The sequence below is a fragment of the Platalea leucorodia genome (genome assembly GCF_965183815.1).
Source record: "Platalea leucorodia genome assembly, chromosome: 1".
Classification (NCBI taxonomy): Eukaryota; Metazoa; Chordata; class Aves; order Pelecaniformes; family Threskiornithidae; genus Platalea; species Platalea leucorodia.
In genome coordinates, this window is record NC_138823.1 from 1376736 (window position 1) to 1652907 (window position 276172).

At 54.9% G+C, this 276172-nt stretch overlaps 27 protein-coding genes across 34 annotated transcripts in view; 23 read left to right on the forward strand and 4 right to left on the reverse strand.

The window, feature by feature from the left end:
- Positions 1-3049: 3049 nt before the first annotated feature.
- Positions 3050-3361, forward strand: LOC309589858 (feather keratin-like; the record flags this gene model as incomplete). The annotated part of the gene is made up of 1 exon (XM_082310519.1): positions 3050-3361. One exon carries the CDS (start codon positions 3050-3052, stop codon positions 3359-3361), a length of 312 nt encoding a protein of 103 aa, XP_082166645.1.
- A 3586-nt stretch (positions 3362-6947) lies between these two features.
- LOC309592579 (feather keratin-like) lies at positions 6948-7265 on the forward strand (the record flags this gene model as incomplete). Its single annotated transcript, XM_082316101.1, has 1 exon — positions 6948-7265. One exon carries the CDS (start codon positions 6948-6950, stop codon positions 7263-7265), a length of 318 nt encoding a protein of 105 aa, XP_082172227.1.
- Positions 7266-11725: 4460 nt separating this feature from the next.
- LOC309595057 (feather keratin-like) lies at positions 11726-12037 on the forward strand (the record flags this gene model as incomplete). Its single annotated transcript, XM_082321521.1, has 1 exon — positions 11726-12037. One exon carries the CDS (start codon positions 11726-11728, stop codon positions 12035-12037), a length of 312 nt encoding a protein of 103 aa, XP_082177647.1.
- A 3601-nt stretch (positions 12038-15638) lies between these two features.
- On the forward strand, positions 15639-15956 carry LOC309597162 (feather keratin-like; the record flags this gene model as incomplete). The annotated part of the gene is made up of 1 exon (XM_082326273.1): positions 15639-15956. One exon carries the CDS (start codon positions 15639-15641, stop codon positions 15954-15956), a length of 318 nt encoding a protein of 105 aa, XP_082182399.1.
- Positions 15957-20416: 4460 nt separating this feature from the next.
- Positions 20417-20728, forward strand: LOC309597184 (feather keratin-like; the record flags this gene model as incomplete). The annotated part of the gene is made up of 1 exon (XM_082326327.1): positions 20417-20728. One exon carries the CDS (start codon positions 20417-20419, stop codon positions 20726-20728), a length of 312 nt encoding a protein of 103 aa, XP_082182453.1.
- A 3593-nt stretch (positions 20729-24321) lies between these two features.
- On the forward strand, positions 24322-24633 carry LOC309597166 (feather keratin-like; the record flags this gene model as incomplete). The annotated part of the gene is made up of 1 exon (XM_082326286.1): positions 24322-24633. The coding sequence occupies one exon, from the start codon at positions 24322-24324 to the stop codon at positions 24631-24633; it is 312 nt and encodes a 103-aa protein (XP_082182412.1).
- A 4231-nt stretch (positions 24634-28864) lies between these two features.
- On the forward strand, positions 28865-29182 carry LOC309597157 (feather keratin-like; the record flags this gene model as incomplete). The annotated part of the gene is made up of 1 exon (XM_082326264.1): positions 28865-29182. The coding sequence occupies one exon, from the start codon at positions 28865-28867 to the stop codon at positions 29180-29182; it is 318 nt and encodes a 105-aa protein (XP_082182390.1).
- Positions 29183-34142: 4960 nt separating this feature from the next.
- Positions 34143-34454, forward strand: LOC309597181 (feather keratin-like; the record flags this gene model as incomplete). The annotated part of the gene is made up of 1 exon (XM_082326324.1): positions 34143-34454. The coding sequence occupies one exon, from the start codon at positions 34143-34145 to the stop codon at positions 34452-34454; it is 312 nt and encodes a 103-aa protein (XP_082182450.1).
- Positions 34455-38844: 4390 nt separating this feature from the next.
- On the forward strand, positions 38845-39156 carry LOC309597175 (feather keratin-like; the record flags this gene model as incomplete). The annotated part of the gene is made up of 1 exon (XM_082326299.1): positions 38845-39156. One exon carries the CDS (start codon positions 38845-38847, stop codon positions 39154-39156), a length of 312 nt encoding a protein of 103 aa, XP_082182425.1.
- Positions 39157-45120: 5964 nt separating this feature from the next.
- LOC309599125 (feather keratin-like) lies at positions 45121-45432 on the forward strand (the record flags this gene model as incomplete). The annotated part of the gene is made up of 1 exon (XM_082330312.1): positions 45121-45432. The coding sequence occupies one exon, from the start codon at positions 45121-45123 to the stop codon at positions 45430-45432; it is 312 nt and encodes a 103-aa protein (XP_082186438.1).
- Positions 45433-49018: 3586 nt separating this feature from the next.
- On the forward strand, positions 49019-49336 carry LOC309589622 (feather keratin-like; the record flags this gene model as incomplete). Its single annotated transcript, XM_082309979.1, has 1 exon — positions 49019-49336. The coding sequence occupies one exon, from the start codon at positions 49019-49021 to the stop codon at positions 49334-49336; it is 318 nt and encodes a 105-aa protein (XP_082166105.1).
- Positions 49337-53796: 4460 nt separating this feature from the next.
- LOC309595212 (feather keratin-like) lies at positions 53797-54108 on the forward strand (the record flags this gene model as incomplete). The annotated part of the gene is made up of 1 exon (XM_082321853.1): positions 53797-54108. One exon carries the CDS (start codon positions 53797-53799, stop codon positions 54106-54108), a length of 312 nt encoding a protein of 103 aa, XP_082177979.1.
- Positions 54109-57691: 3583 nt separating this feature from the next.
- LOC309589963 (feather keratin-like) lies at positions 57692-58009 on the forward strand (the record flags this gene model as incomplete). Its single annotated transcript, XM_082310726.1, has 1 exon — positions 57692-58009. One exon carries the CDS (start codon positions 57692-57694, stop codon positions 58007-58009), a length of 318 nt encoding a protein of 105 aa, XP_082166852.1.
- A 4460-nt stretch (positions 58010-62469) lies between these two features.
- LOC309589593 (feather keratin-like) lies at positions 62470-62781 on the forward strand (the record flags this gene model as incomplete). The annotated part of the gene is made up of 1 exon (XM_082309867.1): positions 62470-62781. One exon carries the CDS (start codon positions 62470-62472, stop codon positions 62779-62781), a length of 312 nt encoding a protein of 103 aa, XP_082165993.1.
- Positions 62782-72364: 9583 nt separating this feature from the next.
- LOC309589319 (feather keratin-like) lies at positions 72365-72682 on the forward strand (the record flags this gene model as incomplete). The annotated part of the gene is made up of 1 exon (XM_082309338.1): positions 72365-72682. One exon carries the CDS (start codon positions 72365-72367, stop codon positions 72680-72682), a length of 318 nt encoding a protein of 105 aa, XP_082165464.1.
- Positions 72683-78162: 5480 nt separating this feature from the next.
- Positions 78163-78480, forward strand: LOC309589322 (feather keratin-like; the record flags this gene model as incomplete). The annotated part of the gene is made up of 1 exon (XM_082309345.1): positions 78163-78480. The coding sequence occupies one exon, from the start codon at positions 78163-78165 to the stop codon at positions 78478-78480; it is 318 nt and encodes a 105-aa protein (XP_082165471.1).
- Positions 78481-82066: 3586 nt separating this feature from the next.
- LOC309589328 (feather keratin-like) lies at positions 82067-82384 on the forward strand (the record flags this gene model as incomplete). Its single annotated transcript, XM_082309360.1, has 1 exon — positions 82067-82384. The coding sequence occupies one exon, from the start codon at positions 82067-82069 to the stop codon at positions 82382-82384; it is 318 nt and encodes a 105-aa protein (XP_082165486.1).
- Positions 82385-87339: 4955 nt separating this feature from the next.
- On the forward strand, positions 87340-87651 carry LOC309589331 (feather keratin-like; the record flags this gene model as incomplete). Its single annotated transcript, XM_082309374.1, has 1 exon — positions 87340-87651. One exon carries the CDS (start codon positions 87340-87342, stop codon positions 87649-87651), a length of 312 nt encoding a protein of 103 aa, XP_082165500.1.
- Positions 87652-102647: 14996 nt separating this feature from the next.
- On the forward strand, positions 102648-107166 carry GFUS (GDP-L-fucose synthase). Its single transcript, XM_082310559.1, has 11 exons — positions 102648-102770; positions 103904-104065; positions 104152-104266; positions 104483-104611; positions 104685-104758; positions 105563-105696; positions 105844-105908; positions 106093-106159; positions 106249-106328; positions 106496-106595; positions 107058-107166. The coding sequence occupies exons 2-11, from the start codon at positions 103914-103916 to the stop codon at positions 107111-107113; spliced, it is 972 nt and encodes a 323-aa protein (XP_082166685.1). The 5' UTR covers positions 102648-102770; positions 103904-103913; the 3' UTR covers positions 107114-107166.
- Positions 107167-107822: 656 nt separating this feature from the next.
- Positions 107823-110942, reverse strand: LOC309592359 (protein brambleberry-like; the record flags this gene model as incomplete). Its single annotated transcript, XM_082315638.1, has 10 exons — positions 107823-107970; positions 108109-108179; positions 108540-108649; positions 108904-108965; positions 109283-109382; positions 109490-109660; positions 109739-109906; positions 110014-110121; positions 110203-110356; positions 110814-110942. 10 exons carry the CDS (start codon positions 110940-110942, stop codon positions 107823-107825), a joined length of 1221 nt encoding a protein of 406 aa, XP_082171764.1.
- An 899-nt stretch (positions 110943-111841) lies between these two features.
- PYCR3 (pyrroline-5-carboxylate reductase 3) lies at positions 111842-114136 on the forward strand (the record flags this gene model as incomplete). The annotated part of the gene is made up of 6 exons (XM_082312810.1): positions 111842-111928; positions 112442-112506; positions 112774-112953; positions 113158-113370; positions 113504-113596; positions 113954-114136. Exons 1-6 carry the CDS (start codon positions 111847-111849, stop codon positions 114134-114136), a joined length of 816 nt encoding a protein of 271 aa, XP_082168936.1. The 5' UTR covers positions 111842-111846.
- Positions 114137-119218: 5082 nt separating this feature from the next.
- Positions 119219-120913, reverse strand: TIGD5 (tigger transposable element derived 5; the record flags this gene model as incomplete). The annotated part of the gene is made up of 2 exons (XM_082315650.1): positions 119219-119349; positions 119512-120913. 2 exons carry the CDS (start codon positions 120911-120913, stop codon positions 119219-119221), a joined length of 1533 nt encoding a protein of 510 aa, XP_082171776.1.
- Positions 120914-121483: 570 nt separating this feature from the next.
- Positions 121484-148897, forward strand: EEF1D (eukaryotic translation elongation factor 1 delta). Of its 4 annotated transcripts, XM_082324961.1 has the most exons (11): positions 121484-121571; positions 123322-123350; positions 130207-131456; positions 134078-134201; positions 135957-136028; positions 142719-142787; positions 143973-144069; positions 144330-144433; positions 146134-146382; positions 147032-147226; positions 148801-148897. In XM_082324961.1, the coding sequence occupies exons 3-11, from the start codon at positions 130207-130209 to the stop codon at positions 148837-148839; spliced, it is 2199 nt and encodes a 732-aa protein (XP_082181087.1). In that variant the 5' UTR covers positions 121484-121571; positions 123322-123350; the 3' UTR covers positions 148840-148897. The 4 variants fall into 4 exon arrangements, with proteins under 4 accessions (XP_082181087.1, XP_082181089.1, XP_082181088.1 ...); XM_082324963.1 differs by lacking the exon at positions 142719-142787; XM_082324962.1 differs by lacking the exon at positions 123322-123350.
- Positions 148898-151509: 2612 nt separating this feature from the next.
- On the forward strand, positions 151510-158787 carry NAPRT (nicotinate phosphoribosyltransferase; the record flags this gene model as incomplete). 2 transcript variants are annotated; one of them, XM_082323053.1, is made up of 13 exons in its annotated part: positions 151510-151696; positions 153315-153442; positions 153543-153625; positions 153790-153920; positions 153997-154112; positions 154217-154410; positions 154609-154749; positions 154898-154982; positions 155294-155374; positions 156658-156760; positions 156878-157035; positions 157305-157412; positions 157588-158787. In XM_082323053.1, the coding sequence occupies 13 exons, from the start codon at positions 151510-151512 to the stop codon at positions 157645-157647; spliced, it is 1575 nt and encodes a 524-aa protein (XP_082179179.1). In that variant the 3' UTR covers positions 157648-158787. The 2 variants fall into 2 exon arrangements, with proteins under 2 accessions (XP_082179179.1, XP_082179178.1); XM_082323052.1 differs by having other exon boundaries at positions 151540-151696; positions 153315-153625; positions 154013-154112.
- LOC309595748 (ubiquitin carboxyl-terminal hydrolase CYLD-like) lies at positions 154997-176752 on the reverse strand. Its single transcript, XM_082323040.1, has 16 exons — positions 176670-176752; positions 173196-173661; positions 172835-173116; positions 172542-172611; positions 171503-171723; positions 169334-169487; positions 167841-167979; positions 167080-167190; positions 165719-165810; positions 164573-164639; positions 163347-163479; positions 162916-163024; positions 162592-162710; positions 161677-161896; positions 159102-161229; positions 154997-155087 (listed from the first exon to the last, which is right to left on the reverse strand). The coding sequence occupies exons 2-15, from the start codon at positions 173655-173657 to the stop codon at positions 161045-161047; spliced, it is 2364 nt and encodes a 787-aa protein (XP_082179166.1). The 5' UTR covers positions 173658-173661; positions 176670-176752; the 3' UTR covers positions 154997-155087; positions 159102-161044.
- Positions 176753-179498: 2746 nt separating this feature from the next.
- On the reverse strand, positions 179499-199681 carry LOC309597045 (1-phosphatidylinositol 4,5-bisphosphate phosphodiesterase gamma-1-like). Of its 3 annotated transcripts, XM_082325939.1 has the most exons (32): positions 198875-199681; positions 192651-192800; positions 192448-192541; positions 192287-192334; positions 191572-191656; positions 191377-191457; positions 191261-191295; positions 189734-189806; positions 189520-189621; positions 189322-189440; positions 189135-189220; positions 188820-188940; positions 188536-188704; positions 188129-188248; positions 187807-187914; positions 187517-187704; positions 187157-187357; positions 186904-187023; positions 186389-186572; positions 185998-186075; positions 184843-184946; positions 184527-184623; positions 183772-183838; positions 183154-183317; positions 182935-183031; positions 182572-182796; positions 182116-182264; positions 181220-181334; positions 180820-180981; positions 180434-180522; positions 180126-180310; positions 179499-180048 (listed from the first exon to the last, which is right to left on the reverse strand). In XM_082325939.1, the coding sequence occupies exons 1-32, from the start codon at positions 199092-199094 to the stop codon at positions 179997-179999; spliced, it is 3888 nt and encodes a 1295-aa protein (XP_082182065.1). In that variant the 5' UTR covers positions 199095-199681; the 3' UTR covers positions 179499-179996. The 3 variants fall into 3 exon arrangements, 2 of the variants coding, with proteins under 2 accessions (XP_082182065.1, XP_082182064.1); XM_082325938.1 differs by having other exon boundaries at positions 183154-183370; positions 183772-184623; XR_014229658.1 differs by lacking the exons at positions 179499-180048; positions 180126-180310; positions 180434-180522; positions 180820-180981 and having other exon boundaries at positions 183154-183261; positions 183772-184623.
- A 12819-nt stretch (positions 199682-212500) lies between these two features.
- Positions 212501-276172, forward strand: part of ZC3H3 (zinc finger CCCH-type containing 3) — a 184389-nt gene continuing 120717 nt past the window's right edge. For both annotated transcript variants that reach the window (XM_082314797.1, XM_082314798.1), the window contains exons 1-3: positions 212501-212576; positions 214620-216030; positions 217786-217982. In XM_082314797.1, the coding sequence (XP_082170923.1) occupies positions 212531-212576; positions 214620-216030; positions 217786-217982 (1654 nt within the window). In that variant the 5' untranslated portion in view covers positions 212501-212530. The remainder of the gene's footprint in view (positions 212577-214619; positions 216031-217785; positions 217983-276172) is intronic.

The following is a 276172-nucleotide window of genomic DNA, read 5'->3' on the forward strand; positions in this document are numbered from 1 at the left end:
CCGCACGAGGAGCGGCTGAAGTCACTTGGTCTGTTCAGCCTGGAGGAGAGGAGACTGACGGGAGACCTCATCGCTGTCTACAGCTTCCTCACGAGGGAAGGAGGAGGGGCAGGCGCTAATCTCTTCTCCCTGGTGACCAACGATAGGACCTGAGGGAACAGCAGGAAGATCTGCCAGGGGAGGTTTGGGTTGGGCATTAGGAAAAGGTTCTTCACCCAGAGGGGAGTGGAGCACTGGAACAAGCTCCCCCGTGAGGTCGTCATGGCGCCAAGCCTGACAACATTCAAGAAGTATTTGGACAACGCCCTCAGAGGTATGGTGTGATTTTGGGGGTTGTCCTATGCAGGGACAGGAGCTGGACTCAATGATCCTTGTGGGTCCCTTCCAACTCAGGACTTTCTAGGATTCTATGAATAATGCAGGCTGGCACCTGGGGGGATTCCAGAACGTGACACAAGCCCGTCACTGCATCAAACAAAGGCTTTGACATGACAACATTCCCCTTTGCACACCTCTGACCAAGTCTCCCTGTGCCAGCACACACTCGACTAACTCTTCCCCAGCATGACTCTCCGGTACTGCCAGGAGAGAGAATCACAGAAGCATTTAGTTGGGCAGGAACATCTGGAGAGCGGGTGCTTCGACCGCCCTACTCAAGCAGGGAAATCCAGAGCAGGTTGTCCGGGACCATGGCCAGTCGGGTTTTCAGTATCTCCCAGGATGGAGACTCCACCACCTCTTCCACTCTTTGAAAAAGCTTTGCCTTCCTTGCCCATGCAATTCCATCGCTTTTCACTTGTGCCCGTGGCCGCTTGGCCTGCCACCGATCACGAGCCTCTGGGCCCAGCCCTTCAGCCACTTTGCAGTCCACCTCACTGGCCACTTATGCAACCCATACTTTCTTGGCTTCCCTAAGAGCATGGAAGTGGAGACAGTGACAAAGGCTTCATTCAAGTAGAGCTCAACAACAGCCACTGCTCTCCCCTCGTCCGACATCCAGTCGCTTACATCCGGAAGACACACAGGTTGGTCAAGCATGATTTCTCCTTCGTAAATCCACACCGACCACTCCCCAGCACCTTCTTGACTTCCTAGTCCTGGTAGGGCTTCCCGGGAGGATTTTCTCAAACGTGTTCCCCAGAAATGAGGTCAGGCTCACCAGCCTCTACTTTCCCACATCTTCCTTCCTGATCTTCTTCAAGAGAGGAAGCCAAGGAGCTCTCTTCCAGTCTTCAGGAACTGCCCACACACACCATGACCCTTCCAAGTTAATGGAGAGTGGCCTCCCAAGGACATCAGACAGCTCCCTCAGCATTCGTGGCTACCACCAGTCAAGCCCCGTGCTCTTGCGTACATCCAGTCGCAAAGCACTCCTTCCTGCCGCCCTTCATCTTCCTCAGCAACAACCACTGCTCGCCTGACAAACGGCCTGACAAACACTCACCTCGGCTCACTTGGGGCAGGCCTTGCCATTCATCCACCCTTCGGCATGCAGCCACCACCACCAGGGCCTCCCCTCTGCAGCCACGTGCTCACCTCCAGCTCCCCTCCGCAAGCTCCAAATCCTCTTTCAGCCCGTCAGACACTGTGCAGAGAAATGGCCTCACCCCTCGGCACTCACCCCAAAACAACACCCCAAAGGCCCTGGCTCACCACCTCCCCTGCCTGCCACCTCCACTCCCCCTCTGCCTCTCGACACACTCATGGTCCAGTGCTTGATAACACTTCTCATGAAAATATTGTTCCTAATACCCAATCCAAACTTCCCCCGGCACATCTTGAGGCTGTTTCCTCTTCTCCTATCACTTCTTACTAGGGATGAGAGACCAACAGCCACGTCGTTATATCCTCCTCTCAGGTGATTGTAGGCAGCGATAAGATCTCCCCTCAGCCTTCTTTTTCTGCAAACTAAACACCCCCAGTTCCTGCAACCACTCATTGTAAGTCTTCTTCTCTAGATTCTTCACCAGCTGCCTTGCTCTTCATTGGATGCAACACACCACAGCACAAGCAACGCATCAAGCCAGAGCCCAGGCTGCAAACATGCCAGCCACAGTTAAGGGGAGCGCTACGGAGGGGCCAACACAAGCCAATACATCACAGGGCTTGCAAACTCTGAGCCCAGGCTACCTACTCTCGCAAGCAGCCCTCCTCTGCCTGCCTACACTGCCACCGCCAGGGACGGCACCAAGGGGGCACAAGCCCAAACACGCAGCCTCCTTTCTCCCACCTACAGCCTTACAAGCAAGAGGAGAACCAAGACACCCACAGAGCACACTCAACGGGAAAGGCCAGGCCTAAAAACGGGCTTAGCAACCTGGCAGCAAGGCAAGGACTGACCCAGTGCTATGGAAGGGGCAGCCCTTCACGCCTGGCACAGCTGCAAAGCCCAGACCAGCTCATTAGGGACACAAGGAAATGGGGCCCCCCTCTTCACAACACACCCACCACACCACACCAGTGACATGGGTGACCTCACTGACGACACCCCACGCCTCCAATCCTTTAGACGTGTCCTCTGCCCGTCCTGACACGCACCATCAACACCAAGCCTTTGGCCTCTAATACTCTCACTTCAAAGCTGCCGCCAGGGTCAGATGGACACGGCCTCAAGAGGAGGACATGAAATTGGACAATTGCGGGAAGGAAAACACACCCCACCTCATTACTTACATGGCTCTGGCATGCAACAGCTGCTTGCTGCAAAATGCTGTCATGCGCAAAGGCTGTCCCGCCCCTCGCACACCAGCATAAAAGCCAGCCCAGCACCTCTCTCCCTCACACACTTCTCCTCACGCCTTCTCCTCCGCGCTCAACAAGGTGAGCCTCAACCCCCTTCCCCTCCTTCTCCTGACCCACCTGGCCCCTCTCTTCCACCACGCTCTGACCCCAGCCTCAGCAGCGCTGACGCCTCCCCACCCCCACGCTCCCCACAGCCCCACACCAGGCCTCCCCGCTCCCTCGCCCTCCTGCAACACCGCCCCTCGCACCCCCACGCCCCTCCGCCTGCTCAACACCCTCTCTTCCAGGGCCCCTCCACACCACACCCATGGCCTGCTACGACAGCTGCCGCCCCTGCGGACCCACCCCGCTGGCTAACAGCTGCAACGAGCCCTGTGTCAGGCAGTGCGAGGACTCCCGCGTCGTCATCCAGCCTTCCACCGTCGTGGTCACCCTGCCAGGACCCATCCTCAGCTCCTTCCCCCAGAACACCGCCGTCGGATCCTCCGCATCGGCTGCCGTGGGCAACGTCCTCAGCTCCCAGGGAGTGCCCGTCTCCGGGGGCTTTGGCCTCGGCTACGGCTACGGCTTTGGAGGCCTGGGCTGCTTCAGCGGCGCAAGAGGCTGCTACCCCTGCTAAGGGCCCTCACCACCACCCCTGACAACAACCACCCACTCCCTGGAAGCCACGGCATGGATTGAGGACGCACCTCCAGGCCATTGCTGGCACGTGGCCTCACCAAACATGGCTCCTCCTCTCAAGGCATAAAGCAAGTACCTTCTCACAAGCCAAAGACCACGGGGGACCTCCAGTGTGCTGCTCCCACCGCAGGGCAGCAAGACCTCGGTGCGCTTGCAAAATCTAGTGCATGCAAGGGGCTTTGGCTGATGATCGCCCTCACACCGGCTCCCTTCCACTTGCTGCTCCTGCCTTTTCACTCTTTTTTTCCTCTCAATAAAATTCTCCTGCATCCCACCCTGACATGCCTCCTCTTCCTTTCTTCTCCCAACCTCACTCAGCACCAAGCCAGGGCTCAACAGGACAGCGGGGTGGGTCAAAAAGGGGCTACCAGAGCTCTCGTCACAAGTATGGCCCCAGCAACACCACCCACTGGCACCCAGAGGGCTTCCAAGCCATCACACAAACCCTTCACTTGCCCAAAGAAAGCCTTGCATACGTTAATGCACTTCTACCCATGCCTCTGATGCAAGCTCCCCATGGCAGCACACACTTGACCAACTCTCTTCCCCAGCACAACTCTCTGCCCATCACAGCAAGCAGAATCACAGCAAGCAGAATCAGTGAGTGCGCAAGGAATCTCTGGAGATTGGCTACTTCAACCCAACCTGCTCAAGCAGGGTCAGCTCGAGCAGGCTGTCCACGACCATGACCAGTCAGGGTTTCAATAAAGCCAGGGATGGAGACTCCAAGATTTCTCTGCACAGACGCTTCCACTCTTTGACCACCCTCACGCTGAAAAAGCCTTGCCTTCCCTTCCAAGGAAATGGCACGTCTTCTCTGCTTTCTCCATCCACCCTTCCCCTGGCCATGGCTACCCATGAGAAGAGCCTGACTCCCCTGGCCTCCTTCCCTCCCATCTGGGATTTACAAACATTGATGACCTCTCCCCTGCGCAGCCTTGGCTCCTGGCTCAAAACCCTCCCAGCTCTCTCAGCTTCTCCTCATAGGAAGGATGCTCCAGTCCCCTCAACATCTTGGTGGCCCTGCACAGCACTCACTCCACTAAGGCCATGTCCTTCTTCCACTGGGAAGCCCTCAGCTGGACACAGCACTCCACACGGGGCCTCACCAGCACAGAAGACAGAGCAAGATCGCCTCCCCCGACCTGCTGGCAATGCTCGACCCAACGCTGCTGTGGAGATTCCTGGTCTCTTTTGCCACAAGGCTGCATTGCTGCCTCGGAGTCAGCTTATCCTCCACAAGAACCTCAAAGGCAAACAACAGGGGCTCCAGACACCCACAGAGCACACCCAGCAGGAAAGGCCAGGCCTGAGGACAGGCTTAGTGATCAGGAAGCAAGGCAGCAACGCCCTGGAAGCCATGGCATGGATTGAGGACGCACCTTCCAGCCGTTGCAGGCACGTGCACCTGCCATGCACAGCTCCTCCTCTCAAGGCCCCAAGCAAGGAGCAGGGAAGGGGCCAGCCCGGGCTGCCTGCAAACATGGCCCGTGTACCTCCTCCTCTTCTCCCTCTTCCTTCTTGGCTCTGCCTCGTCTCCGACGCCCACTGCTCTCTGCTGCAACTACGTTTTCACAAGCCAGAGACCACGGGGGACCTCCAGCGTGCCGCTCCCACTGCAGAAAAGGACGATCTTGAGGCTCTGGCTAGAGCTATCTCACACAAGGGACCACAGCTGATGGTCACCCCACTTGCACCTCAGACCACCTCCCTTCCACTTGCTGCTCCTGCCTTTTCTCTCTTTTTCCTCTCAATAAAGTGCTTCTCCATCCCAGCCTGAAGATGCCTCCACTTCCTTTCTTCTCCCAACGCTCTTCCAGCCTCACTCAGCATCAAGCCAGGGCTCAACAGGCCAGCGGGGTGGGTGGAAAGGGGCTGCAAGACCTCTCCTAGCAAGTATGGCCCCAGCAACAACAACAACACAGACCAGCACATGGGGACATCAAGCCCGTGACACAAGACGAAAACTTACTCAAACAAAGGCTTGGACACACTAATGCGCTTCTGCCCATGTCTCTGACGCCAGCTTCCCTTGGCAGCACGCCCTTAGAAGCATGGATTTATTTAGGTTGGAAAAGACCCTTAAGATCATTGAGTGCAACCATTAACCAACACTGCCAAGTCCACCACAAAACCATGTCCCTGAGCACCACATTACACGTGTTGTAGATACCTCTCAGGATGGGGACACAACCACTTCCCTGTTCCAGTGCTTGATAACCCCTTCTGTGAAGAAATTATTTCTAATACCCAATCTAAACCTCCCCTGGCACATCTTGAAGGCCATTTCCTCTTCTATCACTTATTACTAGGGATGAGAGACCGACACCCACCTCGTTACATCCTCCTTTCAGGGGATTGTAGAGAGCGAGAAGGTCATCCTTCAGCCTTCTTTTTCTGCAAATTAAAATCCCCAGTTCCCTCAGCCTCTCCACAGATCCTTCACCAGCTGCCCTGCTCTTCTCTGCACAAATTATGCCACAGCCCAGCCTGCAAACGTGCCGACCACAGCTAAGGGGAGCGCTACGGAGGGGCCAACACAAGCCTTTGGGGAGCCTGCCAGGGCTCCCGAACTCTGAACCAGGGCTACCGGGACAACAGCGTGCCCTCAAAAGCAGCCCTCCTCTGCCTGCTTGCACTGCCACCCCCAGGGACAGCACCAAGGGGGCACAAGCCCAAACACGCAGCCTCCTTTCTCCCACCTACAGCCTTACAAGCAAGAGGGGCACCAAGGCAACCACAGAGCACACCCAGTGGGAAAGGCCAGGACTAAAAACGGCCTTAGCAACCTGGCAGCAAGGCAAGGACTGACCCAATGCAATGCAAGAAGAAGCCCCTCAAGCCCGGCACAGCTCCAAAGCCCAGACCAGCTCATTAGGGCCACAAGGAAAAGGGGCCCCCTCTTCACTACGCACCTGCAAACCACACCACACCAGTGACAGGGGTGACCTCACTGACGACACCCCACGCGTCCTATCCTTTACACATGTCCTCTGCCCGTCCTGACACGCACCATCAACACCAAGCCTTTGGCCTCTAATACTCTCACTTAAAAGCTGCCGCCAGGGTCAGATGGACACGGCCTCAAGAGGAGGACATGAAATTGGACAATTGCGGGAAGGAAAACACACCCCACCTCATTACTTACATGGCTCTGGCATGCAACAGCTGCTTGCTGCAAAATGCTGTCATGCGCAAAGGCTGTCCCGCCCCTCGCACACCAGCATAAAAGCCAGCCCAGCACCTCTCTCCCTCACACACTTCTCCTCACGCCTTCTCCTCCGCGCTCAACAAGGTGAGCCTCAACCCCCTTCCCCTCCTTCTCCTGACCCACCTGGCCCCTCTCTTCCACCACGCTCTGACCCCAGCCTCAGCAGCGCTGACGCCTCCCCACCCCCACGCTCCCCACAGCCCCACACCAGGCCTCCCCGCTCCCTCGCCCTCCTGCAACACCGCCCCTCGCACCCCCACGCCCCTCCGCCTGCTCAACACCCTCTCTTCCAGGGCCCCTCCACACCACACCCATGGCCTGCTACGACAGCTGCCGCCCCTGCGGACCCACCCCGCTGGCTAACAGCTGCAACGAGCCCTGTGTCAGGCAGTGCGAGGACTCCCGCGTCGTCATCCAGCCTTCCACCGTCGTGGTCACCCTGCCAGGACCCATCCTCAGCTCCTTCCCCCAGAGCACCGCCGTCGGATCCTCCGCATCGGCTGCCGTGGGCAACGTCCTCAGCTCCCAGGGAGTGCCCGTCTCCGGGGGCTTTGGCCTCGGCTACGGCTATGGCTCTGGCTTCGGAGGCCTGGGCTGCTTCAGCGGCAGAAGAGGCTGCTACCCCTGCTAAGGGCCCTCACCACCACCCCTGACACCAATCGCCCACTCCCTGGAAGCCACAGCATGGATTGAGGACGCACCTCCAGGCCATTGCTGGCACGTGCACCTGCCGTCCATGGCTCCTCCTCTCAAGGCACCAAGGAAGCAGGGAAGGGGCCAGCCTGGGCTGCCTGCAAACATGGCCCGTGTACCTCCTCCTCTTCTCCCTCTTCCTTCCTTGCAGCGCCCCTTCTCCTATGCCCACTACTCTCTGCTGCAATCGCTCTCTGACAAGCCAAAGACCACCAGGAACCTCCGGTGGGCTGCTCCCACCGTAGGGAAGGAAGATCTCTGTGGTCTCGCAAAATCTACTGGAAGCAAAGGACCTTGGCTGATGGTCGCCCTACTTCAACCTCAGTCCTGCGCCCTTTAACTTGGTGCTCCTTCCTTTTCACTCTCTCTTTTCTCTCAATAAAATTGTCCTGCATCCCAGCCTGAGACTCCTCCTCTTCCTTTCTTCTCCCAATGCTCTTCCAACTTCACCCCGCACCAAGCCAAGGCTCAACAGGACAGCGGGGTGGGTCAAAAGGGGGCTACCAGACCTCTTGTGACAAGTATGGCCCCAGCAACACCACCCACTGGCACCCAGAGGGCTTCCAAGCCATCACACAAACCCTTCACTTGCCCAAAGAAAGCCTTGCATATGTTAATGCACTTCTACCCATGCCTCTGATGCAAGCTCCCCATGGCAGCACACACTTGACCAACTCTCTTCCCCAGCACAACTCTCTGCCCATCACAGCAAGCAGAATCACAGCAAACAGAATCAGTGAGTGCGCAAGGAATCTCTGGAGATTGGCTACTTCAACCCAACCTGCTCAAGCAGGGTCAGCTCAAGCAGGCTGTCCACGACCACGGCCAGTCAGGGTTTCAATATAGCCAGGGATGGAGACTCCAACACCTCTTTGCGCAGACGGTTCCACTCTTTGACCAGCCTCACACTGAAAAAGCCTTGCCTTCCCTTCCAAGGAAATGGTACGACTTCTCAGCTTTCTCCATCCACCCTTGCCCTGGCCATGGCCACTCATGAGAATTGCCTGAATCCCCTGGCCTCATTCCCTCCCATCCGGGTTTTACACACATTGCTGACCTCTCCCCTGTGCAGCCTTGCCTCCTGCCTGAAAAACCCTCCCAGCTCTCTCAGCTTCTCCTCATAGGAAGGATGCTCCAGTCCCCTCAGCATCTTGGTGGCCCTGCAGGGCACTCACTCCACTAAGGCCATGTGCTTCTTCTACTGGGGAGCCCTCAGCTGGACACAGCACTCCACACGGGGCCTCACCAGCACTGAAGACAGAGCAAGATCACCTCCCCGGACCTGCTGGCAATGCTCTTCCCAGTGCTGCCCTGGAGAATCTTGGCCTCTTTTGCTGCAAGGGTGCATTGCTGCCTTGTAGTCAGCTTGTCCTCCACAAGAACCACAAAGTTGTCCTCAGCAAAGCTGCTTTCTAGCGTCTCTGCCCCCAGAATGTCCTGGTGCCCAGCACTATTCCTCCCCAGATGCAGGACTTGGCACTTCCCCCTGTCCAACATCAGGAGATTTCTCTCTGCCCCAGTCTCTGGCCTCTCCAGGTCCATCTGAAGGGTGCCAAAATCATGGGGTGTCTCAGCCACTCCTCCAGATTTTGCATCATCTGCCAACTTCCTGAGGGGGATGTGGATGAGGATGTTGAACGGTGTTGGCCCCACATGCTATGAGCGTGCAAGGGGAGAAAGCATCAAAGGCTTTACAAGAAAGTCGAGGTAAACACCAGCCATGGCTCTCTATTCCTCCACAAAGCGAGACACTTCAACATAGAAGACACTGAGATCAGTCAAGATCAAAGATCCCCTTTGTAAATCCACGCTGACAACTCCCCAGCACCTTCTTGTCCTGCCTCGGCTTGGCAGGGCTTCCCGGCAGCATTTCCTCCATCACCTTCCACAGGACAAGGTCAGGCTCACCAGCCTCTACTTTCCCACATCTTCCTTCCTCATCTTCTTCAAGAGAGGAGGACAAGGAGCTCTCTTCCAGCCAGCAGGAACTGCTCCCAGGTGCAATGATATTTCCAACATTATCGAGAAGGACCTCCCAAGGACATCAGACAGCTCCCTCAACATTTGTGGCTACCACCAGTCAAGCCCCATGCTCTTACGTACATCCAGTCGCAAAGCACTCCTTCCTCTCCCCTTGTCCGACATCCAGTTGCTTACATCCGGAAGACACAGAGGTTGGTCAAGCATGATTTCTCCTTCGTAAGTCCACACCAACCACTCCCCAGCACCTTCTTGACTTCCTAGTCCTGGTAGGGCTTCCCGGGAGGATTTTCTCAAATGTCTTCCCCTGATCTTCTTCAAGAGAGGAAGCCAAGGAGCTCTCTTCCAGTCTTCAGGAACTGCCCCCACACACCAGGACCTTTCCAAGTTAATGGAGAGTGGCCTCCCAAGGACATCAGACAGCTCCCTCAGCATTCGTGGCTACCACCAGTCAAGCCCCGTGCTCTTGCGTACATCCAGTCGCAAAGCACTCCTTCCTGCCGCCCTTCATCTTCCTCAGCGACAACCACTGCTCGCCTGACAAACGGCCTGACAAACACTCACCTCGGCTCACTTGGGGCAGGCCTTGCCATTCATCCACCCTTCGGCATGCAGCCACCACCACCAGGGCCTCCCCTCTGCAGCCACGTGCTCACCTCCAGCTCCCCTCCGCAAGCTCCAAATCCTCTTTCAGCCCGTCAGACACTGTGCAGAGAAATGGCCTCACCCCTCGGCACTCACCCCAAAACAACACCCCAAAGGCCCTGGCTCACCACCTCCCCTGCCTGCCACCTCCACTCCCCCTCTGCCTCTTGACACACTCATGGGCTCTCCAGAAGCTCCCCTGCCCTTGCAGGGTGCCCCATATCCAATCAGAGAGTCATGGAGCTTGGAAAAGACCCTTAACAGTAGTGAGTCCAACCGTGAAACAAACACTGCCAAGTCCACTGCTAAACCATGTCCCTGAGCGACACATCTACACGTCTTTTAGATACCTCCCGGGATGGAGACTCAACCACTTCCCTGGGCAGCCTGGTCCAGTGCTTGATAACACTTCTCATGAAGAAATTGTTCCTAATACCCAATCCAAACCTCCCCTGGCACATCTTGAGGCTGTTTCCTCTTCTCCTGTCAGTTGTTACTAAGGCTGAGAGACCAACACCCACCTCTTTACATCCTCCTCTCAGGTGACTGTAGGCAGCAATAAGGTCTCCCCTCAGCCTTCTTTTTCTGCAAACTAAACACCCCCAGGTCCCTCAACTGCTCCTCAGAAGTCTTCTTCTCTAGGTCCTTCACCAGCTGCCTTGCTCTTCTTTGGACGCATCACGCCACAGCGTAAGCATCGCTTCACACCACAGCCCACCCTGCAAACATGCTGGCCACAGCTAAGGGGAGTGCTACGGAGGGGCCAACACAAGCCTTTGGGGAGCCTGCCAGGGCTCCCCACATCACAGGGCTTGCGAACCCTGAACCAGGGCGACCAGCACAATGGCCTGCTCTCACAAGCGGCCCTCCTCTGCCTGCCTGCACTGCCACCCCCAGGGACGGCACCAAGGGGGCACAAGCCCAAACACGCAGCCTCCTTTCTCCCACCCACAACCTTACAAGCAAGAGGGGAACCAAGGCAACCACAGAGCAAACCCAGTTGGGAAAAGCCAGGACTACAGACAGGCTTAGCAACCTGGCAGCAAGGCAAGGACTGACCCAATGCAATGGAAGGGGAAGCACCTGATGCCCAGGACACCTCCAAAGCCCAGACCAGGCTGCCAGGGCTGCGAGGAAATGGGGACCCCTCTTCACTACAAACCCGCAAACCACACCACACCAGTGCCACGCGATGACCTCACTGATGACACCCCCACCTCTCCTAGGCTTTACACATGTCCTCTGCCCGTCCTGACACGCACCATCAACACCAAGCCTTTGGCCTCTAATACTCTCACTTAAAAGCTGCCGCCAGGGTCAGATGGACACAGCCTCAAGAGGAGGACATGAAATTGGACAATTGCGGGAAGGAAAACACACCCCACCTCATTACTTACATGGCTGTGGCATGCAACAGCTGCTTGCTGCAAAATGGTGTCATGCGCAAAGGCTGTCCCGCCCCTCGCACACCAGCATAAAAGCCAGCCCAGCACCTCTCTCCCTCACACACTTCTCCTCACGCCTTCTCCTCCGCGCTCAACAAGGTGAGCCTCAACCCCCTTCCCCTCCTTCTCCTGACCCACCTGGCCCCTCTCTTCCACCACGCTCTGACCCCAGCCTCAGCAGCACTGACGCCTCCCCACCCCCACGCTCCCCACAGCCCCACACCAGGCCTCCCCGCTCCCTCGCCCTCCTGCAGCACCGCCCCTCGCACCCCCACGCCCCTCCGCCTGCTCAACACCCTCTCTTCCAGGGCCCCTCCACACCACACCCATGGCCTGCTACGACAGCTGCCGCCCCTGCGGACCCACCCCGCTGGCTAACAGCTGCAACGAGCCCTGTGTCAGGCAGTGCGAGGACTCCCGCGTCGTCATCCAGCCTTCCACCGTCGTGGTCACCCTGCCAGGACCCATCCTCAGCTCCTTCCCCCAGAACACCGCCGTTGGATCCTCCGCATCGGCTGCCGTGGGCAACGTCCTCAGCTCCCAGGGAGTGCCCGTCTCCGGGGGCTTTGGCCTCGGCTACGGCTACGGCTTTGGAGGCCTGGGCTGCTTCAGCGGCGCAAGAGGCTGCTACCCCTGCTAAGGGCCCTCACCACCACCCCTGACAACAACCACCCACTCCCTGGAAGCCACAGCATGGATTGAGGACGCACCTCCAGGCCATTGCTGGCACGTGGCCTCACCAAACATGGCTCCTCCTCTCAAGGCATAAAGCAAGTACCTTCTCACAAGCCAAAGACCACAGGGGACCTCCAGCGTGCTGCTCCCACCGCAGGGCAGCAAGACCTCGGTGCGCTTGCAAAATCTAGTGCATGCAAGGGGCTTTGGCTGATGCTCGCCCTCACACTGGTTCCCTTCCACTTGCTGCTCCTGCCTTTTCACTCTTTTTTTCCTCTCAATAAAATTCTCCTGCATCCCACCCTGACATGCCTCCTCTTCCTTTCTTCTCCCAACCTCACTCAGCACAAAGCCAGGGCTCAACGGGACAGCGGGGTGGGTCAAAAAGGGGCTACCAGACCTCTCGTCACAAGTATGGCCCCAGCAACACCACCCACTGGCACCCAGAGGGCTTCCAAGCCATCACACAAACCCTTCACTTGCCCAAAGAAAGCCTTGCATACGTTAATGCACTTCTACCCATGCCTCTGATGCAAGCTCCCCATGGCAGCACACACTTGACCAACTCTCTTCCCCAGCACAACTCTCTGCCCATCACAGCAAGCAGAATCACAGCAAGCAGAATCACAGCAAGCAGAATCAGTGAGTGCGCAAGGAATCTCTGGAGATTGGCTACTTCAACCCAACCTGCTCAAGCAGGGTCAGCTCGAGCAGGCTGTCCACGACCATGACCAGTCAGGGTTTCAATAAAGCCAGGGATGGAGACTCCAAGATTTCTCTGCACAGACGGTTCCACTCTTTGACCACCCTCACGCTGAAAAAGCCTTGCCTTCCCTTCCAAGGAAATGGCACGTCTTCTCTGCTTTCTCCATCCACCCTTCCCCTGGCCATGGCTACCCATGAGAAGAGCCTGACTCCCCTGGCCTCTTTCCCTCCCATCTCGGATTTACAAACATTGATGACCTCTCCCCTGCGCAGCCTTGGCTCCTGGCTCAAAACCCTCCCAGCTCTCTCAGCTTCTCCTCATAGGAAGGATGCTCCAGTCCCCTCAACATCTTGGTGGCCCTGCACAGCACTCACTCCACTAAGGCCATGTCCTTCTTCCACTGGGAAGCCCTCAGCTGGACACAGCACTCCACACGGGGCCTCACCAGCACAGAAGACAGAGCAAGATCGCCTCCCCCGACCCGCTGGCAATGCTCGACCCAACGCTGCTGTGGAGATTCCTGGTCTCTTTTGCCACAAGGCTGCATTGCTGCCTCGGAGTCAGCTTATCCTCCACAAGAACCTCAAAGTCAAACAACAGGGGCTCCAGACACCCACAGAGCACACCCAGCGGGAAAGGCCAGGCCTGAGGACAGGCTTAGTGATCAGGGAGCAAGGCAGCAACGCCCTGGAAGCCATGGCATGGATTGAGGACGCACCTTCCAGCCGTTGCAGGCACGTGCACCTGCCGTGCACAGCTCCTCCTCTCAAGGCCCCAAGCAAGGAGCAGGGAAGGGGCCAGCCCGGGCTGCCTGCAAACATGGCCCGTGTACCTCCTCCTCTTCTCCCTCTTCCTTCTTGGCTCTGCCTCGTCTCCGACGCCCACTGCTCTCTGCTGCAACTACGTTTTCACAAGCCAGAGACCACGGGGGACCTCCAGCGTGCCGCTCCCACTGCAGAAAAGGACGATCTTGAGGCTCTGGCTAGAGCTATCTCACACAAGGGACCACAGCTGATGGTCACCCCACTTGCACCTCAGACCACCTCCCTTCCACTTGCTGCTCCTGCCTTTTCTCTCTTTTTCCTCTCAATAAAGTGCTTCTCCATCCCAGCCTGAAGATGCCTCCACTTCCTTTCTTCTCCCAACGCTCTTCCAGCCTCACTCAGCATCAAGCCAGGGCTCAACAGGCCAGCGGGGTGGGTGGAAAGGGGCTGCAAGACCTCTCTTAGCAAGTATGGCCCCAGCAACAACAACAACACAGACCAGCACATGGGGACATCAAGCCCGTGACACAAGACGAAAACTTACTCAAACAAAGGCTTGGACACACTAATGCGCTTCTGCCCATGTCTCTGACGCCAGCTTCCCTTGGCAGCACACACTTAGAAGCATGGATTTATTTAGGTTGGAAAAGACCCTTAAGATCATTGAGTGCAACCATTAACCAACACTGCCAAGTCCACCACAAAACCATGTCCCTGAGCACCACATTACACGTGTTGTAGATACCTCTCAGGATGGGGACACAACCACTTCCCTGTTCCAGTGCTTGATAACCCCTTCTGTGAAGAAATTATTTCTAATACCCAATCTAAACCTCCCCTGGCACATCTTGAAGGCCATTTCCTCTTCTATCACTTATTACTAGGGATGAGAGACCGACACCCACCTCGTTACATCCTCCTTTCAGGGGATTGTAGAGAGCGAGAAGGTCATCCTTCAGCCTTCTTTTTCTGCAAATTAAAATCCCCAGTTCCCTCAGCCTCTCCACAGATCCTTCACCAGCTGCCCTGCTCTTCTCTGCACAAATTATGCCACAGCCCAGCCTGCAAACGTGCCGACCACAGCTAAGGGGAGCGCTACGGAGGGGCCAACACAAGCCTTTGGGGAGCCTGGCAGGGCTCCCGAACTCTGAACCAGGGCTACCGGGACAACAGCGTGCCCTCAAAAGCAGCCCTCCTCTGCCTGCTTGCACTGCCACCCCCAGGGACAGCACCAAGGGGGCACAAGCCCAAACACGCAGCCTCCTTTCTCCCACCTACAGCCTTACAAGCAAGAGGGGCACCAAGGCAACCACAGAGCACACCCAGTGGGAAAGGCCAGGACTAAAAACGGCCTTAGCAACCTGGCAGCAAGGCAAGGACTGACCCAATGCAATGCAAGAAGAAGCCCCTCAAGCCCAGCACAGCTCCAAAGCCCAGACCAGCTCATTAGGGCCACAAGGAAAAGGGGCCCCCTCTTCACTACGCACCTGCAAACCACACCACACCAGTGACAGGGGTGACCTCACTGACGACACCCCACGCGTCCTATCCTTTACACATGTCCTCTGCCCGTCCTGACACGCACCATCAACACCAAACCTTTGGCCTCTAATGCTCACAGTTCAAAGCTGCCGCCAGGATCAGATGGACACGGCCTCAAGAGGAGGACGTAAAATCGGACAATTGCGGGAAGGAATACACACCCCACCTCATTACTTACATGGCTCTGGCATGCAACAGCTGCTTGCTGCAAAATGCTGTCATGCGCAAAGGCTGTCCCGCCCCTCGCACACCAGCATAAAAGCCAGCCCAGCGCCTCTCTCCCTCACACACTTCTCCTCACGCCTTCTCCTCCGCGCTCAACAAGGTGAGCCTCAACCCCCTTCCCCTCCTTCTCCTGACCCACCTGGCCCCTCTCTTCCACCACGCTCTGACCCCAGCCTCAGCAGCGCTGACGCCTCCCCACCCCCACGCTCCCCACAGCCCCACACCAGGCCTCCCCGCTCCCTCGCCCTCCTGCAACACCGCCCCTCGCACCCCCACGCCCCTCCGCCTGCTCAACACCCTCTCTTCCAGGGCCCCTCCACACCACACCCATGGCCTGCTACGACAGCTGCCGCCCCTGCGGACCCACCCCGCTGGCTAACAGCTGCAACGAGCCCTGTGTCAGGCAGTGCGAGGACTCCCGCGTCGTCATCCAGCCTTCCACCGTCGTGGTCACCCTGCCAGGACCCATCCTCAGCTCCTTCCCCCAGAGCACCGCCGTCGGATCCTCCGCATCGGCTGCCGTGGGCAACGTCCTCAGCTCCCAGGGAGTGCCCGTCTCCGGGGGCTTTGGCCTCGGCTACGGCTATGGCTCTGGCTTCGGAGGCCTGGGCTGCTTCAGCGGCAGAAGAGGCTGCTACCCCTGCTAAGGGCCCTCACCACCACCCCTGACACCAATCGCCCACTCCCTGGAAGCCACAGCGTGGATTGAGGACGCACCTCCAGGCCATTGCTGGCACGTGCACCTGCCGTCCATGGCTCCTCCTCTCAAGGCACCAAGGAAGCAGGGAAGGGGCCAGCCTGGGCTGCCTGCAAACATGGCCCGTGTACCTCCTCCTCTTCTCCCTCTTCCTTCCTTGCAGCGCCCCTTCTCCTATGCCCACTACTCTCTGCTGCAATCGCTCTCTGACAAGCCAAAGACCACCAGGAACCTCCGGTGGGCTGCTCCCACCGTAGGGAAGGAAGATCTCTGTGGTCTCGCAAAATCTACTGGAAGCAAAGGACCTTGGCTGATGGTCGCCCTACTTCAACCTCAGTCCTGCGCCCTTTAACTTGGTGCTCCTTCCTTTTCACTCTCTCTTTTCTCTCAATAAAATTGTCCTGCATCCCAGCCTGAGACTCCTCCTCTTCCTTTCTTCTCCCAATGCTCTTCCAACTTCACCCCGCACCAAGCCAAGGCTCAACAGGACAGCGGGGTGGGTCAAAAGGGGGCTACCAGACCTCTTGTGACAAGTATGGTCCCAGCAACACCACCCAATGTCACCCAGAGGGCTTCCAAGCCATCACACAAACCCTTCACTTGCCCAAAGAAAGCCTTGCATATGTTAATGCACTTCTACCCATGCCTCTGATGCAAGCTCCCCATGGCAGCACACACTTGACCAACTCTCTTCCCCAGCACAACTCTCTGCCCATCACAGCAAGCAGAATCACAGCAAACAGAATCAGTGAGTGCGCAAGGAATCTCTGGAGATTGGCTACTTCAACCCAACCTGCTCAAGCAGGGTCAGCTCAAGCAGGCTGTCCACGACCACGGCCAGTCAGGGTTTCAATATAGCCAGGGATGGAGACTCCAACACCTCTTTGCGCAGACGGTTCCACTCTTTGACCAGCCTCACACTGAAAAAGCCTTGCCTTCCCTTCCAAGGAAATGGTACGACTTCTCAGCTTTCTCCATCCACCCTTCCCCTGGCCATGGCCACTCATGAGAATTGCCTGAATCCCCTGGCCTCATTCCCTCCCATCCGGGTTTTACACACATTGCTGACCTCTCCCCTGTGCAGCCTTGCCTCCTGCCTGAAAAACCCTCCCAGCTCTCTCAGCTTCTCCTCATAGGAAGGATGCTCCAGTCCCCTCAGCATCTTGGTGGCCCTGCAGGGCACTCACTCCACTAAGGCCATGTGCTTCTTCTACTGGGGAGCCCTCAGCTGGACACAGCACTCCACACGGGGCCTCACCAGCACTGAAGACAGAGCAAGATCACCTCCCCGGACCTGCTGGCAATGCTCTTCCCAGTGCTGCCCTGGAGAATCTTGGCCTCTTTTGCTGCAAGGGTGCATTGCTGCCTTGTAGTCAGCTTGTCCTCCACAAGAACCACAAAGTTGTCCTCAGCAAAGCTGCTTTCTAGCGTCTCTGCCCCCAGAATGTCCTGGTGCCCAGCACTATTCCTCCCCAGATGCAGGACTTGGCACTTCCCCCTGTCCAACATCAGGAGATTTCTCTCTGCCCCAGTCTCTGGCCTCTCCAGGTCCATCTGAAGGGTGCCAAAATCATGGGGTGTCTCAGCCACTCCTCCAGATTTTGCATCATCTGCCAACTTCCTGAGGGGGATGTGGATGAGGATGTTGAACGGTGTTGGCCCCACATGCTATGAGCGTGCAAGGGGAGAAAGCATCAAAGGCTTTACAAGAAAGTCGAGGTAAACACCAGCCATGGCTCTCTATTCCTCCACAAAGCGAGACACTTCAACATAGAAGACACTGAGATCAGTCAAGATCAAAGATCCCCTTTGTAAATCCACGCTGACAACTCCCCAGCACCTTCTTGTCCTGCCTCGGCTTGGCAGGGCTTCCCGGCAGCATTTCCTCCATCACCTTCCACAGGACAAGGTCAGGCTCACCAGCCTCTACTTTCCCACATCTTCCTTCCTCATCTTCTTCAAGAGAGGAGGACAAGGAGCTCTCTTCCAGCCAGCAGGAACTGCTCCCAGGTGCAATGATATTTCCAACATTATCGAGAAGGACCTCCCAAGGACATCAGACAGCTCCCTCAACATTTGTGGCTACCACCAGTCAAGCCCCATGCTCTTACGTACATCCAGTCGCAAAGCACTCCTTCCTCTCCCCTTGTCCGACATCCAGTTGCTTACATCCGGAAGACACAGAGGTTGGTCAAGCATGATTTCTCCTTCGTAAGTCCACACCAACCACTCCCCAGCACCTTCTTGACTTCCTAGTCCTGGTAGGGCTTCCCGGGAGGATTTTCTCAAATGTCTTCCCCTGATCTTCTTCAAGAGAGGAAGCCAAGGAGCTCTCTTCCAGTCTTCAGGAACTGCCCCCACACACCAGGACCTTTCCAAGTTAATGGAGAGTGGCCTCCCAAGGACATCAGACAGCTCCCTCAGCATTCGTGGCTACCACCAGTCAAGCCCCGTGCTCTTGCGTACATCCAGTCGCAAAGCACTCCTTCCTGCCGCCCTTCATCTTCCTCAGCGACAACCACTGCTCGCCTGACAAACGGCCTGACAAACACTCACCTCAGCTCACTTGGGGCAGGCCTTGCCATTCATCCACCCTTCGGCATGCAGCCACCACCACCAGGGCCTCCCCTCTGCAGCCACGTGCTCACCTCCAGCTCCCCTCCGCAAGCTCCAAATCCTCTGTCAGCCCGTCAGGCACTGTGCAGAGAAATGGCCTCACCCCTCGGCACTCACCCCAAAACAACACCCCAAAGGCCCTGGCTCACCACCTCCCCTGCCTGCCACCTCCACTCCCCCTCTGCCTCTCGACACACTCATGGGCTCTCCAGAAGCTCCCCTGCCCTTGCAGGGTGCCCCATATCCAATCAGAGAGTCATGGAGCTTGGAAAAGACCCTTAACAGTAGTGAGTCCAACCGTGAAACAAACACTGCCAAGTCCACTGCTAAACCACGTCCCTGAGCGACACATCTACGCGTCTTTTAGATACCTCCCGGGATGGAGACTCAACCACTTCCCTGGGCAGCCTGGTCCAGTGCTTGATAACACTTCTCATGAAGAAATTGTTCCTAATACCCAATCCAAACCTCCCCTGGCACATCTTGAGGCTGTTTCCTCTTCTCCTGTCAGTTGTTACTAAGGCTGAGAGACCAACACCCACCTCTTTACATCCTCCTCTCAGGTGACTGTAGGCAGCAATAAGGTCTCCCCTCAGCCTTCTTTTTCTGCAAACTAAACACCCCCAGGTCCCTCAACTGCTCCTCAGAAGTCTTCTTCTCTAGGTCCTTCACCAGCTGCCTTGCTCTTCTTTGGACGCATCACGCCACAGCGTAAGCATCGCTTCACACCACAGCCCACCCTGCAAACGTGCTGGCCACAGCTAAGGGGAGTGCTACGGAGGGGCCAACACAAGCCTTTGGGGAGCCTGCCAGGGCTCCCCACATCACAGGGCTTGCGAACCCTGAACCAGGGCGACCAGCACAATGGCCTGCTCTCACAAGCGGCCCTCCTCTGCCTGCCTGCACTGCCACCCCCAGGGACGGCACCAAGGGGGCACAAGCCCAAACACGCAGCCTCCTTTCTCCCACCCACAACCTTACAAGCAAGAGGGGAACCAAGGCAACCACAGAGCAAACCCAGTTGGGAAAAGCCAGGACTACAGACAGGCTTAGCAACCTGGCAGCAAGGCAAGGACTGACCCAATGCAATGGAAGGGGAAGCACCTGATGCCCAGGACACCTCCAAAGCCCAGACCAGGCTGCCAGGGCTGCGAGGAAATGGGGACCCCTCTTCACTACAAACCCGCAAACCACACCACACCAGTGCCACGCGATGACCTCACTGATGACACCCCCACCTCTCCTAGGCTTTACACATGTCCTCTGCCCGTCCTGACACGCACCATCAACACCAAGCCTTTGGCCTCTAATACTCTCACTTAAAAGCTGCCGCCAGGGTCAGATGGACACAGCCTCAAGAGGAGGACATGAAATTGGACAATTGCGGGAAGGAAAACACACCCCACCTCATTACTTACATGGCTCTGGCATGCAACAGCTGCTTGCTGCAAAATGCTGTCATGCGCAAAGGCTGTCCCGCCCCTCGCACACCACCATAAAAGCCGGCTCAGCGCCTCTCTCCCTCACACACTTCTCCTGACGCCTTCTCCTCCGTGCTCAACAAGGTGAGCCTCAACCCCCTTCCCCTCCTTCTCCTGACCCACCTGGCCCCTCTCTTCCACCACGCTCTGACCCCAGCCTCAGCAGCGCTGACGCCTCCCCACCCCCACGCTCCCCACAGCCCCACACCAGGTCTCCCCGCTCCCTCGCCCTCCTACAGCACCGCCCCTCGCACCCCCACGCCCCTCCGCCTGCTCAACACCCTCTCTTCCAGGGCCCCTCCACACCACACCCATGGCCTGCTACGACAGCTGCCGCCCCTGCGGACCCACCCCGCTGGCTAACAGCTGCAACGAGCCCTGTGTCAGGCAGTGCGAGGACTCCCGCGTCGTCATCCAGCCTTCCACCGTCGTGGTCACCCTGCCAGGACCCATCCTCAGCTCCTTCCCCCAGAGCACCGCCGTCGGATCCTCCGCATCGGCTGCCGTGGGCAACGTCCTCAGCTCCCAGGGAGTGCCCGTCTCCGGGGGCTTTGGCCTCGGCTACGGCTACGGCTTTGGAGGCCTGGGCTGCTTCAGCGGCGCAAGAGGCTGCTACCCCTGCTAAGGGCCCTCACCACCACCCCTGACAACAACCACCCACTCCCTGGAAGCCACGGCATGGATTGAGGATGAACCTCCCGGCCGCTGCTGGCACGTGCACCTGCCATCGACGGCTCCTCCTCTCAAGGCACCAAGAAAGGAAGCAGGGAAAGGGCCAGCCTGGGCTGCCTGCAAACATGGCCCGTGTACCTCTGCCTCTTCTCCCTCTTCCTTCTTGGCACTGTCTCTTCTGCTACGTCCACTACTCTCTGCTGCAACTACGTTCTCACAAGCCAAAGACCACCAGGAGCCTCCGGTGGGCTGCTGTCATCGTAGGGAAGGAAGATATTGCTGCTCTGGCAAAATCAACTGCAAGCAAAGGACCTCGGCTGATGGTCAGCAAAATCAACTGCAAGCCAAGGACCTCGGCTGATGGTCAGCCTACTTGCACCTCAGACCACCTCCCTTCCACTTGCTGCTCCTGCCTTTTCTCTCTTTTTCCTCTCAATAAAGTGCTTCTGCAGCCCAGCCTGAAGATGCCTCCACTTCCTTTCTTCTCCCAACGCTCTTCCAACCTCACCCAGCACAAAGCCAGGGCTCAACAGTCCAGCGGGAGGGATGGAAAGGGGCTGCAAGACCTCTCTTAGCAAGCATCGCCCCCAGCAACAACAACAACATAGACCGGCACATCTAAAGCTCCCCTGGCACAATTTGAGACCATTTCCTCTTGTCCCATCACTTGTTACTTGGGAGAAGAGACTGACACCCACCTCGCTACAGCCTCCTTTCAGGCCGTTGTAGAGAGCGACAAGGTCTCCCCTCAGCCTCCTCTTCGCCAAACTAAAGAACCCCCAGCTCCCTCAGCTGCTCCTCACCAGACTTGTGCTCCAGACCCTCCAGCAGCTTCGTTGCCCTTCTTTGGACACCCTCCAGCACCTCAGTGTCTTTCTTGTAGTCAGGGGCCCAACACTCAACACTGTATTCAAGGTGCGGCCTCACCAGTGCCAAGTTGAGGGGGACGATCACCTCCCTGGTCCTGCTGGCCACACTATTTCTGACACAAGCCACGATGCCATTGGCCTTCTTGGCCACCTGGGCACACTGCCGGCTCATAAGCAACCGGGTATCAAGCAACACCCCCAGCTCCTTTTCCCTCACGCACCTTTCCAGCCACTCTTCCCCAAGCCTGCAGCGTTACATGGCGTTGTTGTGACCCAAGTGCAGGACCTGGCACTGAGCCTTGTTAAATCTCCTAGAATTGCACTCGGCCCATTGATCCAGCCTCTCCAGATCCCTCTGTAGACCCTTTCTGCCCTCCACCAGATCAACGCTCCCGCCCAGCTTGGCTTCATCTGCAAACTTACTGAGGGTGCACTTGTTCGTCTCGTCCAGATCGTTGATAAAGATATTAAACAGACCTGGCCTCAACACTCAGCCCTGGAGAACACCACTTGTCACCAGCACCAACTGGCTTTATCTCCATTCACCACACTCTTTGGGCCCAGCTATCCGGCCAGTTTTTTAACCAGCAAAGAGTACTCCCGTCCGAGCCACAAGCAGCCAGTTTCTCCAGGAGAATGCTGTGGGAAACAGTGTCAAAGGCTTTACTAAAGGCCAGGTAAAAAACATCCAAAGCCTCTCCCTCGTCTACTAAGCACGTCATCTTCTCATCGTAGTTCAGGATAGTCAAGCAGGACCTGCCTTTCATAAACCCGTGCTGACTGGGCCTCATCACCTGGTTGTCCTGTAACTGCCGAGTGAAGGCACTCAGAATGACCTGCTCCATAACCTTCCCTGGTACCAAGGTCAGTCTGACATGCCTGTAATTCCCCGGATCCTCTTTCTGGCCCTTCTTCATGATGGGCACCACATTTGCTAACCTCCGGTCAACAGGGACCTCCCCGCTTAGCCAGGACTGATGACAAATGATGGAAAGTGGCTTGGTGAGCCCTTCCGCCAGCTCCCTCGGTACCCTTGGGTGGATCCCATTCGCTCCCATACACCTGTCTGTGGCTAAGTGGTGTAGCAGGTCGCTAACCATTGCCCTTTGCATTATGAAGGCTTCCTTCTGCTCCCCGTTGACCAACTTTCTTGCGCAGCACAGCTCTCTGCCCATCACAGCAAGCAGAATCACAGCAAACAGAATCAGTGAATGGGCAAGGAACCTCTGGAGATTGGCTACTTCAACCCAACCTGCTCAAGCAGGGTCAGCTCGAGCAGGCTGTCCACGACCATGGCCAGTTGTCTTTTCAGTATCTCCGAGGATGGAGACTCCAACACATCTCGGCGCAAATGATTCTGCTGCTTGACCACCCTCACGCTGAAAAAGCCTTGCCTTCCCTTCCAAGGAAATGGCACGTCTTCTCTGCTTTCTCCATCCACCCTTGCCCTGGTCATGGCCACCCATGAGAGGAGTCTGACTCCACGGGCCTCATTCCCTCCCATCCGGGATTACAAATATTGATGTCATCTTCCATGCACGGCCTTGCCTCCTGCCTGAAAAAACCTCCCAGCTCTCTCAGCTTCTCCTCATAGGAAGGATGCTCCAGTCCCCTCAACATCTTGGTGGCCCTGCATGGCCCTCACTCCACCAAGGCCATGTCCTTCTTCCACTGGGGAGCCCTCAGCTGGACACAGGACTCCACACGGGGCCTCACCAGCGCTAAAAAGAGAGCAAGATCACCTCCCCCGACCTCATGGCAATGCTCTTCTTGACGCCGCCCTGGAGAATCTTGGCCTCGTTTGCCACAAGGGTGCATGGCTGCCTCGCAGTCAGCTTGTCCTCCACAAGAACCACAAATTCAAACAAGAGGGGCACCAGACACTCACAGCGCACACCCAAAGGGAAAGGCCAGGCCTAGAAACGGGCTTAGCAACCTGGCAGCAAGGCAGGCAGGGAAAAAACACGATGCAAGGGGCAGCGCCGTCCGCCCGGCACACCACCAAAGCCCAGACCAGCCTGCCAGGGCTGCGAGGAAATGGGGCCCCCTCTTCACAACGCACCCGCAAACCACACCACACCACACCAGTGCCACGCGATGACCTCACTGACGACACCCCACCTCTCCTAGGCTTTGGTCGCGTCCTCTGCCCGTCCTGACACACACCATCAACACCAAGCCTTTGGCCTCTAATACTCACAATTCAAAGCTGCCGCCAGGGTCAGATGGACACGGCCTCAAGAGGAGGACATGAAAAGGCAGCGTTGCGGGAAGGAAAACACACCCCACCTCATTACTTACATGGCTCTGGCATGCAACAGCTGCTTGCTGCAAAATGCTGTCATGCGCAAAGGCTGTCCCGCCCCTCGCACACCACCATAAAAGCCAGCCCAGGACCTCTATCCCTCACGCACTTCTCCTCACGCCTTCTCCTCCGCGCTCAACAAGGTGAGCCTCAACCCCCTTCCCCTCCTTCTCCTGACCCACCTGGCCCCTCTCTTCCACCACGCTCTGACCCCAGCCTCAGCAGCGCTGACGCCTCCCCACCCCCACGCTCCCCACAGCCCCACACCAGGCCTCCCCGCTCCCTCGCCCTCCTGCAACACCGCCCCTCGCACCCCCACGCCCCTCCGCCTGCTCAACACCCTCTCTTCCAGGGCCCCTCCACACCACACCCATGGCCTGCTACAACAGCTGCCGCCCCTGCGGACCCACCCCGCTGGCTAACAGCTGCAACGAGCCCTGTGTCAGGCAGTGCGAGGACTCCCGCGTCATCATCCAGCCTCCCGCCGTGCTGGTCACCCTGCCAGGACCCATCCTCAGCTCCTTCCCCCAGAGCACCGCCGTCGGATCCTCTGCATCGGCTGCCGTGGGCAACGTCCTCAGCTCCCAGGGAGTGCCCGTCTCCGGGGGCTTTGGCCTCGGCTACGGCTATGGCTTTGGAGGCCTGGGCTGCTTCAGCGGCGCAAGAGGCTGCTACCCCTGCTAAGGGCCCTCACCACCACCCCTGACAACAACCACCCACACCCTGGAAGCCACAGCATGGATTGAGGATGCACCTCCAGGCCAGTGCTGGCATGTGGGCTCACCAAGCATGGCTCCTCCTCTCAAGGCATAAAGCAAGTACCTTCTCACAAGCCAAAGACCACGGGGGACCTCCAGCGTGCTGCTCCCACCGCAGGGCAGCAAGACCTCGGTGCGCTTGCAAAATCTAGTGCATGCAAGGGGCTTTGGCTGATGCTCGCCCTCACACCGGCTCCCTTCCACTTGCTGCTCCTGCCTTTTCACTCTTTTTTCCTCTCAATAAACATCTCCTGCATCCAGCCTGAGACACCTCCTCTTGCAGTCTTCGCCCAAGGCTCTTCCAACTTCACCTGGCAGAGAGCCATGCCTCAACTTGCCATCAGGGTGGGTGCAAAAGGGTAAGAAGATTTCTCCTAGGAAGAGGTCACCACCACTACCACTAGCCACACAGACTGGCTCTTGGGGGGCTGCCAGAATGTGACACAAGCCCATCACTGCATCAAACAAAGGCTTTGACATGACAACATTCCCCTTTGCACACCTCCGACCAAGTCTCCCCGTGCCAGCGCACACTCGACTAACTCTTCCCCAGCATGACTCTCCGGTACTGCCAGGAAAGAGAATCACAGAAGCATTTAGTTGGGCAGGAACATCTGGAGAGCGGGTGCTTCGACCACCCTACTCAAGCAGGGCCAGCTAGAGCAGGTTGTTCAGGACCATGGCCAGTCGGGTTTTCAGTATCTCCCAGGACAGAGCCTCCACCACCTCTTCTGCCCTTTGACCACCCTCACACTGAAAAAGCCTGGCCTTCCTTGCCCATGGAGTTCCACCTCTTGTCACTTGTGCCCATGGCCTCTTGTCCTGGTAGGAAGCACTACTCAGAAGAACCAGGCTCCCTCGACTTCATTCCCTGCCATCAGGGATTTAGACACATTTACGACAGCCCCCCTGCGCGTTATTGTCTCCTGGCTAAACACTCCCAGCTCTCTCAGCCTCTCCTCATGCGAAGGATGCTCCAGCCCCTTCAGCACCTTAGTGGCCCTGCACTGGTCTCGTTCAACTACGTCCATGGCATTCTCCGTCTGGGGAGCCCAGAACTGCACACAGCACCCAACATGGCACCTCACTCGTGCTGAGGAGACAGGAAGGGTCTCCTCCCCCTACTTGCTGGCAACGCGTTTCCTCATGAGGCCCTGGGGACTTGTGGCCCCATTTGGCAGCAAGGGTGCTTTGCCACCTCATGGTCCATTTGTTCTCCACCAGGACCACAAGGTCCTTTTCTGCTAAGTTGCTTTCTATCCAACTGGCCCCAGCCATTCCGGCTACCGGGGGTGACTCCTCCCCAGAAACAGGGCTTTGCATCTCCTCTTGCTCAACTCCATCAGATTCCTCTGTGTCCGGTGCAAGGAACTCGGGTAGCTCCCTCAGCATTCGTGGGTTCAAACCATCTTTCCCCATGGACTTATGTACATCCACTTCCACAAACCCATCTTTCGGGGGGGCAGCCGTGAGTCCACTGGCACCTCCAGCACAGCCCAGCGTGCCTCTTGCCGGCCAGGCGCTCCAGCACGCACCAACGCAGAAGCACAGGTACCCTTCCTACCTCACCTCCTCTTCCTCACAAACAAGCACTGCTCGCACAGTGAAGAACCCTCAAGACACTCACCTTCGCTGAATGTGGGCAGGTCTTGGGGGTCTGGGGAGGTCCTTGCGTACAGGAAGCTAGCCAACCTCATTCCAATTTATAAAAAGGGCAGAAGGGAAGACCCAAGAAACTGCAGACCTGTTAGGCTGGCCTCAGTACCTGGAAAAATTATGGAGAAGATCCTACTGGGTGCTGCTGAAAGGAATTTAAAGGACAACGCAATCCCCAGGCACAGACAACGTGGGTTCACTGAGGGAAAGTCCTGCCTGCCTAATTTCCTATCCTTTGACGATAAAGGCACCCGCCTCGTGCATGAACGGGAAGGCTGTGGATACAGTTTTTCTGGATTTCAGGAAGGCTTTTGATCCTGTCCCTCACAGCATCCTTCTGCACAAGTTGTCCAACTGTGAGCTGAGCAGGTACCCGCTGCTCTGGGTGAAGAACTGCCTGAAGGGCAGGGCTCAAAGGGCTGCAGTGAACAGGGCTCCATCTGGCTGGCGACCGGTCACCAGCGGTGTTCCTTAGGCTTCAATCCTGGGGCCAGATCTGTTCGAGATTTGTATCAATGACCTGGATGCAGGAGTTGATTGCACCATTAGCAAGTTTGCTGATGGTACCAAACTGGGAGGTGCCGTTGAGCCTCTTGAGGGACAAGAGGACTTGCAGAGGGATCTAGAGAGATGAGAGCACTGGACAGTGATTGATGGGATGAAATTTAACAGGAACAAATGCCAGATCCTGCACCTAGGACGGAGCAATTCTGGACACGAGCACGGCTTGGGAGAGGAGTGGCTGGAGAGCAGCCCTGCAGAAAGAGATCTGAGGGTGCTGCATGGCACCAGGCTCAACACACGCGCCCTGGCAGCCAAGAGGGCAAACCACGTTCTGGGGTGCCTGGGACTGTTCACTCAACTCCTGCGCAGATTTTGGCTAACCCAGCTTTGGCTACGGCCTCATGTATGCTGCGAGCAGCGCCATTAGGTCAAAGCGAGAGCACCACTTAGGCAGGACAAGTGGCCAGCAAGATGGAAACGGCCGTTCTGCAGCCATTATCACCTGCACATTGCTGTCTCCTGCAGCCATTCTCTTTTGTCTGGCCGGTTAGTCAAGAGTCTGCTACCGTATGGAACCATGGACCAACCCTCCAATCTGGAAGGTACAAAACCTCAGCTTCCCCAAAAAGCTTTTCAAGCAGATCCAACAGCAGCTGGACTGCTGAGGCGTTCGTGCTTCCCGCTGTGACACAAGGAACGCCCGCACCGTGACGGAGGAGGAAGGAGGAGCACCCTTACCATCGGCTAGGTAATTATATTGTTTTGCTCACAGGTGCACGATGTTAAGAGTTACGGGTTATAAGGTATGAAACCTAATAACTTGAATGGTGAATAAGTGAATTGACGTCATCAACTAGCCTGGGCAAAAGGGATTGTGCCCCAGTTTGTTGAGTTGGTTTACTGTATTTCTTAATGAGCTCAAGAAATACAGCTTAAATCACTTTCCAAATGATAATGGAGTGGCCTCCCAAGGACATCAGGCAGCTTCCTCAGCATTCGTGGGTGCAACCTAGGTACATCCAGTCTCAAAACACGCCTCATTACCTCCTTTCATCTGCCTCAGGAACAACAACTGCTTGCCTGAGAAACAGCCTGCGAACACTCAATGTGACTCAATTGGGGGAGGCCTTGTCATTCATCAACCCTTCGGCATGCAGCCACCACCACTCCTTTCTCCCACCTACAACCTTACAAGCAAGAGGGGCACCAAGACACCCACAGAGCACACCCAATGGGGAGAGGCCAGGCCTAAAGACAGGCTTCGCAACCTGGCAGCAAGGCAAGGACTGACCCAATGGTATGGAAGGGGCAGCCCCACATGACCTCCAAAGCCCAGACCAGCCTGCCAGGGCTGCAAGGAAATGGGGCCCCCTCTTCACAACGCACCCGCAAACCACACCACACCAGTGCCACGCGATGACCTCACTGATGACACCCCCACCTCTCCTAGGCTTTACACATGTCCTCTGCCCGTCCTGACACACACCATCAACACCAAGCATTTGGCCTCTAATACTCTCACTTAAAAGCTGCCGCCAGGGTCAGATGGACACGGCCTCAAGAGGAGGACATGAAAAGGGAGCGTTGCGGGAAGGAAAACACACCCCACCTCATTACTTACATGGCTCTGGCATGCAACAGCTGCTTGCTGCAAAATGCTGTCATGCGCAAAGGCTGTCCCGCCCCTCGCACACCAGCATAAAAGCCAGCCCAGCGCCTCTCTCCCTCACACACTTCTCCTGACGCCTTCTCCTCCGCGCTCAACAAGGTGAGCCTCAACCCCCTTCCCCTCCTTCTCCTGACCCACCTGGCCCCTCTCTTCCACCACGCTCTGACCCCAGCCTCAGCAGCGCTGACGCCTCCCCACCCCCACGCTCCCCACAGCCCCACACCAGGCCTCCCCGCTCCCTCGCCCTCCTGCAACACCGCCCCTCGCACCCCCACGCCCCTCCGCCTGCTCAACACCATCTCTTCCAGGGCCCCTCCACACCACACCCATGGCCTGCTACGACAGCTGCCGCCCCTGCGGACCCACCCCGCTGGCTAACAGCTGCAACGAGCCCTGTGTCAGGCAGTGCGAGGACTCCCGCGTCGTCATCCAGCCTTCCACCGTCGTGGTCACCCTGCCAGGACCCATCCTCAGCTCCTTCCCCCAGAGCACCGCCGTTGGATCCTCCGCATCGGCTGCCGTGGGCAACGTCCTCAGCTCCCAGGGAGTGCCCGTCTCCGGGGGCTTTGGCCTTGGCTACGGCTACGGCTCTGGCTTCGGAGGCCTGGGCTGCTTCAGCGGCGCAAGAGGCTGCTACCCCTGCTAAGGGCCCTCACCACCACCCCTGACAACAACCACCCACTCCCTGGAAGCCACGGCATGGATTGAGGACGCACCTCCCGGCCACTGCTGGCACGTGCACCTGCCGTCCATGGCTCCTCCTCTCAAGGCACCAAGCAAGGAAGCAGGGAAGGGGCCAGTCCGGGCTGCCTGCAAACATCGCCCATGTACCTCCTCCTCTTCTCCCTCTTCCTTCCTTCCATCGCCCCTTCTGCTATGCCCACTACTCTCTGCTGCAATCGCTCTCTGACAAGCCAAAGACCACCAGGAACCTCCAGTGGGCTGCTCCCACCGTAGGGAACGAAGATCTCTGTGCTCTCGCAAAATCTACTGCAAGCAGAGGACCTCGGCTGATTGTCGCCCTCCTTGAACCTCAGACCACCTCCCTTCCACTTGCTGCTCCTGCCTTTTCTCTCTTTTTCCTCTCAATAAAGTGCTTCTCCATCCCAACCTGAAGATGCCTCCACTTCCTTTCTTCTCCCAACGCTCTTCCAGCCTCACTCAGCATCAAGCCAGGGCTCAACAGGCCAGCGGGATGGGTGGAAAGGGGCTGCAAGACCTCTCTTAGCAAGTATGGCCCCAGCAACAACAACAACACAGACCGGCACATGGGGACATCGCGCCCGTGACACAAGCCTGTCACTTACTCAAACGCTTGGACACACTAGTGCACTTCTGCCCATGTCTGTGACGCCAGCTTCCCTTGGCAGTACGCACTTAGAAGCATAGATTTGTTTAGGTTGGAAAAGACCCGTAGAATCATAGAATCATTACGGTTGGAAAGGACCTCCGAGATGATCAAGTCCAACCGTTACCCTAACTGCCAGGTCCACCTCTAAACCATGTCCCTCAGCACCACATTCACAGGTTTTTTTAAACACTCCAGGGACTGTGATTGCACCACTTCCCTGGGCAGCCTGTTCCAATGCCTAACCCCTCTCCCCGTGAAGAAATTTTTCCTAATATCTAATCTAAATCTCCCCTGGCACAACTTGAGCCCATTTCCTCTTGTTCTATCACTTGTTAGCTGGGAAAAGAGACCCACCCCCACCTGGCTCCAGCCTCCTTTCAGGCAGTTGTAGGGAGTGATAGGGTCTCCCCTCAGCCGCCTCTTCGCCAAACTAAACCACCCCAGCTCCCTCAGCTGCTCCTCACCAGACTTGTGCTCCAGACCCTTCACCAGCCTCCTTGCTCTTCTTTCGACACCCTCCAGCACCTCAGTGTCTTTCCTGTAGTCAGGGGACCAACACTCAACACAGGATTTGAGATGCAGCCTCCCCAGTGCCCAGTACAGGGGCACTATCACCTCCCTAGTCCTACTGGCCACACTATTTCTGGTACAAGCCAGGATGCCATTGGCCCTCTTGGCCACCTGGGAACACTGCTGGCTCATAAGCAGCTGGGTATCAACCAGCCTCCCCAGGTCCTTTTCTGCCAGGCAGCTCTCCAGCCACTCTTCCCCAAGCCTGCAGCTTTGCATGGGCTTGTTGTGACCCAAGTGCAGGACGCGGCACTGAGCCTTGTTGAACCTCTTGGTCTTGGCCCATCGATCCAGCCTCTCCAGATCCCTCTGTAGACCCTTTCTGCCCTCCACCAGATCAACACTCCCACCCAACTTGGTGTCATCTGCAAACTTACTGAGGGTGCACTCAATCCCCTCATCCAGATCATCAGTGAAGATATTGAGCAGATCCAGCCCCAGTAATGAGCCCTGGGGAACACCACTCGTGACCGGTTACCAACTGGATTGAACTCCATTCACCACCACTCTCTGGCCTCGCCCATTCAGCCAGTTTTTTACCCAGCGCAGAGTGCACTTCTCCAAGCCGTGAGCAGCCAGCTTCTCCAGGAGAATGCTGTGGGAGACAGTGGCAAAGGCCTTACTAAAGTCCAGGTGGACAACATCCACAGCCTTCCCCTCATCCACCAAGCGGGTCACCCTGTCATAGAAGGAGATCAGGTCGGTCAAGCAGGATCTTCCCTTCATGAACCCATGGTGGCTGAGCTTGATCCCCCGATTGTCCTGCATGTGCTGCGTGATGGCACTCAAGAGGATCTGCTCCATGACCTTCCCCGGCACCGAGGTCAGGCTGACAGGCGCCCATCTGGCTATGGAGCCCATCTGGCTCCATGGACTTGTGGGCATCCAGGTGGAGGAGCAGGTCGCTGACTGTTACCTCTTCGATTACTGGGGCTTTGTTCTGCTTCCTATCTCCATCAACCAGCTCAGGGGCCTGAATACCCCGAGGATGACCAGTCGGACTATTAAAGACTGAGGCAAAGAAGGCATTAAGTACCTCAGCCTTCTCCTCATCCCTTGTGGCGATGCTTCCCTCTGCATCCAACAAAGAATGGAGATAGTCCTTGGCCCTCCTTTTGTCGCTGATAGATTTGTAGAAACATTTTTTGTTATCCCTGAGTGCAGTGGCCAGTTTAAGTTCTAGCTGGGCCTTTGCCTTTCTCATTTTCTCCCTGCATAACCTCACAGCATCCCTGTAGTCTTCCTGAGTTGCCTGCCCCTTCTTCCAAAGGTGGCCAGCTCTCCTTTTTTGCCCTGAGTTCCAGACGAAGCTCTCTGTTCAGCCAGGCCGGTCTTCTTCCCTGCCTGCTCATCTTTCGGCACATGGGGACGGCCTGCTCCTGTGCATTTAAGACTTCCTTCTTGAAAAACATCCAGCCTTCCTGGACTTCTTTGCCCTTCAGGACTGCCTCCCAAGGCACTCCCTCAACCAGACTCCTAAGAAGGCCCAAGTCTGCCTTTCTGAAGTCCAGGGGAGTGGTTTTGCTGACCCCCCTCCTTACTTCTCCAACAATCGAAAACTCTATCGTTTCATGGTCGCTGTGCCCAAGACGGACTCCCATCACCACCAGGCCTCCTCTGTTCGTAAACAGCAGGTCCAGCGGGGCACCTCCCATGCTTGGCTCGCTTACCAGATGCGTCAGGAAGTTATCTTCCACGCACTCCAGGAACCTCCTACACTGTTTCCTCTCTGCTGTGTTGTATTTGCAGCAGAGATCTGGTAAGTTGACGTCTCCCACGAGAACCAGGGCTAGCGATCGTGAGACTTCAGCCAGCCGCTTGTAGAATGCTTCATCTGATTCGTCATCTTGGTTGGGTGGTCTACAACAGACTCCCCCCACGATATCTGCCTTGTTGGCCTTCCCACTGGTCTTTACCCATAAGCCCTCAACCTTATCGTTACCTTCATTTGCTAACCTCCAGTCAACAGGGGCCTCCCTGCTTAGCCAGGACTGATGACAAATGATGGAAAGTGGCTTGGTGAGCCCTTCCGCCAGCGCCCTCGGTACCCTTGGGTGGATCCCATTCGCTCCCATAGACCTCTGTGTAGCTAAGCTGTGTAGCAGGTTGCTAACCATTGCCCCTTGCATTATGAGGGCTTCTTTCTGCTCCCCGTTGACCAACTTTCTTGTGCAGCACAGCTCTCTGCCCATCACAGCAAGCAGAATCCCAGCAAACAGAATCAGTGAATGCGCAAGGAACCTCTGGAGATTCGGCTACTTCAACCCAACCTGCTCAAGCAGGGTCAGCTCGAGCAGGCTATCCACGACCACGGCCACTCAGGCTGTCAGTATCTCCAAGGATGGAGACTCCAACACCTCTCTGCACAACTGGTTCCGCTGCTTGACCACCCTCACACTGAAAAAGCCTTGCCTTCTCTTCCAAGGAAATGGCTCGTCTTTGCTTTCTCCTTCCACCCTTGCCCTGGCCATGGCCACCCACGAGAAGAGCCTGACTGCCCTGGCCTCATTCCGTCGCCTCCAGGATTTAAAAACATTGATGACCTCTCCCCTCTGTGGCCTTGCCTCCTGCCTGAAAAAATCTCCCAGCTCTCTCAGCTTCTCCTCATAGGAAGGACGCTCCAGTCCCCTCAGCGTCTTGGTGGCCCTGCACTGCACTCACTCCACCAAGGCCATGTCCTTCTTCCACTGGGGAGCCCTCAGCTGGACACAGGACTCCACACGGGGCCTCACCAGCACTGAAGACAGAGCAAGATCACCTCCCCTGAACCTGAAGGCAACGCTCCTCCTAGCACCGCCCTGGAGACTCCTGGCCTCTTTTGCCATGAGGATGCGTTGCTGCCTCAGAGTCAGCTTGTCCTCCACAAGAACCACAAAGTCAAACAAGAGGGGCACCAGACACCCACAGAGGACACCCAAAAGGAAAGGCCAGGCCTAAAAACGGGCTTAGCAACCTGGTAGCAAGGCAAGGACTGACCCAATGCAATGGAAGGGGCAGCCCCACATGACCTCCAAAGCCCAGACCAGCCTGCCAGGGCTGCGAGGAAATGGGGCCCCCTCTTCACAACGCACCCGCAAACCACACCACACCACACCAGTGCCACGCGATGACCTCACTGACGACACCCCACCTCTCCTAGGCTTTGCCCGCGTCTGCCAAATGCCCTGACACGCACCTTCCATGCAAATCCTCCCAAATACCTACTCTCACTTCAAAGCTGCCGCCAGGGTCAGATGGACACGGCCTCAAGAGGAGGACATGAAAAGGGAGCGTTGCGGGAAGGAAAACACACCCCACCTCATTACTTACATGGCTCTGGCATGCAACAGCTGCTTGCTGCAAAATGCTGTCATGCGCAAAGGCTGTCCCGCCCCTCGCACACCAGCATAAAAGCCGGCTCAGCACCTCTCTCCCTCACACACTTCTCCTGACGCCTTCTCCTCCGCGCTCAACAAGGTGAGCCTCAGCCCCCTTCCCCTCCTTCTCCTGACCCACCTGGCCCCTCTCTTCCACCACGCTCTGACCCCAGCCTCAGCAGCGCTGACGCCTCCCCACCCCCACGCTCCCCACAGCCCCACACCAGGCCTCCCCGCTCCCTCGCCCTCCTGCAACACCGCCCCTCGCACCCCCACGCCCCTCCGCCTGCTCAACACCCTCTCTTCCAGGGCCCCTCCACACCACACCCATGGCCTGCTACGACAGCTGCCGCCCCTGCGGACCCACCCCGCTGGCTAACAGCTGCAACGAGCCCTGTGTCAGGCAGTGCGAGGACTCCCGCGTCGTCATCCAGCCTCCCGCTGTGCTGGTCACCCTGCCAGGACCCATCCTCAGCTCCTTCCCCCAGAACACCGCCGTCGGATCCTCCGCATCGGCTGCCGTGGGCAACGTCCTCAGCTCCCAGGGAGTGCCCGTCTCCGGGGGCTTTGGCCTCGGCTACGGCTACGGCTTTGGAGGCCTGGGCTGCTTCAGCGGCGCAAGAGGCTGCTACCCCTGCTAAGGGCCCTCACCACCACCCCTGACAACAACCACCCACTCCCTGGAAGCCACGGCATGGATTGAGGACGCACCTCCAGGCCATTGCTGGCATGTGGGCTCACCAAGCCTGGCTCCTCCTCTCAAGGCATAAAGCAAGTACCTTCTCACAAGCCAAAGACCACGGGGGACCTCCAGCGTGCTGCTCCCACCGCAGGGCAGCAAGACCTCGGTGCGCTTGCAAAATCTAGTGCATGCAAGGATCTTTGGCTGATGCTCGCCCTCACACCGGCTCCCTTCCACTTGCTGCTCCTGCCTTTTCACTCTTTTTTCCTCTCAATAAAATTCTCCTGCATCCCAGCCTGAGACACCTCCTCTTGCACTCTTCGCCCAAGGCTCTTCCAATTTCACCTGGCAGAGAGCCATGCCTCGACTTGCCATCAGGGTGGGTGCAAAAGGGTAAGAAGATTTCTCCTAGGAAGAGGTCACCACCACTACCACTAGCCACACAGACTGGCTCTTGGGGGGCTGCCAGAATGTGACACAAGCCCATGACTGCATCAAACAAAGGCTTTGACATGACAACATTCCCCTTTGCACACCTCCGACCAAGTCTCCCCGTGCCAGCGCACACTCGACTAACTCTTCCCCAGCATGACTCCCCGGTACTGCCAGGAAAGAGAATCACAGAGGCATTTAGTTGGGCAGGAACATCTGGAGAGCGGGTGCTTCAACCCCCCTACTCAAGCAGGGCCAGCTAGAGCAGGTTGTTCAGGACCATGGCCAGTCGGGTTTTCAGTATCTCCCAGGACAGAGCCTCCACCACCTCTTCTGCCCTTTGACCACCCTCACACTGAAAAAGCCTGGCCTTCCTTGCCCGTGGAGTTCCATCTCTTGTCACTTGTGCCCATGGCCTCTTGTCCTGGTAGGAAGCACTACTCAGAAGAACCAGGCTCCCTCGACTTCATTCCCTGCCATCAGGGATTTATACACATTTACGACAGCCCCCCTGCGCGTTATCGTCTCCTGGCTAAACACTCCCAGCTCTCTCAGCCTCTCCTCATGCGAAGGATGCTCCAGCCCCTTCAGCACCTTGGTGGCCCTGCACTGGTCTCGTTCAACTACGTCCATGGCATTCTCCGTCTGGGGAGCCCAGAACTGCACACAGCACCCAACATGGCACCTCACTCGTGCTGAGGAGACAGGAAGGGTCTCCGCACCCTACTTGCTGGCAACGCGTTTCCTCATGAGGCCCTGGGGACTTGTGGCCCCATTTGGCAGCAAGGGTGCTTTGCCACCTCATGGTCCATTTGTTCTCCACCAGGACCACAAGGTCCTTTTCTGCTAAGTTGCTTTCTATCCAACTGGCCCCAGCCATTCCGGCTACCGGGGGTGACTCCTCCCCAGAAACAGGGCTTTGCATCTCCTCTTGCTCAACTCCATCAGATTCCTCTGTGTCCGGTGCAAGGAACTCGGGTAGCTCCCTCAGCATTCGTGGGTTCAAACCATCTTTCCCCATGGACTTATGTACATCCACTTCCACAAACCCATCTTTCGGGGGGGCAGCCGTGAGTCCACTGGCACCTCCAGCACAGCCCAGCGTGCCTCTTGCCGGCCAGGCGCTCCAGCACGCACCAACGCAGAAGCACAGGTACCCTTCCTACCTCACCTCCTCTTCCTCACAAACAAGCACTGCTCGCACAGTGAAGAACCCTCAAGACACTCACCTTCGCTGAATGTGGGCAGGTCTTGGGGGTCTGGGGAGGTCCTTGCGTACAGGAAGCTAGCCAACCTCATTCCAATTTATAAAAAGGGCAGAAGGGAAGACCCAAGAAACTGCAGACCTGTTAGGCTGGCCTCAGTACCTGGAAAAATTATGGAGAAGATCCTACTGGGTGCTGCTGAAAGGAATTTAAAGGACAACGCAATCCCCAGGCACAGACAACGTGGGTTCACTGAGGGAAAGTCCTGCCTGCCTAATTTCCTATCCTTTGACGATAAAGGCACCCGCCTCGTGCATGAACGGGAAGGCTGTGGATACAGTTTTTCTGGATTTCAGGAAGGCTTTTGATCCTGTCCCTCACAGCATCCTTCTGCACAAGTTGTCCAACTGTGAGCTGAGCAGGTACCCGCTGCTCTGGGTGAAGAACTGCCTGAAGGGCAGGGCTCAAAGGGCTGCAGTGAACAGGGCTCCATCTGGCTGGCGACCGGTCACCAGCGGTGTTCCTCAGGCTTCAATCCTGGGGCCAGATCTGTTCGAGATTTGTATCAATGACCTGGATGCAGGAGTTGATTGCACCATTAGCAAGTTTGCTGATGGTACCAAACTGGGAGGTGCCGTTGAGCCTCTTGAGGGACAAGAGGACTTGCAGAGGGATCTAGAGAGATGAGAGCACTGGACAGTGATTGATGGGATGAAATTTAACAGGAACAAATGCCAGATCCTGCACCTAGGACGGAGCAATTCTGGACACGAGCACGGCTTGGGAGAGGAGTGGCTGGAGAGCAGCCCTGCAGAAAGAGATCTGAGGGTGCTTCATGGCACCAGGCTCAACACACGCGCCCTGGCAGCCAAGAGGGCAAACCGCGTTCTGGGGTGCCTGGGACTGTTCACTCAACTCCTGCGCAGATTTTGGCTAACCCAGCTTTGGCTACGGCCTCATGTATGCTGCGAGCAGCGCCATTAGGTCAAAGCGAGAGCACCACTTAGGCAGGACAGTGGCCAGCAAGATGGAAACGGCCGTTCTGCAGCCATTATCACCTGCACGTTGCTGTCTCCTGCAGCCATTCTCTTTTGTCTGGCCGGTTAGTCAAGAGTCTGCTACCGTATGGAACCATGGACCAACCCTCCAATCTGGAAGGTACAAAACCTCAGCTTCCCCAAAAAGCTTTTCAAGCAGATCCAACAGCAGCTGGACTGCTGAGGCGTTCGTGCTTCCCGCTGTGACACAAGGAACGCCCGCACCGTGACGGAGGAGGAAGGAGGAGCACCCTTACCATCGGCTAGGTAATTATATTGTTTTGCTCACAGGTGCACGATGTTAAGAGTTACGGGTTATAAGGTATGAAACCTAATAACTTGAATGGTGAATAAGTGAATTGACGTCATCAACTAGCCTGGGCAAAAGGGATTGTGCCCCAGTTTGTTGAGTTGGTTTACTGTATTTCTTAATGAGCTCAAGAAATACAGCTTAAATCACAAACTACATTGTCCCGTGAATGTGACGGATGCAAACAGACCGTGACAGCAGGAACGAGGTCACGATCAACAGCCTCTACTTTCCCAGACCCTCCCTCTTGATCTTCTTCAAGATACAAGGGCCATGAGCTTTCTTCCAGCCTTCAGGAACTGCCCCAATGCACCATGACCTTTCCAAATGATAATGGAGTGGCCTCCCAAGGACATCAGGCAGCTTCCTCAGCATTCGTGGGTGCAACCTAGGTACATCCAGTCTCAAAACACGCCTCATTACCTCCTTTCATCTGCCTCAGGAACAACAACTGCTTGCCTGAGAAACAGCCTGCGAACACTCAATGTGACTCAATTGGGGGAGGCCTTGCCATTCATCAACCCTTCGGCATGCAGCCACCACCACTCCTTTCTCCCACCTACAACCTTACAAGCAAGAGGGGCACCAAGACACCCACAGAGCACACCCAATGGGGAGAGGCCAGGCCTAAAGACAGGCTTCGCAACCTGGCAGCAAGGCAAGGACTGACCCAATGCTATGGAAGGGGCAGCCCCACATGACCTCCAAAACCCAGACCAGCCTGCCAGGGCTGCGAGGAAATGGGGCCCCCTCTTCACAACGCACCCGCAAACCACACCAGTGCCATGGGATGACCTCACTGACGACACCCCACCTCTCCTATCCTTTGGTCGTGTCCTCTGCCTGTCCTGACACACACCATCAACACCAAGCCTTTGGCCTCTAATACTCTCACTGCTGCCGCCAGGGTCAGATGGACACGGCCTCAAGAGGAGGACATGAAATTGGACAATTGCGGGAAGGAAAACACACCCCACCTCATTACTTACATGGCTCTGGCACGCAACAGCTGCTTGCTGCAAAATGCTGTCATGCGCAAAGGCTGTCCCGCCCCTCGCACACCAGCATAAAAGCCGGCTCAGGACCTCTCTCCCTCACACACTTCTCCTGACGCCTTCTCCTCCGCGCTCAACAAGGTGAGCCTCAACCCCCTTCCCCTCCTTCTCCTGACCCACCTGGCCCCTCTCTTCCACCACGCTCTGACCCCAGCCTCAGCAGCGCTGACGCCTCCCCACCCCCACGCTCCCCACAGCCCCACACCAGGCCTCCCCGCTCCCTCGCCCTCCTGCAACACCGCCCCTCGCACCCCCACGCCCCTCCGCCTGCTCAACACCCTCTCTTCCAGGGCCCCTCCACACCACACCCATGGCCTGCTACGACAGCTGCCGCCCCTGCGGACCCACCCCGCTGGCTAACAGCTGCAACGAGCCCTGTGTCAGGCAGTGCGAGGACTCCCGCGTCGTCATCCAGCCTTCCACCGTCGTGGTCACCCTGCCAGGACCCATCCTCAGCTCCTTCCCCCAGAACACCGCCGTTGGATCCTCCGCATCGGCTGCCGTGGGCAACGTCCTCAGCTCCCAGGGAGTGCCCGTCTCCGGGGGCTTTGGCCTCGGCTACGGCTACGGCTTTGGAGGCCTGGGCTGCTTCAGCGGCGCAAGAGGCTGCTACCCCTGCTAAGGGCCCTCACCACCACCCCTGACAACAACCACCCACACCCTGGAAGCCACGGCATGGATTGAGGACGCACCTCCAGGCCATTGCTGGCACGTGGGCTCACCAAGCATGGCTCCTCTTCTCAAGGCATAAAGCAAGTACCTTCTCACAAGCCAAAGACCACGGGGGACCTCCAGTGTGCTGCTCCCACCGCAGGGCAGCAAGACCTCGGTGCGCTTGCAAAATCTAGTGCATGCAAGGGACTTTGGCTGATGCTCGCCCTCACACCGGCTCCCTTCCACTTGCTGCTCCTGCCTTTTCACTCTTTTTTTCCTCTCAATAAAATTCTCCTGCATCCCAGCCTGAGACACCTCCTCTTTCAGTCTTCGCCCAAGGCTCTTCCAATTTCACCTGGCAGAGAGCCATGCCTCGACTTGCCATCAGGGTGGGTGCAAAAGGGTAAGAAGATTTCTCCTAGGAAGAGGTCACCACCACTACCACTAGCCACACAGACTGGCTCTTGGGGGGCTGCCAGAATGTGACACAAGCCCATCACTGCATCAAACAAAGGCTTTGACATGACAACATTCCCCTTTGCACACCTCCGACCAAGTCTCCCCGTGCCAGCGCACACTCGACTAACTCTTCCCCAGCATGACTCCCCGGTACTGCCAGGAAAGAGAATCACAGAGGCATTTAGTTGGGCAGGAACATCTGGAGAGCAGGTGCTTCGACTGCCCTACTCAAGCAGGGCCAGCTAGAGCAGGTTGTCCGGGACCATGGCCAGTCGGGTTTTCGGTACCTCCGAGGACAGAGCCTCCACCACCTCTTCTGCCCTTTGACCACCCTCACACTGAAAAAGCCTGGCCTTCCTTGCCCGTGGAGTTCCATCTCCTGTCACTTGTGCCCATGGCCTCTTGTCCTGGTAGGAAGCACTACTCAGAAGAACCAGGCTCCCCCGACTTCATTCCCTGCCATCAGGGATTTATACACATTTACGACAGCCCCCCGCGCATTATCGTCTCCTGGCTAAACACTCCCAGCTCTCTCTCGCTTTATGCCTCGAGAAGACAAGCCATGGCAGAACTTTGGATTCTTCGACCAGGGGATGGCCTATTCATCCCCAGGTCTACTGACATCCAATGGGATTCACCTTTCTCAGAAAGGGAAAAGCGTTTTTCCCCAGGAGCCAGCAGGGCTGATTGATAGAGCTTTAAACTGGTTTGGAAGGGGGAAAGGGACAATACCTTCCTGAAGCAGCGATGAGCAATGGGATTGCCCGCCAAAGGTCGAGGAGCTGCGTGCTAGTGAGATTCCTCAGGCTGCTCCACCAGGCAACGGGCACAATGAAGCACACTTGAAGTGTTCTTACACAAATGCACGCAGCCTGAGGAAGAAGCAAGACGAGGCAGTGGCCTTGGCCCAGTCCCGGAGATACGATGCCATAGGCATAAGCGAAGCCTGGTGGGATGAGTCCTGGGACTGGTATGCCATGCTGGATGGCTACAGGCTCTTCAGGAGGGATAGGCAGGGCAGGCGAGGTGGCGGGGTGACGTTGAATGTAGTGGAGGGGCTGGAATGCATGGATCTAGCAGCTGGCGATGGCACCGTTGAGAGCCTCTGCGTAAGGATTCAGGGACAGACAAATAAAGCGGATGTTGCTGTGCGAGTCTGCTACAGGCCACCCAAGCAGGATGATGACACGGATGAGTTCTTTAAGGAACTAAGGGATGCTTCCAGGTCGTCTGCTCCTGTCCTTCTGGGGGACTTCAACTTGCCAGATGTCAACTGGGAATACCACACAGCTGGTACAAGCAGGTCCACAAGATTCCTAAAGCATCTGGATGATACCTTCTTGGCACAAGTACGAAGAGAACCGACCAGGAAAGGTGCAAACCTGTGCGGGATTTGCTGCTCCAGCTGGATCCTGGAAGCTGGCAAATGTTGACCCAATCTTCAAGAAGGGCAACGGGGATGACCCTGGGAACTACAGGCCTGTCAGTCTCACCTCTGGGCCTGGCAAATCATGGAGAAGATTATTCCGGGAGTTATTGAGAAACACCTGAAAGACAACGCAGTCATTGGTCCCAGCCAGCACGGCTTCACGAGGGGAAAGTCCTGCTTGACAAACTTGATTTCCTTCTATGACAAGGTTACCCACCGAGCTGACCAAGGGAAGCCAGTCGATGTAATCTTTTTGGACTTCAGTAAAGCCTTCCATACTGTCTCTCCCAGTATCCTCCAGGACAAAATGTCCAGCATACAGCTGGATTAACACATAATGCAACGGGTGTGCAATTGGCTGACGGGTCGGGCTCAAAGGGTTATAGGAAATGGGGTTACATCGGGCTGGCGACCCGTCACTAGCGGGGTTCCGCAGGGATCCATCTTGGGGCCAGTGCCCTTCAATATCTTCATAAATGACTTGGATGCAGGACTGGAAGGTTTGCTATCAAAGTTTGCCAATGACACAAAACTGGGAGGAGCCGTTGACACTCTCGAGGGCAGAGAGGCCCTGCAGAGGGATCTGGATAAAACGAGAGAGCTGGGCAATCACCAACCCTATGAAGTTTCACAAGGGCACGTGCCAGATTTTGCACCTGGGACAGGGCAACCCTGGGTGTACCTACAGACTGGGGAACGAGAGGCTGGAGAGCAGCCCCGCGGAGAGGGATCGGGGGGTTCTGGTCAATGGCAAGTTGAACACGAGCCAACAGTGTGCCCTGGCAGCCACGAGGGCCAACCGTGTCCTGGGGTGCATCAAGCACTGTACTGCCAGCCAGTTGAGGGAGGTGATTGTCCCGCTCTCCTCTGCACTGGTGCGGCCTCATCTCGAGTGCTGTGTGCAGTTTTGGGCCCCACAGTACAAAAAGGATACGAAGCTCCTAGAGATTGCCCAGAGGAGAGCCCCAAGGATGGTGAAGGGTTTAGAGGGGAAGCCGTACGAGGAGCGGCTGAAGTCACTTGGTCTGTTCAGCCTGGAGGAGAGGAGACTGACGGGAGACCTCATCGCTGTCTACAGCTTCCTCACGAGGGAAGGAGGAGGGGCAGGCGCTAATCTCTTCTCCCTGGTGACCAACGATAGGACCTGAGGGAACAGCAGGAAGATCTGCCAGGGGAGGTTTGGGTTGGGCATTAGGAAAAGGTTCTTCACCCAGAGGGGAGTGGAGCACTGGAACAAGCTCCCCCGTGAGGTCGTCATGGCGCCAAGCCTGACAACATTCAAGAAGTATTTGGACAACGCCCTCAGAGGTATGGTGTGATTTTGGGCGTTGTCCTATGCAGGGACAGGAGCTGGACTCAATGATCCTTGTGGGTCCCTTCCAACTCAGGACTTTCTAGGATTCTATGAATAATGCAGGCTGGCACCTGGGGGGATTCCAGAACGTGACACAAGCCCGTCACTGCATCAAACAAAGGCTTTGACATGACAACATTCCCCTTTGCACACCTCTGACCAAGTCTCCCTGTGCCAGCACACACTCGACTAACTCTTCCCCAGCATGACTCTCCGGTACTGCCAGGAGAGAGAATCACAGAAGCATTTAGTTGGGCAGGAACATCTGGAGAGCGGGTGCTTCGACCGCCCTACTCAAGCAGGGAAATCCAGAGCAGGTTGTCCGGGACCATGGCCAGTCGGGTTTTCAGTATCTCCCAGGATGGAGACTCCACCACCTCTTCCACTCTTTGAAAAAGCTTTGCCTTCCTTGCCCATGCAATTCCATCGCTTTTCACTTGTGCCCGTGGCCGCTTGGCCTGCCACCGATCACGAGCCTCTGGGCCCAGCCCTTCAGCCACTTTGCAGTCCACCTCACTGGCCACTTATGCAACCCATACTTTCTCGGCTTCTCTAGGAGCGTGGAATGGGAGACAGTGACAAAGGCTTCATTCCAGTAGAGCTCAACAACAGCCACTGCTCTCCCCTCGTCCGACATCCAGTCGCTTACATCCGGAAGACACACAGGTTGGTCAAGCATGATTTCTCCTTCGTAAATCCACACCGACCACTCCCCAGCACCTTCTTGACTTCCTAGTCCTGGTAGGGCTTCCCGGGAGGATTTTCTCAAACGTGTTCCCCAGAAATGAGGTCAGGCTCACCAGCCTCTACTTTCCCACATCTTCCTTCCTGATCTTCTTCAAGAGAGGAAGCCAAGGAGCTCTCTTCCAGTCTTCAGGAACTGCCCACACACACCATGACCCTTCCAAGTTAATGGAGAGTGGCCTCCCAAGGACATCAGACAGCTCCCTCAGCATTCGTGGCTACCACCAGTCAAGCCCCGTGCTCTTGCGTACATCCAGTCGCAAAGCACTCCTTCCTGCCGCCCTTCATCTTCCTCAGCAACAACCACTGCTCGCCTGACAAACGGCCTGACAAACACTCACCTCGGCTCACTTGGGGCAGGCCTTGCCATTCATCCACCCTTCGGCATGCAGCCACCACCACCAGGGCCTCCCCTCTGCAGCCACGTGCTCACCTCCAGCTCCCCTCCGCAAGCTCCAAATCCTCTTTCAGCCCGTCAGACACTGTGCAGAGAAATGGCCTCACCCCTCGGCACTCACCCCAAAACAACACCCCAAAGGCCCTGGCTCACCACCTCCCCTGCCTGCCACCTCCACTCCCCCTCTGCCTCTCGACACACTCATGGTCCAGTGCTTGATAACACTTCTCATGAAAATATTGTTCCTAATACCCAATCCAAACTTCCCCCGGCACATCTTGAGGCTGTTTCCTCTTCTCCTATCACTTCTTACTAGGGATGAGAGACCAACAGCCACGTCGTTATATCCCCCTCTCAGGTGATTGTAGGCAGCGATAAGATCTCCCCTCAGCCTTCTTTTTCTGCAAACTAAACACCCCCAGTTCCTGCAACCACTCATTGTAAGTCTTCTTCTCTAGATTCTTCACCAGCTGCCTTGCTCTTCATTGGATGCAACACACCACAGCACAAGCAACGCATCAAGCCAGAGCCCAGGCTGCAAACATGCCAGCCACAGTTAAGGGGAGCGCTACGGAGGGGCCAACACAAGCCAATACATCACAGGGCTTGCAAACTCTGAGCCCAGGCTACCTACTCTCGCAAGCAGCCCTCCTCTGCCTGCCTACACTGCCACCGCCAGGGACGGCACCACGGGGGCACAAGCCCAAACACGCAGCCTCCTTTCTCCCACCTACAGCCTTACAAGCAAGAGGAGAACCAAGACACCCACAGAGCACACTCAACGGGAAAGGCCAGGCCTAAAAACGGGCTTAGCAACCTGGCAGCAAGGCAAGGACTGACCCAGTGCTATGGAAGGGGCAGCCCTTCACGCCTGGCACAGCTGCAAAGCCCAGACCAGCTCATTAGGGACACAAGGAAATGGGGCCCCCCTCTTCACAACACACCCACCACACCACACCAGTGACATGGGTGACCTCACTGACGACACCCCACGCCTCCAATCCTTTAGACGTGTCCTCTGCCCGTCCTGACACGCACCATCAACACCAAGCCTTTGGCCTCTAATACTCTCACTTCAAAGCTGCCGCCAGGGTCAGATGGACACGGCCTCAAGAGGAGGACATGAAATTGGACAATTGCGGGAAGGAAAACACACCCCACCTCATTACTTACATGGCTCTGGCACGCAACAGCTGCTTGCTGCAAAATGCTGTCATGCGCAAAGGCTGTCCCGCCCCTCGCACACCAGCATAAAAGCCGGCTCAGGACCTCTCTCCCTCACACACTTCTCCTGACGCCTTCTCCTCCGCGCTCAACAAGGTGAGCCTCAACCCCCTTCCCCTCCTTCTCCTGACCCACCTGGCCCCTCTCTTCCACCACGCTCTGACCCCAGCCTCAGCAGCGCTGACGCCTCCCCACCCCCACGCTCCCCACAGCCCCACACCAGGCCTCCCCGCTCCCTCGCCCTCCTGCAACACCGCCCCTCGCACCCCCACGCCCCTCCGCCTGCTCAACACCCTCTCTTCCAGGGCCCCTCCACACCACACCCATGGCCTGCTACGACAGCTGCCGCCCCTGCGGACCCACCCCGCTGGCTAACAGCTGCAACGAGCCCTGTGTCAGGCAGTGCGAGGACTCCCGCGTCGTCATCCAGCCTTCCACCGTCGTGGTCACCCTGCCAGGACCCATCCTCAGCTCCTTCCCCCAGAACACCGCCGTTGGATCCTCCGCATCGGCTGCCGTGGGCAACGTCCTCAGCTCCCAGGGAGTGCCCGTCTCCGGGGGCTTTGGCCTCGGCTACGGCTACGGCTTTGGAGGCCTGGGCTGCTTCAGCGGCGCAAGAGGCTGCTACCCCTGCTAAGGGCCCTCACCACCACCCCTGACAACAACCACCCACTCCCTGGAAGCCACGGCATGGATTGAGGACGCACCTCCAGGCCATTGCTGGCACGTGGCCTCACCAAACATGGCTCCTCCTCTCAAGGCATAAAGCAAGTACCTTCTCACAAGCCAAAGACCACGGGGGACCTCCAGCGTGCTGCTCCCACCGCAGGGCAGCAAGACCTCGGTGCACTTGCAAAATCTAGTGCATGCAAGGGGCTTTGGCTGATGATCGCCCTCACACCGGCTCCCTTCCACTTGCTGCTCCTGCCTTTTCACTCTTTTTTTCCTCTCAATAAAATTCTCCTGCATCCCAGCCTGACATGCCTCCTCTTCCTTTCTTCTCCCAACCTCACTCAGCACCAAGCCAGGGCTCAACGGGACAGCGGGGTGGGTCAAAAAGGGGCTACCAGAGCTCTCGTCACAAGTATGGCCCCAGCAACACCACCCACTGGCACCCAGAGGGCTTCCAAGCCATCACACAAACCCTTCACTTGCCCAAAGAAAGCCTTGCATACGTTAATGCACTTCTACCCATGCCTCTGATGCAAGCTCCCCATGGCAGCACACACTTGACCAACTCTCTTCCCCAGCACAACTCTCTGCCCATCACAGCAAGCAGAATCACAGCAAGCAGAATCAGTGAGTGCGCAAGGAATCTCTGGAGATTGGCTACTTCAACCCAACCTGCTCAAGCAGGGTCAGCTCGAGCAGGCTGTCCACGACCATGACCAGTCAGGGTTTCAATAAAGCCAGGGATGGAGACTCCAAGATTTCTCTGCACAGACGGTTCCACTCTTTGACCACCCTCACGCTGAAAAAGCCTTGCCTTCCCTTCCAAGGAAATGGCACGTCTTCTCTGCTTTCTCCATCCACCCTTCCCCTGGCCATGGCTACCCATGAGAAGAGCCTGACTCCCCTGGCCTCCTTCCCTCCCATCTGGGATTTACAAACATTGATGACCTCTCCCCTGCGCAGCCTTGGCTCCTGGCTCAAAACCCTCCCAGCTCTCTCAGCTTCTCCTCATAGGAAGGATGCTCCAGTCCCCTCAACATCTTGGTGGCCCTGCACAGCACTCACTCCACTAAGGCCATGTCCTTCTTCCACTGGGAAGCCCTCAGCTGGACACAGCACTCCACACGGGGCCTCACCAGCACAGAAGACAGAGCAAGATCGCCTCCCCCGACCTGCTGGCAATGCTCGACCCAACGCTGCTGTGGAGATTCTTGGTCTCTTTTGCCACAAGGGTGCATTGCTGCCTCGGAGTCAGCTTATCCTCCACAAGAACCTCAAAGTCAAACAACAGGGGCTCCAGACACCCACAGAGCACACCCAGCGGGAAAGGCCAGGCCTGAGGACAGGCTTAGTGATCAGGAAGCAAGGCAGCAACGCCCTGGAAGCCATGGCATGGATTGAGGACGCACCTTCCAGCCGTTGCAGGCACGTGCACCTGCCATGCACAGCTCCTCCTCTCAAGGCCCCAAGCAAGGAGCAGGGAAGGGGCCAGCCCGGGCTGCCTGCAAACATGGCCCGTGTACCTCCTCCTCTTCTCCCTCTTCCTTATTGGCTCTGCCTCGTCTCCGACGCCCACTGCTCTCTGCTGCAACTACGTTTTCACAAGCCAGAGACCACGGGGGACCTCCAGCGTGCCGCTCCCACTGCAGAAAAGGACGATCTTGAGGCTCTGGCTAGAGCTATCTCACACAAGGGACCACAGCTGATGGTCACCCCACTTGCACCTCAGACCACCTCCCTTCCACTTGCTGCTCCTGCCTTTTCTCTCTTTTTCCTCTCAATAAAGTGCTTCTCCATCCCAGCCTGAAGATGCCTCCACTTCCTTTCTTCTCCCAACGCTCTTCCAGCCTCACTCAGCATCAAGCCAGGGCTCAACAGGCCAGCGGGGTGGGTGGAAAGGGGCTGCAAGACCTCTCCTAGCAAGTATGGCCCCAGCAACAACAACAACACAGACCAGCACATGGGGACATCAAGCCCGTGACACAAGACGAAAACTTACTCAAACAAAGGCTTGGACACACTAATGCGCTTCTGCCCATGTCTCTGACGCCAGCTTCCCTTGGCAGCACGCCCTTAGAAGCATGGATTTATTTAGGTTGGAAAAGACCCTTAAGATCATTGAGTGCAACCATTAACCAACACTGCCAAGTCCACCACAAAACCATGTCCCTGAGCACCACATTACACGTGTTGTAGATACCTCTCAGGATGGGGACACAACCACTTCCCTGTTCCAGTGCTTGATAACCCCTTCTGTGAAGAAATTATTTCTAATACCCAATCTAAACCTCCCCTGGCACATCTTGAAGGCCATTTCCTCTTCTATCACTTATTACTAGGGATGAGAGACCGACACCCACCTCGTTACATCCTCCTTTCAGGGGATTGTAGAGAGCGAGAAGGTCATCCTTCAGCCTTCTTTTTCTGCAAATTAAAATCCCCAGTTCCCTCAGCCTCTCCACAGATCCTTCACCAGCTGCCCTGCTCTTCTCTGCACAAATTATGCCACAGCCCAGCCTGCAAACGTGCCGACCACAGCTAAGGGGAGCGCTACGGAGGGGCCAACACAAGCCTTTGGGGAGCCTGGCAGGGCTCCCGAACTCTGAACCAGGGCTACCGGGACAACAGCGTGCCCTCAAAAGCAGCCCTCCTCTGCCTGCTTGCACTGCCACCCCCAGGGACAGCACCAAGGGGGCACAAGCCCAAACACGCAGCCTCCTTTCTCCCACCTACAACCTTACAAGCAAGAGGGGCACCAAGACACCCACAGAGCACACCCAGTGGGAAAGGCCAGGACTAAAAACGGCCTTAGCAACCTGGCAGCAAGGCAAGGACTGACCCAATGCAATGCAAGAAGAAGCCCCTCAAGCCCGGCACAGCTCCAAAGCCCAGACCAGCTCATTAGGGCCACAAGGAAAAGGGGCCCCCTCTTCACTACGCACCTGCAAACCACACCACACCAGTGACAGGGGTGACCTCACTGACGACACCCCACGCCTCCTATCCTTTACACATGTCCTCTGCCCGTCCTGACACGCACCATCAACACCAAGCCTTTGGCCTCTAATACTCTCACTTAAAAGCTGCCGCCAGGGTCAGATGGACACGGCCTCAAGAGGAGGACATGAAATTGGACAATTGCGGGAAGGAAAACACACCCCACCTCATTACTTACATGGCTCTGGCATGCAACAGCTGCTTGCTGCAAAATGCTGTCATGCGCAAAGGCTGTCCCGCCCCTCGCACACCAGCATAAAAGCCGGCTCAGCGCCTCTCTCCCTCACACACTTCTCCTGACGCCTTCTCCTCCGCGCTCAACAAGGTGAGCCTCAACCCCCTTCCCCTCCTTCTCCTGACCCACCTGGCCCCTCTCTTCCACCACGCTCTGACCCCAGCCTCAGCAGCGCTGACGCCTCCCCACCCCCACGCTCCCCACAGCCCCACACCAGGCCTCCCCGCTCCCTCGCCCTCCTGCAACACCGCCCCTCGCACCCCCACGCCCCTCCGCCTGCTCAACACCCTCTCTTCCAGGGCCCCTCCACACCACACCCATGGCCTGCTACGACAGCTGCCGCCCCTGCGGACCCACCCCGCTGGCTAACAGCTGCAACGAGCCCTGTGTCAGGCAGTGCGAGGACTCCCGCGTCGTCATCCAGCCTTCCACCGTCGTGGTCACCCTGCCAGGACCCATCCTCAGCTCCTTCCCCCAGAACACCGCCGTCGGATCCTCCGCATCGGCTGCCGTGGGCAACGTCCTCAGCTCCCAGGGAGTGCCCGTCTCCGGGGGCTTTGGCCTCGGCTACGGCTATGGCTCTGGCTTCGGAGGCCTGGGCTGCTTCAGCGGCAGAAGAGGCTGCTACCCCTGCTAAGGGCCCTCACCACCACCCCTGACACCAATCGCCCACTCCCTGGAAGCCACAGCGTGGATTGAGGACGCACCTCCAGGCCATTGCTGGCACGTGCACCTGCCGTCCATGGCTCCTCCTCTCAAGGCACCAAGGAAGCAGGGAAGGGGCCAGCCTGGGCTGCCTGCAAACATGGCCCGTGTACCTCCTCCTCTTCTCCCTCTTCCTTCCTTGCAGCGCCCCTTCTCCTATGCCCACTACTCTCTGCTGCAATCGCTCTCTGACAAGCCAAAGACCACCAGGAACCTCCGGTGGGCTGCTCCCACCGTAGGGAAGGAAGATCTCTGTGGTCTCGCAAAATCTACTGGAAGCAAAGGACCTTGGCTGATGGTCGCCCTACTTCAACCTCAGTCCTGCGCCCTTTAACTTGGTGCTCCTTCCTTTTCACTCTCTCTTTTCTCTCAATAAAATTGTCCTGCATCCCAGCCTGAGACTCCTCCTCTTCCTTTCTTCTCCCAATGCTCTTCCAACTTCACCCCGCACCAAGCCAAGGCTCAACAGGACAGCGGGGTGGGTCAAAAGGGGGCTACCAGACCTCTTGTGACAAGTATGGTCCCAGCAACACCACCCAATGTCACCCAGAGGGCTTCCAAGCCATCACACAAACCCTTCACTTGCCCAAAGAAAGCCTTGCATATGTTAATGCACTTCTACCCATGCCTCTGATGCAAGCTCCCCATGGCAGCACACACTTGACCAACTCTCTTCCCCAGCACAACTCTCTGCCCATCACAGCAAGCAGAATCACAGCAAACAGAATCAGTGAGTGCGCAAGGAATCTCTGGAGATTGGCTACTTCAACCCAACCTGCTCAAGCAGGGTCAGCTCGAGCAGGCTGTCCACGACCACGGCCAGTCAGGGTTTCAATATAGCCAGGGATGGAGACTCCAACACCTCTTTGCGCAGACGGTTCCACTCTTTGACCAGCCTCACACTGAAAAAGCCTTGCCTTCCCTTCCAAGGAAATGGTACGACTTCTCAGCTTTCTCCATCCACCCTTCCCCTGGCCATGGCCACTCATGAGAATTGCCTGAATCCCCTGGCCTCATTCCCTCCCATCCGGGTTTTACACACATTGCTGACCTCTCCCCTGTGCAGCCTTGCCTCCTGCCTGAAAAACCCTCCCAGCTCTCTCAGCTTCTCCTCATAGGAAGGATGCTCCAGTCCCCTCAGCATCTTGGTGGCCCTGCAGGGCACTCACTCCACTAAGGCCATGTGCTTCTTCTACTGGGGAGCCCTCAGCTGGACACAGCACTCCACACGGGGCCTCACCAGCACTGAAGACAGAGCAAGATCACCTCCCCGGACCTGCTGGCAATGCTCTTCCCAGTGCTGCCCTGGAGAATCTTGGCCTCTTTTGCTGCAAGGGTGCATTGCTGCCTTGTAGTCAGCTTGTCCTCCACAAGAACCACAAAGTTGTCCTCAGCAAAGCTGCTTTCTAGCGTCTCTGCCCCCAGAATGTCCTGGTGCCCAGCACTATTCCTCCCCAGATGCAGGACTTGGCACTTCCCCCTGTCCAACATCAGGAGATTTCTCTCTGCCCCAGTCTCTGGCCTCTCCAGGTCCATCTGAAGGGTGCCAAAATCATGGGGTGTCTCAGCCACTCCTCCAGATTTTGCATCATCTGCCAACTTCCTGAGGGGGATGTGGATGAGGATGTTGAACGGTGTTGGCCCCACATGCTATGAGCGTGCAAGGGGAGAAAGCATCAAAGGCTTTACAAGAAAGTCGAGGTAAACACCAGCCATGGCTCTCTATTCCTCCACAAAGCGAGACACTTCAACATAGAAGACACTGAGATCAGTCAAGATCAAAGATCCCCTTTGTAAATCCACGCTGACAACTCCCCAGCACCTTCTTGTCCTGCCTCGGCTTGGCAGGGCTTCCCGGCAGCATTTCCTCCATCACCTTCCACAGGACAAGGTCAGGCTCACCAGCCTCTACTTTCCCACATCTTCCTTCCTCATCTTCTTCAAGAGAGGAGGACAAGGAGCTCTCTTCCAGCCAGCAGGAACTGCTCCCAGGTGCAATGATATTTCCAACATTATCGAGAAGGACCTCCCAAGGACATCAGACAGCTCCCTCAACATTTGTGGCTACCACCAGTCAAGCCCCATGCTCTTACGTACATCCAGTTGCAAAGCACTCCTTCCTCTCCCCTTGTCCGACATCCAGTTGCTTACATCCGGAAGACACAGAGGTTGGTCAAGCATGATTTCTCCTTCGTAAGTCCACACCAACCACTCCCCAGCACCTTCTTGACTTCCTAGTCCTGGTAGGGCTTCCCGGGAGGATTTTCTCAAATGTCTTCCCCTGATCTTCTTCAAGAGAGGAAGCCAAGGAGCTCTCTTCCAGTCTTCAGGAACTGCCCCCACACACCAGGACCTTTCCAAGTTAATGGAGAGTGGCCTCCCAAGGACATCAGACAGCTCCCTCAGCATTCGTGGCTACCACCAGTCAAGCCCCGTGCTCTTGCGTACATCCAGTCGCAAAGCACTCCTTCCTGCCGCCCTTCATCTTCCTCAGCGACAACCACTGCCCGCCTGACAAACGGCCTGACAAACACTCACCTCGGCTCACTTGGGGCAGGCCTTGCCATTCATCCACCCTTCGGCATGCAGCCACCACCACCAGGGCCTCCCCTCTGCAGCCACGTGCTCACCTCCAGCTCCCCTCCGCAAGCTCCAAATCCTCTTTCAGCCCATCAGGCACTGTGCAGAGAAATGGCCTCACCCCTCGGCACTCACCCCAAAACAACACCCCAAAGGCCCTGGCTCACCACCTCCCCTGCCTGCCACCTCCACTCCCCCTCTGCCTCTCGACACACTCATGGGCTCTCCAGAAGCTCCCCTGCCCTTGCAGGGTGCCCCATATCCAATCAGAGAGTCATGGAGCTTGGAAAAGACCCTTAACAGTAGTGAGTCCAACCGTGAAACAAACACTGCCAAGTCCACTGCTAAACCACGTCCCTGAGCGACACATCTACACGTCTTTTAGATACCTCCCGGGATGGAGACTCAACCACTTCCCTGGGCAGCCTGGTCCAGTGCTTGATAACACTTCTCATGAAGAAATTGTTCCTAATACCCAATCCAAACCTCCCCTGGCACATCTTGAGGCTGTTTCCTCTTCTCCTGTCAGTTGTTACTAAGGCTGAGAGACCAACACCCACCTCTTTACATCCTCCTCTCAGGTGACTGTAGGCAGCAATAAGGTCTCCCCTCAGCCTTCTTTTTCTGCAAACTAAACACCCCCAGGTCCCTCAACTGCTCCTCAGAAGTCTTCTTCTCTAGGTCCTTCACCAGCTGCCTTGCTCTTCTTTGGACGCATCACGCCACAGCGTAAGCATCGCTTCACACCACAGCCCACCCTGCAAACATGCTGGCCACAGCTAAGGGGAGTGCTACTGAGGGGCCAACACAAGCCTTTGGGGAGCCTGCCAGGGCTCCCCACATCACAGGGCTTGCGAACCCTGAACCAGGGCGACCAGCACAATGGCCTGCTCTCACAAGCGGCCCTCCTCTGCCTGCCTGCACTGCCACCCCCAGGGACGGCACCAAGGGGGCACAAGCCCAAACACGCAGCCTCCTTTCTCCCACCCACAACCTTACAAGCAAGAGGGGAACCAAGGCAACCACAGAGCAAACCCAGTTGGGAAAAGCCAGGACTACAGACAGGCTTAGCAACCTGGCAGCAAGGCAAGGACTGACCCAATGCAATGGAAGGGGAAGCACCTGATGCCCAGGACACCTCCAAAGCCCAGACCAGCCTGCCAGGGCTGCGAGGAAATGGGGACCCCTCTTCACTACAAACCCGCAAACCACACCACACCAGTGCCACGCGATGACCTCACTGATGACACCCCCACCTCTCCTAGGCTTTACACATGTCCTCTGCCCGTCCTGACACGCACCATCAACACCAAGCCTTTGGCCTCTAATACTCTCACTTAAAAGCTGCCGCCAGGGTCAGATGGACACGGCCTCAAGAGGAGGACATGAAATTGGACAATTGCGGGAAGGAAAACACACCCCACCTCATTACTTACATGGCTCTGGCATGCAACAGCTGCTTGCTGCAAAATGCTGTCATGCGCAAAGGCTGTCCCGCCCCTCGCACACCAGCATAAAAGCCGGCTCAGCGCCTCTCTCCCTCACACACTTCTCCTGACGCCTTCTCCTCCGTGCTCAACAAGGTGAGCCTCAACCCCCTTCCCCTCCTTCTCCTGACCCACCTGGCCCCTCTCTTCCACCACGCTCTGACCCCAGCCTCAGCAGCGCTGACGCCTCCCCACCCCCACGCTCCCCACAGCCCCACACCAGGCCTCCCCGCTCCCTCGCCCTCCTACAGCACCGCCCCTCGCACCCCCACGCCCCTCCGCCTGCTCAACACCCTCTCTTCCAGGGCCCCTCCACACCACACCCATGGCCTGCTACGACAGCTGCCGCCCCTGCGGACCCACCCCGCTGGCTAACAGCTGCAACGAGCCCTGTGTCAGGCAGTGCGAGGACTCCCGCGTCGTCATCCAGCCTTCCACCGTCGTGGTCACCCTGCCAGGACCCATCCTCAGCTCCTTCCCCCAGAGCACTGCCGTCGGATCCTCCGCATCGGCTGCCGTGGGCAACGTCCTCAGCTCCCAGGGAGTGCCCGTCTCCGGGGGCTTTGGCCTCGGCTACGGCTACGGCTTTGGAGGCCTGGGCTGCTTCAGCGGCGCAAGAGGCTGCTACCCCTGCTAAGGGCCCTCACCACCACCCCTGACAACAACCACCCACTCCCTGGAAGCCACGGCATGGATTGAGGACGCACCTCCAGGCCATTGCTGGCACGTGGCCTCACCAAACATGGCTCCTCCTCTCAAGGCATAAAGCAAGTACCTTCTCACAAGCCAAAGACCACAGGGGACCTCCAGCGTGCTGCTCCCACCGCAGGGCAGCAAGACCTCGGTGCGCTTGCAAAATCTAGTGCATGCAAGGGGCTTTGGCTGATGCTCGCCCTCACACTGGTTCCCTTCCACTTGCTGCTCCTGCCTTTTCGCTCTTTTTTTCCTCTCAATAAAATTCTCCTGCATCCCAGCCTGACATGCCTCCTCTTCCTTTCTTCTCCCAACCTCACTCAGCACAAAGCCAGGGCTCAACGGGACAGCGGGGTGGGTCAAAAAGGGGCTACCAGACCTCTCGTCACAAGTATGGCCCCAGCAACACCACCCAATGGCACCCAGAGGGCTTCCAAGCCATCACACAAACCCTTCACTTGCCCAAAGAAAGCCTTGCATACGTTAATGCACTTCTACCCATGCCTCTGATGCAAGCTCCCCATGGCAGCACACACTTGACCAACTCTCTTCCCCAGCACAACTCTCTGCCCATCACAGCAAGCAGAATCACAGCAAGCAGAATCAGTGAGTGCGCAAGGAATCTCTGGAGATTGGCTACTTCAACCCAACCTGCTCAAGCAGGGTCAGCTCGAGCAGGCTGTCCACGACCATGACCAGTCAGGGTTTCAATAAAGCCAGGGATGGAGACTCCAAGATTTCTCTGCACAGACGCTTCCACTCTTTGACCACCCTCACGCTGAAAAAGCCTTGCCTTCCCTTCCAAGGAAATGGCACGTCTTCTCTGCTTTCTCCATCCACCCTTCCCCTGGCCATGGCTACCCATGAGAAGAGCCTGACTCCCCTGGCCTCTTTCCCTCCCATCTGGGATTTACAAACATTGATGACCTCTCCCCTGCGCAGCCTTGGCTCCTGGCTCAAAACCCTCCCAGCTCGCTCAGCTTCTCCTCATAGGAAGGATGCTCCAGTCCCCTCAACGTCTTGGTGGCCCTGCACGGCACTCACTCCACTAAGGCCATGTCCTTCTTCCACTGGGAAGCCCTCAGCTGGACACAGCACTCCACACGGGGCCTCACCAGCACAGAAGACAGAGCAAGATCGCCTCCCCCGACCCGCTGGCAATGCTCGACCCAACGCTGCTGTGGAGATTTCTGGTCTCCTTTGCCACCAGGCTGCATTGCTGCCTCGGAGTCAGCTTATCCTCCACAAGAACCTCAAAGGCAAACAACAGGGGCTCCAGACACCCACAGAGCACACCCAGCGGGAAAGGCCAGGCCTGAGGACAGGCTTAGTGATCAGGAAGCAAGGCAGCAACGCCCTGGAAGCCATGGCATGGATTGAGGACGCACCTTCCAGCCGTTGCAGGCACGTGCACCTGCCGTGCACAGCTCCTCCTCTCAAGGCCCCAAGCAAGGAGCAGGGAAGGGGCCAGCCCGGGCTGCCTGCAAACATGGCCCGTGTACCTCCTCCTCTTCTCCCTCTTCCTTCTTGGCTCTGCCTCGTCTCCGACGCCCACTGCTCTCTGCTGCAACTACGTTCTCACAAGCCAGAGACCACGGGGGACCTCCAGCGTGCCGCTCCCACTGCAGAAAAGGAAGATCTTGAGGCTCTGGCTAGAGCTATCTCACACAAGGGACCACGGCTGATGGTCACCCCACTTGCACCTCAGACCACCTCCCTTCCACTTGCTGCTCCTGCCTTTTCTCTCTTTTTCCTCTCAATAAAGTGCTTCTCCATCCCAACCTGAAGATGCCTCCACTTCCTTTCTTCTCCCAACGCTCTTCCAGCCTCACTCAGCATCAAGCCAGGGCTCAACAGGCCAGCGGGGTGGGTGGAAAGGGGCTGCAAGACCTCTCTTAGCAAGTATGGCCCCAGCAACAACAACACAGACCAGCACATGGGGACATCAAGCCCGTGACACAAGACGAAAACTTACTCAAACAAAGGCTTGGACACACTAATGCGCTTCTGCCCATGTCTCTGACGCCAGCTTCCCTTGGCAGCACGCCCTTAGAAGCATGGATTTATTTAGGTTGGAAAAGACCCTTAAGATCATTGAGTGCAACCATTAACCAACACTGCCAAGTCCACCACAAAACCATGTCCCTGAGCACCACATTACACGTGTTGTAGATACCTCTCAGGATGGGGACACAACCACTTCCCTGTTCCAGTGCTTGATAACCCCTTCTGTGAAGAAATTATTTCTAATACCCAATCTAAACCTCCCCTGGCTCATCTTGAAGGCCATTTCCTCTTCTATCACTTATTACTAGGGATGAGAGAACGACACACACCTCGTTACATCCTCCTTTCAGGGGATTGTAGAGAGCGAGAAGGTCATCCTTCAGCCTTCTTTTTCTGCACATTAAAATCCCCAGTTCCCTCAACCTCTCCACAGATCCTTCACCAGCTGCCCTGCTCTTCTCTGCACAAATTATGCCACAGCCCAGCCTGCAAACGTGCCGACCACAGCTAAGGGGAGTGCTACGGAGGGGCCAACACAAGCCTTTGGGGAGCCTGGCAGGGCTCCCGAACTCTGAACCAGGGCTACCGGGACAAGAGCGTGCCCTCAAAAGCAGCCCTCCTCTGCCTGCTTGCACTGCCACCCCCAGGGACGGCACCAAGGGGGCACAAGCCCAAACACGCAGCCTCCTTTCTCCCACCTACAACCTTACAAGCAAGAGGGGAACCAAGGCAACCACAGAGCACACCCAGTGGGAAAGGCCAGGACTAAAATCGGGCTTAGCAACCTGGCAGCAAGGCAAGGACTGACCCAATGCAATGCAAGAAGAAGCCCCTCAAGCCCGGCACAGCTCCAAAGCCCAGACCAGCTCATTAGGGCCACAAGGAAAAGGGGCCCCCTCTTCACTACGCACCTGCAAACCACACCACAGCAGTGACAGGGGTGACCTCACTGACAGCACCCCACGCCTCCTATCCTTTAGACGTGTCCTCTGCCCGTCCTGACACGCACCATCAACACCAAGCCTTTGGCCTCTAATGCTCACAGTTCAAAGCTGCCGCCAGGATCAGATGGACACGGCCTCAAGAGGAGGACGTAAAATCGGACAATTGCGGGAAGGAATACACACCCCACCTCATTACTTACATGGCTCTGGCATGCAACAGCTGCTTGCTGCAAAATGCTGTCATGTGCAAAGGCTGTCCCGCCCCTCGCACACCACCATAAAAGCCGGCTCAGCGCCTCTCTCCCTCACACACTTCTCCTGACGCCTTCTCCTCCGCGCTCAACAAGGTGAGCCTCAACCCCCTTCCCCTCCTTCTCCTGACCCACCTGGCCCCTCTCTTCCACCACGCTCTGACCCCAGCCTCAGCAGCGCTGACGCCTCCCCACCCCCACGCTCCCCACAGCCCCACACCAGGCCTCCCCGCTCCCTCGCCCTCCTGCAACACCGCCCCTCGCACCCCCACGCCCCTCCGCCTGCTCAACACCCTCTCTTCCAGGGCCCCTCCACACCACACCCATGGCCTGCTACGACCTCTGCCGCCCCTGCGGACCCACCCCGCTGGCTAACAGCTGCAACGAGCCCTGTGTCAGGCAGTGCGAGGACTCCCGCGTCGTCATCCAGCCTTCCACCGTCGTGGTCACCCTGCCAGGACCCATCCTCAGCTCCTTCCCCCAGAGCACCGCCGTCGGATCCTCCGCATCGGCTGCCGTGGGCAACGTCCTCAGCTCCCAGGGAGTGCCCGTCTCCGGGGGCTTTGGCCTTGGCTACGGCTATGGCTCTGGCTTCGGAGGCCTGGGCTGCTTCAGCGGCAGAAGAGGCTGCTACCCCTGCTAAGGGCCCTCACCACCACCCCTGACACCAATCGCCCACTCCCTGGAAGCCACAGCATGGATTGAGGACGCACCTCCAGGCCATTGCTGGCACGTGCACCTGCCGTCCATGGCTCCTCCTCTCAAGGCACCAAGGAAGCAGGGAAGGGGCCAGCCTGGGCTGCCTGCAAACATGGCCCGTGTACCTCCTCCTCTTCTCCCTCTTCCTTCCTTGCAGCGCCCCTTCTCCTATGCCCACTACTCCCTGCTGCAATCGCTCTCTGACAAGCCAAAGACCACCAGGAACCTCCGGTGGGCTGCTCCCACCGTAGGGAAGGAAGATCTCTGTGGTCTCGCAAAATCTACTGGAAGCAAAGGACCTTGGCTGATGGTCGCCCTACTTCAACCTCAGTCCTGCGCCCTTTAACTTGGTGCTCCTTCCTTTTCACTCTCTCTTTTCTCTCAATAAAATTGTCCTGCATCCCAGCCTGAGACTCCTCCTCTTCCTTTCTTCTCCCAATGCTCTTCCAACTTCACCCCGCACCAAGCCAAGGCTCAACAGGACAGCGGGGTGGGTCAAAAGGGGGCTACCAGACCTCTTGTGACAAGTATGGTCCCAGCAACACCACCCAATGTCACCCAGAGGGCTTCCAAGCCATCACACAAACCCTTCACTTGCCCAAAGAAAGCCTTGCATATGTTAATGCACTTCTACCCATGCCTCTGATGCAAGCTCCCCATGGCAGCACACACTTGACCAACTCTCTTCCCCAGCACAACTCTCTGCCCATCACAGCAAGCAGAATCACAGCAAACAGAATCAGTGAGTGCGCAAGGAATCTCTGGAGATTGGCTACTTCAACCCAACCTGCTCAAGCAGGGTCAGCTCGAGCAGGCTGTCCACGACCACGGCCAGTCAGGGTTTCAATATAGCCAGGGATGGAGACTCCAACACCTCTTTGCGCAGACGGTTCCACTCTTTGACCAGCCTCACACTGAAAAAGCCTTGCCTTCCCTTCCAAGGAAATGGTACGACTTCTCAGCTTTCTCCATCCACCCTTGCCCTGGCCATGGCCACTCATGAGAAGAGCCTGACTCCCCTGGCCTCTTTCCCTCCCATCCGGGTTTTACACACATTGCTGACCTCTCCCCTGTGCAGCCTTGCCTCCTGCCTGAAAAAACCTCCCAGCTCTCTCAGCTTCTCCTCATAGGAAGGATGCTCCAGTCCCCTCAGCATCTTGGTGGCCCTGCAGGGCACTCACTCCACTAAGGCCATGTGCTTCTTCTACTGGGGAGCCCTCAGCTGGACACAGCACTCCACACGGGGCCTCACCAGCACTGAAGACAGAGCAAGATCACCTCCCCGGACCTGCTGGCAATGCTCTTCCCAGTGCTGCCCTGGAAAATCTTGGCCTCTTTTGCTGCAAGGGTGCATTGCTGCCTTGTAGTCAGCTTGTCCTCCACAAGAACCACAAAGTTGTCCTCAGCAAAGCTGCTTTCTAGCGTCTCTGCCCCCAGAATGTCCTGGTGCCCAGCACTATTCCTCCCCAGATGCAGGACTTGGCACTTCCCCCTGTCCAACATCAGGAGATTTCTCTCTGCCCCAGTCTCTGGCCTCTCCAGGTCCATCTGAAGGGTGCCAAAATCATGGGGTGTCTCAGCCACTCCTCCAGATTTTGCATCATCTGCCAACTTCCTGAGGGGGATGTGGATGAGGATGTTGAACGGTGTTGGCCCCACATGCTATGAGCGTGCAAGGGGAGAAAGCATCAAAGGCTTTACAAGAAAGTCGAGGTAAACACCAGCCATGGCTCTCTATTCCTCCACAAAGCGAGACACTTCAACATAGAAGACACTGAGATCAGTCAAGATCAAAGATCCCCTTTGTAAATCCACGCTGACAACTCCCCAGCACCTTCTTGTCCTGCCTCGGCTTGGCAGGGCTTCCCGGCAGCATTTCCTCCATCACCTTCCACAGGACAAGGTCAGGCTCACCAGCCTCTACTTTCCCACATCTTCCTTCCTCATCTTCTTCAAGAGAGGAGGACAAGGAGCTCTCTTCCAGCCAGCAGGAACTGCTCCCAGGTGCAATGATATTTCCAACATTATCGAGAAGGACCTCCCAAGGACATCAGACAGCTCCCTCAACATTTGTGGCTACCACCAGTCAAGCCCCATGCTCTTACGTACATCCAGTTGCAAAGCACTCCTTCCTCTCCCCTTGTCCGACATCCAGTTGCTTACATCCGGAAGACACAGAGGTTGGTCAAGCATGATTTCTCCTTCGTAAATCCACACCAACCACTCCCCAGCACCTTCTTGACTTCCTAGTCCTGGTAGGGCTTCCCGGGAGGATTTTCTCAAACGTCTTCCCCTGATCTTCTTCAAGAGAGGAAGCCAAGGAGCTCTCTTCCAGTCTTCAGGAACTGCCCCCACACACCAGGACCTTTCCAAGTTAATGGAGAGTGGCCTCCCAAGGACATCAGACAGCTCCCTCAGCATTCGTGGCTACCACCAGTCAAGCCCCGTGCTCTTGCGTACATCCAGTCGCAAAGCACTCCTTCCTGCCGCCCTTCATCTTCCTCAGCAACAACCACTGCCCGCCTGACAAACGGCCTGACAAACACTCACCTCGGCTCACTTGGGGCAGGCCTTGCCATTCATCCACCCTTCGGCATGCAGCCACCACCACCAGGGCCTCCCCTCTGCAGCCACGTGCTCACCTCCAGCTCCCCTCCGCAAGCTCCAAATCCTCTTTCAGCCCGTCAGGCACTGTGCAGAGAAATGGCCTCACCCCTCGGCACTCACCCCAAAACAACACCCCAAAGGCCCTGGCTCACCACCTCCCCTGCCTGCCACCTCCACTCCCCCTCTGCCTCTCGACACACTCATGGGCTCTCCAGAAGCTCCCCTGCCCTTGCAGGGTGCCCCATATCCAATCAGAGAGTCATGGAGCTTGGAAAAGACCCTTAACAGTAGTGAGTCCAACCGTGAAACAAACACTGCCAAGTCCACTGCTAAACCACGTCCCTGAGCGACACATCTACGCGTCTTTTAGATACCTCCCGGGATGGAGACTCAACCACTTCCCTGGGCAGCCTGGTCCTGTGCTTGATAACACTTCTCATGAAGAAATTGTTCCTAATACCCAATCTAAACCTCCCCTGGCACATCTTGAGGCTGTTTCCTCTTCTCCTGTCAGTTGTTACTAAGGCTGAGAGACCAACAGCCACCTCTTTACATCCTCCTCTCAGGTGACTGTAGGCAGCAATAAGGTCTCCCCTCAGCCTTCTTTTTCTGCAAACTAAACACCCCCAGGTCCCTCAACTGCTCCTCAGAAGTCTTCTTCTCTAGGTCCTTCACCAGCTGCCTTGCTCTTCTTTGGACGCATCACGCCACAGCGTAAGCATCGCTTCACACCACAGCCCACCCTGCAAACATGCTGGCCACAGCTAAGGGGAGTGCTACGGAGGGGCCAACACAAGCCTTTGGGGAGCCTGCCAGGGCTCCCCACATCACAGGGCTTGCGAACCCTGAACCAGGGCGACCAGCACAATGGCCTGCTCTCACAAGCGGCCCTCCTCTGCCTGCCTGCACTGCCACCCCCAGGGACGGCACCAAGGGGGCACAAGCCCAAACACGCAGCCTCCTTTCTCCCACCCACAACCTTACAAGCAAGAGGGGAACCAAGGCAACCACAGAGCAAACCCAGTTGGGAAAAGCCAGGACTACAGACAGGCTTAGCAACCTGGCAGCAAGGCAAGGACTGACCCAATGCAATGGAAGGGGAAGCACCTGATGCCCAGGACACCTCCAAAGCCCAGACCAGCCTGCCAGGGCTGCGAGGAAATGGGGACCCCTCTTCACTACAAACCCGCAAACCACACCACACCAGTGCCACGCGATGACCTCACTGATGACACCCCCACCTCTCCTAGGCTTTACACATGTCCTCTGCCCGTCCTGACACGCACCATCAACACCAAGCCTTTGGCCTCTAATACTCTCACTTAAAAGCTGCCGCCAGGGTCAGATGGACACGGCCTCAAGAGGAGGACATGAAATTGGACAATTGCGGGAAGGAAAACACACCCCACCTCATTACTTACATGGCTCTGGCATGCAACAGCTGCTTGCTGCAAAATGCTGTCATGCGCAAAGGCTGTCCCGCCCCTCGCACACCACCATAAAAGCCGGCTCAGCGCCTCTCTCCCTCACACACTTCTCCTCACGCCTTCTCCTCCGTGCTCAACAAGGTGAGCCTCAACCCCCTTCCCCTCCTTCTCCTGACCCACCTGGCCCCTCTCTTCCACCACGCTCTGACCCCAGCCTCAGCAGCGCTGACGCCTCCCCACCCCCACGCTCCCCACAGCCCCACACCAGGCCTCCCCGCTCCCTCGCCCTCCTGCAGCACCGCCCCTCGCACCCCCACGCCCCTCCGCCTGCTCAACACCCTCTCTTCCAGGGCCCCTCCACACCACACCCATGGCCTGCTACGACAGCTGCCGCCCCTGCGGACCCACCCCGCTGGCTAACAGCTGCAACGAGCCCTGTGTCAGGCAGTGCGAGGACTCCCGCGTCGTCATCCAGCCTTCCACCGTCGTGGTCACCCTGCCAGGACCCATCCTCAGCTCCTTCCCCCAGAGCACCGCCGTCGGATCCTCCGCATCGGCTGCCGTGGGCAACGTCCTCAGCTCCCAGGGAGTGCCCGTCTCCGGGGGCTTTGGCCTCGGCTACGGCTACGGCTTTGGAGGCCTGGGCTGCTTCAGCGGCGCAAGAGGCTGCTACCCCTGCTAAGGGCCCTCACCACCACCCCTGACAACAACCACCCACTCCCTGGAAGCCACAGCATGGATTGAGGACGCACCTCCCAGCCACTGCTGGCATGTGCCGTCCACAGCTCCTCCTCTCAAGGCACCAAGCAAGGAAGCAGGGAAGGGGCCAGCCCGGGCTGCCTGCAAACATGGCCCGTGTACCTCCTCCTCTTCTCCCTCTTCCTTCCTTGCATCACCCCTTCTCCTATGCCCACTACTCTCTGCTGCAATTGCTCTCTGACAAGATGACCAGGAACCTCTGGTGGGCTGCTCCCATCGTAGGGAAGGAAGATCTCGGTGCTCTGGCAAAATCAACTGGAAGCAAAGGACCTTGGCTGATGGTCGCCCACATTGCACCTCAGACCGGCTCCCTTCCACTTCGTGCTCCTGCGTTTTCACTCTGTTTTTCTCTCAATAAACATCTCCAGCATCCCAGCCTGACATGCCTCCTATTCTTTTCTTCTCCCAACCTCACTCAGCACCAAGCCAGGGCTCAACAGGACAGCGGGGTGGGTCAAAAAGGGGCTACCAGAGCTCTCGTCACAAGTATGGCCCCAGCAACACCACCCACTGGCACCCAGAGGGCTTCCAAGCCATCACACAAACCCTTCACTTGCCCAAAGAAAGCCTTGCATATGTTAATGCACTTCTACCCATGCCTCTGATGCAAGCTCCCCATGGCAGCACACACTTGACCAACTCTCTTCCCCAGCACAACTCTCTGCCCATCACAGCAAGCAGAATCACAGCAAACAGAATCAGTGAGTGCGCAAGGAATCTCTGGAGATTGGCTACTTCAACCCAACCTGCTCAAGCAGGGTCAGCTCGAGCAGGCTGTCCACGACCACGGCCAGTCAGGGTTTCAATATATCCACGGATGGAGACTCCAAGACTTCTCTGCACAGACAGTTCCACTCTTTGACCACCCTCACGCTGAAAAAGCCTTGCCTTCCCTTCCAAGGAAATGGCACGTCTTCTCTGCTTTCTCCATCCACCCTTCCCCTGGCCATGGCTACCCATGAGAAGAGCCTGACTCCCCTGGCCTCTTTCCCTCCCATCTGGGATTTACAAACATTGATGACCTCTCCCCTGCGCAGCCTTGGCTCCTGGCTCAAAACCCTCCCAGCTCGCTCAGCTTCTCCTCATAGGAAGGATGCTCCAGTCCCCTCAACATCTTGGTGGCCCTGCACGGCACTCACTCCACTAAGGCCATGTCCTTCTTCCACTGGGAAGCCCTCAGCTGGACACAGGACTCCACACGGGGCCTCACCAGCACAGAAGACAGAGCAAGATCGCCTCCCCCGACCTGCTGGCAATGCTCGACCCAACGCTGCTGTGGAGATTCTTGGTCTCTTTTGCCACAAGGGTGCATTGCTGCCTCGGAGTCAGCTTATCCTCCACAAGAACCTCAAAGTCAAACAACAGGGGCTCCAGACACCCACAGAGCACACCCAGCGGGAAAGGCCAGGCCTGAGGACAGGCTTAGCGATCAGGAAGCAAAGCAGCAACGCCCTGGAAGCCATGGCATGGATTGAGGACGCACCTTCCAGCCGTTGCAGGCACGTGCACCTGCCGTGCACAGCTCCTCCTCTCAAGGCCCCAAGCAAGGAGCAGGGAAGGGGCCAGCCTGGGCTGCCTGCAAACATGGCCCGTGTACCTCCTCCTCTTCTCCCTCTTCCTTATTGGCACTGCCTCGTCTTCTACGCCCACTGCTCTCTGCTGCAATCGCTCTCTGACAAGCCAAAGACCACCAGGAACCTCCAGTGGGCTGCTCCCACCGTAGGGAAGGAAGATATTGGTGCTCTGGCAAAATCAACTGCAAGCCAAGGACCTCGGCTGATGGTCAGCCTACTTGCACCTCAGAGCAGCTCCCTTCCACTTGCTGCTCCTGCCTTTTCTCTCTTTTTCCTCTCAATAAAGTGCTTCTGCAGCCCAGCCTGAAGATGCCTCCACTTCCTTTCTTCTCCCAATGCTCTTCCAACCTCACCCAGCACAAAGCCAGGGCTCAACAGGCCAGCGGGAGGGATGGAAAGGGGCTGCAAGACCTCTCTTAGCAAGTATGGCCCCAGCAACAACAACAACATAGACCGGCACATCTAAAGCTCCCCTGGCACAATTTGAGCTCATTTCCTCTTGTCCCATCACTTGTTACTTGGGAGAAGAGACTGACACCCACCTCGCTACAGCCTCCTTTCAGGCCGTTGTAGAGAGCGACAAGGTCTCCCCTCAGCCTCCTCTTCGCCAAACTAAAGAACCCCAGCTCCCTCAGCTGCTCCTCACCAGACTTGTGCTCCAGACCCTCCAGCAGCTTCGTTGCCCTTCTTTGGACACCCTCCAGCACCTCAGTGTCTTTCTTGTAGTCAGGGGCCCAACACTCAACACTGTATTCAAGGTGCGGCCTCACCAGTGCCAAGTTGAGGGGGACGATCACCTCCCTGGTCCTGCTGGCCACGCTATTTCTGACACAAGCCACGATGCCATTGGCCTTCTTGGCCACCTGGGCACACTGCCGGCTCATAAGCAACCGGGTATCAAGCAACACCCCCAGCTCCTTTTCCCTCACGCACCTTTCCAGCCGCTCTTCCCCAAGCCTGCAGCGTTACATGGCGTTGTTGTGACCCAAGTGCAGGACCTGGCACTGAGCCTTGTTAAATCTCCTAGAATTGCACTCGGCCCATTGATCCAGCCTCTCCAGATCCCTCTGTAGACCCTTTCTGCCCTCCACCAGATCAACGCTCCCGCCCAGCTTGGCTTCATCTGCAAACTTACTGAGGGTGCACTTGTTCGTCTCGTCCAGATCGTTGATAAAGATATTAAACAGACCTGGCCTCAACACTCAGCCCTGGAGAACACCACTTGTCACCAGCACCAACTGGCTTTATCTCCATTCACCACACTCTTTGGGCCCAGCTATCCGACCAGTTTTTAAACCAGCAAAGAGTACTCCCGTCCGAGCCACAAGCAGCCAGTTTCTCCAGGAGAATGCTGTGGGAAACAGTGTCAAAGGCTTTACTAAAGGCCAGGTAAAAAACATCCAAAGCCTCTCCCTCGTCTACTAAGCACGTCATCTTCTCATCGTAGTTCAGGATAGTCAAGCAGGACCTGCCTTTCATAAACCCGTGCTGGCTGGGCCTCATCACCTGGTTGTCCTGTAACTGCCGAGTGAAGGCACTCAGAATGACCTGCTCCATAACCTTCCCTGGTACCAAGGTCAGTCTGACATGCCTGTAATTCCCCGGATCCTCTTTCTGGCCCTTCTTCATGATGGGCACCACATTTGCTAACCTCCGGTCAACAGGGACCTCCCCGCTTAGCCAGGACTGATGACAAATGATGGAAAGTGGCTTGGTGAGCCCTTCCGCCAGCTCCCTCGGTACCCTCGGGTGGATCCCATTCGCTCCCATACACCTGTCTGTGGCTAAGTGGTGTAGCAGGTCGCTAACCATTGCCCTTTGCATTATGAAGGCTTCCTTCTGCTCCCCGTTGACCAACTTTCTTGCGCAGCACAGCTCTCTGCCCATCACAGCAAGCAGAATCACAGCAAACAGAATCAGTGAATGCGCAAGGAACCTCTGGAGATTGGCTACTTCAACCCAACCTGCTCAAGCAGGGTCAGCTCGAGCAGGCTGTCCACGACCATGGCCAGTTGTCTTTTCAGTATCTCCGAGGATGGAGACTCCAACACATCTCGGCGCAAATGATTCTGCTGCTTGACCACCCTCACGCTGAAAAAGCCTTGCCTTCCCTTCCAAGGAAATGGCACGTCTTCTCTGCTTTCTCCATCCACCCTTGCCCTGGTCATGGCCACCCATGAGAGGAGTCTGACTCCACGGGCCTCATTCCCTCCCATCCGGGATTACAAATATTGATGTCATCTTCCATGCACGGCCTTGCCTCCTGCCTGAAAAAACCTCCCAGCTCTCTCAGCTTCTCCTCATAGGAAGGATGCTCCAGTCCCCTCAACATCTTGGTGGCCCTGCATGGCCCTCACTCCACCAAGGCCATGTCCTTCTTCCACTGGGGAGCCCTCAGCTGGACACAGGACTCCACACGGGGCCTCACCAGCGCTAAAAAGAGAGCAAGATCACCTCCCCCGACCTCATGGCAATGCTCTTCTTGACGCCGCCCTGGAGAATCTTGGCCTCGTTTGCCACAAGGGTGCATGGCTGCCTCGCAGTCAGCTTGTCCTCCACAAGAACCACAAATTCAAACAAGAGGGGCACCAGACACTCACAGCGCACACCCAAAGGGAAAGGCCAGGCCTAGAAACGGGCTTAGCAACCTGGCAGCAAGGCAGGCAGGGAAAAAACACGATGCAAGGGGCAGCGCCGTCCGCCCGGCACACCACCAAAGCCCAGACCAGCCTGCCAGGGCTGCGAGGAAATGGGGCCCCCTCTTCACAACGCACCCGCAAACCACACCACACCAGTGCCACTGGATGACCTCACTGATGACACCCCACCTCTCCTAGGCTTTGGTCGCGTCCTCTGCCCGTCCTGACACACACCATCAACACCAAGCCTTTGGCCTCTAATACTCACAATTCAAAGCTGCCGCCAGGGTCAGATGGACACGGCCTCAAGAGGAGGACATGAAAAGGGAGCGTTGCGGGAAGGAAAACACACCCCACCTCATTACTTACATGGCTCTGGCATGCAACAGCTGCTTGCTGCAAAATGCTGTCATGCGCAAAGGCTGTCCCGCCCCTCGCACACCACCATAAAAGCCAGCCCAGGACCTCTATCCCTCACGCACTTCTCCTCACGCCTTCTCCTCCGCGCTCAACAAGGTGAGCCTCAACCCCCTTCCCCTCCTTCTCCTGACCCACCTGGCCCCTCTCTTCCACCACGCTCTGACCCCAGCCTCAGCAGCGCTGACGCCTCCCCACCCCCACGCTCCCCACAGCCCCACACCAGGCCTCCCCGCTCCCTCGCCCTCCTGCAACACCGCCCCTCGCACCCCCACGCCCCTCCGCCTGCTCAACACCCTCTCTTCCAGGGCCCCTCCACACCACACCCATGGCCTGCTACGACAGCTGCCGCCCCTGCGGACCCACCCCGCTGGCTAACAGCTGCAACGAGCCCTGTGTCAGGCAGTGCGAGGACTCCCGCGTCGTCATCCAGCCTCCCGCCGTGCTGGTCACCCTGCCAGGGCCCATCCTCAGCTCCTTCCCCCAGAGCACCGCCGTCGGATCCTCCGCATCGGCTGCCGTGGGCAACGTCCTGAGCTCCCAGGGAGTGCCCGTCTCCGGGGGCTTTGGCCTTGGCCTCGGCTATGGCTCTGGCTTTGGAGGCCTGGGCTGCTTCAGCGGCGCAAGAGGCTGCTACCCCTGCTAAGGGCCCTCACCACCACCCCTGACAACAACCACCCACACCCTGGAAGCCACAGCATGGATTGAGGATGCACCTCCAGGCCAGTGCTGGCATGTGGGCTCACCAAGCATGGCTCCTCCTCTCAAGGCATAAAGCAAGTACCTTCTCACAAGCCAAAGACCACGGGGGACCTCCAGCGTGCTGCTCCCACCGCAGGGCAGCAAGACCTCGGTGCGCTTGCAAAATCTAGTGCATGCAAGGGGCTTTGGCTGATGCTCGCCCTCACACCGGCTCCCTTCCACTTGCTGCTCCTGCCTTTTCACTCTTTTTTCCTCTCAATAAACATCTCCTGCATCCAGCCTGAGACACCTCCTCTTGCAGTCTTCGCCCAAGGCTCTTCCAACTTCACCTGGCAGAGAGCCATGCCTCAACTTGCCATCAGGGTGGGTGGAAAAGGGTAAGAAGATTTCTCCTAGGAAGAGGTCACCACCACTACCACTAGCCACACAGACTGGCTCTTGGGGGGCTGCCAGAATGTGACACAAGCCCATCACTGCATCAAACAAAGGCTTTGACATGACAACATTCCCCTTTGCACACCTCCGACCAAGTCTCCCCGTGCCAGCGCACACTCGACTAACTCTTCCCCAGCATGACTCCCCGGTACTGCCAGGAAAGAGAATCACAGAAGCATTTAGTTGGGCAGGAACATCTGGAGAGCGGGTGCTTCGACCACCCTACTCAAGCAGGGCCAGCTAGAGCACGTTGTCCAGGACCATGGCCAGTCGGGTTTTCAGTATCTCCCAGGACAGAGCCTCCACCACCTCTTCTGCCCTTTGACCACCCTCACACTGAAAAAGCCTGGCCTTCCTTGCCCATGGAGTTCCACCTCTTGTCACTTGTGCCCATGGCCTCTTGTCCTGGTAGGAAGCACTACTCAGAAGAACCAGGCTCCCTCGACTTCATTCCCTGCCATCAGGGATTTAGACACATTTACGACAGCCCCCCTGCGCGTTATCGTCTCCTGGCTAAACACTCCCAGCTCTCTCAGCCTCTCCTCATGCGAAGGATGCTCCAGCCCCTTCAGCACCTTAGTGGCCCTGCACTGGTCTCGTTCAACTACGTCCATGGCATTCTCCGTCTGGGGAGCCCAGAACTGCACACAGCACCCAACATGGCACGTCACTCGTGCTGAGGAGACAGGAAGGGTCTCCGCACCCTACTTGCTGGCAACGCGTTTCCTCATGAGGCCCTGGGGACTTGTGGCCCCAGTTGGCAGCAAGGGTGCTTTGCCACCTCATGGTCCATTTGTTCTCCACCAGGACCACAAGGTCCTTTTCTGCTAAGTTGCTTTCTATCCAACTGGCCCCAGCCATTCCGGCTACCGGGGTTGACTCCTCCCCAGAAACAGGGCTTTGCATCTCCTCTTGCTCAACTCCATCAGATTCCTCTGTGTCCGGTGCAAGGAACTCGGGTAGCTCCCTCAGCATTCGTGGGTTCAAACCATCTTTCCCCATGGACTTATGTACATCCACTTCCACAAACCCATCTTTCGGGGGGGCAGCCGTGAGTCCACTGGCACCTCCAGCACAGCCCAGCGTGCCTCTTGCCGGCCAGGCGCTCCAGCACGCACCAACGCAGAAGCACAGGTACCCTTCCTACCTCTCCTCCTCTTCCTCACAAACAAGCACTGCTCGCACAGTGAAGAACCCTCAAGACACTCACCTTCGCTGAATGTGGGCAGGTCTTGGGGGTCTGGGGAGGTCCTTGCGTACAGGAAGCTAGCCAACCTCATTCCAATTTATAAAAAGGGCAGAAGGGAAGACCCAAGAAACTGCAGACCTGTTAGGCTGGCCTCAGTACCTGGAAAAATTATGGAGAAGATCCTACTGGGTGCTGCTGAAAGGAATTTAAAGGACAACGCAATCCCCAGGCACAGACAACGTGGGTTCACTGAGGGAAAGTCCTGCCTGCCTAATTTCCTATCCTTTGACGATAAAGGCACCCGCCTCGTGCATGAACGGGAAGGCTGTGGATACAGTTTTTCTGGATTTCAGGAAGGCTTTTGATCCTGTCCCTCACAGCATCCTTCTGCACAAGTTGTCCAACTGTGAGCTGAGCAGGTACCCGCTGCTCTGGGTGAAGAACTGCCTGAAGGGCAGGGCTCAAAGGGCTGCAGTGAACAGGGCTCCATCTGGCTGGCGACCGGTCACCAGCGGTGTTCCTCAGGCTTCAATCCTGGGGCCAGATCTGTTCGAGATTTGTATCAATGACCTGGATGCAGGAGTTGATTGCACCATTAGCAAGTTTGCTGATGGTACCAAACTGGGAGGTGCCGTTGAGCCTCTTGAGGGACAAGAGGACTTGCAGAGGGATCTAGAGAAATCAGAGCACTGGACAGTGATTGATGGGATGAAATTTAACAGGAACAAATGCCAGATCCTGCACCTAGGACGGAGCAATTCTGGACACGAGCACGGCTTGGGAGAGGAGTGGCTGGAGAGCAGCCCTGCAGAAAGAGATCTGAGGGTGCTGCATGGCACCAGGCTCAACACACGCGCCCTGGCAGCCAAGAGGGCAAACCACGTTCTGGGGTGCCTGGGACTGTTCACTCAACTCCTGCGCAGATTTTGGCTAACCCAGCTTTGGCTACGGCCTCATGTATGCTGGGAGCAGCGCCATTAGGTCAAAGCGAGAGCACCACTTAGGCAGGACAAGTGGCCAGCAAGATGGAAACGGCCGTTCTGCAGCCATTATCACCTGCACGTTGCTGTCTCCTGCAGCCATTCTCTTTTGTCTGGCCGGTTAGTCAAGAGTCTGCTACCGTATGGAACCATGGACCAACCCTCCAATCTGGAAGGTACAAAACCTCAGCTTCCCCAAAAAGCTTTTCAAGCAGATCCAACAGCAGCTGGACTGCTGAGGCGTTCGTGCTTCCCGCTGTGACACAAGGAACGCCCGCACCGTGACGGAGGAGGAAGGAGGAGCACCCTTACCATCGGCTAGGTAATTATATTGTTTTGCTCACAGGTGCACGATGTTAAGAGTTACGGGTTATAAGGTATGAAACCTAATAACTTGAATGGTGAATAAGTGAATTGACGTCATCAACTAGCCTGGGCAAAAGGGATTGTGCCCCAGTTTGTTGAGTTGGTTTACTGTATTTCTTAATGAGCTCAAGAAATACAGCTTAAATCACTTTCCAAATGATAATGGAGTGGCCTCCCAAGGACATCAGGCAGCTTCCTCAGCATTCGTGGGTGCAACCTAGGTACATCCAGTCTCAAAACACACCTCATTACCTCCTTTCATCTGCCTCAGGAACAACAACTGCTTGCCTGAGAAACAGCCTGCGAACACTCAATGTGACTCAATTGGGGGAGGCCTTGTCATTCATCAACCCTTCGGCATGCAGCCACCACCACTCCTTTCTCCCACCTACAACCTTACAAGCAAGAGGGGCACCAAGACACCCACAGAGCACACCCAATGGGGAGAGGCCAGGCCTAAAGACAGGCTTCGCAACCTGGCAGCAAGGCAAGGACTGACCCAATGGTATGGAAGGGGCAGCCCCACATGACCTCCAAAGCCCAGACCAGCCTGCCAGGGCTGCAAGGAAATGGGGCCCCCTCTTCACAACGCACCCGCAAACCACACCACACCAGTGCCACTGGATGACCTCACTGACGACACCCCACCTCTCCTAGGCTTTACACATGTCCTCTGCCCGTCCTGACACACACCATCAACACCAAGCATTTGGCCTCTAATACTCTCACTTAAAAGCTGCCGCCAGGGTCAGATGGACACGGCCTCAAGAGGAGGACATGAAAAGGGAGCGTTGCGGGAAGGAAAACACACCCCACCTCATTACTTACATGGCTCTGGCATGCAACAGCTGCTTGCTGCAAAATGCTGTCATGCGCAAAGGCTGTCCCGCCCCTCGCACACCAGCATAAAAGCCAGCCCAGCACCTCTCTCCCTCACACACTTCTCCTCACGCCTTCTCCTCCGCGCTCAACAAGGTGAGCCTTAACCCCCTTCCCCTCCTTCTCCTGACCCACCTGGCCCCTCTCTTCCACCACGCTCTGACCCCAGCCTCAGCAGCGCTGACGCCTCCCCACCCCCACGCTCCCCACAGCCCCACACCAGGCCTCCCCGCTCCCTCGCCCTCCTGCAACACCGCCCCTCGCACCCCCACGCCCCTCCGCCTGCTCAACACCCTCTCTTCCAGGGCCCCTCCACACCACACCCATGGCCTGCTACGACAGCTGCCGCCCCTGCGGACCCACCCCGCTGGCTAACAGCTGCAACGAGCCCTGTGTCAGGCAGTGCGAGGACTCCCGCGTCGTCATCCAGCCTTCCACCGTCGTGGTCACCCTGCCAGGACCCATCCTCAGCTCCTTCCCCCAGAGCACCGCCGTCGGATCCTCCGCATCGGCTGCCGTGGGCAACGTCCTCAGCTCCCAGGGAGTGCCCGTCTCCGGGGGCTTTGGCCTTGGCCTTGGCTACGGCTACGGCTTCGGAGGCCTGGGCTGCTTCAGTGGCGCAAGAGGCTGCTACCCCTGCTAAGGGCCCTCACCACCACCCCTGACAACAACCACCCACTCCCTGGAAGCCACGGCATGGATTGAGGATGCACCTCCAGGCCAGTGCTGGCACGTGGGCTCACCAAGCATGGCTCCTCTTCTCAAGGCATAAAGCAAGTACCTTCTCACAAGCCAAAGACCACAGGGGACCTCCAGCGTGCTGCTCCCACCGCAGGGCAGCAAGACCTCGGTGCGCTTGCAAAATCTAGTGCACGCAAGGGGCTTTGGCTGATGCTCGCCCTCACACCGGCTCCCTTCCACTTGCTGCTCCTGCCTTTTCACTCTTTTTTTCCTCTCAATAAAATTCTCCTGCATCCCAGCCTGAGACACCTCCTCTTGCACTCTTCGCCCAAGGCTCTTCCAATTTCACCTGGCAGAGAGCCATGCCTCAACTTGCCATCAGGGTGGGTGCAAAAGGGTAAGAAGATTTCTCCTAGGAAGAGGTCACCACCACTACCACTAGCCACACAGACTGGCTCTTGGGGGGCTGCCAGAATGTGACACAAGCCCATCACTGCATCAAACAAAGGCTTTGACATGACAACATTCCCCTTTGCACACCTCCGACCAAGTCTCCCCGTGCCAGCGCACACTCGACTAACTCTTCCCCAGCATGACTCCCCTGTACTGCCAGGAAAGAGAATCACAGAGGCATTTAGTTGGGCAGGAACATCTGGAGAACGGGTGCTTCAACCCCCCTACTCAAGCAGGGCCAGCTAGAGCAGGTTGTCCGGGACCATGGCCAGTCGGGTTTTCAGTATCTCCCAGGACAGAGCCTCCACCCACCTCTTCTGCCCTTTGACCACCCTCACACTGAAAAAGCCTGGCCTTCCTTGCCCATGGAGTTCCACCTCTTGTCACTTGTGCCCATGGCCTCTTGTCCTGGTAGGAAGCACTACTCAGAAGAACCAGGCTCCCCCGACTTCATTCCCTGCCATCAGGGATTTAGACACATTTACGACAGCCCCCCTGCGCGTTATCGTCTCCTGGCTAAACACTCCCAGCTCTCTCTCGCTTTATGCCTCGAGAAGACAAGCCACGGCAGAACTTCGGATTCTTCGATCATGGGATGGCCTATTCATCCCCAGGTCTACTGACATCCAATGGGATTCACCTTTCTCAGAAAGGGAAAAGCGTTTTTCCCCAGGAGCCAGCAGGGCTGATTGATAGAGCTTTAAACTAGTTTGGGAGGGGGAAAGGGACAATACCTTCCCGAGGCAGCAATGAGCAATGGGATTGCCCACAAATGCATGCAGCCTGAGGAAGAAGCAAGACGAGGCAGTGGCCTTGGCCCAGTCCCGGAGATACGATGCCATAGGCATAAGCGAAGCCTGGTGGGATGAGTCCTGGGACTGGTATGCCATGCTGGATGGCTACAGGCTCTTCAGGAGGGATAGGCAGGGCAGGCGAGGTGGCGGGGTGACGTTGAATGTAGTGGAGGGGCTGGAATGCATGGAACTAGCAGCTGGCGATGGCACCGTTGAGAGCCTCTGGGTAAGGATTCAGGGACAGACAAATAAAGCGGATGTTGCTGTGCGAGTCTGCTACAGGCCACCCAAGCAGGATGATGACACGGATGAGTTCTTCTTTAAGGAACTAAGGGATGCTTCCAAGTCGTCTGCCCTTGTCCTTCTGGGGGACTTCAACTTGCCAGATGTCAACTGGGAATACCACACAGCTGGTACAAGCAGGTCCACAAGATTCTTAAACCATCTGGATGATACCTTCGTGGTACAAGTACGAAGAGAACCGACCAGGAAAGGTGCAAACCTGTGCAGGATTTGCTGCTCCAGTTGGATCCTGGAAGCTGGCAAATGTTGACCCAATCTTCAAGAAGGGCAACAGGGATGACCCTGGGAACTACAGCCCTGTCAGTCTCACCTCTGGGCCTGGCAAAGTCATGGAGAAGATCATTCTGGGAGTTATTGAGAAACACCTGAAAGACAACGCAGTCATTGGTCCCAGCCAGCACGGCTTCATGAGGGGAAAGTCCTGCTTGACAAACTTGATTTCCTTCTATGACAAGGTTACCCACCGAGCTGACCAAGGGAAGCCAGTCGATGTAATCTTTTTGGACTTCAGTAAAGCCTTCCATACTGTCTCTCCCAGTATCCTCCAGGACAAAATGTCCAGCATACAGCTGGATTAACACATAATGCAACGGGTGTGCAATTGGCTGACGGGTCGGGCTCAAAGGGTTATAGGAAATGGGGTTACATCGGGCTGGCGACCCGTCACTAGCGGGGTTCCGCAGGGATCCATCTTGGGGCCAGTGCTCTTCAATATCTTCATAAATGACTTGGATGCAGGACTGGAAGGTTTGTTATCAAAGTTTGCCAATGACACAAAACTGGGAGGAGCCGTTGACACTCTCGAGGGCAGAGAGGCCCTGCAGAGGGATCTGGACAAACGAGAGAGCTGGGCAATCACCAACCCTATGAAGTTTCACAAGGGCACGTGCCAGATTTTGCACCTGGGACAGGGCAACCCTGGGTGTACCTACAGACTGGGGAACGAGAGGCTGGAGAGCAGCCCCGCGGAGAGGGATCGGGGGGTTCTGGTCAACGGCAAGTTGAACACGAGCCAACAGTGTGCCCTGGCAGCCACGAGGGCCAACCGTGTCCTGGGGTGCATCAAGCACTGTACTGCCAGCCGGTTGAGGGAGGTGATTGTCCCGCTCTACTCTGCACTGGTGCAGCCTCATCTCGAGTGCTGTGTGCACTTTTGGGCCCCACAGTACAAAAAGGATACGAAGCTCCTAGAGATTGCCCAGAGGAGAGCCCCAAAGATGGTGAAGGGTTTAGAGGGGAAGCCGCACGAGGCACGGCTGAAGTCACTTGGTCTGTTCAGCCTGGAGGAGAGGAGACTGACGGGAGACCTCATCGCTGTCTGCAGCTTCCTCACGAGGGAAGGAGGAGGGGCAGGCGCTGATCTCTTCTCCCTGGTGACCAACGATAGGACCCGAGGGAACGGCAGGAAGATCTGCCAGGGGAGGTTTGGGTTGGGCATTAGGAAAAGGTTCTTCACCCAGAGGGGAGTGGAGCACTGGAACAAGCTCCCCCGTGAGGTCGTCATGGCGCCAAGCCTGACAACATTCAAGAAGTATTTGGACAATGCCCTCAGAGGTATGGTGTGATTTTGGGGTTGCCCTATGCAGGGACAGGAGCTGGACTCAATGATCCTTGTGGGTCCCTTCCAACTCAGGACATCCTATGATTCTATGAATAATGCAGGCTGGCACCTGGGGGGATTCCAGAACGCGACACAAGCCCATCACAGGATCAAATAAAGGCTTTAACACGACAACGCTCCCATGAGCAGGCATCTGACCAAGTCTCCCCTTGCCAGCACACACTTGACTAACTCTTCCCCAGCATGACTCTCCGGTACTGCCAGGAAAGAGAATCACAGAAGCATTTAGTTAGGCAGCATCATCTGGAGAGCGGGTGCTTCGACCGCCCTACTCAAGCAGGGACAGCCAGAGCAGGTTGTCTGGGACCATGGCCAGTCGGGTTTTCAGTATCTCCCAGGATGGAGACTCCACCACCTCTTCCACTCTTTGAAAAAGCTTTGCCTTCCTTGCCCATGCAATTCCATCGCTTTTCACTTGTGCCCGTGGCCGCTTGGCCTGCCACCGATCACGAGCCTCTGGGCCCAGCCCTTCAGCCACTTTGCAGTCCACCTCACTGGCCACTTATGCAACCCATACTTTCTCGGCTTCTCTAGGAGCGTGGAATGGGAGACAGTGACAAAGGCTTCATTCCAGTAGAGCTCAACAAAAGCCACTGCTCTCCCCTCGTCCGACATCCAGTTGCTTACACCCAGAAGACACGGAGGTAGGTCAAGCATGCACTGCACCATGACCTTTCCAAGCTAATGGAGAGTGGCCTCCCAAGGACATCAGACAGCTCCATCAGCATTCATGGATGCAATCTGTCAGGCCCCATGGACTTATGTACAGCCAGTCGCAAACCACTCCTTCCTACCTCCCTTCATCTTCCTCAGAAACAAGCACTGCCCGCCTGACAAACAGCCTGTAAAACACTCCCCTCGGCTCACTTGTCCCTAAGCACCACATCTACACGTCTTTCAGATACCTCCCGGGATGGGGACTGATGCTTGATAACTGGTCCTGTGCTTGATAACCCTTTCTGTTAAGAAATTGTTCCTAATGCCCACTCCAAATCTCCCCTGGCACATCTTGAGGCCCTTTCCTCTTCTCCTATCACGAGGGATGACAGGCCGACACACACCTCGTTACATCCTCCTCTCAGGTGACTGTAGACAGCAATAAGGTCTCCCCTCAGCCTTCTTTTTCTGCAAACCAAACAACCCCAGGTCCCTCAACTGCTCCTCAGACGTCTTCTTCTCTAGATCCTTCACCAGCTGCCTTGCTCTTCATTGGATGCATCACACCACAGCACAAGCAACGCATCAAGCCAGAGCCCAGGCTGCACACATGCCGGCCACAGTTAAGGGGAGCGCTACGGAGGGGCCAACACAAGCCAATACATCACAGGGCTTGCAAACTCTGAGCCCAGGCTACCTACTCTCGCAAGCAGCCCTCCTCTGCCTGCCTGCACTGCAACCCCCAGGGACGGCACCACGGGGGCACAAGCCCAAACACGCAGCCTCCTTTCTCCCACCTACAACCTTACAAGCAAGAGGAGAACCAAGACACCCACAGAGCACACCCAGCGGGAAAGGCCAGGCCTAGAAACGGCCTTAGGGACCTGGCAGCAAGGCAAGGACTGACCCCATGTGATGGAAGGGGCAGCCCCTCACGCCTGGGACACCTCCAAAGCCAAGACCAGTCTGCCAGGGCTGCGAGGAAATGGGGCCCCCTCTTCACAACGCACCCGTGAACCACACCAGTGCCACACAATGACCTCACTGACGACACCCCACCTCTCCTAGGCTTTGCCCGCGTCTGCCAAATGCCCTGACACGCACCTTCCATGCAAATCCTCCCAAATACCTACTCTCACTTCAAAGCTGCCGCCAGGGTCAGATGGACACGGCCTCAAGAGGAGGACATGAAAAGGGAGCGTTGCGGGAAGGAAAACACACCCCACCTCATTACTTACATGGCTCTGGCATGCAACAGCTGCTTGCTGCAAAATGCTGTCATGCGCAAAGGCTGTCCTGCCCCTCGCACACCACCATAAAAGCCAGCCCAGCGCCTCTCTCCCTCACACACTTCTCCTGACGCCTTCTCCTCCGTGCTCAACAAGGTGAGCCTCAACCCCCTTCCCCTCCTTCTCCTGACCCACCTGGCCCCTCTCTTCCACCACGCTCTGACCCCAGCCTCAGCAGCGCTGACGCCTCCCCACCCCCACGCTCCCCACAGCCCCACACCAGGCCTCCCCGCTCCCTCGCCCTCCTGCAACACCGCCCCTCGCACCCCCACGCCCCACCGCCTGCTCAACACCCTCTCTTCCAGGGCCCCTCCACACCACACCCATGGCCTGCTACGACAGCTGCCGCCCCTGCGGACCCACCCCGCTGGCTAACAGCTGCAACGAGCCCTGTGTCAGGCAGTGCGAGGACTCCCGCGTCGTCATCCAGCCTCCCGCCGTGCTGGTCACCCTGCCAGGACCCATCCTCAGCTCCTTCCCCCAGAGCACCGCCGTCGGATCCTCCGCATCGGCTGCCGTGGGCAACGTCCTCAGCTCCCAGGGAGTACCTGTCTCCGGGGGCTTTGGCCTTGGCTACGGCTACGGCTCTGGCTTTGGAGGCCTGGGCTGCTTCAGCGGCGCAAGAGGCTGCTACCCCTGCTAAGGGCCCTCCCCACCACCCCTGACAACAACCACCCACACCCTGGAAGCCATGGCATGGATTGAGGATGCACCTCCAGGCCAGTGCTGGCACGTGGCCTCACCAAACATGGCTCCTCTTCTCAAGGCATAAAGCAAGTACCTTCTCACAAGCCAAAGACCACGGGGGACCTCCAGTGTGCTGCTCCCACCGCAGGGCAGCAAGACCTCGGTGCGCTTGCAAAATCTAGTGCATGCAAGGGGCTTTGGCTGATGCTCGCCCTCACACTGGTTCCCTTCCACTTGCTGCTCCTGCCTTTTCACTCTTTTTTTCCTCTCAATAAAATTCTCCTGCATCCCACCCTGACATGCCTCCTCTTCCTTTCTTCTCCCAACCTCACTCAGCACAAAGCCAGGGCTCAACAGGACAGCGGGGTGGGTCAAAAAGGGGCTACCAGACCTCTCGTCACAAGTATGGCCCCAGCAACACCACCCACTGGCACCCAGAGGGCTTCCAAGCCATCACACAAACCCTTCACTTGCCCAAAGAAAGCCTTGCATACGTTAATGCACTTCTACCCATGCCTCTGATGCAAGCTCCCCATGGCAGCACACACTTGACCAACTCTCTTCCCCAGCACAACTCTCTGCCCATCACAGCAAGCAGAATCACAGCAAACAGAATCAGTGAGTGCGCAAGGAATCTCTGGAGATTGGCTACTTCAACCCAACCTGCTCAAGCAGGGTCAGCTCGAGCAGGCTGTCCACGACCACGGCCAGTCAGGGTTTCAATATATCCACGGATGGAGACTCCAAGACTTCTCTGCACAGACGCTTCCACTCTTTGACCACCCTCACGCTGAAAAAGCCTTGCCTTCCCTTCCAAGGAAATGGCACGTCTTCTCTGCTTTCTCCATCCACCCTTCCCCTGGCCATGGCTACCCATGAGAAGAGCCTGACTCCCCTGGCCTCTTTCCCTCCCATCTCGGATTTACAAACATTGATGACCTCCCCCCTGTGCAGCCTTGGCTCCTGGCTCAAAAACCTCCCAGCTCGCTCAGCTTCTCCTCATAGGAAGGATGCTCCAGTCCCCTCAACATCTTGGTGGCCCTGCACGGCACTAACTCCATAAAGACCATGTCCTTCTTCCACTGGGAAGCCCTCAGCTGGACACAGCACTCCACACGGGGCCTCACCAGCACAGAAGACAGAGCAAGATCACCTCCCCCGACCTGCTGGCAATGCTCGACCCAACGCTGCTGTGGAGATTCTTGGTCTCTTTTGCCACAAGGCTGCATTGCTGCCTCGGAGTCAGCTTATCCTCCACAAGAACCTCAAAGTCAAACAACAGGGGCTCCAGACACCCAGAGAGCACACCCAGCGGGAAAGGCCAGGCCTGAGGTCAGGCTTAGTGATCAGGAAGCAAAGCAGCAACGCCCTGGAAGCCATGGCATGGATTGAGGACGCACCTTCCAGCCGTTGCAGGCACGTGCACCTGCCGTGCACAGCTCCTCCTCTCAAGGCCCCAAGCAAGGAGCAGGGAAGGGGCCAGCCCGGGCTGCCTGCAAACATGGCCCGTGTACCTCCTCCTCTTCTCCCTCTTCCTTCTTGGTACTGCCTCGTCTCCTACGCCCACTGCTCTCTGCTGCAACTACGTTTTCACAAGCCAGAGACCACGGGGGACCTCCAGTGTGCTGCTCCCACTGCAGAAAAGGAAGATCTTGAGGCTCTGGCTAGAGCTATCTCACACAAGGGACCACGGCTGATGGTCACCCCACTTGCACCTCAGACCACCTCCCTTCCACTTGCTGCTCCTGCCTTTTCTCTCTTTTTCCTCTCAATAAAGTGCTTCTCCATCCCAGCCTGAAGATGCCTCCACTTCCTTTCTTCTCCCAACGCTCTTCCAGCCTCACTCAGCATCAAGCCAGGGCTCAACAGGCCAGCGGGGTGGGTGGAAAGGGGCTGCAAGACCTCTCCTAGCAAGTATGGCCCCAGCAACAACAACAACACAGACCAGCACATGGGGACATCAAGCCCGTGACACAAGACGAAAACTTACTCAAACAAAGGCTTGGACACACTAATGCGCTTCTGCCCATGTCTCTGACGCCAGATTCCCTTGGCAGCACACACTTAGAAGCATGGATTTATTTAGGTTGGAAAAGACCCTTAACATCATTGAGTGCAACCATTAACCAACACTGCCAAGTCCACCACAAAACCACGTCCCTGAGCACCACATTATACGTGTTGTAGATACCTCTCAGGATGGGGACACAACCACTTCCCTTTTCCAGTGCTTGATAAGCCTTTCTGTGAAGAAATTATTTCTAATACCCAATCTAAACCTCCCCTGGCTCATCTTGAAGGCCATTTCCTCTTCTATCACTTATTACTAGGGATGAGAGACCGACACCCACCTCGTTACATCCTCCTTTCAGGGGATTGTAGAGAGCGAGAAGGTCATCCTTCAGCCTTCTTTTTCTGCAAATTAAAATCCCCAGTTCCCTCAACCTCTCCACAGATCCTTCACCAGCTGCCCTGCTCTTCTCTGCACAAATTATGCCACAGCCCAGCCTGCAAACGTGCCGACCACAGCTAAGGGGAGCGCTACGGAGGGGCCAACACAAGCCTTTGGGGAGCCTGCCAGGGCTCCCGAACTCTGAACCAGGGCTACCGGGACAACAGCGTGCCCTCAAAAGCAGCCCTCCTCTGCCTGCTTGCACTGCCACCCCCAGGGACGGCACCAAGGGGGCACAAGCCCAAACACGCAGCCTCCTTTCTCCCACCTACAGCCTTACAAGCAAGAGGGGCACCAAGGCAACCACAGAGCAGAGCCAACGGGAAAGGCCAGGCCTAAAATCGGGCTTAGCAACCTGGCAGCAAGGCAAGGACTGACCCAATGCAATGCAAGAAGAAGCCCCTCAAGCCCGGCACAGCTCCAAAGCCCAGACCAGCTCATTAGGGCCACAAGGAAAAGGGGCCCCCTCTTCACTACGCACCTGCAAACCACACCACACCAGTGACAGGGGTGACCTCACTGACGACACCCCACGCGTCCTATCCTTTACACATGTCCTCTGCCCGTCCTGACACGCACCATCAACACCAAGCCTTTGGCCTCTAATGCTCACAGTTCAAAGCTGCCGCCAGGGTCAGTTGGACACGGCCTCAAGAGGAGGACATGAAATTGGACAATTGCGGGAAGGAAAACACACCCCACCTCATTACTTACATGGCTCTGGCATGCAACAGCTGCTTGCTGCAAAATGCTGTCATGCGCAAAGGCTGTCCCGCCCCTCGCACACCAGCATAAAAGCCGGCTCAGCGCCTCTCTCCCTCACACACTTCTCCTGACGCCTTCTCCTCCGTGCTCAACAAGGTGAGCCTCAACCCCCTTCCCCTCCTTCTCCTGACCCACCTGGCCCCTCTCTTCCACCACGCTCTGACCCCAGCCTCAGCAGCGCTGACGCCTCCCCACCCCCACGCTCCCCACAGCCCCACACCAGGCCTCCCCGCTCCCTTGCCCTCCTGCAACACCGCCCCTCGCACCCCCACGCCCCTCCGCCTGCTCAACACCCTCTCTTCCAGGGCCCCTCCACACCACACCCATGGCCTGCTACGACAGCTGCCGCCCCTGCGGACCCACCCCGCTGGCTAACAGCTGCAACGAGCCCTGTGTCAGGCAATGCGAGGACTCCCGCGTCGTCATCCAGCCTTCCACCGTCGTGGTCACCCTGCCAGGACCCATCCTCACCTCCTTCCCCCAGAGCACCGCCGTTGGATCCTCCGCATCGGCTGCCGTGGGCAACGTCCTCAGCTCCCAGGGAGTGCCCGTCTCCGGGGGCTTTGGCCTTGGCTACGGCTACGGCTCTGGCTTCGGAGGCCTGGGCTGCTTCAGCGGCGCAAGAGGCTGCTACCCCTGCTAAGGGCCCTCACCACCACCCCTGACAACAACCACCCACTCCCTGGAAGCCACGGCATGGATTGAGGACGCACCTCCCGGCCACTGCTGGCACGTGCACCTGCCGTCCATGGCTCCTCCTCTCAAGGCACCAAGCAAGGAAGCAGGGAAGGGGCCAGTCCGGGCTGCCTGCAAACATCGCCCATGTACCTCCTCCTCTTCTCCCTCTTCCTTCCTTCCATCGCCCCTTCTGCTATGCCCACTACTCTCTGCTGCAATCGCTCTCTGACAAGCCAAAGACCACCAGGAACCTCCAGTGGGCTGCTCCCACCGTAGGGAACGAAGATCTCTGTGCTCTCGCAAAATCTACTGCAAGCAGAGGACCTCGGCTGATTGTCGCCCTCCTTGAACCTCAGACCACCTCCCTTCCACTTGCTGCTCCTGCCTTTTCTCTCTTTTTCCTCTCAATAAAGTGCTTCTCCATCCCAACCTGAAGATGCCTCCACTTCCTTTCTTCTCCCAACGCTCTTCCAGCCTCACTCAGCATCAAGCCAGGGCTCAACAGGCCAGCGGGATGGGTGGAAAGGGGCTGCAAGACCTCTCTTAGCAAGTATGGCCCCAGCAACAACAACAACACAGACCGGCACATGGGGACATCGCGCCCGTGACACAAGCCTATCACTTACTCAAACGCTTGGACACACTAGTGCACTTCTGCCCATGTCTGTGACGCCAGCTTCCCTTGGCAGTACGCACTTAGAAGCATAGATTTGTTTAGGTTGGAAAAGACCCGTAGAATCATAGAATCATTACGGTTGGAAAGGACCTCCGAGATGATCAAGTCCAACCGTTACCCTAACTGCCAGGTCCACCTCTAAACCATGTCCCTCAGCACCACATTCACAGGTTTTTTTAAACACTCCAGGGACTGTGATTGCACCACTTCCCTGGGCAGCCTGTTCCAATGCCTAACCCCTCTCCCCGTGAAGAAATTTTTCCTAATATCTAATCTAAATCTCCCCTGGCACAACTTGAGCCCATTTCCTCTTGTTCTATCACTTGTTAGCTGGGAAAAGAGACCCACCCCCACCTGGCTCCAGCCTCCTTTCAGGCAGTTGTAGGGAGTGATAGGGTCTCCCCTCAGCCGCCTCTTCGCCAAACTAAACCACCCCAGCTCCCTCAGCTGCTCCTCACCAGACTTGTGCTCCAGACCCTTCACCAGCCTCCTTGCTCTTCTTTCGACACCCTCCAGCACCTCAGTGTCTTTCCTGTAGTCAGGGGACCAACACTCAACACAGGATTTGAGATGCAGCCTCCCCAGTGCCCAGTACAGGGGCACTATCACCTCCCTAGTCCTACTGGCCACACTATTTCTGGTACAAGCCAGGATGCCATTGGCCCTCTTGGCCACCTGGGAACACTGCTGGCTCATAAGCAGCTGGGTATCAACCAGCCTCCCCAGGTCCTTTTCTGCCAGGCAGCTCTCCAGCCACTCTTCCCCAAGCCTGCAGCTTTGCATGGGCTTGTTGTGACCCAAGTGCAGGACGCGGCACTGAGCCTTGTTGAACCTCTTGGTCTTGGCCCATCGATCCAGCCTCTCCAGATCCCTCTGTAGACCCTTTCTGCCCTCCACCAGATCAACACTCCCACCCAACTTGGTGTCATCTGCAAACTTACTGAGGGTGCACTCAATCCCCTCATCCAGATCATCAGTGAAGATATTGAGCAGATCCAGCCCCAGTAATGAGCCCTGGGGAACACCACTCGTGACCGGTCACCAACTGGATTGAACTCCATTCACCACCACTCTCTGGCCTCGCCCATTCAGCCAGTTTTTTACCCAGCGCAGAGTGCACTTCTCCAAGCCGTGAGCAGCCAGCTTCTCCAGGAGAATGCTGTGGGAGACAGTGGCAAAGGCCTTACTAAAGTCCAGGTGGACAACATCCACAGCCTTCCCCTCATCCACCAAGCGGGTCACCCTGTCATAGAAGGAGATCAGGTCGGTCAAGCAGGATCTCCCCTTCATGAACCCATGCTGGCTGAGCTTGATCCCCCAATTGTCCTGCATGTGCTGCGTGATGGCACTCAAGAGGATCTGCTCCATGACCTTCCCCGGCACCAAGGTCAGGCTGACAGGCGCCCATCTGGCTATGGAGCCCATCTGGCTCCATGGACTTGTGGGCATCCAGGTGGAGGAGCAGGTCGCTGACTGTTACCTCTTCGATTACTGGGGCTTTGTTCTGCTTCCTATCTCCATCAACCAGCTCAGGGGCCTGAATACCCCGAGGATGACCAGTCGGACTATTAAAGACTGAGGCAAAGAAGGCATTAAGTACCTCAGCCTTCTCCTCATCCTTTGTGGCGATGCTTCCCTCTGCATCCAACAAAGAATGGAGATAGTCCTTGGCCCTCCTTTTGTCGCTGATAGATTTGTAGAAACATTTTTTGTTATCCCTGAGTGCAGTGGCCAGTTTAAGTTCTAGCTGGGCCTTTGCCTTTCTCATTTTCTCCCTGCATAACCTCACAGCATCCCTGTAGTCTTCCTGAGTTGCCTGCCCCTTCTTCCAAAGGTGGCCAGCTCTCCTTTTTTGCCCTGAGTTCCAGACGAAGCTCTCTGTTCAGCCAGGCCGGTCTTCTTCCCTGCCTGCTCATCTTTCGGCACATGGGGACGGCCTGCTCCTGTGCATTTAAGACTTCCTTCTTGAAAAACATCCAGCCTTCCTGGACTTCTTTGCCCTTCAGGACTGCCTCCCAAGGCACTCCCTCAACCAGACTCCTAAGAAGGCCCAAGTCTGCCTTTCTGAAGTCCAGGGGAGTGGTTTTGCTGACCCCCCTCCTTACTTCTCCAACAATCGAAAACTCTATCGTTTCATGGTCGCTGTGCCCAAGACGGACTCCCATCACCACCAGGCCTCCTCTGTTCGTAAACAGCAGGTCCAGCGGGGCACCTCCCATGCTTGGCTCGCTTACCAGATGCGTCAGGAAGTTATCTTCCACGCACTCCAGGAACCTCCTACACTGTTTCCTCTCTGCTGTGTTGTATTTGCAGCAGAGATCTGGTAAGTTGACGTCTCCCACGAGAACCAGGGCTAGCGATCGTGAGACTTCAGCCAGCCGCTTGTAGAATGCTTCATCTGATTCGTCATCTTGGTTGGGTGGTCTACAACAGACTCCCCCCACGATATCTGCCTTGTTGGCCTTCCCACTGGTCTTTACCCATAAGCCCTCAACCTTATCATTACCTTCATTTGCTAACCTCCAGTCAACAGGGGCCTCCCTGCTTAGCCAGGACTGATGACAAATGATGGAAAGTGGCTTGGTGAGCCCTTCCGCCAGCGCCCTCGGTACCCTTGGGTGGATCCCATTCGCTCCCATAGACCTCTGTGTAGCTAAGCTGTGTAGCAGGTTGCTAACCATTGCCCCTTGCATTATGAGGGCTTCTTTCTGCTCCCCGTTGACCAACTTTCTTGTGCAGCACAGCTCTCTGCCCATCACAGCAAGCAGAATCCCAGCAAACAGAATCAGTGAATGCGCAAGGAACCTCTGGAGATTCGGCTACTTCAACCCAACCTGCTCAAGCAGGGTCAGCTCGAGCAGGCTATCCACGACCACGGCCACTCAGGCTGTCAGTATCTCCAAGGATGGAGACTCCAACACCTCTCTGCACAACTGGTTCCGCTGCTTGACCACCCTCACACTGAAAAAGCCTTGCCTTCTCTTCCAAGGAAATGGCTCGTCTTTGCTTTCTCCTTCCACCCTTGCCCTGGCCATGGCCACCCACGAGAAGAGCCTGACTGCCCTGGCCTCATTCCGTCGCCTCCAGGATTTAAAAACATTGATGACCTCTCCCCTCTGTGGCCTTGCCTCCTGCCTGAAAAAATCTCCCAGCTCTCTCAGCTTCTCCTCATAGGAAGGACGCTCCAGTCCCCTCAGCGTCTTGGTGGCCCTGCACTGCACTCACTCCACCAAGGCCATGTCCTTCTTCCACTGGGGAGCCCTCAGCTGGACACAGGACTCCACACGGGGCCTCACCAGCACTGAAGACAGAGCAAGATCACCTCCCCTGAACCTGAAGGCAACGCTCCTCCTAGCACCGCCCTGGAGACTCCTGGCCTCTTTTGCCATGAGGATGCGTTGCTGCCTCAGAGTCAGCTTGTCCTCCACAAGAACCACAAAGTCAAACAAGAGGGGCACCAGACACCCACAGAGGACACCCAAAAGGAAAGGCCAGGCCTAAAAACGGGCTTAGCAACCTGGTAGCAAGGCAAGGACTGACCCAATGCAATGGAAGGGGCAGCCCCACATGACCTCCAAAGCCCAGACCAGCCTGCCAGGGCTGCGAGGAAATGGGGCCCCCTCTTCACAACGCACCCGCAAACCACACCACACCAGTGCCACGGGATGACCTCACTGATGACACCCCACCTCTCCTAGGCTTTGCCCGCGTCTGCCAAATGCCCTGACACGCACCTTCCATGCAAATCCTCCCAAATACCTACTCTCACTTCAAAGCTGCCGCCAGGGTCAGATGGACACGGCCTCAAGAGGAGGACATGAAAAGGGAGCGTTGCGGGAAGGAAAACACACCCCACCTCATTACTTACATGGCTCTGGCATGCAACAGCTGCTTGCTGCAAAATGCTGTCATGCGCAAAGGCTGTCCCGCCCCTCGCACACCAGCATAAAAGCCGGCTCAGCACCTCTCTCCCTCACACACTTCTCCTGACGCCTTCTCCTCCGCGCTCAACAAGGTGAGCCTCAGCCCCCTTCCCCTCCTTCTCCTGACCCACCTGGCCCCTCTCTTCCACCACGCTCTGACCCCAGCCTCAGCAGCGCTGACGCCTCCCCACCCCCACGCTCCCCACAGCCCCACACCAGGCCTCCCCGCTCCCTCGCCCTCCTGCAACACCGCCCCTCGCACCCCCACGCCCCTCCGCCTGCTCAACACCCTCTCTTCCAGGGCCCCTCCACACCACACCCATGGCCTGCTACGACAGCTGCCGCCCCTGCGGACCCACCCCGCTGGCTAACAGCTGCAACGAGCCCTGTGTCAGGCAGTGCGAGGACTCCCGCGTCGTCATCCAGCCTCCCGCTGTGCTGGTCACCCTGCCAGGACCCATCCTCAGCTCCTTCCCCCAGAACACCGCCATCGGATCCTCCGCATCGGCTGCCGTGGGCAACGTCCTCAGCTCCCAGGGAGTGCCCGTCTCCGGGGGCTTTGGCCTCGGCTACGGCTACGGCTTTGGAGGCCTGGGCTGCTTCAGCGGCGCAAGAGGCTGCTACCCCTGCTAAGGGCCCTCACCACCACCCCTGACAACAACCACCCACTCCCTGGAAGCCACGGCATGGATTGAGGACGCACCTCCAGGCCATTGCTGGCATGTGGGCTCACCAAGCATGGCTCCTCTTCTCAAGGCATAAAGTAAGTACCTTCTCACAAGCCAAAGACCACGGGGGACCTCCAGCGTGCTGCTCCCACCGCAGGGCAGCAAGACCTCGGTGCGCTTGCAAAATCTAGTGCATGCAAGGATCTTTGGCTGATGCTCGCCCTCACACCGGCTCCCTTCCACTTGCTGCTCCTGCCTTTTCACTCTTTTTTCCTCTCAATAAAATTCTCCTGCATCCCAGCCTGAGACACCTCCTCTTGCACTCTTCGCCCAAGGCTCTTCCAATTTCACCTGGCAGAGAGCCATGCCTCGACTTGCCATCAGGGTGGGTGCAAAAGGGTAAGAAGATTTCTCCTAGGAAGAGGTCACCACCACTACCACTAGCCACACAGACTGGCTCTTGGGGGGCTGCCAGAATGTGACACAAGCCCATGACTGCATCAAACAAAGGCTTTGACATGACAACATTCCCCTTTGCACACCTCCGACCAAGTCTCCCCGTGCCAGCGCACACTCGACTAACTCTTCCCCAGCATGACTCCCCGGTACTGCCAGGAAAGAGAATCACAGAGGCATTTAGTTGGGCAGGAACATCTGGAGAGCGGGTGCTTCAACCCCCCTACTCAAGCAGGGCCAGCTAGAGCAGGTTGTTCAGGACCATGGCCAGTCGGGTTTTCAGTATCTCCCAGGACGGAGCCTCCACCACCTCTTCTGCCCTTTGACCACCCTCACACTGAAAAAGCCTGGCCTTCCTTGCCCGTGGAGTTCCATCTCTTGTCACTTGTGCCCATGGCCTCTTGTCCTGGTAGGAAGCACTACTCAGAAGAACCAGGCTCCCCCGACTTCATTCCCTGCCATCAGGGATTTATACACATTTACGACAGCCCCCCTGCGCGTTATCGTCTCCTGGCTAAACACTCCCAGCTCTCTCAGCCTCTCCTCATGCGAAGGATGCTCCAGCCCCTTCAGCACCTTGGTGGCCCTGCACTGGTCTCGTTCAACTACGTCCATGGCATTCTCCGTCTGGGGAGCCCAGAACTGCACACAGCACCCAACATGGCACCTCACTCGTGCTGAGGAGACAGGAAGGGTCTCCTCCCCCTACTTGCTGGCAACGCGTTTCCTCATGAGGCCCTGGGGACTTGTGGCCCCATTTGGCAGCAAGGGTGCTTTGCCACCTCATGGTCCATTTGTTCTCCACCAGGACCACAAGGTCCTTTTCTGCTAAGTTGCTTTCTATCCAACTGGCCCCAGCCATTCCGGCTACCGGGGGTGACTCCTCCCCAGAAACAGGGCTTTGCATCTCCTCTTGCTCAACTCCATCAGATTCCTCTGTGTCCGGTGCAAGGAACTCGGGTAGCTCCCTCAGCATTCGTGGGTTCAAACCATCTTTCCCCATGGACTTATGTACATCCACTTCCACAAACCCATCTTTCGGGGGGGCAGCCGTGAGTCCACTGGCACCTCCAGCACAGCCCAGCGTGCCTCTTGCCGGCCAGGCGCTCCAGCACGCACCAACGCAGAAGCACAGGTACCCTTCCTACCTCACCTCCTCTTCCTCACAAACAAGCACTGCTCGCACAGTGAAGAACCCTCAAGACACTCACCTTCGCTGAATGTGGGCAGGTCTTGGGGGTCTGGGGAGGTCCTTGCGTACAGGAAGCTAGCCAACCTCATTCCAATTTATAAAAAGGGCAGAAGGGAAGACCCAAGAAACTGCAGACCTGTTAGGCTGGCCTCAGTACCTGGAAAAATTATGGAGAAGATCCTACTGGGTGCTGCTGAAAGGAATTTAAAGGACAACGCAATCCCCAGGCACAGACAACGTGGGTTCACTGAGGGAAAGTCCTGCCTGCCTAATTTCCTATCCTTTGACGATAAAGGCACCCGCCTCGTGCATGAACGGGAAGGCTGTGGATACAGTTTTTCTGGATTTCAGGAAGGCTTTTGATCCTGTCCCTCACAGCATCCTTCTGCACAAGTTGTCCAACTGTGAGCTGAGCAGGTACCCGCTGCTCTGGGTGAAGAACTGCCTGAAGGGCAGGGCTCAAAGGGCTGCAGTGAACAGGGCTCCATCTGGCTGGCGACCGGTCACCAGCGGTGTTCCTCAGGCTTCAATCCTGGGGCCAGATCTGTTCGAGATTTGTATCAATGACCTGGATGCAGGAGTTGATTGCACCATTAGCAAGTTTGCTGATGGTACCAAACTGGGAGGTGCCGTTGAGCCTCTTGAGGGACAAGAGGACTTGCAGAGGGATCTAGAGAAATCAGAGCACTGGACAGTGATTGATGGGATGAAATTTAACAGGAACAAATGCCAGATCCTGCACCTAGGACGGAGCAATTCTGGACACGAGCACGGCTTGGGAGAGGAGTGGCTGGAGAGCAGCCCTGCAGAAAGAGATCTGAGGGTGCTGCATGGCACCAGGCTCAACACACGCGCCCTGGCAGCCAAGAGGGCAAACCACGTTCTGGGGTGCCTGGGACTGTTCACTCAACTCCTGCGCAGATTTTGGCTAACCCAGCTTTGGCTACGGCCTCATGTATGCTGGGAGCAGCGCCATTAGGTCAAAGCGAGAGCACCACTTAGGCAGGACAAGTGGCCAGCAAGATGGAAACGGCCGTTCTGCAGCCATTATCACCTGCACGTTGCTGTCTCCTGCAGCCATTCTCTTTTGTCTGGCCGGTTAGTCAAGAGTCTGCTACCGTATGGAACCATGGACCAACCCTCCAATCTGGAAGGTACAAAACCTCAGCTTCCCCAAAAAGCTTTTCAAGCAGATCCAACAGCAGCTGGACTGCTGAGGCGTTCGTGCTTCCCGCTGTGACACAAGGAACGCCCGCACCGTGACGGAGGAGGAAGGAGGAGCACCCTTACCATCGGCTAGGTAATTATATTGTTTTGCTCACAGGTGCACGATGTTAAGAGTTACGGGTTATAAGGTATGAAACCTAATAACTTGAATGGTGAATAAGTGAATTGACGTCATCAACTAGCCTGGGCAAAAGGGATTGTGCCCCAGTTTGTTGAGTTGGTTTACTGTATTTCTTAATGAGCTCAAGAAATACAGCTTAAATCACAAACTACATTGTCCCGTGAATGTGACGGATGCAAACAGACCGTGACAGCAGGAACGAGGTCACGATCAACAGCCTCTACTTTCCCAGACCCTCCCTCTTGATCTTCTTCAAGATACAAGGGCCATGAGCTTTCTTCCAGCCTTCAGGAACTGCCCCAATGCACCATGACCTTTCCAAATGATAATGGAGTGGCCTCCCAAGGACATCAGGCAGCTTCCTCAGCATTCGTGGGTGCAACCTAGGTACATCCAGTCTCAAAACACGCCTCATTACCTCCTTTCATCTGCCTCAGGAACAACAACTGCTTGCCTGAGAAACAGCCTGCGAACACTCAATGTGACTCAATTGGGGGAGGCCTTGCCATTCATCAACCCTTCGGCATGCAGCCACCACCACTCCTTTCTCCCACCTACAACCTTACAAGCAAGAGGGGCACCAAGACACCCACAGAGCACACCCAATGGGGAGAGGCCAGGCCTAAAGACAGGCTTCGCAACCTGGCAGCAAGGCAAGGACTGACCCAATGGTATGGAAGGGGCAGCCCCACATGACCTCCAAAGCCCAGACCAGCCTGCCAGGGCTGCAAGGAAATGGGGCCCCCTCTTCACAACGCACCCGCAAACCACACCACACCAGTGCCACGGGATGACCTCACTGACGACACCCCACCTCTCCTAGGCTTTACACATGTCCTCTGCCCGTCCTGACACACACCATCAACACCAAGCATTTGGCCTCTAATACTCTCACTTAAAAGCTGCCGCCAGGGTCAGATGGACACGGCCTCAAGAGGAGGACATGAAAAGGGAGCGTTGCGGGAAGGAAAACACACCCCACCTCATTACTTACATGGCTCTGGCATGCAACAGCTGCTTGCTGCAAAATGCTGTCATGCGCAAAGGCTGTCCCGCCCCTCGCACACCAGCATAAAAGCCGGCTCAGCACCTCTCTCCCTCACACACTTCTCCTCACGCCTTCTCCTCCGCGCTCAACAAGGTGAGCCTCAACCCCCTTCCCCTCCTTCTCCTGACCCACCTGGCCCCTCTCTTCCACCACGCTCTGACCCCAGCCTCAGCAGCGCTGACGCCTCCCCACCCCCATGCTCCCCACAGCCCCACACCAGGCCTCCCCGCTCCCTCGCCCTCCTGCAACACCGCCCCTCGCACCCCCACGCCCCTCCGCCTGCTCAACACCCTCTCTTCCAGGGCCCCTCCACACCACACCCATGGCCTGCTACGACAGCTGCCGCCCCTGCGGACCCACCCCGCTGGCTAACAGCTGCAACGAGCCCTGTGTCAGGCAGTGCGAGGACTCCCGCGTCGTCATCCAGCCTCCCGCCGTGCTGGTCACCCTGCCAGGGCCCATCCTCAGCTCCTTCCCCCAGAGCACCGCCGTCGGATCCTCCGCATCGGCTGCCGTGGGCAACGTCCTGAGCTCCCAGGGAGTGCCCGTCTCCGGGGGCTTTGGCCTTGGCCTCGGCTATGGCTCTGGCTTTGGAGGCCTGGGCTGCTTCAGCGGCGCAAGAGGCTGCTACCCCTGCTAAGGGCCCTCACCACCACCCCTGACAACAACCACCCACTCCCTGGAAGCCACGGCATGGATTGAGGATGCACCTCCAGGCCAGTGCTGGCACGTGGGCTCACCAAGCATGGCTCCTCTTCTCAAGGCATAAAGCAAGTACCTTCTCACAAGCCAAAGACCACAGGGGACCTCCAGCGTGCTGCTCCCACCGCAGGGCAGCAAGACCTCGGTGCGCTTGCAAAATCTAGTGCACGCAAGGGGCTTTGGCTGATGCTCGCCCTCACACCGGCTCCCTTCCACTTGCTGCTCCTGCCTTTTCACTCTTTTTTTCCTCTCAATAAAATTCTCCTGCATCCCAGCCTGAGACACCTCCTCTTGCACTCTTCGCCCAAGGCTCTTCCAATTTCACCTGGCAGAGAGCCATGCCTCAACTTGCCATCGGGGTGGGTGGAAAAGGGTAATAAGATTTCTCCTAGGAAGAGGTCACCACCACTACCACTAGCCACACAGACTGGCTCTTGGGGGGCTGCCAGAATGTGACACAAGCCCATCACTGCATCAAACAAAGGCTTTGACATGACAACATTCCCCTTTGCACACCTCCGACCAAGTCTCCCCGTGCCAGCGCACACTCGACTAACTCTTCCCCAGCATGACTCCCCTGTACTGCCAGGAAAGAGAATCACAGAGGCATTTAGTTGGGCAGGAACATCTGGAGAACGGGTGCTTCAACCCCCCTACTCAAGCAGGGCCAGCTAGAGCAGGTTGTCCGGGACCATGGCCAGTCGGGTTTTCAGTATCTCCCAGGACAGAGCCTCCACCCACCTCTTCTGCCCTTTGACCACCCTCACACTGAAAAAGCCTGGCCTTCCTTGCCCATGGAGTTCCACCTCTTGTCACTTGTGCCCATGGCCTCTTGTCCTGGTAGGAAGCACTACTCAGAAGAACCAGGCTCCCCCGACTTCATTCCCTGCCATCAGGGATTTAGACACATTTACGACAGCCCCCCTGCGCGTTATCGTCTCCTGGCTAAACACTCCCAGCTCTCTCTCGCTTTATGCCTCGAGAAGACAAGCCACGGCAGAACTTCGGATTCTTCGATCATGGGATGGCCTATTCATCCCCAGGTCTACTGACATCCAATGGGATTCACCTTTCTCAGAAAGGGAAAAGCGTTTTTCCCCAGGAGCCAGCAGGGCTGATTGATAGAGCTTTAAACTGGTTTGGGAGGGGGAAAGGGACAATACCTTCCCGAGGCAGCGATGAGCAATGGGATTGCCCACAAATGCATGCAGCCTGAGGAAGAAGCAAGACGAGGCAGTGGCCTTGGCCCAGTCCCGGAGATACGATGCCATAGGCATAAGCGAAGCCTGGTGGGATGAGTCCTGGGACTGGTATGCCATGCTGGATGGCTACAGGCTCTTCAGGAGGGATAGGCAGGGCAGGCGAGGTGGCGGGGTGACGTTGAATGTAGTGGAGGGGCTGGAATGCATGGATCTAGCAGCTGGCGATGGCACCGTTGAGAGCCTCTGCGTAAGGATTCAGGGACAGACAAATAAAGCGGATGTTGCTGTGCGAGTCTGCTACAGGCCACCCAAGCAGGATGATGACACGGATGAGTTCTTCTTTAAGGAACTAAGGGATGCTTCCAAGTCGTCTGCCCTTGTCCTTCTGGGGGACTTCAACTTGCCAGATGTCAACTGGGAATACCACACAGCTGGTACAAGCAGGTCCACAAGATTCTTAAACCATCTGGATGATACCTTCGTGGTACAAGTACGAAGAGAACCGACCAGGAAAGGTGCAAACCTGTGCAGGATTTGCTGCTCCAGTTGGATCCTGGAAGCTGGCAAATGTTGACCCAATCTTCAAGAAGGGCAACAGGGATGACCCTGGGAACTACAGGCCTGTCAGTCTCACCTCTGGGCCTGGCAAAGTCATGGAGAAGATCATTCTGGGAGTTATTGAGAAACACCTGAAAGACAACGCAGTCATTGGTCCCAGCCAGCACGGCTTCATGAGGGGAAAGTCCTGCTTGACAAACTTGATTTCCTTCTATGACAAGGTTACCCACCGAGCTGACCAAGGGAAGCCAGTCGATGTAATCTTTTTGGACTTCAGTAAAGCCTTCCATACTGTCTCTCCCAGTATCCTCCTGGACAAAATGTCCAGCATACAGCTGGATAAACACATAATGCAACGGGTGTGCAATTGGCTGACGGGTCGGGCTCAAAGGGTTATAGGAAATGGGGTTACATCGGGCTGGCGACCCGTCACTAGCGGGGTTCCGCAGGGATCCATCTTGGGGCCGGTGCCCTTCAATATCTTCATAAATGACTTGGATGCGGGACTGGAAGGTTTGCTATCAAAGTTTGCCAATGACACAAAACTGGGAGGAGCCGTTGACACTCTCGAGGGCAGAGAGGCCCTGCAGAGGGATCTGGACAAACGAGAGAGCTGGGCAATGACTAACCCTATGAAGTTTCACAAGGGCACGTGCCAGATTTTGCACCTGGGACAGGGCAACCCTGGGTGTACCTACAGACTGGGGAACGAGAGGCTGGAGAGCAGCCCCGCGGAGAGGGATCGGGGGGTTCTGGTCAACGGCAAGTTGAACACGAGCCAACAGTGTGCCCTGGCAGCCACGAGGGCCAACCGTGTCCTGGGGTGCATCAAGCACTGTACTGCCAGCCGGTTGAGGGAGGTGATTGTCCCGCTCTCCTCTGCACTGGTGCGGCCTCATCTCGAGTGCTGTGTGCACTTTTGGGCCCCACAGTACAAAAAGGATACGAAGCTCCTAGAGATTGCCCAGAGGAGAGCCCCAAGGATGGTGAAGGGTTTAGAGGGGAAGCCGTACGAGGAGTGGCTGAAGTCACTTGGTCTGTTCAGCCTGGAGGAGAGGAGACTGACGGGAGACCTCATCGCTGTCTACAGCTTCCTCACGAGGGAAGGAGGAGGGGCAGGCGCTAATCTCTTCTCCCTGGTCACCAACAATAGGACCCGAGGGAACGGCAGGAAGATCTGGCAGGGGAGGTTTGGGTTGGGCATTAGGAAAAGGTTCTTCACCCAGAGGGGAGTGGAGCACTGGAACAAGCTCCCCCGTGAGGTCGTCATGGCGCCAAGCCTGACAACATTCAAGAAGTATTTGGACAACGCCCTCAGAGGTATGGTGTGATTTCGGGGGTTGCCCTATGCAGGGACAGGAGCTGGACTCAATGATCCTTGTGGGTCCCTTCCAACTCAGGACATTCTAGGATTCTATGAATAATGCAGGCTGGCACCTGGGGGGATTCCAGAACGTGACACAAGCCCGTCACTGCATCAAACAAAGGCTTTGACATGACAACATTCCCCTTTGCACACCTCTGACCAAGTCTCCCTGTGCCAGCACACACTCGACTAACTCTTCCCCAGCATGACTCCCCGGTACTGCCAGGAGAGAGAATCACAGAAGCCTTTAGTTAGGCAGGAACATCTGAAGAGCGGGTGCTTCGACCGCCCTACTCAAGCAGGGAAATCCAGAGCAGGTTGTCCGGGACCATGGCCAGTCGGGTTTTCAGTATCTCCCAGGATGGAGACTCCACCACCTCTTCCACTCTTTGAAAAAGCTTTGCCTTCCTTGCCCATGCAATTCCATCGCTTTTCACTTGTGCCCATGGCCGCTTGGCCTGCCACCGATCACGAGCCTCTGGGCCCAGCCCTTCAGCCACTTTGCAGTCCACCTCACTGGCCACTTATGCAACCCATACTTTCTCGGCTTCTCTAGGAGCATGGAAGTGGAGACAGTGACAAAGGCTTCATTCAAGTAGAGCTCAACAACAGCCACTGCTCTCCCCTCGTCCGACATCCAGTCGCTTACACCCGGAAGACCCGGAGGTTGGTCAAGCATGATTTCTCCTTCGTAAATCCACACCAACCACTCCCCAGCACCTTCTTGGCCCTCCTTGGCTTGGCAATGCTTTCAGTAAGGATTTCCTCCATCGCCTTCCCTGGAAATGAGGTCAGGCTCTACTTTCGCAGATCCTCCCTCTTGATCTTCTTCAAGATACGAGGGGTATGAGCTTTCTTCCAGTCTTCAGGAACTGCCCCCGCACCCCATGGCCTTTCCAAGCTAATGGAGAGTGGCCTCCCAAGGACATCAGACACCTCCCTCAGCATTCATGGCTACCACCAGTCAGGCTCTGTGCTCTTATGTACATCCAGTCACAAGGCACTCCTTATTACTTCGTTCCATCTTCCTCAGCAACAAGCACTGCCCGCCTGACAAACAACCTGCAAAATGCTCACCTTGGCTCACTTGGGGCAGGCCTTGCCATTCATCAGCCCTTCGGCATGCAGCCACCACCACCAGGGCATCAGCTAAGTCCCTAGTAACAGGACTTTGCATCTCCACTTTCTCAACCCCATGAGTTTCCTCTGTGTCCGGTGCAAGGAACTCGGGTAGCTCCCTCAGCATTCGTGGGTTCAAAGCATCTTTCCCCATGGACTTATGTACATCCACTTCCACAAACCCATCTTTCGGGGGGGCAGCCATGAGTCCACTGGCACCTCCAGCACAGCCCAGCGTGCCTCTTGCCGGCCAGGCGCTCCAGCACGCACCAATGCAGAAGCACAGGTACCCTTCCTACCTTACCTCCTCTTCCTCACAAACAAGCACTGCTCGCACAGTGAACTCAAGACACTCACCTTCGCTGAATGTGGGCAGGTGTTGGGAGTCTGGAGAGGTCCTCACCGATTCGAAGCCAGCAAATGTTATTCCAATTTCTTAAAAGGGCGTGAGTGAGGATCTAGGTAAGTGCAGACCTGGTAGTCTAACAGCAGTACCTAGAAAAATTATGGAGAAGATCCTACTGGGTGCTCTTGAAAGGTAACACTTGAACAGGCTTCCTAGAGAGGTGGTTTATGCCCCAAGCCTGTCAGTGTTTAAGAGGCATTTGGACAATGCCCTTAATAACACGCTTTAACTTTTGATCAGCCTTGAAGTCGTCAGGCAGTTGGACAAGAAGTTCGTTGTAGGTCCCTTCCAACTGGAGTGTTCTAGTCTAGTCTAGTCTATTTTGCTTCATCAACCCTTTGGCATGCAAACATCACCTCGAGGTTCTCAGGTGTACAGCCCAGCGTGCACACCTCCCGTTTCCCCTCCGCTACATCCAATGCCACTCTGGCCCCACAAACATCGCGCAGAGAAATGGTCTCACCCCTCGGCACTCACCCCAAAGAAGGACCCCAAAGGCAGTGACTCACCAGCCTCCCCTGCCTGCCTGTCCCAGTCCCCCTGGGCATAAAAAAATCTTCACCAAATGGCCCCTAAAACAACTGTTGGGAGATGTCGGGGAGGTGAATGAGGGAGTGAATGAGTAGAAATGCTGCCAAAAACCAAACCAAATGCCTCACATGAAAGCAGTTAGGGAACCGAGAGGGGCAAGAGGGAGGGAAAATGCCCTGATTAAACAACACCTCCCAAAAAAAGCTGCAATCAATAAATATGTCAACAGACCGTGCACTTCCTGCCTGTGCTGCAGGGCCAGGGACACGCATGTGGGGTCCCCTATCATGGCCCCCCCTTGCTGTGGTCTCCAGCCCAACCACCTGGCGGTCCCCGTGACACCATCTTCCCTCACAGCAGAATCCTGTGTCCCCATCCCCCCTTTGCTGCGAGGACCCTGAGCAATCCATGCAAGGGCGCCCAGGTCACCACCCCCCCTGCTGTGGGGTCCTCAGCTGACCCAAGTGTGGGTCCTCGTTGCACTGCCCACCTGGCTGCGCAGTCCCCGTTCCACCTATGTGGGAGTCCCCAGGCCACAGTCTCACCTTGCTATGGGGTCCCCAGCTGATGCCTTGTGAGGGATCATCAGGCCACCATCCCCTCTTCACCGCAGGGTTCCACGGTGACCAATGCAGGGGGTCTCCAGACCACCATCCTCCTTGCTGCAGGGTCCCTGGACCACCTGTACAGGGGACCTCAAGCTACCATCCCTCTCCTCTGAGGTCACACAGAAAGCCCCCTGTATGAGGTCACCATCCTCCTCACTGTGGGGTCCCCGAGGCGCAGCGCAGGGCACTGAGTACCAGGTGCAGGAACAAGCCCCTGCCCCTGCTCTGCTGTGAAGATGGGGCTCCTGCAGGGCTGCATGGGCAAGGAGCTGGTGGGGTGGGCATATTCCCTTATTCCCTTACGCCACCCTCCCAACTCGGGCACTCAAACACAGAGCTTTGGGTACCAAAGGTCTTTGGTCCCCCTCAAATTGCTTATCACCAGTGCTGCTCACGCTTTCTTCTCTTTCGTTGTTTTTATTTTTCATTCTTGGTAAGTGAAAAATAACAGGCTCCTGCAAAACAGGTGAAGTCTGGGCTGAGACAGGAGCTCGCGGTCTCCAGGGCTATTGGCAGCACTGAAATATTCATCAAAAGCGAATTAAGAGAATGTCTCCAGAGCAGCTGGAGTCCAGAGTGCCGGAGAGCTCTGCGCACAGCTGGAGTCAGCCTCGTTTCAAAGGCGAAGCTTTTGCCTAGGAACAAAGCCCTTCTCTAATTCAAAACCAAACATCACCTGCCTTGGAGCTGGGCAAGGAGAGAGGGAATGGGTTTGGATCTGTTTGGCCTTTTTATCCTGTGATTTAGTATAAATAGCGCATCTCCCCTGCAGACATGCTTCGTTGGCCTTGAGGGGCTTACTTTAGCTCATCTTAAAGTAATGTCTAATCGATAGAAGACAAACTCAAGTAATACCTGCTCTTATGAGTGACAGTTGTTCACCTTGGAGTTCAGCCAGCTTGACATCAACCCTTGGACTGAAATGGGTGCAGGATCTCGCCTCCCCACGGTCCTGCGACGTGCCTGAGCAGCCAGGCCCGGAGGGATGTCTGCCTCATGCTTCAGAGCATGTCTCAGCCCAAACTTGCTCCAGACCTGCTCATTTTGGGCACAGTCAGCTCAGACGGGTTCAAGGGAGCACTGGGAGGAGGCTCATGGCCCAGAGGACGGATGGAGCAGCACATGCTTCTCTCCCATCCACCCTGGGCAAGCCAGGTCCCTTTGGTTGCCCCCAGCCCAGCTCTCTGCAATTCATCCTTAGGAAGGACGTGCTGGAGGTAACCGAGCTGCAGATGAAATGGGTGGCATCTCTCCCAGTGTCTCCCAATAGGACTCTCAGCCACCCAGCCAGGACCCCGCGCTCTCAGAGCAGCCCCAAACCCCATCATGGAGCAGTCGCAGCTTGCAGCCACGCATGGCCTTTTCCCTTGTCTTCCTCCTTCAAGAGGACTGGACTCGGCAGGGCCAAACGCAAAGCGATGATGGCAAGGATGTTACTGCGCAGCAGCTCCTTCCAATCCCATGAACCAGGAGTCTGCAAGGAGTCCGATTTGTCCCTGTCCCACCCCAAGGCAGAAATTTTCCATTTGAACTGCCCCTGGTTCATATTTCATGTGCTAAGAAACCCCCAGCCCCTATGGAAACTGGTGGGAGCTGGGCTGCTTAGGACAAAATGGACTTCAGCCAGCTGAAATCACGCGTGGAGGGAGGCACAGGCTGTACTGCAGGACATAACCTGGAAAGGGGCTCACTGCTGGTGTGCTGTCTACCTAAAGCATAAAAAAGAGCCGTAAAACTGAAATCCAAGTGGGAGAGGGATGCTTAGAGCTGGTGTGTCTCACCTGGGCTCCTGGAGCTTGGCTGCAGCCATGCAGCATCATCACGAGCCGGTTTCCACACTGGGATGGGCTGCATCCAAGCAGCTCGTATCCATCTGCCCCACTTCCCTGGGAGGAATGGGGAGGGCAGAGCAGGGATCAAGGCTGGAGCCGAAACTGGACCAGTTTGAGAGAAAGAGGTCACCCACAAGGAAGCTTTGTTACGGAAACAACACGTCAGATGAAGCAGCGGTTCTCCAACGACGATGGGATCTGACCAAGCCGCCCAAGCTTTATCCTGCCTGCTGCAAGGTCCTGGGCTGTCCTCTGGTTCGTGTCACCCAGAAGACCTGCCCAGTTGACCTAATGGGTCTCCTCCAGGCTTTCATCCTCAACTCACAAGATCTTGCTAGATAATATCCAAAGCTTGGGTGATATTTCATTAACAAGAGAGTCTTGCTCCATCCCATGCGGTCACTGCAAGTTTACACCTCTCCCCTGTGATCTTCCCTCATGCCCTAACATTGCTTTGGTAATTAGCTCCAGAATTACCATATGTAAATCCAGCACCATGATTATTCAGCTGCTGCAGCAGCAGCTCCAGCTGCGCCACCTCCCAGCGATTCCTCAGCCGAAACAGGGGTTAGTCTCCGATGTTCGCAGGATGCAGCAGGAAGCTCTTATCCTCCCATTGGCACCTGGAAAATCTTCCTTGTCCTTTTGCATTTCCTGAGCTCGTCTAATGGATGCCTCACAGTTGGAATTGTTCAAGGTCAGGTTGGACAGGGCTTTGAGCCACCTTATCTAGTGGAAGCTGTCCATGCCCATGGCAGAAGGGTTGGACTAGTGTGCTGGTTCTGGATAGAGTTAATTTTCTTCACAGCAGCCAGTATGGGGCTACGGTTTGGATTTGTGCTGGAAACGGGGTTGATAACACAGGGATGTTTCCGTTATTGCTGAGCAGTGCTGACACAGAGTCCAGGCCTTTTCTGCTCCTCACCCCACCCCACCAGCGAGGAGGCTGGGGGTGCACAAGGAGTTGGGAGGGGACACGGCTGGGACAGCTGAGCCCAACTGCCCAAAGGATATCCCACACCGTATGACATCACGCTCAGTATATAAGCTGGGGGAAGAAGAAGGAAGGGGGGGGACGTTCGGAGTGATGGCATTTGTCTTCCCAAGTAACCGTGACGTGTGATGGAGCCCTGCTCTCCTGGGGATGGCTGAACACCTACCTGCTGTTGGGAAGTAGTGGATGAATTCCTCGTTTTGCTTTGCTTGTGTGCGTGGCTTTTGCTTTACCTATTAAACTGTCTCTATCTCAACCCATGACAGTTTTTTTTTTTCACTTTTACTCTTCCGATTTCTCTCCCCCATCCCACCGCGGGGGAGTGAGTGAGCAGCTGGGTGGTGCGTAGTTGCCAGCTGGGGTTAAACCACAACTAGATGATCTTTAAAGGTCCCTTTCAACCCAAACCCTTCTGTTCTATAATTTTACCGTGCGGCAACGTGGAAGCGTGAATGTAGCTGGATGCGGGGTGGTTGCCATTCATCCCCTTGCCTTGAGCCGGTGCGGGTGGAGTGGGACACGCAGGAAACATCAACGGGAGGTTTCTTCTTGCCAAACCTTGGTGTCTCACGGAGGACGATGCTGTTTGCAGGGCAGACACGGGATTAACCGGAGAAAGGAGCTTCGGTGCCTCATCCGTGACTCCACATGTGAGATCAGCCAAGGGCATCCTGCGTCATGGGGGGGGGGGGAAACAGCACTGGGACTGAAGTCGCTCGTGGGAGTGGGATTTTGGAGTTGGGAAAGCCCTGGGAAGGCTGGGGACATGCTGGGACTCACCCAGCTGGGAGAGGGGTCGGACGTTTCCATGGGACACGGCTGGTCACACGAAGTGACATCTTTTGATGATGAAAAAAATGACACCCCCCCCACACACACACACCCCCACACCCACCCGCCCCAAGGAAGGGGGTCCCCAGGGATTCAGCTTTTCCTGAGACTTTCCCAAAGGAAAAGGGGACGTTCCTCCTCCAGGTATCACCCAGGAGAAAAGGAGTGAAAAAACTGTGATATCTTACGACTCCTCGACATCGGGGCCATCTCTCTTTTGGGGATAAAAGTGGGAATTCCACGCTGGGTCTCCCTTAATCCCATTCTTCACCATTTTAACTTAGAGCAGGGCAAGACCCTGCCTTTGCCTCACAGAAATCCTGAAGGAAAAACCAGCTGGAGGGAGGGGAGGTGTCTTTAAAACCACCCCCCGCCCACCAGAAACCACTGCTCATTTTTAATCCCAGCTTAAGCGCATTAAAGGTGATTAAGCCTTTTCACATGGAAATCCCTTTTGACGAGCCCTTAGGGAGATCCCGGTGCCGGTGACTCCGGGCGCGGACTCCATTTCCCAAGGAGCTGAGCGGCGGCGCCCGGTGATGGCGGCGGGACGGCAGGAAGCGCGGCCGAGCCGAGCCGAACACAGCCGAGCCCAGCCGAGCGCCGGGCCGAGCCGAGCCGAACACAGCCGAGCCCAGCCGAGCGCCGGGCCGAGCCCAGCCGAACACAGCCGAGCCCAGCCGAGCGCCGGGCCGAGCCCAGCCGAACGCAGCCGAGCCGAACCCAGCCGAGCCCAGCCGAGGGCCGGGCCGAGCCGAGCCGAATCCAGCCGAGCCCAGCCGAGGGCCGGGCCGAGCCGAGCCGAACACAGCCGAGCCCAGCCGAGGGCCGGGCCGAACCTAGCCGAACTCAGCCCGAGCCGAGCCGAGCCCAGCCGAGCCCCGTGTCGGGGTGAGACGGGACCCCCCCACCCCATCAGGGGGGTGCGCGGGGGGTGTAGAAATGGGGGGTCCCCAGAGTTGGGGGGACAGTACGGAGGGGAGAGCCCCAGGGGGGTCTGAGGGGCCTAGGGGACCCCGGCGGTGGGAGGCTGTGGGTTGGGATAGGGGCGGTGCTGCGGGGAGGGGGGGCTGTGGGTGTGGGGGGGGTCGGGTTTGGGGTGCAGGGGTGGTGTGGGGGTGCAGACCTGGGTGCAGACCTGCGATTTGGGGCACAGAGGAGGCACGGGGTGCAGACCTGGGACTCTGGATGTAGAGGAGGCGTGGAGTATGGACCTGGGATTTGGGGTGCAGGGGAAGTGTGGGGTGCAGATCTGGGGTGCAGAGGATGCATGGGGTGCAGACCTGGGATTTGGGGTGCAGAGGATGCATGGAGTGCAGACCTGGGGTTTTGGGGTGCAGGGGGAGGAGTGGGGTGCAGATCTGGGGTGCAGAGGATGCATGGGTGCAGATCTGGGATTTGGGGTGCAGAGGGAGTTGTGGGGTGCAGATCTGGGATTTGGGGTGCAGAGGATGCATGGAGTGCAGAGCTGGGGTTTTGGGGTGCAGGGGGAGGTGTGGGGTGCAGATCTGGGGTGCAGAGGATGCATGGGGTGCAGATCTGGGATTTGAGGTGCAGAGGATGCATGGGGTGCAGACCTGGGGTTTTGGGGTGCAGGGGGAGGTGTGTGGTGCAGACCTGGGGTGCAGGGGGAGATTTGGGGTGCAGACCTGGGATTTGAGGGAGGCACGGGGTGCGGGGTGAGCCTCCGTCTCCGGAGGCCGTGCGGCGCCGCGTGGCAGGGTCTGGCCCCGGCCCAGGCGCTGCCTGCGCACGAGGAGGCCGCGGGCCGGTTTCATTAATTAGCAACTCCAGCTGACGAGTTTCTGCTGCCCCGGCCCGGCTGCGTCACCGCCAAACACGCCGCTTCTGCTTTCCTTTTCGCGTCTGCTAGCAGAAGCGGGTAAAAGCCCCCCCAAAAAATAATCCCACCGGCCCGGAGCGTGGCTGATGTTCGTGGGTGGTGGGGTGGGGGTGAGCTCGGTGGTCCATAGCGGGGTGCAAACCGAGGTGACCCCAGCTTAGCCCCCCCCCCCCCCCCCCAGGGTTTTGGCCATGACGGAGGTGGCGGGGCTGGCGCCCAAGCGCATCCTGGTGACCGGTGGCACCGGCTTGGTGGGGAGAGCCATCGAGAAGGTGGTGGCTGATGGAGAGGGGAGGCCGGACGAGGAATGGATCTTTGTGTCCTCCAGAGACGCCGACTTGACGTGAGTTGACCGCGTGGGTTTTCGCTTGGAAACCCCCCTGGTTTGCTTCCTCGGCACCGCTGAACCCCCCAAATTTCCCATCCCAGGAATGCCGCGGAGACCAAAGCCCTGTTCGAGAAGCACAAGCCCACCCACGTCATCCACCTGGCTGCCATGGTTGGGGGCCTCTTCAAAAACATCCGCTACAACCTGGATTTTTGGGTGAGCATATGGCAAAAGGGTGGTATTGGGGTCCCCAAGGGTGCTGCAACCCCCTGCCCTCCTCAAGCGTGGGGACATGGGGACAGGGCTTGCTCTGCTCCCAGGGCCAAACCAGACCTCCTCTGGTTTCTGGAGTTATTAATGAGTTATTACCCATAGGGTGCAGGGTTTTGGGGCCCCCCGCCCCACAGAGCTGACAAACCTCTCCATCCCTAGAGGAGAAACATCCATATCAACGACAACGTCCTGCACTCAGCGTACGAGACGGGGGTGCAGAAGGTGGTCTCCTGCCTCTCCACCTGCATCTTCCCGGACAAGACGACGTACCCCATCGATGAGAGCATGGTGAGCATCTCCGTCCCCATGCAGAGCCCAGTGGGGATCCCTGCCATGCTTAACTCTCTGCTCTTGTCCCCAGATTCACAACGGGCCACCTCACAGCTCCAACTTCGGCTACTCCTACGCCAAGAGGATGATCGACATCCAGAATAGGTGGGGGGTGGGGACACAGGAGAGCCCTTGCGGGCTAGTAGCACCCTCCGGTTATCAGGGCAAGAGGAATCCCCTGGGGTTCCCAGGAATTAAATGGAGCTGGGGAAGCTGGGAAATGGAGCTATCACAGGGAGGTGATGGTGCCCCTGTATTCAGCACTGGTGAGGCTGCACCTCGAGTACTGTGCTCAGCGTTGGGCCCCGCACCCCACGAAGGCCATGGAGGGGCTGGAGCGTGGCCAGAGCAGGGCAGCGAGGCTGGGGCAGGGGCTGGAGCACAAGGCTGGGGAGGAGCGGCTGGGGGAGCTGGGGGGGCTCAGCCTGGAGAAGAGGAGGCTGAGGGGAGCCCTCATCGCTCTCTGCAACGGCCTGAAAGGAGGCTGGAGCCGGGGGGGTCGGTCTCTTCTCCAAGGTAGTAAGTGATGGGACGAGAGGGAACGGCCTCAAGCTGCGCCAGGGCAGGGTTGGGTATGGGGAAAAACTTCTTCATGGAAAGGGCTGTCAGGCCCTGGCCCAGGCTGCCCAGGGCAGGGGCTGAGTCCCCATCCCTGGGGGGATTTAAAAGAAGGGTAGAGGCGGTGCTTAGGGACATGGTTTAGTGGTGGCCTTGGCAGTGCTGGGTTAATGGTTGGACTCAATGATCTCAAGAGTCTTTTCCAACCTTAACGATTCTATGATTCTAAGATATCTGGGCTCAGCAGATGGAGATGCTGCTGGCTGGGGTCTTCTAGGGACAGCTCTGTGCTGGAGTGGGGTGACTGCGGCTGGTGGGCAACCCACCTGCACCCCCCACGCTCTCACCCAGGGGCTACTTCGAGCAGCACGGCTGCCGCTTCACCGCCGTCATCCCCACCAATGTCTTCGGACCGCACGACAACTTCAACATCGAGGATGGCCACGTCTTGCCGGGGCTCATCCATAAGGTCTACCTGGCCAAACGTGAGTGCGGCAGGACTTCTTATGGCTTCTTTGGGGAGGATTGGGCTGGTTTTTTTCTCCCCTGCCTGCTCCATGAGCTCTGTAAGGTAGCCAGGGTCAATGGAGGTGGCTCTGATGCTCATGGACATGCTCTCCTTCCTCCCACAGAGACCGGCTCAGCTCTGACTGTCTGGGGCACGGGCAAGCCCAGGAGACAGTTCATCTACTCCCTGGTATGTGTGGCCTTGGGGAGCATTTACCTCCCAAAGCTTGGGGAGGGCAGCGCATGGGGCTGGGGGGGCCGGCGCCTGGACCCCAGCAGGGTCTAAGCCCACCTGGGTTGTCCTGGGCAGCGTTGGCCATCCTCAGGGTTGGGTCCCCCCTGCTACCCTCCAAGAGCTGTCTGCCCCTCCGCAGGACCTGGCCCGGCTCTTCCTTTGGGTCCTGCGGGAATACGATGAGGTGGAACCCATCATTTTGTCAGGTAAGGCCCAGCTGCACCCCCATAACCCCCTGCTCCAGCCCCTTTCCAAGAGGATGGAGGAACAGCCACAATCATGCCCTTCTCCACAGTGGGAGAAGAAGATGAAGTCTCCATCAAGGAGGCAGCGGAGGCGATCGCAGAGGCCATGGACTTCAGGGGAGAGCTTGTTGTATCCTTCACCGCAGGCTGGCCCCCCGCGGGGCTGCTGCAGCATGGAGGGCACCCCACTTTTCCACCAGCAGCTGTAGGGCTCCACGGGAGATGCCGTGGCCCAGAGCAGCACCCCAAGAGACCTGGTTTTCCCCCTTGGGTTTCCCTTAATCCCTCCTGCACCAGTTTGACACCACCAAAGCGGACGGGCAGTTCAAGAAGACGGCCAGCAACGCCAAGCTACGGCACTACCTGCCCGGCTTCCAGTTCACACCATTCAGGCAAGGTGAGATGAGGGGCTCCAGAATAAAGAGGGGGTCCCCCCCCCACTGCAGTTAGCCTTGGTGGCATCAGGGTGGTCCATCCTTTCAGTACCTAAAGGGGGCTGATAAAGACGGGGACAGACTTTTCAGTAGGGCCTGGAGCAATAGGACAAGGGGTGATGGCTTTAAACTCAAAGAGGGGACATTCAAACTAGATCTAAGGATGAAATTTTTTATGCTGAGGGTGGTGGAACACTGGCCCAGGTTGCCCAGAGAGGTGGGAGATGCCCCATCCCTGCAAACATTCAAGGCCAGGTTGGACGGGGCTGTGAGCAACCTGATCTGGTTGAAGATGTCCCTGCCCATGGCAGGGGGGTTGGACTGGATGAGCTTCAAAGGTCCCTTCCCACCCAAACCATTCAATAATTCTATGAACAAACTGCGTTCCCAATCCCCAAACCCATCCCCGTCTTCTCCCTCCCCAGCCGTGAAGGAGACCTGCGCCTGGTTCAGCGCCAACTACGCCAACGCCAGGAAGTGAGGGGCCAACGCGGCACCGGCATCATCCGGCACCATCCACCCTCTTCATCTCAGGGTTGTCCTTTGCTGGGGCAGAGGACGGGGCTGGGGGGGGGGGGGGGGGGGTGTGACAGTGACATTTCCAAAGTAAAAGGGGGCCAGAGCCCAGTGAGCAGCCCCCACATTCCTACCCGCTGCTGGGAGCGGCGCGGGACGCCCAGGGCAGGGTGGGGAGGAAGGTTGGGGCATCCCGAAGGTGCTGGGACCCCAGACAGGGTGGTAGCCACCAACTGGAGCCACCACCACCACCACCTTGGCCATATCCAGGAGGCTGGCAGCTCCTGCTGAGCTATAATGGGCTACGCTGCTAATTACCTGTAATTAGGCTGTAATAAAGGGAAGGTGATCAGGGTGGTTTCTCCGGTGCAGGAATGGCAGCTCAGCATTTGCTGTTGCTTTTGGCAGGTGGGGATGGTCCCAAAGCCCCCAGCAAAGCCACCCCTGCCCCAGCATCAGGATGGGGTGGGGGCAGAACAGCTGTAAATATGGCATTTATTAAAATATATGCAAATAGTATAAAACTGGTGGGACAAGGCGCATCTGCCCCACAGCGTGGTACCGTACCCATGTTGAATGACACCCTTGGGGTCCTGAGCACCTCCATGTGTTCTCCACCAGGATCTGGAAGAGCCAAAAAAGGGTTTAAAACCCCTCTGGGAGGGGGTAGAGGGTCAAATACGGGGGGACAAGTCCATGGCCAAGCTGCTGCATGAGGCTCGACGGGTGGTGTGGACATGGCAGAAGTCCTGCCCAGGGATGGCTTTCTTCCGGCACCGCTGCCCGGCCCTGGTGAGCCCCTGGCATGGGGACCGTAAGGACCTACGGAAGAGAGACCCATCAGCACCAGCACCCCAAGAAGCCCCCAGAGGGGCTGTCAGGTCACTGGTTCCACCCCGAGGCGACACCAGCCCCAGCGTGCCCCTGGGGAAGGGATGTTCCCCTATGGTTGGCACTCACACATCGCTGGCCGGGTTGGAGGGTTTGGGCTCCCAATGCTTCCCAGCACCCAGGACCAGCTCTGGCATCGCCTGGTTGGGGAAGAAAGGGTTTAGACACCATCCCTGGTGGCCCTCCTGTCCTGCAGGAGATGTTCCCAGGGGACAAGGGACATGTGGGTCATACAGGTTGGGTGCCTTGGCCATCCATCCTTGGAGGACACCCCCACTCCATCCAGAAGTCCTCCCTGGGTGTCATGTCCCACAAGTCCTGCGGCGCCAGCCCTGGCCCCTCTCCCAACGGGGTGCCCAGCACCCAGAGGTGCAGTCACGATGAGGACACCCCAGCCCTAGAGGACCTGACCCTCAGAGGGACCCAGCTGGCCCCCAGGAGCAGGGTCTGGCCCAACCTGGGGACATCCCACCCAGCACCTAACCCCAGCTCAAGCTTACCCTGCACGAGCTCAGCTTTGTCCTCCAGCCACCGGGGGTGGGTGACACCCGCCCTGCTAAGCCGGGGAGGTCCCCTGCCATCGCTGGGGGCTGCTCCAGGTACGAGGCCTCTGCAAGAACATGGCATAGGTGGTGACACGCTCCCAGCGCTGCTGTCCCCAGGTGCTGGATGGGGACACCCTGGGGTGGTGCAGATGCCCTCGCATCTGGGGACACTGTCGCAGTGGGGACACTCTGGGGTAGCACACGTGCCCCCCTGCACAGGATGGGGACATGCTGGAGCTTCAGCCCCTTGCCCTACAGCCACCACACCTCCCACCTCATGGTCATCTTTCCCATGTCCCCTTGCCTGGCCAGCTCGCACCTTGCAAGCAGCTCATCTCCATCCTGTCCAGCTCCTCCTGCAACAGCTCCATTTCGCATTCCCTACATGGGAAGAAGGAAAAACCAGAGAGCCCCATCGCCTTGGCGGCTTCTGCGTCACCATCATGATGGCAGCCCCCTCTCCAGCCTCCCCACAGCCTCCTCCGGGCAGAAATAGGGCAGGGAGCTGGGATGAGGGTGCCCAAAAGCTGCAGGCAAGCCATCAAGATGTGCCTTGTCCCCTCCTGGAGACCAGCAGCACACCCTGGGGACCTCTGCCAGATGGCAGCAGGATGGGACATCCTGGATGGGTGCCCAGGCTGGGTCCCAGCAGCTCCCAAGGGTGCCATGGCCATTCCCCCCCCACAACCATCTCCTACCTCTCCGGGGTGGAGGTGAGCCGGTGACGGGGCTCCTCACGGGGAAGCACCAGCCAGGCTCCCCCAGCACCGCGGCGGGCGGCTGCCACCAGCCATTGCCCTGCGGGGAAGCGAGAAGGTGGGAGAAGGCAGAGCACCCCCAGCCCACCCCTGTAGCACCCCCAGGGTGGCATGTCCCCAACCAGGTCCCCCCACACCCATCCCCACCTGCAGCAGCAAGGGCCAGGAAAGCGGAGAGTGCCGGGATGCCGAGAGCGCTGGAGGCGAGGAAGAGGAGGAGGAGGATGGCACGGGGCGGCATGGGCACCAGTAGCATGACCAGCAGCACAAAGCAGGAGCCGTGTAGGATGCAGGTGGAGATGGCACTTGGGCTCTGACCTGTGGGATGGAGAGCAAAAGCCCAGTGTTGGCACCCACCAGCACCCATCCACCCCCCAGCACCCATCCCCGGCTCACCGGCTGCGTCGAGGATGGTGTGGAGGTGCTGCAGATGGTTCTCCACCTGGCTCCGTGCATCCTCCACGGCCGCCAGCATCAGCCCCAGGCTCCGGCTGACCCAGCGCAGCTTCTCCATCACCTCCTCCATCCGGCGCTGCTGGGCCAGGAGAAGGGCCAGGTTGCTCTCTGCACGCGGAGGAGATGGATACGGCGTGGGGATGAGCCGGGGAAGCTGCACCCAGCGGTGTCCTGGTGCAAAAAAGAGCTGGGAATGGGATTTGCCATGCTCCCACCTAGTTGGGAATAGACGTCCTTAGCTCTTTTCTGTGCGCGGTGGAGGTCGGACAGGACAACCTGGTGCCCTTCTCGGAGCCCCGTGGCCTCATGGCTGCTCACGTTCCCTGTAAGGAGGCACAAGAGGTTGGGTTGGTCCCCAAGATGGGACACGGGGACGTAGCAGCATCCCAGCCAGTGGCTCTTACCCATCCGCTGCGTGATGTCCTCCATGAGCTGGGCCACCCGGTGCTGTCCACTGGCAACGAGGGTCTCATCCAGCGCCGGCCGCTGCAGGCTGTGGTGGATGGGGGTCTCCAGTCTCGGCCGCAGCTGCCCATCTGGCTGCTCCTGCAGCTCCTCCTGGGGTGAATATTGGGGTGGTGGTGATGGGGGGTGGCCCCACAGCCCCCCACACACCATCACCCCACGGCGCTGCCCACCACCACGTACCAGGTGGATGCTGGTTCTCCCCATGGGCACCTCCTCAGCATCCCAAAATGAGCCCCCAGTGTTTCATCTCCATCCCACGGTGCTGGGGAAAGAGACTTTGGAAAAACCTTCGGAAGCGAGCAAGGCTGGGGGTGGGAAGGGGATCAAGGAGCAGAAATCCCCATTTGCCGTGGGGGAAATGGGCAAAACAGGACTGGTTTTACCCCAAAATAAGGATGAGAGGCTGAGCAGAGGTGGCTGGGTGCAGCTCAGGCTCCGCGGCTACAAAGTTTGTGATTTTGGGCGGGGGAATTGCGTTGGATTACTATAGGATTTGGGGTGGGAATGGAGAAAACGGGATTTGGGGTGCCCTGGCCAGGCACCTTACCGCGTCCGGGGTGCAGGGGTATGTCCGGCGACCCTCGGTGCTGGCGTGGCAGTTGGACAGGTCCACCCCCAGCTTGGCTGCATCCTCCTCCTCCTCGCTCAGGTCGGCGCAGGACGAGCGGAGCCGCATCACGACCTGGAGACGGCACTGGCATCAGCAGAGCTCAGCACCCATGGGTGCTCCCAGCACAGCCGGGATGGGGGGTACAGAGGGGTTGGGTGGAAAATTAAGGAGAAAGGTGTGAGCCCACCCCAGCACTTGGTCTTCACGCCCCCCAAAAACCATCCTACGTGGAGACGGGGCACCCCACACCTGGGTGAGCGGGTGGGGGCTCCTGGGGACCCCTATTTCCCAGCCCAGGGGGGGAGCCCCACTGCCACACCTGATGGTGGCAGGACTCCGGGGGTGATGGCTCCCAGCGCGTGGCTTCAGCCTGGAACCGCTCGTCACCCGTGGTCCTCTCAAAGGGGACACGTGTGGGGATCCCCAGCTCTGGAGGGGGGGTCCCCAGCTCCTCCGGGTGGGTACCGAGGCCCAGCCACCCGAAAACCCTGGCAGCGGCGCAGAGGAGCAGCAAAGCCCGGCAGCTCTGCAGCAGCATGACGGGGTCCTGCGGGGAGAAAAGGGGTGGGGAGCACCCAGAGGCTGGGAGAAACCCCCCCAAATCCAGGGAGGGGTTTGGGGGACCCCCCCCATAGAGGGGACCCCCCCCCAGTACACCCGGGGGTACCAGGGCCCTCGGCTGCAGCCCAGGGACGATGGGAAGGGTTGGGGTCCGCCTCCCCCCCCCCCGGGTGGGGGGGGGGGTCCCCCCACGCGTGAACCGGATCGGCTCCACCCCTCACGCAACCACGTGGCGCCCCCGCACCTGCGCAGACGCCCACCCCTCTCCCAGGCCCCGCCTCTTATCACCAGGTCCGGCCAATGGGCGGGGGGGGTGGGGATCGAGCGAAGCCAATGGGCGTTCGGCGCGGGGGGGGGGTGTGGCCTGGAAGGGGCGGGGCGTGGGCGTGTCCGTGGGGCGGCCGGCGTGATGGAGGCGGTGGAGTTGCGAGTGGGGTTCGTGGGGGCCGGGCGGATGGCGGGAGGCCTGGCCCGGGGGCTGCTGCGGGCAGGTACGGGCAGGTACAGGCAGGTACAGGCAGGTACAGGCAGGAGGGGGGGTGGTCCCTGCCCTCCGTGGGGTCCCCGCCCTCCGTGGGGTCCCTGCCCCACAGATCAGTGTGGGGACATGGGGACGGCCCCGTCCTGCCCCGCTCCTCGGGGGTCTCTGCCCCACGGAGAGCGGGGGCACAGCCCTGTCCTTGCCCCACGGGTGTCCCCGCCCCAGTGTGGGGCCATGGGCCCTGCCCACGCTCAGAAGCTGGGAGATGGCCCCTGATTTTTGGGGTCACCTCCCTTGTCACCGCACTGTGGTACATGGGGGCGCTCAGGACGGGCTGGCAGGATCGGGCCCCGGCCCCCCCCATTTTTCTCCACGTCCCCCCCCCGGCCCCCAGGCTGATCAGGATGGGGTTGGAGAAGAGGAGAACATCCCGGCTGAGATCGGGGTGCCCGGGTTACGCTGGGGTGTCCCCACCGCCTTGGGGACACCCCGGCCGCTCACCCCGCTCCCCGCGTTCCCCAAGGGAAGGTACCAGCCAGCAGCATCCTGGCCAGCGCTCCCTCGGACAAAAACCTGGATGCTTGGAGGGTGAGTGGGGACACGGGGTGACAAACCACCCCGCTCGGAGGCCAGGGAGGTGGGAAGCATGTTGGGGTGCCCCTCGCCACGATTTCGGGGCACGCTTTTCCCCCCAGGCAGGGCTTTGGCTCATCCTTCCCAGGTCTGGGTGAAATCCAGGTGGCTTTGCAGCCAGAGCGGGTCCCCGAGCCGTGTCCCCGAGCCGTGTCCCCGCATGCGAATGTGCCTTGCCCCTGGGGGTGCCAGGCTGTGACGCCTCTCCCTGCCCGCGGGCAGGAGTCGGGCTGCCGGACCACGCACTGCAACCTGGAGGTGCTGCAGGAGAGCACCCTGGTCTTCCTGGCCACCAAACCCCACGTCCTGCCGGGCGTCCTGCAGGAGATCCGTCCTGCCGTGGGACCCCACCACGTCGTCGTCTCGCTGGCGGCTGGCGTCACCCTCCAGACACTGCAGCGGGTGAGCCTCCTCCTCTTCTTCCTCGTCCTATTTGCACCCGGGCTTGTGGAGAAGGACACGCTGCTGTGGCTCTGTCCCCACCTGGGTTGCATCCCCAGGTCCTTCACCATGGACCGTGCTTCTCATGATACCCACCGGTGTCTCAGGACACCCTTGGGTGCTGCCCGGCGCTGGCACCTCTCTCCCATCCCCATCTCTCCCCAGCTTCTCCCCGCCGGGACCAAGGTGCTGCGGCTCATGCCCAACCTGCCGTGCGTGGTGCAGGCAGGGGCAATGGTCTTCGCCCGAGGCAGCGGTGCCGGTGATGGGGAAGCCGCCCTGTTGAAGAGCCTGCTGTCCTCCTGCGGGCTCTGCGAGGAGGTCCCCGAATCCTACATCAACATCCACACCGGCCTCAGCGGCAGCGGGGTGGCCTATGTAAGCACCCGCGCTCGGCGGGCACCGGCTCACCGGCGGGATACGGGATGCTGGCAGAAATCTCACCCGTGTGGGGTTGGGGTTTGGGGTCCCCCCTTGCACCACGCTCACCCCCGATGCTCTTCTCCCCCAGGTCTACCTGTTTGCCGAAGCCTTGGCAGAGGGAGCGGTGAAGATGGGCATGCCGGGCGGCTTAGCCAGCAGGATCGCGGCTCAGACGCTGCTGGTGAGTCGGTGCTGTCGCTCGGGGACACCCGGCATTGCTCTTCTCCCTCCTGCCCCGCAGCTCCCACCCGGCTTGGGCACCCTGCCACCATCGCTGCCCAGGGCTCTGCGGCACCCAGCAGGGCAGCAGAGCGAGGGAGGAGGTGCTGGATGGCCTCTTGCCTCAGTTTCCCCTCTTGAAACCAAAGATGAGGCCACCAGGAGACAGCGAAGGGCATGGTGGTGGGACAGATGCTTCGGTGCCTTGTCCCCCACCACGGAGTGTGGGCGATGGGAGGATGCTGCCATCCAATCCCTGGGCAAGGAGAGGGGGGTTTGGGAGGTCCCCTTCCCTCTGACCCACCCTGGTCTCCCGTAGGGTGCAGCGAAGATGATGCTGGAGACGGGGGAGCACCCAGCGAAGCTGCGAGGAGACGTCTGCACTCCCGGGGGCACCACCATCCATGCGCTGCACCAGCTGGAGAAGGGTGCGCTGCGGGCCACTGTCATGAACGCCGTGGAGGCGGCCACCAACCGGGCATGCGACATGGCCGAGGACTAGCGGTCTGGCTGCAGATGAGCCTCTCCGTCCCGTCCCCTGTGGGGCAGGAGGGGCGATAGGGACCAGACCGAACCCCTTCAGGGAGCAGGGGGACCCTGACATCCCCAGGAGACCCTGGCTGGGGGTGGGAGATGGCGTGGACCCACGTGGACCCACTCCCACGCCACGTGCTACCTCTGCAAGGCTGGGACCAAATAAACGTGGGCAGCACGATGGCAAGCTTGGCTCTTTCTGGTCCCTTCAGTCCTGGGGGGCTCCTGCACCCAGTATAGGGTCACCTCTATGGGGAGGTGACAGCCATGGGCCCCTGGGCCAGCAGGGATGGAGCTGATGCCACGCTGGCTCTACGCTCACCGGTGCTGTGCCAGGATGTATGGCACTGGGGACAGGGATGGGGACGGAGTTTTGGGGATGGGCTGATCCCAAATCAAGCCTGCTGGGGCTGGGCAGAGTGGCCGCATCCCTGCACTGGGAGGCGAGGAGCGTCGCAGGTGCCGTGAGGATGCCAAGGGACCTTGGGAAGTGGGGAGCTGGCGGGATGATGCTGTCCAGGAGAGCACAATGGCTTTGATTTCCCAATGCCAAGCAGGGATGCTCGGTGCTTGGGTTACACCTCGGCACCGACGCCTACTTGGCTCTGGAGATGCATGCACGAACACGGAGCTGCTATCCACGTCCCAGAACCACGGGCGAGAAGTCAACCAGCCGAAAACCCTCCACCTCCCACCCCGGCCAGGCACCAGCATCGCACCACGGTCCTGCAGACGGGTCTTGCTCCAGCAGCAAGGCAGCGGGATGGAAGCCCAGACCCGCGCTCAGCCCCAAGGTGCTGCACATCAAGGGAGCAGAAACTCAAAGCTTGCCGATCTGGAGAGGATCTGAGCCTTTTGCATGCCCTAATTAAGCTTTGTTTGCCTGCCGGCACCTGCACGGATGCAATTAGTGATGATTTGCAAATCGCTTTGAAGATGAAAGGCTTTTTCCAGGCAAAACATCGCTGGTGAAACAGCTGGATGCTGAGCCTCCAGCTCCTACGGCTTTGACCTCGTCCCCAGGGATGCCGTCACCCCAGATGCCAGTGGCACCAAACCAAGACAGATGCCACAGCCCTACGGCGCTGTTGGGTCACGCCAAGGCATGACCTCCATGGGCACCTTCTCGAGGCACCTAATTAATTAGCAAAGCTGCACAAAAGCTGGAGACGGAGCTCGAGCCCACCCGTCTCTCCTGCCCATCCCTACGCTTTGCTGTGTAGCCAGGGAAGGGGCTCATGGTGCAAGGAAGCAGTGGTCCTCAAGTTTTCCAAGCCACCTGGTAGCTCCTTTGTCCTTTTTCTGCCTGCTTTTATCCCTGCCCTGTCCCCAGGTCCCCCCCACCCGAGGCGATTCTGCCGATCTGTCTGAAATAGGCAGCCTTCTGATTTCATTCTGGGGCGTCTCCATCTCTGTCCTCCACACCACTCTTTAACCTATCTGGCCAAAAAGCCTTGGCCAAATCCAGCCCCACCGCTTGTGAGGCAGCTGACCCCAGCCCCTGCCCATTCCCCATCTCCATGTGTCCTCCTAAAGGCTTTCGAGCTTTGGGTTTTCAGGTTGTCTGTCAGAGAAGCGGCACGTTCAACCCCAAAGCCAGGATGCTGATGACCGTCATCATTTTGCTAAGTGCTAGTTTTAACAAAAAATGGCTTAAATTCCATTAATTTTATTAAAAAAGCCAGCACTCACTGCAGGTAAATTATTGCTACTTCTAGTACTCCTGCCTTCAGGAGAGGCATCTTATCTTGCCCGGTGAGATCATGGAGCAGATGCTCCTGGAAGGCACGTCGAAACGTGGAAGACGGAGGAGATGCGAGACAGCCAACATGGCTTCACCAAGGGCAAATTGTGCCTGGCAAAAGTAGTGGCCTTCTACGATGGAGTGACTGCGTTGGTGGACAAGGGAAGAGCTACGGATGTCATCTACCTAGACTTCTGTAAGGCCTTTGATATGGTCCCACACAACGTTCCTGCTGCTAAATTGGAGAGATATGGATGGATAGGGGTTTGGATATGGACAGATGGATGGATACGGGTTTGATGGATGGACTGTTAGATGGATCAGGTATTGGCTGGATGGTGGCATCCAAAGAGTTACAATCAATGGCTCAATGTCCAAGTGGAAACCAGTAACGAATGGTGTCCCTCAAGGGTCTGTACTAGGACCAACACTATTAAATATCTTCATCAGTGACATAAACGGTGGGATCGAGTGCCCCCTCAGCAAGTTTGCAGATGACACCAAGCTGAGCGAAGCAGTTGATTCCCTTGAGGGATGGGATGGCAACCAGAGGGACCTTGATGGGCTGGAGGAGTGGGCCCAGGCGAACCTCATGGGGTTCAACAAGGCCAAGTGCAAGGTCCTGCACCTGGGTCGGGGCAATCCCCAGTATCAGCACAGGCTGGGGGATGAAGGGATTGAGAGCAGCCCTGAGGAGAAGGACAGGGGGCACTGGGGGACGAAAAGCTGGCCATGAGCCAGCAATGTGCACTCACAGCCCAGAAAGCCAAGCGTCTCCTGGGCCGCATCCAGAGCAGCGTGGGCAGCGGGGCGAGGGAGGGGATTCTGCCCCTCTGCTCCCATGTCCTGAGACCCCCCTGCAGCCCTGCCTCCAGCTCGGGGGTCCCCAGCACCAGACAGACATGGAGCTGTTGGAGCGGGGCCAGAGGAGGCCACGGAAATGGTCCGAGGGCTGGAACCCCTCTGCTCTGGAGAAAGGCTGGGAGAGTTGGGGTTGTGCAGCCTGGAGAAGAGAAGGCTGCGGGGAGACCTTCTTGTGGCCTGTCAGTGCTTAAAGGGGGTTCATAAGAAAGACAGAGTTAAGTTTTAAACTGAACGAGGGTAGGTTTAGATTGGAGATATGGAAGATATTTTTTACGATGAGGGTGGTGAAACACTGGCCCAGGTTGCCCAGAGAGGTTGTGGATGCCCCATCATTGGAAGTGCTCAAGGCCAGGTTGGACGGGGCTGTGAGCAACCTGACCTAGTGAAAGATGTCCCTGCCCATGGCAGGGGGGTTGGACTGGATGAGCTTTGAAGGTCCCTTTCAACCCAAACCATTCAGTGATTCGTTGTTCTCGCCTCCGCAAACCAGGCCAAACGGTGCCGTGAGTGCATCCAGGCTGACCTACAGGAGAAGACCTCCAACCTGGTACCTTCTGCTGAGCTTGGCAACATTTTTCTCAAACAACTGAAAACTCCTTTAATTCACAAACTACTGCTTGAAGTAATGTTTTTGTAGAGGTTTTTTGGTCCAAAAGATCACAAAAATAAACGTGGTTTTACATGATTACGTCCCATTGGTGGATAGAAGTCTGCTTTTATGGGCAGCATCAAGGCCCAAACACATACCATTAGGAAACCAAAGCTAAGGGAGAAACTTGAAATGGGTGAGACACCACGCAGCATGCTGGCTGTGAACGTGGCAGAAGATGAACACCAGAAATTGAGGTTGTTTGGGTTTGCAGGGAAAAAAAAAAGTGCATTTCTCCCCTAATCCGAAGCATTTCTTGACATTGGTTCTGCAGTCGAGTTTCAGGATCGGAAGGGACAAACCTCAGCTCTGAATTTGACTTTTTGTGGGGTTTTTTTTTTTCCCTTGCTGCTCCCTAAATTTCCTGGCAGGCCCATTTATTAACCTGTTAATCCTACTAATAAAGTAAAAAAGTCAATCTGGGGAGCAGCCGCAGTGGCTCGGATGCCTGCCTGGCCCTGCCGCGTTAAACGGGCTGCGGAGAGGCAGGGAACACGATGGAGAAGATCACACCGAGAGGACCACAACCGCACGGAGGTCCCCCTCGTGCCTCCCCTGCCTCCATCCCGCTGGGATGGCTCCGCGTGACCGTTTACAGACAACAACCCCAAAGTGGGAATAAAAATCCATTTAATTTTCAATAAACTCTGAAGTTATGAGACAAAGACCCGACAAGTAAAAACACCCACCCTGCCTGCTGACACGGGGCACGGCAGCACTGATGAGTTGGGTTTTTTCCCTTCTTTCAATAATTTGGCTAAGCAGGCTAAAATTTAATCCAAATCAGGTCAAGAGCTGCTAAATTCACATCTGATGCCTCCGGTATTTCAAGGCAGCGTGGGGAGCCCTCCCTGCTCCCGTCTCAACTCGCGATGCACATCATGCTGGCAGCCGTCTCCCCTGCATCGCGACACACGTCCTCCAGCCCCAGCCACCCCGCAAACCCCGGGGGAGGCACCTCAACCCCCAACCCCGGAGCCTTCGGCTTCGCGAGGATGCTCGGATGATGGTACCTGTTTCAGCAGGTCTCCGTGGTCTGGGCGTTCCCGGGTGCGGGACTGTCATGGGAATGATGGAGGTGACCCTCTCCGGGGAGCCGCCGCTTCTTGGATGCCACCCAAGTGTCCCAATCCAGTGCATGAAGAAAGTTATCTTAAACCAGCCCCAAACCTCCCCAGTTTAACAGGACTCTGTTTTGGCAGTGGGAAGGGCATCACCAGCCTCTTCCAGGGCAGAACGTTTGCCTTACAGCACCCAAGGAGTGGTCCCTGTCCAGCCGGCTGGGCCGACCTCAGCCCCGCTCCAAGATGTGGGGAATTACTTAGCGTAACTGCCCCCATCATCCCAGCTCCTCGCAGTGACGCCAAGCAGGTCCCTCCCTCGCCCCTTCTCCCCATGGGGTCGGGGGGACCGGGCAGCGTGGGGGACACCCACTCCCTTCTAGCGGTGCCAGTGACCAGGGGGCCACCCCTGCTCAGTCTCATGGGATTTAAAAAAATAGCACCTCCTAAATATACTTAGGGTGAGGAACAACCCTGAAATATGCAACGTACGGAGGGGTTGTTGCACAAAAAACCCCCGTTAGCCCTAAATTGTAACCCTCCCCTTAGCAGTGGTAACCCAGGGGCGTTTGGGCCTCCTGAGCCCTGGGGACTGCCCGTGACGGAGGGGTGCGGGGAGCTGGCACCTCCACCGCCAGCCCCTGGGGACAACCGGAGTGCCCCCAGCCCCGTGTCCCCCCCCCCACCCCAAGCGGGGCAGTTGGTAGCCAAGAGGTCACGGGTCGCCCTGTCCTAGGAATGGGGGCTGCCGCCGCGGTGCAGCCGTTGGGCCATGCTGATGAGGGAGCGGAGCTGCACCAGCTTCAGCGGCCCCACTTGCCGGGGGTCCTGACCCTCCAGCCAGCGCAGCGCCGTCTCCAGACCTTTGATGGCTTCCCGAGCCGTGGGCAGCAAGGCATCCCCTCCTTCCCCACCCCTTCTGCCACCCCCATCTCCGGCAGCTGCCTCCTCCTCATCCTCCTCTACCCCGCAGCCCCCAGGGCCTTCCTCCTCAGCATCCTCTTCCCCATCGTCCTCCTCTGTACCCGGGGCCGCGTCATCCAAGTGCAACCAGTCGGCCACCTCCTCGGGAGCCAAGCGCTTGTAGGCCAACGCGGCCAGGTGGGTCAAGTCGCTAAAGACTTTGCTGTCCCCGCTGCCTTCCTCCCGGCGCGGAGGGTCTCCGTGCTCTTCCTCCCCGGGCTGGGGCTCGAAGGCGGCGCGCAGCCCCAGCAGCCAGCACTTCTCAATGGAGCCGGGGGGGATGAGGTCCCAGGAGAGGCCGGCCAGGTACAACATATCCTTGAGGAGGAAAGACCGCACAAAGTCCATGGGGCCACCGGAGCCGCCACCGCCGCCGGCCGCGCACGAGACGGCCAGGCGCAGCAATTCCCGCTTGTAGAGCTGCTTGAAGGCGGACACCACCCCCTGCTCCAGCGGGGCTGGGATTCGGCCTCCTCCTCCAGCCGAGCTGCTTCCAGCAGGGCCCTTGGAGAGGAACAGGGCGCGGATGGAGCCGTCGGGCGTCTGCAGTGGGGAGGATTCCTCAGGGCCCGTCCCGGAGGGGGGTGGTGGGGAGCTGAGCAGCAACACGGCCTTCTGCTGCAGGCAGCTCCGACGCAGATAGCGCTTTACGCCCGGCACGAAGTCCTCAAAGAACCAAGCTCGGAGAAGGGCCGGCCCCAGCCTGGCTTCGGGGCTGTAGCGGTAGCAAGCGGGGAATTTGTCCTGGTTGTGATGGCGGAGGCTGGGGGGATCGCGAAGGCCCCCGACCACCAGCGGCTTGAGCTTGTGGGAGCCGGTCAAATTGGCGGCCAGCAGCACGGTGACACGCTCACGGGGAGCCGGCCGCCGCCGTGCCGTTGCCGTCACCGTGCCGGCCTGCCCCGGCAGCAGCTTCCAGTAGAGCCCAGTGACGTTGGCGTTGTAGATCTGCTCATCGCCGTAGCCCCCGGCATCAGCAGCCGGCATCGGCAAGGTCTCGGGGCAGGCGGCCGGAGCCCGCTCGGGCTCGGCGGGGAGGCCGCCCTCGCCGTAGATACGCTGGCTGGAAATGCCGTGACGCTTCTGCCAGCGCCAAAACCAACCGTGGCTGGCCTTGAAGGTACACTCGGGACCGTAGATCTGTCGAGCGAAGGCCTCGGCTTGGGCTTGGATGAGGGGTCCGGAGAGGGGGACGCCGTGCTGGCGGAGGGCGAGGAACCAGGCGTAGACGGCGCGGTCGATCTCCTCCTCGTTGGCCAAGCGCATCTTCTTGCGTTGGGTTCCCACCTCACCCCCCAGCTGCTCCAGGAACCACCGGAGCTTGGCTTCGTCCTTCAGCCAACCCCTCAGCGTACCCCCGGGCACCCCGAAAGCCCGGCACACCGACGCTTGCCGCTCTCCCTTCTTCACCCTCTCGATGGCCTGTAGCTTGTCCTTGATGGAGTAGGCCCGACGCAACGCCATCTTCACCGATACCCCCCCGGCTGCATTGCTACCACCCCGTCGCCCTCCCGCCATACCGGCCGGCCACCCACCCGCCTCCGCTTCCCCCCCGGGCATGAAGCAGCCCCCGTAGCCATGGGCCGGAGCGGTACCGGGAGGGGGGGGGCGCGTTATAACCGGGGCTGGGCGGGGAAGGGGGGGGGGGGGGGCGCGGCGCCTTTGTCTCCGCTCCGGCCCCGAGCCGGCCGGTAGGGCGGGGCGGGGCGCAGCGCGCATGCGCGCCTCCCTTAATACTTAAGTTGCGCCGCTTCCCCCCTCCCCCCCTCCCTCCTTACCCTGTTGGACTCGTCCCCGCATCTCCTCCACCGCCTCTGGGTTGTACCACTCTGCGGGGAGGGGGGGAGCGCACGACTTCCCGCTTTACCCCCTCACTGCTTCCCCCCCCCGCCGCCCCTGCCCGGCTGTTCCATTGTGGGGACGGGGGGGGGGAGGGCTGCGCTGTGAGTGCGGCGCGTTGTCTCCCTCCGCGCCGCTGTTCTTCCCCCCCCCCCTCCGCCCCCGGCACGCGTGGTCCGCGCCGCCCCCACAACCCCCCGCGCGTCGCTCCCCGCCTCCCTTTGCCTGGTGGAGGCCGAGCGGAGCGGAGCCGCCTGCGGCCTGGCCGGGCCCAGCGCTGCCGGTGAGTGCTGCTGCTCCCCTTCACCGGCCCGCCGGGAGGGCTCCCCGCTCCGTGGGGGTTCTTCATCCCACCCCCGCGGGCCTCGGGAATGGGAGTTTCCCCTGTTCCTCTCACAGCCCTGGGGTGGGAGCCCCTCATGATCTGTGAGGCCCTTTCCTCTTCACGGGCCAGGAGAAGGGGTTGTGGGGCCTCCTCATGATCCGTGGGGTCCCTTTTTCCTCTCACGGTCCCCAGGAAAGAGGTTATGATCACCCCCCTGTTATCTGTGGGGTCCTTTTTTGCTCATAGGCCAGGGGAAGGGGGTTTTGGGGGTACCTCGTTATCAGTGAGGCCCCTTCCCTTACAGTGGCGGGAAGGGGAGAGTTGTGGGGGATCCTTAATAAATGTGGGAGTCTCTTTCCCTCTTACAGTCTCAGAGAAGGGAGGTTGTGGGGTTCCCCCATCGTTTGTGTGGTCTCTTCATGGCCTCGGGAATGGGGGTGGGTGTCCCCCCATTATCTGGGGGGTGCCCCCCTGGAGTCCTGAGGGAGAAAGCTTAGGGTGCCCTTGCTCTTTGGGATTACTTTTCCCCACTCTTAAGTCCCAGGGAATAGTGTGGTGATACACCCCCCATCCTCCCTGTAATCTCTTAGGTCCCTCTCCTCTGGGAAGGGGGTTGTTGGAGGCCTACCCATTCCCTGTGGGGTCTCTTCTTCCCTCAAACCCCAGAAAAAGGAGGTTGGGGGGGGGCTCATTATCTGTGGGATCCCCTTTTCCCCTCTCAGGCCTAGGGAAGAGGGGTTATAGGGTTCTCCCCTCTTTTTGGGGTCGCTTCCCCTTCACAAGCTCAGGTTGCAAGAGCACCCTGTTAGTGGTGTAAGGGCTGGGTGGGCTGATGCTGGAGGTCTCCCTAAACCTGTGCACCTTTTGGGACAGATTCCCTCTCTTTTGGGGGGTGCCGATTGTGGGGATACCCCTGCTACGTGGAGCCTCATCCCTTCAAGTCTCAGGGTCAGTGTGATTCCTGCCCTGGGAGGGAGGGGATTTTAGGGGACCCCCTGTCCCCAGCAGCTCCGAGTGCCTCGGGGGTCTGCTTTTTTCCCCATTTCTCATCTTGGCAAGGGTTTCTTGTCGAGTCACTTACTGCAAAGGGAAACCGGAGCTGCTGCCCTGGCACAGAGCAGCTGGCAGCCCTCTGTAACTGAAGCAGCGGCCTGATCCAGCCCATGGCCCAGCACCCTTAGGTGCCTCCCCGAACCTGGTGTGGAGCTGGGAGCCCTGTAATGTCAGGGGCCTCCCCATTGCTCTGTAGGTTCACCTGGGCTCTGCTCATCTCACCTCTCCATCTCCTGGTGTTCCCAACCCCTCTGTAACCTTGGCGGTGCCTCCGGCAGCCCGTCTTGCTTTTTCTGCTTTTCCTTTTTGTTTCAACGACAGCTCACTTGGGAGGTATCCGTTTCCAAACTATATTTGGGGAATGGGCAGAGCTGGGGAGGAGTGGTTGTGCGGAGGCTGCTAATGTGCTCTCTGGGGGGTTGTGAAGGATTACAGCGGTAGCTAGAGTTGCTGAGGCTGCCACAGTCTGTCATTCCTCCCCGCCTCCCCTCCCGGTGTTCACTGAAATCAATATGGATTTGTCCTTTCACATCTAGATCATTGATGTTTTGGAATTGATCGTAATCTGATGTTTGCAATCCTGTCGTGCTCAGTGTGGAGGAGAAAATAACTTTGCTTGGCTGTATAGCTGTAATTCTTTCCTCTCCTTTTCTAGGTGTGCCCTCTTTCTCCCTGACCTTGCAGGTATGCCTTTTTTTCTCTTCACCCAAGTTGTTTGTTTTCAACTACTTTGCTTTTTTTTTTTTTTTGTGAAGATGACTTCTTTTCTGTCTTTCCCTACTGCTGATTTCCCATGGCCTTGATTATCTCTTCATTAGCAATCAGCAGCCTTGTTGCTTGGAGTGAAGAGTCGCATTTTTAGGTGATGGAGGTTGGGAGTCGTTGTCGTTTCCCTGGCTAAAGGTTAGTGTGGAGCTTTGTATTATAGCAGAGGTGATGAAGGCCTGTCCCTTTCCTGACTCTGTGTCCTGCTGCTTTGAGCCACTGTGAGTTGGGGGAGAGCCAATTTAGGGAGTTAAACCAGCAGAAGAGCAATACTACACAAGCGTTAATATTTTCTTTTGCTTTAGCTGCCTGTATTGACTCAGTGCCAGCGCCAGTGTTGAGGAGGGGGTGGATTTGCTCCCTTCAGCTGCAAGAGGCCATCAGACCCTCTGGCGTGAAACCAGTCTCAGTTCTTTTAACTCTGAATCACCAAAAAGAAAAAAGCGGGAGGCGGGGCAGGGTTGATGCTTTTCCTTTGCTGTGGAGCAGGTAGGTATGAGGCAGCTGTGTCTAAATGGGGCCCAAATGCCTGGCTGAAATGGCTCTCGCTTCTGTGCAGGACTGCAGCAGTAGCAGTTTTGGGAAGAGGAGAAGCATTTCACTAGGAAGGCGTCGGCGGTGCAGATGTTTTGAGTGTGGCATAGACCAGGTGCCAGCCTGAGGCTGTAGAAAGGAACAGACTGGTGCCTGTTGGACCTTCTTGCTCTTCTCTCTGCTCTGTCTCTGACACCAAATGGGTCCTTTCTGGGTTTTCTGGCGTTTGTTTTTCTTGCTGCTGCTGGGGTGAGTGTTCAGGAGCTTCTGGTGGAGCGGCTGATGTGACATGCGATAGGACAGGAGCACTAAATATATAACCCGTGTTGGCCTGGTCAAAATCGGCCGTGCCAGGGCATGTAAGCAAATATGCAGATGGAGGATTGGGACAGGATCTCCTGTAGTGAGAACCCGTCAGTGCTGGGCTGGGGGAAGAGCAAGCGGTGTTGGCTTGGACCTGCAGAAATCAGGACTTTCCTGCCTAAGTTTTAGGGCTGCGTCCCTGGGGTGTTTTTGGAGTCAAACCACAGCAAGCTGCCCTGCGTCTCTGTCATCCCGTGTCCCCCCGGTGCCACCTGATGCCCACTTTTTGATGTCTTCTCTGAAGAAGGGAGTTAAATTGTGCCTGTAATCTTGCCCTCTTGGTTATGGTTTGCAGAAAGCAGCTGTCACGTCCCTCCAGCAATCAGTGACGGATGAGATTTGCTGCTCTTGCTTGTCTAAAGATACTTTTTCAAGACTATCGGAAATATTTTAAGCCACATCAAACTGTGAAATTATTTCTGGGAGAGCTAATTTCAAACCGTGGTGCTGCCTGACTTGCTGTGCCTTGTTGGCAGCTGACAGGTCAGCCTGGCACACAGCTGAAATTAAAATCACAGTTCAGTTCCAGTGCAAGAAATTGTGTGGGGCCTGATGGAATTTAGGTCTCTGGGAGGCTGTGAGAAACTCATTTATAACCTGACTTCCCCCCCAAAACCCCCACATTTATTTTATAGGCCTCTCAATTCAGGAGAAATATAACTTTCTCATGGACAGAAGAGAAAGAGCGGCTTTCATTAAACCGATAAAAGGAGTTGACTTAACTTTCTTTTTTTGGCCTCAGCCTTGGGGTAATTTATTGTATGCTTTTGTTTTACTGACTTTTTAAAAAGTAGCTAGACTTAATGGGATAATGCAGCCAAATAGCTGAAGTCCAAAGCTTATTTTGGATTTACAGAACAACAATAGAGACCTTTTCATTGCCTATTTTTAACTTTATGCATTTCCCTGCAGCGCTGGAAGCACAGCACACATTTGTTCTGGCTTGAAATACCCAGGAAGCGGTGACAATACAACACCAAGCCCAAAGCTCTGAAGCAGTAGCTATGACTAAAAAAATCTTCTTTCAGGTTTTAGTAAGCCCTTTTTAATAGGCCTAAACATTGACCTGTGATTTTTTTTTTTGTTACTTGGAAGTATTTGATTATTTGCATTGATAAATATTAATAATAGCATTTGCCTTTCCAGTGGCTTTATGCTTTGTAAAACACCTGACAGATTGTCTGCACTGTCACTGGAAAAGCAAAGTTGTCCTGGGTACGCAGGAGCCGGTCTCTGGTGCGGGCAGTAAGATCCCTCCTTATGTTTTTCTACACAGATTTGTGTTTCTTAAACACTTTTCACAAAGTTTGCTGCCTCTGTCTCAAAGTATTAATTTATCTTTGTGCTAAAAAAATGCTAGTTAAATGAAAAACTGCTTCACTTCTGAAAAATGTTACTGGGCAGCGGATGAATGTGGTCTCGGGAGTGGTTTGAGCGAGAGACCTGAGCTGCCAGCTTGGTTCTGAGTGTGTGCAGACTGATGGGTTTCTAATTCAGCTCTAGTTTCTGTGCTCTAATTTTTGCTAGCGGAGAGTGTGCATAAAACCATAGCATGTTCTTTTAATTGTAAAACTTTCTGTTTGAGGAGGTGAAGCGAATAGTTGTCAACACCAGGTGGAAAGCATTGAAACAACCGTGCAGGCTGTGGTTTGGTGCAGAGGTACATCTTAACTGCCTCAGACCAGGCTGCGAGCAGCGTGGCGTGTGGTGCAGGCTCTTAAAAAGTCCAAGTCGGTTTAAATTTCTCCTCAAACCTCTGAAGAGGGGAATTTGTCCCTCCAGACTTTGTCCGATCAGGTATCCTCCCTTCACTCTTGGTACTGTGCTTTGGCAGACTTGGCTGAAGCTGGATCATGAGCTCGCGTCTTGGCTGGAGTAAATTTGTATGCTGGGAGAACTGGTAGTGCTCTGGTCTGGTGTTAATGGTCTGCAGCTCATGTCTCATCAGGCTGTCTGCTCAGGTGATGGTTTGTGTAATTAAAATCCTTTTATATGCCTTTTCCCAAGTTCCTCTGGGAAAACTTATGAACACAGGGTAGAAATGACTTTTTTTTTTTTCAATTTTTGCTGGTGTTTGTAAACTTCATTGAAAATCTAGTCTTTATCATAACTGAACCTAAGGTTTGGCCCCTCATGGAAACAAATAGGTGCTGCAAGTATCTTGGACTTGATTTCGGAAAAATGGCGTTGCTGCTTGTTGTGGTAAATTCCCTTTACGAAGATTTTCCCTGGTAATAATCTTCATTAAAAAACCAGAACGTGAATTCCTGTGAACCAGGTTTGGTGGGAAACACTTGTGGTCCCTTTGGCTGGGGGGTTTGTGTTGCTTCCTTGCAGAAATACCCTTTTTTTACATGGAATGTTGAATTGATGACGTAAGAAGCTGTGTCTTGTCAGGCTTCGTAAGTGTAGCCTCAGAGGTGTGGCTCTTAAAGTCTGAAATTGCACCGCGGATGTTCACATGTTGTATTGATGCTTTTCCTGAAAAATGAGTAGGCTGAGTATTGGGGTGAATGTTTTATTTCTGTCTCATTCATAGGATGTTGTACTGATCACTAACTTCTGGTAGACATAACTACAATTGTGTAAATTCATCATCTGATGTTACAATTGTTACATTTTCAGAATTCTTTAAGTATTTGCTATATTGGTGTTTAGTGACCTGAACCTGGGGGACCGGAGCTTCACTTTTTGCACTAGCTGATGGTATTGGTCTGGCAGGTTGGGAGCCTCTCTGGCTGATTCTCTGTCGTGATGGGTAGATCCTTTTGGATATGTGTATTTTTTTGCTTGTTATTTAAAATGAAAAGTAACTGAGTGTATGTGGTGTCGGTTGATGAAGGTAATGTAGTTCTGGAGAGTTAACCAGCTGTAAGTTTAATTCAATGTATTATGTATGGGGGGGAGTTAACGGTATGGTAATACATTTGGCTGTTGTCATTCTGTATCCTAGCTGCTGCATCTCTAGAACTGGAAGCTTTCTCTAACTTTATCTTTTTTCTTAATGCTATCATAGGAGCTAAAAAAGTAAGTACTCTCTAGTTGTTATGTGGTTTTTGCACTCTCTGGAAAATCAGGGGAATATAGGCACCGATCTGATGCTTCTTACTAGACAGATTATTGCACAGTTTTCTGATTTCCACTGGAAATAAGTATACCTTTACAGGTTTCTTTATTAAATTCACCTGTCTCTCACATTGATTCAAGACAGTTCTTTGATTTGAGACTCCTGATAGTTGGAGTCCTCAATAACGCACCTCACCCTTGAGCTGAGCGATGTGGGGGCTGCTGTTGGCTTAAAGACTTGAGCAAAATCACCTATAATTAAAAAAAAAAACAAAAACAAAAACAAACAAACAAACAAAAAAAAAAAACAAAAACCAAAAAACACACTAAATCCCAAATTTTAGTTTTGTTTTTGTCAAACGGTCATGCTCTTTCTATATGAAATGTTAATAGCTGTAATGCAAATGAAATATTTAAAGGTGTGACAGTTTGAGCTGTATTGAGTCATGTCTGGGTTTCTTGTTACACCCACTAGAGATTCCTCCTGAAATAGTTTTAAGTCATAACCTCAGAATATGATAACACCTGCATTGGGTTAATGAAGTATTCTCAGTAAAGGATCTCCTTGAAGGCTTTATTCCCTTACACTATGCTTTTTCCTTGGGATAACTCCAATGAATATGAACGTAGAGCCAAAGAGAGCGTGTCAGGCCAACGCAGAAATCTGATGACCTGTTTAGCAGTCTTTATCGACCTAAATAACATAAAATTTCAAATGCATTGCCTTCACCCTTTTGCATGCCTTACCTATGTACTTTCAGCTGTGCGCTTTGCTTTCCCTGTGGATTTTGTGCTGGCAGGTTGCTGCCCTCGATCTGGATGGCCGTTACCGTAGAAAGCGTGCGCTGCAAAGCAGCGCCTTTGCGCACAACCCTTTTAATTTGCATCATTTAATCCTTTTCCAGTCTGCCAATGCCTGAAATGCAGGTATTGCTCTAGCAGATGGTGCCTTGTCTTTGACGTTACCCTCCAAGAATCCCATTTAAATTGGCATCTCCTGTAAAGATTATTTTTTTAAGGGGGATGCTGTTTGCCATGTAAAAACATAAAAATATCTTAAATTATTTGTCCAGCAGCTGAGACAATCAGGAGTAAGAGGCTGCCTCAATGGTTGTTTTTTCTTTTTTACAGCAGGAACATATCCTTGTACCTCAACTTGTGCAGGCTCTTTAGTGGCACGGCCATGTCTTTGGTCCGCATGACCTACGTGATGTCATTTTTCACTGCTTGATGATAACACTGTGCAAGGAAAGCTTGTCCTGATGAGCAAACCTGAGTTACTGCTTGCTCGTAGCATTGCTCCTACCTTGCAATGCGTGTGCTTCCAGCTGGGGTGTTTTTGGTGTTGGTGGTAACAAGTAGATTAATGTTTATTGAAAGCACTGATTTGTGTGTACTAAGAAGTGTTTTATTGCTCCATAACTTGTAAAATGCAAGAGGAGAGTGTAAAGTAAAATAAAGATGTCAAAATAAGCTTCAATTTAAATGTTTTTAGCTGTATCGCAGTGTTTTCAGCAGCTGGTGGAGGAGCAGTTTCACAACTCCAGTAAGAAAAAGATCTACTTTTGCTTTTCCTAGTAATTTTTATAATCGAAATATAGTATTACATTGCTTTAATATTTTAAACTATATAAAGTTAAATTGAAGGTTTAAAAAGGCAAAAGTGTTTACTTGTAATAATAGCTTATTGGTTTTACTGGTCTGTCAAGCCCCGGACTTGAGGCTTGTAAAATCTTCCAGGAACGGTTGGAACTGCAAGCCATCGACTGAACTCTGGAGGATATTTCAGCTGTATAGGGATTTTATTTGGCAACCTGTCACAGATAAATTTGTGGCTCTAAAACTTGCAGCTGTTGGTAGCTAAAGAGAAAGCTGGCTTACAGGTACTTCATTTTGGACCTTTGTTTTTTAACTCTAGGGATCTGACCATGTAGTAGTTTGGCAGAGGGGTGATTACCTACTCATTAGATATTTAAGCAGTACAATAAATTCTGTACTTGGAGAAGTATTTCCTATACCATTTCCAATGATCTTACACATATTAGGAGCTGCTTGATTTTTTTCTTTTTTCCTCTGGTAAAGTATGACAAAGGCAGGAAAACACAAAGCAGATGCAATATTTTTCATTTCAATAGAAGATTTTTTTTTTTTGGTAAGCTAAACGAATTATGAGATCTTCAGGTCTTGGTCAATTTTAATTTGCCAGTAACTGGGGTTTTAAACCAAAACTGAGTCATAGTTTTTCAGTCAGCTCCCTCTGCTGGCTTTCTAGTAGCAAAACACGAATAGGTGTAAGCAGTGCCCTCTAAAGATACTCAAGAATTGGGGCGTTTTTAGCCTGTCTTCCCAAAACAGTGCCTAGTTGAGAACACCTAATGAGTATTTAAGGACTAATCTACTAACTTGGATGAATATCTTATACATTACCAGGCATTGGAACAAAACCTCGTCGTTTTTTTCCTGCCAGTTGTCTTCAGAAGTGAAATTTGAAGTGCTTTCAGTGCCTTCATTTTTAAATAGTAACGTGCAGAATACGTCTCAGAACAGCAGAAGTACTTTAGGAGGAAGGTTATTTTGACTTCAGAAACTGGACGTGTTTAGGCAGTTTAATTTCTTTGGATGAAAATTTATGACAAAGGAAAAATCGAACTAAATGCTTAGGCTCTTTACCATGAATAATAATGGCATGATAGCTTTGACGTTCTTGTAGTACTTAAGATTTTACTGAAGTCTGATGCATGCCCTTGCTTTATTTAGTTTTGTTGCAACTACATTGTTGTGCTTATCTTTTAATGCTGCCACTCTTTGGAAGATGAGGACAAGGAAGCCTCCCTGCCCAGTAGAAAAAGTGTGGGTAGACAAGCACAAATATGATGAAGCAGAGAGACTGCATTACGAAAGAGAAGCGATGCTAGCTGCTGCGGCCCCTGAGGAGTGCCAGGAGGTAGAGGCTGTAAATGGAGTCTGCAATGACGACTCTGTTGAAAGTGAATTCAAGGGAGACCTGAAGAGAGCAAGGAACGGAAAGAAACAAAGGAAACGGAAGCGTTCTCCAAAACCCAAAAATGTGGCCTCCAAGTTAGACTCTATTTTGACCGGTTTGTTAGCTGACCACGTGTGGTTTGACAAGCCTTTCTATGATCACGCTGAGAACATGTACAGGAAAAAACTGGTGGATTGTCAGAACGAGGAGGCACCTGAGACTGCATTAACCGCTGAGCAGTCCCCTTTAGTGGCCAGGTCAAAAGCTGTCCAAGATGTTCCTAAGCCAAGGATGCTTTCAGCAGCCCTGTCCTGCTCCCATGGTAGTCTGTCTGCGTGTCACCATGTTGTTCAGGATGTCTGGGTCAACAAGTTTGACTTTGATAAGGCTGAGGAGGTGTTTATTGAAAAATCTCAGTTCTTTGTTCCTCCAAATGTCCTAACCATCCCGTCTGTGTGCTCAAACGCTGGCAACATTGGGCTGAGAACGCCGGATGAGGGCTATGTTACAGCCCTGCCTACCCCTGCTACACCAAGCTTAGCTCCAGACGTCGTTGCCGATTCTGCTTCTTCCTTCGTTACCAGTTTGCCTGGCTCTGTAGACCAGACTGTAAATGGTAAGCCACAGATTTCAAGCTTGCAGGCTCTCATGTCAGAGGTGTGGTTAGAGAAACCTCTCTATGACGATGCTGAGAAGAGCTTCTACGAGAACATGTTTGATGGTCATCCGTCGGGCAAAGTCAGACAGCAGCAACGCGGCTGCCCCGAAGCATCGAAGAACCACCACGAGGACGGGAAGGACCGCAGCGTTGGAAAGCAAGCGGGCATCGAACGCGTGGAGATTGCCACCAACTCTCTGCTTCTCAGTGATGCTGAGCAACCTCCGCCTACCTGCTTTTTCCTGCACGAGGACAGCGAAACTGTGTGGCTTAATAAGCCGACATATGACAGTGCCGAGTCACGATACTATGCAGCTGAGGCTCTGAAAATGTCAAGAGCAGGAGAGAGTACGGAGACGCAGGAATCCGCAGTAGTAAAACCCTCCCAACCAGCTTCAAGCGTACCTGCGCCAGAAACGAAGTAGGAGAAGTTTATTCTGGGGTAACACTCACACATGCAAAACTGCCGGGTCAGGATTGAGCTGAAAGAATTTGCATGTGTAGAAGACGGGCGTCTTTTCTGTCCGCAGGACCGAGCGTGCGTGCGGCGGTAGGGAGACGCTGCTCCTGAGCCAGGGAGCCTGTTCGTGGGCAGGGGAACTGGGGGAGACTCCTTCAGGGAACCCCCTTTCTCCTGGTGAATGCTGGTGGCTAAAGGTGGTATTTGTGTGGTGCCAGAGGTTAAGCATTTAAAGTCAGGGCTGGTAAGCGAGCTCAGGTTTGACTCCCTCTTTAGATGGGGGAAGCCTGGGGTGATGCCCCTTTCTCTGTTCCTACTACATACAAAAAGCCATAAAAGTGAGAAGTTGGAGGGAGTAACCACGTGTTTTAAACAGGCCTGCAGAGGATGCAGCGCTTCATCTTTGAATTTGAGAAATGAGTGGTGGTTATTTGCTGTGTATTTCTGTTAAAAATAGCACAAGGTCCTTCAGAGGAGTGGTTATCCCCAGTTCTCCTGCAGAGCACATAGGCTGGTCATTGAGCTCTGCAAGCCGTGACTACATTTGAGCATCCCTACCAGCATCCAGCTTGAAGAAGGCTTGGGGGTGACAGTGAAATACAATTTCGGGCGTCAGTCTGGTGTGAGCATGTGCTGTATTTGCTTCATTGTGGGAGAAAGTTGCCTTTCTAATTTGTTCGACCATTTGGTCTGGAAGCTGCTGTTAATTTTGGGACAGGGCTAGCTGGATTACAGCTTGTTTGATGTGCATACGTAGCTGGGCAGGAAGAGCGTGTTCTCAAATTGTACATGCTTCATGTTTGTAACGTGCAGTTATAAATCAGTTTGCAGACGAACATTTAAAGGCTTCTTTTTCAGTCCTGGATGAGGTGCAGTATGATACCGTGCTTTCTGTGATAAAAATGTGCTTTTATCTATGACTGCTTGAACCAGGGCTGTAACGCCCTGGGAGCCTGTCCGAAGGCCAGTGCTTAGATGTTATTTTGCAGTGACTGATGTTCTTAGAAAAAAAAGGCTCTTGGAGTATCAGTCCTTATTTCTGACACTTTTGATCCTTGAGTTTCTTAGGATTTGTTGGAAAGTTTTAAGATCTTTATGTCAAGTGATACCGAGGGTTACAGACAAGCTTTAGAGCACACATGCCTTTCACCCTGTCCTATTTGGGATAATTTTCTCTTTAGTTGGACAAAACTAGATATTTGGTCGTGCCTTTCACCCTTCCCCAAGAAAGTCCGTGTGTCCTTGTAAAATATGTGGCATAAGTTTGTCTGTAACTGGGATTCTCTCTTAATGATACTGGTTGGCAGCTCAAGCAGGGTCTTGGAGGGTTGAGTGTTGGGAGTGGCTTCAATGCAGAGGACCTGTGGTGGCCTCTGGTCTCCTCTGAACGGGTAGATGAGAAGGGTGCTTGTTTTACAAAAGACTCATCTGTTGGCTTCCACGGAAATGTTTTACTGGAGAGCTGTGGGGTTTTGAGCTGGTAAGGAAAGGGTTTGCGGGTTGCTCTTAGTTGCTCTCTCTGCGTTGTGTGGTGGCACCTGGTAACGGTGTGGTTTCGTTGTGATGCTCTATCCCTGCTCTCCCCACCTCCTGTAGCTGTCCCCTGGCTTGAAATAAGGGCACATCCTCTTCTCTTACTGTTGCAAGGGCTCCATCATTTCCCTTCAAGTTAAGAAATTAAACCTTTGGAAGCTGCTGCACTGAAGAAAAACAACACCATTTCACAGCAGCGTTAGGATGTTTCACGCTCTTCCTCCCTGTAGTGCCAGCTGTCTGTTCCTTGCAAGTGTTGCATTGCTGATGATTTTAATTTCTAAACGGTTGCAGCAGCTTCCAAAAGGGCATGTGTGCAGTTACCTGCAGTGCCGTTGTCATTTGCGTGTGTATCCGAATTCCTGGAAGCTGGTCGGTGTCAGGCAGTATGCTGTGCCGGGCTGATCCTTACAGGAGGATTCGGTGGTGCACCTAGTGAAGCATGGGGTGATCAGGTAGAGATGTGTCCTGCCGAAGACAGCCAACAGTTGCTGTCAACGCAGTTGAGTCGTGTTCAAGGAAGACCGAAACGCGTTTAAATGTGTGAGCTGTAGCGTCAGGAGTTGCCTGTCACGTACGGAGTGCTCCCTCGTTGGCACGCGTGGCACGGGCTGCTTGGAGCCGCGTATTCTTCAGTCTTTGGTTTCACCGTGGCCAGGCGTCTTAAGAATTAAAAGCATTATTCCCTTTTTGATTCTCATACGCAAGACATCTTTCTTAGCAGCGCCTGTCTAGCGTGATCTAGCAAATCCTGCTCTGAAAGCTTTTTTGTGGAAGAAGGTACAGATCAGCTGATTTATTCTGACCCCACTTGCTGTCCCGTCGCTAAATGCAGGTCAGGTCAGGCAGACGGGTGGGTGATTAGGCTGCCCTGCTTTCTTAATAGGATCCTGTTTACTTAAAGCTTTCCACTGGAGGGGAAGCCACCAGAGAGCTGCAGGCGCAGCTCCATGGGGGAAGAAAACGCTCTTCTGACAAGCTCATTGCAAGCTGTTAACCTTAAGTACTTCTAGGAACTTACTTTGGGTTTTCTTTTTTCCTTTCTGCAGAAAAATGGCAGTCGACTACTTTTTGCATGAGAAGATCTGGTTTGAGAAATACAAGTATGACGATGCTGAGAGAAGATACTATGAGCAGATGAACGGACCAGTTGGCAGCTCTTCCCACCAGCAGGTAACGCTTGTTCTCAGGTGGGGTTTAGCAGAGTGCTGGAGCTTTAAGAACTAGTACAGAGCAGGTGAAAGGACATGATCCACCTGGACGTACGCTTCTGTATTATTTCCACTCTGGGTGCTGTTTTTTCCAAGTGTGAGAGTCTTTTCTGGAGCTCTCTAAGCCTACCCCCAGTTATGACCCCTTTTGTCTTTTCAAAAACCTTCTGTGGACTCAGAGGAATTTTTCCCGTACAACCAGTGTACTGGGAGATCAGACACCCTTGTAACAACAGACAAACCAGTTATAGGTTGCAGCAGTTAATCTTTTCAGGCTGCTGTGGCAGGGCACGAATGCTCTCTGCAATCTAACGGGGACACAGTTGGAGCTGTAAGCCCCGAGAGCTGCGGTTCTGGTGGCTGGGCTGGGCGGTACGCTGGGCGAACAACTGCCCTGTCCCCGTTCAGCCAGGGAAGACGCTGTTTTGCTGTGGTTTTGAAGCAGCTAAGCTTTCCTTGGCAAGGGATATATTGGGTAAATGTGAGATGCTTGATGTTTGAAGAGAGGCACCGTGGCCCCAAAGAGACCAGGGATTATATTCCTCTCCTTGTACTCCTTGAAACATTCAGTGTGCTCCTGCAGAAGACTGCATCGCAGTACTGGTGAGTTGGGGGAAGCGTGGTGCTGCTGCAGCACACCTGCGCTGAAGTAGTTCAAGCTTAAATATTAGCCCGAAATTATTACTATTTAAAGGTACGGAGCTGTTGTAACCTCTTCCTGCCACGTAAAGAGCTGTTAACTGCTTATGCATTTGGTTGGTTATGTAGAAAGCTGCTTAAAGTTTTAAACGGCTGTCTTGCAAGTGTTTAAGGGGAAGCTTTTTGCTTAAGTAATAGCTTCTAGGCACACTGTCTGTTCCTGCTGCCCATGCTAGTATAGTGGTGGCACAGCACCTAGGACGTGCATAAAAATAGAAGCTATAGATAAGCGCTCGAAGTAGATGTTAAAGTGCAAACCTCTGCAGTGCTCTTAGAAGAACTATTTCGTGCCACGTTAAGGAGCTTCCAGTGAAGAAGTTCTGCCTTTGAGAGGTGGTGTGAAGGCTCTGGGGGAGATTCTGCAGCAGTTTATCAGCCACTTCTCTGCTAAGGCAAAAGATCCACGCTCCTTAAAACCTTGGCTTCTGGGCAGTTTCATGTCTCGGATTTTGCTTGTGGGGTTGCAGTCTGGGAGAGGCAAGGAGTGAATGGATCATGGAAACTGAATTGGTGCCCTAGGAAGGGAATCTTCAAATCCAGGCTAAGGCTCAGCTGCAGAAGCATGAGGGGGTGGAAAAAAAACTTGTGCTGCTGTACTCTGGGTCATACCTCTCTGGATAGAAGACTTCAGTCAGGGCTGTCACTTCTTGCCTGAATACAATGACAGGTAATTCCGTGACAGAGCTGCCTAACCATAGATCTCCAAGGAGTCCTGAAGTGACTCCAGCCCTCTGCCTGGCTGGCAGCTGTCCAAACCATCAGGGTAATAATAAAGAATTTAAAAGCTCTTCACTGGATGATCTTCTGGACACGTGGCCTGATGGGACCAGGGATTGCAGTCGGTGCTGCTTGATTTAGAACCAATCCTCCTTGCAGCTAAGTTTGCAGTACTTGCTGAATCATTGGAAGGAACCCTCCCCTACTCTTACCCTCTCTTTTTTTTTTAACTTCCCTGACCAGTTTGCCATGTTTCATATTTTTTTAAAAAAAATCTTGGTTCTTTCTGCACTGTTTGCAGGAGAACGGAGCCAGCACGATCCTACGCGACATTGCCAGAGCCAGGGAGAATATCCAGAAATCGCTGGCCGGAGTGAGTACCCAAGCTCTCTCACCAGCTGGCTACCCGCAACCATTTTTAGCTGTGATGCATCTCACAGAACTTCGCTGTGACCACTTCATAGATTGTGTGGCTTCTTATTTTGAAGTTAGAGGAGAAGACTAAGGTGTGCAGCGCTGTGTACCACCAGCATAGCTCCATCCGATCAAGAGCACCCTTGCTACTAGAGTGCATGCTGCTTACCTGCTTGCTAGCCTGCAGTGCTTTTTAAAACTAACTGGATTTGGGTTGAAAGTCTCCAGCTGTGCATTTCTTTACTTTTTCTGCTGGTGGAATGCTAGAGTTTGTTCCCACAAGTCTTATCTAACACGTCACTGTTCAAATAACCTTGCTGAGTAGCAAAGCACTGAGCTGCCAGCAGGAGTATGTCTGTCTCTCTCGGGGTACACTGAGCTGCCACCTTCTCTTTCCTGTTTTGCTTTCAGTTAGGGTATGTGCAAAAAAATGGTATCTTCCATCTGCTGCATCGAGGGAATTCAGCTTGGCTACTAGCTCTGAGTCTGGACCGTCCCGTAGAAGTTCAGTCACCTCCTTTCTGGAGGTATTTTTGTGCTGATACGTAGAGACAGCACTGTTAAAACTCTTAATTTTTCAATAGGAAGGTGAGTTCTTAAACTAATACGTGGACTGGTTTCATGAGTGAAGAAAATTCACAGAATACAGCCCATGTGTCTTGATTTCTTACCTCTGCGGTGGGACTACTACATACCTGCGCATACCTTCCATCTGAGGGTGTCCATCCTTTATCTATGTTGATTTGGCCTCATAACTCCCTCTTGGGGTATTTAACACCCTCAGTTTCTATCTAGAGCAGCACAATCACAGGGAATCGAGCCTTTCTCAAGGGGAATATTTCATATTCCTCCTTAACACAAGCAGAAAGGAGCCATACATTTGGGGTGAATGCGAAGGAGTTTGGCTAATTGCTTTCCCCGTGGCGGTCTCACTGTGCCTGTTGAAGTCGACACTACAAAAGCAGCTTCTGCAACCGCTCACGTGAGCGATCCAAGATACTCCGTACTGCACTGGAAACTTGGAAGTGGATGTGGGAAGAGCAGGGTAAATTTGATGAAAGGATGGTGGGAAAGAGTTAAATTTGCTTTGGTTAGATTCAGTGGTCCTGAATACAGCGTGGGAGTCAATGGAAAGTTGGGACATCTTAGCAATATTAAAACCAAACTGAAACATGTTGAGGAGGAAAATACTTGGAAGTTTTCTAATGCTAGTTTCTTCCTTCAGCATCAATATTTCAGCCAACAGCTTCGGGAAGATTTTCCTGAACCGGCTCATTTAAGTTCAGATCTGAAGTAACATGTTTGGGCTCTCAGTAAAGACTATCGGTCCCTGTCGAAGACTTTTAGTTTGGACTTTAGTAAGGCAAATATGTGGGGAAATGAGCCCCTGTCCCAGACAGGGATGGAGAACTTTTTGCACGGTGTTAAAAATGACTTTGGAAAGACATTTTGAAACGGAGTGAGGTCTCTAGCATCAGCTTCTTCCTCCAAGACCTGCCTCCTTCAGGAGCAGAGGCTGGATGTGGTGAGGAGGGGCAGGAAACCTAAATACAAATCACCTAGCGGTGCTGCTGGTCTACCCTGAAGGCATATTCTCATCTTGCTGAATGGTCTGTGGTTTGCCAAAGATGAGGAGTTTCTTGCCCTGGCCTGTGACTCCTGTTAGAGAGCTTCTTTATGTGAGAAGCACGTCAGTTTGGATTGTCCGGATCCTGTCACGGGGAAGACTGGGAGAACTGGGAAAGCACCAGACCAAAGCTAGAACAGAAATGTGAGAGTATAAAGTCCTTTGCACCCCTGTGACACTTGTTGGCGTTAGCGCTGAATAGAAAAAATTCATCTGCTGGATTTTTTTTTTTCTTCCTGTGAAGAAAGCTTGGTGGGCTTGAGGATTTAAGGTCAGGACTTGAGCCATGGGGCCTTAAAACTGGAATCTGGGGTGGTGCGAAAAGTGGACTGAGACTCTGCAGTGAAGGCTTGAAGGAAAAGCATTGTGTTACTGCATGACTATTGGGGAAAGCATTGTGCACCCTGATCCGCCTTGCTCTCAGGGGCACGCCGTGGTGATTTAACCTATAGCTGCCATCCCGCTCTCAAAGGATGCGCTTGCTTGGATAAGCAGAGCACGTGGCAGCAGTGACCTCCTTTGTTTTCTAGTCCCGTTTTACTGATCATGCCTTACCCTGGCTTACGTGATGCCCCGGAGAGCTCACCTTTTCAATTTTTCCACGCATTGCCCTGGAACCTGAAGCGGTAAACCACGGTTGGCTCTTCTGTGCTAACGTGTGAGTTAAAAAGACGGAGCTGTTGAGAAACGGGTCTGAAACATCAGCTTTTGTAGCTTGCATTTCTGAAGGATCATCATTGATCTCGGACAGCTGTGCCATAGAGCAGGCTTGACTTTAGAACATGCTTAAACTTTGGTTTTATGTTTCAGAAAGTCAAATTTACACTGTCTGATCTACAGCACAATAGCGAAGCGTGTTTTTGTAGTCAGGATTTAGTCTTTCCTTCCACCTGAATGTGCAGAGTTATCGTCAGGTGTCTAAAGATGTAGCAAGTGAAGACTTGGTTGGTATAAGATGGGAAGATGGAAAATTAGTGCCTTCCTTTTGCTGTGAAATTCAGCCAAGGCCATTTTCAGATCTGCTTCAGCTGGATAGTGGTGTTCTGAAACGTGTGAATGAGCATTAGAAGGGTCGAGGCAGTGGTTTGTACCTCCCAAAGGAGGGTACAAAGCTCTGATGCTGGAAACATTTGTTTGCACATACCTTTCATCCCGCTTTGCATGGTCATCTCTGCTTTAACCAATCTTTCCGGTTGACATCTGCTCGATCGCTAATGCTTTCCTAGATACAGAGTGGTTAACATGTGCAGTACTGCAGCTGGTGGCGTTGAGACCGCAGGTGGTGAGAGATTTTACAGCTGGGGACCTGAGGCACGGAAAGGATTGACTTGCCTGAGATCATGAGCAAGTCCAACAGAGCGGGTGACTGAACTCTCACTTCCTACACCCTCCCCGGGGGCCGTAACGAAAGGGATGTCACCGGGTAGGTGGCTGGTGTGGGAATCTGAAGCTCTGTTGTTCCCCTCTCTGCCCAAGCTCCTTCTTACAAAGCCTCCGTATTTGTGCGTTTCCTGCGTGTGGGTTTCAAATAAGAAAAAACTCCCAGAAAAACGTCTGATCTTGCTAAAGTGTTTGGAGACCACATTCAGAAACGCATCTGTGCGCAGGGAACGGTCACACCTTCTGTAGGAGACCAGCCAGGATCCATCCTGCTGGTCTGAAGTGGGGGAAAGCCTCTTCTACTTCTTCAGCATCATTTCCCCGCAGTTCAGTTTTGTGTATCGGACCATGGCTAAATTTTCTAGGTTTCCAGAGCTCCCCTGAGGGGAAAGGTGTTGTATCTCCGCATGCACAAAATAGGTTTATTTTTTGTGTGAAGCTACGAGTGCTTTGTGAGCTCTGGATGGGAAAACCTACACATCTATAACTGCGCTAGTAAACTCTGCGTGCTTTTCTTTGTAACTGGTTAACTCAAATGAAGGGAAAAGGGTTGATAACCTCCAGATACTTCTTGTAGCGAGGGAAGTGCCAGCTTTCCAGCTGTGTCCGTTGGCTGGGCCTGACATCCCAAGGGAAAAGATTTTACCTGTAGTTGTCCAGAGGGATTTCTTTCAGCTGATACGGAGAAGTGTAACCCTTGCCAATTTTTTCTTCTTCATTAGTCAGTGTCTCTGATTTTTAAAGTATGTTTTAGTCAAACTTTAGAGAGGGACAGATGTTGAAAGCCCTTTGAGGCTGAGGCTAGATTCTGTTTTCTACCCTTCATAAGCAAGAAGTCCCAGGGTTTTAATTTGCTTGGATGATTACATTTGTATGCGGTCCTTGGTGTGGTTCCAGGCTCGCTGAGTGCTTCTGCTGTGCAAAATATTTTGAATAGGTTGCAGCACTGGTCAGTGTATCACTAATGTGAGTTCAGCACAAAAACTATGGCTTCAGCTTAGAAAAAACAAAGGTTTTAGGAGCTCCGTCGATGAGACAGTGCGCGGGAAGTGGCTGAAGTGATGCTCTGGAACTCTCCACCTTCGGGATTTTGAATTACTCTCCTTGATAAAATTCACAAACACTTGTGTCGAGCTTCCTCTTGGCACAGTTGAGTCAGAAGAGGAAATAGTGCTTGGTTGTGCAGAGGAAAAAACACGCTCTGGGTAGGGTGTAGCTTAGGTTGGTGGCCACATCGCTAAAAGCTTGAAAAATCCTCACCTCAGGGGAAAGCCCACAGTCTCCTAACGGCAACTTTTCCACAATTTCTGAAAGTGTGGCTTGACCACCTCCCAAAATTGGGAACTTGGTTCAGCGTTTTGCCTCTTCTACCGTGCTTTACACAGGTTACAGGTTCCCAAAGGACGGCTGGCCTGATTTGTGAAGACTTTTAATCTCTTGTTTGCTCGAGCTTGGGGCAGGCAACCCTCTCTTCTCGCCGGCAAGAGATGGCTGTGCTCAGGCTCACCCTGCCCTGGGGTTGCCCAGGACTAACAAGTAATGCCTGAATTCCGCAGGGTGGTGATTGAAATGCTGTGTCTGTGAGCGCTGTGAGCCCCCTTCGCGTTGTAAACCTCCCTTTTAAACAGGCGTGAAAAATACAGCGCAGAGGAGCGAGTGAATCCTGGTTTAGGATTAGCTTAGCATATGTAATATGCTGAATCCGTTCGTCCAGGTGCACAACACCGAACTACTCACATCAATTTTGTGGGTGTTTTAACCTGTAGGTGCCTCCAGGTTGTTAATCGATCTTGCCATTTCTGCGGAGACCTCAGTAGCAACTTGCAGCTGAGAAATCCCGGAGGTGAGACGGCTTCCCACAGAGCCACCCAGGCATCTGCTGCAGCTCCTCCGGCACCTGTGCTACCTGTATTACCGCATACTGATGGGCAGGCGCATCCTTAAATGCCCCACCAAGAATGCTGACTCTCCTCTGGCCTTCCTTATCTGTTATTTGCAACCTTAACGTCGTCTCACCTGCAGGCTCAATGCAAGCTGGCAAAGGAAGGGTGAAAAGGGAAGGAATTGGTGCATCGTAGAGCTCTGCTTTGCACGGTTCCCTGGGTGCTACACAAAGCTTTACAAACAGCACCTGATGGCAATATACAGCTAGGTTTGTATCCTAGTATTTTGTACTACTCAAAAGGTCTGTTGAAATAACAAAATGTCATTTTTCCATGCTCTTCCTTGTTGAGAACAGCTTCACGCAGAGGAGAGTGTTTCAAAGTCCTCTCACCTTGCTCTTGCAAGCCGCAGCTACAGTGGTTTTGGGGAAAACGGCCGTGATTTTCTCCAACTCTTCCCCTAAATGACACAACCACACAAGGCTGGCAGGTTTGTCTTGAGCTGGAGGCCTCCTGCCAAGCTGTAGATGTTTTTTCCTGCGGGACTACAGGGAGGAGCAGTGCTGAGCTATTCCGTGTGAGGCTCCAGGATGGCAGATCAGTATCAAGGTAGCTGGTACTGCCTCAATTTAGATTTCTCATTTTTGAGGGCTTATTACTAACAGGAAAGAAATGCGGAGGCATGAAGGGCTTCTGTGGAAAATGTTTCCACTAAACCTAAGAGCCAGGGTGTAAAAGCGGGCTGTTCCGCAGCACCGAATAGCCGTAGCCGTCTTGCGGCGTCTTGAACATCCACGCTCGTGCGCAGGACAGCCGGTTGGCAGGGCAAATGCAGAGCCTGCTGAAATGCTTCAGCCTTTGGCTAGAAAACATGACTAGGGCTTCAAAGTGCCAAATATCTGCGGTGCTTGCTGCTTAGCTGAATCAGCAGGCTGCTTTTGGGGGGAAAAAACCCAGCTGTGTATCTCTTTGCAGGTGACGCAGCGCCTGTGTTTGATCACGAGCCAAAACAAGAAGTGCTTTTTCAAGGGGTGGGGATGGATGTGACTATTGCCAGAATTTACTTTTCATTGAATTAACTTTAGACCTTGGCCCCGATGGTGTAACTAGAACAGGAGGAGGTCAGGCAACAAGTTCATCTGAGGTTTAATTTTTGTGTAAGGCTAGGGCTAGCCTGGTGTGATGAGCCCACTGTGGCTAGCAGCCTCCGTTCTGGTGGAGCACGTGAGGATGGAAGCCCGTGCAGGGGTCTCATCAGGTTGTTAGTGCTGACTGGTGTTACGTTGCTTTACTCCTCCCTAGGAGAGATGTGTTAGTGGTAACTGGGGACTTCTTAAGAGTCTTGATAACTTCACGTGTGCTTCTGCATCTGTCAGGTATTAGATTTTATCTAAAGACAGGAGAGCGAGCAGAGACCGCGGTGCGTGCCGCAGTAGCGCGCGCACCTGCTTCACCTCTGATTTTACGGATGGCTGAGCCCATGCTCTGGACATCTCGATCCCGTTCTGCCACCCAGCTGCGTGACCTTGCTGCAGGCACTGAGGTGTTTAACAAGAAGATGGCAGAGTTTGTGGATAAACGTTTCTGTGCGGGCTTTGTTCGGTGTGTAGTTGGCGTGAGGCTGTATCTCGTTGCTTGACGATTTGTCTTGCATGTGGATCTGCTTCCTGCACTTGGACTGCATCTTCCAGCATGAGTGAAATCCTTTTCTATCTTCCGTGTTGAACCAAACGTCCCCCAAACCTTTTGCCCTTTGCAGCAGAAGACAGTTCCTCGTAGCAAAGAAGCTCCTTCTGCCCGTCACAAGAGGCAGTCAGGCCGCTCAACTGTAAGTCACCTGCGCACGGATGGAGCTGGTTGTGTGATTTGCGAGGACGTTGTAGGGCACGGACAGCCCTTTCTTGGAGAGGTGGATCAAGTTCTCCTTCCTCACAATGAGAAGCGTTTGTCCTTTGGCAGGTGGTTGGAGCTCACCCTGTGTAACGGGATCTCCTAGCAGGGCGTTTAGGTCTCGCAGCTTCTTGTCTGGGCACTGCGGATCTGCACTCGCGTTCCTGAGCCTGCATCCACTGCAAAGGCTGCATTGGAGATTGATTTTTCTGGTGCTTTTGACCTCTTCGGGTTGTTTTTTTTTTTGGGTGGGTGGAGAAGGGTCTCTTTGACCTTCCCGCTGGGAGCAGCTTGCACTGCTCCATGTGTCTCCCAGGGCCGGGCATCTCCCAGACCTGCTTTCCGTGTGCCACGTATTCCTCATCTTAGCCCCTCTCTCCATCTTAAGTGACTGCTGAGATCTCAGAAGCAGGTCAGCTGCAACAGAGAACCGCATTATAATTACATGCAGGGTCCACTTGAAAGAGTATAAATTATTTTCTCTATTGTTTTATTCAGTTATAAATGCCACTTAAAGTGTGAAGGCCTGTTATTTTCTTTCCCTTTGCCAATTTGAACTTATAGGTAAGGGCCTCCTTAAAAGAAATGACAGCTCTTTTTTGCTGTTAAATACTTTTGAAGCTGAATTGGTATAATTGCCCCCTCAGGATGTGTTAAAGTAGGTTTAAGTTGTTTTGAGAGGAATTAGAGGCTGGACGGGGGAAGGCGAGAGCATAGAAACGTCGGGATCTCTTTCCAGCTTTCGCGGTGACTCGCTGTGTGACGTTAGGCAGGTCGCTTCTGTGCCTCCCTTTGTAAGAGGAGACCAGTTGCCCCATTTAAGGGGTGTAGCATGAAACTTTTGGAAACTTTGGGTGTGTTTAGTGGCCATCTGTGATCTGAGACCACGGAGAATGACTTTATCCTTTGCTCATCAGTGCCAGCTGCAATTTCTCAAGTTCCATGCTTCATTCTCTAGAGCTAGTATATTCTTTTTAGAAAGCCTTTAGAGAAAATGTCCTTGTTCTTAGATCAGCTCTCAAATTTTCTTCTTCCCTGAAGGCATGACTCTGCTTTGCTTCACTGAACCACTGAGCTTGGGAGCAGGTGAACAGATTTTTCATCTCTGTTTTCCTTGTTGCAGAGTGCAAGCACAACCTCTTCTGGGCCTGCTGGTGACCAAAATGAACTCCTTTCCAGAATTTCTCACCTGGAGGTAGAAAATCAAAACCTTCGCAGTGGTAAGTAGGAGAATCTTTTGGCACGAAAGCAAAACTGGCTGGGGTCCTGCTTCTCTGGGGTGTATCCCTTACTGACTTTGTCGCCAGGTGAGCACATGCCAGTGTCTTGATCAGAGCTTTGCAGGCTTCCCTCTGACTGGGGCAACTGGTGTTTTTAAAGCCCACTTTGAGCAGAAGTAAATTTGTCCTGACTTGAGAGCTGATGCAGATCCTATAAGATAAAGTTGGTTTGTTTTTTTTTCCTCTCCCCCTTCTCGCAGTTGTTGCAGACCTTCAGATGGCCATCTTCAAGTTGGAAAGCCGCCTGAATGCTCTGGAAAAGTCATCTACCTCCCACCAGCCCTCACCGGTTCCTCCAACCCAGGTGAGCCTTGGCAAAGTGTTGTTCCTGAATGCTTCACAGTCACAAAGTGCCGGGTTATTTCTGTCCTCTCCTGGCTGGCTGAAGATGAAGAGATGCTCATAGTTAGGATGAGTTTGCTGCAGGTTTTCCAGCAGTGTCGGCAGCTGCCTTGTCATCTTTGAGTGATGACCACCACACATCAAGTGCAAGGTCCTGCACCTGGGTCGGGGCAACCCCCAGTATCAACACAGACTGGGGGATGAAGGGATTGAGAGCAGCCCTGAGGAGAAGGACTCGGGGGTACTGATAGATGAAAAGCTGGTCATGAGCCGGCAATGTGCGCTTGCAGCCCAGAAAGCCAAGCGTCTCCTGGGCCGCATCCAGAGCAGCGTGGGCAGCGGGGCGAGGGAGGGGATTCTGCCCCTCTGCTCCCATGTCCTGAGACCCCCCTGCAGCCCTGCCTCCAGCTCGGGGGTCCCCAGCACCAGACAGACATGGAGCTGTTGGAGCGGGGCCAGAGGAGGCCACGGAAATGGTCCGAGGGCTGGAACCCCTCTGCTCTGGAGAAAGGCTGGGAGAGTTGGGGTTGTGCAGCCTGGAGAAGAGAAGGCTGCGGGGAGACCTTCTTGTGGCCTGTCAGTGCTTAAAGGGGGCTGGTAAGGAAGATGGGGACAGGCTTTTTAGCAGGGCCTGTAGCGACAGGACAAGGGGTGATGGTTTTCAACTGAAAGAGGGGAGATTCAGACGAGATCTAAGGAAGAAATGTTTGACGCTGAGGGTGGTGAGACACTGGCCCAGGTTGCCCAGAGAGGTGGGAGATGCCCCATCCCTGGAAACATCCAAGGCCAGGTTGGACGGGGCTGTGAGCACCCTGATCTGGTTGAAGATGTCCCTGCCCATGGCAGGGGGGGATGGATGAGATGACCTTTAAAGATCCCTTCCAACCCAAACCATTCTATGATTCTATGATCTTTCCCAAAAAGCGTGTGTAGAGAGGAGTGTTCTGCCCTAAAACCAGCAAAGAAGCTACGTTAGAGATTTCAGCTAGGGAGAGCTGGTGCAGATCTGTGGAAGTTTGGAGTTAATACATACTCGATTAGCATTTAGCCCACGGTGCTGCGAGTTTCTTAGCACACACCAGGTAAAATGCCCCTTTGGTAGAATAGATAAGCTGAGTTGGTGACACTTTCTTTTTAACAAATGTCTCCTGTAAGAATGTATTTAATTTAATTTAAAAGAAGACTCTCTGGGAGCTGAATGCGTGGCACCAATTTGATCGAGTCTTCTTGTAGGGTGGCAGATGTGCTACCAGTGGTGCTGGTGGGCTCTGCCGTTACCCTACGGAATGCGTAGGCCCCTTCTCATGCTAGGCGAAGGTGCTTGGTTGCGTTCCCAACTGCCGTCCCGCTCGGACTCTTACGGTCTGGATATCCTGAGCCCTTAGGAGAAGGATCGGCTCTTGGCTACCTGGTGGTTTTTGCTCTAGGAATGTAAGTATGGCCATGCTGGGCCAGTTCAAAGGTCCAACTGGTCGAATGTCCTGTTTTGATGGCCGATAGCTGATTTTTCACACAAATCACGTGGTGTGGGCCATGTTCACTGCCTTGAGTAATGTAGACTCCTGTTCCTGAGCTTCTCCTGAGTGCTGCTCTGATTCAACTTCAGGTTAATCTTCTCCCCTTTTTCCTTAATGCAAACTTGAATTCTTCACCCCAATGAAGAAAGTGGAACCCTTCAGTGTTCCCTCCAAGAAAGTGGAGCTCCCATCTGCTTCACCGGCAAAGAAAGCTGAACCAGCTGCCGCAGAGGAAGATGACGATGATGACATCGACCTTTTTGGTAGCGATGATGAAGAGGAAGACCAAGAGGCTGCCAAAGTCCGGGAGGAGAGACTGCGTCAGTACGCAGAGAAGAAGGCCAAGAAACCGGGTCTTATTGCCAAGTCTTCTATCCTTCTGGATGTGAAGCCAGTGAGTAACTGAAGTGGGGGAGCTCCTGAGTGCTGCAGGAGGCCGTAAATCATCTCGCTCGCGCATCCGAGCGGGTTGGTGAAGATAGGACCTGCAGATTTCCAAAGGAAGAGGGGTCAGAGCGAGGTGGGATATTGCAGCTGGGATCTGTAGCCTTTGCGCTGCTGCCCTGTTCCTCGCACCAAGCGCAGGCTCTTATCCGAGGTTCCCCTCACCAGGACTAGCCCTTTTCTTCGAAGAAAAGAGAGATAATAAATGCCCTAAAAATGGGAATAAACCTATCTTTGTCAAATTGTCATGGTAGAACAAAAACTCTGGGCTGGCTAGTGCTCCGAGAGATGTCCTGGGTAAAAGTCACTTGAAAGTGAGCACTCCAAAGCGGTCGTGTTGCTGCAGGAAGAATCCCCCTTGCATCTGCGGTGCCTGTAGGTAGAATCGAAACACCACGCTGTGCAGCATTGCTGCAAAGTCAGATTTAGCTTGGCTAACCCGTCGGCTAATTCTGATGAAAATAGTAGCCAAGAAAGGGCAGCTTGGATCAGCTGAAATGTACTGAGAGGAGTGGGGTTGAATTTTAAGTCCTGCGTCTTGGGGGTAATGGCGATCTCGAGGAAAACACTGAAGTTCATACTTGATGTTTTTTTTCCAGTGGGACGATGAGACTGACATGGCGAAGATGGAGGAGTGCGTCCGGTCCATCCACATGGACGGGCTGGTGTGGGGAGCCTCCAAACTGGTCCCAGTAGGCTATGGTATTAAGAAGCTCCAAATCCAGTGCGTGGTGGAGGATGACAAAGTCGGGACAGACATCCTGGAGGAGGAGATCACCAAGTTTGAAGACTACGTAAGTCTTTCAGCGAGCTGGGTGACGCCTGACCTGTGCGGGGTCATTTTTAACTAAGGTTCATTTGCAGGTTTTGACAAAATTGGATTTTTAAAAGAAAACCACATGGAACTGATGGTGTCTGCCTGCTGAGGCACTTGTAGAGTATGTTTAAATATATTTTTTTAAGGCTGGCTGATGCAGATACTTTGCAGAGCCATTTTGCATCCAGCCCCCACCGACTGTTACTTTGCGGAACCCCTGCTTTTACAGCACCAAGGTAGACACACAAGTCATAAATCATAGAATCGTTAAGGTTGGAAAAGACCCTTAAGATCGAGTCCAACCGTTAACCCAGCACTGCCAAGGCCACCACTAAACCATGTCCCTCAGCACCACGTCTGCCCGTCTTTTAAATACGTCCAGGGATGGAGACTCAACCGCTTCCCTGGGCAGCCTGGGCCAGGGCCTGACAGCCCTTTGGGGGAAGAAGTTTTCCCTAAGATCCAACCCAACCCTGCCCTGGCGCAGCTTGAGGCCGTTCCCTCTCGTCCCATCGCTTGTTCCTGGGGAGCAGAGCCCGACCCCCCCGGCTCCAGCCTCCTTTCAGGCCGTTGCAGAGAGCGATGAGGGCTCCCCTCAGCCTCCTCTTCTCCAGGCTGAGCCCCCCCAGCTCCCCCAGCCGCTCCTCCCCAGCCTTGTGCTCCAGCCCCTGCCCCAGCCTCGCTGCCCTGCTCTGGCCACGCTCCAGCCCCTCCATGGCCGCCTTGGGGTGCGGGGCCCAGCGCTGAGCACAGCATTCGAGGGGCGGCCTCACCAGTGCCCAGCGCAGGGGGACCATCCCTGCCCTGCTCCTGCTGGCCACACCGTTCCTGACACAAGCCAGGGTGCCACTGGCCCTCTTGGCCACCTGGGCACACTGGCGGCTCATGTTCAGCCGCTGTCGACCAACACCCCCAGGCCCTTTCCCGCCGGGCAGCTCCCAGCCGCTCCTCCCCACGCCTGCAGCGGTGCCTGGGGTTGGTGTGCCCCACGTGCAGGACCCGGCCCTGAGCCGTGTTGAATCCCATACAGTTGGTCCCAGCCCAAGTTTAACCTTGTGGCTGGGGCTGGAGGAGATGTCTCCATCCTCATCCTTCCTCTTTCCATGGGAGCGGGAGCTCCAGCCCTGTGCTGGGTAACGCGCAGGCTCTGTAACGCTCCCAGTCTCGCTGTTGGGAGAGCAGCAGGCCAGGTGCCTGTTTTTATTGATCTTCTTTGCCTACTCTTCTGCTTATATTTAGAATAAATCAGGAACTTTAATTAAGAAATTCTTAATATGATGTTCTTTGTAGGCTGGACTGGCTAAAGATTTGTGCAGTAGCTAGGACAGTGCTGTTGTGACTGATGTTGCTAGAAATATTAAATAATGGTCCCTAAAGGTCCTCTGACCACAGCCGGGAGGTGGCCTAAGAGACCTGGGCCACGCTTGATCTGTTCGGGCGTTGCTAGTGCATGCTGTGAAGAAATCCCTGATGCGAGTGCTTTCTCTGTTTTAAATGTCTGAAAAGAAAACGCCTTGGTGACCTCTGGGTGCTGCTTTTGTTCTCTTTCAGGTGCAAAGTGTTGACATTGCTGCTTTTAACAAGATCTAGAAGGAAAACTGTATCCCCTCTGAAACTGTAACTAATAAAGATCAAGATTGGGAGTGCAGATCGGGTGATGTTTTTCCTCTGCCAAGTGCAACGTCTCCAGCGTGATGGGTTGTGAGACTTCGGGGTATTTCCCTTGTTCCCTTCATAAAAGGAGAGGCTTTGAGACGGGGGTGACCTGTGGTTCTGCGTTGGAAGGAAGGTCTGAGCGGCATCCTGTCCCAGTAGCCTGCGCTGAGGGTGTTTGCGCTCACCTTTCCCAAGGTAGAGACCCCGCTCAGGCTCTCTAAAGGAAAAAAAAAAACAAACCCACAGGACGAATCACCAGGAAACATTGAGCCTTGCTGGTTTGGGGTTTAATTTCCTCCCTCGTTTCCCCTCGCTGTCCTGCACAGTTCACTTCAGCCGATCGTTGGGTTCGCGGCTGAGCGTGGCCTGGGGGAAGGGGAGGCAGGCGGCGTTTCGAACCGTAGGCACGTGCGGTGCACCGCAGTGCCAGAGTCCAAGGTCGGGTGCGAGTTGCACGGCGTGAACGCTGAGCAAACGGGGAAGTGCCGTGGGGTTGCGCTGCAAGCACCGGACGAAGCCGCAGCGGCGCCCGGCCTGTGCAGTACGCGACAGCCAAGTGACGATGACTTCAGCGCCAGCTTTCCTGGCTGTGCGCGGTGCCCTGTGCCCGATGTCCCCTGTCCGCAGGTGCGCAGGCAGCGGTGCCCTGCGCATGCGGCGCCTGGTGTGGGTTTGTCTGGGGCCTGGCTGCTCCGTGCCCGGTGCGTGCTGGGGTACCGAGCCTGGCGTGTCCCTTGGGGCTGGCGGTGGCACGCGCAGTGCCGGGGCCGATGCACGCGGTGCCTGCTGTGCGTGGTGTCCCTTGCCCTGGTGTTGGCGTGGCCGGTGTTTTGTCACACCTGGGGTGTGGCATCTGCCCTGTCCTTGGTGTTGGGATGCCTGGTGCGCACGGTGCTGGGCATGCAGTGTTGCGTTAGCCTGGTCCCCGGTGCTGCCACCCCTCGTGCCCTGTGTCCCCGTCTGCTGCCATCTCTGGTGCCCCGTGTCCCTTGTACCACCCTTCCCTGTGCACCCCTCTCCCTGCTGTGGCCCACGTGTCCCCTGTGTGCTGCCCTCCCCCCTGTGCCATGTGTCCCTTAAGCCACCAGTGCCCCCTATGCCTGCTGTCCTGTGTCCCCGGTGTCCCATGTGCCTGGTGCTGGCACAGCTGGGGCCGTGCGTGCCCAGCGCTGGGTGTGCGGTGTGCCACATGCCAGGTGCCCCCTGTGATGCCATCCCTGGTGTCCTCTGTCCTCTGCGTCCCCTGTGTGCTGCCATCCCTGGTGGCACGTGTGCCCTGTGTGCAGTGTCCCCTACGTGCTGCCATCCCTGGTGCCATTGTGTCCTGTGTCCCTTGTAGGCTGCCATGCCTGTGTGCCCCACCCCGTGTCCCCTGTGTGCTGCCATTGCCAGTGCCCCGTGTCCCCTACATGCTGCCATCCCTGGTGCCATTGTGTCCCCCATGGGCTGCTGTCCCTGTGTGCTGCCATCGCTGGTGCCATCGTGTCCCCGTGTTCCCCGGGGGGGGCTGCCATCCCTGTGTGCTGCCATCGTGTCCCCTGTGTGCTGCCATCCCCGTGTCCCCTGTGGGTTGCTATCCCCGTGTCCCCTGTGTGCTGCCATCCCCCGTGTCCCTGTGTCCCCCTGTGGGCTGCCATCCCAGTGTGTCCTGTGTCCCCTGTGTGCCGCCATCCCTGGTGCCATCGTGTCCCCCCGGGGCGGGGTGGGGGGCTGCCATCCCCGGTGCCCAGTGTCCCCTGTGGGTTGCTATCCCTGTGTCCCCTGTGTGCTGCCACCGCTGGTGCCATCGTGTCCCTGTGTCCCCCCGTGGGTTGCAGTCCCTACGTGCCCCGTGTCCCTTGTGTGGTGCCATCCCTGGTGCCATCGTGTCCCCATTGGGCTGCCATCCCTGTGTGCCCCATGTCCCCTGTGGGCTGCCATCCCCCGTGTCCCTGTGTCCCCCGTGGGTTGCTATCCCTGTGTCCCTTGTGTGGTGCCATCGTGTCCCTGTGTCCCCCCGTGGGCTGCTGTCCCTACGTGCCCCGTGTCCCTTGTGTGGTGCTATCCCTGGTGCCATCGTGTCCCCGTGTCCCCTGTGGGCTGCCATCCCCGGTGCCCCGTGTCCCCCGTGGGTTGCTATCCCTGTGTCCCTTGTGTGGTGCCATCCCTGGTGCCATCGTGTCCCCATTGGGCTGCCATCCCTGTGTGCCCCGTGTCCCCTGTGGGCTGCCATCCCCCGTGTCCCTGTGTCCCCCGTGGGCTGCCATCCCTGTGTGTCCTGTGTCCCCTGTGTGCTGCCACCGCTGGTGCCATCGTGTCCCTGTGTCCCCCCATGGGCTGCCATCCCTGTGTGCCCCGTGTCCCCTGTGGGCTGCCATCGTGTCCCCGTGTCCCCCCGTGGGCTGCCATCCCCGTGTCCCCCCGTGGGCTGCCATCCCCGGTGCCCCGTGTCCCCCGTGAGTTGCCATCCCTGTGTCCCTTGCGTGCTGCCATCCCTGGTGCCATCGCGTCCCCCGTGTGCCGCCATCCCCGGTGCCCGCTGCCCCTCGCACCCCACCCGTGTCCGCGGCCCCCCGCGCCCCCGCCCGCCGCTCCCAGGCTGCCCCGCGGCGGCGCGGCCGGGCCATGGCGCCGCTGGCCGACCTCTACCAGCTCACCATGGCCTACGGGCACTGGCGGGCCGGCCGCCACCGCGCCCCCGCCGCCGCCGAGCTCTTCTTCCGCCGCGGGCCCTTCCGCGGCGCCCTGGCGCTGGCCGCCGGCCTGGCCGAGGCGCTGCGCTGCCTCCGCGCCTTCCGCTTCTCCGCCGCCGGTGCGTGGGGCTGCGGGGCGGCGGGGGGGGGGAGGGACAGCGCTCAGGGGGACCTGGGGGGGACGGGGGGACCTGGGGGGGGGACAGGGGCAGCTCTCAGGGGGACCTGGGGGACAGGGGGACCTTGAGGGGACAGGGACAGTCCTCAGGGGGACCTGGGGGGGACGGGGGGACCTGGGGGGGGGACAGGGGCAGCCCTCAGGGGGACCTGGGGGGGACAGAGCCCACAGGGGGACCTGGGGGGGACAGGGAGAGTCCTCAGGGGGACCTGGGGGGGGGACAGAGCCCACAGGGGGACCTGGGGGGGCACAGGGACAGCGCTCAGGGGGACCTGGGGGGGACGGGGGGACCTGGGGGGGGGACAGGGGCAGCTCTCAGGGGGACCTGGGGGACAGGGGGACCTTGAGGGGACAGGGACAGTCCTCAGGGGGACCTGGGGGGGACAGAGCCCACGGGGGGACATGGGGGGGGACAGGGACAGTCCTCAGGGGGACCTGGGGGGGGACAGAGCCCACGGGGGGACATGGGGGGGGACGGGGACAGTGCTCAGGGGGACCTTAGGGGGACCTGAGGGACAGGGGGACCTTGAGGGGACAGGGACAGCCCTCAAGGGGACCTGGGGGGGGACAGAGCCCACAGGGGGACCTGGGGGGGACGGGGGCAGCCCTCAGGGGGACCTGGGGGACAGGGGGACCTTGAGGGGACAGGGACATCCCTCAGAGGGAGCTGGGGCAGGACAGAGCCCACAGGGGGACCTGGGAGACAGGGGGACCTGGGGGGGGGGATGGGACACGGGACAGGGGCATCCCTTAGAGGGACCAGGAGACCTCTCAGAGGGACCTGGGGGGGACAGGGACATCCCTCAGATCAGAGGAACAGCAACATCTCTCAGAGGGACCTGAGGGACAGGGCAAACCTTCAGGGGGACCTGGTGGGGACAGGGACAGCCATCAGAGGGACAAGGGGACCTGGGGGGGACAGGGACAGCACTCAGGGGGACCTGCAGGGGACAGGGGCAGCTCACAGGGGGACCTAAGGGGGACAAGGGGACCTGGGGGGGACAGGGACAGCCCTCAGGGGGACCTGGGGCAGGACAGAGCCCACAGAGGGACCTGAGGGACAGGGGGACCCTTCAGTGGGAACTGGTGGGTTGGTGGGGACAGGGACATCCCTTAAGGGGAGAGTGGGACACCTCGGGGGGACAGGGACGTCCCTCAGAGGGACCAGGAGACCCCTCGGGGGATCTGGTAGTGACAGGGACATCTTTCAGGGGAAGCTGGAAGGACAGGGAAGGCTAAAGAGGGACAGGGGGACTTGGGGAGGACAGGGACATCCCTCAGAGGGACCTGGGGGACAGGGGGACCCTTCGGGGGACACAGATGTGGACAGCCCTCAAGAAAACTTGGGGGACACTGGGACACCCTCCAGGAGGAGAGGGCCAGTCCCTGAGAGGGGACGTGGGGGGCCATGGTGCCCTCCAAGGGCTGGGGACACCCCTGCCCCGGCGCTGTCACCTGCCCCTGGCATGGGGGGGTCACTCCCTCCAGCCTGACCTGTGCCACGGGACCACGGCTCGGGGACCAGCCACCCCGGTGCCCGCTGAGCCCTGTCCCCGCAGACGTCGCCTACCTGCGCTCCGTCCTGCCCAGCACCACGGAGGACGCCTTCTTCGATTACCTGGCCAGCCTGGACGCCTCGGAGGTGACCGTCTCCGCCGTGCCGGAGGGCTCCGTCGTCTTCGCCAGGGTGGGACGCGCTCAGTACCCTCCCCTGCTTCGGAGGGGCTTTGGTTGGCTCCTGCGTCCCCGGGGAGGATGGGGACGTCACCGCCCGGCTGTCCCCGCAGGTCCCGTTCCTGCAGGTGAAGGGGCCGCTGCTGGTGGTGCAGCTGCTGGAGACGACGTTGCTGTGCCTGGTCAGCTACGCCAGGTAGGGCCACGTCTGTCTCCGCTCTGCCAAACCCTCCGAGTCCCACTGCGGTCCCTGCCACCTCCTCGCGCAGCGGAGAGGGTCCCGGAGCCCTCCCCACCCTGGGCTGTGCGCTGGCTCCGTGCTCAGCCTGGCTTGGTGTGACCTGTCCCTTCCTCCCCCAGCCTGGTAGCTACGAATGCCGCTCGCTTCCGACTCCTCGCCGGCCCGGAGGTGAAGCTGATGGAGATCGGGCTTCGTCGTGCTCAGGGGCCGGACGGTGCCCTTTCAGCCTCCAAGTACTCCTACATCGGGGGTGAGTGCTGCCCCGCGGTGCTCCGCGGCACTGCGGCCACGCCATCACCCGCGTGTCTCCCCATCCCTCCTCACAGGCTTTGACTACACCAGTAACATCCTGGCGGGGAAGCTCTACGGCATCCCGGTGCGCGGCACCGTCGCCCACTCCTTCATCATGTCCTTCACCTCGCTGGAGGAGGTGCAGCCCCGGGTGAGCGTCACCATGGGCAGGGGATGGGATGCTCTGCCCGTGGCCGCGCTCCCAGCGCCGTGGCGGATGCCGCGGGGTGTGCAACGGCCGTGTCCCCTGGGCAGGAGCTGTCACCGCTGGCGGGAGGAGAGCCAGTGGATTTCCCGGCCCTGGCAGAGTCGTGGCTGGGGCGGGTGTGCGAGCTGCTGCAGACCCCAGCCGAGAAGGCGAACCGGGGCGAGCTGGCCGCCTTCGTGTCCTATGCCATCACCTTCCCGCGGGACTTCCAGGGGCTGCTGGACACGTACTGCGTCAGGAGGTGAGGACACCGGGTGGCTTTGCCACCGTGGCAGAGGGGACAGATGTGTCCCTGCTTGCTTGGTGGCCTTGAAGGAGGGATGTTTCCACCTGGCAGCATCCCTGTTGCGTGACGCAGGGCTTGGACCTGCTGCCGGAGCTGCCCTGGGTCCCTGTCCCACCAGGCAAGGGACACTAACCCTCTCCTCGCCCACGCCAGGAGCGGCATGCCGAACTTCTGTGCCGTGGCGCTGGCCCTGCACCAGCTGGGGTACCGCGCTATCGGGGTGCGCCTGGACAGCGGGGACCTGGCCCGGCAGTCCAAGGAGATCCGCCAAGTGCTGCGAGCCTGCGGTGCGCAGTGAGTTGCCACCAGTCCCCAGTGTCCCCACCTTGGGCACCCCAGCGCCTCGTCCTGCCGGGGCGGGAGCCCTCGCTGCTCAGGGGGGTGCTGCGAGCAGAGCCAGGGGTCCCCCCAAACCCTCGCTTGCTCCCCTGCCCCTCTCCAGCTTCCAGGTGCCGTGGTTTGAGACCGTCCCCATCGCCGTCAGCAATGACATCAGCGAGCGGAGCCTGGAGGAGTTCAGCCGGGAGGTGAGGTAGCTGCTGTTGGGGTTGGGACGTCACCCTGGCTTTTGCTGGTGCTGCTGAGCTTTGGGGTGGGTGGGGTGGACACGAGAGCCACCTGGGACGTTCTGCCTGGGGGAGAATAGAGAGGAGTTTCTAAGCTGGGGGAAAAAAAAAGAAAAAAAAAAGCATTTTGGGTGGGACAGACAGACAGACACCAGGCACCTTCAGGCAGCGCAGCCTCTGACCTGCCCCGTGGCTCTGGTTTTGGTGTGGGCTTAAAAACCAGTAGCAAGGCTGGGCTGTGTTGATGGCCGCTGTCTTCTCTGCCGCACCAGGGGAGCGAGATCGACGTCATCGGCGTTGGGACAAACCTGGTGACGTGTCCCCTGCAGCCGTCGCTGGGCTGTGTTTACAAGGTAGGGGCGGCAGCGCCCTGCCCTGCGTGGGGGCTCCCGGGCTTCGCACAGCTGGGGCCAAGGAGCGACGGGGGCTCCGGCCCTAAGGGACGCTGCTGCGAGGCCAATGTCATCAAACCACAGCAGGGTTTGGGTGGGAAGGGACCTTTGAAGCTCATCGAGTCCAACCCCCCTGCCATGGGCAGGGACATCTTCAACCAGATCAGGTTGCTCACAGCCCTGTCCAACCTGGCCTTGAATGTTTGCAGGGATGGGGCATCTCCCACCTCTCTGGGCAACCTGGGCCAGTGCCTCACCACCCTCAGCGTAAAACATTTCTTCCTTAGATCTAGTTTAACCCTACCCTCTTTCAGTTTAAAACCGTTGCCCCTTGTCCTGTCACTACAGGCCCTGCTAAAAAGCCTCCGTCTTAATCTTACCAGCCCCCTTCAAGTACTGACAGGCCACAAGAAGGTCTCCCCGCAGCCTTCTCTTCTCCAGGCTGCACAAGCCCAACTCTCCCAGCCTTTCTCCAGAGCAGAGGGGTTCCAGCCCTCGGACCATTTCCGTGGCCTCCTCTGGCCCCGCTCCAACAGCTCCATGTCTGTCTGGTGCTGGGGACCCCCGAGCTGGAGGCAGGGCTGCAGGGGGGGTCTCAGGACATGGGAGCAGAGGGGCAGAATCCCCTCCCTCGCCCCGCTGCCCACGCTGCTCTGGATGCGGCCCAGGAGACGCTTGGCTTTCTGGGCTGTGAGCGCACATTGCCGGCTCATGTCCAGCTTTTCATCCCCCAGTGCCCCCTGTCCTTCTCCTCAGGGCTGCTCTCAATCCCTTCATCCCCCAGTCTGTGCTGATACTGGGGACTGCCCCGACCCAGGTGCAGGACCTTGCCCTTGGCCTTGTTGAACCCCATGAGGTTCACACGGGCCCACTCCTCCAGCCCATCAAGGTCCCTCTGGATGCCATCCCTTCCCTCAAGGGAATCAACTGCTTCGCTCAGCTTGGTGTCATCTGCAAACTTGCTGAGGGGGCACTCGATCCCACCGTGTCCTTCTTGGAGATGATGGTCACGAGATGGCTGTAACGGGAAGCATGCGGGCAGGAGGAGGCAGGATGCCCATCTTTGGGGTGGTTTGAGGTTTTTTTTTTTAATGATTTATTCAGCTGGTTTGTATCTGAGGCCTCCCCACCATGTGGGGACACACACAGAGGGGACAGAGCTCAGCACGGTCCCCAGCACCGGCATGAGCTGGTGAGTGCGACAAAAATAAGGTGCCCATCCCCATAACCTCCTTCTCCTACAGCTGGTGGAGGTCAACGGCTCCCCGTGCTTGAAACTCACAGAAGAGGAGGAGAAGATGACGATCCCGGGGACCAAGACGATCTATCGGCTCTACGACGCTGCTGGTGAGCCGGGACACCCTTGCATGGTTCTGTCCTGCTGACCTGTGTCCCCCTCCTGCTCCATAACCTTGTCCCCGGTGTCCTGCGCACTCGCTGGCCGCTAACCTGGCACCCCTGCAGGTCGCCCCTTCATGGACCTCATGGCCCTGGAGGAGGAGCCCTCGCCCAGCGCGGGGCAGGAGCTGGTGGTCCGTGTCCTGGGGCGGCTCGGCGAGGCCAGCAAGGTCGTGGCCACCGCCGTGGAGCCCCTCCATCGCACGTACTTCAGAGACGGCCAGGTCAGGGGTGGCTCTGCCTTCTGGTGCTGGGGTGTCCTCCCCAATGTTGGGTGAAGGACCAAGCCGGGGTGGTGGTGTCTTGGCAGTAACGGCAGCATCAAAGGGTTAAACCCCAGCCTTTCCTTGCATCTGAGGTGTCCTCTGTCACAACCCAGGTGCCACCCTGGGCATGGTGGCATTGGAGTCCAGCCTGGAGCTGGCTCGTTGGGGATTGGGGCTGGGTGGCCAGCACCCCCACATGGCCACGGTCACCCATCTCTGTCCCGCAGGTGTGTGAGCCGCTGCCCAGCCTGCCGGAGGTGAGGAGCTACGCGCAGGCGTCCCTGAGCCTGCTCAACCCTGCTCACCGGCGGCTCCGTGAGCCACAGCCCTACCCGGTACGTCCGCCACTTGCCAGGCACCGTCGGTACAGACCCAGGAACCCTGCCCGGCCCCGATGGCCTGAGCAAAGCCAGCGTGGCTCCACCACGGAGCTGCAGCGGTGCGTGGATGTGGGGCTGCAGTCCCCCCTGGGGAGCGCACGCTCACCGTCCCCTCTCGCTCCCGTGGCAGGTGGCCGTGACGGAGAGGCTGCACCGCCTCCTCGCCGAGCTGCAGCAGGCCAGCCAGTGAGGGGGTCCCCGCTCGCCCCCCATCCTGTGCCAGCCCACACCGGGCACAGCCCTGCCTGGGGCCGGCTCTTCCTCCGTGCGCTTTTGAAGACCAGGTGACTAATTGGGAATGAATGGTTCTAATGACGTTGCTGCTGCGTGGTGCTGATCACGGACCCTGCAGGAACTGGACGCGCTCCCAGCAGCAAAGCTGGGCAGAAAGGGATGGAGCAGGCAGAGCTGGGAGGCAGCTGCCCCCATGTCCTCTGGAAGCGACAGTCCTTCCCTGCCCGCCTCGGTGGCCCTGCCAGCCCTGCACCTTCTGCCATGGCAGTGTTGCCTGCCTTGGTGGCCCTGCCACACCATGTGCCTTCTCCTGAGGCAGCGCTGCCTGCCTTGGTGGCCCTGCCACACCCTGCACCTTCTGCGGTGGCAGCCCATGCTCCTCAGGGGCACTGGAGACCAAGTCTTGAGTGCACAAGAAGGGGTCCACCACGGGAGGGATGAGCCTGTCCCCTAACCCACGTCCTGTGGGACACCCGTGGCAGATGCACTTTGCGCTTCCTCTTCTAGGCTTTGGCTCTGTGGCCACGTTTTCTCTCTTTCCCTTTTGTTTGCGTTCCCTGGGGGGTGGAAGCCAGCTCCAGGCTGAGGCCGGCTCCAGGTTGATGCCTGCACTCTCTAACCTGATGTTGCTAGAGGAAGTGTGGCACTAATCCTCACGATTAACTTCATCCTAAGCAAAAAAAATGAAATAAAGGCCTTTACCCACTACAGCCATGCTGTGTGGCTGCCCTGGTCCTTCAAAACACTCGGTGCCTTCAGCCTGAACATTTACGTCACCGTCCTTCGCTTCACAGTTTATGACTGAATAAAGCTGGAATGAAAAAGCAAGTGCTGACCCATGAAAGTACCTGGGGGTGGCCACAGCAGGTGCCTCACAGCCCCAATTCATGGCATCCCATGACTCTAATTGCAGTGAAAACCCCTTTCTAGCAGCACTGGGGGTAGATCGTCTCCGAGACGCGCGCGTATTTTCTCTAATCCTGCCCAAATCTGTAACGGGGAGATCTGTAAAACGTACGGATGCAGAGCTGAGCCACCCATCGGAAAAGGAGGGAGGGCAAGAGGGAAGTCCCCAGCAAGATGCACCCACGCATCCCCAGGCACCAACCCTCTGCCCGCATTGCACCCCCTCCCAGGAGCAGCCGTGGTTTAGATCTTCACAGCACATGTTGATGGGGGGAAAAAAAAAATTAAAATAATTTAACAAACAAGGCCTGGTGGTCTCTCGTTTCTAAAAACCCCAACAGGCTGGGCCTCCCCGTTGCAATGCTCCAGCCATGGGCACTGTATCACACTTAATGTTTTAAGAGAGGAGAAAAAACTCCAGGAAAACCAAGACCAGTTTGCTATTAAAACGTACATTTTTAGAGCAGAAGCACCAGAGATCAAAGAGCCCAACCCCCAACGTACCTGAGCAGGGATTGTCCCGAGTTCTTAGGAGAAAGGGAATGAAGAGCAACTTTAAGTAGATGAATAAAGACAGCGGTCCTGGCACTGGGAACCACGGAGAAGATCCTGGCTCTGTCCTCTACGCACCCTCCCTTCGGGTCTTTATAGACATGGATGAGATCCCCCCCGAGTCTTCTCTTCTCCAGGTTGCACAGTCCCAGCTCTCCCAGCCTTTCCTCCCAGGCGAGATGCTCCAGTCCCTTCACCATCTTTGTGGCCCTTTGTTGGCCTCTCTTCATCTCTCTCGTACTGGGAAGCCCCAAACTGGACCCAGTACTCCAGGGGTGGCCTTATCAGTGCCTCTCCCTTGACCTGCTGGCAACGTTTCTCCAAACGCAGCCCAGGACATTGTTCGCCTTCTGCACCATGAGGACACGTTGCTGCCTCGTGGTCAACTTGGTGTTGAGGCCCAAATGCTCATCGAGGACATTTGGAAGCTGAATTGGACAGCATTGCTCTCAAAACATTAACCGGGCGTTAACGATCCGGGTTCCTTACGCACCAGCTGTCCTTTGTAGCCACCACGTGCAGAAATAAGGGACGCACCAGAAAGCCCATGCAGCCATCAAGCTGTTGAGGCCCCGTTAGCATCACGACCCTGCTGTTGGCAAAAAAAAAAAAAGATCCTAAACCACGCGTATTGCGTGGCCCGAGCCAACAGGACCGCTACAAAGCTACAGGCTGCGTATTACAATTACGCACCCTGCATTAAAAAGGAAAAAAAAAAAAAAGAGCAGGAGGGAGATTACAGCTGCACATCTGGGGCTCCTGGATGCGTCCCTCAAGGTTTTGGTGTCCTGTCGGTGCAATCTGGAATGTGGGCAACGCCATTCGTGTCGCTGACTCCCGTAACAGCTTCCCACGGCCGTGACAGCATGTGCTTAACGGCAGAGAACCCCCAGTTTGCAAATTTAAGTTATTTTACTTCAGGAATACCAGTTCCCACCCAGAGACCCTAAACCTTACTGCAGTCAGGGCAGAAAATCCAAGAGTGCTCATTTTTTTCCATTTTTGCCCTGGGCCTTTGGGTTTTGGTCTTTGGCACAGATCTCAGAAGCAGATGCAAAGATAGGACAGAAAGTGCTAAAAGTGAGGTTAAAACACCGGATCGTGTAGCAATAGTGCAGACTTCGCAAAAAAAGAGGAAGCCCAATGAGCTGACACCCTCTTCCTTTGCTCCATCTTTCTTCCAGTTTTGTTCTTACAAAATACGCATTTTTAAAGCATATTTGCAGCTCAATACATCCGATTAATGTCATGGCTGAAAATAAGGGATGGTGGGTAACAGTGCCAGAGCATTAGTGCTGGATAAAGGAAGTGCAGACAATTCAGGGACCCAGCTTTAGGCGTGGGGTCACATCCCAGACCTCAAGAAAAACCGGTGACCTGACCAATCTCTGAACCACACTGGCGCAGCTCACACCTGCTGGTTTTCTCACTCGGCAAGCGGGGATCGCTCACGCGGGGCGAGGCGGTGGTTTTCTCGTGCTCTTTGCAACTGTTTTGATGAGATGCTGGTCCTCAGTTTTGGAGGGAAGGGCTGGCCGGGAGAAAGGGCTGTTGGGGAGGACTCTGAGGTAGGGCAGAGCTGCAGCGTGCCTGGGGAGGAAGGAGGGTGGAAAGGGAAGGTAGGAAATGAGAATGAATTTGAGTGTAAATAGTTCAGAGTCCAGGTCTGCCAGAAGTACAAACTATCACTCGATAAGGCCAGGTACAGGATTTAACAAACCCAGAGAGGCTGACGTGGATAGCTTGATACCAGACACTGAAAGAGGTAAGAAGAGGCAGAAGTGCAGGCTCGGTGCGCCCAGACTCAGCTGCTTTCACCGATGATGAGCTGCAGGGTTGATCCAGGCTCACGTTTCCAACGCCTCGCTGCTCCGCGGCACCAGCCCAAGGCAGTGTCATTTGTAAAGCGCCATCTTCTTGCTCTGGTACATGTACATGTAGGCGTCGCAGAAGAGGCGCTTGGCCACTCCATCCATGTCCCGAGGTTGCTCCAGGGCCAGCACAGCCAGTGGCAAGTCCAGGTATTTGGCAACTTCAGGGCACAGCGTTACCGTGGGAATGTTGAAGCCGTTTTCATCACCTAACCCAGAAAGAAGGAGAAAAGTCCAAACCAGGTCCCAAGGGACGAGCACCTACAGCTCAAGCAGATACCACCACGCTCGACAGTAACGTAGTGCCTTAGCTGAGAGATCTGGAGGCCACCAACAAAGCGGGAAAGGACAGGAGAACGGTCCTCGCCCACAGGACAGCCAGTCCCAGCTGGCTCCACAAGTCCCTTGTTTGAACACAGCCAGGAGGATGGAAGCACTAGGAGGAACTCACACGTGTTGGCCCGGCCATGCTCTTCTCTGGGGTCTACTTAAATGGTCGCTGTTAGAAGCAGGGTCCAGAGAGAGCCTAAATCGTGTAGGGGGCTTCAGAGGAAAAGGCGGATTGACCAGCGCCTACGCAACGAGCGTTGCAGACCCTCGCAGCTGCCCACCGCCCGGCTGCCATCAAAGCTCTGAGCCCACCACCACGTCCTCACCGTGCCTGTCAGCCATGCTGTCGAAGAACATCCAGTGTTCGTTCTCGGGGCCGTATTTCACAAAGGAGACGTAATGACTGGTCTCGATGCAGAGCACCGCGAAGAGCTCCATCTTCTCGCGAGGGACCTGCTGGCCGCCCCGGGAGCTCCGGCTGTGAAACTCTTCTGGGACGTGCAGCCTAGTCGGCTTGTGCGTTTTGCGTCGGTAGTGGGAGTGAACCTGAGGAGAGAAGACGAGGTGGCACGGCTGAGCGGGCAGAACTGCACCTGGCCTGCCAGAAAGAGGAGTGTGCAGGGGTCAGACCCCCAGTTTATTCCCACTGATCTGACTCCCACGGTCCCTGCATGCCAGGGAATGGCACTGTGTCACCAGGCTGGCAGCAAGAAGCTGAGACGGGAGCCTGCCACCCTCCAAAAAAGGCCAGAAAGCTGCAGGAATGCTCCTGGTGAGAGAGCGTGGAGGGCCCAGCACTCTGTGCAGGATCAGTGCTTATTTAGGCTCTATAGGTTGGATATTAGAAAAAACTTCTTCACCCAAAGGGCTGTCAGGCCCTGGCCCAGGCTGCCCAGGGCAGGGGCTGAGTCCCCATCCCTGGGGGGATTTAAAAGCCAGGGAGATGTGGTGCTCGAGGACATGGTTTAGTGGTGGGCTTGGCAGTGCTGGGTTAACGGTTGGACTCGATGATCTTAAGGGTCTTTTCCAACCTTAACGATTCTACGTAAGCAGAGGGTTCGATAATGGGTGGCACCTAACGCCGCTCACGCAGCTGATGCGGGCGGTGGGGCTGACGCTCAGGAAGGGGCCACTCCGTGCCCAACCTGAACGGCTGCAGGGGAAACGCGGGTATTTTGGAGGGTTCAATCTGCTGTCAGCCACCAAGACAGATTTTGTGAGCAGCCAAAGGAAATGAATACCTGTCTGGAGCAGGAGCTGCAGAACTGCTTCAGGCCCGTAGCTGCGAATACCTTGTCTTTGAAACACTCCGAACACTCCAGGGTGGCGACGTCGCCGCACACGCAGCACTCCCTGGGACCTGCAGGGGCAACAGGGGCGAGAGGATGCGTCTTCTCCAGGTCTCACACCTGAAATCCAACTCGTCCTGCCAAAACTGGTGTTCAGGGAAGAAGAATCACGCCGTGATCCCACCTGACATCTGCTCACAACCCAAAGAGGCGAGACCCGTCACCTGGTTGCTCACAGTCCCAGCCAGCAGCTTTTACCATTGCCCAACAACTTACTGTCAAGCAGCAGATCTGTTATGTCCAGCTCCAAGGAAGGAATGATTTTGCTGAACATTTTATATTCTTTCCCAAAACGCGGCATTTGGATAATGAAGCAAGATGGGATCTGGGAAAAGAAAGGCAAACGAGTCACCCTGCCAGAAGAGACAAGCCCCAGAGACTCTTCTCTCCATATTGCTGCCGGGAGTAAAGACTTTCTGCTCTAGTTATTCACAAGACAAAAGGGCAACAGGGAAAGCATAGCCCTCTTCCCAGGTCACGCTCCGATTCCCCGAGACTTCTCTCTTGTGGCTGTATCCTGCTTCTTTGCAGCGTTGGATACAAGACATACTAAACCCACCGCAGGCTCGCTGGCAGGCACAGGTACGTTGGAGGAAGCAAGAAAGAGGCGGCAGATAGCAGCGTAGGCGGAAGGTAGCTGGGCTCACCTCCACTAGCTTCAGATCAGAGGACAGGAAGGAGTGTTCCACTAACTGCTGCACGTCGGGAACCACCAGATCCTCCTGTTTGTCCATAAATATCTGGTAACAGTAACAGTCCTGCTCCTTCTGGCCTCCTGACCTGCAAGGAGTGGTCATGGGGCTTGCTTACGTGGTGCCACGCACATCTGAGCTCCCAGAGGACATACTGGTTTTGTCCTGCAAGAGCTTCTGGGCCCAAGGCACCAAGGGCTGCTTGGCGCAACACTGACACGAAGCACTTTTTCCACCCAGAAATACTAAATACATATCACGGGAGGAGGATACAAGTACCATCTTCAGTCTCAGTATCACTCCACAGCATCACATCCTGCTCCTAGGAGCAAAACTCGGTTTCCCCTCATCGACGTAAATATTAAAAGACATTCCAATGTTTTTAAAATCAACTGCACTATGGCACAATCAGCAAACTCCTTCTCGGATGAAAGATCTATGTATAACTGCCCATAGAAAAGCCACAGAGCAAAGCTCGGTGCATTCAAAAGGTGAGTTGTGTGCAGAAGATCTCCCACAACCCCTCCATCCCTGAGCCAGCAGAGAAAGGATTTCCTTCAGATGACCCTCTGCAGGGGAGCTGCAGTACAGAGTCGTCTTTGTGCTCAGCCTTTCCGAGTACTCCACGATCTACGGCTTGACTGACGTCTCAACAAAGGAGCACAGAAACCGAACAATCCCCTTCTATGCTTCTGAACAGCACAGTTATTTTTGGCTTCCTTCAGCCTCTCATCCTCTTTGTAGAGTCCTGAAAAACTGGGACTGCATCCATGGACTGGCTGTTTGAGAGGCTGCAGGACCTGAGCCAGCTTGACAGTCTGGACACATCCCAAACGCATCCAAAGGCTGTCAGATACTGCTGGTTCTGCGCTGAAGTTGGACACTACGTTTCTCAAACCACTGCTGGCTCTCCCTAAGGATGAGACAAGGTTTTTATCATCATTTTCTGAAGGCGGCACCTCCAGGGAGAGTTTAGAAGTGTTTTTTCCTGGATGCATCACCCGGGACAAGATCACACCAAGCAAGATCACACGGACAGCAGGGAGGAGCTGCACACAACTCCCTGAGCCTGTGCCTCCAAAGCCTCGATGAAAAGGTGCAAGCAACACCCGGTGATCGTGAGGTGGATAACTAACGAGCCTGGCCTGGGTAAACCGTATCGCTTAGATAGGGACACTTACTGCAGTTTCAAGAGTGGCTCTATTCCCAGGATCTGATGCATGATGAGATTGAGGAACTCCTCAGGATCTGGAAGGTCAGAGAAAAGCATGGGTCACGCCACACCAGGAACGCTGCCTTGCCCCACTGCATCCAGAAGGCAAAAGCTGCCGGATAAACATGAGCCAGCATTTTGTGAACCTGGAATCTCCGCTTTTACTCTAGGTCAGGGGAGAATTGGGCTAAAAGCTGAGAGCGCTTGGTTAATGCATAAATCCTAGGATGAGCATGAAAAAAACCCAAACCAGCCCTCAGATACTGCACTCTTACAAGCAGGGCCACAACAGCAACACTGTCTCAGAGACCTTAATGGACAGTTACTGCTAAGAGCAAATGTATAAACTCAAAGTGAAAACAGGGTCAGCTATGGAAATTCAAGAAACCGAATGGTTAAACTATCCCCTGGCTAAAATAAATATACAATAGTACAAAGCACAAGTGCTGTTCACTGGCAAGATACCTGCCGTTTCTGGAAGAATTAATGCCACTTGTGTAGTAGCCAGGTACTCAGAGGTTGCGGCAGCGATGTTTGGTATTGGTGTAATCCGTTTCCTTGTTGTAAACTACACGGGGCCTTGCTGTGCATGGATGGGAACGTGGTGATTGCAAGCAGAGGTTGGTGGGTTTCGGCTATAGGTGTTTTCTGTCTTCTTTTAAGCAGACTAGAGTCTTTGAGGAACCTCAAATAACTTATATCAGAACTCAAAGACAAGTTGATCCTGGCAAAATGAGAAATCAAGCTGCATTCTAGCAGGGACATCAGGGATGGATTTAATCAGGGTATAACTCAAGGTATAAAGGCCAAGGAAATTTCCCTTGTTTAAATTCTGCTCACAGAGAGCTTCCCTCCTGGCAACAGCTGCCACCAGGTAGAGCCCCAGCAATTCCTATCTTTCCATCAGACTTCAGGACAAATTTCAGTTGAAAAGCCTGTAGAGTTTTAAAAGTTGAAAGTATTTTACATGTGCATTTTTTACATAAACGAACAGCACATCAGGCGTATTAAAGCACGTGCCTGGGAGAAGCCTACAATTAAGTTGTCAGGCTGGTGCCTGGATGAGGCGGCGCGCAGCGAAGCAGCCCGGGGAAGGCCCCAGAGAGCACATTACCTTTCTCAGCGTTGGTAAAGCTTGAACACTGGCCCTTTTCAGTTAGCTGCTCCCTAAGGTGCATCACACTCCTAGCCCTGACGAAGCCAATCCTAGAAACAAGAAGCAGCTGCAGACAATCTCTCCAGTGTATTTAAATCATAGAATCATCGAATGGTTTGGGTGGGAAGGGACCTTTGAAGCTCATCGAGTCCAACCCCCCTGCCATGGGCAGGGACATCTTCAACCAGATCAGGTTGCTCCCAGCCCCATCCAACCTGGCCTTGGATGTTTCAAGGGATGGGGCATCTCCCACCGCTCTGGGCAACCTGGGCCAGTGTCTCACCACCCTCAGCGTAAAACATTTCTTCCTCCTATCTCGTCTGAATCTCCCCTCTTTCAGTTGAAAACCATCACCCCTTGTCCTATCAGTCCAGGCCCTGCTAAAAAGTCTGTCCCCATCTTCCTTACCAGCCCCCTTTAAGCACTGACAGGCCACAAGAAGGTCTCCCCGCAGCCTTCTCTTCTCCAGGCTGCACAAGCCCAACTCTCCCAGCCTTTCTCCAGAGCAGAGGGGTTCCAGCCCTCGGACCATTTCCGTGGCCTCCCCTGGCCCCGCTCCAACAGCTCCATGTCTGTCTGGTGCTGGGGACCCCCGAGCTGGAGGCAGGGCTGCAGGGGGGTCTCAGGACATGGGAGCAGAGGGGCAGAATCCCCCCCCTCGCCCCGCTGCCCACGCTGCTCTGGATGCGGCCCAGGAGACGCTTGGCTTTCTGGGCTGCGAGCGCACATTGCCAGCTCATGTCCAACTTTTTATCCCCCAGTCCTTCTCTGCAGGGCTGCTCTCAATCAAATCTCAGCATCACAGCATGCCCCAGGGTTGTATTTCTGCAGCCAGTGCCAGGACACTGGTCCTCAAGGACATAATGTCTTATGTTCAATCAGCTCTCCATGCCTCACCTCTCTAGGGAGGATGAGGAAAGAACCTGGTATCTTTGATACAAATTCCAGAGAATTTAGCTCTCATGCCATGGTCTACCCTCATCCAGCCTGGCATTACATGCTGCCTTTGGGACTAACTGCTGATGAAAGCGATGCTTCGTCAGCTCCAGGGTTCCTCCGCAGAGGTGCTCTCAACCCCAGGAATCCCCCTTTCATCCTTTCACTGAGACCTACAGCTCACAAGGCTTCCTTCTGAGCAGGAGAGGCTCATGCACATGCAGTAGGAGTCACGACAGCCTTGCAACCTGGGGAAGGGAACAACGGGAGGAGAAACCCTCCAGGTAACCCCTTCCCTCAGTGACAGGTCCATTCTGGCAGGGCAGCAGAGAAGGTACAAAGGCAGATGGATGACTTCCAGAATTCCTACATACTATACTCACTTTCGAAGAGGATTAACAATCTCATCCCGCAGAATGCTCTGGACGTTCCTGTCACACAGTGGGAAGGGCTTGAAGAGCATGGAGTCCAGCACGGACGTACAGGAGAAGAGGCTGTGGAAAGAGCGCGCTGTGTAAGCCTGATGGGTTTGCAGCGAGAGTTAGACCCAAACCGTTGTGCCTGGTGACAGTCGGTGGCTTTTATTCTCAACAGTCCATGCATGCAATTACGGAAAGGTGAGCGACAGCGCGTCTCCACAGTGTGATAAACCACATCTGGTTTAATGAACGCTGGTGTTAAGCAAGGAAACAGCTCAGAGAGAATGAAATCTCGTACTTTGCAGCCAAAACTGCTCATGAGGGGGCACCACTGAGTCTTTTCCTCTCCAAACAGGGGCTGCACAGTGAAGCTGGGACCTCCTGGGCACTTTCTTTGAAATGTTTCCAGCCATTACCTCCAGTGACAGAGTCAGCACGGTCCAAGTCCAGAGAGCTACGATCTCTCACCGCCCTGCATGACAGACACACGGGTACCTTAGGTACTCATGAGAGGTATTTCAGGGCCTGAGAACCTACCAGATTAGGAAGGAGATCAAAAAGCAGCAAGCATCGAGGCTGCACCTACACACAGTTATATTCTGCTCTATACCGGCTAAATTTCCAGCCACCTTGGAAGTCCAGGGAAGTGCTGCAGTTTAAGGCTCTGCCCAATTAAAAAAAAAGCACTCATTTAATGAAACGGCACCACCCAAGCAGGTCCTTACCTGAAGAGAGCTGCGTCCATATAGCAGGAATTACAGTGGCCTTGGATCCCCTTCATCCGCCCTCGCAGGACACGCACCGCTGCCTCGTTCCTGAGGGGAGGAAAACTGTCTGGAGCCTGTGGAAGAACTTCCTGCCCTCCTGCAAGAGAAGCAACAGAAGCAACCCCCTTTAGCTTCCCACCTCGTCTGGGTCAGCTCTGCCTTTCCCCGATGCCCCAGCGCTCTGCTCCGCTCAGAAATCAGCACCACGCTCTTCTGCGCTGCTCCTGCTGGGATTCAACCACGCTGGGATGAAGACTTGACTCTTCAGCAATTCATCTACTGGAAATGAAGACAAAACCAAACCATCTCTTCCTCACCAGAGACGTGCCCTAGTAATCCATACCGCCTCTGCCATCGTTATGCCAAGTATAACGAAGATAAAAAGAGCTACAAACGAGCTGGTGCTGTGTTATAAGCAAGCTTGGGGTCTCTGTTGAAAGACCTGTGACTCCAGTAGCAAGGAGACAAACAGGCAACTGTGCTTTAATAGCCTCATCCCGCTGGCCAGTTGTCTCCTTGAGCTTCAAAGGTGGCATCTCAATCTGGTCTTTTCTGTTTTCTTCAGCATTCTGCCCTTGTAATTCAACCCCCTCTCTTCAGCATGTCCTTAGGACATTCTTCCTTGTCCCTACTCCTAGATTTTGGGCAGTCCCTACACAAATCCTGTAAATGAGACGACTGTAAACGAGAAGACAGTTTCTAAATGGCTCGTTCACACGGTCTTCTCTGCTCTGGAGGAACTCCTTCCTGTTCAAATGAAAATACTGACCTCTTTTTCCCCACACCCTCTTGTGAATGTCTTGTTGTCACGTCAAACTCTACATTAAAATTGATTTAATGCTCTCTCCCTTATTTCTCAGTTCCCAGGCGCGACACCGTTATCCCCTGACATCCTGGCCATGGGCCCGAGTTACCCCCTCCAATTCTCCAGAGCCACGCGCTTGGCCTGCGTTTGCGCAACATTTAAGATACGGTAGCTAGGCTATAGCTAAAACACTTGTCTGCATTCAAATCTCTGTTTTTTTTCTTCTGCTCTGTAAACCACAGGCAGAAAAACCCTGCCTTGCTTGCAGCATTCATAATGCCTCGCAAAGACTGTTGCTCTGGACTTCTATCCTCTGTTACCCCCAATATTTCCTGCCAGCTTCCTCTTCTCCAACACATCCACGCCACCGAGGCCTCATCTTTAGAGCCATTCACAATATGTTGCCCTATATTCGATGCCCTAGTCTACGTTATCCCTGTATTAAATTACTCAGCGTCTCTCACGCTTGTGGGCCATTCCCTATGAACCCCACCACGGCAACCTCAACATCCTTAAAACTGATGTTTTTTTGGAACACTCAAAGCGAAGAACATTAAATCACTGATTAAGACACTGCGCATGAGGCTTCTCCGTAGCGTGCCTCGTCCCAGCGCGGCACTGTCTCCCATTTCCCCAGAGAACTTACTATAATCCACAAGGCTCAGGTCGCTGTTGCGCGAACACTGGAAGCGAATGTCGGGCTGGCAGGACTGCAGCTTCACGAAGAGGCCGCGCTTTGGAGCGCAGTGGAAGTAGTATTTGCCCAGCCATTCACCAGCAGTGACCCCCTTATCTTCATCCTGGGAAAAGAGCACTGAGGAATAACACAGAATCACAGAATCGTTTAGGTTGGAAAAGACCCTTAAGATCATCAAGTCCAAGCATTAACCCAGCACTGCCAAGCCCACCACTAAACCATGGCCCTCAGCACCACATCTCCCCGGCTTTTAAATCCCCCCAGGGATGGGGACTCAGCCCCTGCCCTGGGCAGCCTGGGCCAGGCCCTGACAGCCCTTTGGGGGAAGAAGTTTTCCCTAATATCCAACCCAAACCTGCCCTGGCGCAGCTTGAGGCCGTTCCCTCTTGTCCTATCGCTCTTCTTCCAAGTAACAAGCGATGGGACGAGAGGGAACGGCCTCAAGCTGCGCCAGGGCAGGGTTGGGTTGGGTATTGGGAAAAACTTCTTCACTGAAAAGGCTGTCAGGGCCTGGCCCAGGCTGCCCAGGGCAGGGGCTGAGTCCCCATCCCTGGGGGGATTTAAAAGAAGGGCAGACGTGGTGCTTGGGGAGGTGGTTTAGTGGTGGCCTTGGCAGTGCTGGGTTATGGTTGGACTCGATGATCTTAAGGGTCTTTTCCAACCTTAACGATTCTGTGATTGTTCCTGGGGAGCAGAGACCGACCCCCCCGGCTCCAGCCTCCTTTCAGGCCGTTGCAGAGAGCGATGAGGGCTCCCCTCAGCCTCCTCTTCTCCAGGCTGAGCCCCCCCAGCTCCCCCAGCCACCCCTCCCCAGCCTTGTGCTCCAGCCCCTGCCCCAGCCTCGCTGCCCTGCTCTGGCCATGCTCCAGCCCCTCCATGGCCGCCTTGGGGTGCGGGGCCCAGCGCTGAGCACAGCATTCGAGGGGCGGCCTCACCAGTGCCCAGCACAGGGGGACCATCCCTGCCCTGCTCCGGCTGGCCACAGCATTCCTGACACAAGCCAGGATGCTATTGGCCCTCTTGGCCACCTGGGCACACTGCTGGCTCATGTTCAGCGGCTGTCAACCAGCACCCCCAGGTCCTTTTCCCTCGGGCAGCTCCCAGCCGCTCCTCCCCACGCCTGCAGCGGTGCCGGGGGTTGTTGTGACCCACGTGCAGGACCCGGCACTGAGCTTTGCGAGGACATCGTAACACGAGAGCAGGCTTTCCACGAGTGAGGTGCAATCCCCCATACGGCCATTTAATATCTTAAGAGCTGTGTACAAGTTTGGTCCCATTTTGCTGACTGTTTTCATTTATTCTGGTTAGGTTTTGAACCTACTGATGCCACCAGTATAGGATCCATGATTATTCCGTCCCCCATTCCAGCAGCATTGCTCTAGAAGAGAGCAAACCAACCCTCGTAAATCATTCCGTAGGCTCTCCTCCCCAGCCTAAGGGAGGGCACAATTGTGTGCCTGCCTTCACAGTTCACACTCTGACCTGTCAGATGCCCAGGTCAAGCTGTGAGCTACACAGCCACAAGGAGAAGGCAAGGAGAAGGCAAGGAGAAGGCAAGGAGAAGGCAAGGAGAAGGCAAGGAGAAGGCAAGGAGAAGGCAAGGAGAAGGCAAGGAGAAGGCAAGGAGAAGGCAAGGAGAAGGCAAGGAGAAGGCAAGGAGAAGGCAAGGAGAAGGCAAGGAGAAGGCAAGGAGAAGGCAAGGAGAAGGCAAGGAGAAGGCAAGGAGAAGGCAAGGAGAAGGCAAGGAGAAGGCAAGGAGAAGGCAAGGAGAAGGCAAGGAGAAGGCAAGGAGAAGGCAAGGAGAAGGCAAGGAGAAGGCAAGGAGAAGGCAAGGAGAAGGCAAGGAGAAGGCAAGGAGAAGGCAAGGAGAAGGCAAGGAGAAGGCAAGGAGAAGGCAAGGAGAAGGCAAGGAGAAGGCAAGGAGAAGGCAAGGAGAAGGCAAGGAGAAGGCAAGGAGAAGGCAAGGAGAAGGCAAGGAGAAGGCAAGGAGAAGGCAAGGAGAAGGCAAGGAGAAGGCAAGGAGAAGGCAAGGAGAAGGCAAGGAGAAGGCAAGGAGAAGGCAAGACTGTCCCTGTTCTGATATACAATCTCACACCGGGAAATTAATTGCTTCCTTACCAGTTCAACTCCTGCCATTTTGTGCCTAATTTGGGGCAGGTAGCCCAACCAGCGGATGATTCCCGAAACCTGATTTCCCTTGTCCAAGGTGATCTGGACCATGGAGTTCACCTCCAGGGATGAATTCCCACTTTCACACTCCTCACCGCTCTCACTTATCTCTCGTTTCGTTTGGTTTGGGTGTGCCAAGCCCATGTCGGACTCGAACGATGCAAATAAACCTAGTGAGCAATACAAAATGTCAGGTGAGGTAAGAAGTCAACACCTCATGACAGATACCTCGGGATCTCACCTAATACCAGGTCTATTTTGAAATTATAGACCGCACGGACAAGCATGAAGCTGAGCACCAGAGAAATAAGGTGTAATTCCCCGTGATATGGCCAAGCTGGTGTAACAGGCTGGGAGAGGATGATCCTGCTCCTTGTTTCCCCGCTCAAGGCTGCACACTCCAGGCCCTGGAGCTAAGCCAGCCCTTCACAGAACCATTTCAGACTACTGAAAAGGCAGCAGGGGGGTTATTTCCAAATTATTTTTCTGCCTTTAGCAAGATGAATCAACTCAGTGACAAGTCTAATGACGGCTCCCCTCGGGCCGGCCCTGACAGCAGCACGGTGTCTTTTGATGGCAACGGAGAGATTACACTAATTTCTTGTCTTGTCCAATGACTCACACCATCGCTGCTGGCGTCTGTGCCTTCCTGAGTTTGTCTGGCATCAGGATAAGGCTCCTGCTCCACCTTCTACAGCTTAATTAAAAACTCTCTAACCAGTGGTGCCTTCTGCCCTAGGAAATACTGCACTGCAATCAGAGTCTCTCTTCTTCTTCTTGATAAATGGGGAGACTCAGCTTTAGCTGCCTAATGCAGAGAACCAGAACTCGAGACTTTTCTACAGACCTTCTCTGCCTCCTGAACGACTTCGTTGCGACTAGCTGAAGCTTTTGTTGGACTTTCGGCTCATTAGTACCACGCAGAGAAGAAATAAACGCTAAATCCCCAGGAACATACACAGGGCAGACGCATCTGAGGATAACCTACTTTGCAAGCTTTCCTTCACAACAGAGTCCATAGGGATTTCTCTGAAAATGTCAGTTGTTCCTTCTTCTTCCTGAAAGGAGAGAAAAAAAAAAAAAAATCTATCAGCTAAATGCTTTATCAGACATAGGGCATTCCTGGAATACAAATTAATTTTTCAAACAGGCCTGGTAAGTTTGTATGTAACCTTACGTCCCTTTTGGACATTCCTTCCACTTCTCTTTAATGTCCCACCATAACATAATTTTTAAAAAAATCCCCCAAAAAGCAAGAAAAGGCAGCAAGACTGCTCTTACCGGACAAACTTTAACGAACCATTGGGTTCCCTCCCTGTAAACAGCCATCGCTATTCCTTTTGTGAGGACCTCGTCCACGTAGAAGCTAACCGCATCTCCCACTTTCACAGGAACCCCCTCCTCCGTGTCCGGTTTTGCCTTCTGTTTCCCATAGTCGTCGTCCGACGCAGGACTAAACTGGACTCTGCTAAACGGCAGGAAGATCCCGCAGTTCCGCTTACACTTGAAATACTCAGTGCCGTGATAAGATCCATCGCTGCGCCCTCTGTTTTCACCCTCGCCCTGAAAACACACCAGAAAGGCACGTGACATACGCAAACATAAAGGGAAAATAAGCAACTTACTTCGTTGGCCACTTTACCTGTAACTCCACCCCGAAGAAGAACGGAGACAGCACAGACGAAGTGTTTTTGTAAATGCTCCCGATGTAGCGGATGATACCAGGGAAATATTGCCGGTCGACCTCCACCATAACTTTTTGGCCTGGCACGGCCCGCAGAGCCGCTTCGAGCCTCAGCCTCTCCAAGAAGTAGTTCAAACGTTCGTTGTGGCTGCTGATGGCCAGGAGGAAGACGGCCGCCTCCTCGCGCACAGGTTGAAGGATTTCTACGTTTATCGTGACGGTGGAGCTGTCATCCAGCATGATGACTTTCAAGAAGCAAGCCGGGGGCCTGTCGTCGGAGAAATTGCGCAGGTAACTCCTCTCGCTGCAGAAGCACATGTTCCCAGCTTGGAAGTACTTGCTGCCATAGGCACAGTCTTCTGTCAGGATGTAATAGCAGTTTCCGTCCCCTGTTGAAGGCAGGAGGCTGGACATCGTCATTCCCCTGGGTTGTGAGAAAGGAGAGAGTCACGCCAGTGAAGATACATGCGCGATATCACGGGATCTCAGAAGAATTCAGGCTGGAAGAGGTCTCGGAGCCCAAGCCTGTGCTCAAAGCAGGTTGCTCAAAGCCTCACCCAGTTGAGTTTTGAGCATCTCCAACGACAGAGATCCCACAGCCTCCCTGGTCCCTTGAGGGTTTGACCACCCTCCTGGTGGAAAAGAAAAAATTCCATCTAACCAAGGTTTCCCACGTTCCTGCTTGTCCCCGTTGCCTCTTGTCCCCTCACTGTGCGTCCACGGGATGAGTTTGGCTCCGTCTTCACTACTAAACCCTCCCAGTAAGTTGTGAAGAGCAGCATCTCGTCTGTCCTGTTCTCTACAACGCCGCAGATCCAGAACGGCCTCATTAAATTCCACCTCCTGCTTTCTTTTCATACTTACTTGCAGGAGTGGGACAAAGGCTAAATTCTGCCTTTTAAAAATTCTCGAAAAAGGGAGTTCGAGTCTGCAACTAGAGCTCTTCCATGTCGTGTTAAAGCACGTTAATATTCAAAACATACGCTAAGCACAGCACCTACCGCTGCGGCACTGAAGATCCCCATCTTTCAAAACAAATGTATTAAAAGAAATTCAAATATCTGGAATCAGAAGTACATTTTTGCGTTTATTTTCTAGTTAAACCCTAGTGAAATTCAGTTTTCATGCAATTTACCCCTCCGCATCTCACTGTTGGCGATGCCACGCACAGCCAGGACCCAGACTTTTTGTTACAACATAAAAAAAAAAAAAAAAAGGGGTGAATATAGAATCTTCCTCTTGCAGGTAGACAGGACCGGTTGGCCCAACCTGGCCAATACAGAGAAAATAAGAGACATCCCCGTTTCTAGGCCATGGAGGAAATTAAGAAAAAAAAACAAAAAAGACGTCTCTGCTATGGGCTACCTGGTAGAAGTTTCTTAAAAGTTCGAAGTGGAGAAAGGAGGAATTGAGCAGATGTAATTAAGGGAAGTAGAAACACACGCGGGGCATCGCGGCAGGAAGCACGAAGGCAGCTGTTCGCAAGAAAAATAAATGGGTGGGTTGGGAGGAAAACGTAGGCAGAGGTCGAAGAGAAAGGCTGCGCAGCGCTCAGCAAGGAGGAGGGCAGCGTTATTGGGGACTTCGCTGGAGATTAATATCAAGAGAGCTCATTTTTTAAAGTATTAGGTAAAGGTAAATCACTGCTTGTGTTGAAAAAAAAATCGCCTGATCAGCTCCTGGAGCTTTCCTTGTGTTTGGGCTCATCGTGGCGGCCTCCTACAGGAGCCATCTCCCTTTCGCTCTTATTTTTTTAACCTTAGCGGGTGGGAAGATGGCTCGGAGACCCGATCCAAACGCTGCTGTGCTGCTTTTGGGCAACGCTCCTTTGCTGCGGCCAAAGGTCTGGTCTCAAAACGGAATAACCCCCCCAAAAAACCACGGGTCTCCTCAAGCAGCATCCAGCTGGGTTTGCCAACGTGGCTAATTTCACGTGTAAACCCAGAGATTCGAGACTCGAACGCGCGGCACCGAGGCAGGGCCCTACCACGGTGCTGCAAACCACGCTCACGCTCTTCCTTCTTTCTACCGAGGGACTCCTGCCAGCAGAACACCAAATCCGCAGGGAATCCAGCGCAATTCCCTCCGGGATGAGTGCCTCGAAGTCACGGGGCACTATGGGGGTACCCGGCAGCGGCCACGCCAGGGCGAGCCCCCTTGTTTTGCAATAAGCAAGTCGCGAGGCGACAGCAGGCTGTGGAAGTGGAAGAAATCCCGTGGCGCGCAGCAGTTCCCTTATTTCCCATCGATGCAGCTCGCTGCTGACGTTTTATAACTCTGCCGGCGGGGCAAAGGCTTGAAATTCTGTGATTTTTAAAGGATAGAATTAAAGAATAACATTCTGTGTCCCACCGCCCCCCCCCCCCCCCCCATTCAATCTTCCATTGTCGGGACCTCGGGTTTATTTTACTTTTTTTCTTTTTTTTTTTTTTTTAAAGTTCTCCCTCCACAAGGAATACAAGAAACCTCACTGTGCTTTAAGTGCTGCCAAAAGAGGAAAACCAGAATAAAACATTTTCCTCAAAAGAAAACCTAGAATAAACCGTTTTCCTCAAAAGAAAACCTAGAATAAACCGTTTTCCTCAAAAGAAAACCTAGAATAAACCGTTTTCCTCAAAAGAAAACCTAGAATAAACCGTTTTCCTCAAAAAAACCCTAGAATAAACCGTTTTCCTCATTAAAAACCTAGAACCCCCCCCCAGAATAAACCATTTTCCTCATAAAAACCCCCCAGAATAAACCATTTTCCTCAGGAAAAAAACTAGAATAAACTGTTTTCCTCATAAAAAACCCCTAGAATAAACCATTTTCCTCACTAAAAACCTAGAATAAACCATTTCCTTCAGGAAAAAACCTAGAATAAACCATTTTCCTCATTAAAAAACCCAGAATAAACCATTTTCATCATTAAAAACCTACAATAAACTGTTTTCCTCATTAAAAAACCCTAGAATAAACCATTTTCCTCATTAAAAAAAAACCAGAATGAACCGTTTTCCTCATCAAGACCAAGAATAAACGTTTTTCCTCATCAAACCCAAGAACAAACCATCTCTTTAACAACAGACTATGCACAATTCCCTCCCAGGTTAACAGAAATAAAAGCACATTCAAGCCAATGTGCGACTATTTGGGCTTGTGGCGTTTTAAACGCTGCTGAAACCTGATGGATTACGCTGAGGGGGACGCGGAAAGCGCCAAATAATTAAAAGTAAAGCGAAATTGAAGGAATAAACAGAGGCTGGCGTGGGGGGAACGGTCTGCAGGGGCCTGTCCCTGAGGTACCGGGGGGAACAGGGGGCTGGGAGGGCCCCACAGGGGCCGGGGGGCGGCGGGGCCGGGGGGCAGCGGGGGAAGGCTGGGCTGTGGGGCGATGCCGAGGAGGGGAGGCCGCAGGGGGAGGCCGGGACCCCCCCGACCCCCCGCTCTCACCGTCCGCCGCCGCCGCCCCGGCCCCGCTCTTCCGCCTCAGGGGACGCCACCACAGAGCCACGGCGGGAGCGCGGCCCAGAGCGGCGCCGCCACACGCCGGCGCTTCCGGCCCGCCCCTCTGCCGCCGGCTTGCCGGCCAATAGGGAGAGGCGGAGGGCAAGGCAGGTAGCCAATGAAGGGGAGAGGGCGGGTCTCGCGGCTGCCCCGCCTCGCCCCCTGCTGCTGGGTCCTAGAGGGAGCGGGAGGGTCCCCGCGGGCTGCGGCCGGCGCCCCCGTGGCCCTGTCGCCTGTGTCCCGTGTCCTGTGGCCCTGCGTCCCCAGGGCCCTGTGGCCCCGTGCCCGCTGTCCCCAGAGCCCTGTGTCCCATGGCCCCACGGCCCCGTGTCCCCGTGTCCCCATAGTTACTGCATCCCCATAGCCCCGTGTCCCCATGGCCCTGTGTCCCCACATCCCCATAGCTGTGTCCCCCCATACCCCTATGTCCCCATGGCCCTGTGTCTCCTAGTCCCCATAGCTGCGTGTCCCCGTGGCCCTGTGTCCCCATGGCCCTCTGTCCCATGTCCCCATAGCTGTGTGTCCCCATAGCCGTGTGTCTCCATAGCTGTGTGTCCCCATAGCCATGTGTCCCCATGGCCCTGTGTCCCCACAGCCTTGTGTCCCCATAGCCCTGTGTCCCCATGGCCCTGTGTCCCCATGGCCCTGTGTCCCCATAGCCTTGTGTCCCCATGGCCCCGTGTCCCCATAGCCCTGTGTCCCCACATCCCCATAGCTGTGTCCCCCCATAGCTCTGTGTCCCCATGGCCCTGTGTCTCCTAGTCCCCATAGCTGCGTGTCCCCATAGCCCTGTGTCCCCACATCCCCATAGCTGTGTTCCCCCATAGCTCTGTGTCCCCATGGCCCTGTGTCCCCACATCCCCATAGCTGCGTGTCCCCATAGCCGTGTGTCCCCATGGCCCTGTGTCCCATGTCCCCATAGCCCTTTCTCCCCATAGCCCTGTGTCCCCAGAGCCCTGGGTTCCCCAGAGCCCTGTGTCCTCATGGCCCTGTGACTCTGCATCCCCATGGCCCTGTGTCCCATGTCCCCATAGCCCTGTGTCCCCCAACCTGTGTGTCCCTGTAGCCCTGTGTCCCCAGAGCCGTGTGTCCCCGTGGCCCTGTGTCCCCATGTCCCCATAGCCCTTTGTCCCATGTCCCCATGGCCCTGTGTCCCCGTGTCCCCATGGCCCTGTGTCCCCAGAGCCGTGTGTCCCCAGAGCCCTGTGTCCTCATGGCCCTGTGACTCTACATCCCCATAGCTGTGTGTCCCCATGGCCCTGTGTCCTCATGGCCCTGTGTCCCCATGGCCCTGTGTCCCCATGTCCCCATAGCGGTGTGTCCCCAGAGCCCTGTGTCCCCATGGCCCTGTTTCCCTGTGTCCCCATAGCCCAGTGTCCCCATAGCCGTGTGTCCCCATAGCCCTATGTCCCCAGAGCCCTGTGTCCTCATGGCCCTGTGACTCTGCATCCCCATAGCTTTGTGTCCCCATAGCCGTGTGTCCCCATAGCCGTGTGTCCCTATGGCCCTGTTTCCCTGTGTCCCCATAGCCGTGTGTCCCCATAGCTGTGTGTCCCTATGGCCCTGTTTCCCTGTGTCCCCATAGCCCTGTGTCCCCATAGCCCTGTGTCCCCATAGCTGTGTGTCCCCATGGCCCGGTGTCCCATGTCCCCATAGCCCTGTGTCCCCATAGCCATGTGTCCCCATGGCCCTGTGTCCCCATAGCTGTGTGTCCCCATGGCCTGGTGTCCCATGTCCCCATAGCCCTGTGTTCCCATAGCCCTGTGTCCCCATAGCCATGTGTCCCCATGGCCCTATGTCCCCATAGCCCTGTGTCCTCATGGCCCTGTGACTCTGCATCCCCATAGCTGTGTGTCCCCATGGCCCTGTGTCCCATGTCCCCATAGCCCTCTGTCCCAATGGCCCTGTGTCCCCATGTCCCATGTCCCCATAGCCCTATGTCCCTGTGACCCTGTGCCCTGCGTCCCCACGGTGCCATGTCCATTGCCCCTGTGTCCCCAGAGCCCTGTGCCCTGTGTCCCCCTGGCCCTGTGCCCTGTGTCCCATGTCCCCTGCCTGGGTGACCCTGCCCGCCACAGCACACATATCCCAGCCCCAAAACCACGCACCGCCCGGGTGTCCCCACCGCCGCTGGGACACATCACGGGGACAAGGGTGACGCACTGAGCTCAGGGGTCCATGACCACCAAGCCACCATCCTGGGGACATCACCCACCCCGGGGACATCACCCACCCCAGGGACATCGGCGCTGTGGGCAGAGCAGGGGGGGACCAGACCACGGCGACGCGGTGTAAATATTGGCTAAATAGATTTATTTTCATACAAAGAATACACAGATCCCCCCGCCGGGATGCCCCGATCCTGGGGGACACCCCCAGATGTCCCCAGCCACCACCCCGCTGGGCACCACCTCCGTTGGCTTTACCGGCAGGATCTGTCTCTGTCCCCAGGGTTTGGTGCCAACACTGGTGTCACCTCAGGGACATCCCTGTCCCCTCTGGGGCCACCTTGGTGCCTGTGTCTGCCCGGTGCCCGCTCCGGGCACCCTGTCACCGGCCACCCTGCCCTGTGGGCCACCCCCAGACCTGGTGCCCCTCTCCCTCGTGCCCGTCCCAGGGGCATCTCCGGACATTTTGGGGTCCCCCCCGTGCCCTAATACTGCGTCTGGTACAGACACCCCCTCCCCCCCCGCGCCGTATGTACACGCTGGATAAAAGAAGAAAATACAGATATTTATAGCGGAGGGGGCAAAATGCCCCCCCTACCCCCCCCAAAGTGTCCCCTGTGTCCCCATCCTGGTGCCTCACTGCCAGCCAGTCCTTGTCCCCTGTCCCCAGGATGGAGGTGGCCGGTCCTGCCCCATCCTGGGCCAGCTGGGCACCCGTGCCTCAGTTTCCCCATCGCTTGTGGGGCTCATCGCCCCTCCCCACCATGGGGTGGTGGGACATGGAGGTCGTGGGGTGAAGAGGAGCTGTGGTGGCCACCCCATAGGGATGGGAATGTGGCCACCAGCCCCAGGGGACATGGGACGAAGCTGGAGGTACCCCAGATTTACGCTGGAGCATCCCACCTCCTGCCTCGCCCCAATGGAGAAATGTCACAGGCAGAGCTACCCGAAGTCCCCTTTTGTCCCCAGATTTGTCACACCGCTATCACCGAGCCCCCGGCGTGGGGGGCGGTGTCTGGATCTGGCCACCCCACCTCCCTTTGCAGCAGGAGAGGAGGTGGCGGGGGGTGTCCGCAGCAAGCTGGTGGGCTCGTGTCCATCCAGCTCAGCTGCGTTTGGTGACCATTTGCCGGTCCCTCTTCTTCTTCTCCATCAACCTGGTAGGGACCAAGGTGGTGGCCTTAGGGACCCTCCTGAAAGGGACCTCCTGAAGGCACAGGGAGGGGACACTTACTTGCGGTTGCGGACTTCAGTGAGCTCCATGAGCCGCTCCTGGGCCGCCCGTAACTCGTCGAGGCGCTGCTGGTAGCGGGAGTCGCAGCCATTGGTGCGCTCGTAGCTGGAGACCTGGCTGGAGAGCTCACTGGCACGGTCCCGTAGCTGCTGGATGGATGAGTAGAGGTTCTCCTCGTCTTCCTCCTGCTTTGACACAAGGGTATGAGGCTGGTGGGGTGGACAGGACACCCCAGGGTGCTGTTCCCCGCCCTGCTCCAGCTGAGGAAACTGAGGCATGAAGTTCCCCAAGTCGCCCAGGCCACCTGCCTTGGCGTTGATGATCTCGATGTGGATGAGGAGGGCGGCGAGCTCCAGGTCCTCAGTGTAGCTGTTCTTCAACGGCACTGACCGGTAGCCTGGACACAACACCACAACACGAGCTCAGCCCCATGGCAGGGTCCAAGCCCCTTGCCATGGCCAGATCCCCAAGAAGAAGAAGAAGAAGAAGAAGAAGAAGAAGAAGAAGAAGAAGAAGAAGAAGAAGAAGATAATGATGATGATGATGATAATTGCAGGGGGGTTGGACTAGATGACCTTTAAAAGTCCTTTCGAACCCAAACCATTCTATGATTCTATGATTCTATGACTATGATTCTATGATGATGATGATGATGATGGTGGTGGTGGTGGTGGTGTGGATGGAAGGACCATACCTGTTTTGAGGCCCTTGACGGGGAAGGTGGCTTGTGCCAAGAAGTTGGGGTCGCTGAACATGTCCTCCTCGTACACCACGAAGCGGAGGAAGGCGAACTCGGGGTTGTTGATGTCGAAGACGAACTGCTTGAAGAGCCAGACGGGGTTGAAGCCGTTGTCAGCTGGGGGGCGAGGACAGAGCGGGGAGGGTCAGAGTGGGGCTAGATGCATGGACATCACCAGCATGGCACCAGCACGTTAGTGGGAGATGCCTCTCCTCTTCACTCCTCCACGAAAACCAGCCCCATCACCCACATGCCCACGAGGACCCCAAAGGGCACAGTTAGGGTTGTCCCAATGTCCCCACCTGTCCCCAGGGTGCAGGGGCTGGGTGGGAACATCACCCGCATGGACCCTCACCTACGACGTCCGTCTTGTTCTTGCTGTTGTCGTACTCGGAGCCGCACACCTCCACCTCCACGAAGGGGCACACAATGCTCCTCCCATTCTTGGGTAGGTGCCGGGCACCGAGGATCTGCAGGAGGAAGAGGAGGGTGACGTCTGGCTACCTCAGATTAGGAAGGACTCTCTGGGGCATCCCCATAGCTTGGCCATTTTAGAATCATAGGATCATCGAAAGGTTTGGGTTGGAAGGGACCTTTAAAGGTCCAGTCCCCACTGGAATGAGCAGGGACTTCTTCAACCAGATCAAATTGCTCAAAGCCCCGTCCAACCTGACCTTGACTGTTTCCAGGGATGGGGCATCTACCACCCCTCTGGGCAACCTGTGCCAGTGTTTCACCAGTCTCAGCGTAAAAAATTTTGGATGTTTTGGGCTTGCCAAAAGCTTTATGGCCATAATTAGTCACACCACACCTTATTTATGACCTTGGACCGGTTTTAGCTTGATTTTAGCTGTATCTGCCAAATAGTTTAAAAAGCTTTTGCTGGATTCATGTCATGCTCAAGAGTCAGGTGCCTACAAACCAACCTGTCCCAGCTCGAACACTGAAATTACCCAAGGTTGGGGGTAAGGTGCTTCTGGGCTTGTTTAAGCTACTTTACCCTCCACCTCACTCTTGCTCAGGTTGGGCTCAGCTCTGTGTAATTTTGGGGTTCTCCCCTGGGAAAAATGATGCCGCACGTGGAGAAAGACCGACAAACCGAAGAGATCATGTGGTAATGATCTCCATGGAGCAAAGATGGGGCTGAAACATGTAAAAACCACCCCCAGTTGACCCAAAATGGAGGAAGAAGCAAGCCCTTATCTTGGTGGTGACCATCTCAGGGTGGACTTGCCATCCTTGCCCACTTGCCTGCAGCTGCACCGTGATGGGCTCCACAATCTTCAGGCTGTTCTTGTCGAAGGGGTCGAATGTTTCGTCCCTCATGATATCAGGCTGCAGGACGTAGCCGCTGCGGCCGCCGAGCATGAAGAGCGCCTGGTTCAGCTGCATTGGCTTGTCTGTGGCCATGGGGACAGAGCAGCTTTGAGCTGTGGGGCTCAGGGACTCCACGAGGTCCCTGGGCAGCAGGTCCTGCCCTGGCAAACCCCCTGCTAAGAGCCCCCAACCCTGGCTGAAGAAGGGATACAGCTGGTTTTTGCATGAATCACCCAAGAATTGCATGGAGATGTCCCCATCAGGATGAGGACAAAGGTTGGAGAGATCATCCAAACCACCTCCAGCAATAGGATGGGAGCCACCAGGGATGGGAATTTTGGGTTGATCTGTGAGGATGAGCCCAGCAGCCACGCCAGGAGCAGGATTTACCGGGAGTCTGGAAGTTGAGGGCCACGAGCTGGCTACCACAGATCCACATGGGCAACGGGTCATAGTTGGAGGAGTCCAGGCGCTGCCCTTTGGGGTAGATGCGGCTGAGCTGGCGCCGGTTGTACTGCAGGAACTTCTTGCCCTTGCTGCGGTTAGCGTACTTCTCTGCCTTGGTCTCCGGGAAGGAGGACATGTCCCGGTAGCATGCCTTGTCTGTGCCAATCTCTGAAAGCACCGAGGTGGCCATCAGCAGAGGACATGGGGCTCTCTGGTGGCCCGGGGGCTGGCCCACCAAGATCGCTTGGTTCCCCCTACCCATCTCTTCCCATGCTCCTCCCATCACCCCCCTTCTCCAGCTCTTACTGTCCTCGTCGAACGGCACCGGGCGGCAATACACAACCAGCTCGGAGAGCTCCAGTGCAATCTTCTTCCTCCGCTCCATGATCTTCCCCTCTTGCATCTGCACAAAGGAAAAAAGGAGCTGAAAGTCTTCCCCCAACCTCCTCCTTTGGAGATGTTGGGGACCATCTGCTGGGGGACAGGACCATCCACCCCCATCCTCTGCACCCCGGTGCCCCTCACCCTGGCGTCGGCGTTCTGCGTGGCCTCTCGGATCTTGGCCACCCACTCGCTGAGTTCCTCCTGCGTGTCCGCGGCCACGTCCAGCGACTGGGCTGCGTGGGACATCTGCTGGGAATGGATGGTGAAGACAAATGGTTTGGAGCTCCTCCCGTCTTTGGAGATAACTATAAGGACATCAGAGGGGGGCTTTACTCGAAGACATTCCCAACGGATGGCTCTGTGGAGCAAACGAAACCTCAGCGGTCCCGCTCCCGGGCCCCCACCAGCCCCTCCTGGCACCCCACCAGCCATCGGGGTCCTCCTCCTGCGGGGGTCCCATTTCATTAATGAATGGTTTCAGCTTTCCACGCTGAAATGCATTTTCCTTTCAGGCAGGGGTAAATATCTCCCAAATCATCTGGACCTCTGAATTCCTCCAAATCCTCCCCAAAATCCGCCAAATCCCTCCAAATCCAGCCCCACGTTGCTCCCCGGCACGTTGCACTAAGCATGCGCCTGGCTAGCAATTGTGTGATGAGTTTGGGGAGCCTCAGCTCACAGCACCGAGCTTCAGCACAGGGTACGCGCCATCCCGGCGGGCTCCCGCAGCTGCGGCCGGGACGTGGTGGGGACACTCACCGACGTGGCAGGACGGCACGTCGATGAAGCCCTTCAAGAAGTTTCCCAGGGGGCTGTTTTCCGACGACTGCAAGAGAGGAAAGAAGAGGGGGCGGCGGTGGGCGGCTGTGCAGGGCCAAGCCCAGTGCCTGCTCCATTTGGCAGCCTCCCTCCAGCCCTCCAAATTGGCCAAGTTTGAGCAAAAGCATAGAAAAAACACCCTCGGCATGCTCTGCTCCGCAATCGAGCATCCCTGAGCCTCTGGATGAGGATCCAGGCTGGAGCCAGGACCATGAGCACCCCCCAGCCTCCGGATAAGGGTCTGGGATGGAGCAGGACCGTGAGAATCCCCCAGCCTCCAGATAAGGGTCTGGAATGACATGGGGCCAGGAGCATCCCCCAGCCTCCGGATAAGGGTCCAGAATGACACGGGGCCAGGAGCATCCCCCGGCCTCCGGATAAGGGTCTGGGATGGAGCAGGACCATGAGAATCCCCCAGCCTCCAGATAAGGGTCTGGAATGACACAGGGCCAGGAGCATCCCCCGGCCTCCGGATAAGGGTCTGGGACGGAGCAGGACCATGAGAATCCCCCAGCCTCCGGATAAGGGTCCGGAATGACACGGAGCCAGGAGCATCCTCCAGCTTCCAGATAAGGGTCCAGGATGGAGCAGGACCACGAGCATCCCCCAGCCTCTGGATAACGGTCCAGGCTGGAGTGGGGCTGGAAGCATCTCAGGCAGCCTCGGTCCCGGGTGCATGGGGACATGGCACTCACGGCCTCATCCTGCTCCTGTGCCTGCGTGCTGACGATCTCCTCCACGTAGTTGGCTGGGAACCACAGTTGCTTCTTGCCCCCGTAGTCCCCCCGCCACCTGCAAGGGGTGAAAGGATCAAGGCAAGCGGACTGATTTGGGGGGGGACAGGGGTGTTCATGCTTCATGCAGTATCGGGGAGCAGTTGGAGAAGGGGTGGGGGGACAAAAAAGGAGGCAGTTAAAACCCACTGTGGGACGACCCACGGGAAAACCCAGGGTGTCCCCTCCACCCCCACCCACGGCGATGCCCACCCAGGGGCCACCCAACCGCCCTCACCAGCCGCCGTCCTGCTTGTCGACATTGTGGATGATGGCCTGCTTGCAGAACGACAGCTCGTCCTCCCGCTGCGCTTTGTAGTCGTAGAGAGCCTTCACCGTGCACTGGGCCACCAGGGAGAGGGACATGTGTCACCACCCAGCGCCGGGGACGCTGGTGGGCAGCACTGCCTGCTCAGCCCAGCTCCTCGAGCCCCCACGGTGGAGCACGGGGGCTCCTGAGAGTCCGACACCACAAATGATATCCCCAAATCGCCTACACCAGCAGTGAGACATGTTAGAGGGGACAGGAGGGCTGGAGGTGCCCGCGGTCCCGTGGGACCACCACGTTCAGTGCAAAGCGGGTTCCTCTTCTGGGTCCCCCAATGGTTTCTTCTGGTGTACTGAAGGGGTTAATCCCCTGATATTCCCACACTCCCTGGAAAAAACCCTTTGGGTTAAGCTTTCCTGAGTCTGGTCTTAGCCTGAGAGCTGCTCTGCTGCAAAGGGACTTTTAAGAAACAGCAGTGCTGGACCATGGGATTGTAGGATGACAGAGATGGGACCTTGCTGCTCCAGTCCAGCCTCCTCCAGGGTCAGCTCTGAGACCAGCCCAGTCCCAAAAACCTTCGAGGATGGAGATTAGATCAGCTCTGAGACCAGCTCAGTCCCAAAAATGTCTGAGGATGGACACTGGGTCAGCTCCAAGAGTAGTCCTGCCCCAAAACCCTTCAAGGATGGACACTGGGTCAGCTCCAAGACCAGCCCAGTCCCAAAAACCTCTGAGGATGGAGACTGCACCACCTGGGAACTGACACTAAACCTGCTCTTTCGGGGTTCCCCAGTGCAAAAGGATCCATGGGGGTTTCCCCACTGTTCAGGCAAACTTGTGCCAGGTCTTTGCTTCTGGCTGGGCTCTCTGCAGACCTGTCCCCCCCACCGCGCTGTGACAATGCTGTTGCTGGAGCTCGGACTGTCTCCATGTGATGGTGATGTGGGAAGGGTCCAGCTCCAGCATTGCTTGAGGGTCAGAAAAATGCAGCAAAGCATCACCACTTCTCAGGTCAGTGGTAGGAGATGTGGTGGGTCTGGAGGGGGACCACCCAGATGCTGCAGCACTAGAATCATCGTGTCCCACCACCCTCCATCTCCCAGGGACACCAGCTTGGCCCCTTACCCTGGCCATTGGCATCTTGTTGGCCTCTACGTAGAAGTGGGGGGTCCGCACCTCATACAGGGCTCCATAGTCCAGCTCCTGCAAGGAGAGACACTTGAGTGGATCACCTGGATGTGGACAGGGGCTACAAGGGGATGCAGTGGGAGCCGGACCACCACATGTGACTGAGAGGACGTTGAGAGGGACGTAATATCCCTTTGCAACTCATTGGAAGGGAATTATGGTAGAGCTATAACCATGGGCAATGGCTGCAGAGCTTGGCCGGTTCTGGTTGGGCTTCAGCCAAGAAGCTGGAGGAGACCTTCCCACCATGGTGGACCTGGAGATGGGGCTTGGTTGCCCATGGCACAGAGCCCCTGTCCCCACCATCCCCAGCACTGGGAGCACTCACAGTGGTGCCCATCTTCTCCAGGGTCTCCTCATTGATGGGGTAGCGCAGCTTCATCTTGCGGTAGAGCGGGTGCTTCTCGTAGTAGCTGACGAGGTCCACGAGGCTCTCAAACTCGGCTGAGCTACCCAGCATGAAGAGCCGACCTTCCTGCTGGATGCGGCAGTGCTTGATCTTCCCCTCCGCCCTGGGGCCAAGAGAGCGGAGGGGGATATGTGAGGGGTGGCCGGACCCTGGCTCCACGGTGGGGACGGGCAGGAGGCGATGCCCTGTCCCAGCAGGGATGCCACTGGGGTGACCGCCCGGAGGACATGGCTTTCCCATCACCGCAGCTAGGGGGTCCCCCCCATGACAGCATCATGCATCCCACCGTGTCACCCTGCTAACCCAGAGCAAACCCCCGCCACCTGGTGCAGAGTCACAACAGACATGAGCCAGGCTGTTCTCAGCTTGGCCGGCAATGTGGGCATCGTGGCCAAGCCCAACCGGCCTCGAGGCGCCGGGGTGGCCACACTCACCGGAAGGAGATGGCGTAGGAGTTTGGTTCACTACGTTTGCGCACCAGGAAGGCTCCATCCCGTGGGACCCGCATCAGCATGTGCTCGGCCTGCAGGCGCGTCAAGCTGGCGTGGTACCACCTGGCCGGGCAGAGAATGGAGGCGGTGTGCTGGTGCAGGCATCCCCGCATCCCGGGGGGCACCCAAGCCCTGACACCGGGGATGGAGGAGTCTGCTGGACCCAGGGGATCAAGGGGATGGGGGCTGTCCTCACTCTTTGCTCTCATGGGCATTGGGTTGGGGGACGGGGTCGGTGAGGCGCATCTCGAACTCGTTGCAGCGGAGCGGCACCTCGCGGTAGTGGCAAATGAGGCTGTAGAGGCTGTCGAAGACCAGGTTGTCCGTCAGGTAGAACTTGGTGGCGCCGGCCTCCTGCCGCGAGTGGATCCGGCAGTGCTGCACCCGGCTGGACCTCCTGCCATGGTGTTGGGGGGAAGGCAGGCGTGAGTCAATTCAGGTCCATGTCCCCACCATCCTGCGTTTGGGGGTTCACGTGCCGTGCAAAAAGGTGGCATTTCCCCCCCCGCAAAACAATATTGCAGCCACCAAACTGCCTCCCCGCTGGGCCCCTTACCAGAAGGAGAGGGTGTAGTCGCCCACGAAGGTCTCGCTTTCGCGCACCAGGAACGTGCCGTCCTTGCCACCCGTCTCAGTGCAGTACTCGTGCAGCAGCTTCTCGGCGATCTGCCGCCCATCACGGCCGCCTCCCAGCTTCCCGTGGAACCACTTCTCCGTGAAGTGCAGCTCGTTGTTGTTGAACTCCTGCAAGTTCACACCAAAATGGGCGTTGCCACCCTCTTGCCATCCCCACGGAGTCCTCCCTGAATCCCCCTGCCATGTAGATGCATCCTGCCCCTCACGCACTTCCTTCTGCTCCACCTCCTCCTCATCCTCGTTGAACTGGTAGCGGGATGTCTCCTCTGAGTAGTAGATCTTGTTGCTTGTCAGGACGAAATAATGGGGGCTCCAGGTCTGGGAGGGAGGAAGAGCATCACTGGGGTGGGGTGGATGGTGGCATGGAGGGACGGGGCTTTGAGACCTCCATTTCTGCCCCTGCCCCATTGCCCCATGGCATTGCAATGGTCTAGGAGAGCCTATGCCCCATGCCCACCCCAAACCCCGATGCTCATCCCCATCCAACAGACCCTGCTCGGCCCCTGGCTGCCATCGACAGGGAGATCCTTACGTGGTCGATGGGGTCTTCAAGGTAGAGGATGCCATTCTTGATGGAGTTGCTGATGTCGTTCTCCGAGTAACTGGCAGTGGAGACCTCCTCATACAGGTTCCCTTCGACCAGTTTCTTGTGCTGGGGACAGCCCAGGCAGGGGAGCTCAGCAGTGGGCATGGTGTCCCCATCATGCTGAGCTCCCAGCCCTCAGGCCACACTTGGGCTCCTACAGGTCCCCCTCCACCAGCCTCTGTTCCCCTTAACCATCTCTTGCAGTAGGACGTCTCTCTGATGTTCTACTGCATGTGCACAGAGAGCTATTGCTCTTGAGTCCCAAGATTTGGGATAATCACCATCTTTCCCAGCCCAACATGGTCCTTGTCCCTCCCGCCAAGAGGGGCTTTGGGGTAGCACCTGCTCCACACCTTGATTAAGATCTTCTTCTTGAGCTGGGTGGGTGAGGGCAGCTCGTCGGCATTAATGTCCACCGGCTTGGTAAGTAGCATGTCCCCGAAGACCTTCTTGAAGTGGGAGGCCATGTTCCTCTGCTGGACAATGCTGCAGTGGTCTTCGATGGAGAGGATGATGGGGAACCTGGAGGAAGCAGGTGAGAATGGTGGCTTGGGACGAAGGTGAAGGAGAGGGGAATTCAGGCAGGGGTTACCTGCCTGTCCCAGAACTGGGGTGTTGTTGGGGGGCTGGGGCTTACTCGGAGGTGACGAACGCGTGCTCCTTGATGGTGTGCAGCACATCCAGGAACTTGATCTTGGAGGTGAGCGTGTGGCCATGGTAGATAATGGGGAGATCGTCTGGGCCATCCCAGCAGTCCACTGAGTGGGGAGACACCTCAGTTAACGCACGTCAGTCACCGAGGGTGCACTGGGGACCATGTTTTTGGGCCCCCAAAGGATATGGAAGACCCCACACCCAGTGCCATGGGATGGGTGCAGGGGATGGTGTGTCTGATGGACCGTGGGGTGGTGGGGGGGACTGAGCATCACTGCTGGGTGCTGGGGGGACTCACGCTCAATGCAGCGGCAGCCCATGCGCAGGCAGCGGGCGTATGCCTCCAGGGAGGACTCGCTGGAGAACTGGTCCCCTGTCAGGTACCTGCAGAGGAGTGAGAGGGACCATCAGCAGCCAGGGCTGCCCCAGGCAGGGGTCATGGGATGCTCGTGGGGGTCCCCGAGGAGAGCCTGCCCCATCCTTACGTATTGTGAGAGGAGGAGATCCAGTACTGGGACAATGGGTGGTTCATCTCCTCAGGCACCACGCGCTCATACTTGGCATCCATCACCATGTTCTCCTTGGAGAAGAGGTATGTGAGGAACTAGGGGGAAAGCAGAGAGGTCAGAGACTGCCAGAGCTGGGGAGACACCCCTGGGTGGGTGCCACGTGGGGCCACCCACCTCGTCCAGCTGGAAGGATGGGTCCGCCGCCTCGCTGGAGCCCTCTTTGAGGTAGGTGCACATGTAGTCCCGCACCATGCCCACATCGCTGGCCCAGGGTTCCTGTGGTGCAAATGTGGCCGCCATTACGGGGCGAACAAGGCTGAGGCATCCCATGGGGGTCCCCGAGGTTGGGGCTGAGAGGGACGCTGCAGGGATCTCTAACACCACCCACCTTCTGGTCGTGCAGCAGGAACTTCTGGAAGTCATAAAGGGAGACTTGGCACAGCTCGGGGCGGTCCACATTCCTGGGACACGGAGCGGCCATCAGCAAGGACCGGGAGCAGGAGTTGGGGTAGACCCCATGGGGGAGTTGAGGCCGCCAGCGTCCACCTGCAGCTTAGCCCCCCGACGCCCCCCACTCCTGCCCCTCTCCTGCCAGCTGCGGCAGCTGGCAAGGGGCTCAGGGAAAGCGCACGCCATGGGGGGTGCGAGGGGCACCTTGAGATTTTGGGTGCTGCTAGAGCAAACACTCCCAGTGCCACCCTGTGAGCTGGGAGAGGCAGGCACCCAGCCAGAGCACGCGGCGTTGCCCAAGGATGTGGGACGGAGGGCAGTGCGACATGTCCCTGCATCCCTGGCACCCATCCCCACTTATATCCCTGCTCACATCCCCAGTCCCATCCCCGCACCCATCCGTGGTCACATCCCTGCTCCCATACCCACACCCATCCCCGCTCAAATCCTTGCTCCCATCCCTGCACCCATCCCTGCTCACACCCCTGCTTCCATTCCCCTTCCCACCCCTGCTCATCTTTGCTCATCCCTGCTCCCATCCTGGCTCCCATCCCTGCTCCCACCCCCATACCTATCCCAGCTCAAATCCCTGCTCCTATCCCTGCGATCCCTACTCCTATCCCCACTCCCGTCCCCCCTCACATTCCGCTACTCCTATGCCCACTCACATCCCTGCTTCCCTCCCCTCTCCCATTCCCACTCCCATCCCTGCTTATCTCAGCTCATCCCTGCTCCCATCCCGGCTCCCATCCCTGCTCCCATCCCTGCTCCTATCCCCACTCCCATTCCTTCTCCCAAACCTGCTCCCATCCCTGCTCAGCCCTGCTTCCATCCCTGCTCATCCCTGCTCCCATCCCCACTCCCATCCTCGCTCATCCCTGCTCCCACTCCCATCCCTGCTCCCATCCCCGCTCATCCCTGCTCCCATCCCCACTCACATCCTCGCTCATCCCTGCTCCCATCCCCACTCCCATCCCTGCTCCTATCCCCACTCCCATCCCTGCTCCCATCCTCGCTCATCCCTGCTCCCATCCCTGCTGCTATACCTGCTCCCATCTCCACTCACATTCCCTCTCCCATCCCTTCTCCCATCTCTGCTCATCCTTGCTCCCATCCCCTCTCCCATCCCTGCTCATCCCTCCTCCCATCCCTACTGCCATACCCGCTCCCATCTCTGCTCCCATCTCCACTCCCATCCCCTCTCCCATCCCTGCTCATCCCTTCTCCGATCCCTGCTCCTATTCCCTCTCCCATCCCTGCCCCTCAGACCACCCTTGCCATCCCCACCATCCCCTCCACCCCAAGCCTGCCCGGATGCTGGGAGATGCTCCGGGGCCACGCGCGCTGCCCGGATCCTCCGCTCTCCCCAGGCTCTGCCCCACTGCCCGGCTGCATTGCCCACCCGATGGATCCGACCCTTGGAGGCTTGGCCGGGATGGGAGCCACGGGGCTCCTGGGTACTCACCGCAAGGGGAAGGAGAGCTCCAGCTGCTCGATGACCTGCAAGGCAAAGGAGAGGACCAGGCTTAGCTGGCCGGGAACACACCACACCGGGTGGGGAGGACAAGCTGTGCTTCTTACCGACTTCTGTGCATCAAACATCAGGTTTTTGTAGAATTGGATGAAGTGGGAGAAAGTCATCTCATTCCTGGCTTCCACCTCCTGCCAGAGAGGGTGCTGCATGAGAGCAGGGCCACCCAACTGGAGCTAGCGACACTGAGGCTGGCTCCAGCCCGGCCGTGGGGGCTCAAAGACCCTCTCCTGGGGGTTTCTTACCACAAGCTTGTCCCTCAGGAACCTCATGTTGGGGACGCGGTAGTTCACTTGGGGCAGCATGGCCTTCAGGTCCTTCACCGTGATGCTGCAGGAGGGCAAGCCGGTGTCAGGGCACCGGCCAGACCCCACAGAGGATGGACAATACCTGGATGGGTCTCAGCTCCCGATCTCGAGGGTCCCACCCCGAATCCTGGTGCCAGCATGGTCTCTGGCATGGGGCTCCCACCTACCGGGCTGTGGATGCCCGCAGTGGCACAGGACCCCTAATTACACGGGGTCTGGCAGAGGGTTGAGGAGAAAGAGCGCATCCAAGAACCAATCGAGCGCTTTAAGCCATCATCCCATCTGGAGGTGATGCCCATCCCCATCGCCATAATCATTTAAGTCCAAATTCACTTGATTTGGGGTTTTTCCTGACTTGGGGAGATGTTTATGGGCTGCATTAATGGTCCAGCCCCTCCTGGTGGAAATGCAGCAGCGGGCATGGAGGCATCGGCATCCCCATGGTCCCTACAATGGCAAGGAGGGGACTTGCGCCCGAGTCTCTGATTTTTGGTGCCGTCAAGAACCCCAAATAACCTGGTACTACTTTGCCCCACAAACCCTTCTCCCAGCCTGGCTCAGCCTCCAGATTTGGGTGCAACTGGGGGGGATACGGCCCTGTCCAGCTGAACCCACTGGCCGCTTCCCAGCGTGGGGCCGTGCCCGTGCTCACCTGCCTTCCCGCGACCGGTCCATCCCATCAAACTGTTTCCGCAGCCACCTGGGAAGGAAGGGATGGACAGACGGCGCTCAGCCCCAGGGGTGGACCAAACCCAGTGGGGTTTCATCCCTCAGATGGGGACTGGGAAACAGGAGCCACTGGTCCTTCCTCACCTCTCAATCTGCAGCGGGGTCTGGGCTTTCTGAGTGTCCGCCACCAGCCAGTTGAGGCCCGTTATCCACAGGTTGATGTCCTCCTCACAGAAAGCTGGAGGAGGAAGAGGAGGGTGGTGAGGCTGGGATGGGGGAAATGGGATGCTGGGGAGGGGGTGAGAGCCCAAAGGTGGCCAGCGGGAGAGGGAAGGGAGCCCACGCACCGGCCACGCTGAGAGTCCGCAGCCTGAAGTCCATCCCGTAGAGGATGATGAAGCACATGGTGAAGTCGAGCTTGCGAGCATCCTCGGGGTAGCGCTCAAAGTCCCGTGAGTTCTTCCCCAGGCGGATCTCCTTGATCTCCCGAATGTCGACTGCGAGGAGAGAGGGACATGGGATTGTTCCCTGACACCCCGCCACCGCGGACCCATGTGCGGGGGCTCAGGGAGGCTGCAGGAGGTGGGACTGCCAGGAGACCACATGCCCTCTGGGGACCCTTGTCCCCAGGATGGGGTGTCCCCATGGCACTGCCCATGGGTGTGTGATGGCATTGGGGTGCCATGGCCATGTATCCTCCAGGGAGATATGTCCCCGCAGCCCTGCAGTGACATGTCCGCTAGTGCAATGGCACCATGGCTTTGCACGTCCTTCAGGGAGCTGTGTCCTCAAAACGAGGTGTCCCCATGGCACTGATCGTTGGTGCATGATGGCATTATGGGTGCTGGGTCCATGTGTCCTCCAGGGAACCACGTCCCCAGGACGAGGTGTCCCTGTTGCAGCTGCGTGACAGCACCATGGGTGCCATGGCCATGTGTCCTCCAGGGAACCATGTCCTCAGGATGGGGTGTCCCTGCAGCAATGCCGCAGCTGCGTGACAGCACCATGGGTGCCATGGCCATGTGTCCTCCAGGGAGCTGCGTCCCCAGGACAAGGTGTCCCTGTGCGCTGCTGTAGCTGTGTAGTAGCACCATGGGTGCCATGGCTATGTGTCCTCCAGGGAACCACGTTCCCAGGACAGGGTGTCCCTGCTGCAGCTGCGTGACAGCATCATGGGTGCCGTGGCCATGTGTCCTCAAGGGAATCACGCCCCCAGGATGGCATGTCCTTGCAGCACTGCTGCAGTTGTGTGACAGCATCATGGGTGCCACGGCCATGTGTCCTCCAGGGAGCCATGTCCCCAGGACGGGGTGTCCCTGCAGCAGTGCTGCAGCTGTGTCACACGGGTGCTGGGTTTATGTGTCCTCCAGGGAGCCATGTCCCCAGGATGGTGCATCCTCACAGCACTGCTGCGGCTGTGTGACAGCATCATGGGTCCCACGGCCACGTGTCCTCCAGGGAGCCACGTCCCCAGGATGGGGTGTCCCTGCAGCACTGCCCCCAGGTGTGCAATGGCACCTCACTCCTGTGTGTCATCGAGGGACTCATGTCCCCAAGATGTGGCGTCCCCACAGTGCTGCCCACCGGTTTCCCGGCTTTGTGGGTGCCACATGTCCTCCAGGCTCAGCCTGCCCCATCCCAACCAGCACATCTCCAGCCACCCTGCCTTCTCCTCCCCAAGCCAGACCCTGCTCCGGGGCAGGCTGAGCTCATCTTTTAATTGAAGACGTCTGCCCAAAGGTGGCAATTTGGAGCCCTGGCAGCCCGGACCACAGGGCGTTTCTTTCCTGCCGTGCTGCTCTCTCATTATCTTGCTATATAAAGCCCCGCCGGCGGCAGGAGGGCTGGGTTTCCGGACCGCAGTCTTCCTCACCGCTACGCCGCCGGGGGAGATTTCCAACCCCTGGTTTTGCCAAGTGGACACATCCCACCGGGAGCAGAAAAATAATACGATGATATTAGTAATAATAACCAAAGTTGTTCTCGATACCACAAGCATCACCCCTGGGCAGCTTTGCCCTCCGGGGCTGAGGCACCGGCACCGGAAAGGGCTTTGTGTGGCCGAGGGTGGCCGGACCACCGCGCTGGGGTATTGTCCTGCCGAGGAAATGGATCATTTCCCGGAGAATTTCCAGCCCGGCCACGTTTCCGATGCGGCGGTGGGGAAGGGTGCAGGCGTGCCTCTGCCTCGACAGAAACCCTCGGCCTAATCCAAAGGGGATAAATAAAAGCTGAGCGCGGGGAGGAATAAGGGATTGGGGAGAAATCAGGCTGATTAAGCAAGAAAAGAGGTGCAGAATAGTTTTTCTTGGCAGAAAAGCTCTGGAAAACACTGGAGGCTTTATCCAGCCTTCCCTCGCTGGAGGACCGCAAGCCAAATTTCACGGATTGGGGTGGGATTTTAGCACACGTGATACACGGGAGGTCTGCACCCCTGCATGTGCTTTGTTTTGGGAGTAGATCTCAAGAAATAAAACCCTGTGGCTGTCTCTGTGCAGCCCCCATGGCTCGAAGCAAACCCTCTTTGGTATAAACAGGCAGGTATTTGGGGGTAAAAATGGGTTTGTAGGTTAAAAACCAACTGCTCATCCCCAAATCACAGGGGAATGCTCAACCCCAAATCCATCCACAGGCGCTAGAGCAGGGTGAAAAGCCAGTGGTTACCAGGGCTCTGCCAAGAAGTTGCAACGCAGCCATCCCCCTGATTCAACTCCTCCAGGATCTGGCCTTGGACCCGACCTCTGGGTGCTGCCAATAATCATCGAATCATCGAATGCTTTGGGTGGGAAGGGACCTTTGAAGGTCACCTACTCCAACCCCCCTGCCATGGGCAGGGACATCTTCAACCAGATCAGGTTGCTCACAGCCCCGTCCAACCTGGCCTTGAATGTTTCCAGGGATGGGGCATCTCCCACCTCTCTGGGCAACCTGGGCCAGTGCCTCTCCACCCTCAGCGTAAAACATTTCTTCCTCCTATCCAGTCTGAATCTCCCCTCTTTGAGCTTAAAACCATCACCCCTTGTCCTATCAGTCCAGGCCCTGCTAAAAAGCCTGTCCCCATCTTCCTTACCAGCCCCCTTTAAGCACTGACAGGCCACAAGAAGGTCTCCCCGCAGCCTTCTCTTCTCCAGGCTGCACAAGCCCAACTCTCCCAGCCTTTCTCCAGAGCAGAGGGGTTCCAGCCCTCGGACCATTTCCGTGGCCTCCCCTGGCCCCGCTCCAACAGCTCCATGTCTGTCTGGTGCTGGGGACCCCCGAGCTGGAGGCAGGGCTGCAGGGGGGTCTCAGGACATGGGAGCAGAGGGGCAGAATCCCCTCCCTCGCCCCGCTGCCCACGCTGCTCTGGATGCGGCCCAGGAGACGCTTGGCTTTCTGGGCTGCGAGCGCACATTGCCGGCTCATGTCCAGCTTTTCGTCCCCCAGTACCCCCCAGTCCTTCTCCACAGGGCAAAGAGCCCAGCCCCACGAAGAGCCGAGGGAAGAGGGAGCGGCGCGGGGCTGCACAATGCAACGCAGCCGGCGGCTTCCTGGAAACCACATCTGCAGCGGATTTGCAGCGATCATGTCAGAACTATGTCTCCAAACTCCTCCCTGCATTGTCTCAGGGGTCCCGGGCGATTAAAACACTCTGGAAGTCAGTTCCAGCTGCGAAAATCCCTTTTCTCTTCTAATGCAAAGTGAGCAGCGTGGTGCAAAGAAGGTTTTAAATATAGGGATGGTGGGAAGATGATGTAGGACCTGGGTCTGCCCGATGGCTTTTAGGGATGCTGAGAGCCTGGGAGTTTTCTTAATGCATTAGGAGAAAAGCAAAGCAAAGCGGTCGGAGGGAATGGTTGTGCTGGGAAATCCCGCTGGCCTGGGCAGAGCTGCGGTGGCATGAACCATGTTCCCTCGTGTTCGCCTCGGTCACCCTTTCTTGCAGGACACGTGGCAGCTCCGACCCTCCTGTACAGGGGGGACTGGGCGACCGCATTCCCCAGGGCTCCCCGTGGTGTTGTGAAGCTGATTTAAAACCTGAAATAAAAGATTAACTCCTGGCCCAGCAGTGTTAAAACCCATCTGGATTTTCTCCTCCCCAAATGGTCCTATTTCTAATTATTTGGCGTTAGCGAGGCTGGAGGTGTGATCCCGATTAGCTGTCGTTGTGGCAAACCACCCCTCCAAAATGCTTTTGGGTTTGCCAAGCTGCCTTCACCCTTATTTCTTTTAATTTCTTGTAAAGATCCCTTTTGGGCTGTTTTCCACTAGATTTCATCCTTGCACTGGGGACTGGGGTCTGTTGAGGGCGATGAGCTGGAAAACCCTCCAGGATGAGGTTAATTTTGGAGGCAATGCTACAGGCGACCTCACCGGCATGGACACGCGTCCATCGGCTCCTTAACGAAGCGTGTAATGCCTGCATGGTGTGGGGCATCTCAGGGAGAGCCAGGATCCGTGTCCTGGCCCTGCCAGTCCGTAACAGAGACATCAGCGCTGTCGGTCATCCCCCCTAATCCCTCTGCAAGCGGGGTGCCTGGTTGAAGGGGGGATTTAAAATGGCCTGGGCAGGCGTGAGGTTGGGTGCGGGGTGGGAGCGAGACCCCAGGGATGAATTGGAGATCCTGGCGCTTCCATAAAATCATGGCAAGTGGGAGGACATGCGAGCACGGAGCAGGGCTGGAGCAGAGGGTGAAGATGCTCCATCCCAGCACCAAGACCAGGATTGCTTCCACCCAGGGCTGGGGGAAGCGGGTGATGGGGCTAGATGGCAGGATTGTACCATTTCCAGAGGGATTTTCCTTTCTTTTCCCCTTTCTGGATGACCTCGGAGGATGCCCACTCATTCCCACGGGGGGGTTTTGGGCTGTCGCATGGAAGAGGTCAGATTCCAAGGCACTGGTGGGGAAACTGAGGCAGGGCATCGGGAGCGACCCAAGACCCCGACTCGGCAGCGCATGGTGCTCCCAAAGAAAAACAAGCAGCCGGAAACGCATTATTTCCGTGAGCAGAGAATGAGCTCTTCCCTGTGAAGACCAAAACCACTTCTCCAAAAATGGGTGCCCTTCCTCCCCTTGCTCATCCCTCCTCCTCCTTCTCCCACAAATCTGCTCCCTGCCAAGGGCTGGTGGTGAGTTTGCCTCCTGTGCCCAGCAGGTCTGGACAAGCACGGATCCTGCTTGTGCCAGTGCTCATCTCCAGGTGCCACCCTTCTTCCCGGCTCAAAGCCTCTCCATGGCCAGCAGCCCACCTCGGGGTTGGCCCCTCTGAGCGGGAGCTGAACCCTCCCAGGGATTTTGCTCCAGCTTGTGCAAAATTAGCAGTAGACGGTGGTTTTTGGGTGGGGGATTGGTGATTTTTAATAACACACTCTGAGCCCCACCAGGGAAAAGGCACCTGTCATCTCCCAAACCTCCAGGGTGGGATTTGCCATCGTCCAGGTGAGATGATACCCCAAAACTGCATTCCTCCCTGCATGGGGATGTGGGATGAGGTGACGGTATAGCTCCATGTCACCCCAACCCCGTGTTTTCATCCACTGGCTCTTTTTAGCTCAATTTAAGAGAAAGTGAAAGCCTTGAGATAACGAGTAACCAGGTACCGAGCACCAAGGCGTGGAGCCCCACCGATGCCTGGTGGTGAGAGTATGCCCCAACAGCCTACTAGCCACCAGCAAATCCACAAGTAAGGGTGATTTTTTATGGCTGCTCCAGTGGGAGCATCTCCTGTGCCAGACACCAGTGCCACCAGTCCAAACTTTGCATTGACGTCATTAACACGTGTGGGGCAGAGCTCAGCTGGCCAAGTCCTCTCTGGGCTGCGTGGGGCCACCACCGTGCTCCACCCCATGCTGCCGCCTGTCCCAGAAACCTGAGCACCCCTTTTTGGGGGTTAAAAGCACCGTGAGCAGGCAAAGGGGTGGCCGGCTCCTTTACCTCCTTTCCAGAGAGGGCATAAAACCCCAGGGATGAAATGGCAGCAGCTTGAGTCCCACGGCAACTTACGGACCACATGAGCTGGGATGGAGGAGGTGAGGGTTGCTCAGCCCAGCAGCTCCTGCATTTATATCTCTGGGCATCCTACCATGGCCAGGCACCCCACCATGGCCAGGCACCCCACCACGGCAGGGCACCCCACCATGGCAGGGCACCCCACTGTGTCCAGGCACTCCACCATACTCCACCAGGGCAGGGCATCCAAATATGGCCAGGACCCCACTATGGCCAGGTTACCCACCGTGGCTGGGCACCCCACCATGGTCAGACATCCTACTGCAGCCGGGCACCCCACTGCGGCCAGGCACCCCGCTATGGCCGGACACCCCACGGTGGCCAGGCACCCCACTGTAGCCAGGCACCCCACTATTTCCAGGCACCCCACCACAGCCGGGCACCCTACCACAACCAGGCACCCCATCATGGCCAGGCACCCCACTGCCAGGCACCCCATCATGGCTGGGCACCCCACGGCCGGTCACCCCACCACAGCAGGACATCCCACCATGGCCAGGCACCCCACAGCCAGGCACCCCACCACGACCGGGCACCCCACCGGCACATCCCCAGCCCACAGCGCCGCTGCCACCGATACTCACTGTCCCCTTCCACCTTCTCGGGCGTCCGGCTCCAGATGATCTGCCGGGTCTCCAACTTCACCTGGAAGGTCCTCCGCTCCGGCCTCTGTGACTTCTTCTGATAGAACAAGGTGAGGACGGTGCCCATCTCCAGGCAGCGGAGGATCCTGCCCATGTCCCCTGCCTCCATCCTGCCGTCCTCCAGAAAGCCATTGACGCTGTTGAGCCTGGCCACAGACATCTTCACTGCGCGGCCATCGCCCGGCGGAGCCGCAGAGCCGGGGTTGTCTCATGCAGAAGAGGACGAACCAAATAGCCGAAACCTCCCCGGGGATTTTCTCCGCTCGCCCCGGGCACGGGTTTCCTCTACGGCCGACGTCCCCTCCGTCGCACCACGGCCACGGCACAGAGCTGGACTCGGTGGCAGTGGGGAGGAAAAGGGTGGGCTGGAGGTACCGTGACCTTCTCGCCGAGGCTGAATCTGGCCCCGGCGTTGGCATCCAGCGGCGGTGGGAGAAGATGGGCAGAGCCGGCGGCGACGGCCTTGCGGTTCAGAGCCAGGGGGGAGAAAAACCATCCGGCCACCGCAGGATGGCGGGGGCACCTTTGCGGGCGAAGAGGGTGGCGTGGGGGGAAAACCCAGCCAAAAAAAAAAGCAAAGTCACCCCAAAACTGATGGTGCCTGCGTTGAGGCGGCGGATCCCCCCCCGGCCTCCGGGCCAAGCGGGGCCGGGGTTGGGAGCGGGGTGCGGCGAGGGGGTGCCGCGGGGTGCTCGGCCAGCCCGGGGAGCAGCGGGGTCCCAGCGGGATGGGATGCGGGATGCGGGGTCGGGGTGGTGGTGGGTGGGGAAGGGGGGGGGGGGGGCTCCTGCCAGCCGCCCGCCGCCCCTCTCCTCCGCTCCTTAATTTCGGGCTGATGAAATGGACGCCCAGAGGAAACTGCAATCACACATGGCCGGAAAGAGATCAGAAAGGAATTTAAAAAAAAAAAAAAAAAAAAAAATGCAGGATCTTGGAGAAAGGAAAATCCGAGTGGGGGAAAAGACGGCTGAGGGTGACATCTAGAGGAACTCAAGATGGGGACCGGGTTTGTCGGGGTGCCCTAGGCCCTGCTACTGGCTGGGGGGCACCCCGGGATGGGGATGGGGTCGCCTGGGTGGAAATGTGGTTGTTTGTTTGGCAAAAAAGGGTTAAAGATAAGGAAAGCAGCTGCCGCGGCTTTAGCTCCTGGCTGTCCCTGCCGTGACGCCGATCTGGGACTAAAGCCGCATGAGTGACTGGGACTGGAGTCACTGCTGTTATGAGTTTTGTCCTGCCTCAAATACATGAGAAGAAAGCAGCTCGGGACTGCAGTGGGGGGAAAGAAACACAGCTGGAGAGAGGGGGGAAGGCAGCAAGGGACAGGGCTCGGTGTCACAGCCCCTGATTTGTCCCTTTGATGGGTGCTGGATGGGCAAAGCCCCGCCGGTGCTGTGGAGGCTGACTTTGCGCAGGGGTTTGGGGAAGTCAGGGGTGCGAGGTGGGACCAGGGGTGTGGGAAGGGGGCAGGGGCTTCTTTCCCAGCCCCACGCTTTGAGGATTTGGACCAGGAGGGGATCTTGCAGCGCTGGGACTCTGAGACTCCCGGAGTATATTGGGCTCCTGGCGATGGAGGCTCAGGCACCTGGGGGTCCTGGTGATGGAGGCTGAGCAGAGCCAGGGCTGGCTGCCAGCCCTGGTGGGAGAGAGGACACAGGATCTGCCGTGAACGGAGAGCTGCGCAGACCATTTCAGGCCTAAAAATCCCTGAGACACCATTTTACTCATTAAACACGGGACACGTTTAGAGTTGGTCTGAGCCCTCCAAAATCCTTATTCCTTCCCCAGATGCTGCCAAGATCCTCCTGGCTTGCAGGTTTACTCCCTGCTTATGGGACCCATTAATTTCTCTCCTCCATGGAGAAGTCTTACCTTTATTTTAACTCTTATCTTGCTGGAAACACCGCCTTTCCCCTCCCTCTTCCCCAGCCATATCCGATCTTCTCATCCCAGAGGAGCCCAAAGCAGGAGCAGCTCAGAGTTGGCCACCAAGCAAGGGATGTGTCCCAGCGTCGAGGAGGATTTAGGGTCAGGAGAAATGTCCCATCCGTGTGCGTACCCATCCGAATCGCAGCAACAAGAGCTGAGGAGCAGCGATAGCCCCTATGGTGGTGGCACGTATGGAGCCACTGGAACCCACTGGGGTCCCCAGTGTCATGGCGTGGGGTGTGCTGACACATCTTGATGCTCACACGTATGAGGGGCTGCAAATTAAAGCACTTTGTACCTTCACCCCTCCAAAAATGCAATGGTGGGACTGGAACTTCGGAGCAAAGCACTGTCTCGCCAGGTTTTGCCAGTGCTGTCTCCAGTTGCCGTTGCAGGGGCAGAAATTTTGGCAGCCCTGGTAGGATTTGGCCCGTACAAACCTCATGAAGGTCAATGAGGCCAAGTGCAAGGTCCTGCACCTGGGTTGGGGCAAGTCCCAGTATCAACACAGACTGGGGGATGGATGGATTGGGAGCAGCCCTGAGGAGGAGGACTTGGGGATGGATGAAAAGCTGGACATGAGCCGGCAACGTGCGCTCGCAGCCCAGAAAGCCAAGCGTCTCCTGGGCCGCATCCAGAGCAGCGTGGGCAGCGGGGCGAGGGAGGGGATTCTGCCCCTCTGCTCCCATGTCCTGAGACCCCCCTGCAGCCCTGCCTCCAGCTCGGGGGTCCCCAGCACCAGACAGACATGGAGCTGTTGGAGCGGGGCCAGGGGAGGCCACGGAAATGGTCCGAGGGCTGGAACCCCTCTGCTCTGGAGAAAGGCTGGGAGAGTTGGGCTTGTGCAGCCTGGAGAAGAGAAGGCTGCGGGGAGACCTTCTTGTGGCCTGTCAGTGCTTAAAGGGGGCTGGTAAGGAAGATGGGGACAGGCTTTTTAGTGGGGCCTGGACTGATAGGACAAGGGGTGATGGTTTTCAACTGAAAGAGGGGAGATTCAGACGAGATAGGAGGAAGAAATGTTTTACACTGAGGGTGGTGAGGCACTGGCCCAGGTTGCCCAGAGAAGCTGTGGATGCTCCATCCCTGGATGTGTTCAGCGTCAGGTTGGACGGGGCTTTAAGCAACCTGCTGTAGTGGGAGATGTCCCTGCCCATGGCAGGGGGGTTGGACGAGGTGACCTTCAAAGGTCCCTCCCAACCCAAACCATTCCGTGATTCTGTGATTCCATGACTTCAGGAGGGCTGGGTGTCCGGGGAGCAGCTTTGAGCTACCTGGCAGTGGCTCAGAGGGGATTGGGGCGTTTAGGCATTTCCCCCCATGAGGGCTGGTCCCACACTAAGGTCTTGGCTGGTTGGGGAGCAGGGAGAGGTCTCCATCTTTGCACTGACTGACTGCAAAACTCCCCTTTCCCAAAGAACTAGGGGACAGATGGGGTGAAAATGAAATCCCGAAGGGTTTTTTTTTTTTTTCTTTCTTTATTCATGAATTAACTTCTGTTTTCCCCCTTCTCTGGAGCAGAATAAGCTTTTGTTTAAGGCAATAAGCTGCAGAGATACTGGCTTCTTGTGTTTATGTTTTCCATTTCCAGGCAAATCCCATTTCGGAGCCCCCTGAACGCTGGTCTGGGAACTGAACCATCCTGACCGCAGCAAGCCACGGTGGACTGGGGATCAGAATAGAAGATTGTTTTTACACAGGGGATTTAACAGCCTGGGTTTGGCTTCTGATGTCCATCCAAAGCACGCGGGCGGAGAAGGAATGCTCTGTTTTCAGTCTGCAATGGAGTCACTGTTTTAATTTTAGCTTCTCTGGAGCAAAGCTGTAAGCAAGCTGTTACCAAAGCAAAGCACCCTACGGAGGCTGGAAGGGGCAGAGGAACTGGAGCCTCCCTGGTCGCCCACACATGGCCCCCATGGGTACTGGGGGGGTCCCCCAAATTGGAGATGCTGAGCATCCAAAATCCATGCATCCCTCTTTAAAACCCCAACGTGACTCATCCATGCGGGTCAGAGGAGGTGTTGGGACATCGTGGAGCTGCCAGTGCCGGCGTCGGGATGGCAGAGCTGCACTCAAGGAGGAGCCATGAACACACCAAAGGACCTTCGTTTTGCAAGAGCAAAGCTCCATCAAGAGGCGCCAATGAACCCCCACCAAAACACAGAGGAGCTTCCGTGGGTGCAATGTACGCGTATGACAGGAAAAAATGCTCCCAGGAGAAATCAAGCAAGTTTAATTTCTTCTGCAGCTTTCCATGGTTGATAGTTACTGCTGGATGTGAGCATCGGCCTTTGCTTCGCTCGTGGCTCACTCGTGTCCCAGTGGGTCGGTGCTGCCCGCAGAGCTCCCAAGCCCCTGTCCGACAGCAGCTAGGTCAAAACAAACCCAGAAAGGTCTCAAAATTTCACCACCTTCTTCCTGAGCATCCTTTCCTCTCTGCCAGGGCTTGCAAAGAAATATCTGATGCTGCTTTTCCTTCAATAGCCGCTGTAAGATCCAGTGAATGCCACTGCTCAGTCACTAACTCGCAACTCAGTATTTATCGAGAACGGTTTGCTTCCCCTCTCTTTGGCGGCATTGTGAAACTCCTGAAACCTTGTTGTGCTGAAAGAATTTGCAAATGTTTTTTAGCAATGGATCCCTGAGTTGCAGGTTGTGCAACATGGGAACGTTGCAACGGCGGCTGGTGTTGCAACTGCACTAGACCGGGGTAAGAACAGATTTCTGGCCGAGCACGCTCTCCGGCAGAGCTCCGCCGAGCAACGCCGGTCAGCGGTGCAAGCTGAACGGGCAAACCGTATTTCTAATGCAAATATTTATAATTGTCAGCGTATGGATTTCTTTCTTAACCTTTCCAAGCAGGGAAAAGTCCAATGCCCAAGCGCTTGGGGAACAAAGTCCTCCTCCCTTCGCAACTGAAGCTGGAGCAATATGAATTTTTTCATGTGAACAAATATTTATGGAGATGCCACCATGGCCTCATGCCGGGTTGGTCGTACCCCTTGGAAATGAGGCATTCACCACAAGGGAAACAGCCACGGGAACCAGGAGCTGGTGGGCTCCCGCAAGCCACCGTGGTCACAGACACCTCCTCGCTCAGTAAAGGAAAATGCATTTTGCTGTGGGGTGTCCTTAGCCCGCAGGATCCCCTGCCCCACCGAGCAGAGGACTTGGGACGTCATCGGATTAATTTAGGTGTAGCTGCTCTTGCTGCTTAGAAAGGTTTATGGTTCATCGTCGGTCCTTGCTGCCTCCATGCAAGCTCAAACCATCCCGATTTCAGTGGGTGAACATGAAGAAGAAAAAAGAGGCTTTGCTCTCTGTCCCCATGTTAAATATCTTGGAAAATAATCGCCCCCACTGGGAATGACAGCGACATGGAAGCACACAGATCATCGCTCCGATTTCTCCCCTTCCCCAAATACGTGTGCTTAGGTCCGCATGCAGCTCATGTACCAGCAGTGAGACTGCAGGCAAGAAAGAGGGTCAAAAAATAGACATCACAGCAGAAAACTAGTGCCCACTTGATAAATGACAGTGCCTTTTCCTTTCGGATCGTGCAGCAGTTTCTTTTCCTGTTACTGACATTTTCCTCTCTGTTTTCCATCTAACCCAAGAGACATCTCCTTCCCTTGAGCCCGCGCTCCTGAGTCTTGCTATTATCAGCAAAAATGCAATTCTAGAGTTTGTTTGCCCTTGGGAAGCACTTTTTTCCCCTCAAGTTAAAATAGCAAAAGCTTTTTGGAGAAGAAGTAACTTTCTTCAGCGGTAAATAGCCGCTGAGCTCCTCTCGCAGCTGGAGGCTGAGCATGTCCGTGGGTTGCTGTACGAGCGGTGCTCGCGCTCCAAGTCGCAGCGGCAAGCAGAGCCCAAGACGAGGTCAGGAAGGGCTAAGATTGATAAAGCTGCTGTTCCAAACGGGTTAAAAACAGAAGTGGGACACAAAAAGACACAAAATAAGCTCCTGGATGGTGAGCCTGGGAGGAAATGGCTGGAGAGCTGCCTGGTGGAAAAGGACCTGGGGGTGTTGGTTGACAGCCGCCTGAACATGAGCCAGCAGTGTGCCCAGGTGGCCAAGAGGGCCAATGGCACCCTGGCTTGTGTCAGGAACGGTGTGGCCAGCAGGAGCAGGGAGGTGATGGTCCCCCTGCGCTGGGCACTGGTGAGGCCGCCCCTCGAATGCTGTGCTCAGCGCTGGGCCCCGCACCCCAAGGCGGCCATGGAGGGGCTGGAGCGTGGCCAGAGCAGGGCAGCGAGGCTGGGGCAGGGGCTGGAGCACAAGGCTGGGGAGGAGCGGCTGGGGGAGCTGGGGGGGCTCAGCCTGGAGAAGAGGAGGCTGAGGGGAGCCCTCATCGCTCTCTGCAACGGCCTGAAAGGAGGCTGGAGCCGGGGGGGTCGGTCTCTGCTCCCCAGGAACAAGCGATGGGACGAGAGGGAACGGCCTCAAGCTGCGCCAGGGCAGGTTTGGGTTGGGTATTGGGAAAAACTTCTTCCCCCAAAGGGCTGTCAGGGCCTGGCCCAGGCTGCCCAGGGCAGGGGCTGAGTCCCCATCCCTGGGGGGATTTAAAGAACGGATAGATGCGGTGCTCGAGGACATGGTATAGATGGACTTGGCAGTGGTAGGTTAACGGTTGGACTCGGTGATCTTAAAGGTCTTTTCCAACCTTGACGATTCTATGATTCTATGATTCTGTGATTCTATGAAATGCTGCCCAACTACTTGACCATGGGCAGGGTGGTTTATCTGCATGCGTTTGCATTTACGTTAAGTTGCCACTGCACAGCAGGGTTGCGGGACTGCAGGACGCAGGGTGCAATCTCCTTGGAGCCTGAGCTCAGTTCTCTGCTCACCCCTTCCATATAAGCCCCCTTGGTTCGGGCTCTGATTCTTAGGAAGACTAGAGGTGTCTACTTAGTTTCAAGCCTAATTGTGATAATCCAGTACTAACTTCTTGTGTTTCAAGGTCCTGCACTTGGGTTGGGGCCATCGCCAGTATCAATACAAGCTGGTGGATGAAGGGATTGAGACCAGCCCTGCGGAGAAGGACTGGGGGGTACTGGGGGATGAAAAACTGGACATGAGCCGGCAATGTGCGCTCACAGCCCAGAAAGCCAAGCGTCTCCTGGGCCGCATCCAGAGCAGCGTGGGCAGCGGGGCGAGGGAGGGGATTCTGCCCCTCTGCTCCCATGTCCTGAGACCCCCCTGCAGCCCTGCCTCCAGCTCGGGGGTCCCCAGCACCAGACAGACATGGAGCTGTTGGAGCGGGGCCAGGGGAGGCCATGGAAATGGTCCGAGGGCTGGAACCCCTCTGCTCTGGAGAAAGGCTGGGAGAGTTGGGGTTGTGCAGCCTGGAGAAGAGAAGGCTGCGGGGAGACCTTCTTGTGGCCTGTCAGTGCTTAAAGGGGGCTGGTAAGGAAGATGGGGACAGGCTTTTTAGCAGGGCCTGGAGTGACAGGACAAGGGGTGATGGTTTTCAACTGAAAGAGGGGAGATTCAGACGAGATCTAAGGAAGAAATGTTTTACGCTGAGGGTGGTGAGGCACTGGCCCAGGTTGCCCAGAGAGGTGGGAGATGCCCCATCCCTGGAAAAATTCAAGGTCAGGTTGGACGGGGCTGTGAGCAACCTGATCTGGTTGAAGATGTCCCTGCCCATGGCAGGTGGGTTGGAGTAGATGACCTTTAGAGGTCCCTTCCAACCCAAACCATTCTATGGTTCATTGATTCTTGCTTGAATAGGTCTTCCTTCTCCTGCAATAATGTCTTCTTCCTCTGACACATTTGCAGAGAGCAGCCCTATCATCCCTTGGTGTGCAAGACTAAGAAAAGTCAGCTGTTGTGGGCACCTCTAGTGAGAGGCTCTCCGTTCCTCAGAGTATCTCAGCAACCATTCCCTACACCTCTTCCAGTCTGGGTTTATTTATCTAACACAGCCATGGCATCGTGTACGCCATCGCACGTTAGTTTTCACCACTATCTTGTACAACGGTGTTACTTGTTCCTTGTCTCTAATGAAAACCTGTCCTACCATCCTCTCCGTGGTCAATTTTCTCCCCCCCCCTTTTTTTTTTAATCTTGGTATTGCTTGAGTCTAGCCATCAAGCTGCTGCTGCTACTAAAATTATCTCCTCTGCTTGCTGCTTGGCCCGTGTCACGCCTCCTCCTGAAGCTTTGCATCAGCTCCTGGTCTCCTTCCACGGCAAATTGAGATGCTCCATCTTCCTCCTAAGTGCCTGCACAGCTTCTGCTGGCTCCCCGAGCTGGGTGAGCCCCTGCCATCTGAGCAATGCATTTCCCAGAAACAGGAATTTGGACAGCCATGAGACTGGATCAAGCAGGAGGCAGAAATTTGTCAGCAGCTGGAGCTTGGATTTAGGTCTTCTTTCTAAACCAGGGTCTTTCATCTGGTGATCAGCTGGACTCAAAGCCGCAGGTGTTCTGAAACAGCGTGGGTTTGTGCTTGGGTTGGAGCGCTGCAGGTCCACGTTACTGCCTAGAAAGGAGCTCCCTGTGCTGTTCTCCTCCCATGGACTTCTGTCCCATCATTTGCACTCCATACACTGCATGCTGAATCTCACTAGAGACCAGCTCAAGCTGAAAACTAAACCAGAAGGAGAAGGAGGAGAAGGAGGAGGAGGAGGAGAAGGAGAAGGAGAAGGAGAAGGAGAAGGAGAAGGAGAAGTTGTTCTGCAGCCAGATCACATCCCATGAGTCCATGCCATGGCTGTACAAGCGCTGGTCCTGGTGCTGGGAACTGGGAACGCAGCTCAGGACCCTTTTCTTCACGATGCTTCAGCAAAAAGATGCGGGACACAACCACTGATGTTGGGACTGCACATGCAAGATGCCACGGAGCTGCCAAGACTGTAAAAACAGAGGTTGAAAACAAGCTGAGGAGGATACCTAAATCAGAGCCCCCAGCAGGGTTCTGCACGTATCAGCCACCCCAGGAGCACACTTACCTTAAAGCTTCCCATCTTCCCCAGGTAACCTCTTCTCTGGAGAGTTGGAAATTTTTTCCTGAGGTGTAACTTGAATCTCCTCTGCTGCAAATGAAGCCTTTTCTGCTGCCTGGCAGAAAAAGGACCTGGGGGTGCTGGTTGACAGCCGCCTGAACGTGAGCCAGCAGTGTGCTCAGGTGGCCAAGAGGGCCAATGGCACCCTGGCTTGTATCAGGAACGGTGTGGCCAGCAGGAGCAGGGAGGTGATAGTGCCCCTGCGCTGGGCACTGGTGAGGCCGCCCCTCGAATGCTGTGCTCAGCGCTGGGCCCCGCACCCCAAGGCGGCCATGGAGGGGCTGGAGCGTGGCCAGAGCAGGGCAGCGAGGCTGGGGCAGGGGCTGGAGCACAAGGCTGGGGAGGAGCGGCTGGGGGAGCTGGGGGGGCTCAGCCTGGAGAAGAGGAGGCTGAGGGGAGCCCTCCTCGCTCTCTGCAACGGCCTGAAAGGAGGCTGGAGCCGGGGGGGTCGGTCTCTGCTCCCCAGGAACAAGCGATGGGACGAGAGGGAACGGCCTCAAGCTGCGCCAGGGCAGGGTTGGGTTGGGTATGGGGAAAAACTTCTTCCCCCAAAGGGCTGTCAGGCCCTGGCCCAGGCTGCCCAGGGCAGGGGCTGAGTCCCCATCCCTGGGGGGATTTAAAAGCCAGGAGATGTGGTGCTCGAGGACATGGTTTAGTGGTGGCCTTGGCAGTGCTGGGTTAACGGTTGGACTCGATGATCTTAAGGGTCTTTTCCAACCTTAACAATTCTAGGATTCTATGATTCTAATGCCTCCTTTACTACCACCAGTGAATCAAGCACACCTGATTAGATATCCATTTCTAATATTATTTCCCTTTTTTTTAATCAAACCCTGAAAATCTTCCAGCCTTTTTTTATAGGTGACATTTTTTAAACTTTTACTCTTTTGATTTTTCCCTTCCTTCTGGATTCTCACCAATTTTTCTACATTTTTATTAACACGTCTCCCTGAAAGCTTGACGCAATGCTCCAGCTGAGACTCACAGGTGCCCCCAGAGAGAATAATCGCTCTGCTGTCCGATACACGATGCTCCTGCAAATGGATCCCAGGCAGCACTGGGTGTTTTAGGCAAAGCAGGAGGATCCGGGGATCCTAGGAGATCCCTGTGCCTTTGTAAACCCGCTCGTGGGAGCAGGCGGCAGAAACACCAGTGCCTCCCACTCACCCTGTCATCAGGTCTCAGCAATCTGCTGGTGCAGCGCTTAACGAAGTTTGGTGTTTTAGCTTGTCTCAGCAAGTTTACGGAAAGCCATCGAGAGACTCCAGACTAAACCAAAGCTGATGAGGCCATGATTTCAAACGTGTGAGCAGCTTAATTGGGTCCTATTGCCTGCTTGTCACTAGATCCACAGTTCGGGTGATGTTTAAGGCCATTAGAGGGATTAGCACCGTGTTTATTCTGGGCTGAATGAGACAATTTAATTTCTCTTAAATGTGCTACCCTCTCTGGGGTGTTTTCTCACATGCAGACGCCCTGCCAGCGCAGCATCAAAAACCTGCACTTGCTTTTTACTGTTTTTTTAATTAAATTAGACTTACAAACAAGTGTCATGCGAGCGTGGTGCTATGAACAAAGAACAAGCGCCGTGAATTCCTGTAGTTTTCAGACGCGTTGCTTGTAACAGGCATCGAGTGGTGAGGTGGCTGAATGGGTAGCGCTTCCTCACGGTGGGCTGGAAAGAAAAATAGCGTTTATTTTAGTGATGCAGCATCCTTGTGTCTCCTTCGACCTCTGCGTGCATCTCAGGGGAGATATGTGCAAGGACTGTGTGCCTCGGGGCAGGATGCTCCTCTCTGTTCCCTGGAGAAGAGCCAGTTCCTGCTTAAAACGGTGTCCCTGCTCCTCTGGATGTCCCCACCCCACGAAAGCTCTCCTTGTGGGGAGCACCCAAGGAGCATCAGAGGAGGATCCCAAGTAGCCCAAGACCCTCCAGCACTGCCTTGCCTCATACTTTGCTTTTTCTAGTTACGTATTTTGGCGTAGATTGGCAAAACAGGGCCCGCTGCTTTTAGCTCACTCTTTCCTGAGGTTGGGTTTTGTGGGAGTGGTGGATACATGTCTTCCCTATGTTAAAAATTAGCTTTTCCTCTGCGTGTGCTGAATTAATTTTAATTCAGAGCAGCCCGTTCTAGCTCATTTATGCAAGCCACTCGAATCCTTGTGCCAGCACAAGAGAGGGAACGAGCAGCTGGGAGCGGAGGAGGCTTCTTTTGGCAGAAGTGCCAATTTCTGCCAGTTTAAAGCGGTTACGAAACTCTGGGTGGGGCTTTGTGATCGATGGAAGCTGATCTGAGGCCGCCGAAAGGGAGGAGATCTGCCATCTCTGCCCGCCTGGTCCCCAGCCTGTTCCCATATGTGCAGGGCTTTGCAACGAGAGAGGCTGCAGGGTTTTTTTTTTCAGGCGAGGCAAATCAGGGCCAGGCTCCCTGACTACTTTGTATTTCGAAGCCTTTGCTACCATCCGCGCAAAGTGGTTTATTCCTATGGGCTGGCTCTTCCCCATTTTCCACCCCTGAATTGCTTTAAAAGGCCACTAAACACACCGTAAATAATTTACTAAATCTACCTTTCCGAGCAGGCAAATTGTGGGCTTGCCCCGGGGATGTTATTTGATCAGAGCTGGGACAGGCAGAGCTCCCTAACTGCGACGGGAAGCGAGATGTCCCAAGGGAGAGCCTCTGTTTTAAACGATTTGAGGTTGATGATCGGTTGCTTTTATAAAGTTCCCATCATGGGAGCGTTTAGAAGGAAATAGCATTGTGCTGGTACAGCTACTTGGCTCCGCTTTTTTTCCCCAAATTGTTTAAAAAATAATTTTAGTCTGGATTTTTATCTCCTTTGCAGACTTGAGGTTCTGTTACAGCTTTGTTTAAAGTTATGATGGGTTTTATTCTCTTAGGGAAAGAATGAAATTATTCAGAAAACAAACTCCTTAAGGATAACGTCCATATAAATTACGTTCTCTGATTGTGCTCTCAATTGGATGGATACACTTTGCAGATACTCCTGGTAGCACGGGGCTGGCTGACTTTCAGGATGGGGCACGTGCTCAGGGGGTACAGTTTGGGTCAAAGAAAGTCTTTTTAGGGCCTAAGGACTGGGACCAGACCTAAGAAAACTGCCTTCTGCTCCTGGTTTCTAGGAAGAATCAGGAAACTGGGAGGAACATGAACTGTCCTGACAGCTGCCAATGAAATATGTTACAAACCACGACTCGCAGAGCCACTTACCCCCTTTTCTTGCTTAATTAGAAAGTGCAAATTCCCATGCTCAGACGATGTCTCAAAATTACCCCGACTGCAGCAGCTATTTTGCTCTGCTGCTGCTGACGCCTTACCGGCACATCTAATGCACAACAAAGACTTTAAATTAGGAACCAAACTTGCCCGTTCTTGCAGGAAGCTGAAAACGTCTCTGGTTTTCTCCACTAGCACAAGTAACCTTTGCAGCTCAGCTTCGGGACTAGTTCTCCTGCAAAATATTTTAAAGAATTACAGATAAAGTAAATAAGGACTCACAAGGCTGATGTGTGAAATTAAAGTTTTCTTGATGGATATGGTCCTATGGTGTCACCAGGATATCCTTCTCCTTGTGCCTGCAAGCGCAGGCTGGAGCGGTGGTGGGCTGTGGGCAGGCACTGGTGATGGGAGAGGGCAGAGACGGGCAGGGGGGCCTGGCAGGGCAGGGGACAGGGGCTGGGGACAGGGGATGGCTGGATGAGGCTGGGCAGGGGACAGGGGACAGCTGGGATAGCCCAGGTTGGGGACAGTGGATGGGGTCAGGGGACAGCCGGGCTAGCTCGGGCTGGAGACAGGGGACAGCTGGGATAGCCCAGGCTGGGGACAGGGGATGGGGACAGTGGGACTGAGCTGGGCTGGGGACAGGGGCTGGGGACAGCTGGAATAACCCCAGGATGGGGACAACAGGACTGAGCTGGGCTGGGCACAGAGTCTGGGGACAGCTGGACCAGACTGGGCTGGGGACAGGGGATGGGGACAGCTGGGATAGCCCAGGTTGGAGACAGGGGATGGGGACAGCTGGACCAGGCTGAGATGGGGATGGGAGATGGGGACAGATGGACCAGGCTGGGCTGGGGACAAGGGATGGGGACAGCGGGACCAGACTGGGCTGGGAATGGGGGTTGGGGACAGCTGGAATAGCCCCAGGATGGGGACAGCAGGACTGAGCTGGGCTGGGCACAGAGTCTGGGGACAGCTGGACCAGACTGGGATGGGGACAGTTGGGATAGCCCAGGTTGGGGACAGGGGATGGGGACAGCTGGACCAGGCTGGGCTGGGGACAGGGGACAGCTGGGATAGCCCAGGCTGGGGACAGGGGATGAGGACAGCCAGACCAGGCTGGGCTGAGGACAGGGGATGGGGTCAGGGGACAGCCAGGCTAGCCCGGGCTGGGGACAGGGGGTGGAGGGATCCGGAGCCCGCCAGGCCCGGCGGCTCAGGCTCGGCTCAGGCTCAGCCTAGGCCCCAGGCCCGGCTTAGGCCCCGCCGGGCCGCGCAGGCCGCGGTTGCCTCCGTTGCCAAGCGACGGCCGCCGCGCCTGCGGACGCCACGTGACGGCGGTTGCTCACGTGACCGGCCAACGGCCGGCGCTGGGCGATGACGGCGGCGTGCGGGGCGGTGCGGGAGCGCTGCGGGGATGGAGGAGAGGGAGCGGCTGTGGCGGCAGATCCGGCTGCTGCAGGGTACGGCCGGGGCCCGGTGGCGGGGGGGGGGGGGGACGGACCCGGGAGTCCGGGGGGAAGGGGCGGGTTGTGAGGGGGACCCGGGTGGGGGAGGGGAGGGCTGTGAGGGGACCCTGGAGGGGGAGGGGAGGGTTGTGAGGGGGCCCTGGAGGGGGAGGGGAGGGTTGTGAGGGGGCTCGGGGTGGGGGGAGGAGGGGAGGGTTGTGAGGGGGGACCCGGGAGTTTGGGGTGGGGATGGGAAAGGAGAGGAGCCCGGAGTGGCGGGGAGGGCTGAGAAGAGCCCAAGGCGGGGTGGGGGAGGGCTGGGGGCTGGGAAGGGCCCAAGGGGGGGTGGGGGAGGGCTGGGGGCTGGGAAGGGCCCGAGGGAGGGTGGGGAAGGTGGAGGGGACGCAGGGGTGTTTGGGAGATGGAGGGAGGGGAGAGGACCGAGGTGGGCCGAGGCAGGGAAGGAGCAGAGACCAGAGAGCGCTGGGGGTGGGTTGGGGGTCCCCACTGGGGGGAATTGGGGGGGAGGGATCCCCACGCTGCTGGTGCCTGTGACCGTCCTGGCTTGCGGGGAAGGGGGTGTCCCCTGCCCCACAGCCCCTGGGGCTGGTGGCACAGGGGTGGGATGTGCCGGTCACCCTCTGTCCCTTGGCTCCTCAGCATGGTGGAGGAGCACGGGGGGGATATTTGTGTGCCCTTTCCTAGCTCTGGTGAGCATCAGCGCTTATTCTTAGCACTAACTCGCTCTATTTATAGACCCCAAGGTAATTTTTCCTCATTAGTGAGGCCACAAACTCTGCTTAGGCCTTGCGGGGGATCTGCCTCCGTCCAGGAGCTCCTACATGGGGGAGATGGGATGAGACGGAGGAAAACGTGGTCCTCACCTCCTCCAGGAGGGATCTGCGGACGCTGCTCTTCCGGCAGCAGTGTGTAGGAAAAACATAAGGCTCAAAAATCCTTTGATAATCCCTTTTATCGGAAGTGTTTTCTAAACACTGAGGCTTAACAAGCGCAGCCCCTCCCTGATTGATACGTATCTATTATCCAAACGACTTCTATAGTAGAGCAAAGCACCGGGGAGGTGTGGTGGCTTGGCAGAGGGATGTGCAGTGACTCAACAGCAAAGCTGGGAGCCTCCTTGTTGCTGCTTTGAAGAAGAGCAACGAAGCTGGGGAAGGGTCTGGAGCACAAGTCCTGTGAGGAGCGGCTGGGGGAGCTGGGGGGGCTCAGCCTGGAGAAGAGGAGGCTGAGGGGAGACCTCATTGCTCTCTGCAACTGCCTGAAAGGAGGCTGGAGCTGCGGGGGTTCGGTCTCTTCTCCCAAGTAATGTGTGATAGGATGAGAGGAAATGGCCTCAAGTTGCACCAGGGCAGGTTTGGATCAGATATTAGGAACAATTTCTTCATGGAAGGGGTTATCAAGCACTGGCCCAGGCTGCCCAGGGAACTGGTTGAGTCCCCGTCCCTGGAGGTGTTTAAAAGCTGTGTGGATGTGGTGCTTAGGGACATGGTTTAGTGGTGGGCTTGGCAGTGCTGCGTTAACGGTTGGACTTGATGATCTTAAGGGTCTTTTCCAACCTCAACGATTCCATAATTCTTTGTTTTGTGTTTGGGGCTGGTGGTGACCGTGCTGGGCTGTGTGTGTGAGCAGACCCGCAGAGACTGCTCTGAAAAGATATCTGGAAATAAAATTCACATTTTTTTAAAATTAGGCTCCAAAACCAGTAATTCGAGCATCTGTTTTTTGCACATAAAAAGAGCATAAAGGGGCAAAAGGTGGCTGACAGTGTTAGTGCGGCTTGTTAAGGGTCTGTTGGTGAGTCTGTGGTTCAGACCTGTGCTGAACTGTCCTGTGAAATCGCTTTTGTTGCTGATTCGTGAGGATTGAGGGAGATATTTCTTTTCAGTTTTTCCTTCCAGCACCGGTTATCTGAAATGTGGCCTGTGCGAGCCTGCACGGAGCGATCGTCCTCATTGCAGCGCGAGGAAAACCAGCGCTGTGATGCTGTCAAACTCCCGTGGGACCGGTGATTAACAGACGCTGTCTTCTTCTCCTTAGGTCTCATAAACGATCATAAAAACACACACGGGGATGTGCCGCGGACGCTGCCATCCGCGCCGCCGAGGTGGAACAACCCCCGCCAGCCTGCCTTCAGCAGGAGGGGGGCGTTTTCGGCCAGGTACCCCCAGCAGGCTCCTAGGGATTTCCAGCTGCTCCAGGGTCACTCCTGGAGGAAAAAATATTCCCTCGTCAACCGGCCACCGGGATCGGCGTATGACGTTGGAAGCGGTGGAAGTGCCAGCACGTCTCAGGCTTTTGGAAGCCATGGGGACAGCCAGGCAGCCGAGCCACCAGAATCGTCCCCAGAGAGACATGTGGACTTAACCACGGATGGTAATATAGTTGTGGGGATCCAGCTGCCACAGAGGGCTGGCCCGTTCATAGATACGAAAGGTTTTGCTGATGTAGGTTCTTACTGTGAGTTTTCTGGGCTGAAAACGGTGGTCACTGCTCCAGGTGACTGTAAAAACGTGCAGAAATCTCCGTACACAAGCCGAAATGAAGAGAGAAGACCCTCTCTCTCCGTTTCATTTAGTTCATCTCACCGGTTTGTGAGCTCAGCGTACGTGAGCGTGTCGGATAAGCCTAGAACGGTGCGTCTGGCCGGCGACGTGGCCGGGAGCTCCCCTGCCTCCTGCGGAAGCACCAGTGAAAGCGCTGTGACGCTGAAATCGGAGCCGCAGCAGCCTTCCGTGTTGCCAGATCGCGAGCCGGCTCGGCACTTGGTACGGAGGAAGGCAGAACCGCCGGCTCCAGGGCAGTCTAGTTGTGAGCAAGTCAGGGATGCTTTCAGAGAGCCGAAGCTCCTTGGAAATGGTGAGACACGCTCTAGACCTGCTCAGGCTGCGGCTTTGGTGGTTGGGATGACACCAACGAAGAGCAAGTTTTCCGTAGTCTCCAAAGCTGCCGGTCTCCAAAGAGCTGCCTCAACATCCGTCTCCAGCAAAGCTCCGAAGTTCAGGAAAACTAATTACACGTGGGTCGCAAACCCCGGTAAATGCTCTCGTGCTGTGAAGAGATGGGTCAGCCCTAGAGCTTCTGAAAGTGCTAAGAAGGTTGCTGGTGGAGCAGACAAAGGTGCTAAACTATCGCCAAAAGCAGACTTGGGAACAAAGCTGAAGAAATCGGGACTGCAGACCAAACTGGGGGTTTCTCCCAGCAAGTATAAGTGGAAAGCCTCCAGCCTCCAGACCTTGCCCTCCACCTCCAAGTCAGCATTCAGGTGGCGATCCGAGGATCAGAAAAACCCTCCAGCCCCCAACCTCCCTCGAGCCGGCGCCGCCCCACCGCCTCCGAGCGCTGCGTCCGTTGGTCTCGGCGGGGTGAAGTCCTCCTTCGGCGATGCCACGCTGTCCAGTTACAAAGTGAAGAGTCGGACAAAAATTATCAAGAGAAAAGGAAGCTCGGGGTAAGTTGCTGGTCCTCTTTGGAGCGGTGTCGTTGTAGTCGTCGTATTTTGTGTCCATTGGCTTCACATAAGTTGTGGCCGTGCGTACGAGTGAAATTCCAACGAGGGTTGTTGGATCCTGGAAGGTATATTTGCCTTTCTCTTTCCAAGTGCGGTGACTTTGTTCTGGGTGGAGGCATCCCGCTTTCCAGGGCTGAAAGGCCTCATGTTTTTTAATTGTTTCAGCAGTCTGTGTAACTCTGACTTGAACCTTTCCAACAGAGCTGGCTTTTCTTCTCATCTCCCATCCCTGTTCTCCGAAGACTTTGCCACAGCACTTAGGAGACTCCTCCCTGACCTGAATAACAGACTGATAGTGAAAGGGAAGGAAATAGCTGTCTTCCTTTATTGATTTATTTTCTAATTCCCATAACTTTGTTACATTGGGGGCTGGGGAAAGGAGGAGAAGTGGCTTAAGTCGCCGTATCGTATATGGTCTGTCCCTGTAAAGCGCTGTGGGATGGAGCAGGGATGGGAGGTGAGCTGTGCATGCTGGGAAGAAGTGCTGTCCATGATGCTCTGCTGGTACTTTCCTCCCTTGGGTGCCATCCTTTTGTGCTATCCACCAGTAACCCAAAGGGTCCTCTCTGAAGGCTCTTGCTCTTTCTTCTCCTTGTTGAGTCGGTGACAGATCTGTGGCTGTCGTAGCTACCTTGGGAGAGCGCACTGTGCCGGATCAGCAGATAATCCTGGGGTCTTGTGGAGCAAGTTCTCCCTCCGGCCGTGTCTGATAGGAACAGAGTGCAATGGGAAGGTTGTAAACGAAGCTTGGCAGAAGGAAAAGGCGTGTGGGCCGAGTTATCTGCAAAAGGGCTTTGCACCGGGCTGGGAGTCGAGGGGAAACAGATAAGAGATTGGGACCAAACTTTCTCTGAAAGCTTGTGTGTCGTGGAAGTGTTGTGAGGGCTTCGTTAAGTTGTGCTCCCGGTGGGAAAGCTGGGTTTTGTGCCGCTTTTCTCGGCAGGGCTGGATGCCAGCCCAGCCTGTGCTGCGGGGAAGGGATAAGAGGGATGGGGTGAGGGTTGGTGGCACATCTGTGTGACCTCTATTTTACCACTGAACTTGGAGATACCCTCAGCATAGTGCACACGTGGTTCGGCTCCTTTGTCACTGCAGTAACTCCAAGCCTGAGCTCTTGAAAACTGAGGACTGTGGCTTAAATAATTATTCTTTGTGATGCAGTGAGCTGGTAACACGGAGCCGATTGAGGATCTGGTGCCTCAATTCCTGGTTCTGTTTCCCAGATCCTCCGCTCAGCACTTCACCGCAGATTTCCGTCCTTGCCTTGCCCTCCTGATTTGCTGGGAGACATGTCTGTGAGTGGGTTGTGCTAGGAAGATCCAGCAAGGATCTTGCTCCAGCAAGGTGCTTGGAGAAGCTGGGATTGTATGGGTTTTCTGGCAGTCAGGGAGATGAGACCCCCCTCATCTCGCTAAAGGACAGCATCCTCTCCCCCGCATCTGTTGAGCAGAAAGCAGAAGGCAATGAGTTGAGTTCGGCTCTCAAATGCCTCATTCTCCATCTGTACTTTGCCAGAAATTCATCACGCTTGCCTATTTACTTGCGATTTTCTGTTCGGTGCTTCTTCTCACCCTTGGGTAGGGGAGCACTGTGGAGTTTGGTGACCCAGCTTCTCTTCTCAGCTCTGGGCAAGGGGACCAAGTGCGTTTCGGTCACGTCTACCCTCTTCTAACCGTGTGGCGTTCCCCTTCGCAGTTCCCCGACAGATAAGAAGAACAGCCCCTCGCCCACCACACCTCTGAAAAGCCACTTCCACCTCAGGAAGAAAAACTCCGCACGGGGGAAACCTTCGGCGACGCCGAAACGCTCCTCGCCCAAGGGCCTGGTGCAGATCACCAAGCACAGGCTCTGCAGGCTGCCGGCCACCAGGATGCAGGTCTCCACCAAGGAAGGTAGGAACAGCCGTCCCAAGGGGTGACTGATGGTGCTCACTGACCGTGCGCCGGTGAAGCGGTTCCGAGGGAGGCTTTTGGATTTGGAACTGGGTTACCAGGTCCTCCAGGAGGTGAATCTGCTGTTGTTGGTCCCAGAGCAAACATTGAGGAGCAGAAGTTTGGCTGGAGTAAGACTTCTACCTTACCCCAGAGCTGTCTTGTGCTTTGACACCTCCAGACAAGGCCATTTTAAAGCTGCTTCTTGCTTTTAATGTGGTTTTGCTGGACTTACAGGCATCAAATAGGAAGATGCTCAAGGAAGGAAGAGGATGACAGGGGCAGTAATACATCTGTAAGACTAATCTCTCTTTTTGCACCGGGCAAAAGCTTGTGCATGTCATGAAATACTCCTCTAGCAATTACAGACCTACCTAATGCACCTGTATCCCAGTGCGATGTCTGCAGGCATCTAGGTTTTGTATGTAATTTGCTTAAAATTGCGATTGTTAGGGGAATACCGGGTCCATCGTGTTTGTGAACAGGTAGTTTGCGTCCGTGTCCTGCTGCCTTGGGTTGGCAGTGGTCAGAGCAGAAATCAGCGGCTTGGGGCTTGGAGAGCTGCACCCATGCACGCGTGAAACGTTTTCGTGATGTTTCTGGCTCAAAGCCTGGTTCTGCTATTCCGTGGTGATGTTATCGTGGACAAGTGGCTTCACCCCTCTGAGATTTAGTTTTCTCAAACGTATGTGAAGCGCGTTTTGCTTATGTGCCTGCGCTGTGCTTCTTCACGTACGGCAGGGTGGCCGGTGACACGGCGGTAGGCATCGCTTGAGTGGGGAGGGCTGTTCAGACCACAGCTGTCTCCAAAAGTAAAGCTGTTGAGCCTCTGTTTTCAGGAAGACGCTTCTGTGGTTTCCTGTTCTACGCTTCAACTACCGACTTTACACATGTGATGGTTGTTATTTCGTGCTCAGCTCTGCGTTGAGATGTTGCTGTGTTTTGGCGGCTGAAGAGATGAGAATGGGGGCTTGCGGTTCAGGAAAGGGAAAAGCTTTTTGTGGGAGGAGAAGAAAAATATTTTTCTCTTCATGTGTGTGTTTGAAGAGGGGTTTGGAGGGATGGGGGGGATGCTGGGAGGACAATTTTGGATCTGGCGCTTTAGGAGGAGGGCAGTGACTCGTGGGAGAGGCAGGGCAGGGAGAGTAAGATGTGCGTTTGTGCGGTTGCATCGATGGTCCAGCGTTCAAGCAGTTGCGTGACTTTGGGGCCGAGTCTTGCTCCATTTAAGGATGTCAGCAAACCCTTTTGTGTCTGAAGAGGCATGAAAGCTGCACCTCCAGACGCTCCGTGTTGGAAGTTTTCATGCAGTGCATGAAGGCAGCATGTACGGTTGGAGGTCTCGGTCGTCTTTGCACTGTGGTTGCTCTTCTGGGATCTCTGAAACGAGATGTGGTGGATACAGCACGTGGCCAGATCCAGCTGTGATGACGATGTGGGGGCCACGAGGCTTTTCCTCCTTGGGTGATGGTGATGTGTGGGGTGGGGAACGCAGCCCTTCATCCTCTCAAGAAAAATCCACTGCCTATTCTGGGGTGAATTTAGGACTCAGATCTCACAAACTGCTTGATGGGGACCTTTCTGCAGCGTGGCATGTCCAGTACAAGTTATTGAATAAATCTTTATGCTGTAGAGCTCCTTTTTAAAGAACTTAACGTGCTTGCTGAGAACCTGATATGAGCAGCTCCGCTGCAGCTCTGGAGATGCAGAGTAATTTGGGGTTGCAACAGCATTTTACGCATGAGGAAATTGAGACACTGCTAGTTTCAGGGATATAAGCTGTTTGGGTGATCCAGGAGCAGACCCGAGGTTATACCAGATCCTTGTTCTCCATGTAACTCCGTGTTTACACCTGGGTTTGCTCAGCTGTGCACGACGTCGGGGAGGTCACCGCACTGAAGCTGCTGCCTTGGGAAGGCTCCTAGCACCCATCGAAGCTCGCTTGACTCGGCAAACATCTCTTCTTTTTAGAAGCTGTCAGTAAAGCTTGTGCCCAACCAAAGTGAAGCTTCACATAGGTTAAGAATATACAAAATGGATCAAAATCTTCTACCCGCCCCGGGAGCCTGACTGGCAGCTGCCAAAAGCCTGTGTCTTTTGGGAACGTATTCTGAATCCTAGTTTCTTGATTGAAGGTAATGTTCTCACACTGAAAAGACTTTTGATCTTAAACTGCGTAGGGCTGAAAATATGTAGATAGAGCAGAAATATGGCTGCGCTCCTGGCTTTGATCAAAGTAGGAGTTGGCAAATAAAAAAGTTTAGAGAAAGTAGGGAAAAAAAAAAAATAAGGGAAATAGGTCTGGAAGTGACTTTGGGAGAGCACGTAGTTCATTCCCCTGTCCAAAAGTGGATCAGCTTATCAAACCATTCCTGATAGATGCTAGCCAAACCTAGCGCAGACAAAACCCGGGGTTTATAAGAGTTGTGAGTTGTCTGTGTTGAAGCGACTTATGTTATTTTCCAGCTTGGATCTGCGCACTTCACAGTCTTAGCTCAGAGATGTGGAAACGAGTACCTGCTTTCATAAAACCTGGCGACCATGCCTTGTGGCTCTTTTTCTTTGCAAACTGCAGTACCTGCTGTACAAATGCGTCTTGATTTGGTTCTTAAAATGACTAAGAGCAAAAGGAGATGTCCTGCCTGCCTTTTCCTGTGTGCACGCACACGTGGGACTGCTCTTCCTCACTTCATAAATGCCACAAATCCTTCTTTTCTCCGTGCCTCGCTGTGCTAGTGGGAGCACGGACACTGATGCCTTAGATGGTGAATTAAAAATGCTTCCCCACCGTGATTATGAAATGGCTTCTAAATGTCTTTCTTGCTTTCTGCAGTGGAGAGGAATTATGCTCCGGTAGATGAGCCGTTATTTGGACTGGAAAATGGACTGGCAAGTGGCAGCGGGATCCATTCACTTGAAGCTCTGGAAGGACTCCGTAGGCTGCCTTTCTCTTCCCCAGGGAGGAGGGTACAAGGTTGTTTCTGCTGTGTTTGCTGCTGCTTTCTCCAGCCTCTCTGCAGAGCTGAATTAAATACATCTTTCTGCTAGGAGGACTTTGTGCAGTTGACATCTCTTGCTGGGTGTATTTTCTGTTGACGTGGTGACTGTGAGAACTTGGCTGCGTCCCCTTTTCCTGGAGAGGTTCTCCAAGATGCGACGCAACGATGTAAGTTCGCAAGTTCTTGTCATCTTTTCTCTACCGCGCTTACAGGCTTTCCCCTCGCTGCTGGGGCATCAAGTGATAAATGCTGATATCACACGGGTAGATGGTTGCTGGTAATCTAATCTCTGGTGTACCATCGTCTCGGGGGATCCCAAAGGACTTGATTTGCTCCTTCCCGTGCTGTTGGCAGCTCTGCGAGGCAGCTGCTGAGCGATGCCTGGCTGCTTTGCTTCTCCAGTCAGCAGAGAAATTCAGCGAGAGTCTTGACTGCTTTGGAATTGCAAAATGAGTTTTGGCAGGGTTGGTGCTGCTTGTTGGGCATCTGGTTAAGGCTGAGGACTAGCAAGGTGCCTGCCCCACACATTCCTGCTTTTACCTTCCTCTTGGCAGCAGCAGCCTTGCCTGTAGCATGGAGGTCGAGCAAATAAGTCCAGCAGATGCTCACCTTCATAATTAGCCCGTGGATTTGGTTCCTTTGATTAGAATTGAGTTTATAGGTTTGAATCCCTTATACCTTAAGGCTTTTCTTTTTTTTGAGAGGGTTCAATCCCAGGCAGTGCATTTGCAGCTTAATGTGTTGAACTGTTCTCATGTTCTGGGTTTCTACAGCTGTTGAATTATTGCTGGACTTTTCCCACATGTGCTAGGACTTTTTTTTTTTCTTTTTCTTTTTTTTTTTTTCCCCCAGGGAGACATGTATGGTCTAGTACAAAGAGATTGTTAGATGCTGGATGGGCAGGGACATTTTTAAGGCAGCATCCCGAAGTCCGATGAGAGAGCCTTGCCACTGATAGGGCTTGGAACAGCTCAGACATCGCTCACGTTGCCCCTAAATGTATAATTATGTATATAGTGGTAGGTGTCAACTGGTTTCACAGCAGTCCTATAGCGAGCTGGGAGTAAGTAAAGGCTTGTGAGTTCAATTCCTGGCTTTCAGGTTATCTGAGAGGTTTTGGGAGGGTTGTTTTGTTGTTGTTTCTCTCTGCTTGTGCGAAGTGAGGGTATTAATCAGGTGGTGGAGGTTTAAGGCTTGCCATTTCTTGCAAGACAACTGCGAGGGAAGTAAGTGGGGTACAGAGGAGCTACTGGGAGCCTCTGGGAGCAGAGCGGGGCACGAACGGAGCCGTGAGACCGATGTTAAAGTCTCTGGCTTGATGCCGAAGCAACACCCATTGCGTCTCTTGCTGGGAGCGGACCAGTGACAGCCCTGGGCCAGCCGAGTGGCTTACCTCGATCGGTTTGTCGTCTTGAGTCTGGACACGCACAGCCCAGCTAACAAACCGATTAAAAAGCCGGATGGTTCACGCTGGGCTCGTGATCCCACTGGGTGGATGTGGTCGCGCTGGAGCCCGGATCCGATGGGCGTTCGTGCCTGTGCGGTGAGTGAGCATCCAGCATTCCCAGGGAGCTGCGAGATCCCACGCCGGACACAAACAGCGCGTGTGTCGGGGCTGAGGACGGAAGGACGGCTGGGGAGGAGCATGCCCTACTTCATGTACCGCAGCGTGGGTGCAAAAAGCTGGGTCAGCCCCTTCCTGCCCCGCTGATGCGGGCGGCGTTGCGACGCAGCTTTGCTGTTTTCTTGTTTGCCCTGTTAAACAGGCTTTTGGGATACGTGGCAGGAGCCCTGCGGTACGTGCCGAAGGCATCGGTCCTGCCTTTCCCAAGTGTGTAACGCAAAGGCCTGTCCATCTCCTGGCTCTCCAGTTCCCTTTTCGGACCCAAATGGACCTGAAACTTGGTGTCAAATCGGTGTTTCCCGATGGTCTGTGTTTGGAGGCGCTTGCCTCTGTGGGAATCGCCGTGTTTTCATTTAAGGATCAGCGATCGTCCTGGAGAGAAAATGGAAAGTGGCAGACTGGTAGCGGTTCTCAGGATTATTTAGGCTGCTCTCATGATGAGTGTTATACCTGCAGCTGTTATCAGTTAACTCCAAAATACTCATCTGATTAAGTTGGAACACTTAATAACCACTCAGAAATTGAGGTATGTCCCGAACTGAAGTTGCTGTGATGGGACGGTAGAGCGGCGAAGCATTTCTAACGCGGTTAGTGGGCTCTTCATCCGCCTGTTTTAACGCAGGGCTTGCGCTGGGGCAGAACGCGTGCACAGGAGGAGCTCGGGTGCTTGACCAAAGCAAAGAGGAACAGAAAGTGTTGTGTTGCTCAGCGGAGCCAAATTAATGTTGATAAAACAGCCTTTAGACGCTGGACTTCTTGACCACTTAGTACTTAATATTAATGTGCCGTTAATATTAGAGTTCCTTTTTTTTTTATTATTCTTTCTTCCCATTTAACTTCTTAGGCTCTTTTTGGAGGGAAGGAGAACTTGGAGATAATTGCTTTGCTGGGAGTCGTGACTCCACTCAGGTAACACGTCCCTGCTTCGGGCACGGTCGCGAGCCTGACGAAGCCGCTGGCCTTCCCCTTGTTTGAACGGGCTTCGCGACTTCTGCACGGGGTCTGCTTCGTCCGGCACCCGCAACCTGCGTATTTCAGACTCCTGTCCGAATGCCAGGCTTCCTATACACATTTGTGTATAGAAGTGGCAGATACAGGCTGTCTCGCTTGCCTCTGGTGTAGACAAGACAGTTCGGATCTGAATCGGGTATGAGAAGGATAAAAGGCAGCGGCTGCTTCTCTCTTTATCCAGGGAAAAGCTGGAGGACCAACAAGGATCATCAGGATGCTGAATATGGTCCTCAGGCCACGGGTGCCACTGTGTTGCGTAGAAATAACACAGCCTGTTTCAATGCAAGCTGAAGTTAACGATGTGATTTCTATTTTTTTTTTTTTCTTCAAACATAATATATGTTTACTTTTTTCAAATGACTTACCGTAATTGGAAGTGCTCTTACAGCCTGAACATTTAATTCCCCTGTTAACTGTGTGGGAGTCGCGCCGGGGAGGTTGCTGGGCTCTGCCCTCATACTGCAATCCCTTTTTGGATGCAAGAAGCCGGGGGAGGCTAGCTGGTAATTAAGATGTGGGTGGAATTTCCACGGATGGCAATTCCCCCAGCCATCTTTTTTTTTTTTATTATTATTTTTTGGCATCTGAACCAAAGGATTTGATTTGGAGAATAAATACTGTGCTCCTGCTCTGTCATTTGCCGAGTAACTTCCCTGCCAATAACGGTATGTTGTAATTATGTTGTCTAAATGGCAAATGTCTATCCTGAATTGGCTTTTTGTTGCTTATTTGTTACAGAAAATGGCCAATATAATCAAATTGTGTGCGTACGTTGGGACAACTCCGCTTCCTGCAGCGCTTTTTGGCCCTGTGCTGCCCGATTAGCTTGGGCAGCCTTTATCCGCTTTTTCCAAACTAGAGATGGGATTATTCCCAAAAGTGCAGGGGGTTGATCTTTTTATCACCGGTTTTAAGGGAAAATACCAACTTTTAAGGGAGGTTTGCCTGATCCAGATGCGATGGCAGAGGGATGTGCCCGTTCCTCCTGTACTACGAGTCCTGTCCCAGCAGTGCGGATGAGGGAATCCCCCCGCTTTCCCGACAGCCTCTTACTCCCAGCTCTAGCTGATCGCTTATTTAAAGTCTTGCAGGATGAGGCCCTTTCTCAACTCTTGTTTTTGATGAAAGACAGGTGAGTGCTTGCAGTTGTGAACCTTTAATCACCCCTGCAAAAAAAAAAAAAAAATAAAAAAATCAATGCTCTTGCCCTCCTTGGCTGCCGCAGCTCTCGTGCAACGCCGCTGCGCTGGCGAGCGTTCACCCTGCTCGGGCATTCGGCATGACAGCGCTGTCGTTTCTTATTCCCCTGGCTTTTTCTCTAGGAGAAACTAGAAGTAAGTGCTTAAAATGATGATTTGTTTTAAAAAAAATGTCTTCTAATGTCAAAGATGTGACAGCTCTATGGATGGGGAGCAGCACCGTGGCTGTTCGTCGCGTGTCCGGCACGGGAGCGGCGGCTGTAACGGTGCGTTGGGACAAGCAGGAGAACTGGGGATTTTGGGGAGTCTCTCGTGCCGCCCTTCCTTCCCCGCAGCCCTGCAGAGGGCACTCGTGCCCCTCGCATCTCCCCGGTCCACCTTTTTCTGGTTATTGATGGCCTAATTTCGTCTTTATGTGAAAGAAAGCAGATATCAAGTAATTTGCAGCAATAACCTACTAATGCTGGGCCAGTATCAAAACTCCCATGTTCATTTCAAGTGGCAGATAAAACACTAATATATAATTATCCTTGCAAATTGGATTGTTTTAAATAACCAAAAGGCTATGGCCAGGAGAAAACTATCCCATTTCCCTTGAGTTACTATTGCAGTGTAATTGCTGCGTTCAATCAATTTCCTTGGCATTAGAAATTCCATCACAATCAACATTAAGCTTTATTCATTGTGATGGCTAAGAGCCGGGCCATTTCTCCTCTTTTCCTTAACTGGCAAAATTAATCAGGGAAAAGATTTTAAACATTTACCCGTGCGAAAGAGGTCAGCTCTGCCACTATATTGCTCAGCAGATAAGGGGGCTAATAAAAAGAAAATTGAATTACTAATGATCGCCAGGAACAGAGTATATAAAACCTGGCAATCGCCCGGTTCAGGAAAAAGGAGAATCAATTTTCTTCGGACAAGGTGCGCTCATTTTTTATTTTGGCGCATATTATCAGCAATTTAATTTGAAAGCGCATAAACAGGAGGAAACAGTTAGAAAATAATGAGCCTGAAGGTGTAAAATGCTGCAGGATATATGCTGTACACAATTTATTTGGCACAACAGATAATCACTTTAATTGAATTCAAAACTGCATTGTTCAGCAGCAGTGCGGGCTGCCCGCCTCGGCCCGGGGGGATTACAGAATATTACAAAGATGCCGGCAAGAGGCTCCTCGGTGTCTTTTCCCCTCCGTAATGTCCCCTTCCAGGCAGGACTTCTCAGCCGTGTGCCCGGGATTGCTTAGGCACAGTCACAGCTGGCTGAAAGCAGAAGATGGAGAAAAGCGAGAGGCAGATTTCTCTAGGGACCCTTGTATCGCTATGTATATTTGTTTCTTAAATAATTTGGTATTTGGGTTTGATGGTTCAGCGCAAGATCATCACGTAAGCGTGCAGCGTAGAAACTGGTCATGTCTTCTGCTTCACGTGAACTTATTTCGCTGTGTCCCAGCCGAACCTCCCGAGTTAAAAGCCTAGCTACCTCCTCCGGCTTGTAGTGATCTCCTGGTCTGCTTATTAAACTGGTTTTTAAGTGGTAGCTTTTGGATTATGCCCGGGCGGCGGGAGAGATGCTTTTGCCGCTGCCGGTCGGCGCGATTACCACGCGAGGAGCTGCGCTGCCAGGGTTCATCCTTTAATTTCTTTTGTTCTTTGGGTTTGGAGAGCGGAGCGGACTCGTGTCCGGGTGCGAATAACACCGTTACTCGGCGCTTTGCCTGTCCAGAGCACTTTGCAGGCATTAACTAATGAAACGGTGGTTTGGTAAGGTGGCACAGGAGGGGTTGCGTTACCATCTCCGCTGTACGCGTGCCTTGGCAAGGGAAGCCAAATAGACGGGGAACAGCAGCAACGACCAGTCTGTGGCCTATCCTTTGCTGCGTGCACAGCTAGGAGGCTAGTTTTTGTGTTTTCCCCCTTTAAAACATTCCTTTCCTGCTTATCTTTGCCTTTCTCCTGCTCCAGACTGAGATAAGGCAGCGCTTCGTGTCACCGGCTTCCTGCACGTCCTCTGTTGCCACCACCAGCGCTGAAGCTGGCTTCTGCGAACATGAACAGAAGGAAATCCTCTTTGTATTTCCTTCTTTCCAGAGCGAAATTCCATCAGGATTTGTAAGACCCACTTCACCCTGCCACCTGCAGAAAAGTTTCTACAACTCTTAATTTCAGGCAGAGCGATGGTCACCTTCCAAAAAATTCCCTAAACCCTCCTTTCTCGTTCTGCTTGCCCAGTAACGCGAGCCGTGCGGCACGAGGGCGTTGGGACGAGCAAGGGGCGCTTGCTCGGAAAAAGGCTGGCGGCAGAAGTGGAAGGAGCTGGTTTGCATTACTCGTGCCCAGGCGAGTGCAGAAAGTAAACGGGGCGTAAATGGTGAGGAGTAAGTTATGGCTGGCATCTGAATGCTCAGCTGCTGTTAATTTTATTGACACTGGGTGTTTGTATCCCTCTGGCAGCTTTGAAAATCTCAGCAATGGATTTTATACCCCCTTCTATTTTTTTTTTTTCTTACAAAGTGAAGGCCAATCAGTAAATATTTCTAATGGCGAGATTCCTTTTGGGGCACTGTGTTTTGTTTTGGTTTTTTTTTTTTAATTAAGTTGCATTCCTTGCTTCATATTTTTTTTTTCTTTTCAGTAAATTGCACAAGGTGCTGCTGCTGTTTGTAAGGTGACATCTCAGATCACGTTACACGTGAGTTAAGCTGGTGCGACATCTCTGTTACGTCTTATTAGAAGGAGTCGGAGGTGGCGATCCCTGCCCTCGAAGGAAGCCCTTGTATCATGCTCGGCACTGCTCAGGACCCCTTGGAGTTCGTCGCGTCTTTTCTTTGCTCCATCATTAGTCTCGTCTTTCAGAGCGGGTCCTTTCCAGCTCATCCGAACCCTTTGCAGGTTCGCCGCTCGAGGCCAGCAAGGCTAATGTCATTACGCTGTCATACGTAGGTTTGACCTTGCCCGTAAATCATTACGTTGTCAAATCTCTCTTCTCGCTTTTGCTGGCTTGTCCTTGGGAGCCAGGGGTGGAGTGTGGCTGGCGAAGTGGCTGCTCGCTCCTTCACGGTAATTGGGAAAAGTTCACGTACTTGGCTTTTTGCCGGCACCAGTTAACGTCAGCGTTCGTAAGTAACGGTTTTGGGTTTCTGGCTTTACTTGGCATTTACAGGTGACTTGTCCCAAGCTGCAAGAGGAGCTGCGGGCAGCCAACAGCAGGGATTCTGTTTTCGGAGCCCTCTTTTAAAAATAACAGGCTGCTTCGAGCGAGGGAAGTCTGCCTTGCTAAACGAGGAGGTGTCGCCATGTAGACAACCTTTTCCCCAGCGCTCAGCTCGAGCGTTCCAGCGTTTGGATTTGGGGTCAGGTAAAACAGCGACTGCGATCGGGGGAACATCCAGGCTGAAATGCCTCAGAGACGTGATTTGAAGGTGATCGTCTGCCTCTAGATAAAGCTGGGTGCACGGTGCTCCTGGCCTGGCTGAGACCTGTGGATAGACCTCTGCCAGGGGTGAAGGTGTGGAGCAAGTGATGAAGGTCTGGGGAGCAGCAGGCGACGGCATGTAAAACCCCTCTGCTCTTCACGTAGAGTCGCTTTAAATGATTCTTAGTTTCTGTGTCCACTCTTTCTCCCTTTTCCTGCAGAATTCAAACGGCGTGCTCGATTTAATGTTGAAAATCACCTCTCAGTACCCGTCTCCCTTATTTCAGAGACTCTCCCGTACCTGTGTACAGTGCCAGCTACCATTTGATTGTGAAATTCTGTTAGTAGCAAGCAGCTCTTTGGGGAATAGTATATTTATACGGTAATAGGAAAAATATTTGGCTTTGAGGATGCATGACATCCTTTCATTGGCTGTGACCCTTGATATTTTCAAGTCCGTGGGGGGCTTTTCTAAGAATTCAAACCTTTCAGGGACGGCGTGGTGCAGAACAAAAATAGAAGGGGGGGAAAAAAAAAAAAAAGAGAGGGGAAAAAAAAATAGAAAACAGAGCAGTAGGTCTTAGCAGAGCGGTATGCGCTTCTCGCTCGTCCTCCTGGGGCTTGCGTCACGCCGCTTCTTGACGAGCGCCTGTAATCTGTTACTCCGAGTAGCACTCGGATCAGGGTGGCACGGTGTAATTTTGGTCATCGGTGCTTTCTCGTTGAATGCTGGACGTCTCTCCTTGCTGTTATTTTTACGGTGAAGCTAGTATTCATCGCTGGAAGGGCAGAGAGTTGATAAAAAGAGCCTATGTTTATAGCTTGTGCTACTAAAGAGTAGAGGCTGGACGCTGTCGTGCTGACTTTACGAATGCGTAGTGTGTGATTTCTCTGCTGTTTGGGATCTTTTTTTGTTCGGAGGGGTTGCAAGCTGCAAACCTGGCTTGTAATTCTGAGCTGGGGTTAGGCCCTCGCTTGTCCCTAGCGAGCGTGAACAGGTTTGTCTTCGTGGGGATGCTCCGGCTGTGTACTGAAGCTTTTTAAAACAGTTTTCAACCTGTCTGGCTCTCCCTGCTGCTCTGAATTGCGCTGAATTTCAGTGCTGCTGCCTCTTATCCCCTTGGTTATCTTTCCTTGGGCTCTTGAAGTAAAAATAAGGAAAATAAAAGCGGGCATTTAGGGCACTTAAAAAAAATATGAATGCCTCCGTAACCTGAAGCTTGACAGTGAGTCTCTGGTTTTCCTTTTTCGTTTCCTCCTTTTGCTGTTTTCTTTCACCTAATACCCAAACCGACGGAAGGTATCCCCGGCACAGTCGCCGTTGAAATTACTGATGTTTCCCGTGCTGTGAACCGATGATCGGAGCATCCTCCGCAGCGCTGTCAGGACTCCCCAAATCCCGCCCCAGCAGATGGTCGACTCTCTGTAAAACCTGGGTAGGTTTTTCTGTTCTGCTTTCTGCTTCCCGTTCTTCTCCAAATCCCCATTTACAAGTCTCTTTTTTTTTTTTTTTTTTAAATTTTCTTTTGCGAACGCTTCCCATTTGATTTTCCTAGTAACAACTCACAAGCTCCGTACATCGATTCCTCTCTATTGCTGCTGGGCTGAGTTAGAAGCCATTCATTCGAGGACTTGCCTGTTCACTTTGCGTGCTCTACAAAGCGATATAAATGAGTAATACCCCTCAGAATACGTAACAGATGCATAAGTGCACCTGGGGTAAGTGCTTTGCGGACTTGACAACATCTCACGAGTCCTACAAAACTGTGCTGTTGCAGCAGCTTTTGCGGTTTCAAGTTTCTGCTGTAGTCGAAGGGATGGGGAAACACGTTTGCTTCAGTTGTCAACGGGAATTTTGCTATTGCCCCCGGGAAATTTAAGTTCGAGGAACGTTTCATCCGCCCTTGTGCCTCTGTATAATCCACACGTGTGCGGTTTTCGGCAGACTTCTATTTTGGATCGTGCTCGGGGTTGTTTTGGATAGTATCAAGGAAGGGTGTTGAGTGGGTGTACCGGCACGGCTGGTGAGCTGCGGGTCCAGATCTGTTCCCAAAACTGATCCTACATGTTATTAGCCCTTAAGCCTGCCCTTGGGGGCTCTCCGGTGGAAAAGGGCATGAGCATACTTGGAGCCTTAGCGTGGGCTATTAACTCCCGCGTCGGTCGCGATGGCGACGCGTGTGCTGTTGCTGACTGCACCGGCAAATGTCCTGGGACATCTTGTCCTTGGGTGGGACAGAGAGTGCCTGGGAAGCGTCTGCCTGTGGGTGGGATGTGCCACACAACTTCGGTTTTCCTTGAAGAACCTTCCCAAAACAGGTCTTGTGAAGCCCTTCAACAAACAAACCGGTGGGTATTGGCACCCCATTTGTAGCCTGGGTAAAAATCAAAGAGCTCTCCTGAAAAAAAAAAAACCAAACCCCAAATCAATAACTGCTGAGCTTATGGAAAAGCGCGACGCTGCTGTGTAACGAATCCTGCTGGTTGTAGGAGAGAAGCAGCCACGTTTTTATGGAGAAGTAAGGGAAGGTCCAGCTCAGGAACCGTGTTGAGGAGGTCCAGCGTGGTGCCAGATGTCTCGGGGCAGCCTGCCTTCGCTGGAGGGGCTGTAGAGCTCCATGCGCCGTAGGATGCTCTGGTGCATCTCCTGGTAGCCTCAACTCTGAGCTTTTTGGGGTGACAAGGACACGCTTGAGTCAAAGGGCTCAGTCAGAACAGCTTCAAATACCGCTTTTTGAAAAAAAAAAAAAAAAAAAGAGATGAACTCTCTTCTTCTGAAGAAGCGATTTGAAGAAGAGACCAACCTCTCGCCCAAATGGTGTTTTTTCTTGGCTGGGTCATGGCGCTCGGGTTGATTGGTGAGCTTAATCTGGCGATGATGACTTTGAAATGGTTTCCTCGCAAGGCGGTTGTTTGCTTGCTTATTAGGAAAGCAAGGTGCTCGGTGTGGAGGTATCCGTTATCAACGAGAAAAATCAAAAGGGGATTTGATAGGGTGAAACAAGTTCATCAGAGATACCGCTCTGTGTATATATATATATATGTGTGTGTGTGTACGTGTTTTTAAAATAAGATTTACTCTACTATCTCAGCATTAAGTGGGGCATTTTACAGTGCTCCCCTTCTGTGAGCTCCTGCGATCCATCATTTCCCCGCTAGCGTGCTGTAGCGGCTGTTAGATTTTACTACACCAAACACTGTAAAAGGGCATTAGAGCAGTTAAATCTGGAGTCTTGCTTTCATAAGGAAAAAGAAAATGCTGAATTAGGCAATGGAAAAGGCAACCACAGCGATACTTTAATCTTGCATAAATTATCAGAAGAGTCAGAGGCTAGCAATTTTATGTATTGTTATAGCTCTGCTAATTAATTATTCCAGAATAATCGATGTTTAGAAGAACCAAAGTTTGGTCCTTTTCTGTCTTAATGGACTACGGTATTTACTTTCAATATGGCAGCTGTATTTTTTTTTTTTTCTCTGATGTGCCAATGCTTTAATTTTACCCCGTGGGGTTAATGCACTAGCTTTTCTAAATATGTACAGTCTAAATGATGACCAAACAGGGAAATGTTACTCCGCAAATTGTCCGTGGGTCTAACTCGCAGTGTTGGCTTTGGAGCGAGGCATTCCTGACGTCCAGGGAAAGTTGAGTCTCCACCATGAATATTTGAAGGATGAGGTGCTCTAAAGGAGCAGAGGAATTATTTAAGAGGCTATAAAATGGTCTATAAATTGAGATGAAATGGTCAACATGCTGGGAAGATCTGTGCAACTGGGACGAGTAAGTTGATATTTATTTTTTTTTTAAAGTAGATGGTGAAATTCTGGCCCCGTTGAAATTGTCTGGGCTTAAACTTTTATCCTTATGCTTCATGGCATATATATTTTAAACGCTACTGCTTGCTCTGGCTCATATACTGGGGCTAGAGGAGCGGTGTGTCACAGGTTTGTCTCTCTCTCTCTGTATATAGATAGATACAGATACGTATAGATATATAGGGAAGCGAGCAGGGGAATTTGCTAAACTGGGTTATATTAACATTGCTATGCTACCATTCTGTTAATCTGACAGAATTCACGACATTTATTCAATTTCTGAGTTAGGGATCAAGCTAAAGACAAATTCCACTTATGGAAAATTGAAGTATAAACCTTTCAGAAGTGGAACAGCGGGAGTTGTTGTCATGTAAATAATTTTGTGACAGTCGGATTGTTTTCTTAATGTCATGCTTTGTAAAGGGTAAGTAGAAAATTATAAGACAAGAAGAGGTCTCTGCCAGCTCATAAAAAAAAAAAAAAAAAAGTTTTGCCATTTTAGCGTGCTTTCTTCGTGTGCTTAAAATAAAATCTCGGTGCTTTGGCACGGCATGCTTCGTTCAGGAGGGACCCCCTTGCAGAAGGATGGTGCTGACTGTCTTGGAGCACTTCCCTGCCTCATCCTGGTATCAGAAAGAGGAGGGAGACAGCTGAGGGATGCCTGGAAAAGAAAAGTGCAGATTAGAGAGGATGATCAGGACTGTTATAGTTGAGATGTAATTAAATATTTAGTATTTAAATCATGTCTGATGTTTGCCTAGGAATAATTAAGTCAGGACACTTGCTTTGGGAAGATAGATTGAAAAAAGTAAGTACTTTGCTGTGCATTGCAATGTGGGGAGCAGTTGAGCCTGCAGCTCGTCCTGGTCCTAGTTTCTAGACTTGGCAAGTTATTATCAACTTTGTGCTTAATTTTGAATATTCTCTTCGATAGAAAGAGATTACCTGCCTCTGAATGGTGGAATCGCACAGAGCTGCACATCAACGTGTTCATCTCTTTCTGGAGAGTTTGAATTCTTTGTTTGCAAAGGACTTCGGATCCCAATAAACTCAGTGCCTTGAAACGGAGCTCAGGAAACCTATAAAGTCCCAGTGTCCTTGGATAGCGTGCACCTGACCTGATGCCCTGGGTGGCAACTGGTTCAGTAGTGGCTTTGGTAAAACGGGCCTGGGGCTGCGTTGGACCCTAAGCTGGAAGCTCCCAAAGTGTCCTCTCATTACAAATAGAGCAAACTGGATTGGGCTATGTTAAGAGGAATACGGCCAGCAGATTCAGAGATGGTATTAACCCTCTTTCTGGTGCTGGTGGGGCCATACTGGTACACAGTGTCTGGTTTGGGGCATCCCAGTTCAAGAAGGATGCGAAGAGACGGTCCAGCGGCAGAGCATCTTGGCATGACCTGGGGCGTGCAACCTAAAGTAAGGGGTTGAGGGCGCTGGGCTTGTCTCAAGAGGCTGTGGAGTGTCGGCCCTTGGAGGTGTTTCAGATCTGGGTAGGTGAAGCTGGGGCTGCCCTGATTTGGTGCTGGTGATGCTCATGCTTTAAGCAGAGGGTTGAGCTGGAGACCTCCAGAGACCCCACCAACTTTTCTGTGATGCGAAGGAAGTAACTTCTGCTACAGTGCTGAAGTTTTCCCTTTAAGCACCAAAATCCCTGTGCACCTTACTGGGTTTTGCAGCGTTCGTGACTGATGTGTGAAACCCGGCTGGTAAAACCATCCAGTTCCCGTCTAGCTGGGAGGAGGTTACTGTCAACAAGACTGGTGCAGAACTGCCGCTGTGTACTCGCTTCGCAATCACGTCCGCAAGGACTCTGGAAACTACAAAAGTGCCAGAGATGCCGTGCCAAAGCCCTTTTATTAATCTTTCCTGAAAAGAAGGAAAGCAGTCGTAAGATCCTCAGCGTTAGGAGTTGATTCTGGAGCCCCGTCGTAAAAAAAGGAAATTGCTTGTGCAAGGGATGAGGGTACCATGTTCTCAGATGTGAAGGTAAGGACCAAAGCAGGAGCAAATCCAACGACTGTATTTCCCCGCTTGAGAGGACTTTTAATCTAGCCGGTAGGTCTAAGTTAACCCAGCGCTCCCAGACCGCAGCAAATGAAGATCTTTTTTATGGACTCAAATTAATCTTATATTCACAAAACTGAGCTTTCCACTTAGCGCGATTGCCTCGCAGTAGCCCCGCTGTGGCTAGGGCTTGCTTTATTTTGCGTGTGCTGTTGTTCCGTGCCGTTATTCACGCAGCGCCAAGGCTGTAAATTATCCTTTACAGTCAGGAGAATGTGCCAAGCAATTAATATAACCGGTGTCCTGAAGAGCTGGTGATGGAAGGAGCCTAGGAAAAGAATGATGCAGAAGAAATGCTGGTTAACGAGCAACTAGGTCGGCTTGTGAACAGGTAGGGTTTGCTGTGATTCGCTTCTGAAGATTGTACTTAAACGAAAAGATCTTATAAAGAAAATAAGGGCAGCATCCATTCCTTGTAACAGTGTGTCTCCAAGCTTTGAGCTCGTGCTCCATCAAATAGCCTTGTGAATCGGTTGGAAGCGTACCGGCGTCTGGATTGCCCAGCTTGGTGCAAACTTGTCTTTTTACCTTCATTTATAAAAAATACTTACCCGAGTGAATGGTGCAAATAGTCAAAATTGCGTTAAGGCTGAAGGCTTTCGCATGGGGCTTCGCTACCAGGAGCCGCTCTGTGGGGCGCTGGTAACGCAGACGTCGTCCCCCCGTTCCTGCAGCGCGGAGGGAGATCGCCCGCTGCTGACCGCCCGGAGTCTTTCCGTTCCCCAGGAGGGAAAGCTGCTCTGCTTTTTCTGGGTTTTGCAAGACTGCGTCTAACCTGTCTTCTGGTGCCAGAGCAGACTGAGGATCACTGTGGAGCCTCAGCGAGGACATGGAAATACCCCTGAATATGCGGTTCTCTCTTTTCCCTTCCCCGCTGGTGGCTTGTGGCACGTCCATCCCCATCCACTGCTTCCCGAGTGTCCTCCTGGGCTGTTGCCTGTTGTTTGGGAGGAGTTTTGACCTCTGAGATGCTGTAGGTGCCTCTCTGGGATGAGGTCTCTGGGATCATGAGCCCGTGAGGATCCTGCCTGTGGGCGTTGCGGAGATCGGCAATTAAAAACACGTCTCCGCATGGGCAGATTGGGCTTTGCAGTTTCTTTCCAGAGCTTGGGGAATGGAAACATCTGCTTTACAGGGTTTTAATTTCTCTCCCTAGCACATCCATCCCCTCCCCGGCAAATTTTAGGGCTGGGGAGGATATGTGCTGCAGAGGACAGGTGAGGACAGGGCAGAGCGGTATGTGAACAAACACTCGGTGAGCCAAAAGGGTTAGAAAACCCAGGACATACAATGCCCGTAAAGTGATCTCTGCTCCTGAGCAATTCCCACCCGTACCAGGGGGATGCCCAGCCCCAGCGACTCTCCCACTGTCACCACTTTCCTTCTGGGGCCGGGCAGGGCGTGGGTGACATGCCATTGCCTGGGCATCGCGTGGGGAAAGCAGCTTTGTTGAAAAGCTTCCTAAACTTGATATCCTTGTTTATCTCTTTGCAGTCCCTGCCTGGCCCCTCTAGATAAACAGGTGCCAGCGCGTGCAATTCCCAACAGCCGCTTCGCTGCCTGGATCGTGCCGAGAGCGAGCCGTGTCTACGCGGGGAGTTATTCCTGCCTCCCTTCAGGGTTGGAGCATCCCTATGGCAAACGGGCCGTGGCTCTGGAAACGGACCCAGGACCTGGAGCTGGCTCGGGGAGGCTGGTCCTGGAGGTGTCGGCGGCTGCTGCCGTGCTCGAGAGCTTGCGGGATATTTATTTTGGAGCGGTTAGACTTGTGCAGATAAGCTGTCAGGTCTGTCCGAGCCAGGGGAGGCAGCGTGTTGGCTCTCTAATACGGATAAAAACCTCCTTGCTGTGCTGAAAAGATCTCATATATGGCTAGAAAGGGTGCTCTGACCGACGGCTCCACGGCTATTCTAGGACAGTGAAAACTCATCTCTATTAGTGCTGCAAACCTCTGCAAAGCGTGTAAGACAGCCCAGCCATTTAGACTCATTGGTAACTTAAAAAAATGCCATCCTGTGACTTTCTTATTTTGCTTTCTTTCCTCTCTCCGTGCCCGGCGAGGATCCCTGCTGCCAATCCCCGCGCCGGCCGAGCGCTGGCACGGCTCGGCTTAGCCCGGTGAAGCCGCAGCACCTCTCCCGGGTGCTCTCGGCATTGCTTACGTTCCCCGAGATGAGCCGGCGGTGGGAAAGCAGTGCCCCGCTGCGGGATTGTTTAGTGTCTCGACTTGAAGACGTTCCTGAATGAAACCCTCTTAATTCCCACCTGAACGCTGTGGTGGCGACATAAAGCCCAGTAATAAAACGTAATGAAGAATACCAGCATGAAATCAAGATGTTAAACCTCTGCTGGTGACAGGCAGTAAATCTGCAGCCTGGTGTTTCCCTTTGCTTTTTAATATATATTAAAGCGAGCAGCTTGTTTTATGTCTTCTTGTCTCATGGGCTTTTAAGCGGAGCGGTGCTCAGTCCTGGGTGAGCGGGACTTTTTCTGTTCCCTTTCTTCCATGCTGTACCTTGCAACTTTGGTCTCCTACTTCAAGGATTTTCAATCTAGGGACTTCTGGCTTTCGGAAGAGTTGCTCTTTGGTTCCTGTGTGTTTTAAAGGCTTCGGTGCATGGCAGCTTTCCTTGCTGCTGCGGGGGAGCTAAGCTACAAGTTTCTTTTCAGAGCAGCAAGCGGTGTTAGGTCTGCTTTGCTCGATGCGACCCCTTGCTCTCACTCTCTCTATCTCGAGGCCTGTGAGAAGCAGCAACGGTTGGGAAATGTGGACGTGCAACTTAGATTTCTTTTTCAGAGTAGTTCAGATTTATCGTAATTAAATTTTCTCCATTTTTTTTAACGTGGTCTCAGATTTTTCAGGCTTTCTGGTAGTACGTGGTAGGAAACATCGGTTCAAATAGCTTTTCTTTAATCCGTGCTGTGTCCTCATGATTCCCAGGCAGTTTTACCATTAAAGTGAAGGGACATTTTTGTCTTTATTATGTTTCCCTTAATGGATACTCAATGTGGATTCGCTTTCTGTTGCACGTCAGTAGCTGCGTGTGCCGAACGCGTTGCTGAAAGGCTGGCTTCATACTAACTGGGGTGGGATAGGACCTTGCCTTTTCCACTCCATCCCCTAAAAAAAAAAAAATATATAAAACCTGGACATCACGCTGGCCACTTTGTATGTGCTGACGCTTCTTTTGTCCTGTCCTCTCTTCTCGAAGATATTAGTGCACATCCCGGGCTGCTTAATGCTTTGCTTTTTCTCTTTTAAATATTCATGTGAGCAGAGTGGCTGGGTTACTTAATGGAGCAGCACGGTCTTTCAAATCCAAAGCAGAAGTGGACTTGTTGTCAATAGCTTTTAAAAACTTTTCACTAATCTGGCTGATAGCCTGTCAGATTGACATATTTCCCCTCTTTTAAAGTTTAAATGAATTCTGGTGCAAGAACGGTTGCTGCTTATGAACCTGGCCTTGATGTGTTGCGCTGGGAGAAGGGCAACCTCCGTAAAGGAGAAGAAACTACCGATCCCCCATTAGACAAGGAGATTTTCTGCTATCGAGAGGATCGCTGACATGCCAGAGGGATTTTTAGTGGGTTGTTTTACCTGTAAACCAAGGACAAGAAAGTAGTCAAGGTAGTAAGGAAGCAACTCAGAGGAAGAGAAAGTAGAGTTGAACGAGTATTGCGAATATCTGCAGCGGTGCGGTTTAACGAACCCTTGATTGAAGAAGGGAACGAGCTCTGGGCTGTCCCGGGTTGTGTAAGCTCCCTGGAGAAAAGTAACTCATCCTTCTCGGGAGAGGACTTTCCCTTTGCTTTCTCCCGTCTTTTCTCTCTGTGGGGTCTTGAGACGATGGCCGTGCTGACAAGTTGTCGTCCCGGTGAAGTCTCTGCGCAGTGCAAACGAGATGCAATATTGTTTGGGGCTTTTAACTGCTCTGGTAGCACGAGCAGTCATGTCCAGCTCTCATTTCTATTCAGATTTACAGCTCTCTGCATCTCTCTCAGGAATCTGAGGGTCTTCTGCACCTTGCTCCCTCTTTAAGGGTAAAACCCTTCATCTTTTCCCACTGTCACCGGAGAATTGACTAAAGATCGAAGGAGTTGGATGCTGTCCTTTCTTCTGCAGCGTCAGGGCTCGCAAGAGTTCCTCTCTTCAGCTTGGTGTATTGGCTTCACTCACCAGTCACCCGTACCTTCTTGTACAAACGAAGGATTTAACTCTCCTGGATTTGTCTGGTGAGTGAGAGTAGTAACGCCATGGTGTAAATAGTAAAAAAAGGCTGGGCTGGACTTAGGACGCTGTTTAGTCTTTCCCCTGCTCAAGGCACCCATCTGCATCGTTCCTGCCTGGTGGACATCCAACCCTGTTTTAAAGACCTCTAGCGACGGAAGCTCCACAGCCTCTCTGGGTAACTTACTCCATTTCGTCTTTGGCTGTCGCCGGTGCTTCTCGGGCCGAGCGGGGGGGAAGGATTACAACTGTTTATGCATCCCACTCTGAAATTTGCCTTTGTGCAACCGCATGACCTTGTCAGAGGATGAGCGAATGCCGAACGACATAGTGACAGAGGATTTTCACTTGCTTTGTTGTTTGTTAGCACTTCCTACGCAGCTCTCGTGGCAAGGGAAAGCTTTTGGGAATGGCTCGGCGCTGGTGTCCTGTGGTGGTGGTGCAAGGATTGAGGAGGCACCGGGTTTTAGATCCTCGGACAGCTTCCAAAAAGTTGGAGAAAGGATGGAGTGAGGTGAAGTTAGAGGGATTCATAGGGCTTAATGCTAATAGGTGTTTGGTGTCTTATTCTCCAGTTTACTTGTTTTAACCTGGTTTGAGCCTGGCTTTCATCCACTGGTTTGCTGGAGGCCATCTCCTGTGCCTCTGGGCTACAGAATTGCTGCGGTGCCAGTACCGATTAGCGTGTGTGTGACCGGTCATGCCTGGGATGTCGAAGACCAAATTGATTTTTCAGCTCGGGGAAAGGATTTCTCCTACGCGTGCTGGTCAGGTAATGCGAAGAGGAAACCAGCTCGGAGCTGGAGCGATCGGACCTACTCCGGGAAGACGTATCAGCCTCTTGCTCTGCCATTTCCCATCACAGGAGATCTCTCTGCGAGCGAGGAAATATGTCTCTCTGACTTCTCCTTCTCCTGAGCGTGCTGGGCATATTCCTCTTGGTGACTAAATGACCAAATCCCTTTTATTCTTTAAAGTCATCCACTGCTGCTTCTCAGAAAAGATAAAGGAGAGCTACTGCAAGGAGCTAATGAGCCTCGAAAAAAAGGATACTGAAGGAAGAATCATCTCTTCTTGTCGGACAGGACTGTCTCAGGGAGGACCAGCGTTTGCTTATGGCTCTGTAACTCTGGGCGAATCACGTAATCTTGATGCTTTATTTTTTTTTCCCTCTTTGGGAAGGTATTAATAATACCTTTACAGTAGAATCAGGGCTCTATTCAGTATCTGCAGCTTGCTTTGAGGTGCTCTAGAATATCGCTTGGGTTATTTAAGAGTAAAATAACATGCTGAAGGAATGTCAGAAATTTTTCAGAGAATGTTTTTGTTTCTTACAGCTCTGCCAACCAGTCTACTCCCCCTGCATTCAGGTCACTGGTGGGATGAGGGCTGGAAGTCTGACTCTCCTGCTATTAAAATAGCCCGTAGATTTAGGAGATCGCGCCTGACACACGGCCTGGAGAGCATAATTTGACGTGGCAGCTGAGTGAAAAATGCTGGATGCGATTTTTATTTTCAGTGCATGCAGATGCATGAAGTTTTTCACAAAGGAAAACAAAACCAAACCAAAAAAAACCCACCCAAACCAACAACAAAACTATGTTAAAATCAACTGGGGTCAAATGGGGATTCAGACAAGACACTCGAAGAGCGGGGGGATTTCTTTTCCCCGTTCTGTAATTTCTGATGGCCTGAAGATGTCTTCTCTGCCATTTGGTAATACTCTTAAATTTGAATACCAGACATCCCGGTAAGACCCAGGGAGCGTCCTTCAAATACATTTAGAGTCCATTAAAACCAAACAGCCTTCGCTGCCGCTGGACGCAGTTTTACAGACAGCCCTGCAGGCTGCATCAGTGGAGGCTAACAGTTCCTGGCTGGTGTTGTTGCAACTAATTTTCAAGCCACTTTCAACCTAATTTTCAAGGACAGGAGCGGGCATTTCAATTACCTGAATAATTGGAGGGGGAAGAAAACACTTGTGTGGGGAAAGGGGCCTGATAGAGCAGGCTAGGAGCCAGGAGACTTTGTTATTAATATGCACTTCTGCTGCCGATTCCCTCTGTGACCTTGGGGTAAATGCTTTTAATGGTGCACCTCGGTTTTGCTGCCTGTGTGATGGGAAGAGGAGACCACAGCGCCGTGAGAAAAACACACACACACACACACACACACACACAAAATCACCCGTGAAACAACTGTTGCTGGTATTCTTCGCGACAGACTTTGCTGTTTGCATCTCAGTTGGCCAAAGAGGGTTTGCTGCCTTGCTCGCTCCGAGGGTTTTTGGGGCTTTCTTCCCCCGTGTGAATGTGATGCCAGGTATGACTGCTCTACCGCAAAAGTAAGAGGTTTGGACTTCGAGACCTGATCCAGCACGGCTGGTTGCCCATCTGTGGTCTGGGTTAGTGGGCAGATCTGGCTGAAAGAGCCTCAAGTTTTGCCTCTGCCCTCCGTTCTCCAGGCTGGGTAATAGCTGGTGGATGGGTTGAAGGCCATGGCGATGTTCTCGGCAAGTAGAGCGGTTCCTAAGACCGTGTGGTTACGTGGCGGAGGAGAGGGTTAAGCCCAAGACATTGATCTTTCTCTCCCACCCGGAGGAAGGCGATGGTGGGTTTGCAGGACTGCTTGGGGAACGCCGAGGCCGAAAGGAGATGCTGAGCCAAGCTGAGCTGAGACTTGTGCAACCTCAGGTTTAGTCCTCGACCCCGTAGCATCTAAATGAAACCAGGTACTGCTGTGGGAGCCGACTTGCCTGTGTCTTCCTTTTCTGAAGGCTGGAAGCACCGAGAGTGCCCCAGGTAGGGTGCTGTGAGGTCCAAGGCCTGTCCACAGATCCTAAATAGTTTATTCCCCTCTGGGGTCACACTTGTGTTCCTGGAAAGGGGCTTTGTTTTGTCTTGTCGAGAGCAATCAGGCCACCGAAGGGACTTTTTGTCCCCATCCACCCTGAGTCCTCCTGCCCTGGGCTTTGCAGAGTTTTGTTGATTATGCAAGTTATTAACTCACAGAAGATACAAGGGAAACTATTTGCAGAAAGCCTTGAGAAACGTTCAACTAATGTGTTTTTTCCCCTGACGTTTCGGAGTGGTTGTGATATGCCGGCAGCCGGGTACCGCGGCTCAGCTCATGCACAGTAACTCATTGGCCATGGTATTTCATTGCCTGCCTCGATGGCAGGAGAGGATTGGGATGAGTAATCTTTTGTTTTAAACCCCAAATAATCAAATTGCAATCTGAAATAGCTATGACAGCATAAAACCTGTGCGCCGGTCTCGTTTAAACCTGGATCGGGTCTATACGGGAGGTCCAAAGCCTTTAACGTGAGGATAAACAGATTATAACTCTACCTGCGTGAAATGTAGGTGCACGCCGGCTCTGAAAGCGCCAGCGCTCGCAGGAATTGGGCCTGCGAGCACTCCCTGACCCGCTTCAGTCGAAATGAGCTGGCTTAGCAAAGACATGGTATTTAAACCGTCTCGGTTAACGCGGCTTATATTGACTGATGCCGATTAAGGGGCGCTCACGTGAAGAGGAAGGTAATTTCTGGTGCGGGAGGGATGATGCTGGTGGATAGCTGGGAGCGGATCGACAGCCGTAGCTTCTTGCAGGTGGCAAAGCGAGGTCCAAAAAAGATGCTGAGCTTGGTGAGCCGAGGCTGCTCCTGTCCCTCTCCTGAAGATGCTACTGCAGGGGAGAGCTCGGGGTTGCTTATTTTTTTATTCCTTAGCCTGGAATAAACACAAAGCTGCGGACATGTGTCCGGGCTCTGGCTCTGTCTGCTAAAGAGCTTAATGTTCCCTGCTGGTTTTTGTACTTGGCTGATCTCAGACAATATCAACAGATGGATAGAGGTGGCAGAGACGATACATTTCTAAAGGTTTCATGGAAATCCGTTGGGTGTGGATAAGTGGCTGGATGGGACTGATTGGTACCCTGGAAAAGCAAAGAGCCGTTGTCCTTCTCCATGAGCTGCCTGTTCCATGTACGTGCAGCATCAGGTCACCCCCGTGTCCAGCCAGTACACCTGGCGTGGGGCCTTGGGGTGAGGTATATGGGTTCAAGAGGGACCCAAGAAGTGCTTGGAAGGGTCACATCTATTGAGTTTATTAAATGCCTGATGTTCATCAGGCTCAGGAGCTCCCCTGCGCTCTTGCTCCTTCTTGGGTGCCCACTTGTGGCTGTTGTTCCTATAGATCCCTGTTCCTGTAGGATCAGGGGAGTGTTGGGGAGATAAAGCGTAAGAAAATGGGGAGCAAACCGAAGGATTTTGGGGATGGCAAAGAAGAGTGGATGGGGGCCAAAGAAGTGGGGAACTGGAGGCAGAGAGAGGGCAGCGAGTGTATCTGTGGACTCTCAAATGAATTTGGAGCCCAAGCTGGCCCATGGGCTCTTCAGCAGTCCTGGTGGGAAGGGCTTCCTCAGAAGCATGTTGTGTTTGGATGGGAAAGAAAGGGATGAAGGGGACATTCTCCCAAGTAACAAGTGATAGGACAAGAGGAAACAGCCTCAAGTTGCACCAGGGAAGGTTTAGATTGGATATTATGAAAAACTTCTTCACTGGAAGGGTTGTCAAACACTGGAACAGGCTGCCCAGGGCAGTGGTTGAGTCCCCGTCCCAGGAGGTGTTTAAAAGCCGGGGAGATGTGGTGCTTAGGGACATGGTTTAGTGAGGGGCTTGGCAGCGCTGGGTTAACGGTTGGACTTGATGGTCTTAAAGGTCTTTTCTGACCTAAACGATTCTATGATTCTAAGTGTGCATGAGCTCCTAGACGTGTTTCTGAAGAGCGGTTTGGAGGCATGATGGTGGGATGTCCTGCAGCCTGCTCAGGTGGTGGTGGGGCTCTGAGAAGAAGCTCTTTGGGGCTGGAGAAGGAGAAGTAGCAGGGACCTGGGGCCGGTGCTGGGGTGAGCTCGGTGAGGGCTATATCAGTGAGAAAGAAGAGGCTGAGGATATCGTATGAGCAGGTTTTTAAGACGAGAGAGGAAGCTTGGAGGCGATGCACTTCTCCAAGGGATGCAGGAGGGAGCTGCGCAATGGGGGGACCCAAGCAGAAGGGGAAAGCATCAAACTGTGGGTTTTTTAATTTTTTTTTTTTTTCCCTCTAGCTTTCTCCAAGTTTAGAAAGTTTGTTTCTGAGGCAGAACAGGGGAGCAGCGTTCTTCCAGTGTGTAGTGGTGTTAATTGGTTTTTGTTTGAAATATTTACTGGATGGGAACATCAGTGATGATCAGCTCTCCCTCTAAGTGTGCCTGGGGAGCAGGTGTTGACAGGTGACATTCCCGAGCAGCTAAAAGTCTCCGTGGTGCAATCATGGGTGTATTTTAGAAGTGCTGACTTAAAAATAAAAAGGTTTATGTATCGGCCTAAATCTTGTCCAGCTCTTCTGTTTTCTTTTGGTTTTCATGGAAATGTTTCATGTGAACTGTTTAATATTTTTTGATCTTGGCAAGTTTTTCTGGTTAAGGCTAGTTCATCTAAAATACAGTGCAAGGTGTTTTGATACCCGTAAAAGTCCGTTAAAAATATTTTCCAGCTTATTTGGTTGTGGTGTCAGTGAGTTCCTTGCACACATTTGCAGGAGAGGGGAGATGTCCTCCCTAGGTGGTGAAGATGAAAGATGGGCTTGATTTGCTTCAAGCTCTTGGGCAACATTCATCACCGTCCTGTCTCCAAGCCCTTCGCAAGGGCTAAAAATCTTCTCTTAGAATTTAGTGAAATATTCTTTTAATCTCTTAAGTAGGATCTGATGATAGGCGGGATCTCTTTGTCCCAGTTCGAGGAGGAGATGGAGTTTTAGGGGCCGGCATGTGTTTGGTACGTGTGCCAGCCCTTGCAAACAGCTGAGCGGTACCAGAGGGCAACTGTGACCCCGGAGGTGCTGAACCGCGCATGTGGCCGAACACTAAAACAAACGGAGAGGCAAGCCTGCACCTGAAGACATGGAAATATCTTACAAGGGAGTGTTCAGGGAGACTGTGGTTCTCCCATTTATTTATTTTTTTTGGTTGCAGGTGGAGCTTTTTTTGCCCTGGGGTCCAAAGATTCCCAATTTTCAGAGAACCTGGCTCCGTAACCCTACCGATTGCTCTACTTGGCAGTGCTGGGTTAACGGTTGGACTCGATGATCTGAAGGGTCTTTTCCAACCTTGGTGGTTCTATGATTCTATAAGACAGGGTTGTATTTTACGCAGGTCCCGCAGCCGCAATGTTCGCGGGGCTGCTTAGAGCAGGCAAGCCCCTTGTCAAGAGGTGCTCAAAACTTGGGTTTATAGGTGCTGGGCATTGCAGTCTCAACAAGATGGAGCTGACGGAGAGGAATGATGTGCTGGGGGTGACGGGGGCGAGGAGGCGACGCCGCTGCCTGGCTGACGCCGGTGAGGAGCGCAGCTTGGGTTGCACCCACCTCCGGCGAGTGCGTGTCCCTTCTCTGGATGGAAGGGGTGCTGAAAGCGGGGGGCCTGGCCGGGGGCGATCCTCGGAGCAGAACCGCTATCAGGCTCCTTCTTGCGAGTCCCTCGGGGCTTTTCTTGCCTGTGCCATGTGGCCCCGTGCTGTTGCGCTGCTCGGGTTGTTTTCGGCGCTGGGAAGCTCGCTGCGTGCATCGAGCACGTTCCTCGGGAATGCGGGAATGCGGTAACCCCATTCCTTGGGAATACAATTTGAGCTATGACATAATCCCTGGAGCAAGTGAGGAGCCGTTAGCAGCTTCTTCCTTACCGCAGTTGGTGGAGCGGAGCTGCGCGTCTTGGGATTCTGCTCATTCCTGGGTATTTTCTCATGCTCCAAACACTAACAGGTGGCACCCTTCACAGCGGAATGGGTGGGGGTGAATTATGTTTTAAATCATTCAACACCTCGGCATGGCTTCCCCTGTTTGTCTGAATTATAGCGTTGACCTCCAGAATTCATTACGAATATGCCTTTAATATCAGCTCAAACTCGAGACCGGAGTGCAACAGGAGAACCCCGTCCCGGAGCATGACATTACCTGCGTCCCATCAGCTGTCCAAAAGGTCTCGTCTTGACTCTCTCGGGAAGGAGAGAATTGGGGTAAATGTGAATGAGAAGGAAAAGGAGCTTGAGATGATCCCAGCTAGAATTACAACTGGGTCGCAAGTGTTTAAAAACATTTATGGAGAAGAAGGTCTGGGACCACGTGCGGCGTGCTCTGCAATGATGGGTAGGGTTCAACACATTTAGGTGCCGGTCTCCAAGCTGTCCTGCACCCCCCTGCGCGCCTGTTAGGGTGTGGGTCCAAGGGTCCACCCCTGCCTGTTCTCTGTGCCCCCGAGGGTGAGCATCACCTCTGTCTGTCTAGCTTTCCCTTTGAAAAATCAGGCTAAACATTAATTACTTGAATTAGAGATGGTAGTGGAGGATCTCAGAGCACTTCATAGCTGCTGGGTCGAAAGCACACGGTGCGGTGAGGCATCAGGAAGGGAGAAGGGCTGCAGGGAGCAGTGCTGGCTTTTTCCTTTTTAACTTGGAATTAGGGAACAGTTGGGTTTCCATAGTCAAAATGCTGCTTTTCTCAGCTGTCCCTGCTGCCAGCGATTCTCTTTCCAGAGACGGGATTTTCTCCGAGTTTCCCTTTCTGAAAGCAAACACACATTGAAACCCTGAGGATCTGTGTGCTCAGTCCTTTATCACCCAGTTCCTGAAGATATTTTGGTGACCTCTTCCACAGCACCAGAGAAGAGGGCCAAGATTTAGCTGGTTGTTGGGAAGTTTATCGCTAAACCTCTTGGCCGGTGGGGTCCCCGGTCTGTGCCCAGAGAGCAGCAAGTTGCTTAGGAAATGCTCGGGGGAAGTAAAGAGCTTAAATTGAAGGTTAAAAAGAAGAGTAAAAAGAGGGATCCACCCGCGGCATGCTGCCTGCCTGGGATCGCTGCCTGCGGGATGCTGCCCTGAGCGGTACCCTGGTAGCGGAGCATCACTTGCACCCGGCGTAGACAACGGGAGAGGGAAAGCAGCAGCACCTCTGCTAATACTCCCTCCCTTGCTGTCTCTCGGAGAGCTGCCTCCGTGGGTGAAAGGAGTGGGATTGGATTAAAAAATATGTAATTAGTGCAGATAGAGCTCTGCAGTAGGCTCCAGCATGCATTAATTAGTTGTCCTAGCCATTGTTGCATTGTTAGGAGAAATAAACTCATTAAAAGCTCTTTGTTTTGTCTTTGTTTGGCACCTACCGTGATGGGATCCTGGACGATGACCGCAATTCCTCCGCGCGCTGGCGTTGCGGGCAGAAGGCGCCTGTGAAGGCAGGCAGACAGGACTGCTGAGCAGCCTGGGTGATCCCATCAAAGTAATTCCACCATAAAGTCGATCTAGAAACCTTGCTGCCAGAGCCAGCATCATTTTTTGTTGTTGTTTGTTCAGTTTTTAGTGCGTAGCAAGGCCTTTTCAAACCAGGGCGATACATTAGAGGATGCTGCCTCCTATTCATCACCTTTCCCCGCTTGCATTTCTGGGAAGGATTCGTTTGTAACCTGTGAAGCCTTACATGAAGCTCTTCTGCCTTCTTTAGAGTTGGAAAATACGTAGGTCTGTGCTCTGATTCAATTCCAGCTCTGAAGACTGTCCTGGGAAGTTTTTCTGTTGCTCCTTAGAGCATCCCCAGCTCCTGCCGTGCTGGTGACAGAGCAGTCCCATGTCGTCACCCCTCTGAACAAGCTGCCTGAATTACGACCGTTGCGGTTTAAGGAGCGATATTAATAGAGCATCTCCTTTTTAATACCTAACCTCTCCCTTATTTTCCTTCCTGTAAATGTGCCCTTGCTTGTGCTGGTCTCTGCGCCGTCCCTGCAGCTTTCCGTGCTGGGTTTTGGTGCTGAGCGGCGGTGCTGGGCCAGGAGCCTCACCCCTGTCAAACGCAGTTCATTATCTTCATTTGCTCCCAGATGCTTTCTGTTCCAGGTCACTGCTCCCTTCCCTCCCCGACACCTCCGGGGGAGCACTCTGCCCCGTGAACAAATGAAACCATCCGTCGTTCGCTAACTGTTGGGGAATCGTAGGGAAGCAGCCGCTTGCTTGGAAAGCTCCGAGTATTTTGTACCTATGGAAAACAATAAGCGCCGCTTTCTTGGGTCTTGTTTCTGGTGGGATTTCAGGGGATTTTTGTGCAGAGGGGGAACAGAGGTGCAGCTTGGGGGAGGAGGCATCACCTCTGACTGTGGATGCTCGCTGGGACTCCTTTGGATGCTGCCGGTTGCGTTGCAGCCCAGCTTTGGTATCTGTAATATTCTGCACTTGCGTAAATACCTGTATCTGAATTTGGTCCTGTGAACAAAACATCATGTAAATAATAATCGTGATTTACTTATTTATTAGTTATTTCCAAGCGTCAGTTTGGCAAGCCAGGAAACTACAGCCCTTGCTTACGCATGGGATGGGCAGAAAGGAGGCGCAAGCTAGCGTACGTCGGAGGGTCAGCTCGGGCATCGTCCCCTGAAACTCTGATGTGATCTTGGACCAGACGCTTGCTGCCGGATTTTGAGGGTACGTTGGTATCTACAAGTGAAACTAGAGAACTTCAGAGGTCTGCTGGAGCCTATCAAAGGAGGTAGCAATAAAGATTTAGGTAATTACCTAATTAAGACAGTAAGGTAGTATCTTAAAGTGTGTTCAGTGCGCTGAGGTTGCAGATGAGGGCTGTCCTCCCGGAGGGGTGTGTTTAAAGGCTGTACATCAGCACCTGAAACAATCCAAAACCTGCATTTCTTCCAAGAGCTTCTGGCTGGTCATGCTTTTCATCCAAAGGCTTGCTTTCTGAAAGAGGTACACGCCTTCATCCTCTGCACGGCTGGAGGGTGCGGGCAGGGAGGTTCCCCGTGGTCACGCACGGACCAGGGATGGAGCCAGAGTTAGAAGGGCCGTTCCTGCCTCTTGGTCTCTGGTCGTACAGCTCTCCTCTCCCTGGCTCCAGCTTTGCCCTTTGGTTGGGGTTTAGACACTCAAATTACAAGTTTTGCAGCAGTTTGAATCACACAGGTAAGACTTGGATGCAGTCTGCAGTGGCCATTTCTCTGCACGGTTCGGGCAGTTGGTAGGCAGGGTGGTTCCTGCCCTTTCAGCTTAGGCAAAGTTTGTAGTAAACCAACCAAAAATATCCTCCACCCTGGAATAAAGAGCCTTTTCTACCAGGTAACGTTCAACCAAGTAGTGGATTAGATTTTTATCAGGAATTTTTAGTGCATAACAAATTGAATCGAACCGAGGCTTGCTTTGCCTTGGGATGACTGCAAGGGCCCTTGAAAGCAGTGTGCACGCAGGCTGTTACTTGTTCGGGGCTTAAATCACTGCAGGGAACCCCTGATATTTGCTTTGCCTCTTGGTGTTCGCTCTGGTCCTTTCCCAAAGCTGTGGTTGTGACCCACATCTCACGGTCCTTGCAGGTCCTCGGTCCTCCCAGGGCTGCTGCCTCCTCTTGGCTTGTTCTAGAACAAAAAGTGGGCTGGTGAAGGGCTGCAGCTGGTGGCCAGAGTGGTCCACCTGCGTGGCTGGGATGCTCCAGCAGTTTGTCAGGTTATTCTTCCACCAAATTTTCCTGAATAATACTGTAGCACTAAGCAAAGATGAAGGAAATAGAGCTCGGGCATTTTTTTTTTTTCTCTTTGAGGATGCTTGAGCATCCATGGGGGAAGAGAGCCGGGAAAGGATAAGGGAGCATTGCGGCTCAAGGTAACTTATTGCGTTGTAATTATTTATATTGCTGAAGCAGTGTCGGTGTTGCAGATACATAACCCAGAGCGTTTGCAGGTTTGAACTGGATGGATGTGGATGTGGCAGGTACAGGAGGGTGTTGTAACTCCTTGTAGGAGAGGACAGGCCTTTCTCTTTGTTGTAGCAGTATTTAAAGTAGTTACAACTCTTGCTAATTCTTATTCCCCCCTTGTGCTATTTGTTCTATATATTTTTTTTCCTATTACATTGCCCTACATTAATGGGAGATGTTTTCCGTAGCTTATTTGCCATGAACAGTAATGAACGCTTCAAGAGCATCACACAGGGATGCTTTTGAGGCGACACTTATGGTTCTTACTCATTTGAGGTGGCCACCATGACACACTTGTACGTCTTCAACGCCAGCCTGGGAGAGCAGCTGTCGGTGCCACCATCATCTCCGATCACCCAACTCTCGTATTGAATCAGCCCATGGAAAATGGACGAGGGATGTCCTGAACTGCTCCTTCACAGGGCTGCGTCTTGGGTTTGACTCCTGGAAGGTGGTTTCTGCGGGCTGTGGAGATGTTTCAGCTGAAATCCTTAGTGAAAGCAACTGCTCCAGCCATCGTCTTTTCCGCCTCTTCCCTTTTCTATCTCTCGTGTCCATATATAACAGCAAATGCTTCCAGCAAGAGTGATGAAAATTACCGATTAACTGCCTGTGAGAAAGCAAGGGAACGCCAGCTGTGAGCAAGCCACTTCTTCCTCCCCAGGCTCACAAGTAACCCTATCCCCTTCCCAACTTGCCTCCCAACGCCCCGGAGGACCTACCCGACCCAGGTGGGTGTATCGCTGATGGGGGAGAACGGGGAGGTGGCACACGAGTAAGAAGGGAGACAGGGAACAAGAGAAACTTCAACTGAAGGTTTATTCTGGTGCGCAAGAGCTATCTTTACCCGTCTTGGCTCAAGACAGCACTTCCATTTGTAAAGTCCCTACAGAAGCATCCAGCTCGGCATCCGACTCATGACAGGCATGTCGGCCTTGGCTTGGCCTTCTTGCCGCAGCTTCAGGAAGCTTCTCGCTCCCTTCCACAGGTGCCTTTCCAATTTTAAGATTTGGTTCAAATGCGTAGAATTGATGGAATTTCGAATTGAAAGCTACAGTCAGATGCAATTACCGTAAATTAAAAAAGCATCCAGGGCCGGCACGGAGAGCTGTTGGCGTTGGGGGCCTGGAGATCAGGGCTCTTGAGGCCAATGGGGAATCGTGTGGTATTAAAAAGGGATTTGATGCCTGACACCTCCCTTGGTAATTTTTGCTGTGATGATCTCACCCCAATCCTCTTGTTGATTTGCCACTTGGCTCATTTGATTCCTTGTGTCTTGACCCCCCCACCGTTATCTGTCAATCTGGGTGGGCTGTGAAGGGTAATTAATTGCAGGAGCTGATGGAGGTCATGGTGTTATTGCTACAGCCATGCTCCCTTCTCTCTTTCCCTGGGTAAAATCCCTGCCCGCTGTTGGGTTGATGGCACTTGCCTTTTTGCAGGTCTCCTTCAAAAATCAGAGCTAGTGGTGGGGAAAAATCTCATGAGGTCGTGTCACCAGGGCCGGTTTGGGTGCAGACGTATCCCCGCGGTGCTCAGAGCTCCTCTTGGGCTGCTGAGCTTGCGTGTGAATCTGCTCCACGCCTGGAGGGGCTTTCAGGGCACCCGCTCTAATGCTGAGGAGCTTCTCCTTGGGTTCGGACCTTTATCTGCTCCGTGGTGGATGTCTCAAGGAGTGGCCTGAGGGTCTCTGCTCCCTTCCCAGGTGGCTGCTTCTGTGCGTCTCTCAAGTAACCCTCAAAGATCAGCTCCTAGATCCTTCCTTTGAGTTAGGAACGGGCCGTTTCCATCCTGCTGTGCCTTCTCTCACCCATAATTTTGCAGGACTCTTGGCACTTCTTGGCCTGCGGACTGAGAGTTGGGAGCAGAGTTGGGCACTGTGTCCAGGTGTCTCAGCTCTTGGTCCCATCCTACCACATGGGTATGGTCCACCATGAGATCGGCCTCACCATCAGAAAGGATGCTCTGGAGAGACTCCTTTTTCCTTTTCCCACCCTCAGCGTGTCTATCAGTGACCATTCGGGGGCTGGACACGCCAGTCTGATTTGGGTGTCCCCTGCTTATCCCCTTTGCTCCCTGTAGTAACAAGGGCCAGGTGCCCTCTCCCAAATGCGCGTTACCGAGCTCCAAGAGGGAGCTCTCCCAACACCACCTATACCTGCAAATCTCCACTTTTTTTTTTGGAGCCTAATCCAAAGCTCTGAAACAAATGGGAAGCTCTCGGTCAGCGTCCGCAGCTGTCTGCATGCTAAGCCCTGCAGCTTGTGATGAGCTGCAGCTTGCAGGAGGCAAACAAGTGGTGTGGGGTTTCTTTTTTTTTCTTCTCCTCCCCTTTTGCCCCAGGGAATGCGACAGGGCTGGACAAATCCAGGTGTCTGATTAGCCACGCTTAATTAAGAGCCCGGTATTCTGGAGTAAGCCTGATGGACTCAATGCCGTCTTCAGCAGAAGGGAGCCTGGAAGGGCTCAGCCTGTTCCCCATGGGCACGGTGGATCTGGGCTGCCCAGAGTGCCGTGTCCCCGGTCTTCCCAATTTGATGTTTCTTTTGGAGTAAACAGCGAGAATCATAGAATCGTTAAGGTTGGAAAAAGACCCTTAAGATCAACAAGTCCAACCCTTAACCTAATGCTGCCAAGCCCACCACTAAACCATGGCCCTAAACGCCACATCTGCCCGTCTTTTAAATCCCTCCAGGGATGGGGGCTCAGCCCCTGCCCTGGGCAGCCTGGGCCAGGGCCTGACAACCCTTTCGGGGAAGAAGTTTTTTCTAATATCCAACCCAACCCTGCCCTGGCGCAGCTTGAGGCCGTTCCCTCTCGTCCCATCGCTTGTTCCTGGGGAGCAGAGCCCGACATCACGAGAGGTTGGAGAAGCGGCAAAGCGCAAGTCGTCGTTGCTGGCAGTGGAGCAGAACGTTTCTGCTCCCCGTGGAAAGCGTGGCCGTGTTGGCCGTGCCCCGGTTTGTGATTTGGGACAAAACAGGGTTGCTGCGTGTGCAAATACACTGATTTTTTGGCTCCTCAAACCACACCAGGAAAGCACTCTGCCCCCTGCCAGGCGGTGCATTTAAAGAGAAGCAACCATCCCCTTCCCCATCCTCAAACGCCCCTCTGGCTCGCTCTCGGGTCGGGATATCCCGTTACCGTCGCCGCTTGCTGTAACGCGTCTCCGCGCTGCCTCCGCGCGCCCCGTCCCCTCCCCGGGATGGGAGCCTTCACCTTGGCAGCTCCTTCGGGCAGGAGCAGCCTCTCTGCGTTTTATTTCCCTGCCTCATTGACTCCCCATCTGTTTTCAGTTGCCGCCTGCGAACGTACCTATTCCTTTTGGCTTTTGCCTCTTCTTCCCCCCCCCCCCCCCCCCCCTTCCAGTTTTTGTTTTAATTGTAGCCGCGTTGTTTAGCTCAGCACGTTTCCAGCGCTGAAACGCGGAGCAGCAAGGAACGAGGTTTGGGAAGGGAAGGGCGGTCAGTGAATAACCCCCCTCCGGGGTTTGCTTGCTGGGAGATGGGCTCAGTTGCCCCTGAAGCAAGAGTCCATCCTAAAGACATCATTTTTTGGATGATTTTTAGAAGGACCTGGGCTCAGCCCAGCACCACCAGCTTCTCCGATCGCTCTGGGGTAGTGAGCTTAACTCCATGTACGTCTTGCTCCAGCGAAAGCAAGAAGGGGTCCTTTCAGTGGGTTCCTTAGTTTGGGATCAAGCCGGGGTTTAATTACACATCTCCTAATTAGAAAGGAAAATTCTGAGCAATACGTAGTTACCCACAGCCTGTTCTGCAAAGTTTTATATTCACGTATGCCTTCCCCCCCGCTCTTTTCAAATTCTTTATATATCATATATTTTATAAAGCATAGTCAGGTAGAGGTGTGCAATCTGCGGCAGAAAATGGCTTTTTTTTTCCTCTCTTCTTTTTCCCATTTGGGTTTAGAAAAGCAGATCTGAAGGCCGCGATACGCGGACCCCCGCGCGGTGTGGGCCCTCGCACCGCCGGACCCGCGGCGGTACCCTCTAGGGGGCACGATGCATCCGCGATCGCGCCGCGCACCGCCGGCGAAACCTCTGCCGTTTTTGCAGAGAAGGGTTGTTTTGGTTTTTTTTTTTTTTTTTTTCCATAGGAAACCACGGTAGGGAAATGAACTGAGAGTTAGAAGAAACAGCAAAATATCCGTGTGTTCAGCAGGAAAAGCAGCCTGGCCAGAGCTGGTGGGCTTTTACCCGTTAAGTGATGCTCTGCTTTAGTTTTTGCAGTGATTTAAGATGTGGGGCTTGCAAACGCTCCTGCATTTGGTTTTAATCAGTCCTGGAGGTTTAAAAATCACCCAGAAAGCAGCTGCGTTTTGAAGCACGGTTGTTTTAAACCAACAGAAGTACGAAGGGCAACTTTTAAAAAGCCAAATGCCGCCAAATAAAGGATGCGGTTGTGCAAAAGCGCTCGCGTCCCCGTGAGAGCTTCGGCTCCGGTGCAGCGGGAGAGGGGACAGGCGGCTACATCGCTTGCACGGGGGACCTTGAAAGGCTCTGCCTATCCTATTTTTTTAAGACAGGCAGCACACTTGTGATTTCTGAGCTGGCTTATTGGGACTTTGCAGCTTTCTTTTTAAGCCAAACCTAATTCAACCCTTTTAGCCCCGATAAAGTGAGTGCTAAACCAGGCAACGCTTGCGACCTCCTCTTTGGTTAAACACCCGTGACTGTCACCGTGCTTCCAGGACAACTCGGGGTCTGTGTCAAGGGCCAAGAATTTAATTTAAACAGCACGCTGTTTGGTTTTTTTTTTTTAACTATTACATAGCCTGCATTATTGAGCTGCTAGGCACGAGAGCTAGTGTCATTAATACGCGGAGAAAATGACTCTACGTGCAGTAAAAACCTTTCGGAGTAAATCCTGTTTTCCAGTGCTCCTGTAATTACCTCTTACCTCGCCGCGTGTGATTACTGCGTTAGCGATAGAGCTTGCGTTGCTTTTGTGCTGCCTCCGTGATATTTCCTATACAGTGCTGATTTCTGCCCCGTTAATTGATTCCTAACACTCACGTGAGTTGACCGGTCATTTTTATTTGGTCTTATTATTTCAATAAAGCCGGCACCCTGCCTTCCCCTGTGTTTGGGAGTGTCACTTAAACTTGTCACCCTGTCCTCTCTGCTAGGCTGTGATTAATTGTTTGCTACATTAATTGCTCTACCAGGCAGAAAGGAGACGGCGTGGCATCACCCCCGGACCCCGCGGTCAGGCTCCGGTCCCGTCTGTACAGGCTCCGTACTCGAACACAAGAGCAGAACAGCGGAGGGAAAGGCTCTGCCGTTTAATTAAACGCATCTTTGCCAATCGGTCGACCTGGATTGCCTCGGATTAAGATGGTAAATAGCTGTCTTCGTGCCAGAGATATTTAGTGACTCTGACCAAGTTAACGGGCTAGCAGTGGGCTGGCAGTTGTTCCTGCTTGTCTAACGCCGCCCGCGATAGCCCAACGAAGACAGTTGTGCGCGGTGTAATTCCTACAGGCGAATCAGTGGCGTACACGGCGGTGTAGATAAACCTGGGAGCCTGGACATTTTGCTTTCTGGGTCTGTGATTACACAGCGGGTAACGATGCTGCTGGAAACAGCCCGGGTCTTTGTTATCCCCGCGAAGCTTTTGCCGAAGGGTGGCTGCAGGAGTGATGAGATGCACGTAAAGGACAAGAAGAGGAGGGGAGGATACACAGCCCCCTCTTTATAAGGGCAAAAATGTGGGATTTAAAAAAAAAAACCAAAACAAAAACCAAACATGTTAGTATAATTTTAGTAAGCGTGAGCATTCAATTTTTACAGCATAAAATTTCTTCAACCACAAAAAAAACATAGGACGCCCAAAACTCCTCCAAAGCCTCCCTTTTCCATGAAGCATCCTTTAGCTGGGATATTTTTTTTTTTCCTTTCTTTCTCTTTTATACTTGCCCGTGAGGATTTTGTTCTGTTGAGGAGCACGGCGAGGCACGAGCACCGTGCTGTAACTCTGCTCGAGCCCGACACTGCTGCGTCTGCCTCCTTCCCGACTTTTTCTGCTGGTTCAGTTTTTCTCCAGCTAGTAATCGTTTTAGCAGATGGTGGGATAAAGTGATGCTGACCAGGAAATTACCTGTAAGCTGAGAGAAAAGGCGCTTTTATCCATCACAAAACACTGAAAGTCAGTTTTTGGCACTGCTTGGCTTGTCCGAGGAGGGCATGGAGTTATGGAAAGGGGTGGGAAAAGCTCTCCAGGCTCTTTCCTGGGACTCTGTTGAACAGCACGAGGGTTTCTTGGCTGTATCGGGGATTTAAGACTGCTGTGGTAGTGATTTAAAGTCATTTTAGTGATACGCTGCAAAGCAGCGCACGTTTCTGCAGGGTAAAACCGGGTGCTCCCGTGGCTCCAGGAGCCGGAGTGGGATCTCCGGGAGATTCCCAGAGGAGTGGGGCAGAGCCTTTGGGATGCGTTGTCTCTGCAGGGCCCGTTTCTCCCATGATTTTAGCACCCAGAAGGGAGGGAAGTGAAAGATGGGGTATTGCATGTGATTTCTCTCTTCCTCCCTCCTGCCCTGTGCCCCTTTTTAAGGGACATCAGCCAGGGAAAAGCTGCTCTGGGGAGATGAGGCTCTGCTCCCATCTCCCCGACGCCCGCCCCGGGCTCGGCAGAGCGCGGCACAGCCGGCTGCGGCATCGGTAACGCGGCGCGGGCGGCGTAACCGGTAAGTAAGACACTCGCCGGCTCACTACATTGCGAAGTAATGAAGTGGAAATGAACTCCCTGCCTGGTGAGGAGAGGGGGGGATTAGCTCCCGACAGCGGCACTCGGCTGCGGAGATTGATGGGATGTGCTGACGTCGGGTACCAAACACGACCATCTCACTTTGGCGAGCAATTAATCTAAAGGTTCGGTGATCTGTCATCCTCTCCTGCTTCCTAAGAGCCGGGAAATTTGTTAGGAGAGTTTGAAAAGAGCTCCCACGTTGCGGTTTTTGGCCGGTCGCTCCCTCCCCTCTCTCCTTCACCCCGCGGAGAAAGAATCGAGGCGAGATGCAAAGGCATCTTGGGCTCTGCGCCGTCAGGGCAGGAGTCTGGGGACAGGTTCAGGGCCCAGAGCTTTTCCGTGGGACCCCAGGTCTCTGAGCATGTTAATTCAGTGACACACGTGAGTCTAAATGTGCCGAAGCGCTTGGGTGAATCTGCATGTATAGGAACTGCTTGATATTTTAAAAAAAGTGGTTTACTACTCTTTTTTTAAAGAGTGGGGCCAGAGTGGAGAATGGGTAAAGAGAGATATCATCTCCAACTTTTTCCTGTTCCCCTTGTTCCTTTTGAGGTAGCTGTGGGGAGTAATTCAGTTGTTCTCTGCCCTTCCCAAAACATTGCATGGACCCCTGAAGATCTGCAGGCAACAGGTTGAAATGCTGGGATGAAACATTACTCCGCAAGACACCCCCCTAAACCCAAACCCGAGCAGCTCCTTGTCTGCGGAGACGCGTTCCTTGCAGCTACACGCACGGTTTGACATCTCTTTTTCACTCTGCCCTTGCTGCAGCCCTTTGCAGGGCATTTTTCCAGCCATTGATTTAAAAATATGCATTTAATCTGAAGGCAGGAAGGTTGGTGACTGCAAAAGTGATGGCTCAACTGTGCTCCCGGTACCAGGCCGGTCTGCAGGGTGAATAGCTAATGCATTAATCCGCCGTGCTGGGGAGACTGGGGAGGATGATTTAAAAGCAACCAGCACGCTGCTCCACTTAAGACAGTCGAAGAAATGTCAAAGCAGCTTTGGAAGGAAGAAAAAGGTTAGTTTGGGGTGGGTTTTTTTAGTTTTATCCCTGCTTCTGCTGTTGATCTCTTTGTCTGGTTTAGGAAGGGTCTGTTCATCTTTCCCGAAGTGGGGAGAAAACACTTCTGGGAGGTTGAGGAGTGACGTTAAGAAATTCCTTCGAGGTATCCTAAGGGAAGGACAAAGTATTCTCCGTTGCGCTCGTCCCTGAAAGATACAGCGAGAGAAGGTGCCTTGGGACGCTAAAAGCTTTGAAAATAATGTGCAGGTGGGGCAAGATTGCTGAAACCAGGAGAAATAATTAAGGAGGGGGAAAAAAGGAGGAAAAAAAGTTGGCCCTTAAGTTCAAACATCGCTTTTAAACTGACTGCGCAGGGTTGGTGCACGGGCGCTACCCAAGCACACGCGGCTCTTCGACCGGGGGCTTATCGACCATGGAGGGATTTAATGGCACGTAATATGTTGATGGCTATTACCGCCGAGGCAGTGCTTGCCCGTTTGGTAGTTACCACGGGCAAGCAGGCAGCTGCCGGCACCGAGCCGGGCGCTCCAGGTGATCGCTGGCTGGGGCTGCGTGGGTTTTGCTGCCGTGCCGAAAAGCTGCCCCTGCTGAGATGGATCCTGTGGTTTTGTGATGCTGGAGGAGCCTTTCTCAATGTTTTTGGGGTAGAGCTTGTGTAAAATTAATTTGCTTTCGGGAGGTGTTAGAGGATTATTGATGTGGGATTAATTTGATACATGGTTTTCGGTCCCAGGTAAAATTGATGGTGCTTTTTAATCGATGCCTTGGCTTGGCAGGGGCTAAAGCACCTTTAAACCTCAGCCAGAGGCTTTTCTGAGTGGGTTTGCAGCAGAATTAAACCCAAACACTGAATAAGGATCCAGATTAACCACGTTTTATGGGCGAATCTCGGGGGGTGGAGGGCAGAGCGGTCCCTAGAGCCTGGGACCTGGGCTGTGGCAGGGGCTAAAGCACCTTTAAACCTCAGCGAGAGGTTTTTTTGCGTGGGTTTGCAGCAGAATTAAACCCAAACGCTGAGTAAGGATCCAGATTAACCACGTTTTAAGGGCAAAGCTTGAGATGCGGAGGGCAGAGTGGTCCCTAGAGCCTGGGACCTGGGCTGGGGCTGGTACTGGTATTAATAAAAGGGCAGCACAGTCGTTAGTCCAGGCTTCCTGCACACAGTTGCTACAAATCCGGAGGCACAACTGGCATGCCACGTTAATGTCCTAGCCTTTAACCCCCCCTCCAGCAGGCGAGGATGCCTCGCAGTATTAATAGCCATACAGTTTGTGAATTTACACGGCTGTACCGAAACCCGACGCCGGCCGCTTTCCCACATGTCGCCCTGCAGATGGACAAAATTACTTTGGAGAGTCGCTGCGAGCTTGAAAACACAACGCTGCTGTTTCCAGCGCCGGCAGCCCCGGTGGGGAGGGAAAACTGCAGCCCTTTTGTTTACATCCCGCTTTAATCCTCTCTCCTCTGCTTCGGACCGACGCGGGGAGAGGGGGAATGGATGTTAAATTGAAGCGAGGGGAGTCCTGGAGAGGAGGGCATTGGTGATGTCCTCTACTCGTTTTCCACCATGGCTTGCAGCAAGTTGTCCTGGCCACTCGCTGCCTCAGTTTCCCCATCTGATCAGTGGGGCTATCACCTTAATGCTGCCGAGGATAAAGCCAGTAATGTGCTGTAAGCTGCTCAGATGCTCTGGTTTTGAAGGCAAAGGAGCGTGCCGGGGTGGAAAAGCAGCTACCTGTGTTGCAAAGCTGTGTGATACTTCAAGGCTGAGCCCTCCCTGCAGCCAGGAGGTTTCTTCCAGCCCTTGCAGCTCTGATTTCTCCTGCCTGTGATCGACGCAGTGCTCTCCCCTCTGCAAACCCTCTTTTCCCGAGTAGGTGCCCCGCTCTCCATCCCTTGCTCTGGGTAGGCTTCTGTTCCCGGAGGCGAGGGAGCAGCAAGCCCTTCTTAATTGCCCCCAGGATGGGCTACGCTGCGTGGATCGAGGAATTTCTTCGGGGAAAAGCAGCTCTCTGCAGGGGGCTGGAGCCCTGAGGAGCAACTCTACGTTGAAGGTGGCCAAAATGCTCCTTCAAGGTAGCAGATGGGTGGGTTGACACCTCCACGTGGCCCCTTTGCTCGGTGTTCCTTTGCTGGGTGGGTTCCCGCCGCACAACCGTCCCATCCCGTTGCTCCCCGAGCTGTTTTGGTTGCTTCAGACCTTCTCAAGCTGCAAAGCCCATGAGGTCCTTCGGCGCTGGGGCTCCGTGGGCTCTGCCGCGGTGTTTTCTGAGATGTCACCATAGCCACGTACTTCGGTGGCCATTTGGTCCCGACGTTTAAAAGGGGATCTCAGCCTGCGTCTTAGGTAATTATCATTTATTGATCTTCAGGCAAAGACACCCCTGCACGCAAAGCCAGGGCTTTCTTTACCTCGAGAGGTTCTCCCCAGATGTTATCCCTGCGAATTCATACTCATTCTCCCTTTTTTTCTCAGCTGGCTCTGCAAATCGCCGTGTAAATGCCCTGAGAACAAGAACTCAGACCTACCTCACCTTTTGTACCTTTGCTGCTGTATAGTTAACGCTAAACTGTCCGGGCTTTGCTGCTTTAAATATTGTATGATTGCAACCCCGCCCCCCCTAATAATTAGACACCATCAAGAAATCGTGTGCATTTTAGGGTGATTTCAGAGGATATATCACGCCGTTGCAAAAACAACGGAGTTTGAGGAAACCTGGTTTTGCTGCCTTGACCGGAGCGAAGGGTTTTGCTCGTCGGCGCTGTGAACGGTCCTTACCCGCGCGGCACCGACAGGAGGGCAGCGAGAGCCATTTTGCAGCTGGGCAAAAAGCTTATCGCATGCCCACGATGACAGTAATAGCAGCTGTCACCCCGCTCGTGGCTGCTCTCGAAAGCTGTGATGATAACCTCACGTGGGTTTCCCTTCGACGGGAGCAGGATAAAAGGGGTAAGCCCGCGCGGAGGGTTGTGTTAGGGAAGCTGGCCGGTGAGGGCTCGCTTGCAGAATGCTCCTTAGGAACCTCATTTCACGTATTTTCCCTATAAACTTGGTAAACGGACGGTCGAGCTCTGCTAATTTTTGCTACTTACTTTGTATTGCCTTATGCCCCGTTCCTCTTTATAAAAATAAATACGCCGGAGGTATATTTTGTCAGTGGTAAATATTGCCATTGCTTTGCATCAAATGTGGTGCAAATTACTGAACCCTGTATTAATAATTGCTTCCCAGGTTGTTATAAATTTCCATGTAGCTAAATATTGATATTCCACTCCAGCTTTATTGATAGGCATCCTCCTGGGCTGCCATATTGTTCCTGGTTTTATGAATATGAAAAATCAAAGGCGGTTTATTATTTTAAATAGCTTTGAGCTGGGTTGTATTGTTTTACGTCTGAAACCACTTGCATTAATCAAGGGGGAGGTTTGGGGTTTATTACTCTGTCAACCAAGAGCTTTCGCTACGTGCCATTACGATACCGAAGGAAGGCAGCATGCTCTCGTGCTTGAGATAACGGATGGTGTTATCCGTGGGGGGATGCAGAGTGATGCTGGGAAGCAAGTTAACAAAAAAGTTCTCGAGCTCTGAACAGGGCACAGGATATTTTTGCCCACCTGAGAGCAACTTTAGCGATTTATCGGGAGCCTGCGGGCGCCGCGTACCGTTTCGTGTCATCCTCGCCTCGAATCTGGAGGAGCTGCTGGAGGGGCTGGCGGATCCCCGGGTGCAAACGAAGCTCCGCGTGGAAGGTGCTGCTCCCCGGGTACTTCTTCCCGTGTGCCTCGGGGCTTCTTGCTGAAGTGGCTGGTGATCCCGCGGGCACCCAGGCGTCCTCCCTTCTGATATCTGCACCCAGCAGGAAGGGAAAAATTAAGAGGCAGAGGATAAGAGGAGGAATCTGCCTTGTGCTGCTTTGCTCGCTCTCCCCAGCCTCTAATTGCTTGAAGACGTGGCACCGGTGCCGGCTGTTCCTGGGAGCCACCACCCCGAAGGAAGCGTGTTGCTTCCCCAAAGAGCCCACCGACGTCTGGGGACCTCTCTTCCACATCTGGGACTTGCACAGGTACATCAAGAGGAGAGAATCATCTCTGAGAAGCATCTTTGCCAGGTTTTGCTGAGCTTGTAGGAAGATTTTGCTTAATTGATTGTCTTCTATGATTCTCAAGTATTTAGCCCCCTCTGGAAGACTGGTTTGTTGGACTGAACGGGGAGTTGGGCAGACACTGGGGACAGCACAAATTTAGCTCCTGGAGAAAAACAGTCAGCTGGAACGTCTCATCCCAACGCTAGAGGTACAACAGTGCTGGTCTTGTCCCCCATCTAAGGTGCAGCCTGCAGTTTCTGGGCAGATCTTTCTCCAAATGCTGCCCCTGGGTCTGGCCTAACTGAGCAGTTTTGCTTTGATCGAAGGTCAAAACTGCTTGTCAGCCTTTTCCCTCCGGCAGACCAACAGCAGGCAAAGCCCACGCTGGGTGTTTTGGCTGGCGTAGAGTTCATTTTGACCCTTATGTTCATCTACCATCAGGCATGAGTGCCCAAGGAAGGTTTTCAGGTGAGCTTGTGTGGCTTTCTGCCTTGAATGCAATAACGCTGGTGGTAAAGTTACCATGTGCTTGGCTATTTTTTCTCAAGCCAACCTTTCCAGTGAGCTAGGCTGCTCTGCATCTGCTTCCCGAGTGCAACGGCGGCTCTTCGAGTTCCTTTTGCAGCCACCGAGTTGTAATTCTCAGCTTTTTTTTTTTTCCCTTTTAATTGTTATAATTACTTTTAAAACCTGGCCTGTGATAAGGGGACTAGGTAGACACACTGGCTAGGTTTTATTACAGAACCTGCTCTTGCTAAAGAAGTTATTTTTGCTGAAGGCTTCCATCAAACTGCTGAGTCAAGACAACGGCTTGATGGGATAACATCTCCTCCGCTACCTTCTGTTCAGACCCTTGAGCCCCATTTGCCTGGGTAAAGACATTGTGTTTCTTGGAAGGCAGCTTGCGTTAAAGGAGCCCTCGAGCAAACACGGCGAGCTCTTGCTGGAGGAGACAGCGTGCGTGTCTATGGTCGAAGGGTTTGACCCCGGATCCGAGCATGACGTACCCCGAAGCTGAGGGTGATGTAACGTTGCCAAAAGTTGGTTCCCCATGTTGACCATTCCTTGGGGTCTACCTGCAAGTGGTTTGACTTCTCCACTGGTCTTGGAGCTGGTCAGTGCTTTTCTCCTGGAGATGACAACACCTTGGAGCTCGGTGCCGGTGGTTAACTGCTCTTAACTTGACTTTTCAAGCCGGGGGTCGGCCAAAAGGTTACGCTGCTCAACGGACCCATCCGCGAAGGGTGCGCGGAGAGGATTCGAGGGGGGCGCGCGGGGCTTACAACAAAAATAGTTACGCATCAGACTGAAATCATTAATGCCTGTTGCCCGCAGAGACTAATTAAGGAGAGCTGCAGCTGTTTTTGGAAGCACTTTGTGGGGATTACACGGCGAGCGCATGCTGGAGGAGCTCTCCGAGTGTGAAACATTAGGCAAGGCGTTTCGTGCCGCTGCGTGTGCAAGCGCTGCGCCCCGAAGAGCTGGGGGGGGGGCCGTGGGGAGAGCGGGACAGAGTTTCCTAAACTGTTTGCTTGGAAACGGTTTGCTTTTGTCCAAACAACAGGCTGTGAGTGGTGACAGCCCGGCTTAGGCACTGACAGATCATGAAGCCTGGACGTCTAATGAAAAAGGCTAATAAGGTTTCCCCCCTGCCTCCTCCTAAAAACCTGCTGCCTTTGCCGTTTGCCTCGTGCGGGCAGCGGAGCCGGCAGCCCCACGCGTGCGGTGGGACAGCTCGGGGCATTGCCGCTTCGCCGTTGTCTGTAAACAGCCCGTGGGAAAGACCTCGTGTTTGCTGTTGCACTTGGTTATCTGCCTATCCGTGTCAGGACAGTGCCAAAATAGCTGCGTGCTCAAAGCCGAGGGTAAACAAATCCATCTGAGCTGGTTTTGCCCCCGCAGCGTCAACGCCTCGTGCCTGCGGTGTAATGCCAGGCTGCTCCTCCGCGCCGCTGGCTGCAGCTGCTGCTCGAAGCCTCCGTTGCGTGTCGCGTCTGAAGAGGTATTTCATCCCGTGCAGTTGCATCTCGGCAGGGCTCGGCTGCCATCCCGGGAGGGTCCGGGACCACGCTCCTGCCCGTTGGTCCTTGCAGTCCTCCGACCTTGCGGTTCACGTATCACCAGGTGGTTTTACCTGTCTTAAAAGACAAAGAAACATTGTGTGCAAAAGCTCCTGAGATCCGTGTCTGAAGAGCACTCTGTGCTGGTACTTGAGGACTAGGAGTATTAAAGCTGCCTGGATAATCAGCGTAGTTTCTAATTTCAGTCACTTTATTTTAGAGCTGGAGTAACGCGAGTGCCCTGCTGTCGTGGTTTAACCCCAGCCGGCAACTCAGCACCACCCAGCCGCTCGCTCACGCCGCCCCGGTGGGACAGGGGAGAGAATCGGAAGGGTAAAAGTGGAAAAAAAAAACCTCATGAGCTGAGATAAAGACAGTGTAATAGGTAAAGCAAAAGCCACGCACATAAGCAAAGCAAAACAAGGAATTCATTCACTGCTTCCCATCAGTGTTCAGGCATCTCCAGGAGAGCAGGGCTCCATCCCACGTAACGGTGACTTGGGAAGACAAGCGCCATCACTCTGAACATCCCCCCTTTCCTTCTTCTTCCCCCAGCTTTATATGCTGAGCATGGCGACATACGGTGTGGGATATTGGCATCGGAACAGGCATTGGGACAGGCTGCCGAGGGAAGTGGTTGAGTCCCCATCCCTGGAGGTATTTAAAAGCTGGGTAGATGTGGTGCTTAGGGACATGGTTTAGTGGTGGCCTTGGCAGTGCTGGGTTAACGGTTGGACTCGATGATCTTAAGGGTCCTTTCCAACCTTAACGATTCTATGATTCTATATCCCTTTGGTCAGCTGGGCTCAGCTGTCCCAGCCGTGTCCCCTCCCAACTCCTTGTGCACCCCCAGCCTCCTCGCTGGTGGGGTGGGGTGAGGAGCAGAAAAGGCCTGGACTCTGTGTCAGCACTGCTCAGCAATAACGGAAACATCCCTGTGTTATCAACCCTGTTTCCAGCACAAATCCAAACCGTAGCCCCATAGCTGCTGTGAAGAAAATTAACTCTACCCCAGCCAAACCCAGCACACCTGCAGATCCCTCAGGCCTGCTTTTGAGGGTGCTCTGCCTCCCAGCTCCAGCCTGGCTCCTTGGTGTCGTTGCTCAGCTGCTTTGTGGGTCTACAGAAGTCCCTTTCACACATCGTTCATCATCGTTGGCAGCCCCTGGAGCTTTGCCTAGCCTGAGCTGGCCCCGGCGGCGTGCGGCCAGCGTTCCCCCATCCCCTCTCCCACCGCGCAACTCCCGAGGAATTTAGCCAGCCTGCAAGTTGGGACTCAACCTCATTTCAAAGGGTGGCTTATGTTTGCTGGGAACCCTCTACCCCATCATGCTTAAGTCGTGTTGTACAAGGTTTCCGCCTCTTGAATTTTCTGGTTATTTTATCTACTTACGTATCTTAGCTTGCATAAGATGTTTTTTTCTGCATGTGGGGCATAAAAGTGTAGCATTTAGTTCTCCAAGACCATGGGTCACGTTGGATTATTGTAAACGAAATTATAAGGATGCTTTGTAAAAACGAGTTGCTTGAGACTCTTGAACCTCACCTGAAGTCTTTCATTCCCTGATCTTAAACCCTCGCAAAGCAGCACAGAGTTTGTCATGCTGGATTAGATCGTATGGCCATATACTCCTTCCCGGTGCCCGAGCGATAGCCAAGGCGCGGTTCTTCTGGGAGCTAACGGGAAAACTTTGGGAGGCGTTAGCGAAGTTGAGAGCCGGGTTCGGAGGCCAGCTATTCACACGCCTTCGGTGAGCTGCCTGGTGGCATGCGCAGAATCCCTAAAGCGCTGGGGATTACGGTTTTATGGTTTGCACATGGGATTTGCTGTGAGCTCCTGGTTCTTTTTATAGAGGGACTATTCCGGGGGTGTTTCAGCGAGGGGATTTCTGACCTTTGAACAAGAAGCCATCGAGTCGTGAAGCGGCGCAGAAAATCCAAAGTGCCTTTGCTTGGTGGTCCGTGTTAAAATTCAGTCGTTTTCTGGTCTAGGATGTTGCTTGTTGGGGTGATTTGTCGTTGCCGTATGCTGGGGCTGTGCCGGGAGGTCTGTTTTGGTGGGGTGGCCTCTTGGCGTGCTTGCCTTGCATCTTGGCGTTATCAAAGAGGGTGCAAGAACCCTGACACCCCTAGGAGGTTTTTCTCCCGGAGTTTGCCGAGAGAAGCGTCTTCAGGTGAACTGAAATTGGTAAATACCCTTTGCAGAACAGAGTTATGCTACAGGCCAGCAATTTTTGAGCGTGGATTTGGGTATTGATCCAGCGGGGCTGGTGATAAGTCTAAAAGAGGTGATAGTAGACAAGGCAGAAAAAAAAAAAAAAAGCACGGAGAGGGTTATGCAAATGAGAAGTAACCTAAGCAATGGAGTATTTTATTAACTAATAATACTCAGCACTAATTGTCTTTATGAGACTGTGCAAACATTAATTAAGCTGCTACCACCTGTGAGGTGGGTAAGGAGGAATACTCAGTTTTATGCGCAGGAGAGCCGACGAGACTGCGCTTTGGCAGGATACTAAAATCTGTGCCTGTTGTAGGGCACCGAGGACTCCCGCGGGTTTTGGTTGGGCTCTTTGGCATCATCCCCACAAGACGCCCCGTGCGATGCCTTGCCTTCAGGTTGCCTTCTGGTTTTTAACCAGAAATGGGACTGCTGGTGGAGTTGGATATTTATGAACTATTCGGAGGTCAGTTTTGAAAACAAAACCACAAATTGTATGGTTTTCTTTTTCAATTATAAGCATCCGCACTTTGTACCAGAATGGGATGCTGGCACGACAGCTCAGCAACCCCACGAGGAGTGTCAAGAGTTATATCTTCTTAAGAAGAAGAAGAAGATATATCTGTGCTCGGCAAGGGAAAGGCTGCCTTATTTTGGGGAAATGCTGTAGTGAGGGTGCGAAAACTGGCTTCATCGGGGTGGGAATCGGAATATTGTCTGAGCTGAATCAAAGCCACAGGAGCAAGGTGGTCCATAGGGAATTAGGTGAAAAGAAAATAAAGGAGGGCTTGTTCAGGACCCTCAGGGCTGCGTGGCCAATGGATAAGAAATTGCAGGTCAACTTTTTCTGGTGGCTCTTTGCAGGAGGAGGATGCTAAGGAAAAGAATGGCAGGAAAGCGGTTTGGCTTTTCCCGTGTTCACCCCACACTAGAGCTGACACTGATGTTGCCAAGAGAACTGTCCTCCTCCCTACGGTATCATCTCTCTGTCCTTTGGTAGGTGGGAGATAAGGTAACAAGGAGCTGGAAGCTTCCTTGAGAGAGGTGGATTAAGGAAAGAAATTAAAGCGCTGGGGGAGATCTCGTGCTGGAAACATGCGTGCGTTTGTCCGTATGGCATTCCCATTAAATCTCTCTGGAAGTGGAAGATGTAGGGGAAGTAATTGATATTGCAATAGAGTCTTACAGCTCCTGTTTAAATCTCGTGCACGTACCCGTTCTCCTGGGCTATCGGCGAGCGTGACGGGGCTGCGCTGCTTATAATACCGTGTCGGTGGCAAAAGGCTCCAGGTGGGATTTGAAGAGGTGCCGTAAGTGTCTTGGCCAAAGCGAAGACCCGAATGGGCTGTCGTGGTCATCTTGGCCGTCGTGGTGTGCGAATGCTGCACGGGGACATCCTGCACCCGTCGGCACCGGAGCAGCACATCTTCCACAACATCCCTCTACATCCCCCGGGCAGGCTGCGAGAGGACCTCCTGGCCCAAAGAGCTCAAACCACCTGTCATGAGCTTGGTGAATGTCAAGAGGCCAAGGATGCAAGTCATATTGTTGGACTGACACATATGAAGGAGAAAGGAGCAGGTTTTCATCGAAAGGTCTGGAGAAGGGGAGACCCGAAATAACTGCTGTGAACTGGGACAGTTGTTGTTGCTGGAACAACTCGGTAATAGTAGGAGGCTGGTCTGGGAATGTGGAGGGCGTCACTCCTGCCACGGTATCGGGTTGTCGTTTGTTAGTATTTGCCTTTGCAGCCAAGTTTCTCTTCTGACTTTTTGGATGAACTTGGTGTTAAATGTTGGAGGGTGGGATTTTCAAAAGCACATCTCTGGGGGGTTTGCTCACCTACCTCTCACAAGCTCTTTAGGAAACCATAGCCATACTCACTAATGGGTTGTCACCGAATGGAAATTGTCCCAGCCTCTGTCTTTAGTCTCCTACCAGACTTCACAGTTTGAAAAAACACAGCTGACAGTTGCAAAACGGCAAAAAAAAATGCAGCAGGGCTTCGGCTGAGCCCATGCTGGGGAGCAGAGGGCTTTCTTGGATCTGCTGCTTTAGGTGCTGCTGATTGGAGTGATTCCGCACCAGTTTCTCCTTCCAGGCTGTTGTTCCTAAACCTGCTTCTCTCCAAATGCTCAGGAAAAAAAAAATAACCTGCTAAAAACGATGAAGCTGAACTGGATCGTCTTACACAAGGCAGGCAGCAGATTGCAAACACAGTTACGCTCATCCATCTGGTGCAGGTTGGTCATGGCAATGTCCTAATGCTGGTGAGATGCAGCCAGAGCATCTCACCGTGTCCCATGCTGCCGTCCTTGCCACTGAGCAGAGCCCAGCTGCTCCAGAGACCGAAGAGACACTGCTGCTCCAGGCTGCACTGTGGAGGCAGTTTTCTCCCAAAAGGCTGCAGAAAGGCTGGTCCTGCTACCTTTGGTATGGAGGGTGGGTGGTGCAAGGCCTTCCATGGCTTAGGAATTACCCTCCTCTTGTAAATAATTACCAGAGTGAGAGGTTTGAAAGCAGTATTTAATGATGAAATGGAGACCTGGCAGTTTTACCTAAGATTCTTGCAGTTTTTTCTCATTGGCGCTGTTATCGGTGGTATTTCTGGCCCTACTTTAATTTCTTTTCCTGGATCAAATGTTCTGGGAAGTTGACACCTTGGGCTTCTCTCCATGTGACCTTTCCCCAAGTGCAGTAATGAAATAGCAAGGAAAGAAGGGCTTTAAGGGAAGGCTCCTCTAACTTAAATGATCTTCGTTTATTGGTTTAACCAACACGAAGAGAAACTATTTGCTCTGTGCCTGTAAAATGGGTCAATATTTCTTGACCTGCTTCCCCTCTGCAGGGAAACACTGACAGTGCAGTGAGAACAGAGGGTACCATCATTTCCCTTGGGAAATCCTTTTTTATTTTTCCTTTTTGATAATTCTTCCTCTTCAAATCGTTGCTGCTGTTCCTTTGCAAGGCGCGGTGGAGCTGGGAACTTTGGGACACGGCAGTCGATGGGGCTGTCGTGGGCTTAAGTGCATGCTGCGCTGCCTTTGGGGAGGGCAGAGGGGCTCGGTACCAGGATAGGCCTGACTCAGACCTATAGAGATTATGGAGGACGCCTGTTGGTTTTAGCAGGACTTGCCTTCACCCATCTCTTTGGGCTGGAGCAGAGGTTTTGCTCCGTGTAGTGTGGAGGATTGACTTTTTGGCTGGTGCAGGGTGCAAAGAAGTAACATCGCTCTGAGAAGCAGAAGTCATGCCCCTTCTTTATATATGGTCACAGTTTTGTTCCTTCTGCCTGTCTTGCTTCTGGGGGAAATTTAGCATTGTCCATAGCTGTCCTCCATGTCCATGGAGGCCCGTACCCCAGCCCTCCTCATACCTCTTCCTTTAGTGGAGAAGCAGGAGGAGAGAGCTGGTTGGCCTTCATCCCAGGTTCATCTTCCCTCCATCTTCAAGATCTGATGGTAGCGCCTGTCCTGGGTCAGGATGTGGGCCCTTGTCCCTCACGGGCGAGCGTTGCGCTTGAGGATGAGGGTTGGTGCGACTCCTTGCATGGCCGGGAGCTCGATCCAATGGCCTCACATGGTAGTTTGGGAACCACCACCGAGCTGTGACTCCGGAGGGTATTATTAGAAATGATGTGGTCACACTTAAGCCACAGAAACGTCTCTTGGCATTTGAGTACTAGTCACTGTAAAATTATCCCCCTAAGAGAGAGGGGGAAGCACGGTCGCTTGGGTGGTGAAAGGAGACCCAGAGCTGGTGGTGGTTTCAGCTCCGGATTTGTGCTGGGGAGTTTCCAAGGGCATCGCGTGGTGAACCGGGCTTCCATGCGGCTTGCATGATGTATGGAGTTACGCAGGACTCGTACCCGGAGGATTTATTTGTAGGCGGTGGTGGATAGTAGCTGTTTCTCCATCTGAAATATGTATTTGGTTTAATAACAAGCAAAAGCACATGCCCTTTTCCCTGCGACTACAGAAAACCCCTGTAGCGCTGTCAATAAAAAGATTACCTGACAGCCTCGGAAGGGAAATGAAAATTTATCAAATATTACCACCCCTGTCTAGGATGGCTTGTCAAACTTGGAGGCAGGAGAAGTGAGATTTCTTGTTCTTCTTTCCCTCTCCCACGCTGACATCCCTGGGTGATCCCGAGGATGGTACAAGGGGAGCACTCTCCTTGCCTGTCACTCAGGGTTTAGAAAATTAGGTGTTTATTAGAGGCAGAATCTAGCACTACCGGAGGTTTGTAGTCGCAGAAGAAGGTGCCGTTTCCTTCAACGTGTGATGTCGGAGAGGTCAGGATGACTGCTGTGGGCTGCAGGGATGGAAGCCTGGACATAGAACTCTCTCAGTTGGAGGGTAGAGATAGGATTATTGACACGTCGGGTAAACCAGTGTTTGTTTTCAACTGTAAATGGAAACTTTTCTTCTCCATTTCGCTCCCTTCTTCGTTAGCAGCCTTGGATATAGCAAAGGTAATTGGGACCAGGTGACTTGGAGGTCAGCTTTCCTTATTGCGACGTCTCTAACTTTATCGTTGACTTCAGGAGCTAAGACACGACCAACGCCAAAGCTTTCCTCTTTGCTTCCTTTCCTAAAAAAGACGGCGTGGGCTTGTCTTTGTTCCTTTATGCTAAGAAATCATGGCTGGAAGGGCCTTGAATCAAAATTAATGCACAGTCTCATGTGGTGTCGTGCTTATTTCAGATTTCCTAACGACGAATGGCTCGCTTGAGCCATCCAGGTAGCCAATGGAAATTTCCTTCTTGTAATCCTCTCTTGCGTATTCAACACCATAAATTTAGATGACCATAAACCCCATGTGGACTTCAACCAAGCGAAGGTCTGGTTGTCGTGTTTCCATGGTTTAAGCTCCCTCTCACTGCCCCCACCCCAAAGAGGGCCATTTATTTGCATCACACCCATGAGAAGATTTCACCTCTGGTACAGGAACAGTGGTTTTGGCTCGTTGGGTCCCACTGAAGACCTGGTGCTGTCAGTTCCTGCAGCTCTGACCATGGGATGGGATGGTGGGGTAGGCTTTGGGTGCCTCTCGGTGCCATCTAGTCCCACGCTGAGCATCCAGAGGTGCCTGTCGGTGGAGTGCCGGAGGGTCCTTTCTCCTCGAGCGCAGATGAAGCCGTGGTCTTTGGGGAGGTGGAAGAAGTGGATGCGTGCCAAGCTCACCCAGCTGTATCACCCAAATGGGCAATACAAGCAAATAAACCACATGCACTGATGCTTGTGCATAGCTTAGGCTGTGAAAATTCTTATTTATAGTAACTTAATGGATCCTGTAGCTGCTTTAAGCAAATGAGGACATTTCTTTAAAGCAACAGCAATGTTCTTCCTCCTCCCCTCACCCTTCCAAACCCTTTTAACGTTCTAGCACATGAGCTAGCACATGCATTTGCTGCTGGCTGTCCGCATGTGGTGGCAGCCCTGAGTCTCTGGTGGCAAGCCACACGTGTACTACTTCTAAAAACTGATGGTAAAATGGCCCCAACCTTGGTTTTGAGAGCAGAGCTTCTGAGGAGCAAAATCACTGCTTGCCATGTAAGCTGGATTTGGGAGCAGCATCTATCCCCAACTTCATCTGTTGGAAGCAGCTCATATAAAAGGATTTTTCCCCAATGAAATGGAAACTGTGTTGGAGAGAGGTCGCAAAAATCGGAGAGGCCATGTTATTGTGGTCTCTACGGTCAACGTGAAAGTGGAGGTGCTGAGAGAGGCGGGCAGCCACAATGACAAACTAGGCTTTGTTCCTTGGGAGATAGCTCCTCCTCTTCAACCCAAGTTTCCCTTGGTACAGCTGAATGCCTCCTTGGCCCTTATCTCCTTCCCTTCATGCCTCTTTTTATGGCTCAAAAGTAGCTTCTCATTACCCTCAGCCTACGGTTCCCTTCCTTTATGCCATTGGGAATTTAGTACAACATCCCCAGAGTGCTGAATTCACTCCGGACGGTGTGTTTGTATTCTAGGAGAAGACTTTTCTTTGGTGTCAACCCAAAGTTTCATCTGGTCCTTCTCTGGGAGCGAAACGAAATGAACTGATGGATGGTGGCCAAGAGGGCCAACGGCATCCTGGCTTGCATCAGGAATGGTGTGGCCAGCAGGACCAGGGAGGTGATGGTGCCCCTGTACTCGGCACTGGTGAGGCCGCACCTCGAGTGCTCTGCTCAGTGTTGGGCCCCTCACTACAAGAAGGACATCGAGGTGCTGGAGCGTGGCCAGAGAAGGGCAACAAAGCTGGTGAAGGGTCTGGAGCACAAGTCTTGTGAGGAGCAGCTGAGGGAGCTGGGGTTGTTTAGTCTGGAGAAGAGGAGGCTGAGGGGAGCCCTCATCGCTCTCTGCAACGGCCTGAAAGGAGGCTGGAGCCGGGGGGGTCGGTCTCTGCTCCCCAGGAACAAGCGATGGGACAAGAGGAAACGGCCTCAAGCTGCGCCAGGGGAAGTTTAGGTTGGATATTAGGATAAACTTCTTCACGGAAAGGGCTGTCAGGCCCTGGCCCAGGCTGCCCAGGGCAGCGGTTGAGTCTCCATCCTTGGAGGTGTTTAAAAGACAGGGAGATGTGGTGCTTGAGGACATGGCTTAGTGATGGCCTTGGCAGTGTTAGGTTAACGGTTGGACTCGATGATCTTAAGGGTCTTTTCCAACCTTAACAATTCTGTGTTTCTATGATTCTGTACTGTGTTAGATGGAAACAGGCCCTGGTGCGGTTTGTTGGCTGCCTGCAGCAGCAGACACCTGCATGCACAGAGATGCTAGCAGTACTTATGTCTTATCTCCATGTTTTTTTTTCTGAGGGGATGCTGAAAAGCAGTGCAATCTCAGTAGCGTTGAATGGACATGAATTCTTCCTCCGTTAGGACACTGCAGCTGGAGATGCTGGGTTTTCTGCTTCTTTCCCTAAATGCAGAGCTTTGACCGTGGGGAGGAAGGGAAGGAGTTCACCCGGATAAACCCGCACCAGGCTGGCAGTCCTGCATGTCAAGGGTACCTTGGGCTGCTACCTGCCTCCAGGATCAGCGTTCGGTGATTTCTTTCCGACATAATCCCCTGATCTGTCTACGTGAGCATTTCCATGCAAGGATGTGCTCCTGAAGCATCATCCTGGTGTTAGGATGCTTGTTGGGATGATCCGAGTACGGCTTGCGTGCTAGGAGACGCGCGTGTCGGAGGAGGCAGGTTGGTTTTCCCAACTGGGAAAGCGTCCTGTGAGCGGCAAACTTCCAAAAGTCGCTTTGAAGGTAAAGAGATGGGATAGAAAAGGCACCTAAGTGAAGGTGCACGCTTTCCTCTTCTTCTTTCCCATCCATTCTAGGCTTTGTAGAGCGATGGATAAAAGGGGAAAAAAAAAAACCTACCCCAACCCACCCACAATAATCTATAGCAACTGTCACCCAGCAAACTACTCCCATTTCATACGGATAGGTTAGGTGTCAGCGCGCGATCGATGGCTCTCGTACAATAATTATAAAAACTAGCGGGTTGTGTTGCTTGAGTGAGTTTAAGAAGAGTAGGGTCTCAATCTTTCCTCTAATAGGGCTTTGACAGTCCGCAGCGCAGAGGCTTCGTCTTAGTCTGACAGTGTTGTCATTAAACACCAGGTAGCGTGGAACAACAGAGAACACGGGTTCGGAGCGCCAGGGAACACGCGGCTTTGACAGGAGTTATTTGTCATCGAGGAGCTGCCCAAACTCCTCAGCCTGCAATACGGACGGCTGCTTAAAGTGACTTATTGCCCCTGTCTGCGGCTGCAGTTGTGATTTGATAATCGGTAAATGTTTGTCAAAGATGAATTCCCTCCCTGATTCAGTGCTGTGCTGGAAAAGCAAATGAAAAGCGGGAAGAAAACCATATTGAATGGATTAAAGACTGGGGCAGGATGAGGATGACGGAAACAACAGGTTTCCCAGCTAACTTGCCCTCCTTCCTTTGGGGAGGTAGAGCGTCAAGGCTCGGGATGCTGCTGCTTCGCTGGGGCGGCGGGACGGAGGCTCGCCGTCAGCACGGGCGCTGGGGGACCGGCAGAACCGCATCCATGACAAAGGGTGGTTTTTTGCAGGCTTCGAAGCTCCTGGAGCTGCAGGTGGCATTCCTGTGCTTGGTCTCAAGGGGTCGCAAACCGGTGGGGAGCGATGGTCGTGTTCTCCTTCGCTTAACCACATCGCGGTGTTTCTGACTTTGGCTCCGTCCTCCTCTGCCGGTCACTGTCCTGGAGATTTCAAGAGTAATTTTTTGGTAAGGAGAGCAAAGTCTTGATTTTTTTTTTCTTTCCATGGACATGGTGCTCATCAGGCCTTTTGGAAAATATTCCCCTTGGCAAATACGTGTGCAGATACTTGGTAGTTGCAACTTGTAGTTGAAACCTTTTGTTTCTTGTTTGGATGGATTTGGAGCCTGTCCATTGCTTGCTTTATACAGAATTTTAGAAAGGAGAATGAAAGGACCTTAATAAACCTGCTGCTTGCAAAGTTTTCCTCCGTTCTTACAGAGTTTATACAAGTTTCTCTGCTGATGCCGGAGTCGGGTCAGGGTCTTTTTAAATGGATAGTTAGGAAAGGTAAAAGCTGGGTGGCCTTCAGATTGATAAATGGCTTTAAGGGTGGGGGAATACCTAACAGATTCAAATTTCTCCTTGTTAAATTAAAAAAAAAAAAAAAAAATTTAAGTCAATCCTAAAGCACGAATGCAAATGCATTTCCAGGCCGACAAGCGCTCCCTGTCATTTCCCGAGGCAGAGCCACCTCTCCCCGTGCCACGGCAAGGCGTTAACACGAGATCCGTGAATCCATTTGATTATAGCCGGGGTTTTTCTAGTGTCTGAAGTGCTGAAAACGATCAAGAGCAGGAAAAGTGGAGTGATTTATTAGACTCATAAAAATTCATACTTTGTTATTCCAGTCGTCTTCCATCTGCAGCTTGTTAGAACGAGAACCCCTGGCAGCTCCCGCCGCGAGGCCGGGGGGAGGAGGGCATTTATCAGCCTTCCTCCTGCCATCCCGTTCTCATTTAGAGAAATGGACCCAGCTCCGGGAAACACATTAATAATCATTCACTGAAGGAAGGGGGGAAAAAAACCCTCACCACCCTCTTTTGTTATAATAATAAGGGTTGTGTTTGAACAAGGTCCAATGCTCCAGAGACCCATTCAGGCTCTTTAACATGGGCCGTAGCCGGGAAAAGTGTGTTTAGCGAATTAAGCGTGACCACCTCTCGCCGGTCCCAGCGGAGGGGTGGATAACGTGCTCTCTCCCCATCCTTAGTGGGCTCATCTGCTCCCAGGGCCTTTGGACGGGGCCACCCCGGGGCCTCTCGGCAGCGGGGATGGGGATGCGGCGGAGCCGGGTACCGGCGGGGGGACCCCAGGGTGGGGATGTTGTGCCCACCCACCAGCTGCCGAGAGTGGGAACGTGGTTTCGGGACCATGCATCCTGGGTCACTGGGAGGTAGGTGGCAAGTGATGTGTCCTCCTGTCCCCAGTAAGGCTTGTTGGAGTCCGTCCGTCTCTCCCTCTCTCTGTATTTTGTGATTGGAGAGAATAAACCTAGATATTTGCCAGCGTTTTTGTTAAATATCGATATTAAAATTGTAGAGCTGAGTGAAAGACGCTCTGTTCTGCCCGTTATTCTCTGTGGCTTCCCAAATCACCTGGCTTCAGGTGCTGGCGTTCCTCTGAAGCCTTCCGACCCCGACCTCTTCGGAAAGCGATATAGCTGCGTCTTGCCTGGGTAATGGGGCTGCCTCGGGACCACGCAGGCAGCCATCACGGGGATGTATGTTCCTATCACTCGCTGGTGTGTCCGACAATGCTGTAGCCATCACCCATTTGCTACAGCTCACGCAGCGTTTGCAAATTCGGCTGCAGCCAAAATTCATTTGAAAACCACTGAGCGTCCCAAGGAGGCAGGGAGCCGTGGAAGAAGCACTTGGTGGCTCCGGGCCGGACTCTGGGAAGTGATTTCCATCCCGCTGCACTTCTAATGCAGTCTTCAGCGTGACGATGGTCCTCGTGGAGCTGCCCTTATCTCTATGGATGGAGGAATGGAGATGCCACAGCACATGGCTGTGTCCCAGGCATTCCCCGCTGTAGTTCAACTGGAAAAGTTAATCCTTACTACTGCGACTATAAGGGATGGAAAACCCTATGAGCAACCGGGTGGTTTCCTGCTCGCTGGAGGAAGGGGAGCGCAGCCTGTGATGTATAACATGCCGACGATCGGCGTGTAATGGGCTACCAATCATCAGTAAAGATCTACGTGTATTAAATCAACGTTAGCCTTTCCAGGACCGGGAGACATACATCATGAATCTTCAACATTATGTGCAAGATTTAAATACCTAATTTAGTATGATAAAAAAATCGCAGCGAGGGGCTGTGTGGCACCTTGTGCTCGGCAGCCCTGAGTTGTTAGCGATTACCTTTCCTAAACGGAGATGCTGACCCTGAGCATCTTTAGTCTGGTGCTGGCAAAGAAAAAAACCCAAACCAAAAAACCAAAAGAAACTGGATCCAATAAACCTCCTTTTACCCCACGCAGGCTGGGGAAGGAGTGCTGGAGAGCTGCTTAGTGGAAAAGGAGCTGGGGGTGTTGGTCGACAGCCGCTGAACGTGAGCCAGCAGGGTGCCCAGGTGGCCAAGAGGGCCAGTGGCATCCTGGCTTGTGTCAGGAACGGTGTGGCCAGCAGGAGCAGGGAGGTGATGGTGCCCCTGTGCTGGGCACTGGTGAGGCCGCCCCTCGAATGCTGTGCTCAGCGCTGGGCCCCGCACCCCAAGGCGGCCATGGAGGGGCTGGAGCGTGGCCAGAGCAGGGCAGCGAGGCTGGGGCAGGGGCTGGAGCACAAG

Excerpts from the sequence above, each read along its gene's own strand:
- GFUS (XM_082310559.1), top strand. The coding sequence starts at position 103,914 with ATGACGGAGGTGGCGGGGCTGGCGCCCAAGCGCATCCTGGTGACCGGT. Across the intron at positions 104,267-104,482 it reads GCTACAACCTGGATTTTTGG|AGGAGAAACATCCATATCAA; the intron begins GTGAGCATATGG and ends CTCCATCCCTAG. Across the intron at positions 105,909-106,092 it reads GACAGTTCATCTACTCCCTG|GACCTGGCCCGGCTCTTCCT; the intron begins GTATGTGTGGCC and ends GCCCCTCCGCAG.
- LOC309597045 (XM_082325938.1), bottom strand. The coding sequence starts at position 199,094 with ATGTCTGTGGCCAGGCTCAACAGCGTCAATGGCTTTCTGGAGGACGGC. Across the intron at positions 183,371-183,771 it reads CGTGCCGTCCTGCCACGTCG|AGCCATCCGTTGGGAATGTC; the intron begins GTGAGTGTCCCC and ends TTTGCTCCACAG. Across the intron at positions 180,311-180,433 it reads TCGAGATCATCAACGCCAAG|GAGGAAGACGAGGAGAACCT; the intron begins GCAGGTGGCCTG and ends GTGTCAAAGCAG.
- EEF1D (XM_082324961.1), top strand. The coding sequence starts at position 130,207 with ATGAGGACAAGGAAGCCTCCCTGCCCAGTAGAAAAAGTGTGGGTAGAC. Across the intron at positions 144,434-146,133 it reads CACCGGTTCCTCCAACCCAG|AAAGTGGAACCCTTCAGTGT; the intron begins GTGAGCCTTGGC and ends ACCCCAATGAAG. Across the intron at positions 146,383-147,031 it reads TCCTTCTGGATGTGAAGCCA|TGGGACGATGAGACTGACAT; the intron begins GTGAGTAACTGA and ends TTTTTTTTCCAG.
- LOC309595748 (XM_082323040.1), bottom strand. The coding sequence starts at position 173,657 with ATGACGATGTCCAGCCTCCTGCCTTCAACAGGGGACGGAAACTGCTAT. Across the intron at positions 173,117-173,195 it reads TCTTCGGGGTGGAGTTACAG|GGCGAGGGTGAAAACAGAGG; the intron begins GTAAAGTGGCCA and ends GTGTGTTTTCAG. Across the intron at positions 163,480-164,572 it reads GAGCCACTCTTGAAACTGCA|GTCAGGAGGCCAGAAGGAGC; the intron begins GTAAGTGTCCCT and ends CACTCCTTGCAG.